The sequence below is a fragment of the Perna viridis genome, chromosome 3 (genome assembly GCF_037379345.1).
Source record: "Perna viridis isolate PV_CMFRI_1.1 ecotype Kerala chromosome 3, ASM3737934v1, whole genome shotgun sequence".
In the NCBI taxonomy this organism is placed as follows: domain Eukaryota; kingdom Metazoa; phylum Mollusca; class Bivalvia; order Mytilida; family Mytilidae; genus Perna; species Perna viridis.
In genome coordinates, this window is record NC_142447.1 from 46,226,695 (window position 1) to 46,515,052 (window position 288,358).

Genomic DNA, 288,358 nt, shown 5'->3' on the forward strand with positions numbered 1-288,358 from the left:
CTGCTATGGCTTTGAAAAATTATACGAATATTAAGATATTCAAAGAAAAAAGCACACAAAAGTCCACTAGTATAACCTGGGGGCTAATGGTAGAGATTAGCAGCTGTGACAAACAATATCCTTATCATATATTTGAAATATTGAAAATATTTACTCTTTCATATTTTTTTATAAAGGTAGGTCTATTGGTATATTACGCCTTTTACACAGTAATTATACAAACATGACAATATTGTTACAACATCTACATAATTACTGGCCTCTGATTGGTTTCATAACATATACCTTATCATTTAACTTCACGGCCTTATCGTATATCACGAAGCCTTACCAGCGGCTCATTCCTACCACATAATATATAGTAGCCCCCACTTCCTTTCCGGAGTATAGCAGTCACATTTATCGCGGCAAAGGACTCGTTTGTTGCATGCTATTGAGGTTTCCTCATTTATGAAAGCTTTTGTACATTCTTATGAAACTTATCTGTAATATCGATACCGGAGGTGTTATATATTTGTGATTAAATTAAAGTTCCCCTTTAGTTAGTTTGTAGGCATTTTCCTGCAAATAACAACCGAGATTTCACACCTGCCTGCGATAAATTTAAGATTGAGAAATCCCACCTGTCCGCAATAAATTAAGATGCTATTTTATCGAACAAGTGAAACATGAACAATCAGACATCGCAGTGAACAATTAACGTCAATCGCGCTGGTAAATAGATAATACGTAAGACAAATTTATGAAATAATCGTGATTTTTTGCATGTTACATTTAACTTACAATACGTGCGGAAGTTATTAGCATTGCCAACATTTTCTAATATGCATGTACCAGAAAACTGAAACGTCTTGGTTGTACTCTCAGGGGCTGATACAGGAATTGAAGAACGGGAGGAAGCGCTGACTGGCCTAAAGCACACCGTCACACTTAACAGTGATTATCACGCATCACCTTCCTGTGACGCTTAGCGCCTCCTTTTCCAAGTCCTTTACCTCCTTTACCACGGCCTGACATGTTGACTTACTCATTTCCTCCGTTTTTTCCTCAAAAAAACAGGAGGGCGCTTCCCGGAGTGCCGAACCTGGATCCGCTTTTGCCTCTACTTCGATACCGCTTATATTTAACCAGGTCTATGATTTAAGGCATTTGAATTTATTTCTTTAGAAATGGAACAAAACACCGAAAGATTATATCTTCACCTCTCTCCATATATATATATATTGTTTTGAAGGATGTGCACTATCTTTTCGCGTGAAACCTTTAACGGGGACAGTACAATGCCAAACAGATATAGACCAATACTAATTTAATTGTTATTAAAAGCTGCAATAAAGATTTTGTTTCTTAAGACATTTTCTCAATTAGATTTAAGTAATATATTTTTGCCAGAAATCCATGTCTTAAAAGTTGTTTGTGTCATCTTAATGCGCTGTATAAAGATAGTTCTTTAAAGAGTTATGTCTACATTAACTCCTGAAAGCTTTATTGGATTCAAGTCTTTTACGCAATGAATTCGAGAGTATCTCGACCTTTCAAGTGAAAAATTCACAAAACCATGAAAATTGCATTGTATGGCATAGGATTCTTTTTTTTTTCACATAATAGTCATCCACTGCCAAGTAGAGAGAACACACACTTTTGCACCAAGCTCTGCTAACCAATTAGTCGACGTGAAACTGCCTGATAAACGGTGCACGTGAGAATCTCTCAATTACATTTTTCTTATATTAATTGACAAAACATCTGCAATGAAGTCGGTGTATGTTTCTTAGGATGGAGATTTTAAGTGTATTGAGTTTAAGATTATAATGAAATAAACAATGCAAACGTGTAGCTATGAAGCTGTTGTTATAAATTAATAAGTACTTTGGATTAGAAAGCTGTTTTACAGAATAATGAACATTAAGATCATGTCTATTCGTGTTCCAACTAAGGAAAACTAAGTAAAATGAGTACGAAAAAATATGGACATCGCGGAGGAGCTACTCCTGATTACAATATTGTATTACTTGGACAAATAGGAGTAGGCAAATCTGGTAGGTTTATAATTGTCTTTTATTTCAAACAAATTGTAAGTAAGACATATTGGATTGCATAATTGAGGTAGACTTTTTGATCAAAATATTCATTGTAAATCGAAATGACAATTACATGTAGTGTCAAGTAAAGTAACATGGAATATTTTTAAAGCTTTATTTATTCGTGTATTGAACAAGGGCTTTTGTAATATTAAGTTAAATATCTTAGAAATGAAGTAAAACAGTTATCAATCTAATTAAAATAAGGCCTATCAATCACTGCCTAACGTGGATTGGATAGTTATTTACCGTGACAAATGCTAAAAATATCGGATTTCGTTTAAGGATACAGAAAATATCGGTTCTGTCATATGGTTCGTGAATACTGATACATAACAAAGATCGAAATTCATCCTATAGACCTACTGAACATTTGGTTAAAACAACTACTTGTATTAAACTATATAATGTTTTGAAATCTACATAGATGATACAATGAAAACTTTCCCGCCAAAATGTAACTTTTCAATTACAAACATGTCGCACTAGCCCCTTTGAATATTAAATTGAAAAAAAAAAACAATCATCTTAATAAAAAAAAACAATTAGGAATTACTCGTAATAACTAAATTTGAGTGATTACGTGTAATTCCTACTTACGCTTATTTACTATAACATATATAACTTACAGATCTTTTTTTATTTAGGCCATGCATTTGACACTTAAAAGTATATTCGCCATGCCTTCCTGTCACACTACATATAGGACTTCATTAACTAGTACTAACGTTAAAATATTGAGCTAGTGTGTAAAGTGGAGGAAAATTGTACAAGCAGGGGGATAGACGTTGCATCGAAGTAGCCCTTTCGCTGGATTACTTCTTTTTTTTTCAATGTGTTTCCTTTCGCTTCATCTTTTGACTGGCTAAACCAACATTATTTGTTCACGCATATTATCTTTTTTCCAACACTCAATTCGTTCTAAACATGGATTCCTTTTTCTTTCTCTTTCACTTACACCAATGGTAAACTATCGCATTTCATGCGTTTCGTTTCATCTATCGCTCATCTATCGTTTGCCTGATTCGGCTATTAGAGAGTTGATAAAATCACAGATTCGATATTTTATTTTTCGATAAAATAGTTTTTCACAATCTGCAACTCATATCTACATTCTGTAAGGCTTTTATAAGTTTTAATGTCAGATTTATAGCTTCCGAATCTGCATGTCTTCAAAGAAGAAACATAGAGTTATTATCTATTGCATAATAAAGATACACCCATTACTAGTTAAGTTAGTGCACTAATATAAAACATTCGTATCGAGATAATCATAATGCATCACTACTTTTGTGTGGTATAAAAGGAAATAATTCGATTGTTTACCGTGGTACAATATGACGAATTACTGATCATATCAGTTCTTACACTGTTACTCCAATACTTGATGTATTATGCAATTTCGTGTTTTGTTTTGGTTAGTTGGTGTTTATGAAAGAACGCTAAATCATTCTAATCATTATGAATGCGAACAGTTGGAGCCATAATGACTAACTGCACCATGAAAACTGATTTATTCAACGAGTCATAGTTTTCCTTTCCTCGTTTGTCTACCCCGGACTTGGCTTTTTACGAGTAACTCGACCGGTGTTTCTAGAAAAACAGAGGACACTTACCCTACCGACGCACCAGGTCCATGCTCCCAGATTTTAGTGGAGTCCGAGTTCCTCATTTACTGTTGTTACTTTGTATGTATGATTTTAGTTACTTTATGTTCTTTGTTGTGTGTGTCTGTTTTCCATGTCTGGTCTTTGTCCCTGGGTACATTCTTTTGATTACCATTAAAACCTTGGTTCCCTTGATTACTCTTTCTAATAACAAATCATTCTGGACCTCCTTTCCTTTTCACTCATATATTTAAGTCACAATCATGTCATGGTGGAAAGCTTTGGTTCATGCATTTTTTTCCTCTTCGGACAAATGAAAAGTAACATATTGTCTATAGAACCAGTGGACGGACCATCAATAAACGCGGTTTCTGGATCGGGCTTTTGCCAAGTAATGTTAGGTATCGGCGATTAATTAAATGTATTGTTCATATACCTTCCATCATTTTCCCCATTTTTCTGTATATGCCGTTCCAATATCTTTGCAAAATGTTTGACCTGGTAATGAGGCCTTACGTATTTATGATTGGTAAGCTGTATATGTTATCTAAATAGCTTCCGCAGATATAAACTTTCTAATATTCAACTTACAGATAAGATGCTATTTGTGATATGGTTGATGGCACCAATTACGTATTTTGTTCTAATATCTATAGATTTGTTATTTTGTCCTAAAATCAGTGCAGTGCAAACAATAAAACAAAAGGCATTCTGTCACATGAATTACCGTGAAAATTACCGTATTGAGTGATAAGTAAAGGATCGTGAACCTCCTCTGTTCACTTCCATACTATCACCCTGTCGTCTGTAGAGTTAATGTTAATTGATCTCGAAGAAATTGTACCAAACGGTACCATGCCGCAAAAGGAAGGCTTTGAATAACTTACAGCGAATGTTCATCTCCCTGAACATGTGCCACAATATGCGACATACTACAAAATAAAACTAGAATTAATTTTGAGGAATATGACTAGAACCGTATAGGAACTAGAGGCCGAATTGATCACTTTTTTTTCGTCCCAAAATCTTATCCTGTACGTGTCAAACATTTGATTGCAATCCAAACTCAGCCCTAGGTTAAGCTTGAAAATTGCGTTTCTATACATGTTCCAATTAGTAGTTCAGTTTAATAAAATACATTTTAAAACATGCCTTATGAGACGAGTATTTCCTTCCATACCACTAATGGCACCTGTAACGGTCTCCGATGGAATCCTTGATTTAGTTTATTCATAGGATAGGGATGAGTTGTCTACCATCGTCTATAATCCGCGAGAAAGTGTAGTTAAGGCTGAAACGAATTTTTAGTTGTGTAGTCATGAATTAATGATTGGCCGAGACTACGACGACATCTAATTGTATAAAAATTCATATTTTTGGTGAATAAAATTTATTTCAGTTACATTAATTAAGTTCCATTGATACAATATAGTCATTGAAAAGTAAAAAAAAAAACATTTTTTTTTTTGTAAAATATCGATAAAACTTCATCATATACATTTGGAGTTTGTTACCATCTTCTGTAGATATATATAAAAACATCCTCCTAAGTCAGGGTTTTTGAGCCCACCTTCACTCCCTCAAAACCCTGACTTAGGAAGATGATATAAAAGTCGTCCGCTAATTTTTTTTTTTGATACTGGGAAAATCTTTTGAAATTAGTTTGCGATAATTTTCACATTAAGAAAGTATAGTCGCACCCTCCTTCACGATTATAATTAAATATATTATAATATTTTAATAATATCTTTTTATTTAGTCTCAAATAGCAGACACGTGTGTTAATGTATATTTAAGTAGCACTCTAGCTAAGAATCATGCAAAATGTGATTTATGGGTGAAAAGCTTACATATTCTTATTTTTGATACTTTGTTTTAATTGTCATAGTAAACTTATATAGAATGCACTGTAGATTTCAACATTAAGGGAGACAAGGCTGTAAATGACACTCAAATACAACAACATCTATTCGATTTTTAATGTTGATTATCTCCAAAAGCATACAGATTGGAATGAATAATTACGCATTTCATGATATAGACTAATAAAGTAACTTAATAACAAAAATAAAAATATGTAGCCTTTTTGGGGTGAATCACATTTTTCAGATTTTTACAAAGACAGCTACTTAATTATGTTAATGTATATTAAAGCTGACCACCAAAACAATACATATTTCACAAACACGTTGGAAATCATGTGATTTGTTTACATCGTTCCTGTCTAACTCTGGAACGAATTTCGCAAGTTTGATATTAGTCCGAATTGTTCTCTTCTTTTTAGTTTGGATTTTGGGCCCCAACCCGACATATCATTAAATAAGGAGGTATGCAGGGTCATATGAAAATCTAGTTGGGTACAGGAAATGTATATTGCATGGACACCATTTTGACTAAGTCTCTCTTTTTGAAAAAAATACCAGTAACCTGAAACTATAGTTATTCAAAATCAGTAATTAATGTCGGATCTGTGTGACCATTCGATAAATAGCATTTTACGAATAATGTTTTGTTCGCATGACAGTGTAACGTGAGTAAAAGACAGCTATAATTTGTTCTATACATAATTAATTTCTCAAAAATTCAACTTTTATCAAGAAAGTAAGACACAAACCGTGTATCTTATGTTCTGAGTTACAAACAGATATTGAAATTAGAGCAGAGTGCTAAAGTAGCTTTCAAAAGACAGAAAAACAGCACCAGAAATCTCATCCCCACGATGGTTTTAATTTGATGGTCAGTGATTGCAAGTGTCTGTGATCACCTTCCAAATTAAACAAAATCTGATCATATATTGTAATCGCCCTCCTGTTTATTTCAGCACTGACAGTAAAATACATAACCAGAAGATTTATCATGGAATATGACCCAGACATCGGTGAGTTTTTAGAAATTTTTTCGAAAAGGCGACGGGTTGAGTTAAGTGGTCATTCGAATCTATAAAACCACAGGGACTTACGGTCATGAGTTCGATCCATTAAAATGGGCAAAAATGCACTAAAATGCTGTTTTAACTAATTTTCACACTTTACTATCCATGGCCATACACTAAAAACTTTTAGTGTAAGGCCATGGATAGTAAATATAGTTAAAACAGCAGTTTAATACAACTGTTGCACGTTTAATGGATCTAACTAATGACCTCAAGTCCCTGTGTATAAAACAACACATCAATTCCACCAACCGTCTTAATGACTACAATGCTTCAGTGAAGAAAAGTAGTGATAATGAAGACGGCCAGGGAGTAAGGGGGTGGAAAGTTGGAACGGAAGGCGAGAATTAAGGGAACGGGAAACAGTCGTGAGGACTAGTGGACGATATTTTAAGGGAGTCCTTATATCGATTAATGAAGGGAAGTTCGAATAAAGGGAGAGAGAACTGGAAGTAAGGGACAAAGGAAATTGGTACTGCTATCACATGTTCACAGGATTTTCTGTATCCCCGACACTATAAAGACAAAAAATGTCAATTTGTCTTCAATAGACTATATGTACCCAGATTGTCAAATGCATGTGTTGATTCATTATTGTTTTCAATATTGCCGGATTCTTACAGAGCACTTAATGTGTGTAGTTAATTGTAAAAAAGTTTATTTCAAGTCACCGATGTTAAAGTTGGGGATAAAAGCACTTCATATGAAGGTACATTATATTATATATTTTTATTGTTTTTGTTTGATCTCTATAGAGGATACCTATACTAAACATGAAGATTTTGATGGCAGTGAGATGTCGGTGCATATAATGGACACTTGTGACAAGGTTTGTATTTTGGTATTTCTAAGAATCAGGCAACATTTCAAACGTAGACATGTGCATAGTGGATTTCAAAGTTGAAACACTACAATGCTACCAAAAAAAATATATAAAAAATGGAATGTTGGGACGATGATTCCAAACTTTTCCTTAACTGCCAATTCTGCAATGCATTGAAAATATTCTGCCCTAGTCAAGAACATACAACGATATAATAAAGATTACAACAGATCGTTCAATTATGTCAAAGCGTTTATTTTATTCCTATCAGACCACGAACGATATCCGCAACCAATCGTGAAATTAGCATGTTCATTCATAAAATTGTGCATATTGCATGGTCATGTAAATCAAACAATCAAGTGTACACGTACATCCTTATCCCCACCGGATAACCTCCTGTCATCTCAACTCCACCACGCGTACATCCTAACCCCCTCTCCGGATAACCTCCTGTCATCTCAACTCCACCACGCATACATCCTAACCCCCCACCGGATAGCTTCCTGTCATCTCACCTCCACCACGCGTACATCATAACCCCCTCTCCGGATAACCTCCTGTAATCTCAACTCCACCAAATGAAGTTACATAAATTGAATATGAATTGAAATCATTAAAATAAATGTAACATAAAAACAAACAAATCAAGTTGACTTCTAAACAGAACAGTTAACCTGTATAAAAACTGGTATATCTTTTGGAATGTTATATTTTGGCAGGAGAATAGCGACCAGAACCGCTATCTGCGATGGGCTGACGCATATATAGTTGTTTATAGTATAACCAATAGACCAAGTTTTGAAAAAGCACGTGCATATTTACAAGTAGTTAAAACGAACACAAAAGATTTGCCAGTTGCTCTTGTAGGAAATAAAATTGACTTGGAGCGATACAGGTACATATAAACAATTTATAAACAATCATTATTGTAGGGCAGGAGTAAGTGTCATAAGAAAGCAAATGGTAAACAACGACTTGGCATGCTTATAATGTAATTGAACTTTAAATTAAAAGCAAATTTCACCTCTGAGAGTTTCTCCTACAATGTAAGCGATTGGCATTCCAATCGTCAATAAGAAAACCAGTATCAATACTAGAATACTCTAGGAGGCGTGTATATCATATCAATCACGAAGAAACAAACAAAAATGAAAGAAAGAAAACAGGAAACACACACAATAACAACGGAGAACATATATATAATATAAATATATTTATTTTGCATATTTAAGGCAAATCAGTAAAGATGAAGGAAGTTCATTGGCAGCAGAATTTGAATGTTTATTTTATGAAACGACTGCAGCTGAAGAGTTTGAATACGTGGAGGACGTTTTCCACGGCATACTCCATGAAATCAGGGAAAGAACAGATAAACAATTGAACTTTCAACCTTTATTTATCTCTGAAGAAAAATTCCACGTCACACCACGAGGTGTTCGACCGAAATCTCCCAAAGTATCCGTGGACAAAAAAGATGACAAAGCATCGGGAAAGAAAAATACGTCCAGTTTTAAGTTGTTTAATAAAAGTTTTAAAATATTCAACTGATGAAATACATGGTGTAAATTTGTGTTCGATTGTTTATGTAAGTTAAACGTTTGTTAAATTTAGAATGTTTTGCATTAAAATTTCATATAAAATACAGCCATTCTATGTCTGTGATTTTCGATCCTCTAAATGCATGGGCACCCCCTCTGTCCTTATTAATAGTATACTTATTGAACTTCTAAACTAGACCAATCAAAATCAACCCCTTTTTATTGGAAAGGTCATTTTCATGTGTAAAGTCGACAAAAAAAAAGCAAATGTCATAGCATCCCTTTTTCTGAGAAACCCCGGCTGACACCCCTCCCTCAAAGTGTCTGGATCCGCCCCGATTCCCGTTTTTACACCAGTGACTTATCTACACAAATAGTAGCTTTGAATGCTTGAATACTTGATTTTTGTTTGCATATCCGCAGACCCCTAGTTAAGCTTGAAACTGGTTAAGTCTTTACTTATAACTAATCAGACAGATTTTTATTATACCATAGACAGCATAACATTATTATGACTACCTCGATAATGATGCTAACTGGATTGATTACTACCGTTTGTTATGCAAGGTATGTTCTAGTTTTTTTTTTAAGCCGGAGTGATTTCAGAAAAAAAAAAACAACCGTATACAGTAATGCTCAAGATTGCACAATAGTTCATTGCTAAATATTCAATTGATATCAGTTAAATCAAAACTTGCTTGAAATAGATGAAAACAGACAGAATAGAATGCTCCACAGGGCATAACTTGATACGACCGCAGAGGTTGAACCCTAAACAGTTGGGGAAAATATGGACACGCCATTCAAGCTTAATACAGCTCTGAATTTTAACGGAATAAATATTTGACACAGGAAAAGAATTTACCAGAATCCAAGTAGCCCTCTCATTCTTTAATTAGACCCCCACCCCTAAAAAAAAAAAAAAAAAACACTCAGCGATCCTTATGCGATATGGAACTTTGTGGTTCAATTTCAAAGATACCAAAGTTATTGTCCAGACATCACGAAAACGCATGTTTCTGGTTCATAATTAACAGTTAAAGTTACAACCCCAATAATAAATCCTGTGATTCCTTTTGTATTAGTTTCATAAAGATCTATACACTTGTCCGGACGTGAAATACGAATGGATGACGCTAAACGTATGATACCACTGTATGACTTAATTTGTTTTGCTGTCCTATAAAAAGTTAATCCAAATTCTGTATTCTAACTGCATAATGACCCGTGAGTAACAGACAGTAGAAGTGGATATCACTGAATTCCCAAAAAGGGATTCCTGTTTTAAGCCACGAATAACATGTAATGTTTTACGATGAAGAAAAAGTGACAATCACAACCTTTTTTATTACCTTCAATTTTCGAAGAGAAAAAAAACAACACGACTACAAGACCAGGAAATCTCAGACACCCTCAGGTTATAAACTAAAAAGAGCCCTGCTCTATTATAGAACTTGAAATCTTACCACTGGCGTCTTGAGATTGTTTTGCAGTCTCAGGAGTGTTAACCACTTCATTGGTTCTGGTAGTGTTTAGTTTAGGAAAGCAATTTGTTTCCTTCTGCAAGCAGCGTGAATGTGCTTTAAAATGAGGCTATCTTATATAGAGTTAGTTAAAAAATAACTACTTGAGAACTAAAAAAAAAGAGGTCACACGTTTCTGCTGCCCAAATAAATGAGATTTTTTAGGGAAAACGGTTCATTTATCGACTCCTTGCAAGAGCAGAATTTATCTTTAATGCTTTCTTTTGCCTGGAATCTAAAGAAGAATGATGTCTTACCACCATTTCTATGTCAACCCCTTGTATTGACTACTCTCGATTTTAGGCCAAATTGAGGCCAAAAATTGGAAAAAATCCTCCATTTTTCACACAAGTGACCCTTCAGGGGACTCCGGACATCGTGAATGTCACAAATCTTATTTGGCTTCGGTGGCCTTCACAGGGTACAAGCTGTGTGATAAATGTGCTTTGGTTCCTGTCTTGGTCCTGTAGAACCCACATGTAGAAAAAATGGCAAGAAATGGACAAAAACGACCATTTTTGAGTGAAAGACCCATTTTACCACATAGGTGTACTCACCCTTCCCAACGTGTGATCACCCATCTATAACTGATATGTAACAATCAGCATCAGTACCATTGTGCAACTTACTTCATATAAATAATTTACAAAAGTTTGCAAAATATCGAAATCTAGACATTTGTTTTAACAGCACAAGGGTAAAGTTTCTTAATATTTTTTTACAGTGTAGTAGGGATAAAGGCAAGAAACAGACTCCAACAAAATCACTTTCCCATTTGTTTATTAACTCAAGGCTAACATAGCCTAGCACATCATCATTACGCATTTCTCATTCATCCTTCGACCCAATCCTTCATTACATGATCTCTGACAAAAATTCTTCCACTATTATCAGACTGTGGTAATATGAAGGTAAAAATGTCTATCCATTTTGTGAACTAACATACCAATCTTAGAAATACAACAACTCATCCTAGGAAGTTTGAGAACATACAAAGGAAACATTACCAATGGATGAAAATTTGTATGAATTTTACTAATACATTCATGATTTAAATGAGAAACAGTAAAGAACCTATATCAAAAGCTACATACAATAAACCATAGAAAATTTACAATCACTGGCACATACAAGTGATAGATTAACAAAAACAGAGAAAAAATGGAATCCAATAGTATTATAAAACAATATGAATGACATAAGCCATTAAAATGATGAAAAATATTATATACATATGCCTTCAATTGAGAAAAAAACACAGATCTAATTACTAAAATGGATTACTGTATAACATGTACTAAGATAACAACTGAACACTGAATTAGGATAGACAGTTGTTAAATGAAATGATCACACTTTGAAGGGTTGGCCAAACTATGTTGTAGGACATTTTAAAGGTTAATCAATAAATAAATAGAACAAAATTATTAGCCTCAATCTTCCCTAAGAGGACATAAAATGAAAGTAAAAACAATACTTATTTATCCATACAGCTAAAAAAACCTATCATTCAGAAAATATAGACAAAAACCAAGACACAGAAGTGTATGGTCCCATTAGTTCAATGTATTTTGATTCATTTCTTGACTTCCTCTGTCACCTCATCTTTCTTATCTTTCTTCTCACCAGCAACTGAAACAAAATGAAATCAACATCATATATAAAATACAATCTTGTAAAATAAGGGGATATAAAAAACCATCACTATTCAAAGAGACCTGATACTAGAAAATATAAAAGCCACTCTTAACTTTAACTTGGCACTCTTTAATCATAACTATTCAATGACCAAACTTTTTTGCAATTTATGTTTGGTATTTTTTACAACACTGTCAGTATAGTTTCCCTTTTTACCCTTTGACCTTAAGACGCTCTTCCATGGAAACACAAGTCACCTGATTGCAATTCCGTCGGCTGATTGGCCAAATACTGATAAATTAGTGGCGTTCGAAAAAAAAAAACTGTATCGAAAATTGAAATGTGTGCAATGAATAATTTCCTGAATAAAATAAAGAAATTATAAGTGAAAAGAACAAATTTTACTGCCTCTTTTTTGTTTGTTTTAAATATTAATCAAAATCAAATGGCAATTGTAATTAAGCTTTTCTTAGAGGTTCATTTCTGAGAATTTCCAATAATTAGTATCTACTATTATTCTTTATGAGTTACATACAAGTTATGTATTAGTAGGTACATGTACCCCTTACTACTGACAAGAGGTGAAAAAGGTCAATACTTGCTGTCTAGATGTAATAGTGAAGTCAGAAACAAAAATCCTGCTCTTTGTATTTAGGGCTATTCCAGAACTAACTGCGAGGTGGGTCGGGAGGCACCTTGTAAAAATCTGATGGGTGGTTTTTATATAAGAAAGTTAGCCTTTACAATGAAAGGAAATAATCAACTGAAATTGTATGCATGGTGGGGTCAAATAAAAAGTGCCGCTCTTAATTCTTCATGAACATTTCCTCTGATACCTACACACCCAGGATTCTTTATTGATGTTGACCTGCAAATTGTTGCTGACATCAGACCCACTCAAGATAACAATCTTTCATTTGTTTGAGGGCCTCCTTTGAATTTGATATTCATTTGATTAAGGGCATTCTCTATTTAAGAATTTTTTCTAGTCTTTGTAACTTTCAATATATATCTATAGATTTAGTATTATCTAATCATGTACATGTACTAGACTCAGGGTTTGACACTAACTTCATTTGTTTGGTGGTCAAAAGGACTACTTCAGGGGTATAACAGCCTTTACAGGTAGTCCGCAGACAGTAATGATGGTTCTGAGATCTTATAAAAAATCAGACAAAATTAGATAGCCCATAGGGCTACTTTGAATATTTTTCATGTATTCAGGGTGGTACTGGACTACTGTTAATGTCGATCTCTGTAGACTACTTTGGTCTTAAAACTCATGTCCCTAAAATGTGTTGGCAATTTTCAGTCAGTAGTTAGGAGCTAACATAGTTGCCAGGAAAAAAAAAACCATAAATCTTATTCTTGTTGACATACCAGTTGTTTGTTTTGTTATTTGTTTTTTTTTCAATTATTATTGTTAAAGCTGCATTAGCTGTCATGTTTGTAAATTGTTGTTTCTTTTAAAATATACCTTAACTTTGAATTATTTCTACTAAATAGTACTTTCCTTGTAAAATTTCATTTGATATCAACAAATAAAATGCATTAAATATATGAAATAGTTGTCTACATATTTATTGTCTTGCAAGACAAAAAATCGACCTAGAAAAGTTTGTATGCATAAGACTTCTGGTGATCTTAATCCGTGCATGTGCTGTAAGGGTCGCTTCTTTAATAACAAATCTGATTGCAAAGCGAAAGTGGTTATTAAATGGCAAGGAAGACCGATGGACTCAACCCGTAAAAGAAAAAAAGTTTGAATATAACACAAGGATCCTTTTGAAATTTACGTATTGTGATATAATGCGGCTCAAATATGGTCATTATTTATTTGAAACTAATGAAGATATAGATGAAATGAAATGAAAACAAGACACGTGCTTATCTGTGTATCCATTATTGTTATTTTTTTGCCAAGGTTAAAGTATTTTCAATCCTGGTGAATGTCCTGTTGGCAATCTTTGGAAATAATGGCGAAAAATAATTAGATCAGACCTATTGATATTCTCTGACTAAAAAAACATTGTTTTCACAATATTCTGTAGGTATTATTGACATTTATTGCTTCAATTGCATTAGTACATACTTATTGCAATGAATCAGCAAAATTCAGTAGAATCAAAACTGAACCAATTTGGCAGCTAATGCAGCTTAAACATAAATTAAGTTTATTCATGACAGAAACCTCATCTTAAATCTTTGAGTCACGACCTAAGTCCATATTCATTCATCACACCACTGGGGACTTGGGGAATTTACTATCTACTTATTGATTTTCCCGCCAAAAAAAAAAAGTGTTTTCTAGAGTTGAAGGACATGGCAATGTAATCAAAAGGCAGCCATTTCCTTTTTCTTTTCAAAGTGTCGACTGTCATATTGATTTTTAATCCACATATTAAACTTTATAGCACAGCGCTGGTAGCAAAATAGCGCAGAGCTTGACCTCAATAGTGCTGTAAAGTGCAGCGCTATAAGGGTCTGGGGAGAACTCTGCTCCAAAGACATTTACTTCTGGAATTGCTCCAACATTATTATTCATTTCTCTGAAGGAAGAGAAAATAACTGATCCTAGAAAGACTATATTTTACAGTTATTACCTTCTGTTTCACCACCAGTATTTTCACTGTCAGTTCTTCTTCTCTTACGTGGTGTCATTCGCATACGCAACTTTGGAGCTGGCAGTGGATCCATTCCAAGCACTTTGTGGATCTGTCTAAAAGCTATCAGTCTCAATGCATGCTGAAATATAACTTAATAATATAAATACATATCCCAAAACACATGGTTATCAAATACGTCAAAACCATCCCTGTACTGTCTTTTTTATATACATGTATTAACATATAGTACCATATGTAAAAAACAAAATTTTCAACTGCTGGGAAGGGGTCTGACTTATAGACAAGATCATGCTTATGCACTAAAATTTTGAACTTAAAAATGTCAAAAGCTTGATAAATGGTGACACCAACATTGAAAAGCCCAATGAATAAATTGTAAAGGTCAGTCGTAGGAAGACTCTTCATCATCTACCTTTTAGAGCTAAAATATGAAGCAGTAAAAGAATATTTACTGTTTAGTCTTTATTTTGCCTCAATACTGGCCTTTTATAATTTTATTCATATTTCCCACTTATCTATCTTGTGTATTGATTTCTATTTGTGTACACTCGCATAGCCAAAAACCAAAAGGTCTAATAAAAACATGACCCAGTAACATACCACAATCCATGACAAAAGTAATAAATATTTTAGTTATTAATGACAATTCTTTTTATGATTTTCTTTTTCCTTAAGATTAAAGCTATTGACTTACAGAAATATCTTGAGTTTATTACTTGTTCCAAATATTTAAGATTCTAATTTGGGTTATCAGTTGTACCAAATTTCGCATGAATGAGAAAATGGCCGTATTAATACAATTCACATGGCTTGTCAATTTAATTAATTACTACCAAGGATCTGGAAACTGTCAAAAATGCCGGTAATTGACAGACAAATTTTACAAATGTCCAGCAACCATTTTCCAAATATTGGACATAAAAAAATTGTCAACCCTTATAAATTACAGTCAGCGTGGTTTTGTTACTTTATAAACATCCTGGCTATCTGTCTCCTAATTGTTTATTGGAAATTATTTGACAGGTGTACATCAATATTAATTAGCCGATGTGCAGCCATCTGTGACAGCGATTTTACCTGTAACTGATTAGTTGATTGCATAATTAAATTGATGCTACATGTGCAGCAACATTGCGTATATGAATTAATTGAAGCGACTCGGTGAATTTTCATACATTTATTACTTGATTTAAATCAGAAAAAGATCCATTTTCCCGCTGATTTTTCAGAGGTAACAAAAGCACATGGTGCTGAAACTACGAATAAGTTGTAGTTTGTTACTATTAATTCATCGATTGAATCTTTTTAAATACATTCAAATCAATATACAATATGTATTTGCGATTTTCATTTTTAAAATTATCAACATTTTTCTTCATCACCCAGAAGTTTTCGGCTGTTTGCCGATGTGATGAAAAAGTCTGAGAGCCATGATGTTTTGTTTACATGTTAGAACATCCACATGTAGTCGAAACCGAACTCGTTCATGCGTTCAGATATTTTGTAAAAGACAGAGTATGTGATGGAATAACACAAATTCCAATATTTATCTTAAAATAACTATGAAAAGGGTTTTTTGGAAGTTTATTCTCGATCTAGGCAGGTAAAAGACTGACAAATGTCTGCTGAAATTTGATAAAATGTCCAACATGGGCTGTCAAAATTTTAAGACCCTTGCTTACTACAGTTAAGAAAATTCTGGCTTGTAATTATTTATTTCAACATTTATTGAGGTTATCAAAACAAACAGGTATGCTCATTGTAACTAAGGAATGTTAATGATGCAGCTGTCAGAAATCAGTCTGACTTACAAGTTGATGTAAGCTAAGATCCAGTAATTTTGGACAGAAAAGGAGAGTCCAACTTATACTGAAGTAAATACGGTAATACATGTAGCATATCATGAGAAAACTTCTTAAAAAAAATGCAGAAGTTTTCATGACTTTGAAGTCAAAATTATTCACTTTCTCCAGGAAAGTTATTTTTATTTAACAGTATAAAATTATTACTTGAGCTGAAGCTGTTATATCTTCTCTTTCCTGATTGGTTAGTGACATAGCAGCATCAATTGGATCTTTCTCACATGGATCGTGCAATCCAGGGCCTCCTAAAATACATGATTATGATAAGCAGATACTGAAAATTTCTATTTCAAAGTTGGTCATTTAACAGTGTGATGAGTAAAGTATTTTTAAGAAACAGTTACAATTTTGCAAGATCAATAGTTTTCTTAAACTTATGACCACCACTGAATTATAATGTTGCTTTGAGTTATTAAAATTCAAAACTTACAAAATGAAAAGTTCACTTATATATGCTGAATTATTATGTAGCTTTGAGTTATTGAACTTGTAAACTTACAAAATGAAAAGTTCACTAATACGTGCCAAACTGTTAATGATATTAATGAACTATGATCACATTAGTTCTTATTACCTGGCAACAATAATCCAGAGGCAATACATTCAAAAACTCTCCTTAGTGCATCACCAGGGCTCATATTAGGTCCTCCACTTGCCACACATTTCTCAACCAACAACTCCATAGCCTGTAATACGAATACAAATAGATGGGTCATCAGGAGTGGGTTGCACAAATTCAACAGTCAAATAAGTAACTTGTAATGTGGTTGATACTAGAGAAATTTAATGGTCAATCATGACAATATTGCACTTTGTCAAATCTTAAATTACAAAAAAAAGGAAAGAAACAAGAGGCTTCCACAAGGTTTGACACTAACTTCATTTGTTTGGTGGTCAATAGGACTACTTTAGAGGTAGAACAAGTAGTCCGTAGCCAGTAATGATGGTTCTGTTCTTTGATCTTATGAAAAAAAAAAAGGACAAAATTTAAATAGCCCATAGGAATACCATGTAAATTTTTCAAGTAGTCCTCTCCAAAATTAGGGTGGAACAGGTCAATTCCTGTCCCAGAAGCCTGAATCCCTCACCTGGTTAAATGTTTGTCTTTCAAAGGCAATAACTCAAACAAGGAGATGTCTGACAATTTTGAATACAAAAAAAAAAACAAGAATGCTACCCCCCATTGTAGAAAGAGTTGAATTACAAATGTTTGACAAATGTATAAATAGCAGATTCAAAACTTATGTGCTTTCACAAGTCCATGTGGCAATTCAAGGTTAATGTATCTTAATGAATCAAATTAAGTTAGGTTAAGAATTCTTCATACAACAAAAAAAAAAAATTCCGCAAAAAAAGAACGTGAAAAATAAACAAAATCCCATAACTCCCATAAAAATTGTCAAATCAAAATAGCAGTTAAGTATGATCAACTATATATGGTGACAAACAAATCCTACAAAATTTGGTCAAATTCTGTTCAGCGGTTTCTGAGGAGTTGCATCCACAAGGTGTTCCTATTGCGAATAATGTGAAAAAATGTACAGTCCCATAACTCCCATAAAAATTGTCGAATCAAAATAGCGGTTAAGTATGGTCAACTACATATGGTGACAAACAATCCTACAAAATTTGGTCAAATTCCATTCAGTGGTTTCTGAGGAGTTGCGTCCAAAAGCTTCGGACGCACAGACACCATTATTTCTATGTCCCTGCTCCGCATTGCGGCGGGGGACAATAAAAACTTTGGTAGGTCTTTTCAAGATATTGGCTTACAACTGCTAAAAATATCATTTTTTTGCCTTTCAAGGGCAATAACTCTAACAACTTGGATCCCTTGCAGACTATTGTAGGCCTTATATTAAGGACCATTTAGGCAATTGAAAGAATTTGGCTAAACCTTGCAGTTTTGGAGAAGTATAACTTCTGACCCCTTTGTTCTATTTTTAGAACCACAGCCATGTTTTTTCTACATATCAAAAATCACCACACAGAACTATACAGAATATCCTAAGCAACATCCATACCAAATTTGGATCAAATTGGTCCAGTAATGACAGAGGAGATTTTTGAAAGATTTAACATAAAAAAGAGCCAAAAATTGTGGAAAAAGGGTAATAATCCCAACATGGCTTAAAAGATTAAAAAAAAAATTTGACCACAGATAGATCTCATCATGCTGAACACCTTTTACCCAATGTCAGAAATTTGCTTAACCTAACGGTTTTGGATGTATATGCGAAAAACTTCTGTCTGAACCCATTTTTTTACAGACAGCTGCCACGTTTTTCAATGTATAAAAAATTCCTACATCAGTTCTATGCAGGATACCTAAGGAACATTCATACAGAGTTTGTTTTTAATGGGTCAAGTAGTGTCAGAGTTAAAAAACAGTTAACAATGACGGACGATAGGTGAAGGCAATAGCACAAATGGCCTTTGGCCAGGTAAGTTAAAAAGAAAATTTGGTAAGCCCTGCTGGAAATTAAATTTTTTTGAAAACTGATAATATCTCTTACTTCATTGGGTAAAACAGTCATTTAATTTGTTTTACTGTAAGTAGCCTCTATATTTTTTTCACAATATATAGGATATTTTCCTAATTTCATTTGAACAGTGCATTCATCATACTGAAACACTAACATGCAAATGTTACAAAATGTTGGGATAGAGCTTTGACTACATTACATTTTCTTTAAAAATCTGTTCTCTAAATAAGAAAATTTACCCATTCATTAAGTGGTGTCCATGTAGGCACTCTCTGACAAAGGTCTCTCAGAATACGGATGACTACCACACAGGATTGTAGACCATTAGCTCTAGCCTACAGAAAAACACAATACAAACTATGTTTTATACATGCTCTTTTTCAGGTCATGATTGAAGAATGTGGATGAACAAATAAAACAAAGATGTATTAATTGATTTTCAATTTTCTCCTCTCAACTATCCAAAATAATAATAGTTGTATTATCAGACAGCTGTTCAGACTTAGCTGTTAAAAATGTATTTAACAACATCCACATTTTCCAGTGTGGAAATTAAATCTCCTACTAAGGCTATTATAGGTTATGTAGGAAACTGAACTTCCGTAACTTTTAAACTTTGGTAGGAAGTTTGTTATTGATAGATAAGACCCTTGACTTTCCAGCCTCATGTTTCATAGAAATGACCAATCTTATATCATACAAGTAAAGTGTATAGATTTGCTAATGCAAGAGTTTAATATTAATCTTCAGACAAACAAATTTGTACATTTATCAATGTAACCTTATTTTGTATATTTAAGGTCCATGTTACAGAGAAAAATTAAATGGTTTAATAAACAAAAAATGCACAAAAACACCCATGTATCAATTTTTTTAAGCAGAGCACATATTTAGCCCAGTTAAACATTTTTTAAAACCACAAAATTTTCCTCAAAAAAAGATTGCTATTAGGAGAAATACTTTTGTGGAACTAAAAAAATGTTCACCCTATAAGTTATTACACTGGTAGAGATAAAGATAATTATATGTTACATTGTGCCACTTCCTCTTAAGATTGATCATTTTATATAGAAGAGATCAATTTACATGAACATTTCTGTATTTAAAGTCTCGTTCAGATTTTTGTGGTGACAAACAATATCTGTTTCCTAATTCAACAAAACCTCTAACCCTGACTTAATTCATAAATTAACATTTAAAATTCATATTGGCTATATATTTGCTTTATTTTCTAACAGTTAAGAGTTCAACCACAAAAAAAAAAAGAAAAAAAAGAAAAATTCATAAGGCTGCAAAGTAGTAAATTAAAGTAGTCCAACCTGAAACCATTTAGCATGGCGTAGAGCTGCTAATGCATCAAGGCATTTCTGCCTGTCCAACACATCTGGTGGGTCTTTGATGGTTACAGTTGTTGCCTCTGTTAACACAATGAACATGTTGTAGGAATGGGTGTTTGACCATCAACAGAATGGCGTTTAAAAACCTTTTTATGTGGACTCCAAAGGATGATCTTACTTAAGTTCAAGGCATAGGCTTAATACTTCTGATAGGAATGCATGCCAATAAATAATAAATTTTTCAATTATTCATTTTTTCTCATATTTACATGTAGGATAAAAGCATCTGAGATTTGAATTAGTGAATCAGTAGCTAAGGCATTTTAAATAATCAAGATAAGAACAAATTTAGGTGTTTATAGAAACTGGTTCATTTAACAAAAAATATTCCATGAAAGGACGTCATTGCTATACACCATTCAAAATAGAATTTTATTAAAAAAAGAAATAGATTTTTTAAGAAATAAAAATAAAAGTCTTTAAATTTCGGAAGTGCACCATGATTTACTATGTGACTATATTTAATCAATGAAATTTAAAACTTTAATTTAAAACCATTATTTAGCATGTAAAAAATTAACCAATCAAAAATACATACATATATTCATGCAAGTATTGAACATTCAGAAAGGATGAACTGTTTTAGTATTGTATTTTTATTACTATACGTAAGTAAAGAAGTAAAAATCTTCCAATGGAATCCACAACTGTGAAAATGGTCAAAAATCCTTCCATTCTGTGAATTCTTGGACCTGTGCAGTAGAATGACTAGAAGGCTTCCCAATGTTAGCATCATAAATAAACAAAATGAAGAGATCATGTTAAACGTCTGATGTAATGTCATCATTGAAAACTTCCATTAGTTTGCAGCAGGAAATATGTTTCTGACCCTGGTAAAGATTTATCCCCCATCATGTAATACGGCACAGAAAACATTTCATGCTCTGGAAGTTTGTACTACAAAGTTTAGTACCTCGCATTATATTCAGTCAGTGTATGAGATATGAACGACACTTCTGGACATATGTAGATGTGTAAAAGTGTGTATATGCAATAAGAAAGAAGTTTTCTCTGAAATTATGACTCACCCATAATCATTTAATGGTCAAAGTGTTAACTGCAAATGTTTAAGCATATTTCACTGATTCTGTATAGCCAGGACTTGGGCTAAGAAATTGACTGAAGATTATAAATTTGGGACAGTCTTCATCTATGAGAAAACACCTTAACTTTGCATATTGCTTTGTTTTGATATCAAGACAAGACAAAACAGATTTAGGAAACATGGAACCTAGGATCTATCTTGGGCTATCATATAGTTTTTGCATCATTTCCAAATATGACCATACCATTGTCCCTAAAGTCGACACTTACACTGAGGATTTTAAGTCCAGAAGTGCCTGACAATAAATTTAACCTCTTTAATCAGGAACAAACCTAGTGGAAGACGACTAGATGCGATGTACTAATTTGTGAGTTTTCAGACTGACAGTACATAGAACCTGCTGGTAAAGCCTTCTATCTTCCTTCAGACATGTCTTAGTGGGAGTTTCAGAATTTCTAAATTCCTTTGTAGAATGATCATGGCTAAGATCTATGAACACCAAAACCTTTCAAAAAATCCAACAGCACCCTACCGACAAAAATTTCTGAAAAACACTCTGCCTTGAGAAACTCAATATCAGATCAAAATACATTCAAGCTCCTAGGCTACGGGTATATTTCTTTGTGAGCTTGACTGTGCTTTGTTCTGAGAGTAACCCATAAGCATGAGGAACTCATGACCACTCTACAATTAAGTACAAGCCAAAGACATGTTATATCATTATATATAACATTAATAAGATAGGTAACTCTGTTTTACCTCCTTCTGCAGCAACACTATCTCTCATAACTGGAGAGGTCAGGGTGATGATGCACGAGGTCTTGATTTCAGCATCATTGGTAACAATAATAGCTGCCTCCTCAACACAGCGTCTCACTTCAAATTTTTCCTCAGACTGAAACAATATGTTGTCTTGAAATCAATTGTAACGAATAATTTCTGGGATGTTAAATTAATGAAATTTCAGGAAAAAATAATTTGTATATAGTCAAAGCTCAGTAGCTCATGGGACCATTGAAATGTGTTCCGAGTTATTGGGAGTTCGAAAAATTGACATTCGTATATTTCCGGATTTTTTAAAATTCTGGTCTGGGTTCAACTTAATCGTTAGGAACTGCTTACTTCCTACTAAGTTTTTCTTAGTTCTTGGATATTTTTCACTTTTGGAAGGTTATGATGATTATTTGTAGACAAATAAGCTGTGTTCTCTTTTAAAAAACTTTCAGAGTTCAAGTTCCTTCGTCAGTATTTGATGCTTTCATTATGTTGACTGTTAACTAAAATCTTACCTAATTAACTAAAATGACAATTTGATAAATTATAGGATTTCAATTTTTCACACATTTTATTACTTGACAAAAAAGCTGACTAATTCCGAGTTTGTAAGGGTTTTTCTCTGAGATTTATTACCAGAAAGACTGACTAGTCAGTTTGAGTGTTTGAGAAATCTAAGGTTATTTCTATTGATTATAATAAGAGAAAAATTTGGTACTTTGAATTGTGTTCGCGAAATCCATAGTGTTTGAGCCATCAAAGTTCAAGAGAGTTAAATTTGACAGTACTATTTTTCACCATAACATTCAAATGACAACCTGTTATAATTATCAATAACTTCACTTTAAATTTGGCATCTAAAGTAGATCAAACTTACATGCAAATTTTTATAAAGAAGAAACAACCCGAAAACACATTACTGTTCCTATATCTAACAGATTAACTAATTGTTTTATGGTAGTAATTTCATATGCTCCTGGAGGTAATCAAACAGATATACATACACATGTAGGTCACAGTATACATGGCAATCATTTCAATACCTTCATTTCAGTCAGACAAGCTGCTATCTGTTTAGGTAAATTATCCGCAACTCTCTCCAGGAGTGTCCTCGTTGGCTTCTCTGAACACAAGACTACCAGATGAACATTAAGGTCACCATGTAACAGGAGTCCCTTAGCCAATACACCTACTCTCATTACACCTTTGAGAACTCTGGGTGGCTGGGGTTCTTCCTTCTTTTCTCTAAAAAAAAAAACAACATATCTTGAGTAATTGTGTATAACATCACATGAACTTCTATGATATGCATGATGGTGTGTATGATCTAGAATACACCAACTAATTTTTAGAACTAGATGCACAAATGCATCATTCAAATGTTTGCCAGATGCAAAATGGATACTACTGATTAAGAGTCAACTGCTAATTTCAAAAGTAAAACTAAACGAAACCCACATTATTTCAAATAAAAAAAATTACATCAGACTTCCTAAAAACTGATGAAGAAAACTACTAAAGGACTGAAACCTTGAATAGGTTAAAATGTTTGCAAAGAGATAAAGGACCGACAGAATTTTTTGGTCTGACAAAACCTTCCAATAGTGTTTTCTTATCATCATTCATTGACTAAAACTCATAAAACTTGAAGTTTGAGATGCAAAAAGGGTACAAGTACCCTCCAACACCTAGCAAGGTGTTAGGTTAATGGAAACCAAAATTTCATTCATATTACATAAGAAAATACCAAATGCACAATGGCATGACCAAATAATCATGTCGTAAAATTTGACAATAATCCATCAAGTGATATTGGGATAGTTGTAGAAACAAAATGTATATTCCCTACCATTTTAGTGGGAAGAACTGATATCCGGACAGAATGATGAAGAACATCCTATCCAAATTATACCACCCTGTTTTAAGATGGAGGTACAGAAATATTAAAAGTTGAAGGACACAAGATGACCAAAGAGAAACTTCAAATCATTTTTTTTGCTTAAAAAAAAAAGAAATAACCACGCTTGACAATATTTTATGAGGTCTTTTTAAAAAGATTTCAATATAATCAATTACATCTGACATGCTAGTGACCACAATGTGCTTGGTGATAATGTACCTTGTTTTACTTACTGTGAAAGTACTATTTTTCGCAGGGTATCAATTTTCAAGGTTTTTGTGGATATAGGCAAAAACGAAATTTGGTTCTTAAAGAAAAGGGAATTGCCAATAAATTTGAAAGATGGAATTAACAATCCACAATTTCAAGAATCTAATCCCTAAACCAAGAAAATTGGTACATAGGATAAGTACTTTCACATCATAAAACCTACAACTTACCCTTCCTTGGTATCCTTGTTAGCCTCTTTAGATTCTACCTCCATCTTCTCCTGCTTTATCTCAATCTTCACCTTTGGCAAGCTGAAAAAGTTATCCAAATGAAGTTTCTTTTCCTGTTGGACATTGTTCAAATCATTTCTCCATTTAAAATAAAAGAATTTGAACTATCAAGAGTGGACAAATAATTTGCATCAAAACTTGGCTGAAGAAAAGTCAGTTTCTTCATTAGTAACTGTAGCATACTTGAAAGAAATTGCATCACCTCCCAATAGTTTCAAGTTGTACAGAATATTTAATCAAATGTGGGAGAAAAGTATTTCCACTTATAAAAGCACCATTCTATTACACAAACATTTCCAGAGAATAAATCTTTTTTCCCCGATTTATTTTTAAATATTCAAATGTTCTTCAATAACATAAATTATCTGAAATTCATAGGGAAGTAAACTTACCTTTCAGCCAGGAAATCTGACACTAGTTTCAGAGATTTTTCACACAGTGAAACAATATTCTGTACTGCTTGTAGCTGAAATCAAACACAAAGTTACTTAGTTGAAATAAAAAATTGTTCAACTGTAACTAAAATTTTATTCAATTACAGAATAAACATCTTCAAAGATCTGAATCATTTAGGGCTGTTCTAGTAAAACATACATGGGAGGGGGGAGGCACTTGAGAATCGGGATAACCTCCCATAGAGGCGATGTTTTTCCATTCCTACCTACCCATAGAGGTAAAAACCCAAGCTTTATAGGCACCAACAGAAGCAAATTAAAATTTACATATTTTTATAAACAGTATTTCCATGGTGATACATTACATTTTTATATAATTCAGCTACAAGTGACATATTTCATACAGATATTAGCAAGACATTGCACGATTTCATGAATGCTTCATTCCATTTATACATATTCTGTGGTTTTGCCTATCAGTTGCATGTTAAACATATTCATGTATAGACTAGTGCTTTTACTATTTGCGTTCATATATCTGTATATTAAAATTCATATATATTCTTTAGCAGTATTCCTATAATGATTCTTTAATTGTTTTTATATATCTCAGCTGCATGTGACATATTTCATACAGACAACAGCAAGACATTACATGATTTCATGAATGCTTCATTCCATTTATACATTATCAGTGTTCTAGCTAGGATCTGAAAATAGTGGGTGTACAGGGAAGAGGGCACTTTAATACACCTAACATGTTTTTTCAACCAAAGAAGGGACATTGGTGTATTTAAAGTTGTATACTAAGTATGATACTTGCCACTCGTCACTGCATTATTATATGCATGACACCCTTATTGTATTGAAAGACCTTTTTCAGTTGACCAAGTGATTTGTGAAAACATTGACATGTTACATACTAAATGGAAGTGATTTAAGCCCAAAAATGAAAAGCTGAACCTGAAAGTCCCCCTCTAAAAGTTGTGTATACAATATCTATAATACAAGAATGATGACATCATGTGTAGACAAAAATTAACATTGCTTTTGAAGAAATTAAAGTAGTATACTATCACACAATACAGGGAGATTAAGGGCCAGTGATTCTTCACATTTATAACATGATGTATGAAATGTAACAAATATTCAATATTGCTCCAATTAAATTTCAAGATCATATTCAGTTAAGCTGAATATTATTTCCTCTAACTAATGTAATTATATCTTTTGAAAAATTTCCTATACTGTTGAAATAAAGAAAATTTTAAATCAAATTGAAAGGGAGGTAACTGACAGAGATAACTGACATTTTGAATAAACAAACATGTGCAACGTGCAATTGTTTACACCCATGGTTCTTCAAAACATAGACCTGTCAACTTGAAAATATTTGTGAAATTAATTGTACAAAAGAAAATAATTATTAACCAATGATTGGCTGTCCATGAAATGGTGATAGATCCAATCGGGATCCAATTTCTACTTGTCAATGCTCATCATCCGATAATCCTGATCACCTGATTTATCACCAATAATAACTTGAGGGTTATTTACGACATGATGTAGTAAATGAAGGTGACACCTCTTAATTGGCTTGGGGTAATTTATTAACAAGAGTGTAATCTTTAAGGGACATTCAGATAATTATAAATGGACACTAAGGATGTACTCAATAAGGGCAGAGGGCCGTGATAGGGGTGGGGTGTGGCGCCCCTCCATTTTGCCCTAGCTAAGAAACTGATTAAAAAACATGTATATTCTGTACTTTTGCCTATTTCTCACATGTTGCACATATTCATATATAGACTAGTGTTTCTGCCACTTGTGCATTCATATATCTGTATATTAAAATTGTTTCATACAATAACATTCATTTTTATGCACTCATATCCTCTTTTCAATGCACAGCTAAATCTTAATTTTTGTCTTTCCCAAGAGCAAAGTTGAAGAAGGCAAGAATATAGAGATTACCTTTCTAGTATTCGCAATTGCAAGAGTATTTGCCCATATCAATTTTCAACAGCCACTTTATATCACAGGTTAATGATGTTTGGTATGTGAAGAGAAATAGAAGATAATGCAGTGTATAACAATGACTGTATATGAAGCTGGTGTATTGCCATAAACTATTTTGTATCTCATCTAACCATGTGGAAATTTCTGTGTGTATCCATATGATTGCCTTTATAGTTGTGTGAAGTTTCCTAAAATTCATTTGTTTTATCGGGGATCAATGACTTCAATGAAACTTCTCTTCTTGTATACCTAGCACTTTCAGCTGGAAATCTGCTCTATTTAAGCATCACTCAAGTTTGCATGCACTCTGTGCAGGTGAGGAACAAGAGAGTATAAAGTAATCTTGATGTTTATCAATATTGAGAATTCTGCTCATTTGCACACTGGGGGCTATCTTGTTAAAGGGTATGGAAATTTTATCCATTGTTGTAGGCTCTCTGACAATTTCCAAGATGAAGAACAGAAGTAAAAGCCCTGTTCCTTGATAATTTGGAGTTTGTTACCTACATATTTACTCCTAGTCCATACCTTTTCATTTTGAAGTTTTGGAATGGGTCATTCTTGATATCAATATGTAAGGACTAAATAGTCATAGTGATTTAACTACTGTTCACGTTCAGTTTCAAAAGAACCCATACAGTTTAAATGTGAACGAGCTGCTTTGATGATAATTCAGAAACACTAAATAGACATGAGAAGATGTAGTATGAGTGCCAATGTGACAACTCTCCATCCAAGTCACAATTTATTAAAGTAAACAATAATAATAGGTCAAACTTCAATCTTCAACAAGGAGCCTTGGATCACACTGAACAGCAAGCTATGAATGGCCTAAAAAAATTACTAGTGTAAAACCATCCAAACGGAAAAACCAACAGTCTAATCTACATAAAAATCGAGTGACGAGAAATACATCAACAGCTCCACAGCTAAAACCCTGAGAATACCAGAAGAAGAATGTCAAAACAAACACGGGGCGATTTCCGAGTGGAACACCTGTAAAAATGGTGTGAACTTCTGGCAACAAAAGCGCGGAACTCAACTATAAGAAGTGTTTATACAATGACTCATATTCATTTCATACCATTTCTAGAGAGAAAAAAAAACCCACTTTCAACAATATGTTCCTTCATTTTTCCAACAATCACCCACAGAAGCGAATTTCCAAGCCCAGTACCAGACCATAGATGCATTTTCCACCAACCCACAACCAAGTATGTATATTTTTTTTAAATGCCGTCCCCGGGTCCCATGTATGTTTTGCTGGAACAGCCCTTAACACGATGCGGTTTAAAATTGACTTTAAAATTGTATTATTTGGCAGATATGAAATTTATCTACTCAAATCTACCAATGTAATACAGTACCAACCTCAGCTTCATTTGGGTATATACTAGAATGTTTAGCCATCACATGTCTATCATCAGATGTGTCAGGACGTCTCATTGGCTGTAAGTACATGTACAAAATATATATTGTAAATTTGAAGATTATTGAAAAATGAACTTACTTTTTACTGCATTCATCATGACTAACAATTCAAACTTTCTTAACAGCAATCATCTAAATCTTTCTGCAACACACTAATTGCAATGACATTTACCTTTCAAACACGAAATCTTTAATGAACAACAGATAATAGCAAAAAATTACATGAGTAAATGTAAAACCAACCACTTATGGTTATGACTGTTGATTCTAACAGATACTGAAGGAACTTTCATAAAAATCTTTATAAAACAGGTTTTCTTTCTTTTCTTGAAGCTGGCTTCTAAGATACTGGCAATTTTTATAAACAAAGTTTAAATAATCTAGTGAAGACCTGAACACCATACTTACTCCCATTGGACCGGCACCAGGCATGAATGGACCTCTAGGCATCATTCCTGGTCTGCCTCGCCAGTCATAATAGTCACGCCCATCCCAGTACATTTCTTCTTCCATCCTATAAAAAGTGAATTCTTAATATGTACAAAGAGTTTCCATTTTTTTTATTTACATGTAGTCAGTTCAACACTACTGCATGTAACTATGCAATGTAGTTTCACTATTAATTTAAATTAACTAATAAACAAGAAATCTTTGAGCCAAATTCCAGTAAAGATACTCCTTTGACCCAATTTTAGTCTGAGTTGTCCCCATACCTGGAAATCCATGAGATGACACTCCTATATAAAGCTTTTGTAAAAATATTTGTGCTGTCACAAGTTCTTGCAGAGAAAACAGTTATGGTAAACTGTGATGGACAAATGGACAAACGTGCATAAACAGGGATAAAGCTTAACGGTCACCCAGTCGCCCATGGTGACCATAATTTCACTTGGGTGACTTTACATCACTTTCCAGATAGCCCAGGTGGCGACTGCAAAATTTTTATTTCATAACTCCATAAGATTTTATCCCTGATAAAGCAGTATACTCCTCCTAATTCAGAAGAGGGGTATATAAAAAATCTCTATATATTTGATTAATTAGGAAAGGTAATTATGACAGTGGTAGCTCACCTCATTTCTTCTCTCCATCTAGCCTCTTGTTCTTTCCTTCTCCAGTATTCTTCTTTCTGTTGCTGCCTTCTCATTTTTTCTTCCTGCATTTTACGAGCTCTGATGCTAGGCTTTACCTCAACTTGAAGATGGGGGTCAACTTTTTTCTACATACACAAACATTTATTACCACAAAATAACAATACTTATCAAATGTATCTTGTCACCTATTAGAAATATATATAAAAACCCCCCCCCCCCCCAAAAAAAAAAAAAAAAAAAAAAAACGAAATAAAAACCAAAAAAAACATAGCCCTCTTGTACACACGTGTCTAAGGTTATACAAAGTATATGTCTTCTCTTTGTTTTTGTCTTAATTTGAGAAAATAAAATTAGAATAAATATATCCACTTCAACATTTATATTATTTCATTCATACATCACATTTAATATAACATATAATAACCAAGAGATCTATACATTGCAATCAGCTCATACCTTATATTGCAGTCTGTGACGTCTTCCCTTCATGTGCATATCCTTAGCATTAGGGTCATTAAATTTACATTCACACAATTTACAGTTGAAGCTAATTGTCTTTCCATGCTCATTCTTTACTTCTTCTATGTATTCATGTCCTACAATCAAAATAGAAAATGGTCATCCTTAGGAATTTGTTTTTTTTCATCTTTCCAATACATTAATACAGCTTTCATTCTTATAGAAATCACCTTAAAGAATCATTTAAATTAATTTCATTTTACATCATCTGTATCAAAATTGTGTTTTTAAGTTATATATGAAATGTTTTAAGTGGAAGCTTTAGTATAAAGAAGGTTTATAAAACTTTTCTCATTATTTACATAGTGACTAAGTCCTACAATATATTTTCAACAGCAACCTTAATTAAAAATACAAAATACAACATACCAACAGGGGCCACATCTTTTTCTCCAAGAATGTTCAATGGACCATCATCATCTTTTCCTTCTGAAAATGTATTTTGATCTTAAATAAAATTGAGACTAAGTCACCTCTTAATCTCTTCAATAATGTATAATAGTTTACTATACCTTTTGATTCTATTTAGGCAAAAAAAAAAAAACAAAAAAAACCCAAAAGAAAACAAGTCTCGTTTCCTACTAGCAACCAGAAAAAAACAGGGTAGGTAGATGGGGAAATAATTAGTTTTTTTTCTTTGACATTTAAAAGTGTGCTCAATGGCAATATGATCATGTCATATGTCAATAAAATCCTTTAACACAATGTCTTTTTATCTTTTATCATACGCCCTAAGATACTTATTTTATTAAAATTCATTTATAAAGCCTTGCTTCAATTTACTAACAACACAATCACAAGTACATTGTTGTCCAACATGGACGCTGCCATGTTAGCATACACATAAATGACAAAAAGCAGATGACGGAAAAGACACTACATATCTGAAAAAATAAATTTTGTAACCCTACTGTCAGAAAAAAAAGGTCGGTCAGGTAGCAGAAAACAAGATAATAACTTTTTTTGGCCATATAAAGCAATCTATAGCAACAGAATAGCAATCAAAACTGAAAGACGTGTGATTTTAAAATATGAAAACAAACCATCCGAAGTAGTAGATGTATTCATTGGCTCTTCAATTTTCACTTCTTCTGTTTTGACACCAAGTATTTTAAGCTGGGTTCCTCCTGTAAAGAACATAATATTCTTTCTATATGATTCCCTAAAAAGCCACAGTTCAGCAGTGCAGACTAAACATATACGTTAGTCCTTCAACTAGACTTCCAATAACATAAGTACAATTCTGAACATATACTAAGTAGGTCATAGATTTGGTAGTACTTCGGTATCACTGCATATGGTCATCTGTTCAAATATACTTGTATAGCTAGTGACAGTTCAAATGAGATAATAGTTCTCCATCTTTATTACATAATGTCAATTGTCATGAAAATATTGTTTTACACACTTAACATTTAGAATTCACAACTACAAATGGATGAAACTTGAGTTATACTGTAATTTTCTTACCAACAAAAGTGATCTTAGGTGTAGCTGCAACCTTCTTAGTAACAGTGGGAACTGTAGCAGCCACGGCCTTGGCTCCTGTCTTGACACCTCCAACAGTGGTAGTGCTAGTAGCAGATACACCTGCCTTGGCAGTAGATGATGTAGAAGTAGACAGAACCACAGGGTTGGTTGATGGAATGGGTTTTCCCAGTCTTGTATGAAGTTTAAGAACCTAAAATATCATATAAAAGGATGTTTAAGATGGTTAACAAGCAAAAGTTAAAGTGCATTAAGTTATAGGATTCTCTCGTTAAATGTGAATTTAATAGAAAATGGGTAAGATAGAAAATCAAGACGTAAGTCCATTTCAACTTTTAAATACATTCTTATTATGCTTAGAAAGACACTGCCTGAATCTGAGAAAACTAAACAATGGCCATTTGATGACAACAACTTAAATTTACTGGTAAGAGTCAATGCAAGCTATGTTAAAAACATATATTTGTTACCTTCTGATGTTTTGCGCCTCTGATATGGGCAGCATAAGCATCTGCTCCAGTACAAGTTACGTCACAGAGTTCACATCTTAGCTGATTTTGTCCCCTAGGAGTAGATGATGAAGAGCTTGATGAACCTGACTGTGATTTCATGGCAGCTTCCTTCTTTTTGTGCTTCTGTCCCTCCAAATGTTCTCTGTATGTCTAGAAAGAGATATTTTACCTCACAATCTTACCCTTTTACTTGTCTCCATAGTATTAACAGTACGTAATATTGCATGGTATGAAAATCTGGTGGTATTCATAAAAAAAAAAAAAATTGTCTTTATTCCATTGCAACAAAACTTTACTATTTTCTTTTAGTATTTTTTAAGCCATGAAATAATGTTTACCTGTGGACCAGCACAGCTTATTTTACACACATCACAATAATGAAGTTGAGGCTGTTTTGGTGGCATCTTGGTCTTTGTTTTGATACCTACTCCTCCCACTTTAACCTTGGCAGCTTGCTGTTGTTGGTAGTATGAGGTAGCAGCTGAGTACAGAGCAGCATCATAACCTGTATACAAATAAAATGATGTGTCTGTCATCACTGCCATGAAAAACATACATGGAATTAAGCAACTACATCTACGTATAAAGCTGTGAAACTACAAAGAAGTTGCCTCATGGACAATATCATGTAATTCACAGTAATCAAGTTTTCAAATACAAGTTGGCTATAGTTAATAAGACAGAAGCATTTCCATCTAATTAAAATCTAGTGGTGGATTGGTATTAACTCTTTTTAGTTGTAATAAAAGAAAGAGCAGTACATAAGACATTTAATTGTTCTAACTAAATACTGTAACAGAAAATAATGAAGTGAAAAGTGAGAGGAAGGCAAAAGAAAACATAATTAAATACTAACAATTCAAGCTTATACATAAAAAAAAGCTTTCTATTTATAGTGCAAATGTCTATGGATTGTGATACTATAATGCCTTGTATACTCGGTGTCACATAAATAACATACTGTTAAAATTTGAATAAAAATATTTTCTACGACTTTATTGACACCTACCGTCGTTTAAATTGTCTTAAATGACTTGCTCATTCGTTTAGCCAAACGGCTTCTCCCTAAACAAGTCGCTTATTAGCTTAAATCATACGTAACAAATCCTTACGGGAAAATCCCATACTAATATCCGCCATGTTGGTTTCTACGGGATGATTTGTTTACAAACGAAGTTCGTAAGTTCCCGTCGAACTCTGGTGACAATCGTCTGCTTGATCAACTTCTCGGTATTGTACACTGTTCGCATAAAAAATAAATTCGAGATATCCGAAACAACGCTGAAATGCATTCTGGGTTCTTTGGTTTTTGGACAAACCATTTAAACGTAAACAACATCTCCTAGCAACCCGATCACTGTAAACATGACTTTTTACAATGTAAATATTGGCACCGAGAATTAAAATCTGACCGGAATTTAACAATTCAATGTGTAGGGAGAAGCCGTTTGGCTAAACGAATGAGCAAGTCATTTAAGACAATTTAAACGATGGTAGGTGTCAATAAAGTCGTAGAAAATATTCTTATTCAAATTTTAACAGTATGTTATTTATGTGACGCCGAGCATAGTTTCTTTTAAGTTGTTGAATAATGTGTGGACACCCATATAAAACAGAATTTATAAGACATGAAAGCTTTCAAGCAAAGCTTAATAAGTATGAGAAGACCTGCTTTATTTACCACTAAGACCCAATATGAATGGCACCAGGTCAATAGGTCCTATTTACCATGCAGACCCTACTTAAAATTTTACCAACTACTTTTCACACATATTTATCTCATGACTTTAACATATTGTTAATTCCAACTAATACAAGTATGATGAATGTACAAAAAATGTAGAAAGGGATTTGCCATCAATTAAATTCAGATTAAATAGCTTCACACAAAATACACACAGAAACAAAGGATGTATGTCTGTAGTGATCAGCACAATCCACTACTAAATACTCCAAAACCAAGACTATAGCCAAAGACAAAGTTCTAAAATCAAATTAAAATATTGTATTAGTACAGCTTAGTAGTCCAGTCAAGATAATTTGACCTAAATTTAACTGAAACAGATGATACTTTAAATCTATATTATTGACGTATATGCTAAAAAATGGGAACTTCAAAATTTCAATTTTTAACTTTCTAGAAATTTTCTATTGAAAGAGGAAAGTAACTCGTGCCAAACCTTTTCTTGTAAATTTCCCCCAATAAGATACTTAGATGGACTAATCTAGCTTTGTTTGATGAAAATATGTTGCTTCCAATTGTAAAAAGCACAGAACAGTCAATTAGAAAATGAAAATGACCTTGAACAAAAAGCTCCCAGGAGACTGCTGAATTTTTTTGTCTTTCAAGGACAAAAACTAACAAGGAGTTGTCCAATGATTTAGACTCAAAGACAACTTTGGTAGGACTTATCATAAGGATCATTTCATCAATGGAAAGTTTCTATTTATTTATTATAGTTTTCAAGATATAGGCTGAAAACTGCTAAAAACATAATTTTCCACCTTTCAAGGTCAATAACTCTAACAAAGATTCGTCCGACAACTCTGATCTCTGCACACTTTGTAGGCCTTATCATAAGGATAATTTCTGCAATAAAAAGATTCTTTCTAACTTTCATAGTTTTCAAGATATTGACTGGAAACTAAAAACAAACACAATTTTTCACCTGTCAAGTGCAATAACTCTAACAAGGCGTCACCTAACAACTTTGACCCAAAACAGACTTTTGTAGGTCTTATAATGAGGATTATTTCAACAATAGACTTTGGCTAAACCTAACAGTTTTTGAGATATATGCGAAAAACTTCTGTCAGACCCCTATGTTCTATTTTTAATAGTGGTGACTATATTTTTCGACATATCAAAAATCCCCGTCAGTTCTATGCAGAACACCTTAAGGAAGTTTGTTTTTAATTTGTCAAGAAGTTTTAGAAGAAAATATTTAGAAGGAAATAACATTAAAAATAAGAGAAAAAACATTGAAAAAGGGCAATAACTCCAACATGGCTTAACATATGAAAACAATACTTTTTACCAGATAGATCTCATCATATTGAACATTTTTACCTTTGTCAGAATGTGGCTAAACCTAATGATTTTGGAGATATATGTGAAAAACTTCTATCTAACCCCTATGTTCTATTTTTAGTAATGGCAGTCATGTTTTTCGATGGATCAAAAATCCCCACATCAGTCCCAAGCAGAACACCATAAGAAACATTCATACCAAGTGTGGTTTTGATGGGTCTAGTAGTTTCAGAGAAGACTTTTGAAAGAAATAACATTAAAAATAGGGAAAAATGAAGAAGTACAGCAACTCCAACATGGCAAAACATATTGAAACAAAAATCTGACCTGAGATAGATCTCATCATGCTGAACACTTTTAACCATGTTAGCATTTGGTTAAACCTAACGGGTTTGGAGATATATATCAGGGGCTGCTCTGGCTTCCAAAATTCTGTCGCCAGAAAAATCGCCAGTTGCAACTTTTTGTCACCAGTTTTCAGAAATTAGAGCCAAAGGGTGCCAAAAAAAAATTATATTAAAAAAAAAAAGAGGACAGTATAAGTCCACTGATGAATTATCTTTGTCAATTCATCAAAATAACCTCTCCATTCATAACATACATGTATCCAAGATCTAATACAATATAATTCATTTTTTTATTTTTTATTTTTAACATACTTGATTCTTTTTCTCAAGTGATGAAATTTCTATCAAAGTACATTTTGTACCATGGATCATTAAATGTGTCCCTGTTTAATTATCTTGATATCTGAATAGCATTTCTTTGACTAGATTTTGGGAATCCCCATTCTGTTTGTTTACCAATTTTTCCGCCAAAAAAGTCACATGGTAAAAGTGTAAACAAATGTCATCCATTTTCTTTTACCAATTCTTTCATTTCGAAATATTTAGACACTTCCTAATGGGAAAATCATTGTTAATTGGATTTAATTTATTCTGTTATTAGGTAAGTCTGTTTCTGAATGTATTACATGGTTAAACAGGGCTATGAAACTTGTGTGTAGCCACATGCACATGGCCTTAATTGTGTTTACCTTTGACCAAATGATGAGAGTTTTGATTGGCTCAATAATATATTTACATTTGATTGACACCTCCCATGAGGATATTGTCAGTCACGGTTGCCTGGTCTCATTACCTTTAATTGCCTTCAGTCGTAAATTGGTCATTGTCAATTAACTCTGACCAGGTGTCAACACAAAATTAGAGAGAATATCCGTTGCTGATAAACTTCCTGTCCATTTTAATATACAAAACCTAGGAGCCAAGAAAATCGCCAACTGGCTATTTCTGTCGCCAGATAAAATAAAAAATCACAAATTGTGACATTGGCGAAGCCCAGCGCAACCCCTGTATATATAAGAAAAACTTCTGTCTGACCTCTATTTTCTATTTTTAGTAACAGCGACCATGTTTTTGGATGGATCAAAAATACCCACATCAGTACCAACTTTGGTTCTGATAGGTGTTGCAGTTGCAGAGGAAAAAAGTAGTAAACAAGAGGCTTCCAGGAGCCTGAATTGCTCATCTGGTTAAAATGTCTTTCAAGGGTAATAAATTTAACAAGATGTCCAACAATTCTGACTCAAGAAGACTTTGGTAGAACTTATCGTATGATCATTTCAGCAAATGACAGTTTCTTTCTATCTATTATAGGTTTTCAAGATATTGGCTGAAAACTAAAAAAAAAAAAAAAGAAAAAAAAAAATATTTCATCTTTCAAGGGCAATAATTCTTACAAGGAGTCGCCTGAAAACTTTGGTCCCTGAAGACTTTTGAAAGCCTTATAATAATGATCATTTCAGCAATTGAAAGAGTTTGGCTAACCCTACCGGTTTTGAGATATTTGCGAAAAACTACTGTCTGACCCCAATGTTCTATTTTTTGTAATGGGGGACATGTTTTTTAATAGATCAAATATCTCCACAACAGTTCTGTGCAGGATATCACAAGGCACATTCATACCAAGTTTGGTTTCAATTGGTCAAGTAGTGTCAGAGGAGAAGATTTTTGAAAGAAATAACATTAAAAACAGAAAGAATCGTTGAAAAATGGCAATAACTCCAACATGGCTTAACGGATTAAAACCAAAATTTGACCCTTTTACCCATGTCAGAATTTAGCTAAACCGTACGGTTTTGGAGATATATGTGAAAAACTACTGTCTGACTGCTATGTTCTATTTTTAGTAATGGCGGCCATGTTTTTCGACCAATCAAAAATCCCCACATCAGTTCTATGCAGGATACCCTAAGGAACATTTACACCAAGTATGGTTCTAATCAGTTAAGTAGTTTCAAAGGAGAAGAGTTTTTTGTACAATTGTTAACGACTACGATGGACGCCAAGTGACGGCAATAGCTCACATGGCCTTTGGCCAGGAGAGCTAAAAATTGTTAACAATGACGACAGACACCCAGTGATGGCAATAGCTAACCTGGCCATAGGTGATAAAAAAAATGATAATGATACAGTTTTACTACCATTTCTCTTTGGTTAAAAAAATTAAGAAACAACACAAAACATGTATATTCTTCTGGAAAAACTATCATTCTGTTGTGATTTTGACCATAATTCTAGCATGTAACCAATAATTACCTCCATTATTCAATACAAAATATTTTTCTGTTGTAACTTTCATTTTATGGTTTTTTTTCCTTCAGTTATTTTTGTATAATTCCTGACAAAACTTTGGAATTCTTCTGTTGGAACTAATTTGAAGTAAGAGACAATTCTTGCTAGATTGATTGGACTTACTGGGGTTGTTGAAGCTTACATTCATAAGCGACACCTTCAGGCTGGATATCAATAAACATAACTAAGGAATCTATTTTTTTTAACTCAGTATTAATACTATGATGCAGAACTTGTTTTTTTATTTAATGCATACACATACTAAGATCCATGCATACTTTATAATGAATTTTGAGATACAAATGAATTCAATTTTTTTTTTATTGAGAGTGAATTAAAACTATATATGCTTACATACAGAAAGTTCTATGTTTTGTGTCTATTACCATCAAATAATTAACACTTATACAGAATAGTTTCCTTATTTCAGTAATGTCAGTATGCATAGTTAAACTGAGAAAGCTTATTTGAATATTTTGGACAAACCAAGACAAAAGCATGAAAACTACACTACCACTGGTCATGACAAAAACTGTATCATTCAATGAGAAATCATACAAAGTTCATGTGGTCATCATAAAAATATTTCATATCTATCATTCTGTTCAGCCTATGCCATTTATGTACAAAGTTTAATACTAGAACAAAACTTGCAACTTTCCATTCATCAGATCTGATTCAGAATCTAAATGTCTCCCATATCTGAATAATAGTTACCAAGATCAAATTCCAATCAGATATTATCATATACAACATGCAGCAAGATCTTAAATCAATGGAAACTTACAAGATATTGACAAGGAAACAGATGTTGGACACAATTGGCATAGGCAGGACCTACCTTTTATGACCACTGGTTGTACTGTTTGTTTTATGGTGGTGTAGTTGCCTTGTGCGGCTGAAATGTGAACGGGTTAGAGAGTTAGCCAAACCAATGTATTTCCTAACCAAGCAGTGTGTGTACACAAATCAATTCTGAACTCTATACCATACTTCATGGAGATATGTGCACAACTGTCTTTTTAAAAGGTTTAATATTCTTCTAGAAAATGTGAAGTTAATGTAAAAAAAATAAAATAAAATAATGGATTCTCCTAGTGAGTGGTATACCTTTTTAGTTGAATGTGTTGACAACTATTTATATTATCTCCATTCATCAAAGAGTTCAAAATCAATCCCATAAAACCAATGATATTTGTAATTCATGAGGTGAACATCTTTGAAAGCATTGAAAAAATGTTAACCCCATGCATAGTAACCATTAAAATACAAATACATTGTCATCAAAATTCAAAGATTAGTGGTTGTTAAAATGTTCTTGACAAATGGAAATTTTTGCCACATTTACTAATTTGTCCACATTAATTGCCAATAACTTTCATAAAAATTTTGATTAAGTCCTTCCAAAAATGGAAAACTTCAAGTAAGCTGAAAGACAATTCTTGATGTAAATTTTGAACTTTCATTTGCATGCAGATAAAAATGCTTCTCAAGAAAAGCAATCAGCATTGGTAATTCATAAAGACGAAAGTATCTTACATGTTTTAACACACTAAATACTTTGAATCAACATGACTTGAACTACACTGATTGATACATTTCGTGATATACTTTAATAAATGCTCAAGTCTGATTCTTCTAAATGGTATATAAATAAGCCTTAATAAAATTGCACTAAGTCATTTAGTTTAAATAATAAAAAAAAACATTTATTTTTATTCTTAAAAAATACATTTTACATTTTTCTTTTGTATTTTTACACAAGGATAGAATGAAAATGTAAGAAATGTATCATTCAAAATAAATCACACAGATGTGTAGTGGGTTGAACTACTGAACAAACCAATACTAAAGTCAAGCTACTGGTATTTGTAAATACCACATCTCTCCTCAACACATTTTGTGAATACAGTTTAAAAGGCATTTATTGTTGTTCCAAACTATTAAATCCGATCTTTATAACAACTGGTAATAGAAATTCTATCATATACAATGGAATGACAAATTTCATATAATCTTTGAGAATCACATTAGTATGAATATTAATAACATGACAATTATAAAAAAAACAAAAAACAAAAAACAAAAACAAAACCTTTTAGGTTAGAATCTGGATAAAGCTTGGAACCACATATCAAAAAAGTAAAAAAAGCCTTCCAGACTTAATCTTCAACATTCAATCAGATATTAACCATGAATCATAATAATAAACACAGCGTCTTAAGTCTGGAAAGCTATCAGAAGCAGCCTACTTAGTTAATAACATGGGAGGACTTCTTAAAATATTTATTTTGAATAGTTTTTACTTGCACTACCTTTAGCCATGCATTGTCAATGAATACTAAGCAAGCCTTAAAAATTCAACAAGAGTTCTGTAAAACCAGGTATTACAGTAATAGTTCATGAAGAATAAAATTATCTACAGAATGGCTGGCAGAAAAAGAAATAGCACTATCACGTATCTGAGCAATTTATGAAACAAATTATAAAAACTAAATCATTCTTTGCTTCAAGAAAGTGATGGTATGGCTTTAATATTGATATACTTCTAATAAGCCCACAGGAACCAGCTTAAATAAAAAGATCCTTCACAATGTATATCTAACATTAACCCCAATAAATTGAATTAATCATTCCTGAAAAAAAAAGTAAAACAAAACTCAGACACATAGAACTTGAATGCATATTTTCAAATACAACTGTTAATTACAATTCACTCCAGAATTCTTACCCTTGCTGGTATAGGATACAGTAGTTGTTGCATTAGAACCACCAGCGTAGGTTGTGGTGTATGATGATGCTGGTTGTTGGGTTGTTACAACAGTTGGATAGACATAGGTGGCAGCACTTGAAGCCTGTACAGGTGCCTGTACTTTCGGCTGAGCTATCACTCTTGGTGTGGCATTATATGTGGTGTTTGTTGAGTATACTGGCTTAGCAGCAACTACAATAGTACAAGTTATGTTGTTAATAGCATGAAAGTAGAAGTCATCTTTCCTTATATGATTAATAGATGTACACACAATAATAGAAGCAACACAACTGTAATTTTGAAGAATTGACAATTTTCATCTTAAATGCCAGCAAATATCTTAGTTGAACATTTCTCACAGAATTTTTGAAATATTTAGAGACTGTAACCTTCCCTTTAAATTAGTGTATTGACACTACAAATCGGTTTAGGTAATACACAAAAATAGGTAAATCTGGGACAACTGTATTGTAACAACTTGACTAATCTAATGTTCATGTAAGTGTATGAAAATACTACCTGGTTGATAGTGAGTTTCAGCACCAGCACTGTAAGACACAGCAGGAGCAGCAGCTGGCTGATAATAGGCTTTCTGGTCATATGTTGCAGCAGGCTATAATGAAATACAACTTGAAACAGATTACAGTAACCAGGGCCAAATCTAGACATTCTGTTTGAAAAATAACACTATTGACATATAAAATACACTTTCATATAAAAAAAAAAAAAAAAAAAAAAACCCACTTTCATAATCCCCTAAAAGCATGAGGTTTAATTAAAAAAAAATAACACCCAACCAAAATACAGCAATATTTAAAGAGCTTACTCATTTCATCTTTTAAGTGACTGTTTGGAATTTTATCAATATTATTGATCTAGCAATAAAATCAATACTTCTGTTTGATTCTACATATAATGTGACTATGTTTAAACTTACTGTGACTGCAACTTGTGTACGAGTTGTATATGCATATTGGGGTGTAGCTGGAGTTGCCTGATAACCTTCATATGCCCCCGCAGCTCTTGGTGCAGCAGCAGCAGCATAAGCAGCCTGAGGGGCTGCTGCTACATAAGCAGTCTGAACTGTAGGGTAAGCTGCAGCCGGCTGTGGATTGGCAGCTGGATAGACGAAATGTGCCATCCTAACCAATTACCTGAGAAAAAATTTGTATAATATCACTTTTGATTCTAACAGAAATCAAGACTTGAATAGTGAATTGTCCACCATGTGTAAGTAGCAAGAATTTAACTTAGAATTCAAATTCACCAACATCCAGATACTTCAAAATCATGAAAGAGAAGACATGCTAGCTTTGCAGTGTACAGAACAAAAATTATAATTATTTCCACATCATCACATTTAGCCCTCTTTTTCTCAGTTTGTACACTAAATCTATTTAGGCCAGATGACCACAACTCAGACATTTTTGGACAGAGGTGAATTCATTTAAGTGTTTTGATTGTTGGATTGCAGTTTTCGTACAAATGAACTAAAGAAACAATCAAAATATAGATGATTTATTTCTTCAGCATAAATTCATGAAGAAATGTTTACACTATAGCTTTAAATAAAATTCACTTTTCAAGTATACAAGATATATCTTGTTTCTTACTTAAATAATCACATTTTATATTTATCCAATTTTTTAAGGAAATTTTGGATCCATGTTTACAAAAAATGCGAAGTTCTCTCTGTGAAACAGTAAAGTAATAATTGCGATATATCAAAACATAATTACTTGGGTTGACTACTACTAAAGTTATCAAATGAAAAAAAAAAAAGTAACATAAAGACAAAGCCATCATAACAAATCTAACTGCAATGTTTTGAAGTAGTATAAAAACTGTGAGCAATGCTTACAAGGTGATGAGTGATATCACAGACCTTTTCCCTACAAAACATATAGGAAATCCCAAAAGTCATTCAGATCAGGTCTTGAATTTTAACACAGCACCTTTTTCCCTCCTTGCAAAAATTGCAAGTTGATTTTTTTTCTACTAGCTGTTTTTATATATATATATATTGATATTATTGTCAGTCAGTAGCATTTTTCTAGCCTGGCTAGTGTAATTGTTGCTATCATTGTTTGACTTAAAAAGAGCAGTTATCAGATGGCTCATGCCAACTCTACTTATGACAGTCAGGTTCACAATTGTGCAGGGTTCTCCCCAGGATTTTCAGATAGTGCTGTATTCAGCACACATGACATGACAATAATATGTCTCCTGTTGAAACGTGCCACTTTGTATTTAATGTATTATATAAAGATTGCTCAGTGTATTAAAAATGTACATTTGTACATTGCTGTTTACGTTTACATGAATTATTTGTTGGTAAATATTTTATCTTTTCTCTTCTTTAGCATTAATTATAACTTAAATACCATTTTTTTATTTGTTCCTTTTTAAATTAACAAAAAAAAAAATTATAATAACTAATTCTTCATAAATATTTCCTCTAATTCATACACACCCAGTGTTCTTCAAATATTTGCCCACAGCAGACCCTTGGAAATTACAATTTTTTATTTGTTTTGGGGCCTCAATGTCTCATTTGAATGTGATATTCATTTGATTAAGAGCAATCTCTATCAATTTTTTTCTAGTCTTAGTAACTTTCAATATATCTATATATTTAGAATATTATCTCATCAGGTACATGTAAAAGACTACTCTGGTCTTAATGTTCATGTTACCAAATATTTCCATGAAGTAGTGTGTGGAGTTGACCTAGTTATACCAGGAAAAACATAAATCTTATTCTAGTTATTTAAAGTTGGCACACTAGTTGTTTTGTTTTTAAATATTATGTTAATATGCAGTTTATTCATGACAAAAAACCCATATCATGATTTACAAAAATCTTTTTTTTCCCCACACCTGTTGTAATATCTTTAGACTTGGGGGATTTTACGATCTATTTCTATAATTCCCACCAAAAAAACGTGCTCTTGATAGACAACAACATGGCAATTTCTTTTCAAAGTGTTTTGGAAGTATCTGATGGAGTAAATAGTTTGGGTATTTAATACTTTCTTTTATAAGGTAAATCAGCTTCTCAATGTTGAAAACATCATGTGATTGTGCAACTTTGCATCTATAAATAGCCACATGCTTATGGCCAGGGTTGAATGAATTTTTACCCTAGTCAGTTTTTATTGGTTCAGTATCAGATATTCATATCTGATTGACACCTTCATTAAAATTAATTTGTGGCCAGGTGGGGTGAAGAATCTTGTCGCCAATGTCATAGGCTTGAGACGCGCGGTGATCAACTGACTTAGCGTGTCTACTGCTAATTACCTTGTAGGATGCCGTAAATGACTTCGGGGCACACACGTTTCCTATCGTAACTGATTTTTAATCCTCAAATTTAAGTTTATAGCACAGCGCTGGTAGCAAGATAGCACTGTAAAGTTTAGAACTCGACAAAAAGTCAAACTATGACTTTTTTCTTTTATCACAAAATTTTGTCAGCATTCTTTTCAACAGCATTTATAGCAAGTATTTCTCCTGAAATGCAATCCCTGCAGATGGGAAAGCAAAATAAGATGTGCACAATGCCATAATGTGACATTTTCACTGAATTTCATTAGGCACTTTTAGGAGGTAATAGATATTAACTAGAAAACCGGGCATCATACACACTGGTTTTTAAATAAGGAGGTATAAAATTCAATGTACTATCTCTGAAACAATTCAAGTTCTGATGCTGACCTTGTGAAATATACATGTACTTGAAAAGTGCCTGCGTAGTTCTGAAATTCAGGAGGCCTTCATGGGATTTCAAGACCAACCAACATGAAATCGTGTGGGTCCTTGCTATCAGGCTGGGGGTCTGGGACCATCAGAGTCAAGACAAAACAAGAGGCTCCCAAGAGCCTGAATCGCTCACCTTGTTGAATTTTGGTTTTCAAAAGCAATAAATTAAAGAAGTCCAACAATTTTGACTCAAGAAGTCTTAGGTAGGATTTATCACAAGGTCTTTTCAACAATTGAAAGTTTCCTTTAATCTACCACAGTTTTCAAGATATTGACTGAAAACTATTACCAAAAAAGTCATTTTTCCCCTTTCAAGGCCAATAACTCTTACAAGGAGTCTGAAGACTTTTGTAGTCCTGATAATATGGATCATTTTAACTACTGAAAGAATTTGGATAAACCTAACTGTTTTGGAGATATATGTGAAAAACTACTGTCTGACCCCTATGTTCTATTTTTAATAACGGTGGCCATGTTTTTCGAATCAAAGATCCCCACCACATTTCAATGCAGTATACCCCAAGAACATTCAAACCAAGTTTGGTTTCCATTGGTCAAGTAGTGTCAGAGGAGATGATTTTTGAAAGAAATAACATTAAAAATAGCAAAAATTGTGGAAAAACGGCAATAACTCAAACATGGCTTAACGGATTAAAACCAAAATTTGACCAGAGATAGATCTCATCATGCTGAAGCCCCTTGCAGGTCCGGGTGTCAATAGAATAGGCCTGCAGCAGCGCTAAGCTTGTCTTAAAAGGCGACTAAATAGTGCTCATGACCCTAGCCGGGGGCTAGGGTGCTCTGCCCACAGAGCAACTGGGATGTGTGCCCAAGATGGTGGAATGGGGTACCCCTGGTGTGTTACATGCTGGGGTTGTCAGACTATAATATGGAAAACCTGACCACAAACCATAGTGGTCCACCGTGTTGGGAAAGATGCCACGTTCCTCGCACGTTAAAAACCCCTACTGTGGTATTCTCCCGGAGTAATAACCATAGGGCTCCGCCACAGGAGGCTAAATTGCCCGACCCTACCCACCTCTCCCTATTTCTAGTGGCAATCAAAATTTGTGGACCCCATTGTCCCATCCCATTTTTCATTTCATTATCATTTCATGTTCATTTTATCATCCACTTCATGTTCATCGTCTGAAAATAGTTGAAATATTGCTGCTCGGACGTTAAACCCCAACAACATCATGCTGAACACTTTAACAAAGGGCAGAATTCAGTTAAACCTAATGGTTTAGGAGATATATGTGAAAAACTACTGTCTGACCCCTATTTTCTTATTTTTAGTAACAGCGGCCATGTTTTTCGAGGAATCAAAAATCCCCACATCAGTTCTATGCAGGGGTACATTCATACCAAGTTTGGTTCTAATTAATCAAGTAGTTTCAGAGGAGAAGAGTTTTGTATAATAGTTAACGACGAATGCCAAGTGATGGCAATAGCTCACATGGCCTTTAGCCAGGTGAGCTAAAAAAGAACAATTAAATGTGCAATTTCATAACAGTAAATGTGGAAGAGTATCACTTTTCAATGTACAGACACAACAAATGTCATAGAGGTGACTGCACTTAAAAAATGTTTGAAACTATACTTGGTGTCACATAAATAAGACACTATTAAAATTTGAATAAAAATATTTTCTACGACTTTATTGACACCTACCGTTGTTTTGCCATAAATGACTTGCTCATTTGTTTAGCCAAACGGCAAAAGTTGCTAGGAGATGTTGTTTACGTTTACATGGTATGTCCAAAAACTGATTAACCCTGAGTGCATGTTGGCGCTAATTCGGATATCGCAGATTTATTCTACGCGAACATCGTACAACACAGAGAAGTTGATCAAGCAGACAATTGTCACCGGAGTTTGGAGAACTTACGAATTTCGTTTGTAAACAAATCGTCCCGTAGAAACCAACATGGCGGATATTAGTATAGGATTTTCCCGTAAGGATTTGTTATGCAAAATTTTAGCCAATAAACGACTCGTTCCAACTATCACGTCATGCATATATGTGAACTATCTTCAGATTAAATAAAAGAGAGACACTCTAGTGGTAAGCCTCGACAGTTTAAAAAATAGAGCTTCAAATCGAAAATGTGCTGTATGTGAGGTCGAGTATACATTACTACATTTCAGAAAATCAAGTGTCCATGACACCAATGGTAACTTTGACAGTGCAGCATAAGGAGAACAAAAATGTTAATTCCATAACTGAACTATCCCTTTGTAACCACTAGTAGTATGACAACCATGTACATGTGTAACGAAGGCAAAGAGTAAGGGAGATAACTCCAGTTGACTTACATAATTTCGTCCCGGAAGTTTTAGGGATTTTCCCATTTCCCAGTTTGAAACCTTGGTCCATACAATGTTTATTTATAAGCAAAATACAAAGTTTTGAGGTTCCGAAAGTTAATGATGACTTGCAGAAAAGATTTCAGCAAGCGTATTTACAACATTGATTTTTTTGCAGACGAATTTTCATCTGAAGCAGCGCTAACAAAGTGTACATCTCAAGATTTTAAAGTGTTTTAAGGTGAATACGCAGTTGAAATGCAGATTTTTGGTTGGTCAAATCATTTGTGTAAACAATTTCAAAATGCATATTCACAGTCAATCGTGTATATTTATGTAAAACATGATTTTACTGAGGGTAAAAAAATGAGCCTCGTTTTCATCAAATATGGCGGCCCCCATAAAAGCTCTTGACAACATGTAAACAATACAGTTGAATGTGCTCAGAACAAGTCAGTTTATGAAATAAACAACCAAAATAAATATTTTTCCAAGAAATACATTATCTATTTCGAATATTAGGGTTATGTGCTTGTTTGAGAATTAAAAAAAAAAGGGAAAAAGGGAAGACGGTAACACTAAAGTAAACAATGCTGATTATATACATGACCCAAAGATAAATTTATATCAAAGACAAACATTATTTTTGAACAAAGTCAGCCTGAAAAGTGGTTGTACCACAAATTCATTTATTGAAAATTAATTTTTAATGGGGGTGGGGTAATCAAAAATGGCATGATAGATCTATCCTCAGTAAATTTCATATAAGTGCTTATAATTTAGCTATAGAACAATGTTGTTATAATAATACCAAAAGCAATACAAAGGTCTTGGTATTGATTTCATGATATAGTGGTAGATTAATACAATTTGTTTTCAATATGTACTCATTATTCACCACAAAGAAAACTTTTCCTTGAAAAATTCAATTGTTGGTTGTTGGTGTTTTATGCCTGAGCAACACTATATAGATTATAGCAAATGTAAAAGGCCCCTAAACACAAAATGGAGAATATTCATGAAATACAACTATCTATGATCTCCATAATTTACCACTTACCAGAAAAGCTTAATTGCCCGTTTAACCAAATTTCATTTCATTTTATTTTTGTTTTCTTTAAAAACTACTAGTATTTGAAAAAAATCCTGCTGTCTGAAACCTCCCATGTCTGAAATATTATTTTTTGAAAAAAGTCAAAATGAAATTTTTTTCGCATCAGTGAACTTGGTTACAGTTTTGGTCCAACCTCATATCTCAGCAACTATAAATGGATCTTGTAACCTTGTATACGGATGCACCTTGAAGTGTAGGCCAGCATCCAGGCAAAATAACGTCACTCTGACCTACATTTTATGCATCACTCAGTGAACTTGGTTCAAGTTGAGGCCCACCCTCATATCTCAGCAGCTATAAGTGGTAGGATCTTGTAACGTTGCATACTGATGCACCAGGCAAAATTATACATTGGAAATTATTTACTTTAATTATTTGTTTATACTGGATTGGGAAACAAGTTACAGTATCAAGTAACTTATATCGATCCTTCTCCAGCTGGCAGTTTGCGAGTTCCGCCCTCGTAGCGGCCCCCAATGAGCCTCCTCTTATCGAACTCTACGAAGGAGTCTTTAACGTGCTTAGGGTATTGCTCTCCCCTCACACGGGCCCTGATTTTTCGTCCCTTCCGAAGGACTAGCATCGTTTCCTGAGACCATCCTCGTCAATGGTGTCGAGAGAGAGTCGGAAAATTGATCCATGAAATTGTCACCTCAGATGAGGATTGAACCACGAATCTCTGGGTTAGTAGTCCAACGCATTAACCACTACACCACCAGCTTTGTAATAATTGATTACCTATGTTTTGAACAATTGCTGTTTTGTTTCAGGGTAAACTTCAACTGTTACAGTAAATACATATATATCTACAATCTCCAGATTATTGATAAGACTGTAAGGTTGGTTGCTTATTTCTAATGTTAAATTTTGAGAAAAAAATTCCTGCTGGCTTCTGTGTATAAAAATCATACATTAAACTTGGAGGAACTACGATAAACTAACAATTCTGGACATTACATGTATATACTTGGTTGAACAAAAATTAAAGAGGCTATGACTTCAAAATCTACCTTAATTTTGACTTTTTTTAGTGATATAGGCTTTAATTGATATGCATAATGATGGACAGAGTCTTTGCTTGCATTTAACATCTATTATTTTTATCTGGAATCTTGTTGTGGATTATTACATGCTTAATGGGGACCAAATATAAATTTTCCGAAAAAACAGTGGAATTTTTTAGTTGTCTTCCCCTTATTTTGCTTCTATCAGACAGCTTATTTTGATTTACTAGTCTTAAAAACTATTTAAAAATGAACACTTATTGTTTCTTAATACTTTGAACTTGTAAAAGTTTTAGGAAATTAATTGTAACATTTTTAAATATTTTTTTCAATATTTTGGGTGTTTGGGACATATTTTAGGGAATTGACGCTGAAGAAAAAGAGACAATGGTCTACAAAACATTCGTAATTGTGTTAATATTTATCATATTGTCTTCAAATAAATTGCATTATGCTTGGAATAGATGTAGCTTGCATTTTAGCTTATTTTTTAAGTTATATCCCCTGTATTTTAAAACCATTTACCATCCCTAACATGTGTATTCCACATATATAACAAAGAAACACATAAAAAAAAGGGGACGAACATACGAGAACAACAATATCACGAGTCAAACTTCAACCAGACCAACAGCAAGTGGTTTAATGCATTTTCAAAATCTAATTAAGACTCAAACTGAAGCACTGAGATTGAGGACATGCACGAGGTTGAAGCATGGTGAACGATGGTACGCCATTTTTTACAGAAATAAGCATCACCTTCGGGAGAAAAATGTTCGAGCAGTGACAGTATAAGCGATAGTTGGTTGATTAAAGTTAATCCACCATATGTTTGGTGCATTTGTACCTATTATAAGCTTACAGTTGTTTGTGTTTTTTGTAGTCTTTCTGTACAGCTCTAATTATCCAAGGTCTCGGTGCCCGAAATTTTCCACCGGTAATGACGTCACAAATTATATGTCATTTATTTTTAAAAAATGATTTATCGATTTGTTCCTTCATTACTCTAGTAAAATACAAATACAAAAATAAGCGCTATAAAAAGTAAATTTTAAGATGTATTACCTTAACTTTAATTTTCACGATTTATATTGACCGGTAGAAAAGTAGAAATCGGTCATGGAACGAACTTTACTAATACTTCTAGAGACGAACTAAGATAATACAACATAATCTTAGTGAAATGAAACAGATATTAAATGTTTCAACTGCAATTATATTCAAGGCAGGCTTTCTGTGAAAAAAATGAGGGCATTTTTAGGAACCGACAATTTTAGGGATAATTAAATTATGGCGTTTTAAAGGGTAATTGTTTCTTTTTCAACATTTTGCTCATAATGCCCCTGCTCTCATCAACAAACAATAGTCAATAACTTTGCATGTTATTGGATGATGAAAATCCAGCAAGGTATTGCCGTCTGAATGTCTGTCGTCATTTTTAATACAATATATTTATTAGCTTTGTTTGCTATGCATTGCTATGTCCTTCTATCATGCATGGTCTCATGTATTTTGTTTTAAATGTTATCACGTCTGTTTTATATTCAAATTCAAATTCCTAAGTAGGGAGCAACCATTTCATTTTTATTGGGCAGGGAGTTTAGGATCAAATTTAGTATCCTGCCTTTTTTTCTTCCGTGCCAAGCACCAACAAATTATTTTTTTTTGAATAAAAACAAAAATATTAGGTCAATGAAAGATGTGCCAATATATTTTTTTCTTATGGCCCGTGTCCTGGCTTTTTATTTCTTGAAATTTTCAATCATGTGGCTTTTTATTTAAATTTGATCCTAGTTCCCATAGCACATAGCACAAACACAACTACAATAATTGTCAATGGCTTGATATCATCCAAAACAATTACAATCATAGACATATGTAAAGATAACGATTTGTATGTGTACAACAATGAATTGGTAAGTCACTAGTCATAAATAAATTAGGGTTCTGTCATCTTAACTGAGAACTTAATAACCTTCAATTTTGTATCGAAAGAATCGAACAAAGACTACATGATCAGTTTTAGCAAAATTTAGTAGCTCAATAGCTATGAGTGAAAAACTCATTTTTCAGTAAAATATTTATTCCATCTAAAAGACCCCCATATAATGATTTATGTAAATCTAAAATAGAAAGATCTATCATCAGTAAATTTCTTTTGAGTGCACATGCACTGGAAATAGAAAGGGGTCGGTACAAAAACAGAGAGAGAAAAAAACGTATTTGTAAATCATGTGATAGTGGGAACATAGAGGATAAATATCATTACTTCTTAGTGTGCACCCACTACACATCGCAAAGAAATCAATACAGAATGAAATTGGACAACCATAATTTAATTTCTTTATCAAAATCTCACCTCACACCAAGAAACATAGCATACACATTAACAGTTGCTCTATAGAAATACTAAAAATAACTATCAAATTCATGAGTGAATGTTGGAATCGAAGATCAATTTAATTTAACAGAAATTATATTAATATACAACGTTAAAACTAAAGATAAATCTGTTTTGATCAGATTTACACCACTGTTGCACCATGGTCATAAATTTAGTTTATATGTAATGTATATTACATTGTTCTGTTTTTGTTCATGCCATAACCATTTACTGTAAATGTGTTTGTGCAAATAAATTTGTCTATTGTCTATATTTGGTTACTGTAAAAGCTCATGAACTTGTGGTTAATGTTACATATGTGCTGAATCTAAATAATTTTCTTAGTCTTATAGTCATTAATTGAAACAAAATCCTCTGTAATCCTATCAAATACGGAGCATTAGATCATCACCATAGATGGTAATCCCACAATCATCAACACAAGCATTCAGCAATCATTCTGTGAAGATGGATTGAGGTCCTGTGCATCAGGTAACTGCTGAATGTATCTATCCGTGACTGGAAACTATAGTAACCAATTACTGGTAAATCTTTGTCAGTAAATACTTAAATACTATATATCTGATATAAAATGTATGCAGCAATTGAACAGAAATATTCCATTTTAGATAAAGAGCTTCATGGAGCATAGCATGATACGACCACAGCATGTCAAACTCTGGGGCTAGTGTGGACACAATACTAGTTTTTGACACACTTAGGCATAAAAACTTACAGTTCATTATGGACCCAAAAACTGGTTTGGATAAAATATAGCACAAAATTTGAAATTAAATTAAATATTTTCCAAACTGAACCAACATATTTTAGGGTGTGGCCCCTAGCACTTTTAATTTGAAAAATGTAAGAGATACCTGAAATCTGATTGAAATTATGAATTTTCATAAAATAAAATTTCAAAATTGGACCAAAAATAAGTCTTTTTTGGGTATGGCCCAATTTTGTATGCCTATAATTTTAAAACTGATTATAAGCCTACCCTGTAAAAAAAAAACACAACAAAATTTCAAAAGCACACATTGACATCTAAATCATAAAAATGGGATCAACAGGTAAGTTTTTCAATCAATTCAAATAATAACATTCATTTTCCCCTTTTTGGCAGTCATATAAAAATTCTGAATTTTAATTAAAAAAAAAAAAAAGGCAATTCAAGGATTTTGACCTAAAAGTTACGGATAAAGGAGGAAAATTAGGCAAATAAGAAAAAAAAGGGCCAGTTAAAAGCCTGGTAATGAAGTGTTCAGACGAATGACTTTAGGTGGAAACAAGTATTATCTTTAAAAAAAGATAGCTGACACAGTAAAATTTTGTTCTTTTTAGTTACAATTTTCTACATTTTATTCAGGAAATAACACATGGCATGCAATATCAATTTTCGATAGTTTTTTTTCAAATGCCACTAAACTATCGGTATTTAGCCAATCAGGAAAAAGAATTGCAATCAGGTGACTTGCGTTTCCATGGAAGAGCGTCTTCAAGGTCAAAGGGTAAAAAGCGAAACTAAACCAACTGCGTTGGAAAAATTAAACGCACTTTACAGTCATAGTTATATCATCAGGAAACATTTCAATAATCACTATGTAATAAAGTGTCGAAGATCTTCAATAACTTTATGTCTACATTGCTTTTTTGCAAAGGTGATCTGAGAATGGTTTTATTTAGAGTTGAACATAGCCCTGCAAGACATATCCATCAATAGAAAAGCATATACATGTATACACGTGACTGATATGGTACCTCTATCTTAATGGTAAAAACAGAATTTTGACCATAATCCTCTCCAGGAAGCAACAATCAACTTAAAGTGGTCAAAGGAGGCAGGTCAGGCGAAGATGAAATAATATTTGTGGATTCTTCTCTATTTGTTGGTCTTAAAAGTATTGTCCATTTTAATCTCAATAATACCAACTATCCATCCTCTCCAGGAAGCAACAATCAACTTAAAGTGGTCAAAGGAGGCAGGTCAGGCGAAGATGAAATAATATTTGTGGATTCTTCTCTATTTGTTGGTCTTAAAAGTATTTTCCATTTTAATCTCAATAATACCAACTATCATGTATTTTGTGTCGGACTAAGTGGCATTTTCCTTTGATGTATTCACCTCTCTGATGTGATTTTGAAACTTTGGAACCCTGTAATCCTGGGGGACAAATTAATTTTAAAATCCCCATTAGGTGCCTTTTTATATCAATTTTAATTTGATAACACGTCAATAATCAAATATTACTTTTACCTTTTCTGTAATCTAAGTGTGAACTCTTTTGGATTTTTGTTTTATTGTCTTTCAAATTTTTATTACTAATATTAAATTTATTTTTTTGTTAAAAAAAATTAGCATATCTTTCATTGGTGTTATACTTGTCTAGGTAAATTTAACTTTTTGATTACATGAATTGGAGTTGTATTTAGCTATAGGAAGGTTACCATTGCTAAAGTGAGGAATTTTTGGCATCTGTATGTATTGTTTTGTTTTCACTTTCAATTTACTTTTATATTGCTGGAGTATTAAGGGGCAACTATTTTGCTGTACCCGTGTATAATGTTGTTGCAGATGGTGCTGTGGTGTGATAGTTTTCTTGTCGTTCATTGAAGATCCACAAGTGGACTTGAGCTGACATTTTTCATCCCACTGGGGATGTTGTCACCATATCCATTCTCATTATATCACCAATATTTTACCACTCTTTTACATCTGAAACTTTCACAAAAAGCTCTGTCTTACAACTATTCTGATCTAAATGAGCTGGAGTTTCCTTTAGAAAAAAGGAAAACCGTAGGTAATACATGAAAATCACTTCATTTGATCACATACATCCAAGTCCTTAATTTCCGAGACTTGTCTGTTTTTTTTTAATATTATTTTGATTTTTCTTGTTATTGTTAATTGACAATTATGTTAACATCAGGTTTATATTTGTTCTTTTTTCCTCCTGTTGAAGGCACTTGAGGTAAAATAAATTTTAAGTGAGGTTTGAATTTAACACTATTGGTGTCATGGTCTCATAGATATTTCCCTAAGTGTCTGTTTTATTTAATCTGCTAAAATATGATTGGACAGAAAAAAACATCATATGTATAGCACTAAAACTTATAGGAAGGATATAAATATATAGTAAATTAATAGTATATATATAAACAAATAACCCTTAAGTGAACCTGGCCCCAGCGCCTCAAAATTTGAAAAATTGCTAAAGTCTGAGAAAGTTTTTAACTGTTTGTGACATCACTGGTTTCAAAGACTTTGATTGGAGTCACCATATAAGTTAAGAATATTCTCAGACTTAAGTATTATTTCAGTTTTTTGGGACCTGATGTACAGAAAAGCCACATAGCCAGAGTTTTTGTTTACTCTGAGAAACACCAGAACATTAGTTTTGTGTAAAATACATTGAACATTTTAGGCATATTGAAACAAACAGTAATCATGGTACAAATCTATGCAATACAAATGTAAATTTAAGGTATGTTTGTCTAGATGGTATAGTTATTTTAAACGTGGAATGACAGAACATTTTACCATTAACTGCATGTTGTTTAGCTCAATTTTCATACAGGAATACATTTTCATTCTATATGAAATATTTCATGGTCTAATATTTTTAAAGTGGAATTATTAACATTTCCACCCATGAACAAGCTAGGTCAATTGATGTCTGGACTTGCCTCACACTGCAGCTGTGATTTTTATAGTTGCTGAGGAGAATTCCAAAAAAGTGTTATGAACAGATATATGGAACATTATATCAGAGAATAAATATTTCCTGATAATATGCACAACAACATATAGTGTTCTTGCTACAAGTTTAATGAAATTCTGTTGGGTAGTTTTAGAGGTGTTACAATGACAAGCTGATACATGATTTTTAGTAAATATTTAAGTTCAAAGGTGCATAACTCTCATAAAAAAAAATTAGACAATCAAAATTTCCTCATAATATGCACAACTACATATGATGTTTTTGCTCCATACCAAGTTTTATGAAATTCAGTTAAATACTTTATAAGAAGTGGCGATGACAATCTGACAAATGAGAATTTTTTGTAATTTTCTAGTTCAAAGGGGTATAACTGCCATAAAAATTTTCTGATAATATGCACAGCTATATATGATGTTTATGCAAAATACCAAGTTTCATGAAATTCGGTTAAATAGTTAACAAGAAGTTGTGATGGCAAGATAATACATAATGATTTTCAGTTAAGTTCAAAGGGGTATTACTCCAAGAAAATAAAAGAATCTGAATTTCCTAATAATATGCATGACTATATATGGTGTTCTTGCCACATAACAAGTTTTATGAAATTCTGTTGGTAGTTTCAGAGGAGTTGTGATAATAAGCTGACGCATGATGAATTATGGTAAATTTCTCATTTCAATGGGCATAACTCCCATATAAGTTAGAGAATGAAAATTTTCTGGTGATATGCACAACTGCATATGAAATGGTCTTCTTGTTACAAACCAAGTTTCAGGAATTTCTGAAGAGTAGTTTCAGATGAGTTGCAATGACAAGTTGAAGTCTTACAGACAAATGGAGTGACTCAACTCCTAGACCTGCTTCCAGATTAAAATCATAACATTATTATTTGTTAAATGGAAATCTTCCAATAAATTGTGTAAAACTTCACTGTCTTTCAACGTATGGTTCATAAAACAAGTTGAACTATCTTCCTTTGACCATCAAACAAAGACTATTTATTATACTACAATTGAAAGCAGAACTTTACAACTATCCTAAGTTCTTAGAATAGGTCAGTGATTTTGGTTCCAAAATTTTAGCCTCATTTCCAAAGAAAAATATACTCCAAATTTCCCAAATTTGTCATCTCATACACTCAAATACAATGGAACTGTAATAGTCCTTAATACATAGATTATTTCCCCAAGTCACAATTTCCAGCCTTTTTCTTCCAATTGAATGAATCCCCAAAACAATAGGAAAACCAGAGTAATCATATACTAGTATTGACAGAAATACATATAGCCTAAATACTGCATCTCATAATTTTAATGAATTACATCAGTATAAATCTGCATAATTATTGCCAAAATAACAACCAGTAGATAATTAACATGATTTACAAAAGCCAAATAGTACTGGTTAAGGAATATGTGTCATCATTCAGGGTGTTAGTGACAAAAATAGGATCACCATCTTTTCGAATGAAGGCCCTGTTTTTATTGCAGATGCCCTAAATCATGATGTAGATTCACTTTTTGATATAACAAAGAAAGACATAAGAGGTGAGTATGTTCAACAGTATCATGCTTTACTCTTTCGAGTACTCCTTTGAGTTGCTTTTTTAGTTTTTGTTGCAGGCTTTCCAGCTTTTTTAGTCACAGATTCATCATTCATATCATTTTCTTTGATAGATTCATCATTTTCTGATACTTCTGCTGTTTTAACTTGTTTTGATGGAGCCTAAAATCAAATAAAAAAAAAGAAGTTATTTTTACAAATAATTTATAACCAAATTACACGACCAGTCTTTTTTTTAAGACTGTATCTTATATAGACCAACTGCCATTTCATAAAAAAACAAACAAACATAAGAAGTTAACTAGACACATTTTTAAAATTCATTAAATGCATTTTTATTGATCTCTCTTTCCTAAATGTTCAACTTAAAACTGACCTGATTTTACAAAGCAAAATAAGAAAAATCTCAAGTAACAAGTATGTGTAGCCATATGTACCCTGCAACTCAGATGTCTCTGAGAACAAGATTGTTATGTATAGCCATATGTACCCTGCAACTCAGCTGTCTCTGAGAACAAGATTGTTATGTGTAGCCATATGTACCCTGCAACTCAGCTGTCTCTGAGAACAAAATTGTTATGTGTAGCCATATGAACCCTGCCACTCAGCTGTTGAGAACAAGATTGCTGTGTAGCCATATGTACCCTGCCACTCAGCTGTCTCTGAGAACAAGATCGTTATGTGTAGCCATATGTACCCTGCCACTTAAAACAACTGTCTCTGAGAACAAGATTGCTATTTGTAGCCATATGTATCCTGCCACTTAAAACAACTGTCCACAATGTGTTCCTATAGTGTAGCATGTACAAATTCATTCAAGTCTCATAACTCCTGTAAAATTTCTCAAATCAAAATGGTGGTGCAATATGATTAACTACATATAATGGCTAACAATCCTCTGAGGAGTTGTGTCCACAAAGTCAAATGTGACAGACAGGCGTAATTTTTTATGCCCTATCTGTGTTGCAGTGGGGGCAAAAACAAATTGTAACAGTAAAACCAGATTCAAAGAAGTATTTTTACAGCATGTAAATATTAGATCTTTATAATTAACTTACCGGTGACTTTACATTCCATTTTCTGGGCTTAGGCAGGCTGAAAGAAAAACCATCAAATAGATGAGAGTAAATGTGAGTTTAATTAAAAATAACAGAACAAGAAATAAAAAAATTGAATGAAAAATGATCAAAGGAAGGATGACAACCACACTTTTTACTCCCGTAGTGGTTTTAATTCAATGTAGAACCTGAAAAATTCGAAAAGATCTTTTGAAGACAATCAGTTCAAGACTATTATCAGAATATAATAGCATTAAAACCTACGATTTTTCGATACTGTATACTTCTGTTCCCCATAATCATTTAAAATCCTGACTTAAAAACATTATACATCATTACTTTTCCAAAAAAGATGGTACACCTAGATACAAATATATAGTTCTTGGTAGAGATTTCTCATACTTTGTAAGAAATAATTCCAAATCATCTTCCAAATATACAGAAGAAGATGTTTACAAAATGCTGGAATTTTTAATCGACAACATATTTGTCCAGTGTGGCGGATGCTGTTTTCAACAAACAGTCAGCATTCCAATGGGAACAAATTGTGCTCCACTACTTGCTGACCTATTCCTTCACTATTATGAGGCTGACTTTATAGCTGATCTGATCCGAAAGAAAGACTATCATTTAGCTAGATCCTTTCATCTCCATTTCCACTATATAGATGACGTATTATCTTTAAACAATCCTAATTTCGGGGATTTGATACATCGCATCTACCCCCAAGAACTTGAGATAAAAAATACTACAGAAAATGTGAAGTCAGCCTCATATCTTGACCTACACTGCGAAATCGATGGTAAAGGAGAACTATTGACCAAACTTTACGACAAACGTGATGACTTTTCATTCAGAATTGACCACTTTCCTTTCATCTGTGGCAACATCCCATCGGCATCTGTGTATGGAGTGTTCATATCACAACTCATATGTTATACCAGAGCTTACCAAAACTACCCAGACTTTTTGTATTGCGCTAGAATTCTAACAAAAAGGCTTCTGGAATAGGGTTATCTTACTACAAGATTGAAGTGATCACTACAGAAGTTTTATGGTGGTCATCATGAACTTGTGGATCGTTACGGTGTATCCATCTGCGCCATGAGAACTGATTTGTTCAACGTGTCATATTTTTCTTTTCCTCTTTCGTCTACCCCGGACTTGACTTTTTATGAGCAACTCTGCGGGTGTTTCTAGAAAAGCAGAGGATGCTTACCCTACCGGTGCACCTGGTCCATGCTCCCAGTTTTTAGTGGAGTCCGAGTTGCTCATTTACTTTTGTTACTTTGTACATACGATTTAGTTACTTTATGTTTTTTGTTGTGTATGTATGTTTTCCCAGGATTACATTCTTTTGATTACTGCTATAACCTTGGTTCCCTTGATTACTCTTTGATCAATTAGTGACAACTTAAAAAGATGTTCTTAAAGAACAAGATTATAAGGTCATAATAATATTTTTTTTTAGATTCTCATCTAATTTTTCTGAAAAATTGAGGGGGGGATGAATTTTAATTTTGAATTTCTCCTTCAATAACTGTCAGTCGAGCCGAAAAACTAGCCTTATTGTTATCGCATCTGTGTGTGCTTTATTTTACCAGCACAAACATAATGAAACAGCTTTATCAAAGTATATGTGTTTCTACTGCTATAAATGTACCACTTCTCATCAATTTGGAACCATTTTTTAAAGAAATACCAATGAAAAACTATGATTTATGAACTGAAAGTTACTAAATAACAATTATTATAAATCAGGTCTGGACAAGACACAGAATATTTCCAAAAACTTGAATCATGATTATTTTTCAAAATGCATCTTTGAAAATAAGAAAAACTGGATTGGGTGAGGGTGAAAATGTAATATTTATTAATTATGACCTAAACCTGTTTCAAATGTATAATTGCAGATGTTTTAGCTTGAAAATATAAAATTTACAAAGCTTACGGTTTATCAGGTGAAAACATGTAGACTGTGTCTTTACTGCTCCCTTGTAAACCTTTCTGTGGTGTTGTTGGGGTGCCTATAAGATAACCATAGTATGATACTGATAACACAGGTTTACAGGAAAGATGCCCACAGTGTTCATTCCAGAAAATTGCAAACAGGGCCACTGACCCCTTGACATCAAAACAGGGGTCATTTTCAGAATAAAGGGGGCAGTATGGTAAGGGATCATTGTTAGATAACAGGAGAGATTCAACTGCCAACAAGTAAGTTAACCTCAGGTTTGTATACTCTTTATAGTTTCATTATAGGTGAGAGGTAACAGAGGTACATACACTCCAAATGGATTAATAGAAAAACTAGTATATGTTTTTTTATCATGGCATCGTGTTGATTCAAATTGTAATTCAAATTGATGTTGCAGCTAAACTTAGAATCTTTCGGTTCTTATTGGGATTGTATCCAACCTGGCCCACACCCATGGACAATGAATAATTTCATCTTCACTCGAAATTCTCTAGGTTTGCCAGCCATGCCTGTCTGTTTTCAGTCAGTTGGCTATCTGAAATTTACTAGGTCCCATCAAAAGGATCAGGGAAATGATTGTGTCCTCTGCACATCGCCTGCAGTTTCACAAAATTGTTTTTGACCTGAGAAAAGTTTTTCGTTTCTTATGTTTATGAAGAAACAGTCAAGGCCATTTAAATGACTGATATGGAACAAAAAAAAAAAAAAAAACACATGTGGCACCTTTTGTGCGTCATGCATAAAATATTTAAAATTTAAAAGGGTGCAGTCTGGAAAGAACAATGGACTACAGCACAAAAATAAGATCCCACATCAAAATAGCTTAGAAAGATATTTGGTAGAAAAAGAGACAAACCCCCCCCCCAAAAAAAAAAAAAAAGAAAAAGAAAAGACAGCAGATGGTGAAGTGTTTATTGGAAAATAATTGACATAAATTGCTTTCAAACCTACCATTTTCATCAGTGGCATCACTGAATACTCTGATAGGCATACAGGTAGGGATTGGTGATGGGGGAATTAATGTAACATTCTGGTCTGCATGAAAAGTGATGTTATTCAATACTCCTGAAATATAGGACACAAATTTTTTTTTTTCATTAGGCTATAATGACAAAAAAAAATCAGGAAAGCAATACACATCATATTCAGAAAGACAAAATTGTGAAATAAAATAGAAGTCAACAATGCATTACCATTTAAAGTTTCCTTTTAAAATAATAACAAATATAATATCACCATTAAATATCTTTTCTCAATCAAAAATAGGGACAGCAATAGTAATTAAAATGTCATAAGAAAACAAAGCACTAATGTTAGTTCTAATACTAATAAATGGTTTATTATAGTCACAAAGATACAGCAAGTAATTTTCAATTAAGTTCAATTTCCATTCTATGCAAGCAAGGTATACTGTAGCTACACTATACAATTAATTAAGGATTTTTCTACAGAAAAAAATCTAATGTACAAAACATTAATAAAGAATGTCATGCTTGGCATCCAGTCTTAGGCTTATAGAATAAATATAGAAGAAATAAAATAATTGATGGACATTAATCATGCACTACGCCTTTTAAATTTGAATAATTGGTAGTTGAAGCACACTGCTGGTTTAATATAAATAAGTTTACCATCATCCACATAAAATGCTGCAAAATAACGTAACAAAGTTTCTTAACTTCTAAAAGGAACATAAAAAAATATTTGTAAAAAAACCAACATAGGATGTGGATAAGTTCTGAATACCAATATTATTTTGTCATGCATACTATATAATTTGTATTTATATTATATGTTACTAGTACTAATGGGAGTGCATCCTTTAAAGATTGAATCAATTAAGTAGCACTCCAGCTAAGAATCATGCAAAATGTGATTCATGGGTAAAAAGCCTACATATTTTTATTTTTGATATTTTGTTTGAATTGCCATAGTAAACAGAAATTAATATTCAGTTTTTCATATAACCCGTGTTCATAAGAGAAAAAAATTATATAAATGCACTGTAAATTTCAAAATAAAGGGAGATAACTCTGTAATTGACACTCAAATACAATAGAATCTATTGGATTTTCAATGTTGATTATCTCTTGAGAGCAGGCAGATTTGAATGAATAATTACATATTTCATGGTATAGACCCATAAAACAACTTAGTTACAAAAATAAAAATATGTAGCCTTTTTTTAGGTGTATCACATTTTTCAGATTTCGGATGATTTTTACAAAGACAGCTACTTAACTTTTACACATGGTTTTGACAGTACCATCAGAACTATCATGCTATCTTAAATAAACATGAAAATCTAATTTTCTCATTCATTCTTGTTCAAATTGGTCTCCTATTTTGAATGCTTTAAATAGTAGAACTTTTGGATCAAATATAAATAAAATATGAGGCTTATAAGCCCTTTACCAAAAAGAGGGTAACAGCATGCTTGTTCGATACTAATTGTTGAATTGTTTAGAAATACCTGATGGAGTACTGATAGCCCTATTTCCCCTCAAAGCTCGTGGTGGTGTCGCCTTGTCTGATACATCCTCAGCAAACTGTAAACAAACACAACATTTATACAAGTTGCAAAACTCAACAAATACTATATCAGATTGTTGTATACCTTTTTTTATGGCTGTAGTTAAATATGTCTAGTGAAGAATTTCAATGAACTGTAATAATGAAAATACTGAATTGATTAATTTTATAGTTGTCTTTGTAAGAGTCATGCAAAATCTGAAAAATGTGCTACACCCCAAAAAAGGCTACATATAGTAGTAGGTTCTATTGTATTTGAGTGCACTCTATATAATTTTTATCTGCTATGAGCACGGGTTATATGAAAAACCAAATGTTAATTTCTGTTTACTAAAGCATTTTAAACAAAATATCAAAAATAAAAATATGTAGGCTTTCCAACCATGTATCACATTTTGCATGATTCTTAGCTGGAGTGCTACTTAAATGGTCACACAACTTGAAAGAACCATATAAATTTTGACTGTTGTGAAGTTCTCGATCCACTTTCTACCTTTTGTATCTTATAATTATTTGGTTGTCAAAAAAATTGGACAGAAAAACTTGATTGGCTGAGACAGGAGTTTACTGTAAAATTATAACTGTGGGGTACCCTTTTGTGTTGTCTTCATTGGGTTGGCTAACCCTGAAATTTAGTTTACAACAAAAACGAAATTCCCTTTGCATTTGTCAAATCCATGAAGTCAAGAATCTATTAGCTGACACTTTCCCCCAACACACAAAGTAATTCAACAGTAATTTACAAGTATGTAAATGAAATAAATAAACATAATTTGTGTTTGAGCTTGTTTCACAACATTAATTCACTATTAAATGATCTGATTATTCCTTTCATTGTGTTTTTTTTAGCTAAAAAGGCTAACAGTAAAAATTTTGAACTGTAAGAAAATTGACCAAGCATTGTGCCTACCCTAACTGCCAGCTGTGGGCTCTCTTCATCTTCTTCACCTTCACCACTGATCTTGTTTTTACCCTTCATGATAGATTTTCTCCTTGAAGCTGCCTTCTGAGAAGATGATTCAAGAGAGTCTTTTGATGGTGAGGACGACTTTGAAGCACTGTTTGGATTCTTTGATAGACTATCGTGCAGTTGCTGGGCCCTTTCAAAAGCTTTCCTAGCAGAGTTTAGGATGGCCTTAGTTGAAAGAGAATTATCTCTGAAATAGTAGTGGTCAGTCAATGAAAACAGAACTGAAGAATGGTGGAGATAGTGGATTTTGGTAGTGGTATAGTGAATTTTAAGTGGTTAGTCAGTTATTACACAAAAACAAGGAGGTTTAATGATGCAATCATGTCAACTTATAAACTTTCAAAATTCTTGTCAAAGTTTTGTATTAAAATATATATTTGATAGATAAATAAACTGTTATAACTGAGACATGTCTTGCCTGTCACACATAGTTGATGTTATTAAATATTTGCAGGAGCATATGCATTTGGAATTTGAATGTTGTGATACACTAAATGCCATTGACCTAGCATGAGAAGTTCATGAAAAACTGGCCTAATCAGAAATCATTTAAATCTTAAAAAGAAATGTCAAAGTCAAAAGACTGAGACTGCACGGCATATGCATGATACAGATCTGGAACTGTGATGTAGTGATGTTAAAGCAACTACAAGCCAAAAATGATTGACCTTGTACAAGTCATTTGGTGAATCATGTTTAACGGACCTAATCAGAAAACTAAACATTAACAAGAAAATTTCAGTCAATAGACCATGATTGCAGTGGCATGGAACTGATGCAAAACTGTGATATAGTGATGCTTATGTAACAGCATAACAAAAATGACTGACCTACCTTAGCTCAAGTGGTTAATATTACTACTACTAGTAATGACCCAGTCAGAAAAAATTAAATCTCAACACAGACCCAGATAGTGATACCTTAGTCTCACCTTTCATTGAAAATGAGACAAAAACTACGAAAAAAAATCCTTGAACTTCACCCAGTTCTTTTGTAGGAACATGTACATGTACATGTAATATATTGGTAATGAAGAAAACATACATGTAACAGTAAAATAAAAAAATGATATTAAAATCAAGATACATGTATTTAAGGTTGGCATTTCGTCATTTTAAATTTATATGATTTACTTTAGAATAATTCATGGGTGTTTAATTTGTAAAAATCAACTTCATGAATCATAAGAGAAGTTATTCTGATAATACCAGCAAGGAAAACAAAAATTGGTGAGTGACAACTCACAAGTGATACCCCTGCTTTCAATCAAGATAAAAGCAAAATAAACAAGTACTCGCTAAACAGGAAGTTACAGCAGCTTTTTTCCAAAAATGGATCCCATCATATGCCATACATAGAATAAGAATGAGTTAAAATTTCATGCTGCCGTGATGAGTAGTTGCTGAGTAAAAATGGATGAAAATTTCAACTTTAAAAAATATAAAGGAAAAAAATAAACAAAGTCTCGGTAAACAGGAAGTTGTCAATTTTTTTTGAAAATATATACCACCATATGGCATACCTACAGTGCGAATATGTTAAAATACTAAGCCACAGTAATGAGTAGTTGCTGAGAAAACTGACAGAAAAAATTGTTACGGATGAAAACAAGGAGGCATGGACAAGGGTTTCACTCCTTTGGAGTGGAGGAATATACTAAATGCATCAAGGAAAAACTTCACAGATTAAAAAAAACAACTACTACATAGATTTTTGCTCAAGTTATTACAATCAAAACACATTCTATACTATCTACTTGAAAGGAAAACTTTGACAGTAGTGGAAAGGAACTTTACCTTGCAGGTGTCCTGACTGGGGTTGGTCCCTGGACCTGGATAGTAGGTGGTCCCAACTGTTCCCCTCCTAGCCTAATTCCCTGTTCAGGACTGCCTACTCCCTTAGCTGGTGTTCTTGTATGTGGTGATTCATTGCCTTGTGCTGATCCCTGAGAATTTGGTGACCTAATTGCAGCATGTAGTGAACTAGGCTTTGAAGTGGCTGGTGTACCAGTTCTTGAAGCAGGAGTGCCAGGCTGAGATGGACCCTGAATTAATAAAATTTTCACTATACTAACTTAGCCCATTACATGTAATTTTGATCATTATTAATTAGCCTTTAATTTAGTAAGCACTTACAATAGCTAAAAAATTTCTCAAATCTTAGGATGCAGATGCAGGTATATCTGATTGGTTAAGGTAAGAGTAGTTTCAAGATGTACAAACAAGTTCCAGCTTGGCATAATTTTGTTTCATAGAACAGCCAAACCTTTCTTCAATATGTTCAAACTACATCTTCTCCTCTGTTAAAATATTAAAACCTCAATGTCACACCTGAACGATTGTAGACACTGTGTTCCTTGGTCTTTCCAACTCTTCTTCCTGCTCTTCAAACTTCCTCAGGTCAAATTCTATCTCATTTGCCAACTGTCTATCTGCTGCTAATATCTCTGTGAAGACAACACACTGAATATAGCAGAAGTTAAACTTGTTCATTATATAGGGATAGTAGTGAATTATCCAATGTTCCCTGGTGAAAAATTTCCATAATCCACACTGTAAACTAAATTCAATAAAAGAATGGTGTTTCAATGTCCCCCGCGAAAAAAACAAAAGTGAGGAAAACCTTAAATTCACTGAAATTTTTTAAGTCCAAGGGCCATAACTTCCATAAAAATTGATCAACCCTAACCAAAGTCGAACTTAATCTGTAACTCTCCATAATAAGGCCACATACCAAAAACAAACTTATTTGGTAAAAGCATAACAATAAAAAAAAGTGCCGAAAACGTGGACGGACAGATGCCCAGCATTCCCATGTCCCCTTGCGGGGGACAATAATTTCACTATCAGACTTTCTCATGCCAAAATGTTACAACAGGAACATCAATCTGCTAATTACAAAATTTAAAATTTATGTTGAAAATAGCAACAAGTTGTGAAGAAAATCAATGTAATAAATAGGACAATCATATTGGTTATCATGAATAACCAAAATATAACTACTTGTGCAAAGAACACTCGGAGATTTAACTTGTGTGTGGAACACTTGTTAAACCTAGGCGTTCTTCGGCACTCATGATCATGTTTTGGACATTCATCCTTTCTAGTTAAGTAACCTATTAATTATGTATGCCAATCAACAATACAAAAAGAAGTAAATCCCTAGCTGCAAGAACCTATTAAAATATAAACACAATTAGAATTCATACAATAAAATCAATATTAAGAGTTAATAGAGATTTAGAGCATTTAAAGACATTTTGCAGAAGAAATATTGGATACTACCTAAAAGAATCTGATGTTTTGAAAGTTGTTAAGCATAATCAGGAAAAAATACCTTGAACTTCGTTTTTATAATCTTTCATCAGTTCTCTTAGATACATCATTAAATCTTTAAGTACTGGGGACCTATGCTGCTCAAGCTGAAATCAGATGCATAAAAAAATGTTAAATGTTACTGAATAAAAACAACCCAACAAGCAATTTTTTTTTTTTTTTTCCCTTGGTTTTTTTTTTTTAAAAAGTTTATGTAGTTGTAACTAATTACATTACTTAACCCCCTCGGAAAAAACAAGAAAATAATCGTATATAGGATGTCCAAACAACATGTGACAGATGTAACCTTAAGAGGGCAAGTTATAAGCCACAGATGCCATATTGTAAGTAGGTGGCGTTCTAGGTCCTAGTAGACTTGTGGTGACCTGTGTGTAGGCCATATTGTCCCATAATTTAAACTTCCCTTTTTGCACCACATAATTTGTACAAAAGATCACTTCCTGTCAGACTGAAATTAGATTCTCAGTGATTCTAGAGTCACTTCCCGTCAGACTGAAATCTGACCCTCAGTGATTGTAAGGTCACTTTCTGTCAGACTGAAATCTGACCCTCAGTGATTCTATGGTTAATTCCTGTCAGACTGAAATCTGACCCTCACTGATTGTAAGATCACTTCCTGTCAGACTGAAATCAGACCCTCAGTGATTGTAAGGTCACTTCCTGTCAGACTGAAATCAGACATTCAGTGATTCTATGGTCACTTCCTGTCAGACTAAAATCAGACCCTCAGTGATTCTATGGTCATAGGTTGTAGATAAACATTATGAGGACTTCATATATAGATTTAAAGAACATTAACAAAGTTAGAACTCACCATATGTTTCAGGGATACAACAATAGGTACAATATTCTCTATAACATTTTTCTTGACAACCTGAAACATGGCAACAATATCAAAATCAAAATAGTTTTTTTTTCTTTTATGTTCTTTTTATTATCATAATGTTGAATTGAAATTCTGGTGGGACTAGTTTTATAAACAAAAATATATTTAGATATGAAGTGTTTACATGTAAATGCAGCGAAACTTTTTCACTGCAAAAATTCTATTTGGATTGATGATGAGAACTTGAAAAAAAATTAGCATTACATTTTAACAAAAGTCTTTTTCTAAAAAAAAATTCTCAGCCTCTAAAACAAAAAAAAAAAAAAACATGTAGAAAAAACAGATTTACAAACCTTTTCAGTAAAATAACACAACTTTTTATACACATAAGAAATGTATCTACCTGTGTGATAAGAGTTTTCTTGGCAGCAGCTATAACCACAGCAGCTCTCTCCTCCTCATCTCCTGCTATCTCTTCCTGAGGTCTGGCTTTCAGTGAGGATAGTTTTATTTCCTAAAATTATAAATTCTCTATGATAAAAAATGATAACAAAATATGTTACATTGTATAATTAAATTATCATTATGTATATGTATTACTCAAATAAACAATACAGTTTTAGCTATTATTAAGTAACAAACATCAAGTAATAGAAACAAGAGGAAAAGATCATCTCTAAAGCCAACATTTTTTTCTTGTATATTCTGTACATCTGTGTAAACTGCAGGTCCCTTCTTGGCAATGAAGATTGGTGAAAAAGTTTAGTATACTAGCCCTTCCCCCATTTATTTTCTGGTTAAGTCAAGCTAATATTTTATTTTCCTGGGATAAATGACTCAATCACAACCTGCATATATGTAAGTGTCCCCTACTGTTTGAAATCTGAAGTCTTGAATACACACCCATACGATATAAGAATAATAATACTGCAAAGGTCAGTATATTTAAAAAAAAAAAAACAAACACATCATCATGTAACACATACACTGCATATAGATCCTGGCAGAACATCTTGACTTGATAATAATAATGCAAGAAATGTTTTAACCTTACCAATTCAAAAAGTAAAGAAGAATGTCAATAAGTAAAAAAAAACCTGTACAAAACTGCTCCAACTGCAACATAATAGTTTCTGAATAGTGTCGATATCAATGATTAATATTTACCTTACTACTAAGAATGGCCAAAGTATCTCTGAGAAGTGCACTGCTGTCTTCATTCAGTGGGATAATGTTATCTACAACTCCTCCAAGTACCTGGTATAATAAAGCAAAAAACTACTTAACTTTGTTCTAATTAATCCAAGGGGTATAATTCTTTATTTCACAACTACTCTCTGAAGATAGATGTACACATTGTAGGTTTTACTTTTGAAGTTAGATTGTAGCTATAAGAAATTTTGATGAGTAAATTTCATACTTACTTTTTATTTTACATACAGGAAGTTTAGGTTTTTTTCGTAATGCATCACACAGCAACTACAATTTACGTTGTTTTATGCACACACATAAATTCAATGTACAGTTTACCATTACACTTACGTTGTTTTATGCACACATATAAATTCAATGTACAGTTTACCATTACACTTGCGTTGTTTTATGCACACATATAAATTCAATGTACAGTTTACCATTACACTTAAAGTTCTAAATAGCATTATTCAGTTTTTGATCATGATCACCTTCATAAATTGACCAAAATGAAATGCACTTCATTATTAAAACTACTGATTTGTTTTCAGAAGCGTACCTCTTGAGCCATTTTTGCAGTCATCTGAAATCTTTGTTCATCTGTCATATATTCCAGCATGAACAGGTACAGCTTCAATCTCTTTCTGTTAACAAGAAAAGGGCACTTAATTCAGACACATCAAGTTGAAGTTTACAATAATATCATTTCAGGCAAAGATTTCTAAAAAAAGACAAAAACAAAAACTGTAATAACTCATGATTCAATGACTTACACCATGTTTCAAGGTAAATCTGACGTAATTCTAAATAGTAAAAACAGGTACGTAACTTAATACTAGGTGAATGGTGAGTGATGTGGAAATAAACAGCATTCTTACCGTAAAAAGGTAAAATGAAAGGTTTAACTAACAAATTTTACCCTGCATTATGGTTTCCTTTCAGACAGAACATCTTCTTTTCCTTCTCATTTTGTGGGAACTTGTTAAATGCTAAAAACAAATATCAATATCAAACAAACTATAATTATAGTTCCTTAGTAATCTCACAAGAGGTTAACAGTATTAAATCTTAAAATCAAAATATAGTTAAAAGTGTACTAACAATACAGCTCAGCAACCATACATGTGCTGTGTTATGTTGCAAAATGTTGAATGCCATTCAAAACTAGAAAAACAACTGTGTGCAAAGCTCATTTGGTGAACAACACACTGCTCCATAGAAGAAACCCCATGAGTAATTTAAGGCATTCAGGTAAAAAAAAAAAAAAAAAAAATGGCATCATGTGATAAAGAATTTGTTAATGTTCCATCAAATTCCATTCATCAGTTTAGGAGGAGTTGTGGATTACCTGGAAACCTCTAAAGTCATTTGATGAAAAAACAGAATAGGAAATGCACAATGAAAGATTTTGTGAAAGTTTTATCAAATTCCAATAAGCGGTTTCAGAGGAGTTGCAGATTAGAAAATAGTCCCCTCCTTTGTTGACCAATGACCAAGTTCATGTTTTGCATCAGGAAACCCCAAAAGTCAATCAAGTGAAAAAAAAAACCAAATAACAGGTGCACAATGGTGTCATGTAACAAAGAATCTGTGACAGTTTCATCAAATCCCATTTAGCAGTTTCAGAGGAGTTGTTGATTAGAACTCTCGACGAATGAATGGACCAACACCATGATCATTATGTACCTCACACTTTGTAAGCTTGAAAAGCAGGGGGTCTAATTAAAATAAAGACTTACCAGATCATGGGTGACATTAAGTTAAAGTGTAATTCTTCTTCTGGATTTCCTGTTGAGTTACTATTTATGCAAACTATACATTTCTGAGTATACATGTACTTACTAGCATGGTCTTCATAAGCATTAAAATGGAAGATACATTCTTGAAAATGTTGGAAGAACATTGTTGGGTGTCTCTGCATTAAAAGGTGTACCAAACAGAACTCAGCTGCAAGAATAAAACTGACATTAGACCATTCAAATTTATTTTTTTTATTTAAAAAAACACTGAGATGATTCTTTCATTATTTAATTGAATCATTACCACTTTGGCACCTGTTAGAAGGAATTGATACCTTGCTTTATTTTGATATTTTTCAAAGTTTTAAATTTGTCAGTGTTTTGTTTTCTGGTGGATTGTGTTAGACTGTTTTAAAAATACGTTTCAAGGCTAAAGTCAAATATTGAACATTTGAAAAAAAAGATTAAAAGAGAGTTTTGAAAAATACAAACCAAAATCAGCTATTTCTTTGTTTGTATCCAACAGTGTCATGATGAAACGAAAAAACAAAACTCCCTTCCACTTCAAGAAGTCTTCCTGTGGTTTGTAAAATGAAAAAAAAATATAAATAAATAAAATAAAATCATTATTAATAACTATTAAAAAAATAATGACATTATAAGGATGGTTTAATTCTTAAATTAACAAATTAAACCTTATTTAACAAGAGTTAATTCCCTTAAAGAAGAGAAATAGTGTATTTTTCATTATTACATGCAACTTGCACTAAACAGCAGCACAAAAATTCATGACATACCTGTCTTTCTTGGTGGTTTAGTCACACTACTTAAAAACTTTAAATCAGAAACTGAAATGAAGGAACTACCAAAATCCGTCCATTTTTTTTTTTTTTGATTTCTTGTAAAACATGTGGAAAGACAATGTTATACTATCTGTCAGGATCAAGCAAATAAAATATAAAAGAAAATACTAGAAATTACTGATAGTAATTGTTTCCTGACCATCTCTCAGACATACCTGAAGTAACCTTTTAATTGATGTCAATTTCTGTTTCCAGACCAGTAGAGACTCATCTTTCAGACATATCTGAAATTACCTTGTAATTGATGTCAATGTCTGTTTCCTGACCAGTGGAGACTCATGTTTCAGACATACCTGAAGTAACCTTGTAATTAATGTCAGTGTCTGTTTCCTGACCAGTGGAGACTCATCTTTCAGGCATACCTGAAGTAACCTTGTAATTAATGTCAGTGTCTGTTTCCTGACCAGTGGAGACTCATGTTTCAGACATACCTGAAGTAATCTTGTAATTAATGTCAGTGTCTGTTTCCTGACCAGTGGAGACTCATCTTTCAGACATGCAGCTATGTTAGAAACATATCTGTCAGCTGTTGTTGTATATCTGTAATTAAGAATGAAGATTCTTTTTGTAATTAATCCATCAAACATATTTATAATACGAATGTATTAAAATCATACTTTGGCCTGCATTCAACAAACAAGCTGGTTATCTCTATCAAGAGCTCTGACAGATCTTATCATTTAATGGAAATGTATGTTTCTGATTTTTCAAGTGTTAGCTTACAGAAGGAACATCCAGCAGGAAGGCATATCATGCTTATCAGTTAAGTCATTCTAATTCATAAATAATCAAGGAAATATCATTCTATATTCTGTATACCAACCTTGTGTGAGAAGCGAGGACTGTCAAAGGACAGCAAAACGAAAGAAAAGTATAGCAACATACACCTTACTTGAATTAACCAATCACTATGAACACCTTGACCTCTGAGAAGGGAACTAACCTAACACACAGATCACACATTATGATGACAACATTATTCCTAATGGTAGGATCTTTACAGGTCTCTAGTTCTCTGGCCAAAGCTGCTACACATTTCTTTGCCAGGTCTGGGTTCTGTAAACAGAGCTTACCTGCAAATCCAGATGATGTTTTAAGTATTTAGTGCAATAGAATACTACATACATTACCCTGGTACTCAAGTTTCAATAATTCTATTTAATCATAAATTGTTTACATGGTTTTAAGCCTGTTCTAGTTTTATGAGACCTATTAATTAATGAAAAAAAAACCCCAAAACAAACAAACACATTTAACACTATTGATACCAACAATGTGTGAATTGTAACAGTGTACCATCATACATATATCTATAACCAAAAACCTGAGTATCAAAAAACATGTATGGCATTATATTTTTTATGATACATGTACCAATAAGTTTTCACATTTTCCTTTTTCCTTTATTTTAGTCTTTCTAGAAATGTTCCATACAGTATACAAATGATTTTATCCTACCTCAAGAAAAAATGTCAATGAAACTTCTTCAAAAGACTGCACTTAGTTACACACATGTATTTAATTTTGATGAAATAAAATCAAGCTAAAAAGAAATTGACAACTCATTTTGATGCTGACCTAATGCAATAAAGGCAAATGCTCTGATCCTATTTGACATCTTTGAACCTTGGAATTGTGAGAAAGCCTGTGTCAGCTGTATCTGTGAGAAGCCTTGGGTCTGCTGTGAGAATCGAGTCTTCTCTGTCTGTTCCTCATTAGAGCCTGTAGACCCTGTAGATGTTCTTGCTGAAGCACGGCTTGAGGCCCGGGTTGTTTTCTCTGTCTGATTAGCACCATCTGTACTATTTACTGAAATAATAGTGTAACATGGCTGAATTCAGTAAATTAACATTTATTAAAGCACCATTATTCAATTCAATACAACATAGGCTTAAAAATACAAATATCAATAGCAAACAAACAGCAAAGCATGAGGGTTAGTAGTATTTCTTTATTTCTTTAACAACCCAAGATAATTACTCTTATTTGAAATAAAATTGGCATTCATATGCATTGTTTTGTGCTCAGCTAAAGATTGGTCATTATACCACATAACCTCATCAGAATCTCGATGGGATCTTCATTTAACTAGTAATAAATGGCTAATAACTGATTGCAAATAAAGATTCTTCATTTCATTATCATTTCTGGGCCAAATCCTTTAATACCTTGTGAATTCAGTGGAGCAGATATACATGGTGCAGCAATCATACTCTGTACAATGAGGAAGATACGTTTTGGCGTCTTAGCAGGGCAAATCTGAGCTATTTCTCCTAGGGTGAACAAATGTCTTACAACCATATCTTCATCAATAGGGCCAGCCCCTGTAAAACAGAGAATAATTGTTATTTACTTACTTAGGGGGAAAAAATCAAGCATTGAAAGCAGCAAAAATAATGTTTCATACAAAGTGGAAACAGTCTCACGTTTTTATTAGATGATCATCTTATTTCAAGTTTCTTAATAATTAAATTATGATAAGCAAGATACATTTATACTAAAATATCATTTTCTACAACATACATTTAGATATGTCAGAAAAAAAAAATCACTTTTAGCCCACTAAAAGATATCCCAGCTTTCTACCGCATTAACCCATTTAGATATGTAAGAAATGTGCTTGCAGAAAAAAATCACTTTTAGCTCACTAAAAGATATCCCAGCTTTCCACCCCATTAACCCTTTGGTCAAAATATCAACAAAGTTGTCAAACAGGAAGTTGATGAAACTTCCATCAAATTCCTCAATACGACATACATATATATAAACCTCCTGTCAAAGTATCAAGTAGCTGTGTTAAGTAATTGCAATTACAAAAAAAAAAATTTCGATAGACATAAATGAACAGATGGACATAATGATCACTATATATCTCCTGCAGAGCAGGGATATAACATAATGTACTGATTCACCAACCATCTTCTAGAATGACATGAGATAAGTAGTCATCACATGCTTTCAGTAGGTCTACACACCAAGCATCCTTCTCTGATTTCTTTTTGGTAGCCTCTGCTTTGGCTTCACAAAGCTGAAATTTTTTTTAAACAAAATGCTTTATCACAAACTATTTTTAATCATTTATTTTAAGTTGAAAATATTGTTTTACTATCTTTAAACTGTTTTTTTTTTTTTTTTATCTTCCATCTTGACTGTCCTTGTCTTTATATTCTTGAATGTGTATTTGTCCACAGATTTACCACCTTTGATATTCCACCATTTTCATCAGCACTTCACTACTTTCAATTTACATTTCTTATATATGCATTGTGCTTATAAGAAATCTGTGAGTGATGTCTCACTATTGATACCCCACTTTCAATCACAATATAAAGAAAATAAACTGTACTTGGTCAACAGGAATTTGCAGTGTTATTTTTCAAAAAATGGATCCCATCAAATGGCATACCTAAAGGAAGAATGTGTTAAAAAAATGTTACGTACATAAACATGGAAAAGGGTAAAACAGTATACCTCCTCTCCTTCGGAGCAAGGGTATAATAAATAATCAACAAAAAATGTAACTGGTTGTTAGGCACCCATTCTTTTATGATGTTTTGAATTCTTCTTAATTACAATGTATATGTACATATAGGGGATCTCTGATCAATGTATAAGAAAGTAACTTTACCTTAGACAATGTATCGATGGTGATAGAAATCAGTTCAGGTGGTGAATTGAATTGAAGCAGTCTGTTTTTCAAGTAATCTGTAATGCATACATGTACATGACACAGCATAAATCTAAGATAAGGTTCAAATGACCATGTCACAATCACAAAAACAGCTAAATACAGTTAAAAAATATTCAACCGCTTAATTATATGGTAGTTTGCAAACCATGCAGTTTAATGGAATGAAATTACAACAACATAAACTCATACAAACCCCTTCTTGTTGTTATTTTATTAAACAGTCTTAAATGTAGCTATTTTTCATCAAATTGTGTTAATTTAACATCTGAAAAATTTACACCACCTGATTTTTTTAAAGGCATGTTTCACACATAGCCCCTGTCAAAAGTGAAGTATTCTAGAAATACTTTTATATTTGTAAGAAATAGATGGACAACTTACTGATCAGTACATCTCTTTTCTCGTCAGGAAAGAACTTGGCCGAACATCCCATAACTGACAGTACTCGCTGCAGAGTCTCGTATTCTGATACTGAAACAGAAAATACCGAGCAGTGGTATAATATGTCCTGAGAGCTAAAACTCTTATGAACTGAATGTTAAAGCATAAGCAAACAAATATTTTGTACATGTAAGATTTCAAGTATTAGAAACATGGATAATTTATAAAAATTGTACTATATCTAAAGGCAGAAATAAAAAAAACTAATAGATCTGCGGCAGATAACATTATGTGCACACTAAATTAACTTCAACTTACACATAAGGCAAAATTATTTATTAATTTTCAAAAAAAATCACATAACAGATGCACTTTAGACTACAGCAGTGGTAAAAAAGTGATAAACATATGACCAACGTCATAGACTGTGCCTATTCAACAATATGAAGACACTAGTAATATTAGAATCGTAAAAAAATCACAGAAACTCCATATTATCATTGTTTTACCACGGGCTGGCCATTGATGTCATAATTTAACCCCTCGCTATTGCTTGGGGTAAAAAAATGCAACATTAATAGTCAGCCTGTGGTAAAACAATGATAAAATGGAGTTTTTGTGATTTATTTCTAAAATATACCTATCCTGCTTTTTTTTTTTTTTTTTAGATGTTTTACTTTAAAATCTTAAACTCGGAAAAGGAAAACAATTTTTCTAACGACAACAATGTGTCAATTTAAAAAAAACCAAAAAAAAACAATAATTTTTTTTTCATTTATTTTAATAGAAGTCAGCTTCATATCTTGACCTACACTTAGAAATCGATAGTAAAGGAAAACTATTGACCAAACTTTACGACAAACGTGATGACTTTTCATTCAAAATTGTCAACTTTCCTTTCATCTGTGGCAACATCCCTTCAGCATCTGCGTATGGAGTATTCATATCACAACTCATACGTTATGCCAGAGCTTGCCAAAACTACGCAAACTTTTTGTATCGCTCTAGAACTCTAACAAATAGGCTTCTGGAACAGGGTTATGTTGCTACAAGATTGAAGTCATACTACAGAAGTTTTATGGTCGTCATCATGAACTCGTGGATCGTTATGGTGTATCCATCTGCACCATGAAAACTGATTTATTCAACGGGTCATAGTTTTCCTTTCCTCGTTTGTCTATCCTGGATTTGACTTTTTATGAGAAACTCGGCGGGTGTTTCTAGAAAAGCAGAGGACGCTTACCCTACCGGTGCACCTGGTCCATGCTCCCAGTTTTTAGTGGAGTCCGAGTTGCTCATTTGCTTTTGTTACTTTGTATGTATGATTTTAGTTACTTTATGTTCTTTGTTGTGTATGTCTGTTTTCCATGTCTGGTCTTTGTCCCTGGATTGCATTCTTTTGATTACCGCTATAACCTTGGTTCCCTTGATTACTCTTTTAGAACATGTTGGGCCGAACATAAAAATATGTTTGATTCATGTCCCCCTACTCATAGCTCAAAACATGGGTAGGTAGGATTAAAAACCATCCATGTGATTGTGTGACATACGGTAGTCAAGAACATTAAATCCCCTCAATCAGAAATAAAACTTTATTTTATAGACAGACATGTAAAGCCTACTATAGTCTCATATAACAATCTATTAATGTCCACAAGTTGAAGAGATTTAAATCAAAGGGAGACAATAAAAGAAATCAAACATTAAGCAGATGTTTTTTTAATTAGGGCCTTTTTTATGAGTAGGTAGAGGAACAGCAAAAAAATTGGCCTGAACAGATGCAAGATAGTGGTATACCAACATATGTATGTCAAAAGATGGACATATAAATACATGTATTTTGTAAAAGGGATCAAATGCAAAACACCATAATATATTTCTGCATATGACATAGACAATATAGAATACATACAACTTCGCAAGCAAAATAAGTTATGACTTACAGAGGAAATGGAAATATGTTCAGTTAATGTAAGCAATAAGCAAATATATACAAGTTTGCAACTGACTTACAACGTATCCGTCCTGAAACAGACCATTTTAGGATTGAAATGAAAAAATAACTTGAAAAATGAAAATAAGTCATGAAATACGTAAAGACAACAATAAAATAAGCGGGGAAAATATAAATACAACACTTTTTCTTAAACAAAATTTCCTGACAAAACATAACAAACAACTTACAGTATAAATACAGTGATTCTGACCTCATGTAAGTAATATAACTTATTTAAGGACATTAATATTCATTCCCATATACAAATAACAAATGGACAAACAATATCTATCACTACCTTTTACAAAAGATTGAAATAAGTCATATTAAAATGCTTCTTACAAAAGATACTGCCACAAAAACACTGAATTTCATAGTGATATACATGTATGAGACAATACCATGGGAAAGTTCAATTTCCACAATTACACAATCAATTGTTAATATCTAGTTGATGTTCAGTTTTTACTTCTTGAGGAATTGCCTTTTTAAGTCATGTATAAATTTTTTAAAGACTACAATATCAAAGAAAGGCATCAAACTAGATATTGATATGTTAAATGTTAAAGAAGTGTGAACCTTAGAAGTACTAAAAACTAGATATTGATATGTTACATGTCAAAGAAGTGTGAGCCTTAGAAGTACTAAAAACTAGATATTGATATGTTACATGTCAAAGAAGTGTGAGCCTTAGAAGTACTAAAAATACCTACCATCTGCTAAATGAGCTTGTTCTTCCCAGTATTCCATTACAAAATTATGACACATCTTAGGTACAGCTGGAGCAAGCTCTGCCAGTAACATCCAAGCCACCTAAAAAGAGGGACATGTCAAGGATATAAGATTTCTGATTTCTGTGTCTATGAGTCTTATTCAATTCAAGAACTATTTCTACAAGCACACTATGACAAACATAAATCCATCTAACATGGTTGGCTATTAACCAGTTTCACCGAAAGTTGTAAGCAGAACTTTAAATTTATTTTACCAAAGTCGTTTTGTAACATCTAAATGATATTGGTCCTTGTACCTATTTATCTAATCCTTTCTTATATGAAGATGACCTAATGGATAATACTATCATCAAATTATATCCAGGACAGAACAAAGACTTCCAGGGGCTTAAAAATGATAAGTGAAATGAAGCTCATATTTTAACAGGGTAAAATTCATTAGAAATAAAGATTTCATGCGAATTTATATACTTTCCCCCTTTTTTTCTGGTAGGGACATACCATCCTTAGATTCTGTGGTATAATAACATTTAAAATTTTAATCAAAGTGTATAGAATGATTCTAACATGTACATTCAACACACAAGTTTACATTACCTCATTATAATCAGTATTGACATATGTCTGAAGGTTGGAAACTAATGCTGATTTAATCTTGCCAAGTCTAGACCAATGTCCACATGCTTTCTCCATATATCTCCTGAAATAATTAAAGAACCTCGGTGAGTGCGCTCACATACCCCACGCGTCCCCATGTTGGATACTCAAGTAACTTTGTTTGTAAGAGAAAAACATGTAGAAGGATCCCGATAAAAAAGGTATGAGTGTTTTTTAGGCTTTAGACCTTTTTCTTCTAACTAAATTCTGTTACTTAGAATGGTAGTTTCAAACTCCAGAGTTCTTTGAGTTTTAGTTAATCCAAAGTAAATATCATCAGAGTGGAACAAAACGTACACTTGACCTGTAACTTATCATAGTGAAGTTATATACCAAAAATCATGTCATAATCTGCAAGCGTTTAGAAAAAAAAAGTTTGAAAAATGGTTATTTCTGTGAATTTAGCTAAGTTCAAGGCCCATAATTTTGGTAAAAAGTAATTGGAGCAGAACCAACTACGAACTTGTCCTGTAACTTATCATGTTGAATTTCTGTACTAAAAATCATGTCCATATCTGCAAGCATTTAGAAAAAAAAGTATGGGAAACTTTTTTTCTGTTCATTTTGCTAAGTTCAAGGCCCGTTATTTCTTTAAAAATCATCAGAGTGGAATGAAATGTTAACTTGACCTGTAACATATCATGGTGAACTTATATACCAAAAAATCATGTCAATATCTGCATGTGTTTAGAAAAAAAGTCCGGAAAACTGTTGATGGACGGACTGATGGAAGGGTAAAATATTTTATACCTTTCGCGACTTTGTTTTTTGTTAAAGTCTGACCATTCTTAGAAGTGATCATAGTGTATGTCAACAACTTTTTTCCGTTACAGTTTTTTCTTCAATAATTTATCACAACCACTTTATATTATGATAGAGCCTTTATATATGTAGGCACAACAATGGGATTCCACATCAGATTGAAACAATATTATTATTATTAGGCCACAGTTTTTCAATTTGTTGGTTTACAGATCTGCCGACCCAATTATTCCAGCAAGGAGAAAAAAAAATAATATAAAATTGGAATTTCAGTTTTCCAATTATTACTTTTACTGCCACAGACTATAAAAATAAAATTGGCAAGTGTAAAACTGTAACATCTACTATGCCTGCTTCTAGTTTTGTTCATTCAACAAGTCAGTGAGAAGATCGAACAAACATAAATTTCACCACTTCAATAGAATCATGTTTAAGGGTTTCAGTTGTTTGGGAAACAAGTTAACACTGGCAAGAGATAATAAAATCAAAATAACTTTAATAGTAAAAAGTTCCTGTAAATGATTTAAGAATTTAAAAACCTTGTGAGTTTGTTTTCATTCTCAACAAGAAATAGATAAATAAAGAAAGATAATTATCTGGAAAATAAAAGCTATGAAGTTTTGTGCAGAAATAAGCAAAAGTGCTTATGAAACAATTGAGAAAATTCAATTAAAACATAATTAGTTGTTGTCTTTTCTTCTGAAGACCATTTCATCCTACTTTATCTGATAAATATTGAACTTTTATAAATCATTTTTAAATTACAGGAAAATTATATTCAAAAGAAAATCCTAGTGAAAAAAGACAAGTTTTATTGTCTTCTAATTATGACAAGTTTTTAATGTATTTTTAAAAACCATTAACCAATTTAATAATTTGAAGTTTTTAAAAATGTAATGCAGTCTCCCAGTGTAGTTGTTATGTGAAAATAAAAGACAAATTTTAACGAAGTTTTTTTTAAATTTTTTATTTAATATGTCTGCATACTAAATTTTCTGGCCCTGAATTTTCCCTCTACTTTATAGTTTTTTTTTCAATATTGACAAAGCCTTTCTGTAACACAACTTGTTTGCACAAAAAATGCTTAATAATAAATTAAACAGTACATGATTTTTATCAATCCTGTTTTAAACTTGAATTTCCACTTTAATTTTTTACTTTTTTTACTTTTTTTTTTTTGACTAAATCATGCTATAAATAAAAAAAGAGAAGAGGAAATTACCATTGTTTAAGTACGGCACATTCAATTTATTGGACACCTAAAAATTTGAAATGAGAAGCCCACCTCTAAATTATGCCAGGTTAGATAATGGAATCTTTCAAAATAAAAATAAAAATATGCTTTTATCTTATTATAAATAGTAGATGTATATTTCTGTTTCCAATTTTAATTTTTATTTTTTTCCAACCGACTGACCTGATTCCATCAAGTCAAAATCCATAAACCAACAAATTAAAATACTAAGGCCTTTGATGCCTTTGTTTATATTTAACTATATAGTTACTAGAGTGTGAAACAGGTTTAAAAAAAAGACCTATAGACCCTAATTAATTTCAGCTGGTAACAGTAAATCACACATATATTTTTGGCCTTATCCTTTAGAGAGCTTTTCTCAGGTTTTTTTTTTTTTTAGTTTAGTGAACTATTCTACTCTCAACATTAAAATAATCTTACATGTTGTATTTAACCCTAATGTTAAAAGAAAGTCTGGACTTAATGCTGCTAAACCAATTTCTTTAAATAATTGAGAACCTGGGAGAATCCAGTAAAATGAAACTCTGTCGAACTGATGGACAAGTCCAATAAAATCATGGCAAGTCTGGTGAAAAAGGCTCGATTTCCTGACCAAAATGTCCAGTGCCGCTCCAGAATCCAATTTTGGTATTTCAACTAATTTTTTTCTGTTTCTGGTTGTTAAAGGTCATGACATAGGCAAAATATGATTGATAATGGATTATTAAAAGCTTCAGCTGCTACAAAACATTCTGAAAATATTCAGTCTGGTGAAAATTGTCCACATGACTGAACGTCCTGTAAAAAAAAATTTGCATTCACTGAAAATTTCATGGTCTTTACATTTTTTACTTCACAATTTCCTCAGTTAGGAGTAGTAGTACATGTGCCATTGTCCTAATGACCATAAATATTGAGCAAAACAAAACAGAGCCCAGAAGGCTTTATATTACCTGAGTTCTACAGATTCAGGTTTTGTCATAATGCTTAAAATTTCCCAAGTAAGCTTGTGGGATTCATCATTCATCCTTTTGAAAGGAACTATATTATGAATAATAATTTCTTCCAACTGGTCCATACATTTATCTTGAAGTGTTGTCTCCCTGTCAATAACAAGGGGCATTACTCCTTCCAACCAAGATCTGAAATAAAGTATTTTATTTAACTGATAAAAATTTGGAGAACTAAAAACATGAGATTTGATTATTTTGAAAAGTCATTAAGAAATTCAACATTTTCAATGGAAAAAAAAATCATTAAACTTTTATAATTTGAAGAAAGCATAGAGTTAACAATTAAGCTATCTTATTAAAAACAAATTAAGGTAAAATGTGAGTTATAAAAAAAATTAAGTGGTAAAGAAAAGGTTAAAGATTAAAAGTGATTACTTCTGAAGAGGTTTCTCTATTGGAAACTCCAGTAACAAATCAGTTAATGACTGCATTGACTGCTTTCTGACTGACAAAGCAGGATCTCGACATCTCTCTACCAGTACATCCAAGTCCTAGACAAATAAATTTCATTGAATGATTCTGTTACTGCTTTAATTTCTGCAGACTTTAAAAAAATTCTTTGAATACAGTAGGTTTGTTCATCACCTAATGACAGAGTTAATATTATATACTTTGACTAAATTCAATACTTGTTAATGGATCAAACTCTCTATCATAATTGTACCGTCATAACACCAATAATGTATATAGCAGGGTTCATACACCTTTCTTGTTCCAATTTTCCAGGACTTTCCAACGATTTTTTTTTAATATTCCAAACCCAAAACCACAAACAATGTGCATCTTTTTATAAGTTTTTCAATTATTGTAAGCATATTTATGTATGCCAAATGTTTTGAACACATTCATAAACCTGGTATGTGTTACCATTACTTCTAACAGGAGCAAAATCTAAGCTTCTTAAGTTCCTGATTTACCTGGATTAGACTGCTTTGACCTATAAAAAACCTTCAATATGTTTTAGCCAACATAGCTGATGAAAATTTTAGGTTCAAAATGTGTGTCCTACGTGACAGAATTTTGTTAACCTTGATATCTTTAATGACAGATTGTGCACCTGGCCTTTCCTGCACCATCTCCCCTTTGAAGCCAACGATTGTATTCTTTTTCAACTCACTTGGGTTGAAAATTACAGTTTCCTGGCATTTTGCTTTATAAGGTCATGATGTTCTGACACCACTTAAATCTGGTTCCCTTTATGACATTCACAAACGGAAACCAGTCCATGAACACTTACAGATTATTTCCCCTTGACTTACCTTCCCGAACGTGAGATAGCTTATTTCAACACTTAATAAAACAATATGTCATTTGAATAAAATTCCATGACTTTTCAAGGCCTTTTGGCAAGAATACAGGATTCAATGACTTTTCAAGGATTCAAGGACCCGTATGAACCCTGATATTGATCTCTTGTACCTATACATTATGTTGATAAAGAAGTTGTTTTATGGGTAAATCATTTCTAAATTTTTCAAGAGAAATGAAAGTACATCAAACAGTACCTGTCGACTGTAATCTGGGGACTGAAATCTAATAATGTTTTCTAGAGCTTGTAAGGCAGCTTTTCTAACATTGACTTTTGGATCTTTGGCTCTACGTCTGAACATTGAAGTTACACCTTCATTGTCCATCATGTCTGAAATATTGTAAATTATACATGTAGAAGTAGTGAGAAAGATCCATAGTTCTGGTTTTGAGTACTTCTTGTACACCAATTATTTTTGGATTTTCATCTTCCTATGTATTTGGTTCTGTTGCTGCTGTACAGCATACCAGAATTTGCAATATTGATATGAATGATATTTTTGCATTTACTTATAATTGTAACTATTTCAATAAAGGTATCATTTTGAAAACTATTGTTTGAGGAACAGTCTAACTTTATACTGTGATGTCATCTATCTTATAGATTATAAATGTAATATCAAACCAATTGGAAATCATATCATTTTGTCGAGTCAGAAATTGTGAAGGTACATGTGTACGTAATTGCATTGAAGTACTGCTTTTGCTAATGAGGCTTAGTAGTACATTGTATATCCCAACAGAGTTAGAAATTTTAGGTTCTTGTGAGATCTAATTATTTTGTTATTTTATGTTTTTTTTTAAATTCTGTTTATTGTATAATTGGCTTTTTACTCCACATTAAAAATACTTCTTGATGTTAACGAGCTTAGAATCCTGACTTACAAGCCCATATAACAAACTTACTTGGATTGAAGGGGGTCAGGTACACTCCATGGAATGGTGTTTTCCCTGGAACTAGAGGACCATTAGCATTGACAGGGGTTTGTTCTGGCACTTCTGGGGCTTGTAGATTCTCTACAGTTTTCTCAGTGACAGCAGTACTCTCTGTTTAGAAACAAGTTTGTTACAGAACAAAAAATTCAGTTGGGAAGTGACAAAAAAAAATTGTTTGTTATCAACTATTTCAGCATGTGCTCAAGACCCCTTTTGCTATTGCAATGTCTTCTGCTTCTGAGATATAAAAAAAAATCCCACTAAAGAGCATTTTCATCAAAATTCCAGTTATGAAGTTTCATTATTTTTGTTAACAAATTAATTATGTTTATATTTACATTCCTCTTGAATGTAAGAATTAACCTTTTCAGGAAGTCATTTATTTTCCTGATTTTAAAGGGAAAAGAACCCTTATTTAAATAAAGTTGGTTATGTATGTCCCCTTTTTTTCCAAAGTTCAAAGGAGTATAACTCCTACAAAAGTCAGTGGATTAAAATACCTGGTAATATGCACAATATCATATCATGTTATAACTACCTAGAAAAGTTTCAAAGTAGTTGTGAGTTGTGCTTACAAAAGTATGATAGCCAGATGTCTCAACAGACAGACGGAAGGGAAAAAACAATACGTCTCCCCACCAAAGTGGGGGAAGACATAATTAGCAAAGACTAATGACACACCATATTTCTTTTTTGAATTTTTCCACAATCATTTTTTTAACATAACAAATTCATAAACTCAGGACATTTGCATTTAAAGGTAAAAGGTCATAGAGATAAACTGTCATTAATAATCTCCAGCAAGTGCAGTATGTGATTTCCACCAAGCCAAAAGTTAACTTAACAACAGGTATGATTTCATTAACTGATTCAATATAAGTGTAACCAGCACACAGTCCACCAAAATCATTTAAATAATTAACATTGATATACAAGATGTTTGTCCAAAACAGACACCACAATTGATCTTTTAAAATTGATCAATACAAGTTAACCTAGAACAAATTGTCTTACTATCTGATTAGTGTTCTTCCTAGGGCCTTTTAGTATCATAGTAATGTGATGCTATTTTGATTTGATGTGATGTTATCTGAACTGATTTTCTTGTAGATAATGTTACAAATGTGATGCTTTAATTTCAAATGAAAAGATGCTATCCAAATTTCAAGTTTATCAGGATGCTATTTGAATTTTCTAAGGAGGACACTTTTGAACCCACATGATTAATCATATATGTATTTACCATTCGCAGCTGATTGAGTGCGTGTATCCATTGCTGGTGTGGGAATCAGAAATGGAGGACGATTTGCTTTTGCTCCAATCTGTGGTGTCACAATATCCTTCAATGTCTCTTTAATTACATTGTCTTGTGATTGGAAACAGGTAGAAAATGATGAAATGGCTCTTGTTCTGACACTAAAAAATATACATGTGTAATTCACAGGCATGAAATTCTTGTACAGTATTATACGGAAAGCAGTGAATAATACAACATTCCCTGCGTTATAAATTTTGATAATTCACATAAATTCTATAATTTCACTTTCAAGACTTTAAATTTCTCTTGTGCCCATAACTTTATTTGATGTCACTGATGATATGGAAAACCAATTTACCAATCACTAAATTAATTTTTTTTTTTGAAAATAAACTAGAAAAACTGCGAGCAATGCACACTATATTGAATCCCCACTCCCCCATTTTGATAACATCAGAGAAGATTTTACAAGGTCTATCGGCAAAATAGGAAGTAAATATACAGTAAAATAAAAATTGTAATGGTAAAATTCTGATTTGAAATAGTGGAATTCCGCTAAAAAGCAGAACAAAATCGTCCCTTTAACATGCATCTTTTGACCTCCAAATTGAATTGTATCAAAATTCACAATGTGAATATGTTATAAAGATTCTACATTCTAATCAGTATGAGGAGTAAAACTGTAAATTCACTGAAATTTTCTTAGTCCAAGGGACGTAACTTCTGTAAAAATTGATCAATGGTAACATAAGTTGAACTTAATCTGTAACCCTTCATAATAAGGCCACATAACAAAAACAAACTTATTTGGTAAAAGTATTACAAAAAAAGGTGTGAAAAACGTGGGCGGATGCCCAGCATTTCCATGACCCCTCATGACGCATCGTGAGGACAATAAATGACAGTCAATGTTTTGCTATGTAAATTTGAATTTAAGTCTGAGTTAGAAAGTGCATGACGGGAATATGTAATAAAGATTCTGTGAAAGTTTCATTAAATTCCATTCAGTGGGATAGGAGGAGTAACAAATAAGAGATGGGTAATCCCATGTTCCCATATTAAAAAATGATAAGGCCCATGTTCGCTATGGGAGAACAAAAACCTGAAGATTTAACTTGCACATAGAACAAGTTTTTCACACTTGTTAAATCTTGATGTTCATCAACACTCTTGATCATACTTTGCCATTCTTTCCAATTATTTATCCTATAAATCCAAGTTGCATGTTCCACATTATCAATTACAGTACATGTAAGTTGGTCAATAAGCAGCTTTTCATGTATATACTCGAGACTTAATATAATGTTCAAGAATACTGAAACCTGCTACAGTACTGCAATTTTTCATCCTGTTCTACCAAAAATAAACTATTGCTGTATTTGACATTGAAGTTAACCAACATGTCACTCATAAGTGTACATTGCATTTCTAGACCAGGAAAGTGTTCATGAAGTTAAACATTAAAAAAACTATACATAAGTTTTCATGTACTTACGTTGGTGCTACATCAGAACATCTGGCTAATAAAATTCCGAGTAGAGATGTATGCTTTATATAGACTACCCGCTCTGGTGACATACTCTCTGTAATATAAGAATCAGGCAATAACATGGTATTATATATGCAGACAAACCTGCCGTAACGGTCACCTTCAATGAATGGCCATTTTCAATCCCGCGTGATTGTCTTTCCTATATACTGTATACTGTAACTCCATTCAGCTGCCACCTACGTTACACAGTCATCCGTCATCCATTTATGTCAAAAAGACATTTTGTTTTTTTTATCAGCCATTTTTTGTGACTACATTCAGAACTTGATTAAATCTACAATTTGTTCACCATAAACACCTGAGAATTGCGGAAAGTATTACAGTTGCCTAAGGGTCAATGAATTATTTAACAGTTGGCCTGATTGATCTTCTAATTAAACAAATACAATTCTAAAGTTAAAGGAATTGTCAAAAGGTGTTGAAATCCACTCAATGATAGGTTACAAGTAATTATACTCGGCGTCACATAAATAACATACTGTTAAAATTTGAATAAAAATATTTTCTACGACTTTATTGACACCTACCGTCGTTTAAATTGTCTTAAATAACTTGCTCATTTGTTTAGCCAAACGGCTTCTCCCTAAATAAGTCGCTCATTAGCTTAAATCATGCGTAACAAATCCTTACGGGAAAATCCCATACCAATATCCGCCATGTTGGTTTCTACAAGACGATTTGTTTACAAACGAAGTTCGTAAGTTCCCGTCGAACTCCGGTGACAATCGTCCGCTTGATCAACTTCTCGGTATTGTACGTTGTTCGCGTAAAATAAATCTGAGATATCCGAAATAACGCCGAAATGCATTCTGGGTTCTTCGGTTTTTGGACAAACCATTTAAACGTAAACAACATCTCCTAGCAACCCGATCACTGTAAACATGGCTGACTTTTTACAATGTAAATATTGGCATCGAGAATTAAAATCTGACCGGAATTTAACGATTCAATGTTTAGGGAGAAGCCGTTTGGCTAAACGAATGAGCAAGTCATTTAAGACAATTTAAACGATGGTAGGTGTCAATAAAGTCATAGAAAATATTTTTATTCAAATTTTAACAGTATGTTATTTATGTGACGCTGAGTATAAATAAAGTTTAAATAAGATTGAAACAAAATGGGTCAGTCAGGTTGGAAATTATTGACTCTTATTGTACAGAACAATGCCATACCAATAACTTCCTTTTTTTTGCTAAACAAATTACATACAAAATAAACATATGCATGCATACCTATTCAACTTTTCACTTTGGACTTTGAAAATTGTAGCATTCGATTAAACCTCCTTTGAAAGGTCATCTCTCATGACAGGTCACTTTCACTATTTCCCAACAGTGACCACATAATAGAGGTAGCACTGTATTACATATTCTTGTTTGAAAAAAAATATTCTTGGTACAATTTCGGACTGTGTATGATGCTGAATTTACATTGTAGATGAAGAAAACTGAATATGATTATAGCACCTAAATAATACATTTTGGACTAAGCTTTTTAAATGTCTTGTTTTTTTTATATACAATGTATATTTCTGTTTTCCCAGAATCTTTAAACTTTGATTAAATCTTCCCTCAGACTTTAATATCATTTTAACCTTAAACTTAAGTCAGACTGTTTTTATTTTATAAGATTTCAGTTTTCAATTTTCAGGACCAGAGAATTATTATTTTTATTAAAATCTCACGATAGAAGTTGATATCAAATCAATACAAACCATCAGGTTCTCTCTCTGGAGTTGATAACAAAGACAGAACTATCTCCATAGCAAATGCTCTGTAGTTTATCTAAAAATACAAAGAGTTACAACCACATGAAACTAATTTGAAGGCTCTACTTTGAACTTTAAAAAAAATGTCTTAACAACGTTATAATGTTTTGATTACATTCATACTGAAGCTATCCAGATTGAATTTAATTTTGTCAGTGATAAAAACCATCTGACAAGAGATTTTAAATGCAAAATTTAAGACTACTGTATAAGTAGTTATCAAGAGTTTTTGGAATAATCGACTTATTTGCAAACATCAATAATATATTCTCATGGTTAAGATGATAAATTTTTGCTTATTTAAAGATTACCTTAGAATGTTTTGACAATTTATAAAACCATTCCACCATATGTCCATAAGCAGTATTCGGTAATTCTTGTAGTATTGTAACAATAGACTGTGCCACTTTCCCTCTATATTCTGATTTGTCAGGCACCTTTGTACACATGTGTTGTAATAATGTCTTCACTGTGTTCACAGATCTCTCTTCTGTCTTTAATAAATAGCTGGGAAGAAAGCAATACACTTTGGAAGACCCACAGGTTTTAACATGTGTAAGCATACTTTTTGAATTCAACAAAATGTTTCATGCTACATGTATGTCATGCTAAGAATACATCACTCAAACATTTACAGTCGACAGGAAGTAGATGAGAAATAGGGACACAGTACAAATCATGGTTCAAATGCAATATACCAAATATCTAAGCAATGCCTCAAGCAGAAGCTGAAAAAAAAAAACTGCCATGAAAATTTCTATTATGCATCACCTGATAAATTAATATTCTGTTGCACAGTAATCAGGAAGTAAATGAGCTCTGTACCTGGAAAGGGGAGACTCTATACACGTCATCATGCAAAAGCAGTACTGTGAAAGTTATTGTTCGTGGGGTAACAATTTTCGTGAACTTCATGAGTAGGTCAAACCACAAAATTTGGTTCCCAATGAAAAGTAGAGTCCAACAGTAGTTTCGAATTTGTTACAAATTGTGCAATGGATAAATGGACAGACAGACAGACATGGCGACTGCAATGGAATTTTTTTCATATTGTTGAAATCCTTGACAAAATATACAAGTAAACTTAATGTCTCTTTGAAAACCAAACATGTAGCCTACAGCAAGAAAATATTTCAATACATCTGACAAAATTTAGCCCAACTGAAAATAATTGCTATGTTCTCAAGCCACCCCTCACTGCTTCAGTGACAACCCATATTTATAGCTACATGTAAATTATAAACACAAGAGGCTCCCAGGAGCCAGAATCGCTCACCTACTAATTTTTCACCATTCAAGGGCAGTAACTCTTACAAGGAGTTGTCTGACAACTTTTATCCCCGAGTTTTTTCAGGTCTTACAATAAGGATCATTTCAGCAATTGAAAGAATTTGGTTAAACCTAACAGTTTAGGAGATATATGTGAAAAACTACTGTCTGACCACCATTTTCTATTTTTAGTGAAGGCAGCCATGTTTTTTAATGAATCAAAAATTCCCACATCAGTTCTAAGCAGGATACCCCAAGAAACATTTATACCAAGTTTGGTTCTAATTTGTCAAGTAGTTTCAGAGGAGAATAGTTTTGTATAATTGTTAACGACGACGGATGCCAAGTGATGGCAATAGCTCAATTGGCCTTTGGCCAGTTGAGCTAAAAATGCAAGTTCTTCATCTTTCTTTCTGGCTATAATTAATGTTAAATGCACCGTTGTCACTGATTTAGGGCCATAACAAGAGGCTCCCAGGAGCCTGAATCGCTCACCTGGTTAAATTTTTGCCTTTTAAGGGCAATAACTCTAACAAGGAGTTGTCAGACAATTTGTAAGCCTTATTATAAGGATTTTTTCAGCAAATGAAAGCTATTGGCTAAACCTAACAGATTTTGAGATGTATGAAAAAAAAAAACCTGCTGTCTGACCCGATTTTTAGAAACGACAGCCATGTTTTTTCAGCGATCAAAAATCTGTCATTTCGTTAAGGATACCCTATAAAACACTTTCATTGAATTCTGTAGAGCAGATTCTGAAGAGATTTTTTACAGCAATAACATCATAAACAGAAAAAAACATCCAAGAAGGGCAGTAACTCCAACATGGGTCAACAAATTTTCACCAAAATTTGACCACAGATAGATCTCTTCATGCTGAATAATTTTACCTCATGTCAGATTTTGGTTAAACCTAACCATTTCGGAGATATATGCAAAAATCTGCTGTCTGACACCAATGTTCAATCTTTAGTAACAGTGGCCATGCTTTATAACAGATCAAAAATTCAAACGCTCATTTTGTTAAGGATGCACTTCAAAACAAAAATACCAACTTTCATTGAATTTTTAAAGTAGTTTCTGAGGAGAAGATTTAAAAAAAAAAAAAACCCATTAAAAACAGCAAAAAATGCCCAAAAAGGGCAATAACTCCAACATGGGTCAACAGATTTTCACCAAATTTTGACCATAGATGTCATCATGAGGAACACTTTTACCTAGTCAGATTTCGGCTAAACCTAACAGTTTTGGAAATAAATGTGAAAAACCACTGTCTGACCCCTATGTTCTATTTTTAGTAATGGTGGCCACGTTTTCAATGGATCAAAAATCCTCACATCAGTTAGAAAGAAACATTCATACCAAGTTTGGTTCCAATTGGTCAAGTGGTGTCAGAGGAGAAGATTTTTGAAAGAAATAACATTCAAAATAGCAAAAAAATGTTGAAAAAGAGCAATAACTCCAACATGGCTTAATAGATTAAAATGATAATTTGACCGCAGATAGAACTCACAATGTTGAACACTTTTACCCCCCATGTCAGAATTTATCTACATTCTATTTTTAGTAACGGTGGCCATGTTTTTCGACGGATTGAAAATTCCCACATCAGTTCTATGCAGGATACCCCAAGGAACATTCATACCAAGTCTGATTCAAATTGGTCAAGTAGTTTTAGAGGAGAAGAGTTTTGAAAAATTGTTAACTACGACGACTGACAATGATGAGTGATGGCAATAGCTCACATGGCCTTTAGCCAGGTGAGCTAAAAAGGGAAAAAGAAGGCAAAAGAAATGCCCTATCCTTCCTCCTTGATTTTAATGTAAGATGATACAAGAACCAAGAAACTGACTTTGAATGGCCTTACTCAGCACTCTCCTGTCATAACAAAATATGCCAGAATCCTTTACTGTCATGATATAAAGGTACTGGTATATAATTTTCATGGTTACCTGTAGTCTTCATAGAAACATCCCATAACATTAATGATGACATGAAGAGCGAGAGGTACATATGTACAAACTACATTTCTACAAGACACAATCTTCAGCCATGATAAAAAAAAAATCTAAATCCCTCCTTTTGTTTCATTTTCAAAATTCTGGATATATTCCTTTTGTTCAGACCAAGTATATAATAATCATTTTTTAGCAACTGGTTTGTAAGATAACATTTAGCAACTATTTCTGAAAAAAAAAAGAAAAAAAAGAAAAGGCTTCCAAATTGTTGAAATCTGGTACGGGTGTAGCAGTAGGGGCACATATACTTTGAAAGAACTGTTTCTATATATTTGTGCTGGTAAAATCAATTGCCAAGCACAAATAGATGATGATAACAACAACCCTAGGTTTCTGGAACGAGTGACAGACACTGTAGCATAAAATAAAATTCATTCCCCTACCCAAAATTTATCAGAAAAGTTGGATGAGAATCAAGGAAATTTTTTTTATTATGTCCTTTGATAGCAAACCTAGAATATTTTACAAACCTAATAAAATACATGGCATGTTCTCTGGTCAGTTGAATGTGTTTAGGTATGGAAGAAGCTGCCACTTTATTATCACCAATCAACATCAGCAAGTTGGGTAACAAATATTTACAAGCCTGAAAAGTATAGGATATTAATAAAAGAGAACAGATTTACGTATAATTGTATTTAACAATTTCATCAAGGTACAAAATGATTTAGAAGCATATTTTTTCATACATTTCAACTCAATGAATTATTCAATAAAGCAGAGTCTTATACTATAAATGTTTAGAGTAATCTTCTATTTTTTGTAGTATTTTCTAACCGTGTTTTTTTTTGTTTTAAATACTTACCCATACCTTTAAAGTAAGCACTATAGTATCAAGTTTATACCTTTTTTTTCTCTAATAAATACAATATTTAAAGTAAATGCCCATTATCTACTACTTACTGCATTGACAAGAGATCCTACATGACCATGTAATGGCTTGCACAGTAAACTTAGTCCCTGCAAAATATAAAAAAAAAACAAGAGACATCAAGAACTTTTATCTATGACAAAAATATTATAAAGGTTAAACAAGGTGATGGAAGCAAAAAATGTTCAAATGGAAGAACTGAAGGCATTAACAAAACAGGAAGTTGTATGCATGCTAGGTAAACCCCACTCACTTACAACATATGCTCAATCTATATAAAGCCACATCCACATGTTAGGTATACCTCACTCACAGCACATTCCCAATCTATATAAAGACACACACGTGTACTAGGTAAACCCCACTTACAACACATGCCCAATCTATATAAAGCCACACACGTGTACTAGGTAAACCCGACTTACAACATATGCTCAATCTGTATAAAGCCACACCTGTGTACTAGGTAAACCCCACTTACAACATATGCTCAATCTGTATAAAGCCACACCTGTGTACTAGGTAAACCCCACTTACAACAAATGCCCAATCTATATAAAGCCACACAACAAGTTTGAAATCAATCCATCCATTAGCAGTCATGATTTTTGTGATGAAATTCAGACTGATGCATAGAATGAGGGATATACAGACAAAGTGATTCCGATATACCACACACTTGTTGCTTGAGGGATAGACAGACAAAGTGATTCCAATATACCACACACTTGTTGAATTAGGGATAGACAGACAAAGTGATTCAAATATACCACACACTTGTTGATTGAAGGATTAAGACAGACAATATTGTATGATTAGCTTTCAGCATGTTTTAAACTTCACCGTTTATTGTAGGAAAGGGGTGGTTAATATTTTACTGAGAATACAAATCATTTATCAGTAAAAACCTTGGTACCTACCCTGTAAGCTAGCCCAGGTAAAGACAGCCTACTAAGTCTTCTGAAAAAGACAATTATTGATGAGTTCTTTGTAATTATTGTATTATTATATCACACATGTTAAGGTTTGTTAATTTTGCTTTAAGGGCTGTTCCAGTAAAACATACATGGGACGGGGGAAGGCACTTGAAAATTGGGGTAACCTCCCTTAGAAGCGATATTTTTCCACTCCTATCCACCCATAGAGGTAAAAAACCCAAGCTTTATAGGCACCAACAGAAGCAAATTAAACTTTATATATATTCTTTAACAGTACTCCCACGGTGATACATTACTTTTTTTATGTAATTCAGCTGCATGTGAGACATTTCATACAGATAATAGCAAGACCTAGCATGATTTCATGAATGCTTCATTTCATTTATTTGTGTAGTTTTGCCTATCACTTGCATGTTGCACATATTCATGTATAGACTAGCGCTTTTACTACTTGTGTTCATTTATTTGTACGTGTATTTCAAAATTCATATATATTCTTTAACAGTATTCCCATGGTGATTCTTTAATTTTTTATATATTTCAGCTGCATGTGACATACATGTGTTTCATACAGATAATAGCAACACATTGCATGATTTCATGAATGCTTCATACCATTTACACCTAATCAGTGTTCTAGCTAGGATTTGAAAATAGAGGGTGCGCAGGGAAGAGGGCACTTTAACATGTATCATGTTTTTTCAACCAAAAAGGAACATTGGTGTATTTGAAGTTTTTTTTAAAGATTTATGTTTCCATTAAGTCAGAAATATCTTTATTCAATTTTTTTTGCTTTACTTGTATGTATGTATTCTTATTGAATAATACAAGAATGATGTGTAGACAAAAATTAACATTACTTTTGTAGAATTTAAAGCAGTATACTATCACACCATAAAGGCGATTAAGGGCAAGTGATTCTTAACATTTATGACATACTATAAGGTAAAATGTTGCATGAAATGTAACAAATATTCAATATTGCTACAATTCAATTTCAAAATCATATTATTTTCTCTAACTGGTGTAATTATAACTTTTGAAAAATTACCTGTACTGTTGATGATACAGAAAATTTTAAAAAGAATTGAACTGACAGAGATAACTGACATATTGAATAAACAAACATATGCAACATGCAATTGTTTACACCCATGGTTCTACATAACAAAGACCTGTCAACTTGAAAATATTTTTAAAATTAATTGTACAAAAGAAAATAATTATTAACAAATGATTGGCCGTCCATGAAATGGTGATAGATCCAATTTCTACTTGTAAATGATCATCATCCAACAACCCTGATCAGCTGAATGATCACAAATAATTAGCCGAGGTATACCTGAGGGTTAATTATGACAGGATGTGGTAAATGAAGGTGACACTTCTTAATTGGCTTGGTGTAATTTATTAACAAAAGTGTAATGTTCAGACAATTATAAATGGGCACTAAGAGGGTATTACGGCAGAGGGGCAGGGTGCTGCGCCCCTCCATTTTGCCTAGCTAAGACACTGATTAAAAAACATATATATTCACTGTTTTGCCTATTTCTTATATGTTGCATATATTCATGTATAGACTAAAAATGCTTTTACCTCTTGTGCATTCATATATCTGTACATTAAAATCATTTCATATATTAACATTCATTTTTATGCACACATATCCTCTTTTCAATGCATAGTTAAATCTTAATTTTTGTCTTGCCTAAGAGCAAATTCAAAGAAGGCCAGAATATAGGGATTACCTTCCTGGTATTCGCAATTGTAAGAGTATTTTTCCATAGAAAATTTTTATCAATTTATATCACTGGTCGATGATATTTGGTATGTGAAGAGAAGATAATGCAGAAGTTGTATTGATCCACACTGTACAACAAAGACTGTATATGAAGCTGGTGTATTACCATGAACTATTTTGTATCTCATCTAACCAGTTGAAATTTCTGTGTGTATCCATATGATTGCCTTGATAGTTGTGTGGAGTTTCCTAAAATCCATTTGTTTTATCGGGGATCAATGATTTCAAGGAAACTTCTCTATTTGTATACCTAGCACTTTCAGCTGGAAATCTGCTGTATTTAAGCATCACTCAAGTTTGCATGCACTCTGTGCAGGTGAGGAACAAGAGAGTATAAAGTAATATTGATGTTTATTAATATCAAAAATTCTGCTCATTTGCACACTGGGGGCTATCTTGTTTAAGGGTATGGAAATTTTGTCCACTGTAGTAGACTCTCTGACAATTTCTAAGATGAAGAACAGAAGTAAAAGCCCTGTTCTTTGATAATTTGGTGTTTTTGTCACCTACACATTCACTCCATAGCCCATACCCTTTCATTTTGAAGTTTTAGAATGGGTTATTCTTGATATCAGTATGCAATGACTACATAGTGATTTAGCAATTCAGTTTCAAAAGAAGTTTAATTGTGGAAGAGTTGCATTGATGATAATTCAGACACACTGAATAGATATAAAAAGATGTGGTATGAGTGCCAATGAAACAAATCTCCATCCAAGTCACAATTTATTTAAAGTATAAACCAAAATAATAAGTCTAAGTACGATCTTCAACACAGAGCCTTGGATCACACCGAAAAGTAAGCTATAAAGGGCCCCAAAAATTACTAGTGTAAAACTATCCAAATGGGGAAACCAACGGTCTAATCTACATAAAAATCGAGAGACGAGGAACACTTATGAACCACATCAACAAACGACGGAAGTTGACATCGTTTCTGATGTTCGGGCGTCTAGGGTTGCACCATTGCTCCACAGCAAAACCCCGAGAATACCGGAAGAATAATGTCAAAACAAACACGGGGTGATTTCCGGGCAGAACACCTGTAAAAATGGCACGAACTTCTGACAACAAAAGAGCGTAAATCAACTCTACTAAAGGTTTATACAATGACAGGGATTCATTTTGGACCATTTCGAGAAAGTGAAAAACAACTTTCAACAGAATGTTCCTTCATTTTCCCAACAACCACTCACAGAAGCGATTTTCCAAGCCCAGTACCGTGCCATAGATGCATTTTCCACCAACCCACAACCAAGTATATATTTTTTTTTAAATGCCGTCCCCAGGTCCCATGTATGTTTTGCTGGAACAGCCCTAAGTAAATGTTTTATAAGAAATTAAGAAATATTTATGTGAGAGTGTCTAATGACTTCACAGCAAATAACCTTAAAGGGAAAGCAATTATTTACCCTTTCAAATTATTAACTTGAGAATTTATGTCATTTCAAACAATATCCACTAAAATTCTTGATAGAACTACAGTCAAACCTCGGTAGCTTGGACTCCAAGGGACCATTGAAATGTATTCGAGTTATCGGGAGTTCGCGAAATTGAAGTGCGTACATTTCTGGATTTCTTTCGTTGCAGGTCCGAGTTTGACTTTATCATTAGAAATTGCTTACTTCCTCCGAAGTTGTGTTAGTTCGTGGATCTTTTTCATTCACTTTCTTAAGATTATGTTGATTTGTGGACATTAAAAATGCTGTGTTTTCTTTTAAAAACGTCCAGAGTGGGGGTTCATTGGTGAATAATTTGTTTTCATCCGATTTTCTTTCATGGTTTCATCATACCGACTTCGGAACATTCTCGAACTTCAATCAGTTTTATGTTCAGATCAAAACTACCTAATTAGTGATGACTTAAATATTACCTGTAATTAACTAAAATGACACTGATTAATGATAGGGTTTCAGTTTTTCACACCTTTTATTACCCAAGCTGACAAAATGGTTGATGAGTTCGAGTTAGTGAGGGTTATTCTCTAAGATTTATTACTGAACGGACCGACTAGTCAGTTCAAGTTTTCAAGAAATCGAAGTTCGAGAAATCCAAGGTTATTTATATTGATTATATTTGAGAAAATTTTGGTACTTTGAATTGTGTTCGAGAAATCCCGGGTGTTCGAGCCATCCGATGTCGAGCGAGTGAAGTTCGACTGTAATTCACAAGTTGACATCATTTACACCTTCCACATTATTATTAAATTTACCCTTTGTCAAAGTGTCCATCATAGGTCTCTGTATCTTTTCTTGTTAAAGCTGATAAGATCTGAACTGTATGGTAGGCAGATGACTCAGACTGTCGCAGTGAAGTTGTTTCTAACAAACTTATCAAATCCTACAAAAAATTGTTGCCATCATTTAAATAGAATTAACTCTGACAAATGGTCATTTGCTTACCGTTGCTGAACCCCCCCCTCCCCACGCCACCTCAAAAAAAAAAAAAAAAAAAATGTAATTTGCATACTTGACATAAATTTGTATTTTGTGAGAATAGTTATTTTGATTGAACCACTTTATCTGGTTTCAAACTGTTATAGTTCAGCAGTACTATAGGGTAAACATTCTGAAATTGTCAAATAACTAAAAATGAAATTCTTTTACAATATTTACAATGAATAAATGACTTTATATACAGAACATTGAACATACTTATTTTTAAACAGAAAATATACCCATTAATTCATCAGGCCTGGTAGCAAGGTTGCAAAAAAAAAAGTAAATAATTAAATGATTAACAATAAAACCTGTATCAATCCCATGAGTAAATTTCTGAAAATGGTGATCTCCTGTGGTGCCATCTCCGCTATACTATCATCATCATCACTACCAAAATCCTGAAAAGCAAGAAATCTGCAAACCAATGCCCACAACTGATTACCCTTAACTCCAGCTTCTGTATATAATCAAAATTTAAAGCAAGGTTGTTGTTGCCCAAGTCCAAAATCAAAGGTTACAATATGGCATACCTATACAAAGCTTCTGTCAAAATATCAGTTGGCTGTGTGACATATAGTTGTACTGCAGAGACAAATGTTACAAACAAAAAAAAAAAAAAAAAAAAACTAATGATGGATGTGGGGAAAATAGTTACACCACCTCTACTGGTAGAAATCAGTCATAATTTTGAAGTAATGACTTTAAAAAATCTAGTGTTTTTATGTAAGAAATTGATCTCCTCAAGCCCAAAATTTAGCAAACATATCTGTAACAAGACAAAACTATCTAATTTTAACTATAAAAGGAAATAAGAAAAAGAATGCTACATTGGTGTGATGTAATTAACTACATACAATGTCTTTATTACTATCCTATAATACTGTGACAGACAGAGACAGACTATAACTAAGTCTAACAAGGAGAAGGGGAAAAAGTGTTCATTTCTATGTCAAAATGTTTTTCTTGTCGCTATTGCAAAACAATCACAAAGGGTAGTGGAAAATTATAAGTTTTCAAATAAGTAATGTCTACATATGTGTAAAGTCTAGTGGGGCTTTTTTAAAAAAGCTTTATCATTATTACAGGTACACATGTCCAATGGTATTATAGGGTCATTGCAAGAGTATTACCCCTTAGCCTATACATATTGCATTCACTAGCTCTGTATTTATTTAATACTAAGCAGCAAAACATTTTCAAGTATAAGTGCAATAATTCTTTTCATGCAAAGTTTAAAATTTAGCTTAAATTTATGTTTTGTTATTGATGATATCATAAGATGCTACATGTATATTTACACATGTGTAAGATGGGAATTTATTGCAAGCTTACTACTGTTTGCTTTCCAAAGTGTGAATATTAAAATGCTTTACAACAAAGTAAATATCTAAACTCTTCTTTTATCTTCAAACTCTTAGGTAGTGATTATAGTGCAGGACTAATTATTATTTCTCTGCTTACCTAAAGGATTAGTGTGTTAAATAAGTTTGTATCAAACCCTGTGCATCACAATTTTCCTTGTTGCAAACCTGTTTCTCTATAAGACTGTTTTATTAATCAACCCAACAGATCTAAACTGTACCTGTAAATTAAGAGTAGGATCCTGACACCTTGTTTTGTTTCCCCTTCCTCTCTTACCAGCCTTCTGACTCTGGACAGGAGACATGCTTCGTTTCCTTTTTCCACCTATTTCATTACAAGCAGAAATCTCAACTCAGTTTCATAAAATTTTTTTTCTTCTCAAAATTGAGAATTTTCTCAACTCAATTTCATGCTACAAATGTATCAGATTATTCAGATATCTCGGAGATTTCTCATGAAACCCAGAATCGTGCTTTTTCATACACATGTACATGTACGTGTATACATCTTCACTATACATGATTAGTTAAAATTTATGAACAGTAGTAAGATAAAACCAGTATTCATCTATTGTTTCATAAAATATCAGGCATTAATGAACATGAATGCTCAAATACCATTAGTACTCATAAATTAAAAAGATGGCGCAATCTAACAAATAACAATCTGGATGAATGTTGTTAAAGGGAAAACTGTCAAACTATTTACAAAAACTAAAGATGATGGATCCAACACTACTAAAAATCCTAAGTCTTTAACTTTGATTGTTACTCTTTCATTCTATAGTAGAGTTTTACTTAAAGACAAAACATCAATCTTCTAAAAATAATTAAATACATGTAATAAAATTATAACTTATATTTTATCATAACATTACTCTCCACTTATTGAGTAGTATTGATTAAGTTTTTTAAATCAGACCAAAAATTTAAAAGTTGATTTTTCTTTGGCATAGCTCAATCTTGTACCAGTTTAACTTCAAAAAGGTTAAATATAAGCCCACCATGTAAAAAAAAATATTAAGCAGAATTTCAAAAGGAACAAATTGACACCTGAATTATTAAGATGATATCAACAATAAGCTTTTCTTATCAAATCTAATGATAATACCCATTTTTCTCCTTTTAGCCCCTTATTTCCAAAGGGTTTGGACCAAAAACCTCTGAAAACTAAATGGCCCTTCATTATGTCCCTAGGAAGAATATGCTAAAATTTCAAAAGACGGGTTAAGTTTTACTCAAGTTGTCATATATATAAACTATAGTTAACAGATGCCAACAACAACAATGGTGATGACAATCATGACACATATAAAGATATTAATTTATTACCTCCTACAGTACTTATCATCTTGATCAAATCTACTGTTTTTTCATACAAAACTGGATGAAACACCTTAAATGCCACACTTCCTGAAAGCAAAGGAAAAATATATAAATCAATGGTTTCTCTGGTGTATGAATGAATTAAGTCATTAATCTATAATATGTGGTAACTATGTACCATACAAAAATTGAACCATTTTTGGTTTTGATATAGAACATAACCCCTTCCCCCAATATGTCACTTATTCTAGTCCATTGCTAAAAAATAACAGAACCTTAGTCCCATATTTTACAGTATTGGAAATGAATTGGACACTGTGTTTGTCTTTCATTCTGTCATCAATACAGGTTTTTTAAGTCCTTGGTCATTTATAAATTTCATGAAATCATTTGAAGACAAATTGTTAAAATTTTGCATCACAGATGACTGATTCATTTAACTGAAAATGTAAATCAATTTTGTGTGGCCTTGTAGAATGTTGTAAAAGCCCAACAATTCTATCTTAAATAAAAATGGTGTAGGTTCTGCATCCTATTAAACACTGCTGCGTTGGAAATTCTTATTCTGCGGGGAAAAACGAAATCCAGATTTTATTTGTGTCCAGGCAGGTATACTCCCATTTTATAATTGGTCATCTGGATGGTTTATGCGCTTTAAGGGGAAGGTTCAAAAGCAGTTTTAACATAAAAATATAGCTCTAGCAAGATTTTGAATGGCCTAAAGCCTTAACTTGGTATATTACCTGGTATGCTTAACATTTTTATGTAGCACGATGCTGATAGAATTCCTGCTTCTTTCTTGATTGATTCTGATGCTTTCTGAAATAGTTATCATCATAAAGTAAATCAGCAAAGGACTTTGCTCAAATTTTTTTTATTGAAGTACATCTGATTTATGTTACTTCAGTTCATGTCCAAAAAAGTACCTAATAGAAGTAGATTTTTACCATTTCCTTTGCAATAATGGTGTTGTAGGTTATTTGAGGTTTAATTAATGGTCTTACATACTCTCTGCAACTGTAGTTATCCATTTTTACCATATGTTTACCAGTAAAAATGTAGTACTGTGAAATTTCAATGTCAACAACTTGTTTAGGCCAAATTCAAGTTCTAACCCTTACCATGCGGGAACCGTAATATTACGGTCATGGGCTATTTTCCGATTTTTGGGTGCTGGCAATTTTATTTCAGGCTTTGGAAACCACAATTAGATTTCATATGCAAGCAGTGTGAATGTGCTTTAAAATGAGGCTATATTATATAGAGTTTTAGCAAAAATAGGGACTTGACAGCTGAACAAGAGGTCATGAGTTAAAAAGGCCACAAAAAATTGTGGGTTTTTGAGGGGTAGACCTCAATTCTCAGCCTCTAACAACAGCAGAATGGATTCATAGTGCTTCATTTCACCTGGTTTCTACAAAACAATGATGTCTCTCACCACTCGCATGATGCTAACCACTTCCGGTTTTAGGTCAATCTGAAGCAAAAAATTCTCATTTTTTCTCATGAGTGACCCCTCTGGGAACCCTTGACTTTCCACTTACGACTGTAATGAACAATTTATGGCTTGAATTACCATCAGAAGGAACAAGCATTGGAAAAATTGAGTTTTGGACGTCTTACCCCTGGTGACCACCACATCTGGTGAAAAATGACAAAAAATTACCAGAAATGACCATTGGGAACAGACCCTTTTTCCCATGCATGCCCAGACCCTCCCTCCCTCCCACCTCCTCCTCATCCCAGCCACCCCACCCCATGATCACCTACCTTTAACTTATATAATACAATCAGCATCAGCACCATGATGCAACTAATTTGAAACTAATTTGCATAAGTTTACAAAATATCGAAATCTAGACATTTTTTTCAAATAATTCAGCATGGTGAGTGTTAAAACAGGGTTAGTCAAAAACATGTACTGTTTAATTTATCATTGAGCATTGTTTTGGTGTAAACAAGTTGTGTAACAGAAGGGCTTAGTGAAATATCAATATAAAAAAAAAACCTAAGTACAGGAGGAATTCAGGGACAGAAAATTTACTATACAGACGGATTTCTTAAAAAAAGAAAAAAAAAAACCATTTTTTTTTACATATGCAATTGCACTATGAGACTACATAACCTTTTTAAAACATTTGAAACAAATTAAATTGACTTACAGCTCTTAAATCTATAAAATACATTAAAAACTGGTAATTTGTCATTAAATGGAAGGCAATGAAATTTTTTTTCTCTATGATTTCCCTTTAAAATTATCCTGAGATTTAAAAATTGTTTAAATTGTTTAAAAAATTTCAATAATAATGGAGGTGAAATGGTCTTAAAAAAAATAAGACAACAAATTATGTTTTAAATGAATTTTCTCAACAGTTTTATAAGCTCTATTGCATATTTCTACATAATACGTAATAGCTTTGATTTTCCTGCCAATTATCTCCCCTTTATTTATCTACGTTTTGTTGTGAATAAAAACAAATCCATGAGATTTTTAAACTCTTAAAACCATTCACAGGAACTTTTTACATATCATCTCTAGCCAGTGTTAACTTGTTCCCCAAACTACCAAAACCTTTGACATGATTTAAATGAAGTGGTGAAATTTATGCTGCCATTTTTGTTTGATCTTCTCACTAATTTTACTTTGTCAAGTTGTTGAATGAACAAAACTAGATGCAGGCATTGTCAATAACTTTATTTTAAAAAGTAGATGTTGTACTTGCCATTTTTTTTGCAGTCGGGGACAGTAAAAAAAATAATTGGAAAACTGAAATTCCAATTTTATTTTTTTTCTCCTAGCTGAAAAAATCAGGTCAGCGGATCTGTAAACCAACATATTAAAAAACTGTGGCCTTAATAGACAATGTCTTAAAAAAGTGTGCTAAAAATACTCAAAGTCACTAAATTAGCAAGTAATATAAACTTTATCATAATGTCTTGTACTCATGAATAATGTATTACGTTGTAGCTTGTACTGATGTCAATTCAGAAATTTTTATGTGCATTTACTTTTCGTGATTCGAGACATTGGGAAAAAAAAAAAAGTTTTTTTCCAGAATTAGCCTTTTAGACGAAAAATTCAAATAAGGAATTTTCCATGTTTGCAGTTGATATGATAAATGGAATTTAATTGAAAATTCATGTCAATTAACCAGTATATGTATGCAGTCTACAATTTGTAATTACTTTCACCTTTGACATTTATCTCACCACAAGTAAAAAAGTTGTTTACTGGTACATAAAGTTAGTGAGGTTAATGGGAATCTTGAAACTAAAGAAAAAAATGGCACATGTTTTGATTGGTACATGTTGTATTAGAATTTAGTGTGTGGGAGGGTCAGCATGGGTAATAAATAGCTAATCCAAAGGATCAATCAAATCTTAATTTTGAAACCACTATGTCTGCATAACCTATAATTGAAACACATGTAAATAGAAGTATGTATATTTAAACAAATTTAATTGGATGACAGTAGTGTTTTACAGACTATAAAATTATTTTATTTATCCAGATCGTAAAATTGTCACATGGCTTCATTAATCACCTCATTATGAGGTCTTACTTGTGGGTCAAAAGCAATTCGTTACAACTGTTGTTGAGGGGAGATACATCAAGTTCTACATGTATCAGGAAGATATTCAAAACGTGAGTTTTTATTAATGTGATCACCGGGACATAGGATTATTCACATTAATAAAAAACATAGTCAAAACCATTGAATTTACAGTATTATTTAATTCTATGAAATCATAATTATCAAACATGAACATGTATTAAAAAAGCAATCAAATGTTTATTGTAAATAAAAAATGAAAAAAAATAAAAAAATAACTGGGTTTTAAAATACATATGTATCATTTCATTCATACCTTGCTTCCTATATCCATTAGATAAGCAAACAGAGCTATCATATTTTTGTGAGAGATTTCATTTTCAACAAGAACACTCCAAAATCCTGTAAACAGAGACAAACACATTTAACTGCAGCTATAATACTAAAAAATATGGAAAAATAATCTTTCAATCTGAGACATTTAAATATTTTCTCTAAAGACATTGTACTATTATGCAGTAATTAATCAGATGAATGCAAAAGCCTGTGTTGTAAAAAAAGTTGAGGATTTTTGTACATAATTTTCTTGTGAGACAGACTGTATATAACTCAAGTTCATGAATATACAATATGTACATGTACCAGTATTAGGAAATTACTCAGTATTTATAATTTCACTTTTGTGGTTTGGAAAAAGTTTGAATAGTTGATGTGATTTTATTTTATGGATTTAATATGAATGACTACGTTGACATCAACTAATGATCCATGTGGAATGAATAATTTATCATAGGATATTTTAATTTTTTTTGGCCAAACTGAGCACTGAACATCATTCATCAGCACCTTCTCCATCTTTCCCTTCCTTTTTTGATTTCCAGTCTTCAAAAACATTCTGTAGCATTCTAAGAACAGCTGTCTGATAACCATTGTCTTCTAGTTCTCCTTCAACAGCTAAGTCTAGTGGATCTATTTCTGTAAAGTCATTGTCCCATAAAGATTTCACCCAGTCTAAAAAAAAAAATACAAATTGTACTAATGAATCACTGAGAGTTTAGATTTACTATGACAGGAAGTAAATAATTAATCTTCTACAGTCTATACTTGCACCTAAGTTTGTCCAAATTTCCTCTGACCCTGCAACCCCCCTCTTTTTTATTTGGATATTGATATGTCAGGTTGGGGTCAGAATGATGTGCCATACAAAAAGTTGGAGATTCAGCAGTACCGTGGAGTACTGCCCTTCAACTGCTTCAAACGACTTTCAAGTTGAAATCATGAAATCAATACAAGAGAAGGCAGAGCTGGTTACTATTTGTTCAGAAGGGAGCAGACACGATTTTGAAAACTGGAATCTAACACAATATTCATAATTCCACTTAAAAGTTACGTGTCTGCAACTGTTCGGTTCCAAAAGTGACAAGCTCCGCCTTCCCTCATCTTGCGCCACTTCAATCATATTATGATTCAAAATGTCAACAAAGCAGGGTCTCTCATGAAATATGATCAAAACTTCAATTAAAAAATGTAATTTTTGTAGCAAATATGGTATCAGCATAAAGGAAAATGATTCAGGATTCGAACTACGTAGGTGTGACATGCACGATTTCAACTTGAAAGTTGTTTCAAGCGGTTGAAAGGCGGTACTCCACGGTACTGCTGAATCTCCAACTTTTTGTATGGCACATCGTCCTGACCCCAACCAAATACATCAATATCCAAATAAAAAAGGAGGGTTGCACGGTCATGGTATGGTTTAAAATGTGTAACCCGTACCATCTTTTCCCCGTACCCAAATAATGTCTTGCTGAAATATTAATTTTTACAGCATGTAAAGAACTGAAAATTGCATGAGATGTGGAAAAGTCTGTTTCAATTCATTTCAAGTAAAAAAAAATGATGCATATTTTTCTAATATTTTTTGTTTAATTGGTTTTCTGAAGTCAAAAGGTCTAAAATGTATAACTGGAAGTACAGAACCCAATTATTTATTGACTATTTCTCATATTGCTCCTGTCTGAATTTTATGTTTTTCTAAAATCATTAATAGGTTAAAACTTTGCCTTAAGACTTTGAATAAAGTTTTGAAAGATTTGATATTGTTTTAAAAAAGAAGTGATTGAGTTTGAATTCCATACCGTACCTAGCGTCAATTCCCGTACTAGCAAAGTATGGATACAATCTTATCCAAAATAAAAAAAACGAAGTGTCATTAACAGAGTCTGATGTGATTTTAATTTATCGTCAATGAAAATTTTGAGAATATTATGATGTTCAAATGTCAAATATGCATTAAATTTGTACAGATAACAAAAATACTGAACTTTAATTTTGGGTATGGGAATTTCGGGTTACACATTTAAGACCTTTTGAAAACAGATAATTGAATAAAATCATTTTTTTGACAATTACTTCATTAATTCTAGCCTAACCATCATGTCAATGTGCAAATGTGTACCAACTTTCAGCTCAGCTGGAAATATCAAGTAATAATGAAGAAATTGGCAAAATAGTACTTGATACAGGTTACACGTTTCAGACCTTACCCGGGCGGCCAGGGTCAGAGGAAATTTGGACTAACACCTAATTTTGAGGACACATGTCCCGGTACACGTGCAGACAAGATCTCATGCATGTCTATAAGCTAGAGTGTTTTTCATTTTTGGTTTGTACCACACTTGTTTGTTACAAATGGCATATAAGATAAACTGCAAGTAGTAATAGTGAAAGAAGGTTGGAAAACCAAAGATTTGATGGGCATAGCGGCCCCAAGATTAATTGGGGGACCAACCATACGTTTCTTTAGAGTTTCATAATTCATCTGTCTCATAGTAATACAAAATCTATACTCATGACTCCAAAAGTTTGGCATAAGGGCCTTATTATATTATAAAATGTCTAAATTAACAAGACATGTCTATGTTGAACTTGGTGCAATGAGAACTATCCGTTTACAAAAATAAACTGATCAAATGGGCTATTTTTATAAATAAGGGTTTCATTTTATTCGAATCTGTGTCGTACCAACAGAAAAATCTTGTAATGACAACTTTGAAAACACCTCCAAAGTCCTTTCCAGGTCAGCCATACTTTCAAAAAATCCGCCAAATTCGATGTTTACTTCCGGCGATGTTATACAAGTTAGAAACTTGTCGGGTATTTTCCGGAAATTAACCTAGCATACTATACAGTTACAAGAAATAGAGTTTTAAAGACCTTGCTTTCTTAGAAACCATCATGGCATGTTATATTTTATTTTCATAATCCATGTACAAAAAATGTATGTTTCAATGTCACGAAAAATAAAATCCCTTCCCCTGAAAGTTGACACGTATATGGCCGTGGCAATGTCAAACCAAAGAGTTATATAAAAATCATTGGGTAAGCCAAAGTGGACCAAAACCCTATATTTTATATATTGAAAAATGATTTTCTAATATTAAAAAATATTTTCTAATATTAAAAAATAGTTTTTAATATTCAAAATAAATTTTCAATATCAAAAATTCATTTTTAATATAAGAAATTATTTTTTTTTAAATATTCAAAATTATTTTTAATATAAAAAAATAAAAGAAAGATTCTTAAATATTAAAAATTGATTTTTTGATGTAAGAAAATGAATTATTAATGTGATATAAAAAAAATTCTAATATCAAAAAATCAATTTCTAATACTAGAAAATGCTTTTTTTTAAATAAAAAAAAATCTACAATATTTTTTAAAATATTAAACTAGCTTTATAATGCACGAAATAAAGGGCGTAACAGATATACTGAAAGTGCTATCTTTATTGTTATAGTGAGTGTTATTTAAAAATCATTTTTTAATATTTGAAAATCATTTTTCAATATTAGAAAATTAATTTTTAATATAAAAAATTAAAATTTCATTATAAGTCTGATGCTTGTAAGCATTTTTGATATTAAATAATCAAATAATTATCAACATTAGAAATTGAATTTCAATATTAAATATTGATTTTTTAATATTAGAAATTAAATTTTCCAATATTAGAAAGAGAATGTTTAATATTAAAAATTAAAATTTTATTATTTGTCTGACACTTGTAAGCATGTCTAAAATTAAAAAAACGAATAATTTTTAATAATATAATAGAAATTAAATTTTTAATATTGAAAAATGATTTTTTTGATTTTAGAAATTGAATTTTCAATATTAGAAAATGAATTTCTTATAATAAGAAATGGATTTTTAATCTCAAAAATTTATCTTATGATATTAAAAGGATTTTTTTATATTAAAAATGATTTCTTAACATAAGAAATTCATTTTTTGATATTAACAATTCAATTTCTAATATTAACAATGCAATTTCTTATCTTTAAAAAATATTTTTTGACATTAAAAAATATGGCTTTTTGACCACTCTGTCTTGCCATAGACACGCAATGTTTTGACATTTATATATTATTTAGCATTCTTATACTTTTTTTGCAAAATAGTTTCAATGTTAAAAAAGCCACTTTTACCTCAAGTTGATTTGCCTGCCTTATCAGCAATCAAACAGAAACAGGGATTTCAATAATGATTTTAAATTGATAATACATTGAACGCACAAATATCAACAGTCTGGAATTAAAATGGTTTAAAATCTTCATCTAATCATACATTTAAAAAATGTACTCTGGTGAATTGCTATTTTACAATTTCGAAGAATTTTTTCAAGACACTCCAAAGTGTATTTATTGTCAAGACCACAAATGTTGGAATGACATGCATTGCATGGAGAAGTGACAGAAGAACTCCATGTGCTTACACGAGTTGGAAAGAACAGCACCTTATCACATTTCCTCTTTTTGATGGCCATTTATTGGGTGATGGAAGAAAATTACACAGGACAAGAAGATTGGCATTCAGTGGACATGTTAGAACAATTAACTTGATGAATAGGGGAATTTGACTTCATTCCCCTGTTCATACACAGGCACTTGGGACCAGGATTTTATTTTAAATTTTCCTCAAAAACATCATTAAATCATTTTGTTTCCATATTTGAGTTATTATGCGTGTTCTCTGACATGTTCGCTTGCTATTTATTACTGTTTATACTATGCCTAGTTTTCATATATATACTAGGGAATATAAAAAAACTATTTTGCACATTTCTTGACTTAAAAAAAGCATTTGACACAGTTTGGGGAAAATATTTTCAGTTATTTTCAATATGCATCAGAATATTAAGTCTTGTATTAGGCATCAAAGTAAACTCTCTGCATTTTTTAACTGTGGAGTTGGTGTAAGACAAGGAGAAAAGTTGTCGCCTTTTTTGTTCTCATTTTTTTTTAATGATCTAGAAATCTTTTTGCAAGACAATGAATTATAATATGTAGATTTGATAGAAAGTTCATGCTCAAAAATGTTTGATGTATATGTCAAAATATTTGTGGTGCTTTATGCAGATGATACAATTAAAATGTCAGAAACAAAGGAAGCTATGCAAAAAGCTTTGGATGTGTTTGCTAATTACTGTGAAGAATGGAAGTTACAAGTTAATACTGAAAAGACAAAAATTGTTGTCTTCAGTAAAAGAAAGTGTAAACAACATTTTCAATTTCAAATATATAACAAAAATATAGAGATAGTAGAGTCGTATACATATTTAGGCACAGTTTTCAATTACGACGGCAGTTTCACTATTGCAAGAAAGCGTCTAATAGATCAAGCCCAAAAAGTTCTTTTTGCCCTCTATAGGAAACTAAGAAACATTCCACTGCCAATAGATTTACAGTTGAAGTTTTTTGATACTTTGATATCACCAATACTGTTATATTCCTCTGAGATCTGGGGTTTTGAAAATAAGCAAAACATTGAAAAGGTGCATCTTAAATTTTGTAAAAAATATTCTTAAGCTGAGAAGCAGCACTCCAAATTTAATGGTTTATGGAGAGTTTGGTAGGATTCCACTTGAAATATTTGTTAAAGTAAGAATGGTTAGCTTTTGGGCAAGAACTATGCAAAGAGAACAAAAGCTGTCAAATCTAATGCTTCGGCTTATGATAAAATTGCATGACAATAATCCAACCAAATCTAGGTGGGTTAACTATATTAAATCTATCTTGGATGATACAGGTCTTAGTTACTTATAGAACGAACACGTTAAAGTAAATATTAACTGGCTTAATGTCCCAGTTAAACAGACATTATGTGATCAAGTCTATCAATCTTGGTTTTCACATATGGACAGCACATCTCGTGGTGAATTCTATTCCACTTTTAAACATGAATTCAGAATTGAACCATATCTTCTCAGATTGTCCCCAGCAGATTGTATCCATTTGACAAAATTAAGATGTTCCAACTTAAAACTACCAATAGAAACTGGGAGGTGGTCAGGAGTCCCACGGAATCAAAGAATATGTAAACTTTGTAAAGAAGAGGTGGGAGATGAATGAGTAATCAAGGGAACCAAGGTTATAGCGGTAATCAAAAGAATTTAATCCAGGGACAAAGACCAGCCATGGAAAACAGACATACACAACAAAGAACATAAAGTAACTAAAATCATACATACAGAGTGACAAAAGTAGATGAGCAACTCGGACTCCACTAAAAACTGGGAGCATGGACCAGGTGCACCGGTAGGGTAAGCGTCCTCTGCTCTTCTAGAAATACCCGCCGAGTTGCTCATAAAAAGTCAAGTCCGGGGTAGACAAACGAGGAAAGGAAAACTATGACCCGTTGAATAAATCAGTTTTCATGGTGCTGATGGATACATCATAACGATCCACGAGCCTATTTGTTAGAGTTCTAGCGCGATACAAAAAGTCTGCGTAGTTTCGGCAAGCTCTGGCATAACGTATGAGTTGTGATATGAACACTCCATACGCAGGAGCCGAAGGGATGTTGCCACACATGAAAGGAAAGTTGACAATTTTGAATGAAAAGTCATCACGTTTGTCGTAAAGTTTGATCAATAGTTTTCCTTTGCCATCGATTTCTAAGTGTAGGTCAAGATATGAGGCTGACTTCACAGTGTCTGTAGTATCCTTTATCTCAAGTTCTTTTGGGTAGATGCGATGTATCAAATCCCCGAAATTAGGATTGTTTAAAGATAATACGTCATCTACATAGTGGAAACTGAGATTGAAGGATCTAGCCAAACGATATTCTTTCTTTCTGATCAGATCAGCTATAAAGTCAGCCTCATAAGAGTGAAGGGATAGGTCAGCAAGTAAAGGAGCACAATTTGTTCCCATTGGAATGCCGACCGTTTGTTGAAAAACACGTCCACCACACAGGACAAATATGTTGTCGATTAAAAATTCCAGCATTTTGTAAACATCTTCCTCTGTGTATTTGGAAGATGATTTGGAATTATTTCTTACAAAGTATGAGGAATCTCTACCAAGAATTATATATTTGTATCTAGGTGTACCATCTTTTTTTGGAAAAACAACGATGTATAATGTTTTTAAGTCGGGATTTTAACTGAATATGGGGAATAGAAGTATACAGTGTTGAAATATCATAGGTTTTAATGCTATTATATTCAAATAATAGTCTTGAACTGATTGTCTCCAAAAGATCTTTCGAATTTTTCAGGATCCACATTGAATTAATACCACTACGGGAGTAACAAGTGTTGTGGTAAGACTGCAGACCCTCTTTGACAGTTGTGAGTATAGAAGTTAGAAGTTTTGAAAGAGGTTTGGTGGTACATTTGCAGATCCAGCTATGAAACGTTGTTTGTATGGATTCTTGTGAAGTTTAGGAATCCAGTACATAGACGGTAAATCACAATCATCATCCTTGGTAGAGAGACCAATAGAGGATAGCACAGATTTATGGTTTTCCACAATCTCTTCTTTGGAGAGAGTGGTAGCAGTGTAGGTCTTATCACTGCTATTACTTTCTACGTCTACCTCTGTTTATAAACATTGGACATAAAACGTTTTGCAGACAAAAACAATGTTGTTTGGGGCTTTGTCTGCTGGTACGACAAATAGTTGTCATGTATAGTAGACAATGTTTTTGCTACATCGTGGTCTTTGAAAAGTGATGTAGCCTTGGCACTCATTAACCTACTTAAAAGTTTCATTCGTTTCAAAATTAAAGACCTTACGGCCTTTAACCACTCTGACAGAGATCAATGTCTTCTTCTTGTCGTTTTATCCATTTTCTTGCGTAGTCCTCGACAGCATCCATAAAACTTTAAAGTTATAATTCCAATTTATGGAGCGTGGTTCACGGTACTTGGGACCTTTAGAAAGGATATTACGCAGATATTCGTTTTCGATGGTGGTTAAATCTCCCGTAACGACGTGACCAGAAGGACTATATTTGAATGGAGAGATTTTGCAAGAATAGTCAGGTAGTTTAGCCTTGAAGTCTTCAATCTCGAGGTTCTGCAATAGCCTTTTATAATTAAAAACATTGGATGCAATGGGTGAAGTATAGGAATATGAAATAATATTATGGATTTGTATTTGAAATATGGGGGGATTTTGTTGGTAACGTTTTTGTGATGGAGGATGTTAGCCAAATTAATTACATATATACCTTTGTTGACAAACGGTTGTGGAAGAAATGATCGTTTTTCTTCATCTTGACTTTTCACACTAACTGGTTTAAAGAGTTTGTGGAAACCAATATTCAAAATGATGGAAACAAGTCTGTATAATGATGAGGTGGGGTCAGTAACAGGAGTGTCAAGACTTGTTTTGTAACGGGAATGTAGTAGAGTGAAAGGTATAGAATAAAGTTTGGTTCTAATGTGATGAAGTCCAAGAGGTTTTTGTATGAAAGGAAGGAGACCATCTATGGAGACATCATGTAACTTAGGTGACGTATAGTGGCGATGGCCATGACTCCTTTCCCGTCTTGGATTTCTGTGAAATAAATTCATCACATTTATGCTATTGTTATATTGGCTTGAAAGATTTCCTATGCTTTTGATGTTGTCATTGCATCCGTAAGGTATTGCAGTACCTAGTCTGCGTATCCAGTACTCCTCTCTTTCTCACATATTCTTCCAGGGTAATAATCCAACGGGAAAGTATTTAAAATCTCGTTACATCCCATATTACTACTCAAAGCAACCGAATATGAGTAAATGTGGTGGGTTTTTGTCTACCTGTAATGTTCAACTATACAAAAGTGTGTGCTTTTTTACGAAAAATTGCTAATATCATATGAAAGTGAATGTGTTACAATATAAATGTGAATCTATATGTATTCACATAGTTTATGATATTGATTGTTCAGTGTATTTGTCTTATTTACATGTATGTACATGTTTGTATTTGTGTTTTGTTGTCCGCTTGTACACCTACTGTGTATGAGGCTATCAAAAAAATCTTGTCTAGGCATGTGGTGATGCATTAATTGGGTGACGTCAAACATTTAACAGTGTTAATTACCGCCATAAAAAGTAGATTGGCTGCACATCTGTACGGACCTTCCCATATAACCCAATACACCCCACTTTAATCCCATGCAACTTGGTACCACAAACAAACATTTTGCATCGCAAAATATCATATTATTTCTTAACAATCAAAATATCCTTAATTAATACCATTCTCATTTTTCACGACACCCACGATATACACATGTATTATCCATTTAAAAAGAAAATAGACATCAGAAAGATAATTTTAAGCTTTAAATTGTTTGTTCAATTTCCCAGCGTAATCAACAGTTCGAAAAATGCTAAAGCAATTAATGGAACTGAAAAAAAAAATTCCACTGAACAAATGATGCTTTTGGGATACAAAGTATTCGGTCACTTGTAAATTTTCTCTTTGTTTCTATGCATAATCACATTTTTTTCAAGAATTATTTGAAAGTTGTTTCTAGATTAATTTTCATGAATTTACACAAATAATAACAGAAATATCTAAAATTTTACAATTTATTTTGAAAACTGACTGAAAATGAAGTAATATATGTACTGGCATTTTAATTACCATGCAAAAATAATTGATGACGTAACAACTTTACACTATTTTCAACTGAATTTGTGACACTATTTTTTTCTGACCGAAACTCCCTGACACTGCTGAAAATAATACTGTAGAACCTTATTAAACTACAAAAGTTTAATTTTGACATTTTTCTCTTAAATGATTTCAAAATCAGTTGAGAGGTATTTCATTGACATTTTTACAAATATTACATAGAATGTAATGGGAAATTTAGGAGTGACCGAATACTTTTGGCACGTCTCTATACATTATTTTTTCACGTGGCTGCAGTAATAATTTCTTGTACTATTTACTTATATTTTATGCCAAAAGTGGAACGGCGGGATGACAAACGGAGACTGGTTATGTGCTCTGTAACTGTTCCTGAATAAGAGTCAGTTTGTTTTGATATATGACATGCATGAGGCACATCATGTCTCGTTTTTATAAAGACTGATACTTAAACAAGATGTCCCAGAAGCCTAAATCGCTCACCTGTTAATTTTTTGCTTTTCAAGGGCAATAACTCTAACGGAGTTGTCCGACAATTTTGACTCAAAGAAAACATTGGTATGACCTATCATAATGATCATTTCATTGATGAAAGATTCTGTCCATTATCGTTTTCAAGATATTGAAACATCTGAATACTGAAACAGCTAAATAAATCATTTTCAGCATTTCAAGGACAATAACTCTTACAGTGAATTATAGGACAACTTTGATCCCCGCAGACTTTTCAGGCCTTATCATAAGTTTCATTTTAGCATCTGAATGTTTCGTTCTATCTATCATATTTTTCATTATATTGGCTGAAAACTAAAAAAAAACCGTCATTTTTCACCTTTTAAGGGCAATAACTCTAAGATATATGAGAAAAACTTCAGACTGAACCTTTTTTTCTATTTTTAGTAATAGCGGCCATGTTTCTCTACGGATAAAAAATCCTCATATCAGATATATATATGCAAAAAACTCAAAGAAACATTCATACCAAGTTTGGTTCTAATTGGTCTAGTAGTTTCAGAGGAGATTTTGAAAGAAATAACTTTTAAAATAGGGGAAAATGTCGAAAAAAAGCAATAACTCCAACTTGTATACAGATTAGAACGAAACTTTGATCAGAGATAGAACATACCATGTTGAACACCTTTACCTTGTCAGAATTTGGCTAAACTACTAATGGTTTCAGAAAAAAAATGTGCGGCAAACTTCTGTCTGAAACCCTATGTTCTATTTTTAGTAACAGTGGCCATGTTTTTCGACCGATCAAAAATCCCCACATCAATTCTACTGACTTAATTGAACTGACCGAAATATTATGCTTCAAGAATTAGTATGTAGCACATTTACAAATGACTTCAAAGGCTTTATTGACACAATTACAATTGGAAACATCTTATGGTATACTGTAAAATCACAATGATACGAAGTTGTCATCTCATCTGTACGACGTTGCAGTAAAATTGCATGCAACATAAACGCAATTGCTGCTTTTATATCAAAACATTTTCGAATGAATTGCTACATTAAAGAAAAATGGCAAAAATGAGAAAGTTTCATTACATATTATTAAAGGATGCTTTTTAATTTCATCTTTTCATAAAATTTTGAACAGCGAAGCATGAAAAGGATATATAACAACATTCACATTTTCTTTCGTTATGAGTGTAATATCGACTAATGTTAACCCGAGATGAAACCTTGTTTATACTATTACAAATAACTATAGGCTAGTTAGATATGAATCGATGATCTCTTCTAACCATATTCGTTCAGTCAACCCCATCCAAGTATGCATATCTACAAGTGGTTAAAGGTTCAGAGATGTGGGGTATAAGGTGTTGGATTTTCCTATTAAACACAATAAATTCAAGTATATGGAAAATTCACAGGAAAATCAAGTTGCACAATATGTTGACTTTGCATTTCGGTCGTTTTAACATAAAAAGCTGCAGTTGAGTTTCATAGAACGTGATTGTTGGTCGTATGTAAGGGTCACATTTATACCAATTATACCTAAGAAAGTATTCGTTTTCATGCATTTGGTAAATAGAGGTAGTCATAACTTTGTGTACCTTATCTATAAAAAAACGATTACACTGTTGTTTTGCATTCCACTTCATGTCCACTATTAAATTCAATGATATTCTTCGGATTTATCTGCCCGTTGTAGTTGTTTTCTTCTTGTTAACACGAAGGGCATGGAGACTCTTAACAAATGATGAAAAACAAATTGTGATAGGACTTTTGAAAAATAATGCTTTTTAGCAATATCACATAAAGTGTAAATATTTAATTGTGTAAAATCAGATAAAACGTACACAAATAGAAAGACAATATGGCAACATTGAAGTAAATTCAGTTATCATCAAATTTCAAGAAAGATTTGAGTTCACTTGGTACTTCAAGAACATCAATACTCTTTTCTAAATTAATTCCTTTAAACAATTTCCGTATTTCCACCCTGCATAAATAAGACAGAGGTTTAATTTGTTTCTGGTGAACTATCAGTTCTTCGGTTGATCTATGACAACAGTCTAAGTTGCCTTTGTTCTGGAGGAACCATGCATCATTCTTGAGACTATAACCAGCATCCAGTAGCAGACGACATAGATTCATGTCCATATGAAGCCAAATATTCGAGAAGGGTGTTCCTTTGATAAAAGACGAGTAAGTATTAAGGATGCATCCGCTCTTTATTATTTTTTCTACCAAATATGGATTTCTATATTTGCACGCGTAATGTAATGGAGAACACTGAAGGCGATCGACTAAATTAGTATTAGCACCATGGCGAATAAGAAGTGTCACAAGTTCTATATTCTGACACAAAGTGGCTTGCACTAAAGGCGTAACACGGTCTTTGTCAACATGATTGACACAAGCACCACTTTCAATGAGGTATTTAGCAATACTCATCTGGTTCCCAATGCATGCCCAATGGAGGGAATTTCTTCCCATGCATGGGTCAGAAAAGTTGACTGAAGTTCCAGATTCGACCAGATATTTAACAATGTCCATATGTCCTTCGTGTGAGGCTATTCCTAGGACAGTAGCACCTTCCCATTTCGCTGGACTATGGATAACAAGATTTTTGTCAATTTTACTGGATGCGATTTGTTTGACTTTTAACACATTTCCTCCAAATACTGCATTGAATAATGAAGTCTTTGGGTCTTGATACTGTAGCCAGAGACTATCACTGCAACCATCTGAAAATAAGTACAGAACCTAAATTTCAGTAAATAATTACTTATTTGTCAGTCTTATGGAAAGAGGTGATTATTGAAGAGGAATTATACATATAGTAAAAAAACTCTGTTATAGTCTTTATCAATAAGACTAAAACTTAACTGTGACTGACAAAGCTGTACGTAGTTAACGGTTATACTATAGATATTAAAGAGAAAGAGAAAAAGAAAGCACTTTATAAATACCTGTCCGAATAATGAGGTAATGAGGGAGACAAATTTAAAATGGGTATTAATGCTATAATGAGTAGTCCACATTTTTTTATTGCACGATCCATACTCATAGTTCTTTACTGTAGAAAAAAATAAGAATTTCGCCTACCATATCTCCTTGTCCAGTTGTGTTTTGAAATAAATCCTTGATTTAATGTTACCCAAAACATTTCATATCAACTTAAGGAACCGCAGAAGAGAATTCTCTGATAACTTGTATGAATATTTCTGTAACCACGTGTATATGAATTTAAATAGCCATTGTGATCTACTTCTTGAATGTACAGTGTATATGTATCCATGCATAACAAGTTGTAAACAAAATATGGAACGCCTTATTCGTGACTGGTAGAATAAAAAGTTGTATTTTAGGAGTGGAACCACGAACAAAAAAGTTTTTGTTGTTCCCATTGTAACAGGTCGAATTTCAATCGGCCAATTGACGAAAATTAGTACATATATTTACTTCAGACTGCTCCCTAGATTGAGAGTGATGAAGATATTTTTATAGAATAGATGTGAATACAAATACCTCTCAAAAGTATTACGTTAGGGGAATTATAATATTCCAGCAATCGTTCTCTCAAGTCAAGGATGTCAGTTCACCTTCACTTTCAAGGCATTGTCTTTGAGCGAGCGAAGGTAGACTCAAATCCCTCGTCTAAACTTTAAAGTCAATATCCTAGAATATTTGAAAAGAAATCTGCATTATTGTTGACCGAGGAAATCGTTTAAATATGTTTGTAGCGTTACAATTTAATTGAAGTACTAGTATGTACTGATGGAACTTGTATTGGAATTGTATAATTATGAGTATGTTCTATGGAAATAAAGTTACTACGGGTTGTCCGATCGGTATGAAATTTGATACCTCTTTATCTCAAGACACGCTGTTACATAAGACTTCTATAGTATATCACAATTTTACAGTCGTTATTCATTTTTATATTTAACAGATGGGCTCTTTGAAAAATAAATAGTTTCAATTAACACAAATCTTAGAACGTTAAACAGATTATCATAAACATTATGTCTACACATTTTGATTGATAAATCTAGTTACTACTCCACGTCCTGTTATGTCTCTTTCTGTTTAGCATGAGTGGTCATGATTTGTTAAGATACAACTTTTAAACATATGTATTAAATTTCGTAAAATTCATCGTTTGTGATAAGTAAAAAATAGCCTTTCTGGTGGCAGTGGAGAAACCCCATGATGTCTGTAAGAAACAATGCAGGGCTTCGAATAACGAATGATTCCTCAGTTTTTGGAGAATGGATCAAATCTGAATATCAGCCACAAGGGTTTTCCAGCAATCACATAGGACTGCATATCTAATAGTGGGAGCAAGTCTCAATTGCCTGTTCATCAAATATATCCTTTTACTGTAAAGCAAGGGCTTCGTGAACCATTGTACATCAATACACAAATATATTGTTAAGTTGGTCTTTAGCTCGTAAAATACAAAAAAGATAGAAATAATCGATAGCACGAGGAAGGAAATTTCACGGTAAAAACTAAGTCTACATGATATTTACAGAAATTGACCTAAGTACTTCACCTAGCAAATAAATGATTAAAAAATAAAGAGTTAACATCCTCAAAAACGAACTCGTTAATTATCGACTCATCGTTAATCGCTGGGCTTTAAATATACTTGTGTAAACTAAGTTCATTGCCTTTATACTGTTGTAAGTTTGACCGTATAGTGTAGTGACCCCATTGCAAGGTCAACCAGCTGATCTATAGTTTCACGATCGATCAATTACACTCCAAGATGAAAGGGAAAAAAATGCCAAAAGTCAAAATATAACTTGAAAAAAACCGTTACATTATAAGAAACGGTTATATGCGCATTCACAATGATAGCCGAAGTAAACAGTAAGAAAACAGCTTACCCATTCCTGTACAGTACAACCAATATAATAACTATACTGTGTTATTAACCTAGTTTTACATGATAAACCAATGATGCTAAGTTTGTCACGAGGAAATGAAATGTACAAACAGAATAATATCTGGATATGATAACGAGCTACGAATAAGACCGAAGTTTGAGAAAGATTTAGTAATTTCAGTTAATTAAGATATAGAGCTCACGGCTGCGTCCATTTTGATTAACTAGGGGTCTCTCGCGCTATCAAATATGCAGCCTGACAAGTATTAGTGTTTATTTACTAAATCGGGCTGCATATTTGACAGAGGGAGCAAACTCCTGTGCTCAAACTAAATATTCAAACCATCACTGGTAACAAACGGGGTGTGGTAACTACTTTCTTAGTATTGGACATCTTTTTCGAATACATATTTCACAGACTCATTGTAAATAAAAAAAAAATTATAACCAAATAACGTTACTTCAGTCACATATTACAGAAACCGTGCGCGATAAACATTTTTTTTTCGGGAGAGCTCAATAATAAAACAAGAACAGCATTAGGAGAGGCACTGCGAGCAAAGAACATATGAATTGCAATTTAATTTAATGCCAATATCTGATAAAAATATTGACTCGGGTACTGAGTTTACAATGGTATATAGGCTAAAAACCACTAATTCCACTTCCCATAGGCTTCTATGCTAATTTCACAATATTCAATGGCTTCTCTGGACTTTACCTTAACTTTAACCTGCAGATGACTATATATCAGCATAATTCTACATATGTCAGCTCACAATCCTCAGAATGGCATGTGGGGTTAGCAGACTTGCAGTGCAGTACTGGTCACCGGAAGTGAAGTGTCTATAAATAGCATGGGAAATCCCAGTGTTTTCACAAGATAGGGGTATATTTAGAAATCATTATGAAGATTAGGCTTCACATCACAAGAAGCAAAATGCACCTATAAAATGTACAGAAATGTTTTTCCTTTCAGAAACTGTTTAAATTTTTTAAATGAGATGAGAACTTTTTTCACAGCACTATGAGGAACAGGGGTAATTTCTGCGTAGGACTATTTTTGCGTACGTTCCAAATGCTCATTGGTTGAATTGGTGGTCTGTAACCTATAGCAATAAGGGTACTTAGAAAAGCAGAGGACGCTTACCCTTCCGGTGCACCTGGTCCATGCTCCCAGTTTTTAGTGGAGTCCGAGTTGCTCATTTACTTTTGTTACTTTGTATGTATGATTTTAGTTACTTTATGTTCTTTGTTGTGTATGTCTGTTTTCCATGTCTAGTCTTTGTCCCTGGATTACATTCTTTTGATTACCGCTATAACCTTGGTTCCCTTGATTACTCTTTCAATGGGTTAAAAACTGAAAAAAAAATACGATTTTTAATATGATAAACGAATCAGATCGAAATATAATTCATGTCGCGGAAAAAAGGAGGAGTCATGCAGGTATTTTACGCTACATGGTATACATTTTTTATGGTTCAATTATTTCCTTTACTCATTGTGTGGTGAATCTATGAGGAATTTGAGAGTATCGACTACAGAAATCAGTGGCGGGTGACGGAGCCGAGGATTTTAGGTTTGGGTGGAATAAATAGAATGAAAGGCCGAGTGAAGCACAAAAGACATTTTTGGGGTAGAAATAGGTGGAAATTCAAGATTTCATGCAAAAAAGGTGATTTCCCATTTTAAGAGGACATATGAAGCCTGATACGCGCATTCCTTGGATCCGCGCCTGGAAATGTATTTTAGTAGTAAAAGCTTTTTGAAAGGTTGGATATTACATACCATCAACTGACATTATTTCGTTACAGTTAAGTACTTTCTTTATTCCTAAATTGTTACATTCTTTCCACATACTAAACAGTTTTAGTCTAGTTTCCCTGAAAGAATTTTACTCCAGTTCTTAAAACGCCACCCTCTAACGGTAAATTATCCCGCTTTTCCTCGTGATCCTCATCTATGATTTGCGGAAAACTGTTTATGGGAGATAACTCAAATGTTATGACTGAAAGATACTTTCTTGGACTTGATAAGTAAAACGTAGTAGGTATGCACATTTACATGTCGTTCAAAAATACATAGAGCCATTAATACACAGACTTATCACTTGACAACAATTGACAGTGTTTGACAATGTTACTCCTGAACAAAGCTAACAGCTGCTCATGGTAAAATGTGCTTCATAATACTGAAACCTGAAACATTTTAACTGTTCTAAAAAGTTGAGAAACTTGCATTTCATTGTAGTACCACATACAGGCTTGCTTGGAAGATCAAACACCTTGCTGAAACTGAGCAGGTGACAAGAGATGTATTTTATAACAATGGACATTATAAAAATAATTGATGATAAAACAAGTACTTGAACTAATATTGTCAAACAAGTAAAGTATTACATGTAATAAGTTATGGGTGTTCTTTTGTGTGCAAAATTTAAAACCATAAAAGCAATTGCCTATGTTCCACCCGTAATCAGGTTAAACAAAGTAAACAATAATCCTGAGTATCTATTGATGGTCACGTAGTTTTTTTACAACACAATCTCCAGTGGCAGATCCAGAGTTTTAGGGAAGGGGGGGGGGGGGCAAAAGAAAAAAACAAAAAAAAACAGTCATGTGAAGATCACAGTGATCCAAATTCGCTAGGGGGGGGGTAGGGGGCATGCCTCCAACAAAATTTTGAAATATTAAAATATTAAACCTCAAATCCTGCATTTTGAGGGTATCTGAGGGGAACAATTTTTCAGCCTCATATCTTGACCTACACTTTTAAATTAATGGTAAAGGAAAACTATTGACCAAACTTTACTACAAATGTGATGACTTTTTATTCAGAATTGTCAACTTTCTTTTCTTCTGTGGCAACATCCCCTCAGCACCTGCGTATGGAGTGTTCATAACATACATTATGCCAGAGCTTGCCGAAACTACACAGACTTTTTGTATTGCACTAGAACTCTAAGAAATAGGCTTCTGGACAGGGTTACGTTGCTACAAGATTGAAGTAATCACTACAGAAGTTGTATGGTCATCATGAACTCGTAGATCGTTATGGTGTATCCATCTGCACCATGACAACTGATTTATTCAACAGGTCATGGTTTTCCTTTCCTCGAGTGTCTACCCCGGACTTGACTTTCTATGAGCAACTCGGTGGGTGTTCCTAGAAAAGCAGAGGACGCTTATCCTACCGGTGCACCTGGTCCACTCTCCCAGTTTTTAGTGGAGTCCGAGTTGCTCATTTGCTTTTGTTGCTTTGTATGTATGATTTTAATTACTTTATGTTCTTTGTTGTGCATGTCTGTTTTCCATGTCTGGTCTTTGTCCCTGGACTACATTCTTTTGATTACTGCTATAACCTTTGTTCCCTTGACTACTCTTTCAACAATTTTTAAAAACTGCAATTTTCTAAGTGGGGGCCTGAATGTTTTAATTTTTTTAGCCTTTTTCTCATAATATTTGGTATAAGATGGTTTGATCTCTTCTTGTAATTCTAATAGATTGAGATTAACTTAATGTTTTCTTTTTAAGAATTAGGTTGTCAATTTGAATAAGAATATATATCAATTTTAGGGGGACTTGGTTAGAAATTATTTCTAGGATTTTACAGGATACTTTTAAAAGTGAATTTTTATATTGTCAGAACTGATGTTATATGTTATTTAGTTGAATACCGTATACTATGTAACCACATATATATATATTATTTAGTTTATAATAGAAAAATAGAACTCTATCTTGTGTATGAACAACATGTACAACTAATTATTTGGATTTCGATATGTACAGTTCAAATCTGAAGCCTCTCACTTTACTTGATTTGTAGCATTTTGTGACTTCTTTAACTGTTCTTTTTGGAAGAAATATTAAGTCCAATACTGTGAGCAATACTGCTTATACATTCCATTACATGTCAGATTTCGCTGTGTTTGTCTACCTCTCTCTAACAACCGTATATCTGACATGGATATATAACATTTTCTGGCAAAATTAAGTACTATTTGTTCATTCTTCCTTCAGCCCTGTGTGGGTTCAGCTGTATGAAAAAATAACCTACCAGCAGTGCTAATCTTGTTGTAAAAGGTAAATAAATAGCCCGACCCTACCCACCTCTCCCTATTTCAAGTGGCAATCGAAATTTGTCCACCCAATTATCCTTGTCGTTCTTCTTGTCATTCGCCATTACACTTGAATGCCAGTCTCCACAACAAATCTGGCCGTCTTCTGTAGGTCTTCCACAGGTCCATACAGTTTCTCTGTAATGGGGGTTGGTTTATCCCATATCTTCTCTCTCTGTGCCTGGTGTAACTTGCTTGTCTGCAGAAAGTGTTCTGTATTCTGCACTGCTTCTCCACAGGGACACATAGGTGATGGTATGACCTTCAAAACTCTGTACAGATGTTGGTTGAGTCTGTTGTGTCCTGTCCTGAGCCTGGAGATTGTAGTTTGCTCAAATCTTTTTAGTTGATGGCAGCTATCTTGCTTCTGAGGGGTATTATGCAGAGACTTGATGATGGTCTTCATCTCTGTGTAGCAGACAGGATTTTCATCTTGCTGTTGTTGAGCGCCTTCCTTTGCTAGCTTATCTTCTGCTTTTTCATTTCCATTGATTCCACAATGTGAAGGTATCCATTGTATGGCGGTTTTAAGGCTCTTGATGGAATAAATAGCTCTTTCAAGTTGTGGTAGATTGTTGTTGGTCAGTGCTTGTATTACGGAGAGGGCATCTGTTAGGAATACTACTTGCATATTTTCTGCGGTTTCCTTAATGTAATTTGCCGCATGTATGAGTGCTTCTTCTTCAGCCTTGTAGTTGGAGCAGTGTAATCCTGTTGGTATTGCCATTGACTGTTGTACTCCGTTTGGGTATTCTATGTAGATCCCGGCTCCTCCTTTTGTTGTCGCATTTGTGGCTGAACCATCTGTGTAAACTCTTGCCCACAATTCTGATGGATACTCTTCTTCCAGCATGCTCATTGTTATGGTTTTTCTGATGATGTTTGATTGTTCATCTGAACACTGAGTAACGGAACTGTTGTCTGAATGGTTTCATTGTCCTCCTTCTCTGCACATAGATTGTCATTCATTTTAAAATCTATAGGTTTGACATGCTTAGGAAGATGTTCTTGGTGTTTACTTTGCAATGCTCTTGTTTCTAGAGTGAAGTTGGATCTTTTGAGTCTGCCTGAGGAAAGTTGTTTCAGTCTCTCATTCATTGGGTGGTTTTGTAAGCATTGATATTTGGTGGCCTGTATCATAGCTTTACATTCTCTTCTCTTACTTAATGGTTTCATGTTTGTAATTTCTTCCATACTAGCAATAGGTGTTGATTTCATGGCTCCTGTGATGATGTTGAGTGTCTGATTCTGGACTTTATCTAGAGTCTGATGGTGAGACTTAGCTGCTGTCATCTAAGCACTAGAGCCATATTCTAGATGTGTTCCATCCAATTTATATTTCATCATCATCTCATGTTCATTTTATCATCCATTTCATCATCATCAACCGGCATATACGCGAAATAGTGCTGCTTGGGCATTAAACACCAATCAATAAATCAGTCAATTTTCCTCCTTCACAACATTCTTCTTTCTATGGAGCTATGTGTTATCTTGTCTTCATTTTATTATTTTTCTCTTCACCTGCTGTCCATTGTTTGTCTGTAACCACAACCTTGTATTTTGTGTCCTTACATTGGTCTCCCGCATTTTAAAAACATTTTAGCTTCCAGTACATTGACAACTACATGTACTGTATAACACAACAAAACTCCATTTTAGAGTGACCAGTATCTTTTTGTGTAGGTTTCAAGATTTTCCAACTTAATTTTTTATCTACCCAAAATAAAGGAATTGGAGAGTACACATTGATTGGTAACTTTGGTAAATATGTAAATACTTCCATGAAAAAAATCCCCCTTTATACAAATATAGACAAAAAGGTAATGAAAATTGGAATAATTATTTTTCTTTAATTTGCAGACTGGATTCCCATAAACAGAATGAGTCTTCCGTCAATAATAAATGTGACAGAATTCTACAAGTTTCTCATAAAAGTTCACTATTGGAAATGTACTGATAAGATTGAAGAAACTTTGAACAGTAATGTTAAAAACTTTACTACTGATGTACCTTTGAACAATTCTACACACCTCTATGACAATACGAGAATTGATGACATATCCAACAAGACATCCTGGTCAGAATCAGCAAGTTTGTTTATCTCGGCAATTAAAGAAACAATTAGATCTTCCTTATTTGCTCCTCCTGTGGCAACTCCCGTGGCCGTTGAACCATTCCATCATGTGGTTATTGATCCTTGCGGACACCCAGTTGAATATGAGTACGAAGGTAGGGTCTACCCTACGTATTTATTTGTTCATGTTTTCTTATTGGTATTTACCATGTTGATTTGTTTGGTGCTTACCCGATTTATCAGGCGATGTATTAAACGTGGAAAAAAACAAAAGAAATCTCAAATTTCCGAATGTTCTGGACTCGTTGATGACGGAGAAGATGATGATGATTTTTCGGCTTTTAAGCCAAAGCATTGTTCAAATCGAAGCGACTCAGAAAATCCATCCAAGTCGCACATTGAAGATTTACGTGGCGGGGTTAAAAACCCCATGGCAATGAAAAATAGTAGAATTTTGTTAAGCTATCAGAACTATACAACATTACCTAGTCTTATAAATCCGAAGCCAAGACAAGTACCCGTGCAATCGTTTCTGAAACACACTACCGACTATTTATTTTCAATGATGGATAAACTGTTATTGGAAAATAGAAGGAGTCCTAGTCGAAACTCACCAACGCGCTCCGTCTCAGATTTAGGTGTAAGTCCGACCTACAGTTCGTTGACACCCTCTCCAAGAAGATCACTACGCAGACCTGCTCACAGATCACGTGGTAGTTCCCCTGGATTTTCAGAAGCAGACGACCAGTCGTCCGATCCTTTGGAGAGGAGAGCCTGGGAAGAATATATTCAGAACATTGCTATGAACAGTCATGTTTATTTTGATTTTGATGTTGACTTAAACATGTCGATTTCTGGGGGTGATTCAGCCAGGAAATTGTTACAATTCTACCTGAATCAAGGCTCTATAAGAATTGAACAAATGCAAGTAGCAAATCTTATAGTGAATTATGGATTGTATTTAGTATCAAAGGAAATGGATTCCTTTGATGCAGAAGCTGGCCTTTTATTCAAAGGATTTAAGTTGATTGGTAGCACGAAAAAAGGACTGAAAGTATCTAATGCTGGACAGTTCGATTTTCTGATGGAATTCAATGCTACCGATTTTCATGTACTTGAATTATTTGACCAAAATAAGTCGGATGAGATACCGCCTGGGAAAATCATCTTGCGTGCAAAGCCTAATGTAATAGGAAGTGAACCAAAGTGTTTAAAGACTTTACAAATTAAGCAGAAGAATTGTATTTGTGTATGCGCAAAATCTGTCTCATACATCGCAGAGGAATTAATAGACCGAGCTTTGCAAAATTTATACACTGGGATGCGATCATTGATTGATAGGTTACCCTTCAGAATCCAGAGATCTCCGACAGCAAATATAGTCCTTTCATTTGATACTCGTAGTGTAATTGGACTTGGTCTACAGGAGATTAAAGTTCAGTTGATCCCAGCTATGTTCTTGCCAATTAATGGATGGTTTCAAGCAGTCCCATTATACGCAACCGCCTACATGTCTATTCAACAAGACTATAAAATAAAAGGTCAGAGGGGCGGTGAACCCATCCCCACCCCTCTTGGCCGATCTGGCGTTATATGGAATTTAGATCTGAATTATCTCGAGGAACTGTTTCTCAATGAAATGGAACGCAAAATGGCTTCATCCGGAGTTCATAGCTGTCACAAAACCTGCATTAAAGTTCTGAAAGTTTTGTTTACAGCATTGTCTCGTAAATCTCTGCTTGATCGAGGCGAGTTGAGCGCCTCAATGATAGAGACAGTTGTATACTACTTGCTCATGGAATCATCGCCAGACCAGTGGACTTTCTCACAAATTTCGGATCGAATCTCAGATGCTTGTTTGTATCTGAAGGCTGCATTAGAATCAGGCAGACTGCCGAACTTCTTCATCAACAATCCTCATTTAGTCAAACAAATGCCATTTTTGCAATCTTTACCGCTTTTGTTGAGAGGGAAACAATGTAATCTCTTGGCTGATGCTAGATTGGAAACTGTTGATAAGAAATTGAACTACATGCAAGACAGGATCCGGGACACAGGACTCGAAGACTGCTTCAAAGATACATATTCAGCAGATACGTGGGAATGGGAGTTCTTTGTCTATAGTTGATCGCATACTGCTTCCAAAAACTATGTAATGACGGTTGTGGTGATAGGTTCCTGTAGGTAAAACTCGTTTCGCATGTTTCTAAAGGCCCTGGTCATGTTCCAATTATTTTGATATTATGACTTGTTTTTGCCATGCTTGCCCGTAACCGCCTCGACAATACATGTATATAGTCATTACTTTACTTATATTTGATTTTTCCCATTAGTTTGTGAATTTAAATTTGTTTTCACTTTTGTATTTTTTTTTCACTTCAATGTTGGTTGGTCCAGCTAGTAAAAAGTAGACGTTGAGTAGAAATTATTTTATTAGTTACTGAAACAGACATGAAAAACATTTTAGAATTATTAATTGAAATACAAACCACCATCTTAATATTCTACTGTTCCATTCACGCTTTAATTTTCGGGATGTCTCTAAAATTCTCTTGAAATATAAAAAAAAATCTGTCGAAATAAAAGATTTAGAATTGCTGCCAGCGCAGCTTATTGGTAGATTCACTGATTCAAAAGTTTTAGTTTCGGAGCTTATGGATTTTGTTTGTACTTTTGTATTAACATCGCTGCTTACTGTAGCACTATCACGCGAGAGATATGAACGTGAACAGATCGACAATATAAGTTAAGTACCACAGCTTGATCGCGAATGGAGGACGTTAATGAACCACTAATTAAAAACGTTTATTATATTTTTGTTACTTTTTTCACAAATACAGCAAGCCTACAACTTTTAGAAATGAAGCGATGGTGTCTGTCGAAATGATCACCATTTACAAAGGATATGAAGTAATGTTTCATTGATTTTGATAAATAGTCAGAAAATGCAAAAGGCAACACTTAGCCTATGCATCCTATAATGGAAATGAATACGTTTTATTAAGATTTTACAATTTTCCTCAAATTTGGAGCTATTCGAAATGAACAATCTGTTTCTTGGGGAACAATTTTTAATATGTTGTATCTAGTATCATTTTTGTTATTATTTCTATAAACTAAATAAAAATGATCGAATTATAACTACAATAATCGTGAAAGAGGCGGTTACGATTTTTTTAAATCGTGAAAAATGTACCTGATTTAGTGTGCAACAACAAAAGATACATTGGCATCTGTGCAATTTAATTTAATCATATTTTATTGTCAACACAACAGGGGCTACTAGATCAAGAACTAGTAATAAGACTTCAAACTCCTTATTGACCACATTACTTTGAAACATATTATTATACTTTCGTACACTTACCATTTCACGTGGTTATCTTCCTTAAAAAAGTGCTTTTTTCGGTTTCTAGTTCTTATTACTATTATGATTATCATTTCCTTCTCCGCGAAGGATCTCAGAAACGGCTGAGTAGTGTTGCACAAAAAAATCGGGCACTATTTGCCATTGTGCCATGTCATATTAAAAAATCCAACATGGCGGGCGTTTAGCGACAAAAAAAATGATAAGAAAGGGAAAAATCGTAGAAACTTAATATTTGGGTTAAAAAAAGTCACCGTAAGGACCTTTGGTCGGAAATGGTGTCCATGCCAAGATGGCAATCGGTCGAAAATTTAGAAAAAATCAACAACAAATCAATTCACGGAGCCATACTGATTTTCGGAGCTCCCATGGCAATGGGAACGTTTGGGGGAAGAGCTGTGTTGGTGTCCAACACAATTAAGTACTAGTTGGATGTAAACACATAGTGATGAAAATAGGAAAATAGAAAGAATTAAAAATTAAAAATTAATAATTCAAAAACTTTCGTAAAAATAAATCGGGATGACACTTATAGCAACAAAACTTTGTCCGAATTCTATAGTAATTTTTAAATTCATTTACAAATTGTAACCAGTTATGATAAGTCAAATGAGATAAGTTTTGTAATTTGTTCACGGTCATATTCACGATCTACAATTTTCTTCGCCTCCTACACTATCATAAAAGTGTTATTTAGTCTAATTAATGAAAATTCTCAATAAATGGTCATTTATAACGATGGAATCAAGAATGAATATCTAATGTGCTGAAAACCAAAATAATACTTATTTCGTTTGAATTTAAGACGTGATTTGTTTACATTGTTTTGATGTTTGATTACACAAGGGTCCCACGTGCCTTTGGCGAATTTGTGAAAACTCTGGTGTTTCGGACTTTTCTGTTGTTGAAAATATATAATATCATGACAGACACTCATGTTTTTATCGATAACATGATATAACTATAATATTAGTAAGATACGACAGACCTTCCGTGTGTGACATCATTGATTAGCTGTTATTCACGATCCTTAACATTTTCCATTCACGATCAAGCAGTAATACTCAACTTATATTATTGACCTGATCAAAATCATTTCTCTCGCTTGACAGTGTGAAGTGGATGAACTTAGATAGCCGATCACGCTGTAGGATTCCCTTCTATATAAATAACATAAGCCTATTCCTATTTTAAGATAAATTTGGTGAGTTGTTAAGGGTTGAGATTGTGGAATTAAGCTTTAATTATAAAACACAATAATTGTTGTCAGGTGAACATTTCCGTCTCATCTTAATTCAGTGTGGAATACACTAGTTTTCGCTCGTTTCGTACTAGTTTTTCCTGTTAATAGACTGCACGTTTGAAAGAACTGAGCCTTGGTTCATTAATCATGTAAAATAAATACTTTCCTCATTTAAGCGTAATTCATAGTTTGCCTTTCCTCGTTTGTCTACTACGGACTTGACTTTTTATGAGCAACTCGGCGGGTGTTTCTAGAAAAGCAGAGGACGCTTATCCTACCGGTTCACCTGGTCCATGCTCCCAGTTTTTAGTGGAGTCCGAGTTGCTCATTTACTTTTGTTACTTTGTATGTATGATTTTAGTTACTTTATGTTCTTTGTTGTGTGTGTTTGTTTTCTATGTCTGGTCTTTGTCCCTGGATTACATTCTTTTGATTACTGCTGTAATCTTGGTTCCCTTGATTACTTTTTTCACATATTTAGAATGTTCTTTTACTTATGTTTGGTATATAGACACCTTAAAGTAATTTGATCTGTTTGATAGAGATGTTAAGTATTATAGGTCAAGACAAACCTTAGTTGATCCAGGTTTGTCGGTCTTTTCTTTTACTAGACCGATACCCTGATGTAAAGAATACTTCACAATAACTTTGACTAGTCTGCTGTATGCTTTTATTTACTAACTGTTGGCAAGTTTTTGTGTAGCTTTCAATATTAATTCTTTCTCGTTCATTTTCAATTGATGCATTCGTTTTTTTTAAAATTAATTTCCATTTGAGTACTACATGTATCATTGCTAGTCAGTATTATATATTGTATATAAGAAGAGGTTTAAGGTAGGACAATAGTCCGTGATTTTTTTTTACTCCAATCATTCAGGTTTTATTATTTGTATCTTATCAACTACACATACATCGGAGTATAACCTTGTTCATCGATAAATTCCAAATACACTTGAACTTGAATCGGATAAAGATGAACACGGTTCTGTATTCCCGGTTTTCATAAAATATTAACCGGGTAAACCGAACAAACAAGGCCTTTTGGAGTTATTAGTTAAAATGTACTATAGAAAATCAGTACTGAAGTATGATACATAATTTTAATCTTACGAAGCTACGAAGCTGGCAAAGTTCTAAGAAAAAAATCACTACAATACTGTTATGTTATCTTAAGGTTCTGCTAAAGTCGAAATCTAGGACATAAATTGACAAGATAATTTTAGTCAAGATGTTAAGAATGCAATTATTATGTTCCTGAAAACTTTACTTAATGCTTCTTTATACAGTATTCTACATATATGCATGTTTCCTTCCTTTGCAAAATTTGTTAACAACAGAAGTGTAAACATCAAATTTTAAAATAGACGTGCAGATTTACCGGAACAGATTTTTGTTCGGAAATGCATATATGCCGTAGCCTAAATATCTAGTGCAGTGTAAGCTAGCAAAAATCTGTGACAAATTGCCAGATTTGAATGAAAATTTTATGTTTATTGGTGTTGGTATTTAGCTGGATCATCGCATAAACTATTCGATTTATCTAAATTTTAAGAAATGGCATTTTTTTCAAGAACCTTGCACTGAATAATACATTTAGGAACAGGACCATTTGACTTTCAGACTTTAAATATTGTATTTTTTTGACAACTGTAGATTTATTCTTAAATATGTTGTGTACACTTTGTCTTTAATGTTATATAGAATTTATAAAACATTTTTTCGTAAGTTTGACTTGTGGACGTGTGTTGAATACATATAAAGTTGCATTTAGCAATGTTTCAACGCTAAATTTAATGCATTATCAACGCTATGAATGAAAACATTACATTAAGGAATGTCCTAGATATTGACTTGAGCTGAACCGTAATCTGTTTAATGTCTGCCTATTGTATTTATGCTTTTTTTCGTGGTATTTGATTGTAGTTCGTGGGTTGCTTTGTTTTTTTTCTATTTTTGTGTTAGTATTCATATACGTATGTTGAAAATTTGAAAATAAATGCAGAATTAAGGTTTTTTTTTTTCAAAAGAGTTGCGTCCTTATTTAATACCGATTAAGGATTAACTCTCTATGACACAAAGTCTTATATTTGGTATGGGGTTTTCGTCATCGTCGTCGTCGTCCGTAGATACTTGGTTTTCGTGGGATAACTTGAGAATTAGTTAGTTGATCTTTCTAAAATCCAAAGCACAAATGTGTGGTCAGAAACATGCATTTTCCTGATGTCTAGACATTAACATGACTTTTAGTGATTGTATATTTTTGAACTTGTATTACAAGGTGCCATACCACAAAAAGGAGAAAGAAAACTTGCAATATTTATGTTGTTGTGACTTGAACCAAGTAGGAATAAGAGGCCAGAAACAAACATTTTTTTTCTAATTTCTTGAAGATAGCGTGTTTATTTCTTGTACGATTTTAATTTTATTTTTAAATAGATTCCTCATGAAAATTCTTCCCTGCGTTTTTCAGCCATATTTCAGATGCACCGTGAAGCAGACCTTTATACTTAAATTGAATTTCAAAATATTGTGCAATATTGTGTCCAATTGAGTTGTTCTGTCCATAATGAACTGTAAAGTCTCTGTTAAGTGTCAAATACTAATATTGTGTCCCAACTTGCCTCAAGTGAACAGTCCAATTGGCCGCGGTTGTTTCATGCTGCGCTCGGCGAAGCTTTTTGTGTAGAATTTGTTGGAAGCTTCTGGAAAACTGGAATGGAAGTTTTAGTTTTGTGTTATGATTTTTTTTAAAGAATGGTCCCTTTTTTCCAGAGAGCATTTCCCGAAAGATTTATTGGAATTGAGAACTTATTATTGCCAATTTTCTAAGAAAATCCATCTTCGTTTACATCTTAAGTTCTTTTCTTTCTAAAAAAATAGGGAAAATATTTATAGGGTGTGGAACATGAAAAAAAAAGGGATTTTATTTCATTATCCAATATAACGAGAATAAAGATCTTGAATATGTCAAAGAGACAAAAACCCTACCGTGATGAAAAATATCAGCTCAAGGCCACCATCGGTTTTCAATGAATGAGTAAGAAACGCGCTCATACGACATGACAGGCTGCAACTGGCTTACACAGGTACAGCGAAATAGTGCCTCTATATATTCTAGCATAAAAGTAAATTGAAAGTGATTGAAACTGTTTAAATTATACGCACAGAGGCCAGCAATTCATGACTTGGGACTGGCACAAAAATGCAACGGGGTTTAAGTACTTCAGCGTGATCACACCGTGACCACTGTGGAAAATTTTACACAATCAAATACATCTAAAAATGAGTTGAAAAAGATCTGAGTTCCTTGTCAAAACAGAAATGAAAAGCTGATTATACGTTACACAAATGCACCAACAAATGGCCACTAGCAGTTAATTGACTTAACAGCTCCACACCAGTTTAAACCTACAAGAAGTCATGCCCTTACAATATGTTGTATCAATCCCAGTTCTTCCCATGCAGGGTTGAGAACCACGGTACAACATAATTCAAGCAGTAAGGACACAATCCGTGTCATGCCGAAAAGTGTTTTTAAATATAGTGCGTTAGTTTTACCATAAAATATTTAGAGTGGGAGATACACAAGATCCGATAATCAAAAGAAAGAGTAATCAAGGGAAATCAAAAGAATGTAATCCAAGGACAAAGACCAGACATGGAAAACTGACAAACACAACTAAGAACATAAAATAAAATACAAAAAAATATATACGAAGTAACAAAAGTAAATGAGCAACTCGGACTCCACTAAAAACTGGGAGCATGGACCAGGTGCACCGGTAGGGTAAGCGTCTTCTGCTTTTCTAGAAAAATCCACCGAGTTGCTCATAAAAAGTCCACTCCGGGGTAGACGAAAGAAGAAAGGAAAACTATGACATGTTGAACAAATCAGTTTGATGGTGCAGATGGATACACCGTAACCATCCACGAGTTCATGACGACGACCATAAAACTTCTGTAGTGATGACTTCAATCTTGTAGGAACATAACCCTGTTCCAGAAGCCTAATTGTAAAAAGTCTACCGCGATACAAAAAGTATGCGTATTTAAGGTAAGCTCTTGTCATAACATATGAATTGTGATACGAAAACTTCATATGCAAGTGCTGAAGGGATGTTGCTACAGATGAAAGGAAAGTTGACAATTCTGAATGAAAAGTCATCACGTTTGTCGTAAAGTTTGGTCAATAGTTTTCCTTTACCATTGATCTCTAAGTTTAAGTCAAGATACGAGGCGGACTTCACAGTGTCTGTAGTGTATCTAAAGTTTTTTGGAGTAGATGTCATGTATCAAATCCCCGAAACTATGATTGTTTAACGTCATCTATATAGCGGAAACTGAGATTAAAGGATCTAGTCGAACGATGTTATCAGCTATAAAGTCAGCTTCATAAAAGTGAGGGAATAGGTAAGCAAGTAGAGAAGCACGCTTTGTTCCAATAGGAATGCCGACCGTTTGACCACACTGGACAAATATGTTTCGATAAAAAATTCCAGCATTTTGAAAACTTTTTCTTCTGTATATTTGCAAGATGATTTGGAATTATTTTCTACAAATTATGAGGGATCTCTACCAAGATCTACATATTTGTATCTAGGTGTACCGTCTTTTTTGTAGAAACAACGATGTATAATTAAGTCTAGATTTTCTCTGAGGATGTATATTCCAAGAATATAGACAGGGAAAATAAACACGCATAACAAAGAAACATGAAACAATCAAAATAACATGTAAAGACACAAAAGTAAATGAACATCCGGACGCCACTAAAAACTGAGAGTTTGAGCCAGGTGCACCGGTAGAGTAAGCTTTCTCTCCTTTCGAGAAAACTCGCCGAGTTGCTAATAAAATGTTACATCTGAGGCAGACGAAAGAGGGAAGGAAAACTATGACAATGTCAGCAAATCGGTTTTCATGGCGTAGATGGATATATCAAAATGACCCATGAGTTTATGATGACGATATTAATACTTTTGGTATGATGACTTTAAAACCCGGTTCCAAAAGTGTAATTGTAAATAGTTTAGTACGAAACAAAGCATCTGCGTTGTTTCGACAATCCCTGGGATAACGTACGAGTTGTTATATTGGAACTCAATACGCATGCGCAGAAGGGATGTAGTCACAGATGAAAGGAAAGTCGACAATACGGATTTACAAGTCATTGTAAAATTGTAAAAGATTGTTGAAAGACAATATGTCATCTGCATAACGAAAACTAAGAAAAAAGGATCTGGCTAAACGAAGTTCCCTCTTTTGGATTAGATCAGGTATACAATCAGCCTCGTAAGAATTAATAAAAAAAATCATTCTAGAGCACAATTTGAATGCCGACCGTCTCTTGAAAAAACACGCCCAACGCACTGGCTAAATATGTTGTCGATAAAAAAGTTCCAGTTCTGGCATATTTAGAACATGATTGGCATCGAATTTTGACACAGTATTTAGAACCACTACCTGGTACTAAGTATTTGTACTAAGGTGTTCCATTTGCTTAAAGTAACAACGATGTATAATGCTTTTGACTGAGTATGGGGAATGATAGTAAAGTTCAGAAGTGTTAAGGATTGAAAAATCATAGGTCTTTATGCTATCACATTCCGATGATAATCTAGCACATAGAGTTTCCAGAAGACCTTCAAAATTTTCCTGATCCACATTGAATTGATACCACTAAGGGACTATCAATTGTCGTGGTAGGGTTGAATAATATCTGTACAGCTGTAAATGTAGAGTTAATAGTTTCGACAGAGGCTTGATGGTATATTTTCAGACCCAGTTATGAAGCGTTGTTTGTATAGATTCATTTGATGTTTTGGAATTTAATACATGGATGGAAGATCACAATCAAAGACGTTAGTAGAGAGATCTATAGAGGATAGAACGGATTCATGATTTTCAACTAATTCTTTAGAGAGGGTTGAAGCAGTAAAGGTCGTATTACTGCTTTCATTTTATACTTCCGATAATAACCATTGGGTTTCACGCGTCTTGCATACAGACACAATGTTGTTTGTGGTTTTGCTGGTACAAATACATACTTGTGATGTAATATAGACAATGTTTTTGCTTCATCGGGATCTTTAAATAAACTGATGTATCATTGACACTCATTGAACAACTTTCGGAATTTTCATATGTAATAAGGTTGAAGACCACACAACTCACTCTGTCAGCAAATAAGGTCTTGTTCTGGCAGAGTCCTCCACAGCATCCATAAGATTTTTTAAGTTATAATTCCAAGTTATGGAGCGTGGTTAACCACGGTATTTGGGACCTTTAACAAGGACTTCATGGAGACTTTCGTCTTCTGCGATGATTAAATCTTCCGTAATGCGACTGGAAGCATTTGAATGGAGAGTTTTGGAAAGAACAGCCAGGAATAACATATGATATTTTGTCTACAATTTATTTTTTTTCTGCTTAATCTTCAGAATTAAAACATTGTCCAAATTCAAAATATTTTTGATTTATTATACTTTCGTCAGACTATGTACTATGTAGAAACTGTAAAATGGTGATCAAAGCTCGCTAAATGATACCCATCGCAAAAACCACATGGTAAAAAAATAAACAAAGTTGTCAAACAAGAAACGATGTCTGAGTCTTACAACAAATCCCTCATTATGACTTACTTATATATAATACTTCCGTCAAAATAATGGTCGGCTGTAATTCGTAATTGCAAAGAAAACTGCTAAGAAAGTTTTATATTTAAACCACATGACCAAAATAAAAAAAAAATGTTTTAAATAGAAAGTTAATGTTAATCGAGCCTGAAATCCACGATATTGCATACCAATATTTTCTGTGTAAATGTCATGTGGCCTTAATAAGAAGTTGCATAATAAAGCCGAGAAAATTTTGTATGAACCATACGCTCAAAATAAATCCAAAGTGTATACATAGAAGTTGATATTTATTGAGTCTGAAATTGAATCAAACGATATGGCATACCAATATAAAGTTTCTGTCAAAATATCAAATAGCTGTGATAAGTATTTGCAGAGAAATACAAATGAAAAACTGAGAGCATGGACCAGGTGCACATGTAGCATTAGTTTCTCTGCTTTTCTAGAAACACCCACGGATTTGTTCATAAAATGTCACGTCCGAAGCAAACGATGAATGATACGGTCAACAAAGCGGTGCTTCATTTTGTGATGAAGATGAAGACCATAAAACTTCTGTATTGATATCCTCAATCTTGAAGCAACACAACCCTGTTCAAGAAGCCTTATTATAAGAAGTCTAGCACGGTACAAAAATGTCCATGTAGTTACGACAAACTCTGGCATAACGTATGAGTTGTGATAAGAAAACTCCACACGTAGGTGCTGAAGGGATATAGTCACAGATTAAATATAATCCAAGATTCCGCTTACGAAAATATTAGCTTAGTAATGTAATGGATACGCATTGTTTTGATCTTATAGAAAACACTTTTCCGGAATGAGAAGTCATCGTGTTTGTCGTATAGTATAGTCATGGGTTTTCCTTTTCCATCGATCTGTAAGTGTATGGTCAAGATATGAGGCTGACTTCTTCATATTGTCTATTGTGTCCTTTATTCCTAGTTCTTTTTTTGTAAATGTACAAAATGCCAGAAACTAGGATTGTTACTGACTATTATTGAATACGTCATCTATATAGCGGAAACTGAACTCGAAGGATCTTGCTGAACGATGTTCCTCCTTTTAAATTTGATCAGCTATCGAGTCATAGCTACGAAGATCTCCTTACTCATACATGCTTTAAAAAGAAAACTAAAAACCTTTCAAATGACTTTCATCAAATAAACCAGACCTGAAACATAGTAAGGAAACTTTTTAAAAATAATAAACATTAGAACTTATATATGAATAATTGCGATTATTATTCAATTTTTAAGATCTCAAAGTAATTCTTTTAAGCTAAAATGTTGTTTTTATGCACAGACAGAGATCGGTAAAAATGTAAAATAAATAACAATTAGGGACTATTTATGTAAATTTGGGTGCGTTTTATATGGATCTCGTAAAGTACTATCGTAATTGAACTTCGTATTTGTTTAAGAGGACACTACAGGAAACAAAAGTATCTTTGTCACGTAAAATTATGCAAATCTTTATATCTATTCTGTCTTTTGTTTCTAGATGTTGTTGCAGAAGTTTCATTTGACACTAAAGAGAATGTCACTGTCAAGGCCGGGGAAACAGCAATATTACCATGTGCCATCAGTCAACTAGGTAGACACAAGGTAAAATTACACTTGAAATTAAACAACTAATCATAATTTGAATATTTTGACCCATGCATACGTGTTGCTATCCTATTTAAAATCCATTGGTACTTTCGTGGTAAAATATAAGCTGGCTCCAAAGTTGGGGGTATAATTATTTGCCGTTTTCAATCCGTCTGGTAGCTACATTTTTAGGAACAGATTTTTACGACTACTTGTCGAGGACACCTAATGTTCCGAACCAATGAAGCTTTATATAGATGTGCCATTTGACTTCAAGTGAGGGGTATATAACATGATTTTAGTCTTTGCCTATTAGGCACGCAGCTATTTGTACTAAATACAAATGATTGATAATGCACGGATATGCTGCTAAATTGCTTATGTCTTGACCGACGGGAATATGCGAGACTTTGAACAAAACACGCTGTGAGTCTACGTTAAAAGTTTAATTAGTCAGTTCCTACTGCATATGCCATTTCCGAATTACATAAATTCTGACGAAACAATTTCATGCCATACATGTCTCAGAGAATAACGTTCCATCCCTAACCAGAGGCATTACTTATTGACATTAATTCACATATTTGTTGTGTATTCGCTCATTCAAAACATTATTTATGCCACTACATTGACAGTTAAACAAATAAGCATTTTTTTTTCACTAAGTGGTACATTTATACCTTTACAATGTCTTAGATATTAAAACCTCACAAAACCTCAAACAACAACGCTTCATAGCTGGATCTGCGATATCTACTACCAAGCCTCTTCCGAAACTATTAACTTACACACACATACGGCTGTTCAAAAGAGTGTTCAGTCTGAGCGTGACGCCTGTTATTCCCTTAGTAATGTTAATTCAATATAGATCATGAAAAATCCGAAAGATCTTTTGGAAACCCTAAATGCTAGATTACCAAGACCTATTATGTTTTAAACCTGTATACTATTATTCCTGAAAAAAAGATTCCAAATCATCTTCTAAATATATACCGAAGATGTTGTCAACAAGCTGGATGTTTTGTACGATGTGGTGGAAATGTTTTTCAACAGACGGTCGGCATTCCGATGGAAATAAATTAAAATTGTGCTCCGCTCTTCGCTCACCTATTCCTTCACTCTTATGAGGCTGATTAGCCAGAACATTTGATCTCAGTTTCCGCTATATGGATGACATATTGCCTTTCGGAAATTTTGTACAACTCATCTACCCCAAAGGACTTGGGATAAAAGTCACTACAATCACTATGAAGTCTGCCTCATATCTTGACATATACCTATACAAATGCGATAACGTCTCGTCCCGTATTGTCAACTTTCCTTTCATCTGTGGCAACATCCCTTCTGCACCAGCGTATGGACTTTTCATATAACAACTCATACATTATGCCAGAGCTTGTGTAGACTTATTGTACCGTGCGAGACTTCTAAAAATTAAGAATTTGTAGCAGGATTATGCAGCTACAAGTTTAGTCATCAATACTTTTATTGTCTTCATCATGAAATCGTGGATCCTTATGGTATATTCATCAGCGCCATGGGAAAATATTTGTTGACAGTGTCATAGTTTTCCTTTCTTCTTTCGTCGACCCCGGACATGACATTTAATGACCAACTCTGCGATGTTGTAGATAAGTAGAGGACGCTAACCCCGCCGGTTCAATTGAATAATGTCCCAGCTTTTAATAGAGTCCGGGTTGCTCATTGCTTTCATTGATTTGTACGTGTTAATTTGGTTATTTTATGTTCGTTATTGTGCGTGTTTATTTTCTCTGTCTAGTCATTACCATTGGAATATTTTATTTTGAATCCCGATTGAATCTGAAGTAGTGAAACGTTCCTACATAATTCATAAAAAATATGTAAAAAATGCATACATTAAGCTCCATTACATGGAAATCCAGTTCGGTGACCTTTGTATGTCACCATCACTGGTAACTCTTCAACTTCACCCAATATGTTATTTAAAATTATATTTGGTAAGTACTTCAGTCACTTTTGTCTGAATATAGCTGAAATATTGCTGCTCGGACGTTAAACCCCAAACATACAAAAACTTCAGTCACTTAGTTGTGTTTCCTGTAAAGAAATAATAGTTAATTAAGTGAATAGTTTTTTTTTCACTTGGCATAGATCGTTGACATATGTCAGGTGTTCAAATGCCGTCAATAACTAACACAGACTGACTGATTGAAGTTTACTTCTTTTACATTTAGACATAAAAAAGTACTGATCTGATTTATATATACATGTTGCCGATTTTGTTATGCAGCAAAAGTGTTTCAATGAATAACCTCTTTTTAGAAGCATAAACAAATTATGCTCATCAGCATCTTCAGCATGCGCCATTTTGTAAACAACGAGGAATTATTAACTCATACATTAGATTAACTTTTATGGTTTCATTTCTCTTTTAAATTACTATGAGAATTGATATACAGAAACAAATTTCACATTTTGTTTTATCCCGTGATACTTATTAATGGAAAGTCATTATTTTAACTACTACATAATGCTACCATTTTTTAAAATATATTGTTCACCTTAACAAATCTATATAAAAGCTATAGAACAATTATAACTAATTATACATAAAATGTGGCATTGCAGGAGATCTGGACTTTTGATAAAAACAACGCTTTCTTCTGTCTGACACACCATCATAATTTGAATTAACTAAACGACCACAAAACTATAATTCTTTACAGCACAATCCAATTTGACAGAGGGTCAGTAGCATTTCAATACGTGTGAGTCAACAGGTAGTTAGGTCCTACAATTCAACATTAACATGGACAAAAGTTACTCATCTGTTTATATACACCAGTTTGACGTCAAAAGCGGTTTATTTCTGTTTGTATTAAACTGAAGAAAAAAAGATTGATAAACATTACATTTCAGATTTTCCTTCTCAATCGAATGAACAAAATGCTTTTTTACAATATAGGTTGTATGGACTGACAAGTTCTCTACTCTCCTAACCTATGACATTAGTATACTTAGTGACGACGATAGAATAGGCATACAGCCTTCCCAGAACGAGCGGAACCTAATTATTTTTGATGTAACGTATACTGACTCTGGCAACTATGAATGTCAGGTAAATACCAGACCTGTCATAAGAAAAACAGTCACGCTGCATGTTTTAGGTATGTTTCATGATGCATTTAAGGGAACGTTAAGTAACTATTTATTTTCACTATTAAACGAAAAATTAAACTGTCGTTAATAGTTTCTAATATTTTTCTTCGAAAAATTTTATAATACGATAGCAATTTTAAAGCTGCACGCGTATGCAGATTAATTTCGGAAACCGCGAAATTTCCACGGGAATATCCATGGATGAATTTAGTATACATTAGATCAAAATTCATAAACGAATGAACACTTGTCTATTATAATACCCATATAAATTTATTTATATACTTTATAGTTCCACCAATAGTTATTTTTCCGTTTGTTGAGGTCAAATTGAAATCGACAGGAATGTAAATACAACAATGTAATTAACTTATTCGTTAAGTCTTATTTCTGATACTGATTCACTTAAAAAAAACATTCAAAACAAAGTTGTCTTCTGGGAAGTTTATACCGGATATATTATTAGAACAGTTCTGTCTAAAAATCGTGCAGTGGCCCATTCATGAAATATTGATATTAAATATTAAGTACTACATTTATATTTGATAGACCCTTTAATAAATCTCATATTATTTGTTTCACTGGAATGCGGTATCTTGTTATACAAAATTTGTTTGGTAGTCACATGATATATGGATATTGGTGGCAACTTTCTTGTTTTTTTTTTTCAAGATTGAACTATACTGAGTTGTTATAATATACTAAGCCAACTTTCTCTGATAGTTTCATTGCTATAAAATAACTAATAGTTTAAATGTTCGTCAAAATTTGTTCCACAATTCTAGTTTAAAGATATTCCAACCCAAATAAGATAGTATCTAACGCTAAAAATGACATTATGTTAAAATTCGTACAGACTATTGAAGTAAAAAATACAGTCAAGAATATAGACTTCCCGAGCAATTCTGACAAACTGCATACTGATACATCTGTCCTTTGCTTAAAATGGTCGCGGATACCAAATAAACATTTAATTTTCTCATTTTGTCATGTCACCCTTTATTTTGTTTCATATAAGTTATTAATAAGTGGTTTCCCTAGATTCTACAATAACCCCAGAAATTTGAGATCTCGTGACATAATATGAACTGTGTATATGTGAACGTTTATCTATGGGTCATTATCACCATGTATAAAAAGTCACGATAATTCGGTACCGCTACCTTTGAAGGCCAAAAGTTACATTCTAAATGGTTTCGAAATTTTTTGACAAATGTGATAATTGTAAACTAAATTCCCATTTCTAAATGGCAATATAACAACCGGATTGACAACCTACTGAACTTGACAGTTACTAGCTGCAGTCGTGCAACTTTTTTTTATATAAGTGTATCGGATCAATTGAAATGAGCTAGGTCATATGATTTAATATGGTTTCATGTAGTAATCACACTTCCATCATATGTTGAATTGAAAATTTTAGATGCAATGGATGAAATATAGGAATATGAAATAATTGGTATGGATTTGTGTTTGAAATATGGGGTAATTTTGTTGGTAACATTTTTGTGATGGATGATGTAAGCCAAATAAATTGCATCTATACTTTGTTGACAAACGGTAGTGGAAGAAATGATCGTTTTCCTTCATCTTGACTTTTCACACAAACTGGTTTAAAGAGTCTGTGGAAACCAATATCCAAAATGATGGCAACAAGTCTGTAAACAGAAACAGGAGTGTCAAGACTTGTTTTGTAAAGGGAGTGTAGTAGAGTGAGAGGTATGGAGTAGAGTTTGGTTCTAATGCGATGAAATCCAAGAGGTTTTTGTATGAAAGGAAGGAGACCATCTATGGAGACATCATGTAACTTAGGTGACATATAGTGGCGATGGCCATGACCCCTTTCCCATCTTTGATTTTTGTCAAATAAATTCATCACATTTATGCTATTGTTATATTGGCTTGAAAGGTTTCCTATACTTTTGATGTTGTCATTGCATCCGTAAGGTATTGCAGTACCTAGTCTCCATATCCAGAAGCCCTCTCTTTCCCTACGATAGTTTTTACTCAGAACAGGACTGTTCGAAGGCTGGTAATTTTTTATTTCTAAAATACGAACTTCTACAGAGAGGATCTGAAAAACTTACTCGATATGTTGTTAGATGCCATGGCAACGAAAAAACTGAAATTTTCATGATACCGAAATCCACTATTTTCTCACGCCTACACTTTTTTGTTCAGTTGGCAATTTGATTGAAATTTTGTTGTATACTGCGGCTTATTAAAATTTCAGTAATGATAAAATAAATAAAATGTATTTTTATCAATATGCCGCCATTTTCAAAATGGGAGCTAATCATTAAGGATATTGCAATATTTCGGAAACCTAGGTGGCTAGAATCTTGAAATTTGGAAGGAGATGGAACTTAGTTAGTCTTATAATATTAGGTAAAAAAAGTGAATCGATATGTTGTCAGTTGCTGTAGGAACGGAAAAAATAAATTGTTGGGGCATGGAACCCTTTGGCCCCTTATAACTCGAAAAGTGTAAGAAATATCAGAAATCTGATGGAAAAACTCGATCAATGACTTTCACGCGACATTTAATAATTTCTATATCAGAACAGAAATAAATATGCTATGGGTATGACAAAATACTTCTTTCTGGCCTCTTTTTGGCCACTTACTAAGTAGCAAGTTACAAGTTACAAGGCCAAAAAATTCAATCTCAGTCTTCCTTTCGTCGTATGGCACCATGTAATACAACTTCAAAAATATTCATTACAAAATAATCAAGTTGTTGTCTGATAAATGCATGTTTCTGGCCCCCTTTTTGGCTCCTAATTGCTGAAAAATTTTTTTTTTACCTCAACAATCAATCCGAGTCTTAACATTGTGATAAAGAATATTGTGGAACATTATAATAGACATTCCTTTGCTTTATTGGCGTTATATAGTTAGATTCATGAAACACTTGTTTTATGCCCTTTTTTTGGCCCCTTATTCTAAAACAAATGTAACCATAACCCCGAAAATCAATTTCAACCTTTAATTTGCGGTTTGGTACCTTGTTATAAAATTTTATAAAGATCAACCAACTAATACTCAAGTTATCGCACGACAACCAAGTGTATACGGACGACGACGACGACGACGACAGTGCCATACCAATATACGACTGCAATTCGTTCATATAAAAAAATAAACTGAAATGTTTGTTTTATGCATTGAGGATGAAACATAGAAATACCAACCGTCAAGAGAATAATGAAATGAACGGTATAACATTTTGGTGAGAGAGTAATCAAAGGAACCAAGGTTATAGCGGTAATCAAAAGAATGCAATCCAGGGACAAAGACCAGACATGGAAAACAGACATACACAACAAAGAACATAAAGTAACTAAAATCATACATACAAAGTAAAAAAAGCAAATGAGGAAATCGGACTCCACTAAAACTGGGAGCATGGACCAGATGCACCGGTAGGGTTAGAGTCCTCTGCTTTTCTAGACGGCGAACAATGACAAATGTCACAATTATTGGAATAACCTGATTGAAGTAAGAACTTGATGTCTAATATAGATAAGAAGATGTTAGAATAGAAGATTGTACAAGAATATTCTTTTTTGTTACTTATTTTTCCTCAAGCATTAGTTAAAAACAACATGCATTCTTTTACTATTTTTTTTAATTCATGAAACCGCCAAAATATCCAGCTTTTAAACCATTCAAACATGCCATTTAAAAAAAAGCATGCGGGGACATTTTTGTTCTCTGTAATAGACGTACAAACGACTATATAATTTTCGGTGCAAACAATCCCACCATTTTGTTTGGGTTCTGTTTGAGAAGTATTACCATCATTTGTTTGACTATAGTCATTACCAGTCAGCCATATTGTCCTTGGAACAGTCGATCTCATAAGTGGTGGGAGGAACGTCGTTGTAGTCGTTGTTACAAGCTTCGAATGGATTCTGTGGTCTGGGAAGGCAAGTATACTGTTAGTCATTATGTGAAAATAAAATAAAATATGTTAAGAATAGGAAATAAAACCTTATCTATAACGTGTCTTCAAGTTTGGAAATGTGAACAAAAAGTACATTATCAAGATTATTCATATGCAAGTAACTTACATAGTACAATCTTCAGTACAACTGAAATTTTTCAATTCAGTTTTCATAAAACTTTTGATTATATTCTTACCATAAAGCAGCATAACATCCTGATCAGTGCCAAGTTTGTTCTGAGCAAAACAGGTGCAATTCCCGTAATCAGCATACGTGATATCCATAACACAGAGACTCAACGTAACTCTATGGTTACCATCATCGTATATTTCAACACGATGTTTCTTAGAAGCCAAAATATCTTGGTTGTTAAACCTCCATACCAGAAGACTCATGAGGAAAGCTGTGATCCGACATTCCAGTATTGTTTCTCTTCCAGGTGATTGTCCAATTCTTCTTGTATGAAGTTCGACCTCAGGAGGAACTACAATGCCAAAAAAAAAATCATATCCCACATGCCATGTCTCTTAAACGTTCCTTTTCAGACTACCTTGGCTTTAAGTGATGTTTTTCAAACTGATATAATATGACTGTCGAGACATATATTCATTTAAATTATTCTAACACTTAACAGCTTCTGAAAAGTCGAAGTTTTGATACAAATTGATTTTTGTCGCCATTCCTTCATATGCACATTTTGAATACATGCTATATTTCATACTTTTGTCTATTGACAAACAGAGGATAAAGTACTCAACCATAAAAGCAAATGAATATATTTTTTATCCAAAAAATATGATATAGGAAATTAAAATTGTTAATTACCTACCAATAACGTTTCAAAAATTCAAATGTAAAATTGAGTCGACATTAACTGTTGGTTCAGAACGACTATATGATGGTAAAAAAAGTATTTTTAACAAATATCAAACATTTTGTCGAAGTAAAAACGGATCACAAAGAATGTCAAAAGTTGCGATGGTATATTTTAAAAAGTTGAAATTGATGAAGCTGATGAACATTTGAATTACACCAAAATATCCACATTTTTATTTGGTATTTCATTACCTCCATTGAACAAGGAGACACAGAATCGTTATTTTAGCTTACAGTTACGACTCATAGAAGATGTGATCGAACGCTTTTTACCTAATAAGATTACTTTTCTCAAGTATATTGGAAGAAAATATCTTTTCCGTCTAAAGTGATGGAAATTTTATTCTTCGGGAAATTAATCATGGGTGTGATGTCTCATTTGGCCAAATATCTATCTTAAGCCTAGAATGATAAAACTCCAAAAGTGTTATTCAGATCCGACACTGAGCTCATTTGAGTGTTCAGATGTGTCCTGTTTGATTATCTCTAGTGTGAATTATCATATCAGGATAGAGAAAATCCAATATTGCTTATGCTTTTCGAATCCGCCAGAATAGTCCTAAATTTAATTATAAATAGATTAAAAAGAGAAATAAGAAGCAACCTTATGTCTTGTAAATTATTTCATTATATGGGGAGAAAGAGATTTATGTTCTGTTTAACTAAACGAAGGATCGTTGATCCACAGACGACTTAGACCATATAAAATGAACAAAAACGTAGGAGAAGCCTGACTTAGCTTCTAAAGATGAAACTGTAAAGTTTAAAATATGTTTTATATTCATAATGTAAAGTTTGAAATTTGTTTTATATTCATATTGTCAATTAACCAGTAAGTTTGTGATAAATATCCTTTTCCACTTACATTCAACTTCGACTTTTATTTCTTTATTCACAGCCGGGGGAACGTCATTGAATGCAACACATTCGTAAACACCGTCACAATACCTGGATATGTTGTGAATGATAAGAAACTCACCATTCATACCAATTCCTGCGAATAAAATAAAGAGTTAAAAAGGTTATTTCAGTTCCATTTCTATGACTAGTTTAAGCATATTAAACTTTATCATTGCAGTATAGCTGCGGCTGAAATTGGCTCTAAAAATAATATTTTTAATGTAGCACATAAACACTTTGAAATATGTTAAATGTTTAGTATATCATTTTCGCTTTAGCGCAAGAATAGCACTCTGTTGTGACTCTTGTGAGTAGTATTGGACTTTGAAAAGCGTGTTGTGATTCTTCATGTCGTTGTGATTCTCTTACACTCGATATTCAAAAACGATTGAAAGTGAGTTAAAACATTTCCTAAACTGTAAGATTAAAAAAAACATAATGAAAAGTTTTGAAATTCACCTTAATATGATAGGCATATGCAAGTTTGACTTAAATAAAACCAAAAAACAGACTCCAAAGTATTAATAATACTGTTTGCTTTTGACGTTTATAGTGTTAAAGGAATAATGATATCATGAAGTACTTCATTTTTTCATATGAATGAGTATATATATTCACATCCATACTTGTGACGAAAAAACAAAGAAAGATTTCAAAGTGAAAATATACATTGTAGATAATAGGTATTTGACAACAAAAGCATGGAAATCATACGATTTGATAATAGAAAATAATGAGAAAGAAAACAAATGATGAAAGGTTTATAACTTAAAGACAATATTTTAGCATTAAATTATGGCGAGACGGATTAACAGTGTGGATATGAAGGCTTATACAATATTCTTTCTTTAGACTGTAGTGTGTGTAAGCTAATGTGAAGAACTTAATCGGATGCACACAAAGGTGAAAAGGGAGGACACACCAGACTCAACTTTCTTTGTAGCAAACAATTCCGAACACCTTAATTTAAATGATAGATTTTACAGTATAATCGAACATAGGTTTGTACCTTGTGCAATTTAAAAAAAGATACAGAATTTACCTGATTACAGAAAGTGTTATATATTGTTTTTCTATGCAAAATTATAAGCCTTATCGTCTTAACACATCTACACGTGTGTCAGATATTAATATGGGATAATTTTGGAAAATCTAATCAGCTCTGTCTGCAAGCCATTGAATAGCTCGTTTGGATGGCAATAAAACCAACTTATTTATTTTTTGCATTACAGAAACTTTGAATTCAATGAAATACAAACAGATTTGCAAAGGGTATCAATGTAATTTTTTTTGATTGCATAAGCTAGGCGGATGTAATGAATACATGAAATATGAGAGAATACCGATAAAACAGAAAATAAAACAAAATAAATGAAAAAAAAATAAAAAGAGACGAAGATTGTGAATTATCTACCAAAATATCTAGGGAGGGTAAACTCTTGATTAACGTTGTGTCTATGTGCGGTGTTATATATATATATATATATATATATATATATATATATATATATATATATATATATATATATATATATATGGGAAATAGGTAACTGTGCAGTTGACTATAGGAATGATTTTGTACGTGTGGTTGTTGATTAACTGCACACAAAGCAAGATGGGTAATGAATAAGTCACACTCTTGTACCCTGCTCTAAAAGTGCTCGATAACCACCAACAATCGGAGAGGTTGGTACCTCTATAACTGCAACTGAAAACAAATGCATATTACGTCATTATTTTATGTACTCAAATATATTTTTATAATTCATGTGTTTTCAATAAACAAAATATGATTCAAGGACGTCAATAAATATTCAAAACAACATATGACTTTTACAACACCTTAGTACTGGATAACTTCAGTCTTCAACAAAATAAAAGGTTAATGAAATAAACATTGTGACCAACAAACGTTTATTGTTTTCGTGTACGGGTGCAACATAAAAATTTGACTACAACAGTACAAAACAACACTTTATCTCAACTATTGCATTTTGTTTAAACACACAAATTATTGGTCTACATCTTCAATTGATGTTCGAAAATTGTTTTTAAACATTGTTTTTTTTTTAATAATTTAATATAATACTCTGCATAGAATGAAAATATACGCTTTTCTATATAAAAGTATCGAAAAAAGACGATTTAAAATGATGAATAATCAGAACAATTAAACATATTATATTGTCTGTATTCCTGGAATGGTGAGCTGTTCAGCCTTAGTCATTTCTAGAAACCTAATTCAAAATATTAGATTATTGCATTGTAATGCAGTCATATCAAAAACCTATAATTTTACGATTTAATTCATTCGTAAATATTATATCATGAAAATCGCATGAGTTAGGTTTGATGTTTTATTAATGTTTGGTTGTGTTATATACAATTTGTTGCTTATCATACCTAAACACTAATAATACTAAAAAATGGGCTAGGAATTGAAAGAATATTTCTTCTTTTTTTAAGCAAATAACTATTCGTTTGTTGACCCGACTTATCTAGATATGTTTGCTTAAGAATGTTGATTGGTAGCACGAAAAAAGGACTGAAAGTATCTAATGCTGGACAGTTCGATTTTCTGATGGAATTCAATGTTACCGATTTTCATGTACTTGAATTATTTGACCAAAATAAGTCGGATGAGATACCGCCTGGGAAAATCATCTTGCGTGCAAAGCCTAATGTAATAGGAAGTGAACCAAAGTGTTTAAAGACTTTACAAATTAAGCAGAAGAATTGTATTTGTGTATGCGCAAAATCTGTCTCATACATCGCAGAGGAATTAATAGACCGAGCTTTGCAAAATTTATACACTGGGATGCGATCATTGATTGATAGGTTACCCTTCAGAATCCAGAGGTTTCCGACAGCAAATATAGTCCTTTCATTTGATACTCGTAGTGTAATTGGACTTGGTCTACAGGAGATTAAAGTTCAGTTGATCCCAGCTATATTCTTGCCAATTAATGGATGGTTTCAAGCAGTCCCATTATACGCAACCGCCTACATGTCTATTCAACAAGACTATAAAATAAAAGGTCAGAGGGGCGGTGAACCCATCCCCACCCCTCTTGGCCGATCTGGCGTTATATGGAATTTAGATCTGAACTGTTTCTCAATGAAATGGAACGCAAAATGGCTTCATCCGGAGTTCATAGCTGTCACAAAACCTGCATTAAAGTTCTGAAAGTTTTGTTTACAGCATTGTCTCGTAAATCTCTGCTTGATCGAGGCGAGTTGTTGAGCGCCTCAATGATAGAGACAGTTGTGTTCTACTTGCCCATGGAATCATCACCAGACCAGTGGACTTTCTCACAAATTTCGGATCGAATCTCAGATGCTTGTTTGTATCTGAAGGCTGTATTAGAATCAGACAGACTGCCGAACTTCTTCATCAACAATCCTCATTTAGTCAAACAATTGCCATTTTTGCAATCTTTACCGCTTTTGTTGAGAGGGAAACAATGTAATCTCTTGGCTGATGCTAGATTGGAAACTGTTGATAAGAAATTGAACTACATGCAAGACAGGATCCGGGACACAGGACTCGAAGACTGCTTCAAAGATACATATTCAGCAGATACGTGGGAATGGGAGTTCTTTGTCTATAGTTGATCGCATACTGCTTCCAAAAACTATGTAATGACGGTTGTGGTGATAGGTTCCTGTAGGTAAACTCGTTTCGCATGTTTCTAAAGGCCCTGGTCATGTTCCAATTATTTTGATATTATGACTTGTTTTTGCCATGCTTGCCCGTAGCCGTCTCGACAATACATGTATATAGTCATTACTTTACTTATATTTGATTTTTCCCATTAGTTTGTGAATTTAAATTTGTTTTCACTTTTGTATTTTTTTCACTTCAATGTTGGTTGGTCCAGCTAGTAAAAAGTAGACGTTGAGTAGAAATTATTTTATTAGTTACTGAAACAGACATGAAAAACATTCTAGAATTATAAATTGAAATACAAACCACCATCTTAATATTCTACTGTTCCATTCACGCTTTAATTTTCGGGATGTCTCTAAAATTCTCTTGAAATATAAAAAAAAATCTGTCGAAATAAAAGATTTAGAATTGCTGCCAGTGCAGCTTATTGGTAGATTCACTGATCTGTAACCGTTATTTAATTTATTTTTTATTTAATTTTTTATTTAACAGTACTATTGTGTTAACTGGAATGGGTGTCTTCTAAAATAATTTCAAGTTTTTGTATTGAAATATTTTCCACTGCTGGCAGTAACTGAGAAATTAGCTACTAGCATAGGATATAGATCGCAAAACGATAAAAAGGATATTATAATTTTGTCTTGAAGCAGCGTCATTTCATTTCGTTTTTATTGATTCAAAAGTTTTAGTTTCGGAGCTTATGGATTTTGTTTATACTTTTGTATTAACATAGCTGCTTACTGTAGCACTATCAGGCGAGAGATATGAACGTGAACAGATCGATAATATAAGTTAAGTACTACAGCTTGATCGCGAATGGAGGACGTTAATGAACCACTAATTAAAAAAACGTTTATTATATTTTTGTTACTTTTTTCACAAATACAGCAAGCCTACAACTTTTAGAAATGAAGCAATGATGTCTGTCAAAATGATCACCATTTACAAAGGATATGAAGTAATGTTTCATTGATTTTGATAAATAGTCAGAAAATGCAAAAGGCAACACTTAGCCGTATGCATCCTGTAATGGAAATGAATACGTTTTATTAAGATTTTACAATTTTCCTCAAATTTGGAGCTATTCGAAATGAACAATCTGTTTCTTGGGGAACAATTTTTAAGATGTTGTATCTAATATCATTTTTGTTATTATTTCTATAAACTAAATAAAAATGATCGAATTATAACTACAATAATCGTGAAAGAGGCGGTTACGTTTTTTTTTAAATCGTTAAAAATGTACTTGATTTAGTGTGCAACAACAAAAGATACATCTTAATTCAGTGTGGAATACACTAGTTTTCGCTCGTTTCGTACTAGTTATTCCTGTTGTTAGAGTGCACGTTTGAAAGAACTGAGCTTTGGTTCATTAATCATGTAAAATAAATACTTTTCTCATTTAAGCGTAATTTTTCACATATTTAGAATGTTCTTTTACTTATGTTTGGTATATAGACACCTTAAAGTAATTGATCTGTTTGACAGAGATGTTAAGTATTATAGGTCAAGACAAACCTTAGTTAATCCAGGTTTGTCGGTCTTTTCTTTTACTAGACCGATACCCTGATGTAAAGAATACTTTACAATAACCTTGACTAGTCTGCTGTATGCTTTTATTTACTAACTGTTTGCAAGTTTTTGTGTAGCTTTCAATATTAATTCTTTCTCGTTCATTTTCAATTGATGCATTCGTTTTTTTTTAATTCAAAATTAATTTCCATTTGAGTATTATATGTATCATTGCTAGTCAGTAATATATTGTACATAAGAAGAGGTTTAAGGTAGGACAATAGTCCGTGATGTTTTTTTTACTCCAATCGTTCAGCTTTTACTATTTATATCTTATCAACTACACATACATCGGAGTATAACCTTGTTCATTGATAAATTCCAAATACACTTGAACTTTAATCGGATAAAGATAAACACGTTTCTGTACTCCCGGTCTTCATAAAATATTAATCCGGTAAACCGAACAAACAAGGCCTTTTGGAGTTATTAGTTCAAATGTACTATAGAAAATCAGTACTGAAGTATGATAAATAATTTTAATTATTTTGATGATAAATGAATCAACAACACTATGTTAAAGCACATCTATAGCTGTTTTGTGGAGAAGTGAAAAATAAAACCAGCTGTACGCTGTACGCAATATCAAAAGTAGTACATTTAGGTGAAAGCCAAATTATTTGTGTTTAATTCACCTAATACCTAAACAAGCTACGAAGCTGGCAAAGTTCTAAGAAAAAGATCACTACAATACTGTTATGTTACCTTAAGGTTCTGCTAAATCTAGGACATTAATTGACAAGGTAATTTTAGTCACGATGTTAAGAATGCAATTATTATGTTCCTGAAAACTTTGCTTAATGCTTCTTTATACAGTATTCTACATATATGCATGTTTCCTTCCTTTGCAAAATATGTTACTATGACCATATTTTTCTAACAACAGAAGTGTAAACATCATATTTTGAAATAGACGTTCAGATTTACCGGAACAGATTTTTGTTCGGAAATGCATATTTGCCGTAGCCCAAATATCTAGTGCAGTGTAAGCTTGCAAAAATCTGTGACAAATTGCCAGATTTGAATGAACATTTTATGTTTATTGGTGTTGGTATTTAGCTGGATTATTCGATTCATCTAAATTTTAAGAAATGGCATTTTTTCCAAGAAACTTGCACTGAATAATACATGTAGAAACAGGATCATTTGACTTTCAGACTTTAAATATTGTATTTTTTTGATAACTGTAGATTTATTCTTAATTATGTTATGTACACTTAGTCTTTAATGTTATATAGAATTTCTAAAACATTTTTTCGTAAGTTTGACTTGTGGACGTGTGTTGAATACATATAAAGTTTCATTTAGCAATGTTTCAGCGCTAGATTTAATGCATTATCAACGCTATGAATGAAAATATTACATTAAGGAATGTCCTAGATATTGACTTGAGCTGAAATGTAACCTGTTTAATGTCTGCCTGTTGTATTTATGCTTTTTTTTCATGGTATTTGATTGTAGTTCGTGGTTTGCTTTTGTTTTTTTTTCTATTTTTTTGTTAGTATTCATATACGTATGTTGAAAATTTGAAAATAAATGCAGAATTAAGGTTTCTTTTTTTAAAGGAGTTCCGTCCTTACTTAATACCGATTAAGGATTAACTCTCTATGACACAAACTCTTATATTTGGTATGGGGTTGTCGTCATCGTCGTCGTCGTCCGTAGATACTTGGTTTTCGTGGGATAACCTGAGAATTAGTTAGTTGATCTTTCTAAAATCCAAAGCACAAAAGGAAGGTTGGTATGAATTTTGGGGGTTATGGCCCCTACCAATTTAAAATTGGGGGCTAAAAAGGAATATAAAACAAGCATTTCATGGAATTTGACTAAACAATTCCAATTAAAGCATGGGAATTTTTATGGTATAGTTCCACAATATTCTATACCACAATAGTCAGACTTGAATTGATTTTTGGGATAAATACTTGAACTTTTCAAAAATGGGGCCAGAAACATGCATTTCCTGATGTTCAGACATTAACTTGACTTTTAGTGCTTGTATATTTTTGAACTTGTATTACAAGGTGCCATACCACGAAAAAAGAAAACTTGGATTGATTTATGTTGTTGTGACTTGAGCCAAGTAGGAATAAGGGGCCAGAAACAAACATTTTATTTCTAATTTCTTGAAGACAGCGTGTTTATTTCTTGTACGATTTGAATTTTATTTTTTAAATAGATTTCTCATGAAAATTCTCCCTTGAGTTTTTCAGCCATATTTCAGATACACCCTGAAGCAGACCTTTATATTTAACTTGAATTTCAAAATATTGTGCAATATTGTGTCCAATTGAGTTGTTCTGTCCATAATGAACTGTTAAGTCTCTATGTTAAGTGTGTCAAATACTAATATTGTGTCCCAACTTGCCTCAAGTGAACAGTCCAATTTCGTTTCATGCTGCGCTCGGCGAAGCTTTTTGTGTAGAATTTGTTGGAAGCTTCTGGAAAACTGGAATGGGAGTTTTAGTTTTGTGTTATGATTTTGTTTAAAGAATGGTCCCTGTTTTCCAGAGAGCATTTCCCGAAAGATTTATTGCAATTGAGAACTTATTATTTCCAATTTTCTAAGAAATTCCATCTTCGTTTACATCTTAAGTTCTTTTCTTTCTAAAAAAAAAATAAGGACAATATTTATAAGGTGTGGAACATGAAAAAAAAAAGGATTTTATTTCATTATCCAATATAACGGGAATAAAGATGGTGAATATGTCAAAGAACAATAACCCTACCGTGATGAAAAAATATCAGCTCAAGGCCACCATCGGTTTTCAATGAATGAGTAAGAAACGCGCTCACATGACATACCAGGCTGCAACTGGCTTACACAGGTACAGAGAAATAGTGCCTCCATATATTCCAGCATAAAAGTGAATTGAAAGTGGTTGAAACTGTTTAAATTATACGCACAGAGGCCAGCACTTCCTGACTTGGGACTGGCACAAAAATGCAACGGGGTTTAAGTACTTCAGGGTGATCACACCGTGGCCACTGTGGAAAATTTGACACAATCAAATACATCTAAAAAATCAGTTAAAAAGATCTGAGTTCCTTGTCAAAACAGAAATGAAGAAGCTGATTATACGTTACACAAATGCACAAACAAATGGCCACTAGCAGTTAATTGACTTAACAGCTCCACACCAGTTTAAACCTACAAGAAGTCAATATGTTGTATCAATCCCAGTTCTTCCCATGCAGGGTTGAGAACCACGGTACAACATAATTCACGCAGTAAGGACACAATCCGCGTCGTGCCGAAAAGTGTTTTTTTAAATATAGTGTGTTAGTTTTACCATACAATATTTAGGATGGGAGATACACAAGATTCGATAATCAAAGGAAAGAGGAATCAAGGGAACAAAAATTCTAGCGGAAATTAAAAGTCATCACGTTTGTCGTAAAGTTTGGTCAATAATTTTCCTTTACCATCGATCTCTAAGTGTAGGTCAAGATATGAGGCTGACTACACAGTGTCTGTAGTATCCATTATCTAAAGTTCTTTGGAGTAGATGTCATGTATCAAATCCCCGAAACTAGGATTGTTTAACGTCATCTATATAGCGGAAAGTGAGATTAAAGGATCTAGTCGAACGATGTTATCAGCTATTAAGTCAGCTCCATAAAAGTGAAGGAATAGGTCAGCAAGTAGAGAAGCACACTTTGTTCCAATAGGAATGCCGACCGTTTGACCACACAGGACAAATATGTTGTCGATAAAAAGTTCCAGTTCTGGCATATTTAGAAGATGATTGGCATCGAATTTTTACACAGTATTTAGAACCACTACCTGGTACAATGTATTTGTACTAAGATGTTCCATTTGTTTAAAGTAACAACGATGTATAATGCTTTTGACTGAGTATGGGGAATGATAGTAAAGTATAGAAGTGTTAAGGATTGAAAAATCGTAACTCTTTATGCTATCACATTCCGACAATAATCTAGCACATAGAGTTTCCAGAGGACCTTCAAAATTTTCATGATCCACATTGAATTGATACCACTAAGGGACTATCAATTGTCGTGGTAGGGTTGAATAATATCTTTGACAGCTGTAAGAGTTAATAGTTTCGACAGAGTCTTGATGGTACATTTTCAGACCCAGTTATGAAGCGTTGTTTGTATAGATTCATTTGAAGTTTTGGAATTTAATACATGGATGGAAGATCACAATCAAAGACGTTAGTAGAGAGATCTATAGAGGATAGAACGGATTCATGATTTTCAACTAATTCTTTAGAGATGGTTGAAGCAGTAAAGGTCGTATTACTGCTTTCATTTTCTACTTCCGATAATAACCATTGGGTTTCACGCGTCTTGCATACAGACACAATGTTGTTTTTGGTTTTGCTGGTAAAAATACATACTTGTAATGTAATGTAGACAATGTTTTTGCTACATCGGGATTTTTTAAAAAAACTGATGTATCATTGACGCTCATTGAACAACTTTCGGAATTTTCATATGTTATAAGGTTGAAGACCCAACAGCAAATAAAGTCTTGTTGAAAAAATTTTCTGGCAGAGTCCTCCACAACATCCATAAGAATGTTTAAGTTATAATTCCAAGTTATGGAGCTTGGTTAACCACGGTATTTGGAACCTTTAACAAGGACTTCATGGAGACTTTCATCTTCTACGATGATTAAATCTTCCGTAATGCGACTGGAAGGATTTGAATGGAGAGTTTTGGAGAGAACAGCCAGGAATAACATGATATTTTGTCTACAATTTATTTTTTTCTGCTTAATTTTCAGAATTAAAACAATGTCCAAATTCGAAATATTTTTGATTGATTATACTTTCGTCAGACTATTTACTAAGTATAAACTGTAAAATTGTGATCAAAGCTCGCTAAATGATACCCATCGCAAAAACCACATGGTAATAAAATAAACAAAGTTGTCAAACAAGAAAGAACCACATGACCAAAATAAAAAAAAAAAAATGTTTTAAATAGAAAACGATATCGCATACGAATATTTTCTGTTTAAATGTCATGTGGCCTTAAGAAGAAGTTGCAGAATAAAGCCGAGAAAATTTTATATGAACCATACGCTCAAAATAAATCCAAAGTGTATAAACTTGAAGTTGATATTTATTGGGTCTGAAATTGAATCAAACGATATGACATACCTATATAAAGTTTCTGTCAAAATATCAAATATCTGTGATAAGTATTTGCAGAGAAATACAAATGAAAAATATGTATTATTGTATACAATGTAGGAATAAATCAAAACTCGAATAATTTGGACAACACTTAAAAACCAATAACATTTCTGATGGTAAAAAGTGTCAAATTAGGGAAAATCCTCGAACAATTCGGAAACTGAAAATACTAAACAGACAACAGACGATAAACGAACGACAGAATTCAAAGTTATTGAATCCTTTCAAAAATTGACAAAAAATGATCAGCACCAGCACCATATAACCAAGAGGTGATGGCAGGTGATCCATGCGAGTCATTTTAAGTGGAAGAGAAAGAATATTTTACAGCTGTGTCATATTGGAAGCTGACACATTTATTTGTACAAAGTATGCGTGTTCATAATACAAAATAATCATGTATGTTCTTTTATTTGGAGTTGTTAGTTGATTAGAACTACGAATAACCACAAAATGTAATCTTTAATTGCAATACCTTAAGGGGGCAATGACAACATCAAAAGTATAAGAAACCTTATAAGCCAATATAATAATGGTAGATAAATTTAAAATTTAAATAAAAAATCCAACACGGACAAGGAGTCATGGCCATCGCCACTATACATCACCTAAAGATGCATAGATGGTCTACTTCCTTTCATACAAAAACCTCTTAGACTTCATCACATTCGAACTAAACTTTATTCGGTACATCTCACCCCACTGCACACCCTTTAACAAGTCTTGACACACCTGTTTCTGAACATACCTCATCATTATACCGACTTGTGGCCATCATTTTGGTTATTGGTTTCCACAGTTCCACAGACTCTTTACACCACGTCACGAACAAAATTCTCCCGTATTTCAAAGAAAAATTAATACCGATTATTTCATATCCCTATACTTCACCTATTGAAGCCAAAATTTTTAATTATATTAGACTATTGCAGGACCTCGAGATTGAAGCTAAAAACCTGATTGTTCTTTTGCAAAAACTCTCCATTCAAATATGGTTATTCTGGTCACATTATTAAGGGAGATTTAAACATCATCGAAAACGAATCTCTCTGTAAGATTCTTTCTAAAGGTCCTAAATACGTGAACCACGCTCCATAAATTGAAATTATAACTTAAAAGGACTACATAAGAAAATGAATAAAACGACAACAAGAAGACATTGATACACTGTCAGAGTGGGTAAAAGCTGTGAGATCTTTAATTTTGAAACGTATTAAAGTTTTAAGCAGGTCAATTAGTGTCAGTTTTAAAGGACCCCGATGTAATAAAAACATTGTCTACTATATATGACAAATAATGTCATCGTACCAGCTGACAAAGCCCAAAGCAACATGTTTTTTTCCTGCAAAACGTATTACGTCCAATATTTATCATGAGAGAGAGGGAAACATAGAAAATAATGACAGTAATGACCTATAATACTACCACGCTCTCAAAAGAAAAGATAGTGGAAAACAAAAAAAAAATTATGTTATCCTCTTTTGGTCTCTCTACCAAGACGATGATTGTGATCTACCGTCTATGCACTGGATTTCTATACTCCACAAGAATCCATACAAACAACATTTCATAGCTGGACCTGCAAAATGTACCACCAAACATCTTTCAAGGCTTTCACCTGCTATACTCACAGCTATCAAAGAGAGTCTCCAGTCCGACCACACTTGTTATTCCCGCAGTGGTATTAATTCAATGTGGATCCTGAAAAATTCGAAAGATCTTTTAGAGACAATCAGTTCAAGACTAAAGTTCAAGTTCAAAAATCTCAACTTAAAAACATTGTACATCGTTGTTACTCAAAAAAAAAGACGGTACATATATATAAAAATATGTTGTTTTTTGGTAGAGATTCCTCGTGATTTGTAAAAAATAATTCTTAATCATCTTCCAAATATACCGAAGAAGATGTTTCCAAAATGCTGGAATTTTTTTTATCAACAATATAACTGTCCTGTGTGGTGGACGCGTTTTTCAACTATAAAGGTCGGCATTCCAATGGGAACGAATTGTGCTCCTCTACTTGCTGACCTATTCCTTCACTCTTATGAGGCTGACCTTATAGCTGACCAGATAAAAAACACGGAACATCTTTTATATAGATCTTTTAACATCAGTTTCCGCCATTTAGACGTATTATTGACTTCACTTAAAGATCGATTGAAAACTATTGACCAAACTCTACGGCAATCGCGATGATTTGCCATTCCGTATTTTCAACTTTCCTTTCATCTGTGGGAATATCCCTTCAGCATCTGCGTATGGAATTTTCATATCATACGTTAAGCCAGAGGTTGCCATAACTACGCTTTTTTGTATCGCGCTAAAAAAAGTAAATGAAAGAGGATTTAATTTGCGTAATTATGTTGTGAACAAAAAGAGGTATGGAAGTTTCCACCAGTAATATGAAATAATTGAACACACTTCACAAATCAACAGTACTTAATGAAGAGTAATAACAAATCTAACCGAGCTGATGAAATCTAGGCATTAGTGATTTTGTTTATTCAGCCTTATAAGTATGATACTGTGCTTTCCTCTGTATTGATTAAGAGGAATACATGTTTTATGTATATAAAAAAAACCAAAAAACCAAAAAAACAAAACAAAAAACAAAAAAACAAAAAAAGCAAAACAATAAAACAAACAAACAAACAAACAAACAAACAAAACAAAAAAAAAAAACAAAACAAAAAAAAAGCAAAAAATCTGATTATGCCTTATATCTAAATACCATTCCAAGTCTATTTTTGATAATGACCATATCTAATGCAACTTTGATAGTGGCCATATCTATACAACAATAAGTTTTATAACATATATCTAAAATGAAAAACATTAAGAATAATATGAATAAAAAAACCTTATTTTTTTCTCGTCTATTTCTGGATAATGAACGGAATACTTTATCTCAAGGGAGTAGTTTTATGGTAGCAGACCAATCGGCATGAATACTGAACACTTAAATATTCAAAACGAATTGTTGTTATCAATATTTGGGGAAATATGAAGCATTTGAATGAAATCAGGAGCCCAATTAATATTATCTTGAGTTGTTGGGAATTAGAGGGTTTCTTGTCATACAAACTCGACAAAGAGAGAATTGTTTTTATGGATACGAAAAAAAAGGAGAAATGGAATTTTAATCATACTTTGATAGTTTTGAGAAAGATCACTACTTGACGCCAATTAATCTTGTTATTTTATCATTTGTAAGTGTAATGACATGTTTTGGGCAATTATATAACGGATATAGTAGATAAGTAGACCAGATGGCAGGACGTGTATGTTGACGTGATATTTATAAAGGGAGTTGAAATTTCTATTTGTTAATGTTAAATAGTTAGTTTACCAAAATGATGAAAATCATGTTAAAAAGTTTACTGCTGTTGGCAGTTGTGATGACTCAAAATGTCGAAGGTAAGAATTTTTAATGTTCTTCAATAGGAAAAAGAGTCAAAAAGCCAATTTCAAAGAGTAATCAAGGGAACCAAGATTCGAGCGATAACCAAAAGAATTAATTCAAAGGATGGATTAGACAGGGAAAATAAACACACACACCAAAGAAAATGAAATAACAAAAAATTACACACGTACAAAGAACCCAAGTAAATGAATAACCTAGACTCCTCTTAAGACTGAGAGCATGGACCAGGTGCACCGGCAGCGTAAGTTTCTCTTCTATTCTAGAAACACCCACCGAGTTGTTAATAAAATGTCACGTCCGAGGCAGACGATCAATGATACGGTCAACAAAGCGGTATTGCATTTTGTGATGACGACCATAAAATTTCTGTATTGATATCCTCTATCTTGAAGCAACATAACCCTGTTCAAGGAGCCTTATTATGAGAAGTCTAGCACGGTACAAAAATGTCCGTGTAGTTACGACAAACTCTGGCATAACGTATGAGTTGTGATAAGAAAACTCCACACGTAGGTGCTGAAGGGATATAGTCACAGATTAAATATAATTCAAGATTTCGCTTAAGAAAATATTAGCTAAGTAATGTAATGGAAACGCATTATTTCGATCTTATAGAAAACACACTTTTCCGGAATGCGAAGTCATCGCGTTTGTCGTATAGTATAATCATGGGTTTTCCTTTTCCATCGATCTGTAAGTGTATGGTCAAGATATGAGGCTGACTACTTCATATTGTCTATTCCTATTTCCTTTGTGTAAATGTATAAAATGCCAAAAACTAGGATTGTTACTGACTATTATTGAATACGTCATCTATATAGCGGAAACTGAACTCGAAGGAACTCCTTAGTCATACATGCTTTAAAAAAGAAAACTAAAAACTTTTCAAATAAACAAGACCTGAAACATAGTAAGGTAAAAATAATAAACCTTAGAACTTATGTATGAATAATTGCGATTATTATTCAATTTTTAAGATCTCAAATTAATTCTTTTATGCTAAAAAGGTTGTTTTTATGCACAGACAGAGATCGGTAAAAATGTAAAATAAATAACAATTAGGGACTATTTATGTAAATTTGAGTGCGTTTTATATGGATCTCGTAAAGTACTATCGTAATTGTTTAAGAGGACACTATAGGAAACAAAAGTATCTTTGTCACGTAAAAGTATGTAAATTTTTATATCTATTCTGTCTTTTATTTCTAGATGTTGTTGCAGAAGTTTCAATTGACACTAAATTTGAGAATGTCACTGTCAAGGCCGGGGAAAAAGCAATATTAACATGTGTTATCAGTCAACTTGGCGGACACAAGGTAAAATTACACATGAAATTGAATAATTAATCACAATTTGAATATTTTGACCCATGCATACGTGTTGCTATCCTTTTTAAAATCCATTGGTACTTTCGTGGTAAGTTACTAATTACAAGCTGGCTCCAAAGTTGGGGGTATAATAATTTGCCCTTGTCAATCCGTCTGGTAGCTACATTTTTATGAACAGATTTTTACGACTACTTGTCGAGGACACCTACAAGTAAGGGGTATATAATATGAATTTAGTCTTTGCCTATTAGAAACGCAGCTATTTGTACTCAATACAAATGTTTGATAATGCACGGCTATGCTGCTATATTGCTAATGTCTTGACCGACGGGAATATGCGAGACTGAACAAATCACGCTGTGAGTCTACGTTAAAAGTTTAATTAGTCAGTTCCTACTGCATATGCCATTTCCGAATTACATAAATTCTGACAAAACAATTTCGAGCCGTACATGTCTCAGAGGATAACGCTCCGTCCCTAACCAGAGGCATTATTTATTGACATTAATTCACATATTTGTTGTGTATTCGCTCATTCAAAACATTATTTATGCCATTACATTGACAGTTAAACAAATGAGCATTTTTGTCTAATCTACCAAGCCTCTTTCGAGGTATTATTAACTCATACATTAAATTAACTTTTATGGTTTCATTTCTCTTTTAAATTACTATGAGAATTGATACACAGAAACAAATTTCACGTTTGTTTTTATCCCGTGATGCTTATTAATGGAAAGTCATTATTTTAACTACTACATAATGCTACCATTTTTTAAAATATATTGTTCACCTTAACAAATCTATATCAAAGCTATAGAACAATTATAACTAATTATACATAAAATGTGGCATTGCAGGAGATCTGGACTTTTGATACGGATAAAAACAACGCTTTCTTCTGTCTGACACACCATCATAATTTGAATTAACTAAACGACCACAAAACTATAATTCTTTACAGCACAATCCAATTTGACAGAGGGTCAGTAGCATTTCAATACGTGTGAGTCAACAGGTAGTTAGGTCCTACAATTCAACATTAACATGGACAAAAGTTACTCATCTGTTTATATACACCAGTTTGACGTCAAAAGCGGTTTATTTCTGTTTGTATTAAACTGAAGAAAAAAAGATTGATAAACATTACATTTCAGATTTTCCTTCTCAATCGAATGAACAAAATGCTTTTTTACAATATAGGTTGTATGGACTGACAAGTTCTCTACTCTCCTAACCTATGACGTTAGCAGAATTATTGACGACGATAGAATAAGCGTAGAAATGCCTTTCCAGAACGAGCGGAACCTAGTTATTTATGATGTAACGTATACTGACTCTGGCAACTATGAATGTCAGGTCAATACCAAACCTGTCCTAAGAAAAACAGTCACGCTGCATGTTTTAGGTATGTTTCATGATGCATTTAAGGGAACGTTAAGTAACTTTATTTTTTTTTCACTATTAAACGCAAAAATTAAACTGTCGTTAATAGTTTCTAATATTTTTCTTCGAAAAATTTTATAATACGATGGCAAATTTAAAACTGCGCGCGTATGCAGATTAATCTCGGAAACCGCGAAATTTCCATGGAAATATCCATGGATGAATTTAGTATACATTAGATCAAAATTCACAAACGAAAATGCTCACTTGTCTATTATAATACCTATATAAATTAATTCATATACTTTGTAGTTCCACCAATAGTTATTTTTCCGTTTGTTGAGGTCAAATTGAAATCAACATGAATATAAATACAACAATGTAATTAACAAATATGAATAACTTATTCGTTAAGTCTTATTTCTGATACTGATTCACTTAAAAAAAACAACCATTTAAAACCAAGTTGTCTTCTGTGATATACAATGTTCATACCGGATATATTAAAGGAACAGTCCTGTCTAAAAATCGTGCAGTGGCCGATTCATGAAATATTGATATTAAATGTTAAGTAATACATTTATATTGGATAGACCCTTTAATAAATCCTCGAATTATTTGTTTCACTTGTATCTTGTGATACAGAATTTGCCTGGTAGTCGTATGATATATGGATATTGGTGAAAATTTTCTTGTTTTTTTTTCAAGATTGAACTATACTGAGTTGTTATAATATACTAATCCAACTTTCACTGATAGTTTCATTACTATAGAATAACTAATAGTTTAAAGGTTCGTCAAAATTTGTTCCACAGATTTAGTTTAAAGATATTCCAACTCAAATAAGATAGTATCTAATGCTAAAAATGACATTGTGTACCATGTTAAAATTCGTACAGACTATTGAAGCAAAGTTTACAAGTCAAAAATACAGTCAAGAACATAGACTTCCCGAGAAATTCTAACAAACTGCATACTGATACATCTGTCCTGAGATTAAAATGGTCGTGGATACCAAATAAGATTTTAATTTTCTTATTTTTGTGATGTCACCCTTTATTTTGCTTCATCTAAGTTGTTAATGAGTGGTTTCTTTGGATTCTATAATGATCCCAGAAATTTGAGATCTCGTGACATGATATGAACTGTGTATATGTGAACGTTTATCTGTGGATCATTATCACCATGTATAAAAAGTCATGATAATTCGGTACCGCCACCTTTGGTAGTCCAAAATTTACAATCTAAATGGTTTCAAAATTTTTTGACAAATGTGATAATTGTAAACTAAATTCCCATTTCTAAGTGGCAATATAACAACCGGATTGACAACCTACTGAACTTGACACTTACTGGCTGCAGTGGTGCAACTTTTTTATATAAGTGTATCGGATCAATTGAAATGAGCTAGGTCATATGATTTAATATGGTTTCATGTAGTAATCATACTTCCATCATACGTTGAAATTGTAAATAAATCCTTTCGATGGCCGTAAGACCGAACATTTGGACCTATATTCTCTATATTTTTGTCCATTTTATTAGGTTTTTTGTATGTAGCTTCTTTGTACCTTTTAAACGTGGCTATTATCTACTTATTCATTATTCATTATTACTGGATTTCACTCACTTGCATTATGACGGGTGTCGCTTTTGGAGCAGGAAATACTAACCCTCCCAGAGCACCTGATGTCACTCCTAGATTTTTGTGGGCCTTCATATTACTAGTGCTTTATTTTTTGTGTTATGCTTTGTTTTGATTATATTCCTTTTTATATGTAATCCGTTTTCGGTTCGTTACTTAGTGTAAGTATAACGTCTTTGTCTCCTGTTCTTGACGTATTTGAACTGTCACATTTTTCACGCTTCGGTATTTTTTGCCAATATATCTCATCATTATCAATCTTCTCTTATCTTATCTAATATCTAATATCATTTTATTTCTTTACAGAGGACTAAAATGACGAAGATAGATACTTGATGCTGTATACACACGTTTGCTTTGTTCTTTATAAAGTTTGCAGATGAAAATATTATAACGATTGATTCGTGTTAACAAACATGTGACAAAATTTTTTTGTGTAAATAGACCTCCACCATTATTAAATCTGCCTACACAGTCTTGTATATGAGTGTAGTCAAATGGGAAAAGAATATTTCACAAAAAAAAAAAAAAAAAAAAAAAGAAAAGAAAAGAAAAAACAACTACCTAACAAAAACATTAAAAAAATTCTTCCTACTTAAAATTAATGACGTTTGATAACAATGGTAATTTTGACTAAAGATATGCTTTCTTCTGGAGAAAAATAAAGACCTAGAAAGCTGGAAAGGGGGCGACGCAATGTGAATCAATGTCAGTTGCATCTATGCCTGGGTGATTTGTGGTAAGAAGAGTTGCATATTTTATCCTCAAGTAATGGAATACTAGGTATAAATGTAAAATAAAATAGTACCATAGTTCCAGGTTATAGGAACACCAAAATCAAGAATTACTCTGTAAACTATAAATTAAAGTTTACAGAAAGGTTATTTATCATAAGAAATAATTTGTAATTTTATATTAGTTAATGTTCTATGACTAATAGGCCAGGCACATATCCAAGTAAAGGCATTCTAGGCGTATGCCCCATACAAATGGGAAAAATATTTATTTTTGCAAGGTCTGAATACTACAGACACTGTGAAGTTTGCATCATATTTTGACCTACACTTTGGGGTCAATGGAAAAGGAAAACTATTGACCAAACTATACGACACACGCGATGACTTTTTATTCTTATCGTCAATTTTCCTTTCATTTGTGGTAACATCCCTTCAGCACCTGCGTTTTTTATATAACCACTCATACATTATGCCAGAAATGGCCATAACTACGTATACCTTTTGTACCACGCTAAATTGTCCGATGGTCAGAAAATGTTCTTTTCTGCAATTTAACAGCACTTTTATATTGATTTGAAAGGATGTCAGATTATCAGGACTTTTAAGGACTTCTTTTGCAATTAAAGTACTTCCAAGTCCTTATTTTTCGACTTTTCGTTTTCCAGTACTTTCAAGGATTTTGAGCACCTGTGCGAACCCTGCAAGACCAAAACAAATTCAAGAGTGTTCACAACAAAGTTTTAATTGATGATGGGACAGAAAGAAGATGTCATTAATTCATTGGTTAGGGAATCAATACATTTAATGATCTAAAAAGAAAAAATATCCATACTTTATAATTTTTTTAATCATAAAAAATGTTTTCAAAGGAATATGGTGCTCCTCTTGTACTCCAAATCTGATAGTGACAGTGGCATATGATTTAATATGAAATGAAGGGATAGCAATGCAACCATTGAACTAGCACAAGATCATGTAAGATAATATTTAAAAAGAAATTTCAATGTCCTTAGACTGTGACGGCAGGGGCATATGCATGAAACTGATGTGTAACGTAGTGATACTAATGCAACAGCATACCAAATATGATTGACATATTGCTTCATATTAAACTAGTGTAATCTGAAAACTTAACATTAGAATCTTAACATAGAGGCTGACACCTGTGAATCATTGTCACAGACAAGGCAAAAAGTACTTAGTGTCCTTGTCTACCTTTTTGAAAAAATAAAATGTATTAAAATTAAAATTTTGTGCATAAAACTAATCTCAAAATATTCAAAATGATGTTTATCCTAAATATCGATTCTTAACTTAAAGATACAAGTTTATAACACAAAATCATTCAAATAAAAGTAAGACTAGCATTTTAATCTACATTGAATATATTGCATTATTCATCTGGTACAATGTAATAATATGTATTGCATGTAAATAGAGCTACAAGAGAGAGATATATATATAATGTGAAAGAAAATAAAAATGGCAGCTGTTCTGTAATATGTGATTCACCCCCAACAAAGAGACTACACATTTTAATTTTTGTTATTAAGTTGCTTTATAGGTCTATAAAATGAAATGTTTAATTATTCATTCCAATCTGTCTGCACTTAGAGGATTAAAATTTCAAGTCCAGTAGTTTCTGTTGTGTTTTGCTGTCATATACAGATTAATTTCCCTTAGTTTTGAATTCAACAGTACATTCTAAATAATTTTTATCTCCCAAAAACAAGAGCTATATGAAAAGTCACATATTACTTTCTGTTTACTTTAACATTTAAAACAAAATATCAAAAATAACAATATGTAGGCTTTCCAATCATGAATCACATTTTGCATGATTCTTATCGGAGTTTTACTTAATAATTTATGAACAGTCCTAAACAATTAAATATGAGGTCATGTTATTCATGTTATGTACACAGTGTTAATCACAGACATGATTTTACGAGATCTACAAACAAAGCGGAAATAGGCAAAATTGAAAGTAAATATACAATTAAAAAGAGAATTGTAACGGTAAAATCCTGATTTGAAATAGCTGAATTCCGCTAAACAACTGAAAAAAATCATGTCTGTAATCCAAACTTGTAAAATATAAAACTTCAATACCAAATGAAACATCAGAAATTAAACAAGCATTCTGAGGAGCATGTCACAAAAAATCCAGTACCAAGAGAAAAATCTGTTGATATGAGAATAAAATGCAAACTTGTAAACAAAAACGTTCAGTAACTCAGTTTTTGCCTTTATTTTCTTAGGGCTGTAACTCAGCAAAAAAAATAATGAAGCAGAGGAAAATTTTGAGCAAAAAACCAATTTGCCAGACTTCCAGTAGTCTCTGAGGAGAAAACTTTGAAAGTTATAACATTAAAGCAAAAGAAAATTTTGAAAGTTATAACATTAAAGCAAAACAATTGTCAAAAAGGGGAACAACTCCAACAAGGCATCACAGATTTGCATGAAAATTTAACCAAACATAGATCTTAACATGCTGAACATGTTTTTGCTAAACCTAATAATTTTGGAGATATATGCAAAAAACCTATCTGACCCCTATGTTCTGTTTTTAGTAACAACGGCTATGTTTTTTGTACAGATAAAAAAGTTTGATTATAATTGGTCAAAATAGTGTCAGAGGAGAAGAATTTTGACAACAACAACAGATGGCAAGTGATGTCAATATCTAAAATGGCTCTTTGGTGCAGGCTAGGTAACAAGAATATACAAAGATAAAATAATGTACAGATGAGCATTTAACATAACATTAGGAAGAGGAGGCTTCTGTGTGTCCATTTGTTGCTTGCAGTGTTGATTTGCCTTTTAAAAAGTCACCTGTAAAAATGTATTCCTTATTCAATATTTAAGGCATAGTATTTAACAGACAATACAGTTATAAATTCATATAAAATATAAATATAAAATTGGAAAAGACTTCATTCAAAGGATAACCCAGGTCAATTTCAATCTTTAGTCAGGCAGTTTTAGAAGTGAAAAAGGTAAAGAATGGAAAATTTGTCTCAAATAAATCTATGCAGAAGTATGTTATTGTTTGCTTCTTTCAACTCTTGGCTTCATCGGTGTGCTATTTGCATTTTGGTTCTGTTTTTCATCACAAAGAAGTAGGATTTTCATTGCTATTTATAAATATCTGTAATACTAGGGAAATGAAAAAAAAAGAATGTATCTCACATTTACTTGCATTCACTTTTGAAGCCTAAATCATTGTTGTATCAAAATAACGTCTAATAATTTTGTATCATGTTCATAAGAACAGAACTTTAACCCTTTTCTGTGCTCATCTTGGGTAAATAGTTTAGAATTCAGTTTTAAGAACAACAAAAGTAATACCTATATCAGATATGTATAAATCATTACAGAATGTCTAACACTGCATGATCTCAGCACTAAAATATCTTGTTCCTCCAAACAGGATCAATTTATTGTCTACTACAGCTACAGAATGTTGTTCCCGTTCACTTGGTAAATCCCCATTCACTTTTGGCTGTAACCATTCATGTGTTTCTTTTTTATAAAATTATTTTTAGTAAAGTAATACCAGATGTTGTTCCTACATCAGAAAAATACACAAGCTAAAAGGCTTATAACATTGGGAGGCAAACCATTCGTAGCCATCATCCCTAGTTTGATTAAAAATATATCAAGTATAGTCGGCGTCACATAAATAACATACTGTTAAAATTTGAATAAAAATATTTTCTACGACTTTTTTGACACCTACCGTCGTTTAAATTGTCTTAAATGACTTGCTCATTCGTTTAGCCAAACGGCTTCTCCCTAAACATTGAATCGTTAAATTCCGGTCAGATTTTAATTCTAGGTGCCAATATTTACATTGTAAAAAGTCGGCAGGTTTACAGTGATCGGGTTGCTAGGAGATGTTGTTTATGTTTAAATGGTTTGTCCAAAAACCGAAGAACCCAGAATGCACTTCGGCGTTATTTCGGATATCTCGGATTTATTTTACGCGAACAACGTACAATACCGAGAAGTTGATTAAGCAGACGATTGTCACCGGAGTTCGACGGGAACTTACGAACTTCGTTTGTAAACAAATCGTCCCGTAAAAACCAACATGGCGGATATTGGTATGGGATTTTCCCGTAAGGATTTGTTACGCATGATTTAAGCTTATAAGCGACTTGTTTTTGAGAAGCTGTGTGGCTAAACGAATGAGCAAGTCATTTAAGACAATTTAAACGACGGTAGGTGTCAATAAAGTCGTAGAAAATATTTTTATTCAAATTTTAACAGTATGTTATTTATGTGACGCCGAGTATAGTTTTTGAGTAGTTTATCCATAATGAAACTGTTGAATAAGTATAATAAGACCACAATTCATTGTCCCAGATTTTCATGTACACTTTTTCTGATTGAACTTTTAAAGATATCTGTACTATGTTCTAAGTCTTTAGCATCAGGATCCCAATCTGCTACAACTTAAACATAAGGTAAGCTATAACCCTTAGAAATAATCTTGCTTTGTCACTTTAAGATTCATTATTGACTAACGTTCTAATATTAGCCTAAATATGACAAAACTGCCAGTACAATACAAAATACGAAAGTGCGCCAGTACGGGATTTAGCCGTCTAATACGTCATATTGGCCTTGCTTATTGGCTGAGTTATTGGTCCTGGGCTAGTCATATTGGACATCAACTACACCTTAGTCTAATATGGCTAGCCTCGGACCAATAACTAAGCCAATATGAACCTTAGGCAATAATACTATAATATTTACAACTAGCAGTCAGTCATAATAAGACACAAAATTATTATTTAAATGATGCCTGGAAATGGAAAGATTGTAAATTGAAGGGAGACAACCAGAGCCTCGTTCCTTTCATTCTTCTACAGCTGTTGAGAAAAGAGTAGTCATAATGGGAGGCAGCTGGGAACAAAACCAACATTTTGCTGATTTACATTTATTTGATACAGGTAAAATTGAACAGCATTATGACTGACTGCTAGTTGTAACAATGTTTACACCAAATAATATTATAGTATTATTGCCTAAGGTTTTCCATATTGGCTTAGTTATTGGTCCGATGCTAACCATATTGGACGTAGTTGAAGTCCAATATGGCTAGCCCTTGACCAATAACTCAACCAATATGGAAAACCTTTTGCTATTATACCATTATTGACCACCAATTTGAACACCAAATTCGCCATGTTCCGATTTGAAGACAAATGAGTTTTTATGGTGAAAACAACATGCCAATTTCAAATATTGAGGTTTAAAGACGATTTAATATTGTCATGGAAACGATTTTTTCGCCAAAATTTCAAATGGAAAAAAGATATACACAACAAAGAACATAAAGTAATAAAAATAATACATACAAAGTAGCAAAAGCAAATGAGTAACTCGAACTCCACTGAAAAAAAAAAATGGAGCATGGACCAGGTGCACTGGTAGGGCAAGCGTGCTCTGCTATTGTAGAAACATCCGGCGAGTGTCACATAAAAAGTCAAGTCCAGGGTAGACGACAGAGGAAAGGAAAACTATGACACGTTGAACAAACCCGTTTTCATGGTGCAGATGGATACGCCGTAACGATCCACGTGTTCATGACGACGACCATAACCTTGTATGATTTCAAACTTGTAGCAACATAAATGTTTCATAAGCATATTTGTTAGAATTCTTGCGCGATACAAAATGTCTGCGTAGTTCCGGCAAGCTCTGGCATAACTTATGAGTTGTGATATGAATACTCCATACGCATGTTCTGAAGGCATGTTGCCACTGATGACAATTCTGAATAAAAAGTCATCACGTTTGGTCAATAGTTTTCCTTTACCATCGATTTCTAAGTGTAGGTCAAGATTAGGCTGACTTCACACTGTCTGTAGTATCCTTTATCTCAAGTTCTTTGGGGGCAGATGCGAGGTATTAAATCCCCGAAATTATTATTGTTTAAAGATAATACGTCATTTATATAGCGGAAACTGAGATTAAAGGATCTAGCTAAACGATATTTTTTCTTTCGGATCAGATCAGCTAGAAAGTCAGCCTCATAAGAGTGAAGGAGTAGGTCAGCAAGTAGAGGAGCACAATTTGTTCCCATTGGAATGACGACCGTTGGTTGAAATACGCATCCACCACACATGACAAATATGTTGTCGAATAAAAATCCAGCATTTTTGTAAACAGCTTCCTCTGTATATTAGGAAGATGATTTTGAATTATTTCTTACAAAGTATGAGGAATCTCTACCAAGAACTATATATTTGTATCTAGGTGAACCATCTTTTTTTGGAATGATAACCATATATAATGTTTTTTAGTCGGGATTTTAACTGAGTATGGGGAATAGAAGTATACAGTGCTAAAAAATCATAGTTTTTAATGCTAATATATTCTGATAATAGTCTTGAATTATTTATCTCCAAAATATTCGAATTTTTCAGGATCCACATTGAATTAATACCGCTACGGGAGTAACAAGTGTTGTGGTAGGACTGCAGACACTCTTTGACAGTTGTGAGTATAGAAGTTAAAAATTTTGAAAGAGGTTTTGGTGGTACATTTTACAGATCCAGCTATGTAACATTGTTTGTATGGATTCTTGTAGAATTTAGGAATCCAGTACATGAACAGTAAATCACAATCATCATCCTTGGTAGCGAGATCATTTTTTTTGGGGGGTTTTCCACAATCTCTTCATTTGAGAGTGTGGTAGCAGTATAGGTCTTATCACTGCTATTGATTTCTGCGCCAACCTCTGATAATAAACAGTGGATGTAAAACGTTTTGCAGACAAAAATAATGTTGTTTTGGGCTTTGTCTGCTGGTACGACAACATTTTTGTCATGTATAGTAGACCATGTTTTTGCTACATCGTGGTCTTTGAAAACTGATGTAGCCTTGGCACTCATTAACCTACTTAGAAGTTTCATTCGTTTCAAAATTAATGGCCTCACGGCCTTTAATCACTCTGATAGAGAATCAATGTCTTCTTGTTCTCGTTTTATCCATTTTCTTGCGTAGTCATCCACGGCATCCATAAGAAATTTCAAGTTATAATTCCAATTTATAGAGCGTGTTTCACGGTTCTTGGGACTTTTAGAAAGGATATTACGCAGAGATTCGTTTTCGATGATGGTTAAATCTCCCGTAACGACGTGATCGGAAGGACCATATTTGAATGGAGAGGTTTTGCAAGAATAGTCAGGTAGTTTAGCCTTGAAGTCTTCAATCTCGAGGTTCTGCAATAGCCTTTTATAATTAAAAACATTGGATGCAATGGGTGAAGTATAGGAATATGAAATAATTGGTATGGATTTGTATTTGAAATATGGGGGAATTTTGTTGGTAACGTTTTTGTGATGGAGGATGTTAGCCAAATTAATTGCATCTATACCTCTGTTGACAAACGGTAGTGGAAGATTGTTTTTCTTCATCTTGATTTTTCACACAAACTGGTTTAATGAGTCTGTAGAAACCAATATCCAAAATGATGGCAACAAGTCTGTAAACAGAAACAGGAGTGTCAAGACTTGTTTTGTATAGGGAGTGTAGTAGAGTGAGAGGTATGGAGTAGAGTATGGTTCTAATGTGATGAAGTCCAACAAGTTTTTGTATGAAAGGAAGGAGACCATCTATGGGAACATCATGTAATTTAAGTGACGTATACTGGCGATGGCTATGACTCCTTTCCCGTCTTTGATTTTTGTCAAATAAACTCATCACATTTATGCTATTGTTATATTGGCTTGAAAGGTTTCCTATACTATTGTTCTTGTCATTGCATCCGTAAGGTATTGCAGTACCTAATCTGCGAATCCAGTAACCCTCTCTTTCCCTACGATAGTTTTTACTTAGAACAGGAATGTTCGTAGGATGGTAATTTTTTTTTCTAAAATATGAACTTTCATAGAGAGGATCTGAAAAACTGACTCGATATGTTGTTAGATGCCATGGCGACGAAAAAATGGAAATTTTCATGATACCGGAATCCACTTTTTTCTCACGCCTACACTTTTTGTTCAGTTGGCAATTTGAATGAAATTTTGTTGTATTCTGTGACTTATTAAAATCTCGGGATTCATAAAATGTATTTTTATCAATATGCCGCCATTTTCAAAATGGAAGCTTAAGGTAATCATTTAGGATATTGCAACATTTCGGAAGCCTAGGTGGCTAGAATCTTGAAATTTGGAAGAAGATGGAACTTAGTGAGCCTTATGATATTAAGTAAAAAAGTGAATCGATATGTTGTCAGTTGTCATAGCAACGCAAAAACTAAAAGTTTCACAGATAACAAAATTCATTCAAACCATGGCCATAAGTTTTTTTTAATTGAACAATTTTAATGTAACTTGGTAATATAATTGATCTTGGTCAGATCTTCGAATCCAAGTAAATGTTTGGCAAAATATCGCCATTTTAAAAATGGATGCCTCAGGTCACAGTCTAGGACATCGCATTATCTCAGCAACCAAAGTGTCTACAATTTGAAAACTGGTCTATTGACAAAGTTGATTAGGCATTATAACATTTTTTTTTAAAATTTGAAACTTAAACTATTGTCAGGGGCGACATTCGCTATTGCTTGCCAGAACAATTGTAGCTATCATTATCATTATTCCACTTTCCGCTCCGAAATTTTGTTCGACTGCGAACTCAAAAACCGTACAGCGGAGTCTCATGAAAATTGAAACACATATGCGGTACCACCTGGAATGATTAATAAGCGTTTAAAAATTTTGAAAAAGTCAGCCATTTTGAAAAAAAAACGCTAAAAAGGAGAAAAAAATGTTAAAATATAATACATTGCAATATCTCTGAAACTTGGGTAGTCAGGAACTTGAAATTTGGAACATTGATAGAGTTAGCCTACAAAAATACTCCGATTTTAATGAAATTTGGTTTGTAGGGTAAAAATGATATGCTGATATGCAAGATGATTCAATAGTCGCCGTTGACATGGTTACCCATTTTCCTCTCCAAAATTGGAAAAACTCCGATTATGATGAAACTTTGTTTTTAGGGTTGAAATTACATTCTGAATTTAAGTTCACAAGATGATTTGTAAGTTGTCGTTGCCATGGTAACATATTTTCTCCCCCAAATTCTATGATTTTGAGGAAACTCTTGTTTAAGGGTACAAATGTCTTACTGAATCCAAATTTTAAGGTGAAATAGTATGCAGAATCCAAATTTAGAGTTTTTGAGACTGTTTGGAGTCTCAGGTGAGGCCGGTATTGGGAGCCCTTCATGATCCTTCAGATCTAATCATCTCTTGTTCTAGTTATCATTATTTTTCCACTTTCGCTGTTATATTGTCTGACCGTAATCAAAGAAACCATAAAGCGGGACAGACAAAGGTGAATTTTGTTCAACAAAAATGAATTCTGATTAACAAAATTTATAACATACTACAAATTTTCAATTTTGTGTCACAAAAATCAATTCTGTATCACAAAAATCAATTCTGTATCACAGTCTATTTTGTGTCACAAACGTCAATTTTGTGTGACAAAACTGAATTTATCACAAAAGACAATATTGTGAGACAAAATTGAATTTTGTATGCAAATTAGTTTACAGAATCATTTGGATATGCAAATGAATTCTCTCATCACGATTTTGTAAGAAGGTTTCTTTCTCATTGGATATAGTAACCGCGGGTCTCGCAGACGCAGGTTGCCGATTATTTTGAGCAACGCAGGACGGATAAGGCCGTTTTAAGTTAAATTAAAAAGAATCTTTTCAGTTGTATTCTACAGCAAACAGTTTTGTAATTAATAAGATTGCTATAATACGTTTTCATTGAACTTTGTTTGATAGACAGGTTTTAAAATACGCGATTTTTCTACTTTCGATTTATTGGGATTTTCCCTGGTGAATCACGTGATCAACTATAAAATGCTTTTGCCCGACCTGTTAATCGCAACCAAATTTGTAAAAATTTGACAAGATAATTTCTGTTAATGTATTTGTCCCAAAATTTGCTAGAAAAATAAATGAATCGTCAGATTAGCCAAGAAAATCATATTAAAAATATGTTGTGCGGTGAAATTTGTTAATCTGTCAAAGTCGGCGAAAAATTATTTTGTTCCACTATCTCTCACGATTTTTTGCCAGATACAGGTAGATTCCTTATTTCATTCCAATTCTATTGATGTATGACACAAAAAATTCGGTTGAGTTGGAACAGGTCGGGCGAGATGAAAAACCGACATAGTACGTGTCTAACTTTCGTTTCCTCGTCGTTTACAAATGCTCAAATGATCTATCTTTACTATCTTTAAATTCAAGATTAAGTGACATGGGTTATACGATTACGATATCCGATATTTCTTTCACTTATTTTCTTTAATATAACCGTGCAATTCGTACCTTATCCACTGTATTGCAGTGAATGCTTTAAGTTTGTGATACACGTGTACATGATGCTGCACAATTTGAATTCATTTGCATATAAAGGATTATGTAAACTAATTTGCATACGAAATTGACTTCTGTAACACAAAATTGAATTTTGTGTTACAGAATTGAATTTTGTGACACAGAATTTTTTTTTCAATTTTTTTTTATTTTGAAAGGGGAAACATGTAAGACAAACACAATGCACAAACATGTACAACAAGAAAGAAGTTCAGTTCATGAAATAAAAATCATCATAATTATGAATTATATACTACAGAATTTAAAGTTCATGTATTAAAAGCTATATCGATTTAGTCTATTACCGCATCCAAAGGCATCCATTTTGTAATAATTTTCTCTTTTTGTGTAGGGGATAGGTAACAAGTAGAATATTTATCTTAATACAATGTTTAAAGTATTCTATTCCACCATTAACACACGGATTAACATTTTTACATCTGCACTTAAATATATAATACTTCAAAAACAGTTGCACTTGGTTAATCATTTTTAAAAGGATGTTCCTCATCTACCCCAAAAATAATTTCTTTTGCATTGAAAGGTATTTAAATACCTAGCTCATGAAACCATTTTTTAAAAAAGGAAGCCAAATCATTAATCTTCAATGTTTGGCGATTTATTACAATTGATGCTTTCCATCTGCCTGGTATGGCACTAATAATTCCATAATATTCTAAAAAGTTAACATTTACATTGTATTTCCCTTTAAATTCATCATAAGAATAAAAACTATTCTGATTAGATATCAGATCATTTATGAAAAATATACCATTCTCTGAGAACTTAGGTTTAATGCACAGTTTTTTCCCTATTTTCAAAAATGGGTTAAGCCATAAGGACCGTTTTAGAAGGGAATCAACATCCATATCATTTGGATCTTTTGTGTCGTTCAAAATAGAAAAATGGATAAATACATCTCTCCAAAAAGAATTTAGTTTTTGTGCCACAAGACAAAGACCCTCAGAGGAGGCATACAATATCTCATCACCACCCCATCTCTGTATATAATCTATCAAGAGAATGTTCCAAGGGGAGTAATTTTGAGGATCTTATAAAGCCAACTAAACTTTAGGCTGTATCAGAATGATACAATATCTGGAATTTTAAGACCTCCTTCCTCAAAATCATTAATAATGACAGATCTCTTTATCTTGTCTGGTTTTCCATTCCCCCCCCCCAAAAAAAAGAAAATATTTTGAGTCTCCCTTAGGATGGTATCAGGGGGATTTGGAGGCACTGTTAACACCTGTACTAAAATAGGAAGAGCTAAGGCCTTGATAACAGTTATCCTTCTAATATGTCAGTTCTCTATAAGTCCATGTGTTAATTAGAGACTTGATGCTCTGAATTTTATCATAAAAATTGCAAATGGTTTTGTCAACCTTTGTTAATTCAAACCATATGCCCAGTAATTTAAACCTTCCCGCGTGATTCCATTTTAAAATTTTTGTGAGGAAGAATTTCCTCCTCACATCCCTTTCTTGAACCAATCCATATTGCTTCTGTCTTGTCAATATTTACTCTCAAACCAGCACACTCCGAGAATTTGTCAAAGAGTTATAAGGAATTTTCTGATGAAATTTCACTGTCATCCAGGACCAAAGAAGAGTCGTCCGCTTATTGACTTAGTAATAACTCAGAGTCCCCTACCACGACACCGGTCACATTTGGGTCATTTTTAATTGCTGCACTCAGAAACTCTAAAACCATAATAAATAGATAAGGTAACAGCGGGTCACCTTGGGGCACTCCCCTTTCTAAAGTAAACAATTCTGATATGTGTCCGTTATTCAGAACTGTACTAGAAGTGTCTGAATAACATCCACTTAATGAAGGTCGGACCAAAACCATAGAATTTCAAAGTCTCTTCAATAAATGACCATACAACAGTATCAAGCCTTCTCAAAATCCACCAGCAGTAATAACCCAGGAATATCATCCTCAGTTTTTCAATCAGGTCAAAAAGTAATAACCCCCTGTCTCTGACTAATCGAAAAATTGCCTTTGTCTAAGGCTTTATTTAAGCATTTCCACAAAAATATCTTAATATCATTCCAGAAAAACCTCTACTGTAAACCCATCTATGCCCGGCGACTTCGAATTTTTCATGTTTTTAGAGAGGACAGACATTCCTGAAGTGTCAGACGAAACTCACAGAGACCAACCTCTTCCTCAGTAGGTTTAGTAATATATTGGTTATCATATTGAAGAAATTTCTCTCTGTGGTAATCGCCTAACACTGGGTCAGAGCGCTGGTATATAATTTGTTGTAAAAAAAAATTCTGCTCCCTGCGAATATGCTCAGGTTCAACTATCACAGTATTACCGTCTAAAAATATCTTTGGTATGACCCTTTCTAAATAATGCTTCTTCTCTAAATTACAGAAATAATTTGCTTCCCTTTCTTCCTCTACCCGCCATCTTGCTTTTGCCCTTGTTGTAATAACCTGCGCCTTTTCTCTCAAAGTTTTTATCTGAGACCCAACATTATCCATTTCCTCACGTGGGATTTTGTATAAAATTTTCATTTAGACTAATTAATCCAATCTGTAACTCATTTTCTCTTTAGTCTCTTTCACTTTTTAAAAAAGGTGAGAATGATATAGCAGATCCACGTATTCTAAATTTAATCATTTCCCATAATAATTGGGAATCAATGGTGTATTCCTTATCTTCATCATCGAAACTAACGAGTGGATCACATTCATATTCTGCTAATACATTTTTATATCATCTTTTGCCTTGGTGACAAAGTCAACTTCATGCAAAAGACTGTTATTAAATTTCCATACTCCCTTCCCTCTACTTTGGTTAATAAATTTTAAGACAATGGACACTCGTGAATGGTTTGATCTATAACTAACCCCAATGTGAGATGACACAGGAAACGACTCTGTAATGAGAAAATAATCTAAACGACTATTGTCTGGACCGCCCCATGAAAATCTACTGTCTATGGGATGATGTATCCTCCATAACGCAGAATTGACTTTTGTGACACAAAATTGAATTTTGTCTCACAAAATTGATTTTGATTACAAAAAAATCAAGTCCCATTCGGCGCCCCGTAGGTACTATCTGATGTTTATAAAATTGCAAAAAGTCGGTCATTTTCGTGGTATCGGTCCATCTTTTGGCATGAGTTTAAATACTTGGGAAGTTTGAATTCTTTAACATGTATATCGACGGAGTTATAATCTTGCGAAGCTAAATGAGGCGATAAAATGGATTATTACTTGAATATTGACTCTTTAAAGTAGTTTGTGTGAAAAGTCAAGGTGAAGAAAAACGATCATTTCTTCCACTACCGTTTGTCAACAAATGTATAGATGAAATTAATTTGGCTAACATCCTCCATCACTAAAACGTTACCAACAAAATTCCCCCATATTTCAAATACAAATCCATACCAATTATTTCATATTCCTATACTTCACCCATTGCATTAAACAATTTTAATTATAAAAGGCTATTGTAGAACCTCGAGATTGAGGACTTCAAGGCTAAACCAACTGACTGTTCTTGCAAAACCTCTCCATTCAAATACGGTCTTTCTGATCACGTCGTTACGGGAGATTTAACCATCATCGAAAACGAATCTCTGCGTAATATCCTTTCTAAAGGTCCCAAGTACCGTGAACCACGCTCCATAAATTGGAATTATAACTTTAAAGATTTATGGATGTTGTCGAGGACTACGCAAGAAAATGGATAAAACGAGAACAAGAAGACATTGATTCTCTTTCAGAGTGGTTAAAGACCGTGAATGAAACTTTTAAGTAGGTTAATGAGTGCCAAGGCTACATCAGTTTTCAAAGACCACGATGTAGCAAAAACATTGTCTACTATACATGACAAATATGTTGTCGTACCAGCAGACAAAGCCCAAAACAACATTGTTTTTGTCTGCAAAACGTTTTACATCCAATGTTTATTATCAGAGGTAGCCGTAGAAAATAATAGCAGTGATAAGACCTATACTGCTACCACACATCAAAGAAGAGATTGTGGAAAACCATAAATCTGTGCTATCCTCTTTTGGTCTCTCTACCAAAGACGATGATTGTAATTTACCGTCTATGTACTGGATTCCTAAACTCCACAAGAATCCATGCAAACAACGTTTCATAGCTGGATCTGCAAAATGTACCACCAAACCTCTTTCAAAACTTTTAACTTCTATACTCACAACTGTCAAAGAGGGTCTGCAGTCCTACTTCAACACTTGTTACTCCCGTAGTGGCATTAATTAAATGTGGATCCAGACAAATTCGGAAGATCTCTTGGAGACAATTAGTTCAAGACTATTATCAGAATATATTAGCATTAAAACCTATGATATTTCAACACTGTATACTTCTATTCCCCATACTCAGTTAAAATCCCGACCTAAAAACATTATACATCGTTGTTTTTTCAAACAAGATGGTACACCTAGATACAAGTATATAGTTCTAGGTAGAGATTCCTCATACTTTGTAAGAAATAATTCCAATCATCTTCCAAATATACAGAAGATGTTTACAAAATGTTGGAATTTTTAATCGACAACATATTTATCCAGTGTGGTGGACGTCTTTTTTCAACAAGCGGTCTGCATTCCAATGGGAACAAATTGTGCTCCTTTACTTGCTGACCTAATCCTTCACTCTTATAAGGCTGACTTTATAGCTGATCTGATCAGAAAGAAAGAATTACGTTTGGCTAGATCCTTCAATCTCAGTTTCCGCCATATAGATGACGTATTATCTTTAAACAATCCTAATTTCGGGGATTTGATACATCGCATCTACCCAAAAGAACTTGAGATAAAGCATACTACAGACAGTGTGAAGTCAGTCTCATATCTTGAACTACACATAGAAATCGATGGTAAAGGAAAACTCTGGACCAAACTTTACGACAAACGTGATGACTTTTCATTCAGAATTGTCAACTTTCCTTTCATCTGTGGCAACATCCCTTCAGCACCTGCGTATGGAGTGTTCATATCACAACTCATACGTTATGCCAGAGCTTGCCGAAACTACGTAGACTTTTTGTATCGCAATTAAACTCTAACAAATAGGCTTCTGGAACAGGGTTATGTTACAAGATTGAAGTCATCACTACTGAAGTTTTATGGTCGTCATCATGAACTCATGGATCGTTATGGTGTATCCATCAACACCATGAAAACTGATTTATTCAACGGGTCATAGTTGTCCTTTCCTCGTTTGTCTACCCCGGACTTGACTTTTTATGAGCAACTCGACAGGTGTTCCTAGAAAAGCAGAGGACACTTACCCTACCGGTGCACCTGGTCCATGCTCCCAGTTTTTTGGTGGAGTCCGAGTTGCTCATTTGCTTTTGTTACTTTGTATGTATGTTTTTAGTTACTTTATGTTCTTTGTTGTGTATGTCTGTTTTCCATGTCTGGTCTTTGTCCCTGGATTACATTCTTCTAATTACCACTATAATCTTGGTTCCCTTGATTACTCTTTGAATAAAATGAATTTGTTAGACAGGAAAAGAAGCATTTTAAAGGTATTTCACAAGTTTTCGAATAAAGATAACACATTGATAGACAACTGTGTCAGATTTACCATGATTGTATATTTAATCAAAAACTCCACACATGAACCAGGAAGACCAAAACTATGCAGTTGATTATTAACTTGTCCGCAGCTTAATATGTACATCATAAATACAATTGTGAATGTAACATTATATTTCACCTTCTTGACGTGAATAACTATATAAACTAATATAAATAAAAAACTTACTATATATTGTGGATGTAATGGTCACAGTTCATATTTTTAATGCAGGCAGGATGGGGTAAGGTGACGGTAACGGACCGCCGTGCATACATTGACTTATCCGTGTTTTAATGGGCGTCAGTAAAAACCACAATCCTCTACGTAAAGCACAAAATAGAGAGACGCAGTAGACCATCGACCCAAATACGTTTCAAATATTCCCCCAAGAACTCTTTGGTATGATATACACTTATTAAAAAAGAAGAACGCCTGAGCTCCGAACTGGGAACAATTCAGGAACCAGGTCCACGTAGTACATTCAGATGAGATCACAATACTCTGTGGTAAAACACAGAAGTACCCTATCTTAATTTATATTTGCTAACGTACGATATAGGGACATGATCCACCCCTTCATCTTGTCTCATCCCGCCTTTACTGTGACACCTGTTTAATATAAAATATTTTTGAACATTAACAATATCAGAACAAAATGAATGAATGAATAACAATTAACTGGATATCAGCGTCTTCAATACAGCTATATCTATATGAACGAAAAAGTTCTCTGAGTGATTAACTAGAAAAGTCACTTATAGCTTGAAAGATGTAGAGTCCATTTATCTTATTTGCATATTAATATACATGTTCTATTTGAAAATGAAAGAGTTGCACAAACCAATGATCGCTCTATATATTACAAAGGAGAATTAGACTGTTTTATGTATGTTCAGTAAAACTGAGGTCCTTTTTTGTATTCTTTCTCCTTCATGAGCTGTCCCGATCTCATTGAGTCAATGCAAGTCTCAGGCTCGTACATGGACCGGTGTGTATCCAATAAATGATTCCAGTCGTTAAGATTATCACCTTGCGTTTCTGAAATACATAATTAAGAACAACAACAGCAAATGTTCTAACAAAGAAAACCCCACAAAAGTAGGTAAGAGGAGATAAAAAAAGAAAGAGGGTGGGTCGAACAAGTTACACGTGTGCACACTGATCAAAGTTGAGCGCTCACTTGAAAAAAAAAAAAAACGCTTAAATTGTAACTGAATACACGGATGAAAAACTAATTTAGACGGGAACAATAACGGAATCATTTTCCGTATAATGAAAACTTAACACACATTATTGTCACTTCGATTAAATCGGTTTTTCTACTAGCTGATAAACCTTATTAAAGTAGGAAATCAAGGATATTTTAGACTGATTCTTCCTTCAGTTGTTTATACTTTTTCATATTTTAGCGGTTTCTTTTAACGATTATTATGTCATATATTTTCCGTCCGCGGTTTTTACTTGTTCATCTGTCATAGGAAGTGTAAAGGTAAACAAATAATATTTATATACACTTTTATTTTTAATGAATTAGGGTATTTTGAGAACAAACCTTTGGTTTAATTTGAAAAAAAAGTTGATTGTGAAACGGTTTTTGAAAATAAGAAAAGAACACAAGCTTTCCAGAGCCTGGTGATAAGTGTTTGATATTTAATAGACACACGAAGCCATTTGCCAATTCCATTTGTCTCTTGTTTAAACGACAGAAAAATCGACTTCGCAGTAATTGAACGTTAGGCACTACTTACAAAAGAGTTCAAATACAAAACTGTCTTTTAATTGATAAGATAAGTCGAACTGGTGAAATGGATCCCTAGTTCAGGACGAACACATTTTCTACACATATATTATCACCAACAACGAAAACCGCTTGAATATAAGAAGTAAACTAACTCTTGGTGGGAACAAATGAATAGCCTAAAATGTGTTGAAATGTTGTGTTCTTAAGTGTAACAAGTTTCATTTGTGTATTCAAGGAGAAATATCTCTTCACCATATCTACCAAAATGAATTTACTCAATGTTGTAATATGCTACGGACAATGTAGGTCTGAAGACAACATTCTTCCGGACATATTAATTTTAGTTAAAAATCGTTCTATCATTTTCTGATGTGTATTTCAATTCTGGTAGAACATTTATATGCTCAGAAATTCCTTCCTGTATAGATATGAAAGGAAGATACTATTTAAAACATCTTTTTACCCCTCAGTTCCTCCTCGATTAGATGTTAATTTGTCGTCTGGTGATATTATAACTAGAGAAGGACAGACTGTTACTTTGCCCTGTACTGCTTTTGGATTACCAGCACCCGTTATTCACTGGTATAGATCAGATCAGTCTGCAACAAAACCAAAGAAAGTAAGTAACCAAGTATTATTTTGAATTTCTACTACTATTGCATTACTCTCCTTCATTTTCTTAATTCTGGTTAGTTGCTGAGCATACATGACATGTTGTTTTATTATTTTAATGATAACATTTACAGTAAAACATATGAAAATACGTTTTTAACTCTTCATATCAATTTTGAGAGATAAATAAAGAATGTACATTATCAAATTAATGTTATGTATAAGATTATTTAAAAAAATATGTACTATAATAATTTGTGTGTTTAAAATATTTTAGATTTGGAACCCTTCCAATGGTCATTATGCACTTATGCTTTTCATATAACAGATATATTTACTACTATCTCAAATTCTAATATTGAATTTACACAAAGAGTAATCAAGGGAACCAAGATTCAAGCGGAAATCAAAAGAATGTAATCCAAGCAAAATACCAGACAGGAAGAACAGATAAACACAACATAGAATATAAAACAACCAAAATAAAATGTACAAAGTAACAAGAATAAATGAGAAACTCAGACTCCATTAAAAACTGGGCGCATGGACCAGGTGCACCGGTAAAATAAACGGCTTCTGCTTTTCTAGAAACACCGGTCGAACAGTCATTGCTATTAAGAATAGCTTGATAGTGTAGTTCAGGAAAGTCTGAAATAAATAGATTTGATTACATGTATTTTGGATATCTCACTTGATAGAAATAAGAATCAGTTGTTTGATGACGTCTTTCCTACATATAACATCCCAACAATATTTTAGGGCTATACTTGATTACAATGAAGTTTTCTTGCTTAAAAATTTAGAGTATTTGTCACGCAACAGTAGCTATTTATCACTTTTCTCCAGGTGTTGGTAAAGGTCAATTTCTTATCATTCACAACATATCCAGGTATTGTGACGGTATTTACGAATGTGTTGCATTCATTGACGTTCCTCCGGCTGTAAGTAAAGAAATGGTTGTTGAAGTTGAATGTAAGTTGACAAGGATATGTATAACAAACATATTAGGTATTAGACAATATAAATAAAAATATGTTTTTTCTTCAACTCAACAATCTAAGTCAGACTGCATTTCTGTAGATTAAAGACGAAATTGAATGTTAGTGGGAAAAGACATTTATCGTAAAAATACTGGTAAACCTACGCGATGAATATGACATAGCACATACATTTTGTTCAACTTTACATAATCAACTCTAGAACCTACGTCAGTCTTTTTTTTTGTGTATATTTAATGATCATAGTCGTATATGGATCATCGACCACCTGTTTAGCTTACCAGAATATAATATTCTTGCTTCCGCTTCCATGTAATATATCAATTTACCACACACAAGGTTGTTTTTTTTCTTTGAATTCTATTATAAGTAAATCAGGGACTTTTTTTGGCATTGAAGTTCCTCCTGAGGTAGAAATTCATATGAGAAGAATCGGACAATTACCTGGAAGAGAAACATTACTGGAATGCTAGATCACAGGTTTCCCTATGAGTCTTTTGGTATGGAGGTTTAACAACCAAGATCTTTCGGCTTCTAAGAAACATCGTGTTGAAATTTACGATGAAGGTAACCATAGAGTTACGTGAGCCTCCATGTTATGGATATCACGTATGCTGATTAAGGGAATTACACGTGTTATGCTCAGAACAGATCAGAATGTTATGCTGCTTTATGGTAAGAATATAATGAAAAGTTTAATGAAAACTTTACAATTCAATTGTACCGAAGTTTGTACTTTGTAAGTTAAAAGCAAACGAAAAAGATTAACAATGTACTTTGTGTTCACGTCCCGTGCAGGTCCGGGTGTTAAAAGAATAGGCCTGCAGCAGCGCTAAGCTTGTCGTATAAGGCGACTAAATAGTGCCCAGAAACCTAGCCGGGGGCTAGGCGCTCTGCCCACAGAGCAACTGGGATGTGTGCCCCAGGTGGTGGAATGGGGTACCCCTGGCATGTTACATGCTGGGGTTGTCAGGCTATAATACGGAAAACCTGACCGCAAACCATAGTGGTGCTCTGTGTTGGGAAAGATGCCACGTTCCTCGCACGTTACAGAACCCTCCTGTGGTAGTAGAGTAGGAACCTTTGCGCTCCGCCACAGGAGGCTAAATTGCCCGACCTTACCCATCCCCCCTTTTTCCAGTGGCAATCGAAGTTTGTCGACCCTATTGTCCTTGTGACCCATCCTTTTTTTTTCATTTCATGTTCATTTTATCATCAACTTCATGTTCATCGTCTGAATATAGTTGAAATATTGCTGCTCGGACGTTAAACCCCAACAAACAAACTTTGTGTTCACATTTTCAAACGTGTAGACGCCTTATAGATACAGCTGCGATCACTTCTAACCTCTCTTCAATTCTGTCAGGATTAGATGTCAGAAACTGTTCTGACCCGCGACACACCTTGTCAGGGTATGTCAGGGCTTTGGACAAGCCCTGTCATAATCTGTCATGGGTCCTGACACTCTTCTATCAGAAACTGTTATAGGTAGAGCTAAGACGTGGATTAGAAGACTTCCTGACATATTTTGACAGACATTAACTAGAGAATACTTCTCTGACTGAATTATATACAGTGTATGTACGTGATTCCAAAAAAGGCGTAGCACACGAATCCCGATTCGTACGTGAGAAAACGAAGACTTGCTATGTTAGAACCTGTTTTTTATCCAATCTTTGACAAGATTTTTATGTATGGCATGCAGTGCCAACAAAAATTAGTGCATGCCGCACCACATGCTACCCCTGACTGAAGTATTTGGACTGATTTGTTTTGTTTTGTCGCAGTCACCAGTATGATACAGAACATTTCATACAGAAATTTAATACCTTTATCAAACTTAAAAGTGTCCTACTCATACATTTGAAAGAATATGAAATTTTTGAAGAAATTTGGCTGAAATATGTGTCGCAGTCACCCACATGATAGTTACATTACAAAAAAATCAGCATTTTAGACCCTCATGGAAATTTAAAGTACTCGCATTCATATATTTTGCAAGAATATAACATTTTAAAAGAATTTTGACTCAAATAAATGTGTTGCAGTCACTCACATGATAGTTATATGGAAAAAAATAGCATTTTAGTCAATAATTTTAGTACCTTTTGGAAATTAAAAGTGTGCGAACTCATACATTTTGAAAGAATATGACATTTTTAAAGAATTTTAACTCAAATTAATGTGTCACAGCCACCATATGATAGTTATATTGCAAAATGTATCATTTTAATCATTAATTTTAGACTCTCACAGAAATTAAAAGCTTGGGCACTCATACATTTTGCAGGAATATGACATTTTTAAAGAACTTCGACTGAAATTAATGTGTCTCAGCCACCTAAATGATAGTTACTGTATATTGAAAAAAATATAGCATTTTAGTCAATAGTTTTGTTGCACTCATACATTTGCCAGAACTTTTAAAAATTTATAGGTATCACAGTTACTTATATGTAACCAATATTTATAATTTCCACATTTTCTACATGTTAGACCATATAGGTAAATTGGAAGTGTTCACACTCATATTCATTGCTAAAAATAGCATTTTGAAGAATTTTGACCGAAATGTTTAGGTATCAGTTACCCATTCAATGCTAAAATTGTCAATTTTAACATTCTATAGAATGATTTGTAACCCTTATATACGTTTTTCAAAAGTAGGTTTCACCTAAAAACTACTTTGTCAATCTTGAACTTAGTGAGATTTACCAAATATCTGAAAGTTATCGGTTACCGTTTTTACGCTTAGAACAGAAACATAGACATTTAATTTTGTAATTAAATAATTTAATTTAATTACCGGTCTATGACAGAATGTAAAAAATTATACATGTAAACAATGATAATTTTTGAACGATGAGAGACTGGGCCGTGATCGACGAAAATTGAGAAATGAACAACAATGGAGTGATTGTGGGATAATGATGATGATGATGTGCTCTACACAATTGGAAATTCAATGTAAATTTTGAATTCAAGATTTACTTCCTAATCGGATTTGCTAATTTACATTAGTTACACAGTTTCCATTATTAATCGCCGACTTCCTGTTCTAAATTATGTCACGCAGAATATATAGATTTAGAGTCAGAACTGTCCAGGGGTATGACAGTTTAGAACAGATTTTCGAATTTCTTTGTCGCGACCCAAGACAGTTTCTGTCAGGATCTGCCAGGGAATAGGGCTAAATGTATCCTGACCCAGGACAGCCTTTGTCAGACCCTTGCATGATTTGTAAGGATTTCTGTTCTATCTGCTGTCGTAGAACAGTTTTCCTGACAGATTCTTACATAATTTAAGAGAGGTTAGAAGTGATCGCAACTGTAAGGTTTTATTTCCTATTCTTAACATATTTTATTTAATTTTCACGTAATGACTAACAGTATGCTTGCCTTTCCAGATCACAGAATCCACCCGAGGCTTGTAAGAACGGCTACAACGACGTTCATCCCACCACTGGTAATATCGACTGTTCCAAAGACAATATGGATGATTGAGAATGACTATAGCAAAACAATTGATGGTAATACTTTTCAAACCAGAACCTAAACAGATTGTTTGCACCGGAAATTATATAGTCGTTTGCACGTCAAGTAGAAATAACAAGAAAATGCCCCCCGCATGCTTTTAAGGCATGTTTGAATGGTTTGTAAGCCTGATATTTTGGCGGTATCTTAAATTAAACAAAATGGGTTAAAAATGCATGTTGTTTTTCAAATAATGCTTGAGGAGATATTAGCAACCAAAAGACGAATATTCTTGTATAATCTTCTATTTAAACATCTTCTTATCTAGTTTAGATATCATATTCTTACTTCAATCAGGTTATTCCATTGTGACATTTGTCATTGGTCGTTGTCACTGTCACTAAAATGTTATACCGTTCATTTCATTATTCTCTTGACGATTGATATTTGTATGTTTTATCTTCCATGCATAACACAAATATTTAAATTTAATTTTTTATACCACCACAAAAAAAAAAAAAAAAAAAATAATAAAAAAAAATTGCGGTCGTTTATTTGTATGGCACCGTCGTCGTCGTCATCGACCGTAGTCGATTGGTTTTCGTGTGTTAACTTGAGTTAAGAACTATGCATGTCCAGACAATAATATTACTATTATACTCGGCGTCACATAAATAACATACTGTTAAAAATTGAATAAAAATATTTTCTACGACTTTATTGACACCTACTGTCGTTTAAATTGTCTTAAATGACTTGCTCATTCGTTTAGCCAAACGGCTTCTCCCTAAACAAGTCGCTTATTAGCTTAAATCATGCGTAACAAATCCTTACGGGAAAATACCATACTAATATCCGCCATGTTGGTTTCTACGGGACGATTTGTTTACAAACGAAGTTCGTAAGTTCCCGTCGAACTCCGGTGACGATCGTCTGCTTGATCAACTTCTCGGTATTGTACGTTGTTCGCGTAAAATAAATCCGAGATATCCGAAATAACGCCGAAGTGCATTCTGGGTTCTTCGGTTTTTGGACAAACCATTTAAACGTAAACATCATCTCCTAGCAACCCGATCACTGTAAACATGGCCGACTTTTTACAATGTAAATATTGGCACCTAGAATTAAAATCTGACCGGAATTTAACGATTCATTGTTTAGGGAGAAGCCGTTTGGCTAAACGAATGAGCAAGTCATTTAAGACAATTTAAACGACGGTAGGTGTCAATAAAGTCGTAGAAAATATTTTTATTCAAATTTTAACAGTATGTTATTTATGTGACGCCGAGTATAGTGATTAAATCTTCTTTACAAGGTGCAATACCACAAAAGGAAGACTGGTGTTGATTTTTGGGGTGTGATTTGAGCCCAATAAGAATAAAGGCTCTCTAAAAGGCCACGAACAAGTATTTTTTTCTTGATCATAGCTTGTTTATTTCTGCTCTGATTTTGAATTTTTAAGATTAAATTTCTCATGACTGTCCTTCCCTGCGTTTTTCAATACCATTTTAGATATTTCTTAGTGCCAAAGGGTAGCAAGCCCAAGAAATTGGACTTTTTTATTTTTAGGTGCGATTTAGATTTTTTTTTAATTTCCCATGAAAATCCCTTCTTCGATACAATGTATGCTTACCTAATTAACCCTATCATTTACTATTTTTGAGATAGTGAGACACAAAGTGATCAATGAATGCGCCTGAACCAGACCTTTACCTGTCTGCAAACTTATCATCTTGCGCTCTGGGAACTAAGCAGCTTGGAATATTGTTATGAAACTTTTTGGGTTGTAATATAACATGGATACCTGCATATTGCATGCCAGGAATTTATATTTGAACACAAATGTATGGCCTTTGAGGTGTTTTTCAGTAAACTTGGTCTCATGCGGTGTCCGCAACGTCTCCTCAACGACTTGCAGGATTGTTATGAAACTTGATGGGGTGTTAGAATACCATATGGAAATGTGCATTTCGTCAGGATTAAGTCATTATTTGTTATTATATTGTCACCAAAAAATAGAATTGATTGCTGTTTAGAGTTGGATGATTTAGAAATGACAGCAAATTGTGTCAAAAGTGCTTAGTCTATTCACCTTAACAATCATTTTCTAATGTGAATCGTATAACCACATAGGTCCCAAAATATACAGGGTATAACATGCTGAGGGGGAAATGTCTAATTTTAGATTATTTAATTAGGATAATTTGTTTTATCAAAATATTTATTACTTGACAGAAAACAGGCATTGTTTAGGTCATAATGGGATTTTCCCCCAAATATCGCAAATGCTTCGAACGTGATAGATGTACAAGATGTCATTCTTATAACTTGAGAAAATTCAACGTTTGCATTGAAATGAATAATTTGCCAATGGTGAGATAAGAATAAAACACGAACAGTAGAAATGGCATTGTTGACTTTATTGTTTTACATTGTAAGTGCATACTGATTAATATTAAAAAACAGCTTAACGAAATGACAAGGTCTGAAAATGAAGGGTTTACATTTTTGGCATGTTTACCAATTACGTTCGGGTCCAAATTAGAGTCGTGAAAGAAAATATGACATATGCTATATTTAGTATGATTTCATTAGAGTATTTAAAATTACTAACAACTTTTTACCGTATTTCTTCTAGTAGTAGGTTATACGATGAATTATCGCTATTTTGTTTAAAATCTCTTTGATCTTACTATACGATAATTTTCAATCTCATGCCAATCGAGTGAGAATGAAAATTATCCTAGTTTCTATATCCCAGCGTGGAAAATGATTAAATACAGTAACTTACCCGATTAGAATGAATAAATCCCAAAATTATCCACAAATTTTAAACGTGACTGGCATAGTTAACCGATTAAAAAAATCACAGCTACACATTATACGTGACGTCACGAAGCACGTCGCTGAAAAATAGTCCCGAAAGGAAATTTTGCAGCGCTTGTAAATCTTACATAATTAGGTCAAGAAAACTGAAAATAAAAGAAAACTAATACCTTACAATTCAGCAAAACAGCGATAAACAGATTATTAAATATTTTATCATTGAGAGGGAGTTTCTCATGCGCATCTTGTCTAGCGGCACAGCGATTTCATGGTTTTCACTAGTAATTTAGTTTCAGATGATCAAGTTTTGTTATGTGACAAAATTTTTTGATGATTTACTCGCTAAACTTTGATACTAAAACTTAATTCTAAGAAATGACTGTTATATATTTTCGGTCTGAAAGAAACTCAATGCCCGTGGTGCACACTCAAAAATAACTTTCTACGCAGGTTATTTAATGTGCACCACGTGATTTAGGTTATTTCTTCATAGACCAAGAAATATAACGTCATTCCTAAAAAGTCTAATTGAATATAATGCATGGTTAAACATCATCTGTAAGTAAGTTGATACTTGATGTAAGGGTGTTTTTTCTTGATGTGTCTATTGTGCAAAATGTTTCAGATTTTCTTTGTACAAGGACTTATTCCTGATCGTTTAATATGTACGGATCCGTTAAATCATCTTGCTTTCATTCTCTGTAGTAGAAATAATCTCATCACAACGAAAGAAACAGGTCAAAAACAGACAGTAAATGAGCAGCGTAAAATGATATTTTATAAAAACAAAAATCAAAACAAAACCTCTACTACTGACCTTTTCCTTCATTCTTATGATGCTGACTTTATAGCTGATCTGATCAGAAAGAAAGAATATCGTTTAGCTAGATCCTTTAATCTCAGTTTCCGCTATATAGATGACGTATTATCTTTGACCAGTCCTAATTTTGGGGATTTGACACATCGCATCTACCCAAAGAAAGGATACTACAGACACTGTGAAATCAGCCTCATATCTTGACCTACACTTAGAAATCGATGGTAAAGGAAAACTATCCACCATACTTTACGACAAACGTGATGACTTTTCATTCAGAACTGTCAACTTTCCTTTCATCTATGGCAACATCCTTTCAGCACCTGTGTATGGAGTGTTCATATCACAACTCATACGTTATGCCAGAGGTCGCAGACTTTTGTATCGCGCTAGAATTCTATCAAATAGGCTTCATGAACAGGGTTGTGTTGCTACAAGATTGAAGTCATCATTAGAAAAGTTTTATGGTCGTCATAATGAACTCGAGGATCGTTACGGTGTATCCATCTGCGCCATAAAAACTGATTTGTTCAACGTGTCATAGTTTTCCTTTCCTCTTTCGACTAAGCCGGACTTGACTTTTTATGAACAACTCGGTGGGTGTTTCTAGAAAAGCAGAGGACACTTACCCTACCGGTGCACCTGGTCCATGCTCCCAGTTTTTAGTGGAGTCCGAGTTGCTCATTTGCTTTTGTTACTTTGTATGTATGATTTCAGTTACTTTATGTTCTTTGTTGTGTATGTCTGTTTTCCATGTCTGGTCGTTGTCCCTGGATTACACTCTTTTAATGATTGCCATAACCTTGGTTCCCTTGATTACTCTTTCAAAGAAAGTTTGACAAGTTTTAGATAAAAAATTTATAAATAAAGTGGACATAAATTTATTTCATAATCACCGACCTAAAAAATGAATTCTCCCACGTTTACCAGTTGTTTCCATACTCACACCATTGTATCGTTGATATCTGATTGTGTTCTTTTACTTTTGAGTTTTGAACATATGTAAATCTGATCTCTTCGCAGGCAATGACAGAGAAGCTTCAGACTCTAGATATCGAAAAATGGTAACATACTATACTCGTCAGTGTATCACACGACATTGATGATTATTCTTTCAGATAAAAAATTATAAATAAAGTGTACAGAGATTAAGTTCATAAACACCGACATAAACATTTTAATTCAGCCACGTTTATCATTTGTCTCCATTCTCACACCATTGTATCGTTAATATCAGATTTTTTTTAACGTTCAAGTTTTAACGTACGTAAATCTTTTATCTTTACAGGCAATGGCAGGGAAGCTGTAAGCTCAAGAGACCAAAATAATGGTAACATACTGTACTCTTCAGTGTATCACATGACATTGATGATTATTCTTGACTTTTTCAAATGACCAGAATATCCTTTCTACATTAAAAGTTGTTACTTTGTGTATAATGCTGGCAGGTTGACAATACTTGGTAATACTCATTTGAAAAGCTTCCAACAAAGACGTTATTCATGACGCCGATCTATTCATGAAAGAAACATGGTCAATATAAAGACTGTGAATTAGATGCTGAACTTATTAAAGGAATTTTAATAAAAAATACCATTGCCATGTAAAAACTCATTTATGAATGTCTTTTTTTTCACTCGCTTTATATTTTCATTTGTTTTAATTTTATTTTTAATTTTCTTTCTTTATTATCTTATTTAGAGTATGTAATATCTCTTTTATCCTAGGTACATTTATAATATTTCAATTTCTTTCGTTTGTTTATGTATCATTAAAAAGATTTTGCTGACGATAATAATAGTATCAATGATATTAATTATAATTACAAATACATGGTTTCCTAAGAAACACTTGGCTCAAATATGTGAAGTTTCTAACAATTTTTCGTTGAGTCTCCGCATTTTCGTGGAAATTAAAACATTGGCTAAACGAATGAGCAAGTCATTTAAGACAATTTAAACGACGGTAGGTGTCAATAAAGTCGTAGAAAATATTTTTATTCAAATTTTAACAGTATGTTATTTATGTGACGCCGAGTATAGTGATTAAATCTTCTTTACAAGGTGCAATACCACAAAAGGAAGACTGGTGTTGATTTTTGGGGTGTGATTTGAGCCCAATAAGAATAAAGGCTCTCTAAAAGGCCACGAACAAGTATTTTTTTCTTGATCATAGCTTGTTTATTTCTGCTCTGATTTTGAATTTTTAAGATTAAATTTCTCATGACTGTCCTTCCCTGCGTTTTTCAATACCATTTTAGATATTTCTTAGTGCCAAAGGGTAGCAAGCCCAAGAAATTGGACTTTTTTATTTTTAGGTGCGATTTAGATTTTTTTTTAATTTCCCATGAAAATCCCTTCTTCGATACAATGTATGCTTACCTAATTAACCCTATCATTTACTATTTTTGAGATAGTGAGACACAAAGTGATCAATGAATGCGCCTGAACCAGACCTTTACCTGTCTGCAAACTTATCATCTTGCGCTCTGGGAACTAAGCAGCTTGGAATATTGTTATGAAACTTTTTGGGTTGTAATATAACATGGATACCTGCATATTGCATGCCAGGAATTTATATTTGAACACAAATGTATTGCCTTTGAGGTGTTTTTCAGTAAAACTTGGTCTCATGTGGTGTCCGCAACGTCTCCTCAACGACTTGCAAGATTGTTATGAAACTTGATGTGGGTGTTAGAATACCATATGGAAATGTGCATTTCGTCAGGATTAAGTCATTATTTGTTATTATGTTGTCACCAAAAAATAGAATTGATTGCTGTTTAGAGTTGGATGATTTAGAAATGACAGCAAATTGTGTCAAAAGTGCTTAGTCTATTCACCTTAACAATCATTTTCTAATGTGAATCGTATAATCACATAGGTCCCAAAATATACAGGGTATAACATGCTGAGGGGGAAATGTCTAATTTTAGATTATTTAATTAGGATAATTTGTTTTATCAAAATATTTATTACTTGACAGAAAACAGGCATTGTTTAGGTCATAATGGGATTTTCCCCCAAATATCGCAAATGCTTCGAACGTGATAGATGTACAAGATGTCATTCTTATAACTTGAGAAAATTCAACGTTTGCATTGAAATGAATAATTTGCCAATGGTGAGATAAGAATAAAACACGAACAGTAGAAATGGCATTGTTGACTTTATTGTTTTACATTGTAAGTGCATACTGATTAATATTAAAAAACAGCTTAACGAAATGACAATGTCTGAAAATGAAGGGTTTACATTTTTGGCATGTTTACCAATTACGTTCGGGTCCAAATTAGAGTCGTGAAAGAAAATATGACATATGCTATATTTAGTATGATTTCATTAGAGTATTTAAAATTACTAACAACTTTTTACCGTATTTCTTCTAGTAGTAGGTTATACGATGAATTATCGCTATTTTGTTTAAAATCTCTTTGATCTTACTATACGATAATTTTCAATCTCATGCCAATCGAGTGAGAATGAAAATTATCCTAGTTTCTATATCCCAGCGTGGAAAATGATTAAATACAGTAACTTACCCGATTAGAATGAATAAATCCCAAAATTATCCACAAATTTTAAACGTGACTGGCATAGTTAACCGATTAAAAAAATCACAGCTACACATTATACGTGACGTCACGAAGCACGTCGCTGAAAAATAGTCCCGAAAGGAAATTTTGCAGCGCTTGTAAATCTTACATAATTAGGTCAAGAAAACTGAAAATAAAAGAAAACTAATACCTTACAATTCAGCAAAACAGCGATAAACAGATTATTAAATATTTTATCATTGAGAGGGAGTTTCTCATGCGCATCTTGTCTAGCGGCACAGCGATTTCATGGTTTTCACTAGTAATTTAGTTTCAGATGATCAAGTTTTGTTATGTGACAAAATTTTTTGATGATTTACTCGCTAAACTTTGATACTAAAACTTAATTCTAAGAAATGACTGTTATATATTTTCGGTCTGAAAGAAACTCAATGCCCGTGGTGCACACTCAAAAATAACTTTCTACGCAGGTTATTTAATGTGCACCACGTGATTTAGGTTATTTCTCATAGACCAAGAAATATAACGTCATTCCTAAAACGTCTAATTGAATATAATGCATGGTTAAACATCATCTGTAAGTAAGTTGATACTTGATGTAAGGGTGTTTTTTTCTTAATGTGTCTATTGTGCAAAATGTTTCAGATTTTCTTTGTACAAGGACTTATTCCTGATCGTTTAATATGTACGGATCCGTTAAATCATCTTGCTTTCATTCTCTGTAGTAGAAATAATCTCATCACAACGAAAGAAACAGGTCAAAAACAGACAGTAAATGAGCAGCGTAAAATGATATTTTATAAAAACAAAAATCAAAACAAAACCTCTACTACTGACCTTTTCCTTCATTCTTATGATGCTGACTTTATAGCTGATCTGATCAGAAAGAAAGAATATCGTTTAGCTAGATCCTTTAATCTCAGTTTCCGCTATATAGATGACGTATTATCTTTGACCAGTCCTAATTTTGGGGATTTGACACATCGCATCTACCCAAAGAAAGGATACTACAGACACTGTGAAATCAGCCTCATATCTTGACCTACACTTAGAAATCGATGGTAAAGGAAAACTATCCACCATACTTTACGACAAACGTGATGACTTTTCATTCAGAACTGTCAACTTTCCTTTCATCTATGGCAACATCCTTTCAGCACCTGTGTATGGAGTGTTCATATCACAACTCATACGTTATGCCAGAGGTCGCAGACTTTTGTATCGCGCTAGAATTCTATCAAATAGGCTTCATGAACAGGGTTGTGTTGCTACAAGATTGAAGTCATCATTAGAAAAGTTTTATGGTCGTCATAATGAACTCGAGGATCGTTACGGTGTATCCATCTGCGCCATAAAAACTGATTTGTTCAACGTGTCATAGTTTTCCTTTCCTCTTTCGACTAAGCCGGACTTGACTTTTTATGAACAACTCGGTGGGTGTTTCTAGAAAAGCAGAGGACACTTACCCTACCGGTGCACCTGGTCCATGCTCCCAGTTTTTAGTGGAGTCCGAGTTGCTCATTTGCTTTTGTTACTTTGTATGTATGATTTCAGTTACTTTATGTTCTTTGTTGTGTATGTCTGTTTTCCATGTCTGGTCGTTGTCCCTGGATTACACTCTTTTAATGATTGCCATAACCTTGGTTCCCTTGATTACTCTTTCAAAGAAAGTTTGACAAGTTTTAGATAAAAAATTTATAAATAAAGTGGACATAAATTTATTTCATAATCACCGACCTAAAAAATGAATTCTCCCACGTTTACCAGTTGTTTCCATACTCACACCATTGTATCGTTGATATCTGATTGTGTTCTTTTACTTTTGAGTTTTGAACATATGTAAATCTGATCTCTTCGCAGGCAATGACAGAGAAGCTTCAGACTCTAGATATCGAAAAATGGTAACATACTATACTCGTCAGTGTATCACACGACATTGATGATTATTCTTTCAGATAAAAAATTATAAATAAAGTGTACAGAGATTAAGTTCATAAACACCGACATAAACATTTTAATTCAGCCACGTTTATCATTTGTCTCCATTCTCACACCATTGTATCGTTAATATCAGATTTTTTTTAACGTTCAAGTTTTAACGTACGTAAATCTTTTATCTTTACAGGCAATGGCAGGGAAGCTGTAAGCTCAAGAGACCAAAATAATGGTAACATACTGTACTCTTCAGTGTATCACATGACATTGATGATTATTCTTGACTTTTTCAAATGACCAGAATATCCTTTCTACATTAAAAGTTGTTACTTTGTGTATAATGCTGGCAGGTTGACAATACTTGGTAATACTCATTTGAAAAGCTTCCAACAAAGACGTTATTCATGACGCCGATCTATTCATGAAAGAAACATGGTCAATATAAAGACTGTGAATTAGATGCTGAACTTATTAAAGGAATTTTAATAAAAAATACCATTGCCATGTAAAAACTCATTTATGAATGTCTTTTTTTTCACTCGCTTTATATTTTCATTTGTTTTAATTTTATTTTTAATTTTCTTTCTTTATTATCTTATTTAGAGTATGTAATATCTCTTTTATCCTAGGTACATTTATAATATTTCAATTTCTTTCGTTTGTTTATGTATCATTAAAAAGATTTTGCTGACGATAATAATAGTATCAATGATATTAATTATAATTACAAATACATGGTTTCCTAAGAAACACTTGGCTCAAATATGTGAAGTTTCTAACAATTTTTCGTTGAGTCTCCGCATTTTCGTGGAAATTAAAACTGGATAACTGACATTAATATATATCTTACTAAAAAGGACCATTTGTTCATACACGTGAATAAAAAATAGAATAGAGTTTAGCTCCTTAACTGTTAACAATATAATCTAAAGAAAACAAGAATTTTGATTGAAGCACGCTCGTCCCGGTTGATGAACGCGTTGACCAAAAGTCCGTGTTGTGAAAACATTAACTTATAGTCATTGAATAGCGACAATATGTATAGCATACACTTGTTAATGTGAAACCTTTTAAGTTTTGAGAAAATGTATTAAGTTTATTATATTACAAATAAATCATAACACCCCATAAGTGCCATTTATTCGTTTTTTTTTTCAGTTTAAGAACTCAAAAAAACTTTTGTTATATTGTACTTATACATATGCTACGCCAGATTTTAAATAAAAAATTCTTAAACATGATGATAATTATGCCTTATCTATATTGGTAGATACGCCATGAAACCCTTAAGTCTACATCTTCTCCAATTGTTAATTTAAAGCAAGAGGCTCGTCTGATTAACCACATAAGAAAACAAAAACAAAAAGACAAGACTTCTGATTATACATTGTATATATTTTCCCTATTGTCACAAAAATATTGAAAAAGTGATGGATATATAAGATGACAATTATGATAGTTTTATATACATTCTTACTATAACTTCCATACAATAGGAAAGTTCGGAGCCATAAAAATTAAAACAAAAAAATATCAGGTTTTGTATTCGTTCCTTTCCGTATCCATATCTGCATTTTTCTCCATACAAGAACAAATGACGGCATATCCACGACAGAAAAATCCATGTTTTCCCAGGAAATCATAAAGCGTTCGGAGAGTTTAATAATTAAATCTAGATACGATGAAGCATTCTATTGAAATTGCAAAGTTCTGCTGCAGAAAAAAAGATTAACCTTTCAACAATTGGAAGTGAGAAAAACAAAATTGTTTATAACGGTAGCAAAATTTCTCATCTTACGAGAATATATCCTAGATATGTTCCTCATTTCACAACACCTGACTTATGTATATAAGAATATGTAAAATTTATTGGCCTTAAAGATATCAAATAACGATCTGTACCTGTGAAGTCAGCCTCATATCTTGATCTACACTTAGAAATCGACGGTAAAGGAAAACTATTGACCAACCTTTACGACAAACGTGATGACTTTTCATTCAGAATTGTCAACTTTCCTTTCATCTGTGGCAACATGCCTTCGGCTCCTGCGTATGGAGTGTTCATATCACAACTCATACGTTATGCCAGAGCTTGCCGAAACTATACAGACATTTTGTATCGCGCTAGAACTCTTAACAAATAGGCTTCTGGAACAGGGTTATGTTGCTACAAGATTGGATCGTTATGATGTATCCATCAGCATCATAAAAACTGATTTATTCAACGGGTCACAGTTTACCTTTCCTCGTTTGTCTACCCCGGACTAGACTTTTTATGAGCAACTCTGCGGGTGTTTATAGAAAAGCAGAAGACGCTTACCCTACCGGTCCACTTGGTCCAGTTTTTAGTGGAATCCGAGTTGCTCATTTACTTTTGATGCTTTGTATGTATGATTTTAGTTACTTTATGTTCTTTGTTGTGTATGTCTGTTTTCCATGTCTGGTCTTTTTCCCTGGATTACATTCTTTTGATTACCGCTATAACCTTGGTTCCCTTGATTACTCTTTCCTTAAGACCCTGCAGTGCTGCATGGAGATAGAGATAAAAAGAAGGAGATGGCGTTTAATTGGGCATGTTTTGCGGAAAGGTGGAGAAAATATCACCAAGATGGCACTCAGATGGACACCTGACGGGAAGGAGAAGAGAGGACGCCCAAAAGAGACATGGCGAAGAATGGTTGATAAGGATAAGGAAAAAAATAATTTCAGACTTCTGTCCATCTACCTTTGATCTCCCCTGAATCTTAACCAAATCCGACAGTAACACAAGACAAAATTCAGCTGGAAAGGGCAAAATAAGATATGTTAGCGGTTATATTATAGCTAAGTTCCAGTACAGTTTGTCTAAAATAAATCAGGATCTTGTCATTTGCCAAAGGTAAAACAAATGAACTTCAAGTTTTGCAAAATCAAATAAACATCATATAATGAACTGCTTGGTCAATCTACTAATATTAAAACGTTAGATGAAATAAAACTAAAAAATAACACGAGGGACTGGCAAATATTCAGACAGTGCGTTTGATTTTAAAAAAAAAAAACTTGAAGTGAAGCGTCGTAAAACACAAACGCATGAAAACTTAGTTATTACTGGAAAAGCATTTGTACGACGAGCCTTAAAAGGTACTGTTCGGTAACTGTGAACTCTATCAGGCATGACTAGTGTGTGCAACCCCAACCATGACTACCTATGAAAATGAAATTAAAGACCTGCTTGATTCAGTGGAAAGGACAGTTGACAATTTTCTTGTATTTTTCAAGTCTGCTGTAACATTTTTTCTCAAAGTCAACCTGAGCCAATTAAGAAGAACTATCTAGGATTCTTACAGAGGGAAACGGGAAAGGCATTTAGAAAATAATTTAGCGAAAAAGCCAAAAAAGGCCGTTTAAAAATTTGACATGAATTTTCATAATAAAGACAAATCTGTGAATAATAAAATCACCATTTCTTCGTTCAAAGTCAGAACTTTTGCTTAATCCTATTCTTTTACATGACCGCACTTTCCCGAAAAAGGACTTGTTAACTATTTGTATAGACATTAAGATTAAAATGTAATTTCAATAAAAGAAAGATAAAATTGCAATTATACTAGGAAAGGCAATTGCTGAAATTGATATCGAATCTTTACATGTAAATGTATCTGATGAAGAACCTAGGCCAAGTGGTATTGCTCCTCGAGTATCGTCCTTGTCTGAACTATCGATAAGGGAACATGACGAAACAATCAGTGCCTCTCCTGAAGCCGATATTGCCCATGCCCACTCTTTCATACCGCCTACAAAAAACGAAGTTACGGGGAAAAAAGAAAGTCAAAAGTAAAAGGCACGGAATAAATAAGCAAGAAAGTTATGGAGACCATGGAGGAGGATCATTGTGCTATATGTTATAAAACTGGGCTGGATGGGGATGATTGGATAAGTTATGATGATTGCGTGCTGTGGTTTCATCGTGATTGTGTTAATTTGAAGGACCCATAAGAATGGGCACGTTTGACTGATGGTCAGTCATTCACTTGTCCCATGTGCTTGAATGAGGTAACGTCAATCAATTTATTTAACACTACAACATGTATGTGCGTATCTATTCCAAATACAAAAAATATGTGCACGGAATGTATGAAGAGAGATAACTCAAACTGCAAATGAAAAAAATGACCATATATCTAATATTGACATTAACATATACATGTATTTGATTTCATAAGTAAGACTTAGGCGTCTACTTGATATTAGCTGTCAACAAAAATAGGTTGTTGTTACTAAAAATAGAACATATACGTAAAATAGAATTTTTTTTGTATTAACTCAAAAACGGTTTGCTTTGACAAATATCTGGTAGGAGATAAAATTGCTCAGAGTATGGAGATCTACCTATGTGCAAATTTTAATGATGATGGTCAACGAATAGCGTATGCATTTGTTGTATTTCATCAGATCCATTCTTTTCAATAGTTGTAGGTTGAAGTTGGGTCCTTTAAATTTATTTTTCAAGTTCGCTTTTTTTCAATTTTAGAAGTATACCTGTACTCCCGGAGTGCGCAGTGCTAGAGATTGTCTGGCAAGCTATTTCTGACTTGGTGCCATCCTAACCTCTAGCATCTGAGATGTTGAAAGCCACCGCAAATGTGAACAAGCTTAACATGTGATTTAAACAATTTTTTGTCTTTTATTTATATAAAAGAAGCTAAACCACTGGAAATCAATCGATAAAAATCTTAAATTATTGTTGAATCACTATAAAACATTTATAACGAAGACAGTAATCAAAGTGACCAGCCATTTTGAATTAGGTCACTTATTTTTTTCAGAATACGATATAATTTGACAAAACAGTGGTCATTTATTTTTCTTCAGTTTAGTCACTTTTTTGCGTGTTAGGGTAAAGAAACTGTATAAAATGTTTTCAATCGTAACTATTTTACAATTATTCTGCCGATCTAAAGAACGTCGGAACTAGCGGTATGCAATATGGCGCTCGGAATTAAGAGGTTGGGTATGGAGGAACGGAATTCCATCCTCATACGTAGAAAGAATAGTATACTGGTACCTGTTGTAATTAGTGTTAACAATTCATACCTTTAGTCCTGGATAATGGACTGAGGATTCTTCTGTCTCCCCACCAGTGTCTGATTTTCTGGATACCGTTATTTGACCAAAAATGACCGAGTATGTAGGATTGGTGATTGCACCACTACGTGAAGTTCGATAGAGTAATCAAGGGAACCAAGATTCTAGGAGAAATCAAAAGAATGGTATCCAGGGAAAAAGATAAGACATGGGAACAGACACACACAACAAAGAACATAAAATGACCAAAATAATACATACAATATAACAAAAGTAAATGAGCAAGTCGGATTCCACTAAAACTGGGAGCATGGATCTGGTGTTTTGGTAGGGTAAGCGTCTCCTGCTTTTTTAGAAACACCCACCGAGTTGCTAATAAAAAGTCAATTACGAGATAGATAAAAGAGGAAAGAAAAACAAATCATTTTCATGGTGCAGATGGATACACGGTAACGATCCACTAATTCATGATGACGATCGACCATATAACTGCTGTAGTGATGACTTCAACCTTGTAGCAACATGACTCTGTTTCAGAGGCCTAATTGTAAGAAGTCTAGCGAGAAACAAAAAGTCTGCGTAGAGACTGCAAGCTCTGGCATAAGATATAAGTTGTGATATGAAAACTCCATTCGCATGTGCTGAAGGGATGTTGGCACAAGTGAAAGGAAAGTTGACAATACGGAATGACAAGTTGTTGCGTTTGTTGCATGATTTTGTCAATAATTTCCCATCGATCTGTAAGTGTAGGTCAAGATATTAGGCTGACTTAACCTTGTCTGTGGTATCCTTTATCTCAATTTCTTTGGGAGTAGATGCGATGTATCAAATTCTCAAAACAAGGATTATTTAACGTCAATACGTCATTTATATAGCGGAAACTTGCATAAAAAAATTTAGCTAAACGATGTTCTTTATTTCTGATCAGATCAGCTATAATGTCAGCCACATAAGAGTGAATGAATAGGTCAGCAAGTAGAAAAAAATATATATATAAGTCTGAATAATTGCACAACGATACTGATAAAGATGTTAATACACTATAATGAAATATATAATTAGCAAAAGTTTCGGTCAACTAATGACCTTCTTCAGTGCATTAAAAAAGCTGAGTATGTAGGAAAGTAAATGGTCTATAAACACAATTGACTACCTAATCAGGTGAATAACTGTGACGTATTAACCTTGTGTTATAGAGACACACGTTTTGTGCTGATTTTGAACATTGTGTAAAAATATTTACAAACACTGTGATAATAGGAAACTATACAAAACAGGCGGAATTTAATGTTTTGTTCACGATCTGGAGCGATCTACAGAGAGTGAAGGGGGAGGGATTTTGGATAAAATAACATCAACACGGAATTCATGGAAAAAAACTTTAATGCGCTCCTGCAGATGAATGAACACATTCGTGGTAAGAGTGAATCCCCTACCCAAGGACTCATATATAATTCGTCTAAATAGAAATCACAATCACTCTTACTTGGTGATGGACCGTAAAAAGCGATGCCAAAACAACAAATAAAAAAACGTCTCAAGATGCTCAACATTACCAAATGATGGTAAAATTTACATTGAATATTTCGGATAACCGATAACCTTCTTCAGCACAATTTTCAAGATCAAAATATAGATTCAGAAGCTGAATAACGCAATAAATGATGGTACCTTTATCAAAGGCACATATAATCAAATGATCATGAGTCAGAAAGTGAATGAGGGTGTTTTTTTTTTTAAATTTTTTATAAATAACTGGAAATGAAAATGGAAAACAATTAAGAAACATCTAACTAAAATTACAGTGGTACAGAGTATAAGTGTGTTACTTAGTGCTATACCAGATTTAGACCGGGACCTAACAATGAATTATTCTTTTCGTCAATTTCACCTATAGAAATTGTTTGCAATTAATTATTGCTCTGACGTCCAGCGAGTAATTTGACAGACAGTATGATGCCATCGTGCGTTAACGCTAGTCCCATATCAAAAACACGGGATTTTGCTAGGATGTCAAAATTCTGTAAATTCAAGAAAAGGCGCAGGTATAATTGTTGCATGTTAATAAACAGTAAACATGTCAATTCATCCTTTACACCGTCATTAAATTTCTCAGTCGTCTACTATTATTTCGCAGCTATCTTGTATCGTAAATTGCAACCATACTTTGTCACCATCAGCCAAACTGGTCATTTGTCACCGTCATCAAATACGTCACCCGAACTCAGTATTATATTCAATACGAACTTCAGTCACCACATTGTGTTTCTGTCACATGAATGTTAATTTATAAAACGAATACAGTGTTATATATTAACTTATGCCATTTGGCTTTGGATGTCTCATATATCTCGTGTATTTTACTACCTATCATGATTAACACAGATTAACATCATGACCTGTTTCCATTATTATACATACAGAACAGTTAGTATGAACATACAATTTAACGAAAATTTTGACAGTAGTCAGCATGTAAATATATACAACATTTTGAGATTAAAAGCTTTTTATTTCTGTTGGTATTAAACTAGAAAAAAAGATAAGTCGCATTTCAGATTTCATACAGAGAAGAATGAATTTAAAAAAAAGTTATATGGACCGATAGGTTCTCCAGCCTCCTCACCTTCTCTCCTCCAAAGCTAGAGATATTATTAAGTCAGCTTTAGCTTTCATTAAAGTTTTGTTATCAGCGTATCCTGATGTCAAGTATACTGACGCTGGAGAATATACAGTGTTTTCCACAAACCCTGCGCATCCGCGAAGTCTGCGTTGATCCGTAAATATAAAATTGACAATCACCTGTAAAGACAGTTATTAATCAAGAATTATAAACACATTTGGTAAGTTTCGTTCTGTAAATACCAATTTAAAGTAAAATCTCTAAAATCATATAGAATTAGACAAATAACTTGTTTCGAGGGATTCCCTAATGTGTAATGACCCAGGAAATAATGACATAGTAAACAACGCAGTACATATATTCAATTAAAAAAAATGTGGAATTTTTAGGCATCATAACTATACCTTTTTGAAAATCATAAAAGAAAAAGCTTTCCATAGCCAAGTTATAAGTAATTTACATTAGAAAGACATAATATGGCATTGTTTTGTTTCAGTCAGTGTTGTACTATAACACTAATTAAAGAATAATAGGATATTTAAATGGAAATAGTAAATAGCCTAAATACTATCACGAGTGCCGAAGAACGCCTAAATTCAACGAGTGTGCGCAACGTAAATCTTAATGTGTTAATAATAATATTTTGGTTATTCACGATAACCAATTGCTTATCATATTTATCTTATAATGCAATACTTCGATTTCTTCTTCATGATTTTTAATTTGATATTTTTTTGGTGAGAATAACAACATCAAAACTGAAGACTCGTCTGACGCAAACTGGGTTATGAAACAATGGCTCTAATGCCGTAAGACGTCATAACGTCACGACCGGTTGATATTGGTTTTACGAATGCGCAACCGCATATTATAAGTGAAAACAAAATGACCCGATGAATTTCTGATTGTCATGACAACAGAATTTCTGGTCAGCTTCATGTTGCAATAATCTCGCTACTGAAACTACGGATATTAATTTTGACTTGCCTGTATTTTGTCCAGAAACTGTCTGACACTTATTTTTTTATACTGTATCACGTAGAACGCAAAAAGAATATTTGTTTTACCATTTGAATTGGTTTTTACAAGGCGGAAAAATATTGTTTGTGGAAAAAAAAAAGATTTATCGTTTCGTTTGTTGACTTCATACCACAACTCATACATTATGCAAGAGCTTGCCGTAACTACGCAGATTTTTTGTATCGCGCTTGGCTACTTACAGTTAGGCTTCTGGTTATTTTGCTGCAAGATTGAAATCATCACTACAGAAGTTTTATGGTCGTCATACTCGTGGATCGTCGGTGTATATATCTGCACCATGAAAACTTATTTGTTCAATATGTCATAGTTTTCCTTTCCTCTTTCCTCTATCTTGGACTTGACATACTCATTTGTCATAATTAAATGTAGACTCTGCTTAGTAAGAGGCTTTGGTTTCTATTAATGTGATTCTTTATTTCGAATGTAAAAATAAATTTTTAAAATCAGTTTTGCCAGATAAGAAAAAAGAAAGAAAGAAGTAAAAACATGTTTTTGGTCGCTCTAATAACTCAAAATTAAGAGGATGTTTCTGTCAAGGTCTAAAAGTGGCATTTTCTTTTTACATTGACATTGCAGTCAGTCATCATTACATTACTTTAGAAAAAGGAGGCCAAAATGTTTAAGTCAAATCTATGGATAATTACTTCTCAAATTGTTTTGAATATAGTTTTGGTAAGAATTAAATGTATCACGTAAGCAGATGGACTGTGTATTTTCCATATCATAACTAATACCTTACGTCAGAGCTTGAAGAAACTAAATGTACCGTGACAGACGTCTTTCAACCTACAATATATAGGTCATCAATACTTATGGTCACCTTAATGAACTTGCCTGGGTTATCTAGATATTTAATTGAGTTAAGTATCATAAAATTTCTTCTTCTATTTCCTTATTGTTACATCATTTTAAAGTGTAAATGACTATTATCTGCTCATTATTTCAAGATATGTATAAAAATGCTACTTAAAGTTTCATACTTTGGTCTGAAAATAGGTCAAGAACATTTTGCCTTCAAATTATAACGTTGTGAAATAAGGCAAGTTCTATACGAGACAAATGTTTTTCTTTCAGCTTCCTTTTGTCTAGGAAAAAACTTAGTTGTCACTTTAAAACAATCTTTTCATATTATTTAAATTCTTCAATAATTTAAACTTACCCACTTAATCGCATTCTGTCTTTACTATTAAAAGAATAATCAACGGAATCTATATTCTAGCCGAAATCAAACGAATGTAATCCAGGGACAAAGATCTGGAAAACAGACAGACACAACAATATACTGTAGAAGCCTGTTATACTAGAGAATATTGTATTATGCTGTGTCAATTAAATCTACAAATCTTTGTTTTCGTAAGTCCTAATCAACATAATTTGCTGTTTTCATTTAATTATGAAATAATTCACAAGAACATAATAGGACACAAAAATGTTCTGTTTGAAGTAGAGAAGATATATCTATTATATACATAGAGAAAGCATGAAATGTTTAATGCACCAAGTATTCTTTTCCTCAATTATTTCATATTCCTATACTTCACCCATTGCATCTAAAATTTTCAATCATAAAAGGCTACTGCAGAACCTCCAGATTGAGGACTTCAAGGCTAAACCACCTGACTGTTCTTGCAAAAACTCTCCATTCAAATATGGTCCTTCCGGTCAAGTCGTTACGGAAGGTTTGTCCATCATCGAAAACGAATCTCTGCGTAATATCCCTTCTAAAGGTTCTATAAATTGGAATGATCACTTTAAGGTTCTTATGGATGCCGTGGAGGACTACGCAAGAAAATGGATATAACGAGAACAAGAAGACATTGATTCTCTGTCAGAGTGGTTAAAGGCCGTGAGGTCTTTAATTTTGAAACGAATGAAAGTTTTAAGTAGATCAATGAGTACGAATGCTACATCAGTTTTCAAAGACCCCGATGTAGCAAAAACATTATCTACTATACATGACAAATATGTTGTAGCACCAGCAGACAAAGCCCATTTGAATTGGTTTTTACAAGGCAGCAAAATATTGCTTGTGAAAAAAAGTTTTATCGTTTAGTTTGTTGACTTCATATCACAACTCATACAATATGTCAGTGCTTGCCGTAACTACGCAGATGTTTTGTATCGCGCTTGACTACTTACAATTAGGCATCTGGGACAGGGTTATGTTGCTACAAGATTGAAGTCATCACTACAAAAGTTTTATGGTCGTCATAATGAACTCGAGGATCGTTACGGTGTATCCATCTGCGCCACGAAAACTGATTTGTTCAACGTGTCATAGTTTTCCTTTCCTCGTTCTTACCCCGGACTTCACTTTTCATGAGCAACTCTGTGGGTGTTTCTAGAAAAGTAGAGGACGCTTACCCTACCGGTGCACCTGGTCCATGCTCCCAGTTTTTAGTGGAGTTCGAGTTGCTCATTTGCTCTTGTTACTTTATACGTATGATTTTAGTTACTTTATGTTCTTTGTTGTGTATGTCTGTTTTCCATGTCCGTTCTTTGTCCCTGGATTACAGTCTTTGATTTCCGCTATAACCTTGGTTCCTTTGATTACTCTCTCCTTAAGTTGCCCTTTTCAGACTAAATGGTCATTTTGTCGTAAATGAATGATTTTTACAATATGTGTATGACGTTTCATTATTCAAGCGACTTTATTTTTGTGTAGTATTGAAGTAGGTTACCGGAAACATTTTCATTTTTTTGTAAAAGGAAACAGACTGTATTTAAATTAAATCCAAAGACAAGAAAAGATAACTTATTCGTTTTAATTTGATTTTCAGCAAATAAATTTTCCTCTCGCAGTTGTCGGTCTTACCACTACAGTGAATATTGCTGGCACCATATAGTTTTGTTTTACCACTCTTTCTTTTCTTGTCATTTATGTGTTTAATGCTAATATTCATAAATAAAATTAATTTTCGGTTGAGGATCATCCATCAATGTAACGAGTTTTTAAATGACTACATACACACTTTTCGTTAATATAGGAATATTATGGTAGATAAGACGTTCTAAATAAGATGAATCACTTAAAGCAGTAATCCGTACACTTTATGATTTTTCTACATATTGATTTGTGTACTTACGACATATTTAAGATTTGGACCTGAACTGCATTTTGTTCTTGCACAAAGAAAAGCTTTTGTCTCTCGATATTGTCTTACAGGCATTCTCATCATTTATTGATGAATATGTAAATTCATTGTGATACATGTTCGCATTCGGATAAAAATTTGTCCACGTGAATGCATTTTCTTAACTTTTATTAATTCACATTTGAATGCGTGCTATTGTTTCCTAAAATGTTCACATGTGAATGGATAACAATTTGTCTTTACGTTTTAGCGATATTTTTGGATTTTGACGTATATGATTCATCTCACAGTTGACGCTTTTTTTAATGGTATATATAAACATTCCCCCACAGCTTTAGAAATAATTTCATTCTGATCAATTTTAAACATTACATGTAAAAGGATCGTCTTTCATTTTTTTTGGTTGCCAAATTCCTATGATGTTAACTCTCTCATTTTAGACTGTAGAAATTCTCTCTTGTACCATTTTTGATAATGTAGTTTTGTATCTTTTCTTGCAGATATTTTTCTGAAGCAAGTTTTCTCAACAGAATATACGTTTTGTATTCTGTTCGTTTTTTCTGACAACTCATGTAGGCATTAGAATGACAGTATGTATACTTGCAAAACCTAGGTTCAGTTAAAAGTGTAAACCAAATGATTTACCCTTTTTTCAGGAAAATATCACGAGTCAAAACGGCAATGTTTCTTTGGGACTAGTTTAACAATTACTATTCATGTCCGGGTTACAATTCATGATTTGATTATTGCATTTAGGCACACTGTTTCGTACATCAAAATTAACCGCATTAATTAAAAAAAAAAAACAAACTTGAAATTAAAAGTTGAAATCTGTTGGATATATTGATTAAATGTCGTTATGCATTTATACATAAAATGTCACAAATGTTATATACTTGTTTACCCATATTGGGGTCTCTCATCAGCATTAGCTGACTAATTGTCACAATATTCAAGAGTTAAAACTGAGAAAATTAATCGGAAAGGATAGACAATTTCTTTTAATTATCTACCTTTTTTCTACCTCCTACCAGCATATTTTTCTCCTGTGATACCTTTTAGGTGCCTGGTATTTGGCTGTTATTGTTGGAAAATTCCCCTTATTTGCGCTGAAAATGTGTTCAGTATGTTACTATGGCTAGAGGGTTTATGACAATATGCATTATACACCTATGAATTACTTGAACCTCCACACATCAAATATATAAACAGAACAGCCTTATTTAAAACAATGAGACCTTTCCAAATTTTACCTAACTGTTTAGTACTACATATATATAAAACAGAATACGGATAGTTTAACCCATTACGAATAATCTAAATAATACGGGATTATTATTAAAGAATCTTAATCCGATTTAATATTGACAAAACTCCAATAAATTCATGTTTGCATCGTTTTGACAAGGTAGTTTAAAGAAATCAATTGGTATAGCCAATTTACTCATGCAAATCTAAACAAATTAACAGTCACGTTTGTAATTTTTTCTCAAAATATTGGACTTTAGTGTGCATTAAAAGAAAGAAGACCTTGTGATGCTTCCGTACGTTTTTTTTTAATTTTTAATTTTTTTTTCAAATACTTCATTTAAGCGCTTGAAAATATCAAACTGAATTAGAAAAGTTGTTGTTTACTGATAAACAACATTATTTTTAAGAAAAGTCAAAACATATGTCGAAACATTCTGGCATCTGTTGCGGTAAAGCTTTTACTGTTAAACATACCAAAGTTTTCCTTGTTTTCTTTTAATTTTGCAATTGATATTGAACTTAAGTACCAAATCTTTCTTGTTCTATATAAGGAGATTATTTATAAAAAAAAAAAATAAACGTCCATACTATAAAATATTTAATTTGCAAACAAGAAATCCATACAGCCTGACTGCTGAAATAGGAATGTACATCACATATCAGAAAAAAAAACCCAAATCACTAACATTATTAAATGGCAAGCTAAATTTAACCCAATACACGTTTATTCAACAAATAACACAACGTTAAACGTATATCAATATTTCTATTTTGTTACATACCCGACAATAAAAAGCAGTTATCTGCAACAACTTGATTAAAACCTATTACACAGTTCTTATAACAGATCACATACACATAGTCCAATCAAACAATGACGGTAGACACATTGTGTCAACAACTATACTATACTTATATATTATGAACATGATTTAATTTCTCCATTGAAAACTCAGGAATATACCGCATTAGTCTAAGCAACATTGCGGATATATATTTCGATCTTGGTTTTAGAACATATTTCATCGTTTTTCCACGTAGGCATCCAGAAAGCGATTCGCCTACGACTTGTTCTGTATTTATTATAAGGGTCTCTGAAATGTAACAGCGATTTGTTTGCCTGCCAACTAAGACAAGGTTAGAACCGCAGTAATAGGACAGAGATTCGTTACCAAATTTGTGTGTTTTTACTTTTTATTATTAGAAGCATCTGAATGCATATAATTAGCATTCATTTTAACTAAAGAATATCTAGTGTACAGAATATTTCAATATATAATAAGATATTTCATGTAACCAATTTGTGATTTACCAAAAACGAAGTAGGTCATTTCCGTAGAAGTCTGTGTTTAGGGAAAAAACATATATAACAATAAAGACGTGATATTAGAAGAATCTACATATTGATTACATATCTGATTAAAATACACATGGATTGCTTTCTACAGAGTTTGGTAAAACGAAATATCAAATTGTCATCAAATAAACGTAAAAGCTATCGTAACATTTACATCTTGTATACATTTATATATTTTATAAATATCAACAAAATACTGATCAATTCATTTATTTACAGGATTTGGCAATCTACGGGCAAATGTTTTACTACAGTGAACCTATTTTGTATTCGATAAATGTGCCAAAACATTTTGTAGATAAAAGCTTTAAATACAATACAGTTCCACTCGTGTGCACTCAGATTCTAACCTTACTCTCTGTGATTTGTTATATAACATATTAAGAGCAAACCAAACGTCTTAATGATTGGGAAACGAGGAATTCAAGGGTCAAAATTAAAATACACATGTTTTGCTTCCTACATATTATAGTTTAACAAAAAATTATCTCAAAGAGAATAAATGGTTACTCTTCTATGAAGATTAATGTATAAGAAAATGATATGTCCCCTAGCGCTGAAGTGGAGACATAATTTGCATATCAAGTTTCAAAAGCATTACAAAAGGACAAAGAAACCCAAGGGTTTAAACAAACTTACCACATTAGCTGATAAAAAGTAAAAAAATGTATGATCATATGTTAAAATTTGTTAATCTGCTACCTTAAGGCTTACCAAGAACGGTCATTTAGTAGTTAGTCGGTTTTTTTTAGCATTTATTGTTCGTCTTAACCAAATCATTTAAGAACAGCCGTGTTAATTTGTAGTTAAGGATAAACTTGCTATTTTTGAAGTCACTTTTGAACGATAAAGATTGCGTAAATCCCTCTGTCTACTAGGCTGACACATTTAGCGCCGAGATTAACACGCCAATTCAAAGATAAAATAGATGCGCAATTTTAAGCATAATTAAGACACAAAACTTAAAATGTATGCTATACATATGGCGGATAAGCAATGACTATATATTAATGTTTTTATAACATGGCCTTTTAGTCAATGCGTTCATAAAACGCCATGAGCGTACTTCAATCGAAAGGAAAATTATTGAGAGTTATTATCAACTGTTAAGGAATTAAAATTTATTCAATATTTTATTACATTTACGTGTATAGACAAATGTTTGCTAAGAGATGCAGTTAATGTCAGTTATTCATTACTTTAATTTCCAAAAAAAAAGCAGAGACTCAACAACAGATTGTTAGCAGCTTCATATATTTTAGCCAGGTTCATAGGAAAAAACGTATTTGTAATTATAATTAATATCATTCATATAATGAATATCGTCAGCAAAACCTTTTTCATGATGCTTAAACCATCAAAAGAGATTGAAATAAAATACATGTACCTAGAATAAAAGAGATATTACATACTTTGAATGAGATAATAAAAAAAAAAATAAAAATAAACTAAAATAGATGAAATTATTAAGCGAGTGAAAATGACTTCATAAATGAAGTTATTAAATGGCAATGGTATTTTTACTAATATTCCATTAAGAAGTTCAGCATCTTATTCACATTCTTTATATTGACCATGTTTGTTGCATGATCAGGTAGGCGTCATGAATAACGTCTTTGGTCAAAGCTTGTCAGATGAGTATTACCAAGTATTTTCAACCCGCCAGCATCGTGTACAAAGTAACAACTTTTAACGTAGAAAGGATGCTCTTGTCACGTGACAAAGTAAAGAATAATCATCAATGTCACGTGAAACACTGACGAGTATAGTATATTACCATTATTTCGGCCTCTAGAACTTAAAGCTCCATTGTCATTGCCTGTGAAGAGATAAGATTTACATATGTTAAAACTCAAAAGTAAAAGAAAAAATTCTGATACAATGGTGTGAGTAGGGAGACGGCTAATAAAAGTGGGTAAAATCGTATTTTTATGTCGGTGTGTATGAAATAAATTTATGTGCACGCTTACGAATTTTTATCTGAAACTTGTCGATTTTCTTTAAAATTTTGTTTTGATTTTTGTTTTGGTAAAAAAAATAATTTTAAGCTGCTCATTTACTGTCTGCTGTTCACTTCTTTCTGTCGTTGTCTAAATATATTACGACTACAGGTATTCAAGGCAAGATTGCATCTTTACAATATTAAACAATCAGGAATAACCCCGTGTACAAAAAAGCTGAAACATTTTGCATAATAGACACATTAAGAAAAAAAAAACAACACCCTTACCCCAAGCATCAACTTACATACAGATGTTGTTTTAACTAATAATGATATTAAATTTCAATAAAACATAATTGGATACCATGATACCATTATAGATGTAGTATAAGAGCATGCCTTGCCTCAAAAGTTACAGTTTGGTAAAAAATAGTTTCAGCAGATACTCGACTTAGGGTCAAACAAAATAAGAATTAAGTTTTTCATTCGAAAAAAAGTATTTAATTATAATTTCGATTTTGATATAAACTAGTATCATTATTTAATCTATGAAATGGACAGTGATTTTTCTAGTGAATATATTTGGGGTGAAAGTTATAGTAAACGTTGTTGGAAAAATCAAGATTGTCTTCCTTTAATATAAAAAGACAGTATAGGATTGCATTTTCCCACCACTAAAAGAAATATGATAAGCTGTTAGTAATTTTCAATAATCTTATGAAAACATTCTAAATTAAGAATATTTCATCTTTCGATCCATCTGCTGCACGACTCTTAGATGGACACGAACTTAATTGGTAAACATGCCCAAAACCCTTACTTTTAAGACATATTTCATTTCGTTAAGCCTGTATTAAATATGAATCAGTATGTAAAGAAAACAATAGTTGCCAATTTCTACTGTCCGTGTTTTATTCTAATCTCCCCAAATTATCCATATTTGGGGAAGACTCATTTCAATGAATTTGTTTTATTTTCTCGTTATAATCTACGACACATATTACGTTGGATACATTTTCGATATTTAGGAAAAAAATCCTATCATGAACTTACCAATGACTTTTTTGTCAACTATGAAATATTCATACTAGACACAATTTTAATCGTGGATACACAATACACTTTTGACACAAAATCTGCTGCCATTTTACAAACACCTAACTCTAAACAGCAATCAGTACTATTTTTTGCTGACAACAAAATAACAGAATATGACTAATTTCTGGCAATATGTAACATCCTGTGAGTCCTGAAGGAGGAGTTGTGGACAAGGCATCAGACTAAGTTTTGCTGAAAATCGCTTAAGTCCAACACCTGTCATTTTTACCATTTTTGTTCAAGCATAAATTTCTGACAATGTGCACATCTCCATATAGTAATCTTACACCCCATCATGTTTCATAACAATCCAACAAGTCGTTGGGGAGGAGTTGCGGACAACGCATCAGACCAAGTTTTTGCTGAAAAATGCATAAGTTCAAATAGCAGTCATATTCTACATTTTTCATTCGAAACGGAATCCCTGACGATATGCATATTTCATTTGCTTTTGTTACTTTGTATGTATGATTTTGGTTATTTTATGTTCTTTGTTGTGTATGTCTGTTTTCCATGTCTGGTCTTTGTCCCTGGTTCTTTTAGATTACCGCTATAACCTTGGTTCCCTTGATTACTCTTTCTCCTCCATATGGTAATCAAACAACCTAAAGTATCAGAACAAAACTGCAAATCGTTAAGGATGAGTTGCAGACAATGCATGATACATAGTTTTGTCGAAATACGCCTAAGTTCAACATTCATCATTTCTACAATTTTGTCCAAACATAAATTCCTGACAGTATGCACATATCCATGTGGCTTTATTACAACCCATAAAGTTTCATAAAATTTTTTCAAGCTGCTTAGAAAATAGTTTGGAATGACGGACAGATGGGCGGACGGATGGACAGACAAGGTGAAACCTATATACCCCAAAACTTCGTTTACAGGGGGTTTAAATAAATAGCTTCACCGAGTGCAGCATGATAAGACCGCAGTCAGTTAAACTGTGTTCACTTGAAGCAAGTGTGGACACATTTTTAGTTTTTGATATACTAAACATAGGTCATTATGGACACGACAACTAATTTGGACACAATATTGCACAATATTTCGAAATTCAAAGTATAAAGGTCTGCTTCATTGTGCATTCATGGATCAGTTTGTATTTCATTATCTCAAAAATAGTAAATGATAGGTAAATGAGGTAAACGTACCTCTTAAAGCTCCTGGAATGAGGCTGGAATCCAATAAAAACTATTTTCAAAATCGGTAAAAAAATTTGGGGCATGGAACCCTTTGGCCCCTTATAACTCGAAAAGTGTAAGAAATATCAGAAATCTGATGGAAAAACTCGATCAAAGACTTTCAAGCGACATTTAATAATTTCTATATCAGACCAGAAATAAACATGCTATGGGTAAGACAAAATACTTCTTTCTGGCCTCTTTTTGGCCACTTATTAAGTGGCTTAAGTTACAAAGCCAAAAAATTCAATCTCAGTCTTCCTTTCGTCGTACGGCACCATGCAATACAACTTCATTCAAAAATAATCAAGTTATTGTCTGATAAATGCATGTTTCTGGCCCCGTTTTTGGCTCCTAATTGCTGAAAATTTTTTTTTACCTCAACAATCAATCCGAGTCTTAACACTGTGATAAAGAATATTGTGGAACATTATACTAGAAATTCCTTTGCTTTTATTGGCGTTATGTAGTTAGATTCATGAAACACTTGTTTTATGCCCTTTTTTTGGCCCCTTATTCTAAAACGAATGTAACCATAACCCCGAAAATCAATTTCAACCTTTAATTTGCGGTTTGGTACCTTGTTATAAAATTTTATAAAGATCAACCAACTAATACTCAAGTTATCGCACGACAACCAAGTGTCTACGGACGACGACGACGACAGTGCCATACCAATATACGACTGCAATTCGTTCATATAAAAAAATAAACTGAAATGTTTGTTTTATGCATTGAGGATGAAACAGAAATGCCAACCGTCAAGAGAATAATGAAATGAACGGTATAACATTTTGGTGAGAGAGTAATCAAAGGAAACAAGGTTATAGCGGTAATCAAAAGAATGCAATCCAGGGACAAAGACCAGACATGGAAAACAGACATACACAACAAAGAACATAAAGTAACTAAAATCATACATACAAAGTAAAAAAAGCAAATGAGGAAATCGGACTCCACTAAAACTGGGAGCATGGACCAGATGCACCGGTAGGGTTAGAGTCCTCTGCTTTTCTAGACGGCGAACAATGACAAATGTCACAATTATTGGAATAACCTGATTGAAGTAAGAACTTGATGTCTAATATAGATAAGAAGATGTTAGAATAGAAGATTATACAAGAATATTCTTTTTTGTTACTTATTTTTCCTCAAGCATTAGTTAAAAACAACATGCATTCTTTTACTATTTTTTTTAATTCATGAAACCGCCAAAACATCCAGCTTTTAAACCATTCAAACATGCCATTTAAAAAAAGCATGCGGGGACATTTTTGTTCTCTCTAATAGACGTACAAACGACTATATAATTTCCGGTGCAAACAATCCCACCATTTTGTTTGGGTTCTGTTTGAGAAGTATTACCATCATTTGTTTGACTATAGTCATTACCAGGCAGCCATATTGTCTTTGGAACAGTCGATCTCATAAGTGGTGGGAGGAACGTCGTTGTAGTCGTTGTTACAAGCTTCGAATGGATTCTGTGGTCTGGGAAGGCAAGTATACTGTTAGTCATTACGTGAAAATTAAGTAAAATATGTTAAGAATAGGAAATAAAACCTTATCTATAACGTGTCTTCAAGTTTGGAAATGTGAACAAAAAGTACATTATCAAGATTATTCATGTGCAAGTAACTTACATAGTACAATCTTCAGTACAATTGAAATTTTTCAATTCAGTTTTCATAAAACTTTCGATTATATTCTTACCATAAAGCAGCATAACATCCTGATCAGTGCCAAGTTTGTTCTGAGCCAAACAGGTGTAATTCCCGTAATCAGTATACGTGATATCCATAACACGGAGACTCAACGTAACTCTATGGTTACCATCATCGTATATTTCAACACGATGTTTCTTAGAAGCCAAAAGATCTTGATTGTTAAACCTCCATACCAGAAGACTCATGGGGAAAGCTGTGATCCGACATTCCAGTATTGTTTCTCTTCCAGGTGATTGTCCAATTCTTCTTGTATGAAGTTCGACCTCAGGAGGAACTACAATGCCCAAAAAAATCATATCCCTCATACTATGTCTCTTAAACGTTCCTTTTCAGACTACCTTGGCTTTAAGTGATGTTTTTCAAACTGATACAATATGACTGTCGAGACATATATTCATTTAAATTATTCTAACACTTAACAGCTTCTGAAAAAGTCGAAGTTATATTGTAGTCCGTTTTAATACAAATTGATTTTTGTCGCCATTCCTTCATATGCACATTTTGAATACATGCTATATTTCATACTTTTGTCTATCGACAAACAGAGTATAAAGTACTCAACCATAAAAGCAAATGAATATTTTTTTCATCCAAAAAATATGATATAGGAAATTAAAATTGTTAATTACCTACCAATAACGTTTCAAAAATTCAAATGTAAAATTGAGTCGACATTAACTGTTGGTTCAGAACGACTATATGATGGTAAGAAAAGTATTTTTTAACAAATATCAAAAATTTTGTCGAAGTAAAAACAGATCACAAAGAATGTCAAAAGTTGCGATGGTATATTTTAAAAAGTTGAAATTGATGAAGCTGATAAACATTTGAATTACACCAAAATATCCACATCTTTATTTGGTATTTCATTGCCTCCATTGAACAAGGAGACACAGAATCGTTATTTTAGCTTACAGTTACGACTCATAGAAGATGTGATCGAACGCTTTTTACCTAATAAGATTACTTTTCTCAAGTATATTGGAAGAAAATATCTTTTCCGTCTTAAGTGATGTAAATTTTATTCTTCGGGAAATTAATCATGGGTGTGATGTCTCATTTGGCAAAATATCTATCTAAAGCCTAGAATGATAAAACTCCAAAAGTGTTATTCAGATCTGACACTGAGCTCATTTGGGTGTTCAGATGTGTCCTGTTTGATTATCTCTAGTGTGAATTATCATATCAGGATAGAGAAAATCCAATATTGCTTATGCTGTTCGAATCCGCCAGAATAGTCCTAAATTTAATTATAAATAGATTAAAAAGAGAAATAACAAGCAACCTTATGTCTGGTAAATTGTTTCATTACAGGGGGAGAAAGAGAATTATGTTCTGTTTAGCTAAACGAAGGATCGTTGATCCACAGACGACTTAGACCATATAAAATGAACAAAAACGTAGGAGAAGCCTGACATAGCTTCTAAAGATGAAACTGTAAAGTTTAAAATATGTTTTATATTCATAATGTGAAGTTTGAAATATGCTTTATATTCATATTGTCAATTAACCAGTAAGTTTGTAATAAATAGCCTTTTCCACTTACATTCAACTTCGACTTTTATTTCTTTATTCACAGCCGGGGGAACGTCATTGAAAGCAACACATTCGTAAACACCGTCACAATACCTGGATATGTTGTGAATGATAAGAAACTCACCATTCATACCAACTCCTGCGGATAAAATAAAGAGTTAAAAAGGTTATTTCAGTTCCATTTCTATGACTAGTTTAAGCATATTAAACTTTATCATTGCAGTATAGCTGCGGCTGAAATTGGCTCTAAAAATAATATTTTTAATGTAGCACATAAACACTTTGAAATATGTTAAATGTTTAGTATATCATGTTCGCTTTAGCGCAAGAATAGCACTCTGTTGTGACTCTTGTGAGAAGTATTGGACTTTGAAAAGCGTGTTGTGATTCTTCATGTCGTTGTGATTCTTACGTTCGATATTCAAAAACGATTGAAAGTGAATTAAAACATTTCCCAAACTTTAAGATTAAAAAAAAAACATAATGAAAAGTTTTGAAATTCACCTTAATATGAAAGGCATATGCAAGTTTGACTTAAATAAAACCAAAAAATAGACTCCACAGTATTAATAATACTGTTTGCTTTTGACGTTTATAGTGTTAAAGGAATAATGATATCATGAAGTACTTCATTCTTTCATATGAATGAGTATATATATTCACATCCATACTTGTGACGAAAAAACAAACAAAGATTTCAAAGCGAAAATATACATTGTAGATAATAGGTATTTGACAACAAAAGCATGGAAATCATACGATTTGATAATAGAAAATAATGAAAAGAAAACAAATGATGAAAGGTTTATAACTTAAAGACAATATTTTAGCATTAAATTATGGCGAGACGGATTAACAGTGTGGATATGAAGGCTTATACAATGTTCTTTCGTTAGACTGTAGTGTGTGTAAGCTAATGTGAAGAACTTAATCGGATGCACACAAAGGTGAAAAGGGAGGACACACCAGACTCAACTTTCTTTGTAGCAAACAATTCCGAACACCTTCATTTAAATGATAGATTTTACAGTATAATCGAACATAGGTTTGTACCATGTACAATTTAAAAAAAGATACAGAATTTATCTGATTACAGAAAGTGTTATATATTGTTTTTCTATGCACAATTTTAAGCCTTATCATCTTAAAACATCTACACGTGTGTCATATATTAATATGGAATAATTTTGGAAAATCTAATCAGCTCTGTCTGCAAGCCATTGAATTGCTCGTTTGGATGGCAATAAAACCAACTTATTTATTTTTTGCATTACAGAAACTTGGAATTCAATGAAATACAAACAGATTTGCAAAGGGTATCAATGTAATTTTTTTTGATTGCATAAGCTAGGCGGATGTAATGAATACATGAAATATGAGAGAATACCGATAAAACAGAAAATAAAACAAAATAAATGAAAAAAGATAATAAAAACATGAAAAGAGACGAAGATTGTGAATTATCTACCAAAGTATCTAGGGAGGGTAAACTCTTGATCAACGTTGTGCCTATGTGCGGTGTTTTATATATATATATGGGAAATAGGTAACTGCGCAGTTGACTATAGGAAAGATTTTGTACGTGTGGTTGTTGATTAACTGCACACAAAGCAAGATGGGTAATGAATAAGTCACACTCTTGTACCCTGCTCTAAAAGTGCTCGATAACCACCAACAATCGGAGAGGTTGGTACCTCAATAACTGCAACTGAAAACAAATGCATATTACGTCATTATTTTATGTACTCAAATATATTTTTATAATTCATGTGTTTTCAATAAACAAAATATGATTCAAGGACGTCAATAAATATTCAAAACAACATATGACTTTTACAACACCTTAGTACTGGATAACTTCAGTCTTCAACAAAATAAAAGGTTAATGAAATAAACATTGTGACCAACAAACGTTTATTGTTTTCGTGTACGGGTGCAACATAAAAATTTGACTACAACAGTACAAAACAACACTTTATCTCAACTATTGCATTTTGTTTAAAAGTCCTTTTAGAAGATGATTATGAGTATAGGATATAAAATTTACATGGGATCTGTTAAGTATTCAATGAATTGTGATATTGTAGGATATGTTATATAATACTGACATTGGTAGTTTTAGTATTATTGTTAATTGGGTACATGCACGTACACGATTCAGCGTAAGGAGGCATAACACAAAAAATAAATACTGCAATGCAAACATAAAAAGCAGAAAGACAAAGTTAGTGTGACAAATATTGTGAGTGTGAATAGTTATTTACTTAATTAACAAATTAATTAATGTAAAATGTGAGTTCGACATTTAATACAGGGTCTTCAAACATTAATAGCTATCCGTAATAATCACACACAAAAATTTGAAGAAAGGTTTCAAGGTTCTTTTTTAAAAATAACGACCGTCAAATAAAGGTTTCTTATTTCTCTCAAATTAGTGTAAAACTCTTAGCAATTTAAAAACTAAATACAGATTCTTTAAGACTTTGCCGAACTACGCTATGAAGCCATTCTTGCTAGCAATAACTGTGACTAAGCATAAACTAAATATAAGATAGTGGTGTAGAATACCTGTTTTATGAAAAGTGTAAGTGCATGATGGCCTATGGTAATATGTACGCTTCGTAGGTTCCAACTCTAAAATATTTTAAACACACAAATTATTGGTCTACATCTTCAATTGATGTTCGAAAATTGTTTTTAAACATTGTTTTTGTTTTAATAATTTAATATAATACTCTGCATAGAATGGAAATATACGCTTATCTATATAAAAGTATCGAAAACAGACGGTTTAAAATGATGATATGGTCAATGAACTCCTTCCCTTCGTTATTTATCACATTACTTCGTAATGATGTGTGACTTAACTTTTGAAATAGTGTAAAGTTTCCTTAAAACGTTTACAAAAGTATGTGTGCTCAGCTGCAAAACATTTATCGCAGAGAATGCAAGAGTTGAGAAATCGAAGGGAAGTAATGCAACAGTAGTAAAAATTTGAAACCAAACTGGTTTCTTACTTTCTTTCTGCTTTTCTATAGGCTGATCGAGAGGTCGGCGGTACCAGTGAACAACAGGTGGCGGTATTCCAGAAACGTTACACGTCAAAGTCACTGTTTGCCCTTCTCTAGTTATTATATCACCAGACGACAAGTCAACATCTATTCGTGGAGGAACTGAAATGTATAATGAATTTTTTTTATTGCCATAAATGATATCCACTGTTAAAACAAATCGTACGTAACACTAAGTCGCTCTTAAGGTAAATGCATTTGTCGTTTGATATCGAAAAGAATCAAATGATTTTCAAACTTTAACTTATGACGATTTTGTCTTAATGAAAATATAATTCAATACCAAATTAAACAACGTCACCGAAACCAATAATGCCTACTAATATAGATTTACATAAAACACAAATACATATTAATAATATGTTTGAAAATTGCAAATAAAAAACTCTGATTGTAGAAAACTTCATAAAAAAAACTTTATAAAGAATTTCAAACAAATTGAAGATAGCAGAATTGTTACAAAACCAAGAAAACAATATTTAATTGCTATTTTAGTTGTCTTTGTAATGTATCAAATATTCAACAAAAATATTTTTTTTCTAAAAAACTTCACTTATAATTTAACACTTCGCTCAACTTTTAAGCTTCACTATCAGAAATTATGACAAATAGTCGAGAGAAAAGTATTAAGTAAGTGATCATGAGCAAAATGGTATAACGCGAAACAAATTTGTGTTAATGTCGCCATTATTCCCAGTAAAAAGTAAGGGGCCCACAAAAGGTCAATTCTAGGTCGTGACAAAAACTTGATTCTTTGCATTACTTTCAAATAAGAAACTTGCATCTAATGACATCTCATCAATAATCGCTTTAGGAAGAGAAAAAAAGATATACACTTAAGAGAATAAATACAATGGAGTGAAATTTGCCATTTACACCTTGTGAGAAGTTGAAGGTGTAAATGTATTCAATAATTTGGAATGATTTATCGCCTATCCAGAAACAGGATAATAATTACGTCTCCAGTATAATGGATTTAACCTATGGACGATTTGTCAAACTACCATTATCTAATGTATGCACTTTACGATGTTCTCTCTTAAATTTAAAACATTTGATGACCAAATTTGATTTCCGACATCTCTAGATGTCATTTAAATTGTTTTTTTTTTCATCTTCATTATATATAACCAGCATACATTGCCTGTACTACGAGAATCCTATCTTTAATTAAAGTGTAAGAAATTAAATAGCATTTGAACCTATTATTCAGTTTTAGAGTGAGCACAATAAAAGAAAATGTTAAATTATACCTGTAGATATTATCCCCTTTTATACTATAGAAGTCTTTATTTATATAAATGTTTTCGCAAGAATTACATTGCACGTCATGACAAGGTATAATGATATATTGTCAGTAGCAATTCACAAGACCTTTTGAAATCATTTACGTTACATTCTGCCTCAATATACAATGAAGACCCTTTAATATTATCAAAAACATATATTTTCGGCTATTTTCCGAACGATGAATTTGCATGTTTCTTTCAATCAAACCTGCAGTAATTGTCGCTAGACATACGGAAATTTATATTTAATATACCTCAAACAACCCTTTACCTAAACAACTACTTGACACATACCTAATACATGAAGCATGACCATTTTTGTTTTTACTGGTTTTGTATTGATCTGGCAGACATATTTGCCAGCGTCACTATACTTGACATCATGAATGAGTAGGTTCCAGTCGTTCGTGAATGGCCTTTCCACACCAATTCGGTCGTCGTCGATAATTCTACGAATGTCATAGGTGAGGAGAGTGGAGAACCTGTCGGTCCATACAACCTGTTATTTAAAATCACATAATCAAAAATTTATTCTTGTGAATATGTGCATTGAACATTTCTTATACATTACGTATGTTGTCGCGCTTTTTCCACTATTAAAACCCTAAGTGCGATTCAGAAAAAAAGTTTCCACCGAAAACAGTACCAAATAGTACAAATGCACCTTAAACGTAATAAGAAATAAGAAAACAATAGGGAAGATGATAATGACAATTAAGATAGCATCGTTGAATCAGTGGCCAAAAATATGTAACGTTATATCTATGAAATGTATTTTTTTAAGACTAGCTTTGTAAAAGACACCTTAATAATCGGCGAACAATTCGAAAGCGTTATTTAATTGCACATACATTTTATCAAAATTTAACCATGAGGTAATTTGGAAAAAAAGAACTGTATTTTACCATCACGCCCGTGGCAAATTTTAATAAATAAGTACTGTATACATATTTGAGTGTTATACCTTGTGAGCACCAAGATTTTCTACTGAACAAGGTAATATGGCAGTTTTTCCTGCTATAACCGTAACGTTAAATACTGGTACATCAAAACTGGGATCGACAGCAAAAATATCTGAAAACAGTGGAACATTTAGATATCTATGAAATTGATTTTAATATAAAGAAATAAATCTGCAGTATGAAAGTATATTCATACATAAAAGTCGAATAGTTATTCATTTGATTTATAATACCTTTATCTATTGTTACTTTTGTAAATATTGATAATAACTTTAAATAAAATTTGTGAAAAAGATTTCCTGTAAAACACAGTGTCAAAAAATTAATGTTAAAGTAAGATTGAATACAACCTGAAAACATTTCTCGTGCTATATACATGATTAATGGTAAAGTGTTCATGTCAGGCAGTGATGCAAAGAATTTTCCAACCATCTAGTGCAATTCATTCCGTGACACTAATACAGCGAATTACGAGTGGAACAAAAATACTGCTTCCTTTTTTTATTGCTGTCGCCTTTATCAGTGAAGAAAATGTGTTCATAAAGAAGGTTCTTTAATTTAGGATCCATTACACCAATTAGGCTTGTCTTTTCAATTAATAGACAGTTTTCTAATTGAGCGCTTTTCTGAATAGTGCCTTTCAAATCGACTCAAACATTCAATTACTGCTAAGGCGATTCTTTAATTTGTTTTATGGTACATCTCCGACGATGAAACAAGAGGCAAATGCCATCGTATGTCTCTTGCATATCAAACATATTATTACTAGGCTCTGGATGGCTGGTCTAAATTTGTGATTTTCAAGTAAGTATATTTTCATAAAATGGCCATGAAAATCTTTTCATTACACAACTCTGGCTTTGTTTTACAATATCAATGCATTTATACATAATTTGACGAAAACAAAGGCATACCATATGTCGAACTTTAGAGTCATTCAAAGCAAGCCCACGAAAACGCATACAGAAAAATCATTTTGAAACGTGTAAAAAACTGCTCACAAAAAGGGTAGTATAGAAATTTTAAATAACAATTGGTCCTTTAAATGATCCTCAATTTTGTAAATAAAAGAGTAATCAAGGGAACCAAGGTTATAAACATGCATCATTATCAACCTGATGCTGTTGTCCATCAGAGTGGAATGAGGTCCATAATTTTTTTCATTTAAAAAAAAATAGCAGAATGCCTTTTGAGAATTGTTTAATCGCATGCTTCTTTTACTGACAGGCAAATTCATTTGGGTGTAATAATCCATTTGAGCATCTCATTCAGCTTCTCAAAAATTAAACTCCAGGGAAATGATAGTGAAAAATTACATATTTAAATGGTATCTCTATTAGGGCAATATTTTTAATATGAGAAGAATTTCTTGTTTGTCCTTTTCTGTTGGAATTTTATCTCAGAGATGTATTCCTTTTTGTAATAAAACGACATTTGTGCACGCAATGTTTCTTTCCAATGTTATCGAATTGAACACTGTTGTAAATAAATATGGGAATTCAAAGTCCTCGGCAGAATATTTTCACTAAATTTAATGTGACAAACTTACTGCCTGACAGTATTAACAAATATATGCTTTTACAAAACACATCCATCAAAAAATATTTGTCATAAAAGTAAAGAAAATGAGCATTTAGAAAAAATGCTAAGACAGAAAACGGCACCGATACAACATTACACCTTTTAGTATTTAAGTAATCGAAAAAAAAAACATGTCTTTGAACAATGAAAATTAATTACTCAAGAAAAAGTAAAAACGTGTAGGTTAAGCAAAGAAGTGAATTCAGTTAAAGCGTACAGTAATCACATGAAAGCATTATAAAAGTCTTACAAAAAACAAAATTGATATACACATTAAAATAAATTGGCGATGATCCAAAAGACTAAAACTTGTATTTATTGTACATTATAAAAAGAACAACATCGCCAAAGGACCAGAAATTCAATACAAATTCGTTAGTATAGTTATAATATTTCCTAAACAAGGAAAAAATGAAAATCGATGTGACAGAAGAAGGATGGGTTACAATAATGTTAGTTATTATGAAAATTCATTTCTTATTTTATTCTTTGTTACTGACGAGACAACTGGGATTTTGTAATATTGAAATAAAGATAAAATGTAAATACTCGACAAAGTAAAGATATTTATTTATATAAAAATATGCGTATTATGTCGTAAAAAGGCCTTTTGTAACGTTAACACTTTTATCTGTTGCTCATACCAAAACCCCGGAGAGAAATTTTATAATTTGTGGTGTACATTTTTCTACTGAAACATGTCTTTAAACAAGCAGAAATTGTCAGGCTGTAAAGAATTCAGCGCCGATATTCATCTTACTGAACTTGCATTACAATTTATGGTCTTTATTGACAATTGTGAAGCCAAACCAACGCTAAAACCCAATTTCTGAATAAAATATTCATTCTGAATGCTTTTTAAGCGTTGTTTATATGCCCTGAACCATGATAGATATCCGTTGAATAATCAGAACGATTAAACATATTATATTGTCTGTATTCCTGGAATGGTGAGCTGTTCAGCCTTAGTCATTTTCAGAAATCTAATTCAAAATATTAGATTATTGCATTGTAATGCATTCATATCAAAAACCTATAATTTTACGATTTAATTCATTCGTAAATATTATATCATGAAAATCGTATGAGTTAGGTTTGATGTTTTATTAATGTTTGGTTGTGTTATATACAATTTGTTGCTTATCATACCTAAACACTAATAATACTAAAAAATGGGCTAGGAATTGAAAGAATATTCCTTCTTCTTTTTTTTTAAAGCAAATAACTATTCGTTTGTTGACCCGACTTATCTAGATATGTTTGCTTAAGAATGTTCAAAAGATTCACAAAATCATATCATTTTTTGCTTTTTTCAGCCTTGATATGATAGAATATTGGTCATTTCCATGCAGCACTAAAAAATAGTTTTTGGTTTGCCTCATCATAGCAAAAATATCATATAAAACTTTCAACTACTATCACTAACACAGCTAGTACATCAATACTTACTTACTACGACAATTAGGTTAGAATTCTTATATAGAGGTAAAAAAGTGAACTACACATATCAAGGGTGTAGAATTAAAACATGCAAAATTTAGGCGCTATATGTTTGATAAGTGACAAAACAATGAAGATGATTGCGCATGAAAGTGCTTACAAATTTTCATTCACGAAAGTGGTTTCGCAGATCTTGGTACTTGCAGTGCGCAGTCAGGAGTGCTAGGGAGCTGCGTGCTGTTTAGGCGTGAATGAAAATTTGTATTTTCCGCTTTACATCAACAGTTGTATGTCAATCATTGCTTTCCATAACTAATTTCCCACCTCAAATCTAAACGCTTTTATCCGTAATGCACTAAATTTGGAACTTATATACTCACAATAACTAATTTTGAAAAAAAAACTCTTTTGGGTTTATGTCAACATTAAAACCAAATGTCAACCCTTGTTTACATTTTTGCTTCTTCAATTGTACGTTAACGTAAAAAGTGACCAATCGCTCCATAAATTGTAATTTCACCCGAAGTATCATGCATTGTACTTTCCAATCCAGTAAACCCTGGAGGATTCATGTAAAGGAACAATCTAAATCACTTTTTCATTACGTCATGTTCAAAGTTTGATATCAAGGCGGTCCCTATAACATTATAGGGACCAAACGATATATCTAGGAACATAAACAAATCAAATTCTTAAAGATTTTATATATTGAACACATGATAGATAAATTAGAAAATGGTATAATGCGCGAGTTTCGCAACTAAAAATATGTTCCGTATTTTGAAAAGCTACATAGGGCTGAACTGTCGATGTAAAACATAGTGCGCTGAGTGAACTGCATAACAAAAATACCTTTAGGTTTGGGTATATCAAGGGAAGAACCACTGTCTGCAAGCAAGTACTTGTTATATTAGTTATATAGATACACACGTAAGTTACATTGATACAAAGATATATATTCAAATAATGAAATTAATATGCACAATTGAAAGAGGTTACACTAACCATGGAAAAACGTAAATTTTAACTGAATGAAATAAATCAAAATAGGATAATTTTATGTGTGAACATTTTATTTATAAACGCAATTTATGTAAATTATTCACAAGCTAAGTCACTGCACTTGAAATCTAAAAAATAATACGGTTAATATTATAGAAAATATCTTAGTAACGATTTGAAGAATGAAAAAAAAAAAAATACTGCTAGGCATGCACGAGAATTATTATAGTGAAAAGAACAATGGTTTTCTTTTAATTATTTTGTTTTTAGAAAATTATTGTAAAATCAGAAAATTGTCAAATCCATAGTATCTGAAATACGAGATGATGTTTACTGAAATATAATACAAGAAACGAATCATGGCCTGGTTTGATTAAAATTAAGAATTTGACCTCTACTGTGGTTGACTCAAAATTGGATTTGTTGATGTTGTTTTACAACTTTCTAACAAAATGACCCAGTAACTCAATTACAACATAATATGAATATCAAAGAGTAGGTTTTAATCCTCACTGATCACCTAATAAAAGTTAAATCCGGTTTGTATAGAGAAGGCAGTATACATGCTAGTACAATATACAACATAATAAGTGTGCTGTGAATAATTTAATGCAATTACTTTTACATTTATTGCAATTAGTTTTATATTTGTTAATCGTAATGTGAACATGCTATCATGTACAAATTAATTATGAAAAAGCGAAACAGAATGAAGGAATACCAAAATACCAAAATAAGTTTTCACACAGTTCAAAGGTATGATCAGTTGGAGATTAAGGATAGTGAGAACAATATTCATTTGGACGTTTCGACTGCATACAGTGAGGCGGATTCGGATGCATATATAATTTTGATTAGGTAGAAAAAGTAAAAAAAAATACATATCCAACTAAATTATTGTGCTAGGCACGCATCCCATTCATTATCAATTTTAGGCAGTGTCATTTGGTCTAAATTGTATCCTTCCAAAAATACTGTCATGTTCATACTCTCAAATTCATTTGAATATATTAAAAAAAGAAAAGTTTGAATGAAACATTTTCGTTATATAACGATTTTGTGTAACGGCAGTACTTTAACTAGATATATGCTTACTTTATTTTAATATTGATTATCTCCTCTTACAGATTCAATAATTATTGTCATTCCATTGAAAGGCGTTGGACCTGTTATTCTTTCCGGCAAAGCATGTAAAACCTAAAAATTGGGTTATCTTCCCTTTTTGGTGATCTTTTAGTAAAATATTCTTTATTTATATACAACTACTGCATATATAAAGGCTAACGTTCGTAAATAATTTCACCCCGAAATCTAATGTGAGGTATAGATTGGCTTTCGAGAAAACCAGTAAGAACCTTAAGTTCAATATTATGAATGCACATCTACATATGATACCTAACTTTCTAACAAAGTAAACCAAAATCCATTTCAGTTTAAGAATTGGGCTTTTGAGACATAAACATGAAAACCCTCAATTTGGAATTTTTCCTTAAGGCATTCAGTATTTTCCCAATCACATCTTCATAAAATGTCTTCATTGCCTATAGTATATACGTGTATAACATCACAATCAGTCGGTTCAGGAGTTGCTGTTCCTATGAAATGTCATAATGTAAAACTTTAAGCCCGGCTGTCTGTCTTTATAAGAATACAACAAAAAGTAAATTCCTTCGTGTATTTATTATGTCTAATCTTCTTATAAACTTTCATAGAAGTCCTGGTATTGGTTAGAAACCTTACAAGCTATGTAAACAGACGGACGGACGAATAGACAGGGACTCTTATCTAACTTTGTTTAGGGGATTATAATATGGGATGGGTATATAAACTTCGTACAAGTGAATTATTTGTCTTTTATTTTTCTTTCATAGAAAAATGGTACCCATGCATAGACATACCTCGCGTCAAAATGACCAGAGCTGTCGAGCGTGAAACAGATATTTGATGTATTTTATAAATTACCATTAACGACCATTACATCTTTATACTTTAAAGCTGTAAGAACTATTTTTTTGGGTATTAATTTTCCTGATAATCACATTCTTTGAAAAACTTAACCCAAAAGAACATTACTTTAATTTATTTCTTTGTTTTTGTTAGTTTGTTTGCATTTTCAAACTTGAGCCATCATGATAATCGAAAACTGATACCCAAATAATACAATACTTTTAGTGAAATATAGTAGATAGAAATGTGCAATAAAACGTGCTGTCGACGCCTAAAGTGTAAAAGATGCAGAGTTTTGTGCGCAAAGTCGAAATTCGCATTGCGTCTGTGTTGCATGAAATGGCTTTCCCATGTTTTCTTTCTAGGATAGAGGATATAAATGCAACTGTTAAAAATTAGCCTCATTTCTTGAATTTTGAAGAAAAAGTTGATTGATTATTCATGCAAGGCAGATTATGCTGCGTATGCGAACATTGGATACCTTGCGGGTTAGGATATTCTGTTTCCTGCGCGCTATTGACTGAAAACATAAAGCATAGTACAGACAATAAAGAGAATCTTCTTAAAATAGAACTAGCACAGGATACACTTAGCATTTTTGTTATTAATTATCATGAATGCTATAAAAAGACAGCAGTAAGATTTAACAAAATGCATGTTATCTGCTAAAATGCGTGCATTATTATGCACTGATGTATCAAAACCCCTAAACAACAATTAAAGACAGACATAGAAGAGTATTTTCTATTCATGAAAATCATTAAAAGTCAATTAAAAAATAAAATAGATTTGTCTTAAGTTGTCCAGCCTTCCCCATTGTTACTAAAGTAAAACATAAACTGTTATTTCAGCTTTAACTACTGTAAATAAAGAGCTTCGTGGACCGCATCATGATACAACCTCTTCGGTTGAACCCTAAATAGTTTGGGCAAGTATGGACTCAATATTAGTTTTTGAAACACTTAAGAATAGAGACTTACAGTTCATTATGGACAAAACTGGTTTGGACAAAATAAAGCAGAAAATTTGAAATTGTAATAAAAAATTTTCAAATCGCACCAAAACTTCGGATCAACAATAATCCTTTCCCCCTTTCAGCCCCTTTATATCCAAAAGGGTGGGTCAAGAACCTAAAAAAAAACTATAGGGTCCTTCACCATATCCCTGGAAACAATATGGTAAAATTTCAAAAAACGACGACGACAGGGTGATACCATTATAGACTGAAAAGAAAAATTGCGGTCGAATAAAAAGTTAAAGTGAAAGTTTACAGTATCATCAAGGCCTTAAGGCCATGAACCCCATGAACTTTTGTTGATATAGAAACTAACATATAAAACGTGTACAATTATTTTTATAATATACCATAAAAATACAAGTTATATGCCATAAAAAGTAATATCTACTTGCTGAGTGAAAATAACATATTAAGATATACATGTGCATTATATAAGCCTACGACTGTAAATAAGATAAATATGCTATGAAAATTCGGCAACAACAACTAGATACATTTCTGTGGAACTGGTTTGCTTTGTTACCTGCAGTTTTTACTTCAATAACTACAATATCATAATTGTAAAATTAATCTCGATAAAAAATGATCAACTAAATTAATCGCATAAAAATGATATATCTAAAGATCAAATGAACAATTAAAAAGTAGTGGGGGTATGACTATTTTTCATTCAATCTAACTGTCACTCTTAATCTCACCAATATTGGAAATATCCAATATCCTATTAATTCCATTGATTTTGTCCCCTTTTGAGAACTTTCGAGTAGATTTAGGAACCCGATGCAGATATATCCGTAGTGAGAACTTCACAGGTGGAAGCAACATGAATTTCCTAATCACTTGTCTTTTTGTCGTTTTTTGAAACATTTGATAGTTTTCACCAGAACATTATAAAATGTCAACAACTCTTAAACGTGTTTGTTTAATATTAGCTAAATTCAGAATCTCTGAGCCGTCTATTTAATTAGATGAATTCTTCCTAAAAGAATAAGAAATAAGACTTTGGTTGAAAGGATACAAACTTTTTTTTTCAAAATATATTTTACAATAATCCAATTATTCGTTTTGTTTACTATTTTTTCATAAATTCGCTCATTGCATGCATGTTCATTTCATATTGTTTGTAATAGAATTTCGTTTCAATGGTACCTATTCCAGTTCATACGAAAGGTAGAAGTTTTAAATACAGCCATAGTAAATGTTTTAATTGTTGATATTGAAATATTCATGACCCTTCAGAAAATATAAAAAAAATGATACTAAACATCTTTTTATGTGAAAGCATATCTATATTCAATTGAAAAGTCCGTACAAGAAACATAGATAATTACTGACCTCTTTACTTTGAAGGAAAATAGTGTTTTACTTAGAGCTTTCTTGTCTCTTTTAACTCTTTTTTAACTTTTAAACAAAAGTTTATAACACTTCGCTTCCGATAAAAATACTGTTCATAAAGTTTTGATTGACAAATGATAACAACTATGCAAAAAATTAAAGCCCCTTTAAAAGTACAATACAACTGCACCAAACGTACCGCTAATCAATGTCCGCTGTCGGTATTTAGCTTTACATATTTGCAGGCACCGAGTATGTATTGAATTTTCCAGCAGTGTACAAAAGACCATAACAAATAGTCAGAATTACGTGCAAGACTGATTGATTTTGTCACTGAATGGAACTAATTATTTTTGATTACTATTGGCTTCATCAATGTTTCTTTAATCCTTGTATTGAATATTAGAATTGAATGAAAAAAGAACCAGGTACTTAAAACATAGAATACTAAAGGTTTGTGATATTTTCACGATTTTATAAAATTGATATCTTTAGAAGTAAGTTTATTGGATTTCAATACAACTATATAAGAAAAATATTTTTGTAAGAATTCAACATCTTTCTTTAAAATTATTTATTAAAGAAAAACCCTTCGTTTTTTTTTCTTCTTCTAGATTCCGAAGCTATATTAACTAGACGCGAACGGAACTAAACCCCGCAGCCCGTTGAATCCTGTTCATTTGGGACCAATGTGGACATATGATTTGTATTGGGTACAATTATTGTGGGAGATAGACGAAGCACTTTTGACCTACAATTTTGCTTCCGAACTCCAAAAAGAAATCAGTACTATTATTTTGTTAAAAAAAACAATAACAGATTTACTTCAAACACAAATTGCTGACAATATCCACACATCTCTATGGTAATCTATCTATCGCTGAGATTCATTACAATCCTGCAAGTCGTTAAGGAGGAGTAGTGGACAACGCATCAGACCCAAGATTTGCTGAAAACGCCTAAGTCTAACAGCAGTCATCTCTACAATTTTTGCCCAAAAATAAATTCCTAACAATCTTCACATCCCAATATGGTGATCTTACATGCCATCAGGTTTCATAATAAACCTTCAATTCGTTGAGGAAGAGTTTCGAACAACGCCTCAGACCCAATGTTGCAGAAAAACGCTCAAGTCCATCAACCATCATCTCTACAATATTTGCCCAAACTTAAATTCCTGCCAGTATGCACATCTCCATATGGTTATATTACATGCAAAAAAAAATTCATAACTGCTGAAAACTGCTAAGAAAATAGTTGCGAACAGACGGTCAGACCAACGGACTGACAATCGGCAGGACAGACAGACAGGGTAAACCTTTATACCCCCAAACTTCGTTTGCGGGGGTATACAAATGCGTAAGGCTTGATTTTTTAAAGTACCTCTTGAGATCGTATTATTTGTCGATTCGATCCTACAAACATTTTTGTTTTCAACTTGACCTCTGTCAACAAGAATATAACCAATTCTATAACCCTGAACAAACCACAGTCCCTTTCAAAAAAGCCTCAAACCACATAAAAACTGTAAAAATATATTTTTGTCGGAAATAGATAAATCATGATTATTAGAATAAATCTAAATACATTGTATGATTTCGTTATATCTTTTTCTTAATTTTGAAAGGGCTTACAAGGAAATGTAAAATTGGATTAATATAGGGATACTTAAGGATTTGAAACATTAAAGAAAAAAACTACGCATTTTTTATAAGTTTGCAATCTGTTTTACGATAATCAGTCTATTTTTGCATTGATAAAGCAATGTTAATGAGTAATTTAGACGATCATCAAAATTCCGACAGCAGAAGTCGTAACTCATATCAGAATATCAAAATTCCATCCGTTCAAATGCTGATTTAGGAGCAGTTATTGAGTGACAGGGTTTAATTGGAAGCTTGACATTCTTCGTTGATTTCATGCAAATGTTACGGCTGTATTGTGTTGATTAAGCATCCGTAAGACCATGATATAACTGAAGAAACCCAGATGGCGCTGACCTTAATGTCAATAATATTATTACTACCATATTGAAACAAATATTGGAAATGTCCTCTGCAGTCAATCATTTTTATATTTTCTGCATGAATGATTACTGTGAAGGCAGGAAAATTATACTGCCTTAATCAAGAACACCACGGCAGACTGCACATTATAATACATCGGAGTTAGGAAGCGAAGTGTCATTTCCAATTTCAATTGAATGATTGTTTCAGTAATAAATCCTAGATATCTAAACTAAACATTGTTCATTTCACAAACGATAATATGTTTTTTTACTTGCTAAATCTATATGGATAACGTGGAAAAGATCAAAATACACGTATGATAAATGAAATGTCCCCGAAGTGGGAAAGTCTTTGAAGTATAGCTATTTTTAAGAACACATATTTTGTAACAGTTTTGAAATGAGATAAACACAATAATAATAATAATCTTGATGCAGTTCTTGATTCAGTATATCCTCTTTAGAATGCCAGCATCTTGCTTCAGAATGTATATGCTGTTGATGTCAAACATGACATAAAAATAGAAGTCCGATAGTTTAAAAAGATGTATATGCATTCCCTTTCACTAAATCAATTCTTCAAGTCATTAGAGATGTTCTGTTCTATAAATATCTTGCTTACCAAATTTATTTAAGACCATTAGAGAAATAAATATGTAACATAAAAAGTCTAGGACATTTTTCGCATTTAATCACTACTGTTAAAGACCCGCCTGGCTTTGAGAAAAAGCTGTTCTTCAGCACTTGCGTATGAAGTTTTCATATCACAACTCGTACGTTATGCCAGCGCTTGTCGTAACTACGCAGACTTTTTGTATCGCGCTAGACTTCTTATTACAATTACAGTTCTGGAACAGGGTTATGTTGCTACATGATTGAAGTCATCACTACAAAAATTTTATGGTCGTCATCATGAACTCGTGTATCGTTACGGTGTATCCATCTGCACCATGAAAACAGATCTGTTCAACGTGTCATAGTTTTTCTTCCCTCTTTCCTCTACCCCGGACTTGACTTTTTATGAGCAACTCGGCGGATGTTTCTATAAAAGCAGAGGACGCTTATCCTAGCGGTGCACTTGATCCATGCTCCCAGTTTTAGTGGTATCCGTGTTGCTCATTTACTTTTGTTATTTTGCATGTATTATTTTAGTTTTAATGTTCTTTGTCGCGTTTATCTGTTTTCCATGTCTGGTATTTATCCATGGATTACATTCTTTTGATTTCCGCTAGAATCTTGGTTCCCTTGATTACTCTTTAATCAAGACCGAAGAAAGTGGACAAATCAATTAGTTAATTTTTGAAACTGTGCAAAGCATCAAAGAACAGTTTGAATTCCAAACCGATGACCGACAAAAGGATGGTAAAGGAGGAGAAAAGAGAGTATTAGCAATGCATGGGACACTAGATTACTTCATATTGTTAACGAAGTTTCTGTTTAACTTATTTCCTGTCCTATAACAAAACAACAGCTACTGAAAAACTGCAATATGTACTAAATGTACCAATTACTGTAATTTTGTGTTGTTATATGAAATTATTTTCAAATACCACTGACCTCTTTCCATGAGAACATTGAGTTTGGCTAAAATTAGTCACTTAATAACCTATTTATCGACGTAAACCAAAATTAAAAACTCGAAAGAAAAAGTCTTACAATGTATATACCACTGTATTAATGCACTTATATTATTACATTTTATAGCTCTTTTAATAAAAAATGCACTGCTCTTGGACTTCTCTGATATGATCATCACAGACTTTCCAACTTGACATTTTTTTTTCAAAGGCTCCGAATAGACAACGTATACCTAAATCGAACGCACCGCGATGATTTTGATTATCAAAATGACAATTTTATCACGTTAGATACCGCATCTGCTATCCTATTTTCAACCTGACTTAAGTGGTCGACGTTTGATATTTCCCAGTAGAGACATACAAAGCAAAAAGATAGTAAATTTTATTAAGTATAATTTTGTAGTAGAAGAAGGCAGACTCTTTTTCAGTAATGAAGCTCGAAAAATGTTCCCCTTTTTATAGATGAAAAAAAGCAAACAAAAACAGAAATAAACAAAGTTTTAAACTTATCAGTGTTATCCTTTTTTCATACCAAGTTACATTGTATTGACAATTAGAATCAATTATACAATGCATTTAAATGCATCTTTTTAATACTTAAAACATTTGTCATTTTTTTCAAAAGCCGATAAAAAATATATGAAGAACACTTTTTTTTTAATTAAGAAAACTCAACGAAAACGATTGAAACAAAAATAACAAAAACAAAACAAAACAAATGTAAGCAAATGAGTCATGGACAATTTTCAAACTAATGTATCATTTGTACATTGAACAAAAGAATGTTATCTCTACTTTATATATTTTAATCAACCTGTAATAGAAAATTATACCAATGAAACTTTTCCAGACCCTCAAGTGGAGCAATACATAATAAGCTAAAACTCCAAAGAATAACATCGTGTATTGAATAATAAACACCGACGGTGCAGACTTCAACCGTATCTTAAATCGTGTCTATGACTTTAGGCCAACAAATTTTCGTATGTCGTACTTTGTACGAGTTTTTCTCAGAATTATACCTGTCTAAATTATCTTTAATGTTCAGTACTAATACTTGGTGTAATGCATTATGCAACAGCGACTGTTACATCTAAAATTTGACAAAATTGTAACAGCTATGGTATAGAATCTATACGGAAAAATGTGATAAATATAAACCCTCGATAAGAAAGCATTGTAACTAACAAGATAAAACCTATGCCACAGGGACATTTGTAAGATAACAGAAGATGTTTATTAACAAAGAGACATTGCAGTTCTGGATTTTTGGTATTAATCTATTTAAAGTAAGACCACTAATTGTCCGATTAAGTCACTTCATGTATGATGTACAATTCTCCGTTCCACTTTCTGTTTAACGCCCTTAGTTTGGTAAACCTGATTGACTGATAAAAAAGGTCATCTAAACAGAATTTGCCATATCTAATATGCAGCAACTGAAAAAAGCAAATGGTAGGTCTAATTTTCGATGTTGGGGTAAATGTTACATAAAATCGGAAATTTTGACCTAAAAATATCAGGTTTAGTTAGGAAGGTTGAACAACCAATCAAAATAACAAAAAATAACAAAACAAGATTTTGAAAACAAAAAAACAGAAAACAAAAAAAACAAACAAACAAAAATACAAAAATACAAAAAGACCCCTAAACAGTAAACACAAATAACAAAACAAAACAAAACAAATACTCAAAATAGAATGAATCAACAACAACAAAAATTGGAAAACCAAACTTCTTCAAAACAACACAATTTGTTTAAAAACCAAAACCTTTTAAGTTTGGCACATTCGATCCACATCTTTTAGCTAGAAAAGATTACTCTTTTGTCATCATATATATCTTACTTAAACGGTTAATTTGACATTAAACTTGAAATATATATTAAAATATACCATAACCAACCAATAGGATTAGACAGGTATATAACAAATAGAAATTTGTGTGGATTGCAAGCAATAACAGTGTGTTCGCTGAAAATTACTACAAAATATTTATTAAACTTATCATGTATTAAAAAAACAAACCAAAACATAGCAAACGCCCCCAAAAGCCTCGTATTCAGTTTACATGATAATACTTATAGTTTTTATCTGTCATTCCCTGTTACTTTAATAGTATGAATAGTAGTATACTGTAAATGGGAACTATCATTCTATTTCATTAGTTTGACAAAATAGATTTTTGGAAATAGTTTTACCCGTGAAATACATGTATTATTTTGCTGGTGCCTTGAACCCGCATTTTATTTGGTTTCTTTTGAATATTTATAAAAAAAAATGAATTACTTTCAGTTTTGAACTATTTTTATAATGCGAAAGTTTTGGAGTTCTTGTTACTTCTTGATTTCAAGACAACGACTTGAGAAGTTATTTCTTTTCCCTTTAGAATATTTCTATTTTTTTTTTCTTGAAAACATTTCGTGACCAATAACTACTAACAAAATGGTTATTATTCTTTTCCATTTGCAGTCTGTGACATTAACTAAATAGGCAAATTAGGGAAGAAACAAATTAAGTATGGCGGATGACTGACAGGTATCAATTATCCGGAAGTCAGCAGTATTAAGTACTAAATAAATGACGGAATGACTAATCCGGATGCAGAATCATGCAAGAGTGATTTCTTCAGGAAGAATATGATTTGTGTTGTCGGTTTGATATCAGTTATTGGAGACGACTGATACGTTTAGTATAGAATCGTGACAGCCTTAACGAGAAAGGAATAAATAACGGGTTTGTGTACATTACCATAAATGGCAATAAATTGAGCTCGAATAATGTTGTACTCATATTGTTTTATCCAATAATTAAAATAAAAAACCGAACTTGAAGTAATTCAAAACGAGTTGTGCCTTATTCAGTTTTTTTCTTCTAAAATATCGATTTATGAGCTACGCAGAGCGTAGCATGAACAACAGCAGCATGTTGAACTCTTTTGACCTGAGGCAACTTTGGACACAGTCAATAACAAATTTTGTTACACTTAAGCATCATGGACTTACAGTTTACTATGGACACAACAACTGGTTTGGACACAATATAGCACACGATATTAAATTTAATTAAAGGTGAAAGAAGTTCTGCTTAAAACGTTTAAGATATAAATCTGATAGAAGAACACAGGCAGTGATTTTCAGAAGAAATTCAATAAAAAAAAAAATCAAAATCGGACCAAAAATTCGAAAAAATTGATTTGGGGGTCGCCCCATTTTTATCCTTTATAACGCAAAAACCGTAACAGAAATTTTAAATCTGATTGACAACTCAAAGTGAATCCAATAAAAATATATTTCAAAATGATACCAAAATTAAAAAAGGTAATTTTTGTGTCCCTGATAACCATCAGAGATATCTGGGATCTGGTATAAAAACGCAGGCAGGAACTTTCGTAAGGTATCCAATAAAGCAAGCACGTTCAAAATCGGACAAAAATATAAAAAAATAATTTTGTTTTAACTCCTGAAATAGCATCATACAATAAATAACGACATTCATATCTTAAAAGGTGCGAAAAAAGTTATAAAGCCCTTCAAAAAAGAAACAATTTCAGATTTATATATCGTAACACGTTTTCTTTCTGATTTGATATAAACTCGTCTAAGAGTAATCAAGGGAACCAAGGTTATAGCGGTAATCAAAAGAATGTAATCCTGGGACAAAGACCAGACAATGAAAACAGACATGTACAACAAAGAACATAAAGTAACTAAAATCATACATACAAAGTAACAAAAGTAAATGAGCAACTCGGACTCCACTAAAAACTGGGAGCATGGACCAGGTGCACAGGTAGGGTAAGGGTCCTCTGCTTTTCTAGAAACACCCGCCGATATGCTCATAAAAAGTCAAGTCCGGGGTAGACATACGAGGAAAGGAAAATTATGACCCGTTGAATAAATCAGTTTTCATGGTGCTGATGGATACACCATAACGATCCACGAGTTCATGGTGACGAGCATAAAACTTCTGTAGTGATGACATCAATCTTGTAGCAACATAACCCTGTTCCAGAAGCCTATTTGTTAGAGTTCTAGCGCGATACAAAAAGTCTGCGTAGTTTCGTCAAGCTCTGACATAACGTATCAGTTGTGATATAACACTCCATACGCAGGAGCCGATGGGATGTTGCCACAGATGAAAGGAAAGTTGACAATTCTGAATGAAAAGTCATCACGTTTGTCGTGAAGTTTGGTCAATCGATTTCTAGGGGTAGGTCAAGATATGAGGCTGACTTCACAGTGTCTGTAGTATCCTTTATCTCAAGTTCTTTTGGGTAGATGCGATGTATCAAATCCCCGAAATTAGGATTGTTTAAAGATAATATGTCATCTATATAGCGGAAACTGAGATTGAAGGATCTAGCTAAACGATATTCTTTCTTTCTGATCAGATCAGCTATAAAGTCAGCCTCATAAGAGTGAAGGAATAGGTCAGCAAGTAAAGGAGCACAATTTGTTCCCATTGGAATGCCGACTGTTTGTTGAAAAACACGTCCACCACACTGGACAAATATGTTGTCGATTAAAAATTCCAGCATTTTGTAAACATCTTCCTCTGTATATTTGGATGATGATTTGGAATTATTTCTTACAAAGTATGAGGAATCTCTACCAAGAACTATATATTTGTATCTAGGTGTACCATCTTTTTTTGAAAAACAACGATGTATAATGTTTTTAAGTCGGGATTTTAACTGAGTATGGGGAATAGAAGTATACAGTGTTGAAAAATCATAGGTTTTAATGCTATTATATTCAGATAATAGTCTTGAACTGATTGTCTCCAAAAGATCTCTCAAATTTTTCAGGATCCACATTGAGTTAATACCACTACGGGAGTAACAAGTGTTGTCGTAGGACTGCAGACCCTCTTTGACAGTTGTGAGTATAGAAGTTAAAAGTTTTGAAAGGGGTTTGGTGGTACATTTTGCAGATCCAGCTATGAAACGTTGTTTGTATGGATTCTTGTGAAGTTGAGGAATCCAGTACATAGACGGTAAACCAAAGTATCAACTCATCTCAAAGACAAAAGTGGTTCATTAATTTTTGATGATTTATTAGTTATATTTTGATATTATAACTATATTATAAAAAATGAATGTACTCTTTTGTCTGTCTATTTGAAATATTATTAATGCTAATGGTGCACGCTTCGCATGTCATTTAGATAGACTTAGTGCAGGCGATATTACAGAAAATTCACTGGGGTACGAGTTACAGCACCGCAGAGGGAACGAACGAACATTTGACAGCTTTTTTTCTTTAGGGAAATTTTCATACTCTTATCCTCAACTATGCTGGTTCCTTACACTGATAATTAAACTTTCATGGTTAAAAATACTCTAAGTTTCAAACAATATGACTTAAAATTCTGTATCAAAAAGGAAAAAAAAGTTGAGCGGAAATAGATTTTAGGCTTTAAACATCTGCAACATCAATATCGACACGGTTGTCTAACCTTGAAAAGTTAAGGTACATGAAACAAGAAAGGTTTCTTCCTTTCGTCAGGTGGTCTAGTCAATTTGACCCGTCAGTCTGTAGAAAAAAACCTGTAAAACTGTTAAAGTTATGTAATATTCACTTGAAACCCCATCACCTTGAGTTTGAAAAGATATCCATCTGATATGTAACCATGTGTTAATTAACAGTTGCTGGTGTCGCGCCGATTTCTTTCTTCAGTTCATATATCAGTAACTTTAATCTGTTGCCTCTGACATACTTAATTTCAGCCATTTTACACATTTGATACATAAACAAGACACTTGGCATTTAATCAAATGTTTTTTGCAAACATTTACGTGGGGAAGAAAATTTAATGTTTAAACAATGGGTATATAAGATAGATAAAATAATCCCAACTGACTAGGGACATGTAAAGTATGATCAAAATTAGTTTCAACACATCTATCATTTATAATTTGAGTTAAAAAACACCTCAACGACAACAAATCATGATCAAATCTTCCAACATTTGATTTGAGGTCTCACGATAAAATCTGAAGAAAATATATGCTTTAAAATTGTTTCTAATCAATACCCTTGACAACATATGGTGTAAATTTTTCATTTGTTTGAGTGGTATCACGTCTACGTCTGTATTTACAATTATAAATGATTCCATATTTTATAATACCAACTAATATCACCCAACCAAACGCACCTTAAAAAACGAAAGGATGTCGCAACAGACACCGATGGCCTCCATTATCATTATACAGAATTTGTGGACGGTGTCCTCTAACTGGATCCCCGTGCAGGTCCGGGTGTCAAAAGAATAGGCCTGCAGCAGCGCTAAGCTTGTTGTAAAAGGTGACTAAATAGTGCCCAGGAACCAAGCCGGGGGGCTAGGCGCTCTGCCCACAGAGCAACTGGGATGTTTGCCCCAGGTGGTGGAATGGGGTACCCCTGGCGTGTTACGTGCTACAATACGGAAAACCTGGCCGCAAACCATAGCGGTGCACCGTGTTGGGAAAGATATCACGTTCCTCGCACGTTAAAGAACCCTACTGTGGTATTCGATAGGAGTAGGAACCTTTGCGCTCCGCCACTGGAGGCTAAATTGCCCGACCTTACCCATCCCTCCCTTTTTCTAGTGGCAATCAAAATTTTACGACTTTATTATCCTTGTTTCCCATCCCATTTTTCCTTTCATCATCATTTCATGTTCATTTTATCATCTACTTCATGTTCATCGCCTGAATATAGCTGAAATATTGCTGCTCGGGCGTTAAACCCCAACAACCAATCAATCAACCTCTAACTGGCATACAGTAACTAGCTTAAGTACAATGCCATATATATCGTTCATTGCATGGCCAGGGTTTGTTAGTTTCGTTTTAGTTTTACTTTCCTTACCGAAACTTCCGATGTAGATCGTATTGAAATCCAAAGATCGATCTGCTTTTGTCCACTCCTGGGACTTCCTTGATCTGGAAACGCTGCATAAAAATGCAAAATCTATTGCTTTTCTTCAAAGTTTTATCATGTAGAAATATTTTTCTGCCATTTCGTTTCAGTACTTTTAAACAGATTTTTTTGTTATACTAAACCAGCGCTTGGAAAACGATAAATTTCCATTCATTTAAATGATTGACTTGCACATAATGATGATGATAAAAAATGGTGAAGCCTGATTAGTATCGTTTACGTTTTTATGACTTTGTAATTAAACAGCTTTTGTTACATGTCTCTGTTTCATGAGATTTGCGCACTATTTTCTTAATTCACTTGACCGATTTGGCTTAACATTAGTTTTCTAAACAACAAACAAACTAAAAAAAACAAAAACAACAAAAAAAAACAACAAAAAAACAAACAAACAAAAAAAAAAAAAACAAAAAAAACAAAACAAAACAAAACAAAAAAAAAACAAAACAAAACAAAAACAAAACAAAACAAAATGCCATATGAAAAAAGTGGTGGTTCAAATCTTCTGAATCTCAAACAACAGCCCCAATTCATGTCAATGAAACGGATCACGTATAAAAAGTTATAAAAGCATTTAATTTTCATCGAAAACACAAGTTTTTGTTAATATTGCTGGGTTTAAGAAACTTATATATTTTTTTGTTTCATTGAATTTATTTACCATTTATTTGCGTTTGATCCCCACACTTCAGCTAATGAAACCTGTCACTACGTGGCTTTCTTATTAATTTTGGGGCAAATCATTAGTATACACAAAATCTCACTTCATGGAAAATGGAACTTTATGCAGACTAATAATACAACATTAAAAATTAAAAATTAGATGTTTAGAATGAAATTGACTGAAATATTTCCCGATCGATCATACTCAAATCCGGCGGAACAAATACATATTCTATAAGTAATACTTTAGTTTTCTATGTAAGTTTACATGGCATCAGTTTAACAAACAATTATAATATTGTGTTCCTTAAATACTCATACTTAAAATCAAAGGCTGTAATTTTATGTCAAAGAATTCACATCATAATTCTAGTTGTAGCTTTGTCGTGGTTAACTATATCCGGTATTGATTATAATCTCAAAGAATAATTATAAAATTGCTCACTCGGAATTGCAAGTCTTGTATTATCCTCTACATAGTAATTTAGTTCTACATCAGTTTCGTATTATTTGAATAGGAAAATTGAAATAGATTAATGTCGTTGTACTGTTCAGTAGGTTCTATAGAAGTGTATACCGCCGAGTATTGTTGTGTTGTTTTTGTAAAACATTTTTTTTGCTTTAGATATAGTGAGAGTCAAAGAAACCGCGTAATTCTGAACAAAATACCAAAGAACAGTATTGAAAAAAAAATCGAGTAAGAACTCTGGAGTCAATTGAATACATTTTCCATGATATCAGAATAGCATGAACAACCGTACTATTAAAGTAATATTCATTTGTATGTGTGAAGTTTGAATTACAAAATGAGAAATGTGCAGTTAGGTTTTATACTGTCCCTTATTAAATAAAGTTTATTTCGCCTGAAATACATGTATGTATTATACAAATTGCAAGTCAACTTTAAGAAAACATATACCAAGATATTAACGTTTTTGCTTTACTAAAATTATTCAGTTCATTCTTGTATGGTAGTGATCATGATTTTTCATCATAATTAATGTAAGTTAATTAGAATAGTTTTCTTCGAAAATATTCAAATGGTATAATGATATTACCAAACGCTTGTTACCATTATTTGTTACATAGTTCAAAGAAGCAAAATCAAGCGAAAAAAAAATAATAAAATAAAAGACTGATAATACGACGAAACTGATAGATCCACAAACGAGAGGGTTCAGAGGAAGCGAAGGTGGATACCAGATCCTGACTACGGAGGATGAATTTATAACAGATGCAAGGTTTTTTTCAAGATTATATTTACTCTCAGATAGCTTACGCAGTAACACAAGGCAATCAACAGTATTATTATAATATAATGACGAACTAGAGAAAGTAGAATTTATACACAAGTTAACAATATAAAAAGCGAATATTAAAGCCACAATAAAGATATAACATACACAGGTAAGGATGACCTATAGGAAGTTTAAGAGTAATCATGGGAACCACAGTAATAGCGGTAATCAAAGAGTAATCAAGGGAACCAAGGTTATAGCGGTAATCAAAGAGTAATCAAGGGAACCAAGGTTATAGGAATGTAATCCAGGATATGGATAACAGACATACACAACAAATAACATAAACAAACTAAAATCATACATACAAAGAAACAAAAATAAATGAGTAACTCGGACTTCACTAAACACTGGGAACATGGATCAGGTGCACCGATAGGGTAAGCGTCCCCTGCTTTTCTAAAAACACCCACCGAGTTGCTCATAAAAAGTCAAGTCCGGTTAGAGGAAAGAGGAAAGGAAAACTATGACACGTCTAACAAATACGTTTTCATGGTGCAGATGGATACACTGTAACGATCCACGACTTCATGATGACGACCATAAAACTTCTGTAGTGATGACATCAATCTTGTGGCAACATAACCCTGTTCCAGAAGCCTAATTGTAAGAAGTCTAGCGCGATACAAAAAGTCTGCGTATAACGCATGAGTTGTGATATGAAAACTCCATACGCGGGTGTTGAAGGGATGTTGCCACAGATGAAAGGAGAGTTGACAATTCTGCTAATAATCTTGAATTGAGGCTCTCCAAAAGATCTTTCGAATTTTTCCGGATTCACATTGAATCAATACCACTGCGGGAGTAACAAGTGTTGTGGTAAAATTGGAGACCCTCTTTGACAGCTGTGAGTATAGAAGTCAAAAGTTTGAAAAGGTTTGGTGGTACATTTTGCAGATCCAGCTATGTAACGTTGTTTGTATGGATTCTTGTGGAGTTTAGGAGATAATGTTTGCCAATTTTCTAACTTGATGATCTCTCTTTTAACGAAATGAAATAAAAATTCCTGATATAATTAGTTTTATCCGATACTACAGCTCAATTAACAACTTCACGAGAACGAAATAGCAAATGGGGTAACAGAACTGTATGTCTTGATGTTGAATTACCAATATATTCAAGTCAATATGTTGATAAATATGGAAACGATTTTAAGCGAAGACGTCCTAAAGCATATAATATAACTTTAACTTTTCCACAGGGAACATTCAATGAAACATACATTCAGGATCGATATGAAAATATATGTTTTATAAAAAATACATGTATTCATAAAAAAGCTTCGTAAGGCGCAGATTGATACGACCAGAAAAGTCGAACAAACAGGATAAGAATTTGACCAGAATCATAGTGGCTACTTCTTGGTCTTTAAATGGATTATTTACAGCTCCAAAAGCCAATGTTAATCCTTCTGCTTGAGGTATGGCACAAAGTGGGCCATTTTTTAAAGATCCATTTCCCATTAATCGAGTAATCAACCAGAAATCAGGAATTCTAAATAGGTCTAAGTGACAACCCTGAATGTCAATCCAAATTTTCCTTATTATAGAATGGCACCTTGTAGTACAATATAAAAAAAGATCTATTCATTTTTACAAAAGCTCATTTCCGAACATCAGGAAAATATTTGTTTCTGGTCTCATTTGGCCCAACTGGTTCAAGTAATAACATTTAATTCCTTCCTAAGTATGAATTCTTTGGTCAATACCAAAGATACCCATTTACTAATAGTCAAGTTATGTCTGGTCGTCAGAAAATTGCTTGCGTTTAGCCCCTTTTTGAATCGTTTCAACTCACAACCCTAAGTATCAATCCGAGTCTTCCTTTTTGTGGTATGGCACCTTGTATTACAATAACAAAGAGATCCATTCCTTTTTACTAGTTAATTTCTGGACATCAGGAAAGGAATATTTCTGGCCACTAATTCCTTAGTGGTTCATAGCCCCAAAAATTAATTCCAGCGTTCCTTCGATGGTATGACACATTGTGGTACAATTTTAACTTGATTCGTTAACTAATAACCAAGTTATTGTTTGTATATAATTATGATGAAGCATAGAATATATTTTCGCTCAACTCTTTCTTCAACTTGCTTTCTTTAATTTGATAATGAAGTTGGAAACTAAGTGTCACTTTTAAAATCGTTGGTATGTCCAATGACTATTTCAGAAAAAAAATATTACTTCCACCACACTATACAGTCAAATCATATCTTAAATGTTTTAAAACATTCACTTAATGAAATTAATTGTGTATCATCGTGAACAAAGAAAACTTGCTATTGCTATGGGCACCATATATCTTTGCTTTCATTTATTTGTTTATATTTTGTTGAAAAATAATAACAAAACTGTAACTAAAATTTATTAACTAAAGACATTTTGAAAATTTCTTGAATCTGGACATTTTAAAGAGTATTTAAAATGTCCAGAAAAAAATTTCAAAAATACGTAGACATTTAATAGAAGTTGTTACCTCATTGTCTGAGGATGAATCATGTTAAGTAATCCCTGGATATATTGAGTTCGTGTTCTAACTCTTTTAGCGGCTTACTAGAAAATGTCATCTCCCTTAATGACACTAAGTAACATGCAAATACAATAATAATAGAAAAAAGGCGGAAACAAATAGACTGTATATTTCTGTTATATAATATAGTGCCGAGCCTCATGTATGGATATCATGAGTTAAAGAATAATAAAAGTAACCTTGTTACTCACTTCGTTAAAGTAAATGTTACTTGATGATCAGATATATAAAAAGTGATCTGATGCAACTGTCATATCCATAAAAATACTTTCGAAAGATACATCAAATACGTTCACATTGAGGGACACCAGTGATCAGCATATAAATAGAAATGTCGAAACAATAATAGCAAAGCTACTTATGCGAAAACTGTCAAAAATAAATAAACAGACGACTCCAAATGCACCAGTACTGAAAGATATCTCGTCCAATCTCGAACAATTCATCCAAGTTATTTAAGTTACCTCAAGAAGTCAACAGGTAACCATAAAAATAACACAAAATAACTTTAAAACACACCTTTAAAAATCAGTACACGCAGCACGAACCCCACTAAAACCGAGGATAAACTCAGGTGCTGAGGTCAAAGGGTAAAAATAAACTTAGGTGCTGAAGGCAAACGGTGAAAATGTATCTTTAACAGCACAACTGCTTAATATATTGAAAACAGAAAAAAAGATGAGTAGTTCAACAAGCTTGGTCTCATCAGACAGTAAAATGCGATGTTCACCTGTCTTAATGACTTCATAAAAATGTAAATAAGGGCATCCGAAGATGAAAAAAAAATAAACAAGAGAAGTAATATTCTGACAACTTAAAATCTACCATTCAATAAATAGTGTCAATCGACTTTACTCTTTTAATCCCCCGACATTCTACGATCGTGACAAGTTTCAGTTAATGAAAACTTAGTTTCTTTACTTTTAACACTATTTGGTAATATGGCGCCTTCTTTAATGGTTTTCAGAACAAAAATAATAATAAAACCTTAAGAGACATAAGGAAAAGTAACACCATGTAGCATTCTTTTCACGAAGTACTTCATTTTAAGGAAAGCTTTTACTTTAGAAATGTATTGCCCATTGATAGCTTCAAGTATATTGATGTCATTGACCTTAGTTCAGGTAAATTTTCGATCCTCGCGATATAGCAGCAAATAAAAAACAATTACGTGTAAGTTTAACGAAATAAAAATCTATTAAAGCTATAATAATCATATAAATGACAAAAGTCTCAGAGGGTTTTCGAGAAATTTATAACAAATATTTATCATACTGATGCACGCGTACCAAATTTCCCTATTTTGGGTCGCAGTTTCTCATTTGATGAATTTGATGTATCTCCAGTGGCATTCTATTTTGTTTTCACCGTTCTTTACCTTGATTTCACTTCTCTTCTTAAAATAAATATATAAAATTTAAAATCATAAGAATTACTAATAGTATGACGAATTCTAATGGTCTTGTCCAAGGATTTCGCCTTGTTTGTACCTTCGATGTTCCCGGTATTGTCTTGACCATGGATTTCCCCTTTTTTGTACGAAGGATGTTATCTACATGATTGTGTTGTTCAATGATTTCCCTTCGTTTGTCCTTTCGAAGTTACCGGCATTGTCTTGACAATGGATTTCCCCCCTTTTTCATACAAAGGATGTTACCGGCATGATTGCCTTGTTCAAATATATCCCCTTATTTGTATTTTCGATGTTACAGACATTGTCTTATTCAAGGATGTCCCCTTGTTTATACTTTCACAGTTACCGGCATTGTCTTGACCAAAGATTTCCCCTCTTTTTGTACAAAGGATGTTACCGGCATGATTGTCTTGTTCAAGAATTTCCCCTTGTTTGTATTTTCGATGTTACCGGCATTGTCTAGTTCAAGGATGCCCCCTTGTTTATGCTTTCGATGTTCCGGTCATTTTCTTGTCAAAGGATTTCCCCTTGTTTGTACCTTCAATGTTGCCGGCATTGTCTTGTTCAAGGATGTCCCTTTGTTTGTACTTTCGAAGTAACCGGCATTATCTTGTTAAAGGATGTCCCCTTGTTTGTACCTAAGATGTTACCGGCATGATTGTCTTGTTCAAGGATGTCCCCTTGTTTATACTTTCGATGTTCCAGTCATTGTCTTTTCAAAGGAATTTCCCATGTTTGTACATTCCTCGTACTTGGCATTGTCTTGACCATGGATTCCCCCTTGCTTATACCTTGGATGTTCATGGCATTGTCTTGTCAAAGGTCTTTTTTCCCTTGTTTGTAGAATCGTTGTTTCCAGCATTATTTTGACCATAGATTCCCCGTGTTTGTATCTTGGATGTTTCTGGCATTGTCTTAACAATGGTTTTCCCTTTCTTTCTTGAACAAGACAATGCCAGGAACATCAAGGGTACAGAAAGGAGTTCCCTTTTTTTGAACCCTTAATGTTCCTGGCATTGTCTTGTTCAAGGATTTCTCCTTGTACGCACGTTGGATGTTCATGGCATTGTCTTGACAATGATTTTTCCTTTGTTTGTACCTTAGATGTTTTCGGCATTGTTTTGACCATAGATTTCCCCTTGTTTGTACCTCCGATGTTCCCGGAATTGTCTTGACCAAGGATTTCCCTTTTTTTGTACACAGGATGTTACCGGCATGATTGTCTGGTTCATGGATTTTCCCTTGTTTGTACTTTCAATATTCCGGACATTGTATTGTCCATGGATTTCCCCTTGTTTGTACCTCCGATGTTCCCGGAATTGTCTTGTCAAAGGATTTTACCCTGTTTGATTGTTGAGGGACTCATTCACAATATCAATAATACATATGTCTCATCAACATATGATATTTTGTTTTTTCTACAATAGTCTTATATCCATCAATCTGATTCTCATCCTCATCCTCTAATATTTGAATTGAGTTTTCGAGTGGTAATTGATAGCTTATTTTATGGATACAGTTACATTTGCACACATGTAATCTCATGTTAACTAGCAAATATTTTGAATGAAATCGCGCATTTTGTAACCCAGTCATTTTTCAATTTTTTTAAGGAAAAGTAAATTTTCAAATAAAAGAGCATGCGACCTTCATCAAATGAAAACTTTTGCTGGTGGTATTGCAATCAATAGTGGATCTTTGATAACCGGAGCCAGACACTTTGATAAGGTAGTCATTCACCCACACCGTTGATAATTAGAACACATCATAACTAGTGAAAGTAAAACAATGATAAAACTAAACATTGATTTGTGAATATGTTGTACCTAGAAAATCATATTGCATTTTAGACTTAAATGGCTACTACGGCTAGAAGCCAATCGAGAGAATAGTTCCAAGATAATAATGATCAGAATTTTTATTATCTTGAAATGTCATAAATTAATCATTATCATCAATACTAAATGCACAGAACGTGTCGGAGGTGTGCAAATATTGATTTGGACCTGTTTTTGCTAATCAGCGAAAGAATAGATAAGTTAAATTCGACATCTTTTGCTTGTTATAGCACTAGGTTTCTGTTGCCGTGATTGGACAATACTGTACTGATTGATGATTAGTTGTACCAAGGGAACCATTTCCGATGACTTTGTTTGACACCCCGTGTAAAGCAGAATTTTTCCGATACATTATTTACATGGCCATTATCTATTATTGTTCTAGAATTTCCAGACATTGAGTGATATCCCACAATGCATAGCGTGTTTTGTTCGAATGTCCGAAAGTATTCCCCCGGGTTGTAAAACGCGACAACTTGGTCAATGATTTCTACAAATATGAGGAAATAATCATTAATTTAACCTATACACGGTAATGAATCTTATTTATTTACGTTATATATTGTAATATAGAACATGGATTAATGTGATCAATATCGATAGAAGACTAATCTTGCTAAGTTTCTTGGATGTCTTGGAAGTAAAGTATTACACAGCCATTTATGTTAAACAATTCAACTGGCATTTAGCTTCAGCACTAAATTTACAATTTACACAGTTTTAATCTTAAGCTATTATAAAATATATTCAAATTGGAAAAAAAACTTGTATAATCTACACTGCTTTATAACGTCTGAAGTTGAATAAATCGAAAAACAACTTGTTCTGTTTATAGTCAGTTGGCACCATAGTTCATAACGTAATACTAGTATCAGAAAAAGTTAGGATCTGCAAACAATAAATAATGTGCCATTCTTACATTAAGAACTTCCGTTGATATTACTGTTAGCTCACATCACGTGAAAGACCTTTGGGACCCATTTCGGTTACTTTTTATTGGGGGGAGGGGGTGGGGGGGGGTGGGGGGTGGTGGTGGTGGTTAAAGTTCATAGGTTACAATAGTGTACTTTAGTTTCGAAAATTCCGTCCAGTGAATCAGTATCATGGGATAGCACTATGAGTGATTAAACATATGACTTTGATACTGACAATCCATCTCAACTTAATTAGCTCTATCGGTGACAATACGAGGATGAATATTGGGGTGAAACTGCTATTTGAAACTTCCATGCGGTTTGACGTGCACCCTATTGTCTTATCATTTGTCGCTATCGAAAACTAACCACATTCTAGTCTAAAAACAATTTACAAGATGAATTAACATTTAGTTTTCAAATATCACATTAGGCTCCATATGAAAAAGGACGGGAAATATACGTCAACTTCAATTATAGACAGTTTAATGCAAATAGGATTTAATGAAATCTAAGTTTAAATTCCAAATGATTGTACATGTAATTTAGTACATGTATCTTGTGGTTCACATCCCCAAAAGCTGGACTGAATTTATATGTAACACCTGTTTAACTTCTATTTCCGGACTGAACAATGTGACAATATGAAACAAATTTAAAAAAATATATATTGTTTTATCCAAGAGCTTGCATTTTACTCTCATTTTGCGACACATTTTACGTTAAGAATAGTAAAATGTGAGTAAAGCTCACCAGATTATACACTTTTGCCTCTCTTAATAACAGTATTGGAAACCCCAGAATTTATTCCATTAGAGGTGCACAATATTATCATGTGATGAAGAACATGTGCATATTTCATCGAATTTAATTCAGCGGTTTCATAGAAGTTGCGGATTAGGAGAGGTCTCGCTCTTGGTCGATGAATGACAATGTCCACGTTTTGCATATGAAACCCAAAAAGTCAGAAGAACATGTGCACGATTATACCATCTGATGAAGAATGTATATAGGTTTAACTTAGTGGTTGGGAGAAGTGGACAGAAACTGGAAACGGAAGACAAATGGACGGACAACATGATCCTATATACCTCACACTTTAAGCAGGGAATGAAAACATATGTTATATATGCATCAGTGAATAGGACAATGTTTTGCTATAGAAATATACATGCAAATAATTCTTCGAAAAGTGCTACGAGGTAATACATGTACCTCGGAAAGTAGGTATATATCGATTTTAAACAAATAAAAAAAAACACCTTTTAGCTGGAACTCCCCTTTCCAAAATCTTTGGATCCGCGCCTTGATAAAGTGAGAATGATTTTTTTATAAACTGGATCACACTTTTGAAAAGTCAAAGAAGAATATAAATACTTACATCTATATCAAGAAATGAAATTGAAAATGGACACATGTGTAAAGCAGCAACATTACATATATACATAAAATAGACATGTGCACTGTATAGAATGTGACATAAAATTTCGACACGATACCTACATAATTATGTATAGTACTCAAGGGTATGATCCACTTTATGTATATATATGTGCAGGTCCAGTACTACAGCAAGACATCAAATATAATTTTCTAGGAATTATGCTTTCAAGATGGCGTTAGGGAATTTGAGATGTTATCGATAAACCACTATATTTGACATAATCCTTACAGAAGAGGCCCATCATATCATCTTCAAGATGCTGAATATAATGCCCTAACCGATCATTAAATGATCAAAACTCGACATCAGCCTAGCTGTATGTCACCCTTGATCAGCGTTCACATACCGTACCTAGACTTAATACGATTGTCTACGTTGGTACGAGAAGATACAACACATTTCGATCTGTGTTGATGCAGTAAATTTATAAGAATTGGTGTGTAAATTCGTTCTGACGTTTCCTGAACGATTTTTACATTTTCTGAAAAAAAAACGGCTAGCATTCTGTTTTTGAACGAAAGGCTTCGAATAAACATGAATCGTCTACTATATAACGGTCTGAAAAACTTTAACTACGGTAACTTATTTAAAAATACATGACAAAATATAGGAATATGAACTTTCCTTTATTGGAGAGTATTTAAAGTGGTGTTTTTGTACAATTTTGTTGCCCTTTTGGCAAATAGATTGCCATTTCACCTGCGAGTTCTACTGTACAAATTTTGTATGTGTAGAATGTTATCTTTATAGATAGTGTCCACTTGTTATATTTCTAAGTATTTCCTCTTGTAGGGGTTCGTCTCAAGGGATTTCTTCCATATATCTTTTGGGGTTCGTCTCAAGGAGTATTTTCCCTATATTACTATTTTGTTTTAGTAGTTATAAGTTATATGAAGTCAGAAATGGAAATTTTACAAAACATCATTGTTAAATTCACAAGCTTTATGATTAAAACCACTAAACTCTCGATAGCCTTGGCATATTACCTCATTAATTATTAATTTGAAATTTAATAAACGCAACAAATATTGGGGAATATGTTTGTGCTGAATTATCTTAATATCACATGACATTTTATACCAGCGTTTCGTTTCAAAATTTTCTCCCGAGCGACGCACGTGGAACAAATATGAAATCTATGTTTTGCCATTTGTTGCTTCGCATCATGGGAGTTATGAACAAGCGGAAGTGTTGTTTCATTAAATGCGTGTGTCCATCACGAAACATTGAATCATATCTGCCATCTGTTTAGATGAATTCAATATCCCAGGGAACCAACAGTTTCATTCAAGAACATTCCATTTGATAGTCTTGTAGACATTTGTGCACATTTGTAACTACTTTCATGCGAACCTTTTTCAACAACATAATAAATAGAAAAGGTTTAACAAACCCGTATATTTCATTTGGGGTTTACGCTACCCATAATGTATGTTTGAAGTATACGAACATTTCGGTAACTTGTACGTTCGTTCACATACTAAGCACGAAGTTCATACAACAGGTGAGACTATAGTGCTGTTGACAGGTGAATTTCAAGTAAATTCTGAATACTCTATCTAAGATTTAAAATATTAACGTGTGTGGTACTAAATATCGAAAGCACGGTTTCTTTTTCAATGTATGAAACTTTTTAAAAAATCCTGATGGCCAACAGTATTTAGAAAAATAAAAGACGACTCAAACAGGAGAGATGACTTTTTGAGCTTTCGTCAATCATTCATAAGACTTAATTGAATTTTAATGGATATCAATATATTCAGCATGTGAAATCCACCCTAGATCCTAGAAAACCAGGCATTCAATATAGCACATGCAGACGACACGTCGCGTGACTTGTAAAATTCATGCGGGTTTCTGATATATTGTGAATGTCTAAGGTCGGAAAGGTTATTTATCTGACACCGACATACCATAAGATCAAATGTTCCCCTAATTTAACTATACTTTTAAAAAAATTATGCAATATCTTCGTTCGAAAATTTCATGACTTCTTTTATCTCTTTTTAAATCCTGAGGAATTATGCGTATTTTAAAGAATATTATTTTTAGAACTGCCTTTTTCTAGACCTCATTAAATATGCAAGTCTTAGACATTTCTATTATTCATGTCTATAATGATATCTATTCTATTTTGCAGAAAATGTATATTTTTTTAAGTGCATTTGATAGTACGTTGTAATAGGACATTGTGATAAAATGCTTCATCTTTATTTTCCCACAAATTTAGTATGAGAAAGCTGTCGTGTATGTATCGTAATTAAATGGGTGTCACTGGCTTTTTTCAACACCCCAATCATTATGTTAACACCAACAAAACCTTCATTTTCAGAGGGTAATATGTCAAAACCTACAACCCAAGGTTACATAATTCATCAAAGTGCAGTTTAAATGTGATAATAATCAAACTTTTTACCCTAAATTTCAACATGTTTAATTGACTGAATGAAAGTTAATACAGAAATGCATTTAAAACGTAAACAAAATAAAACGTTCATTCGACTGAAAAGAAAGTATTAGAGATACGGGTGGTCATATCATTCTGAAGTGATGCTGTTATTTTTCAATTAAACAAGAATAAACACATATGAAATCTGACCTGGCTGATATGTTTATTGTGTTCTTTTATCTGTTTTCAAGGTACAATAAAATGATAAGACGAAACAGTAGAGAACGGAAACTGATTGCAGTCTACTGGAGGCTTAATTAAAAGATAACAAGCATAGCTTCCTTCGTAACGTCAACCTAACAACTACTGCAAACTAATTGAATTTATTAAACATTTCCTATGAATTAAACTACGTTTAAAATAAAACCAATATTTGCTCATTGAATGTATAAGATTCCTCAACACTGAAATGTAGACAAGGAAACAAGAGTTGCTATTTCAGTTCATGATTGACGCTATACATTTTTTAAAATGAAATATCTCTACTCATCTGGAGAATATGTTTAATCAAGACTAGGATCGAGAACTTTTGATAAAAGAGTGATGTAAATACACGTCATACTTGTAGTAAATTGAATATAATTTTTTTCTCGGGAATTTGAGTTCTGCATTTATTTTTTTGCAATTGAGAAATAGATTGTGGTATTAAAGATTTATTACGATACTTGTCATAAATATAAGAGTTACCGTCAGATTTTATATTAGGAGCGACTTTTACCATTATGCATGATTGAAAAGTTGATTTACATCTTGAATTTACAGCACGAATCCAGTTTTCAAACGACTTACCTTCAAGAAGGCAAATAAAAACGTAGATAAAACTGGAAAATAAAACAGTTGGCTTCCCGAATTCCATATTTCTCTCAGCAGTATATCCTTTGTATATCTAAATCCTAAATACAAATCAATTACAGAAATGGAAAAAAATGTGCATCTCGAAATGTTGAAATCTGATATGGTTTATCCTATATTTGACACTTTAAGTTCCAAAGTTAAGAAGTTTGAATAGTATGTTCATCACGTAGTCCGTCTACAATAAGTTGCCATTACTTCTATATCAACCTCACTGTCGACTTCCCCGACATCATTGTCATATCCAAAATTATTTCACAAAGGTCAAAGTAAATTACGCTATGATAACTTCTGCAATTTACTAGAGGTAGTTGATTCTCGGATATCTTCGGTGATTTACGTTAAAGACACTTTGCATACACTTGATATCGAAGTTCCCGCCCTCATCCTGATGTCTTCTGCTATTACGTTTCCCATCCGGAAATGATAAACCAATCAGAAGCCTGTATTTATTGACTGTTTCGTGTAAAGAAAACTCATCAGTAACTACAGTTGATGAATTTGTAATTGAAATTTTTGTCTTTGTATAAACCATAATACATTATGACAGATACTCTTAATGTTATTTTAATCCTATTGTAGCATTGCTCTCACTTTATTAGCGGCCATTGATTTTTAGTTTTGTTTTATTTCAATTGAAGTGAAAGCGGAGGCGTGCTAGATAAGTACAACAATTGAATTCTTTGTTTCTTTCTTTTTAAATTAGTTTCTATGTTGTTTTATAGTTAAAAATGAAATTGAATAGAAAGATTTTTTTATGTGTGCATGCTAGTGGGAAAACTTGTCTGACAGAATATTACGTTAGTATGGTGCAATTTTGTGTAAGAAATATCTTTCTAATTTCCTTTTTTTGGAACAACAAATATGAAGACAATTTGTGGGACAATTTTGAACATCACAATGGTTTGTTTACATGTCACTTTCTAATACATCAAAGGAAATGGAACAATTATGAAAATGATCGGCAATATCTACGGAATTTTCCAATACTTCTGCCAATAATTAATACAGTTCAACGGAAAACCATTACATGATTGGGATTTAATTAGATGATTGGTTCGACAATATTTAGAAGAATTACATGTATAACGAGAGAGAAAGAGAGAGAGAGAGAGAGAGAGAGAGAGAGAGAGAGAGAGAGAGATTACTAATAAGCTAAAATCACCGTAATCGAACTTCGAATTTCTTTGAGTAAGTATAATCTTAGTATATTACTTATTTTGTGAGTTCATATTTTGTAGGAATGTGGCAAAATGATAAAAATTGAACGAAAATAGTTTTTTCGATAGTTTTTAACTACGCAATATAAGACCGCCAAATTAGACAGCCAAAACAAGTCCACAGTTCGAAACGCCGTGGCATATTTAGTCGGCTCAACAACAGCGTCAATTAAGTGGTGATTTCTAGTACTTGTTCAAAAATCTTTTATACCTTAAGTCATTAATAGTCTGTTTTTTAAAAAGTTTAAAAAGTGAATTGATACAAATATGGGCTTTTGTAACATTTGAATTACCAAAAGCCAACATTGCTAGATTAGAGCGTCTCCAGCCCCGTAAAGTATGACTTTAAAGTGTTGAAGTAGTCGCCATTTTATCAGCAATACGAAAATAGAATAAATGTAATCTAAGTCTCGAGGAAACGGGACGGGCTGTCAGACTGGCCATACTTACTTCGTAAATCTACTCCGTTAAGAGTAATTAAATTTTAATCCGAAATTTAAAAAAATGCTTGTCTTAGTCAAGTAACACCGAAGCTAACGTTCATCTGACGGTAAATTTGACATTTTTATTTTTGTTCTAGTTGCCTGGTTTTGGCATCATTCGGGTGCCCATCTTCAGTTACTGAGACGTCTAGTTGCCTGGTTTTGGCATCATTCGGGTGCCCATCTTCAGTTACTGCGACGTTACACCAAAGTGACTTAATAGATGCCGTCATCAACATGAAAAAGTTTAGTTTTGAAGAACTTTGCAGAAAGTGCCATCAGAACATGTACATATATGGTATTCCCCTTACAAACTAACTGCCATGGTAGTTATTCTTTTATCTTTTTAAATTATCTTTATTTACAGAATGTAGCACATTTTATGCCTAAAATATTGTATTCCAAACCTGTCTGAATAATGTGCGTCATCAGGTATCATTAATACATATGCAGTTTCTCGGGTAAAATACATATTATGGCCTCTTCTTTGTTGGTAAGAGGTTATTAATGAAGTAATTTGCTAAAAATGGGCGTTTAAATTAGGGTGATTAACTTCGAGACGAAATTTATGGGGTGGTGAAAATGTGGAATTCTTTTAAAGTCATTATTCTGATATACGTCTAAATGTTAGACAAAAACTGTATACAATGTGATCAAAGAAGACACTAACATATCTTGATGAGAAGAGAGAAATTGATACTTGTGACGAGTGCAACGGTTTTCTTTCCAACAAAGAAAACAAATTGAGTGTATTGTTATATTTCATAAAGAACTGATAAAAAGACGTTTAACAGTAAAATTAGCGATAAAGGGTAAACTTGAATTATTATGGAAACGCGCAAATAGTGACTTGCATACCTTATATAAAATATAAAAGTAGAGTGCTAATATGTCCCTTAAAATCATGAGACCTAATATGCTTGACGAAAACACACGTATGTTAAACGGAGCTATGAATTGTCATGAGTAAGATGGTATCATTTTTTTGGGGTTAGAAGATAGAGGGCCTATTAATTGTTACCCTTGACTAAAACTAGGAACCTTATTTATTTTAGCATTAATTTAACTTGGGATATTTGTTTCTGTTGTGTTGTATATAAACAATAAAAAAACAACTTTCTTTTTTTTTAGCCGAGTAAAAGATCACCATAGTTATAATATTGTTATCTGTTAGATTCACCTTGTACACAAAATATTAAATTTATATATGGATTCAAAGAAGGACACACCAAATTATTGTAAGTATAACCTCAAATGATCAGGCTGTTCAGAGAAAACACCTGTCAAAGATAAAAAGGATATAACCAAGACTTTAAACTTCTTCAATCACACGGATAAAGAAGATATTGAATTTCAGCGGACCCTCCTAAATTACGGAGTAGCTTTCCGTCTAATGATGGCGTTTTGTCTTTCCGTATGGTTAAAGAAAATGTAATTAGTTATTTACTGATGACATTGATGTCCGTTTTACACGCAAGCTTGTGTTTGTTAAGTTAGATTTAAAGTTCTGGAATGGCTAAATAAATATCAAATGGCGTAAAATAGATTTAACAAATTATAAAGAGTATGGAATATTTGAAAGTTTTCTTGTATTCTCCAGCTTCAAAAATGTATCATTTAACTTTTGTAGAAGCTTAAAATGCAAAAACCCGTTCTTAGGTTGCTAGATAAATATCTAGTGTAGTTATAGAGATTATAGCGTAATTTATAGGTAGGATATTTGAAGAGTAAGACTACTTCATGTATTTATTTAGTTATGTAGTTTAGAATGAAAAATAAAAATATTTTGATTCCCTAAGAAATTCCCTAAAATTAATAAGGTATAGGAGTACGACTTCGAGATAACCTTTTATTTCATGATCAGTACACGAAACAAAAAAGCCTTGGTTTAGGTTTTGTTCTTCGTAAAAGGGTAAACTATCACAGAATATGGATGGAATTTTAATTAACATAAATAAAAAAAATGAAATTACGCATATAATACCATGCTGAGAATTGTTGCTTCCATAAAGTAGATGCTGAGAAATAACTACATGTATTATTTACTATGCTGTTCATTGATGAGAAACGTCCGAGTTGTTTTTGGTTTCGGATATATCTCTACAACATTAATAATCAGGACAAAACACTGTTCATTTTGATATGAATCACGGAATAATAACTCATCTTTAACTGATAGGGTTTCCTGCTGATATCAATCGAATATCGCTGTTACCCACTGAAGCCGGTATTTAAAACTACTTCTGTTGTTGCATTTGTATTTACTTAAATGGACACTTTACTGTGCTATAGTCGATATGTCGCCTACATAGCACAGTACAATGTTGATTTTAAGACGACCAGGTGTAAAGCTTCACATGCAATTTTCTAATGTTGGGATGCTACTTATTTGAATAAGGAAATTAATTATAACATATATCGATTGTCAATCAATGTAATTCGTTATTTATTGGTTTGATGTAAACAAATGAACATTGAAATTAATTCCACATAATAGGATTACTCGAGTTTTGTGACAACTTGATAACACTCGGAAGGATCATTTACTGGTGACATGCACATTTTGTTACAAAAAACAATATGAAAACTTTCAAAAGTTTTTTACTGCTCAGATTGAACATTAAGTTTTAACATAACAACTTTTTATTAGTAAAGTAGACAACTAAATATTATACAAAAATGATTATTAAAAAATATAGCCATTTTACCGTTTTACTTCAAATTTTTATGGTTTGACAATTTGAAAAATCATTGTATATCTGCAGTTTGATACATACCACCCCGTCTTGTCTAAATCCGCGCTGTTTTGGGCACAATCTGATTGGTTGAAATATGAGTTAACGGAAGCAAGAAGAAAATGTATGAATCTTGGCCGGTGAATGATTTCCTGTCACAATAGATCTATATGGAACAATTTTACATTTTAATGTATGGTAAAAGGTTTAGGCGGACCTGGTTCATACCTACAGCTTGCGCAGTTATAATGCGAAACGAAAAACTTCAAACCTACCTTTAAGATACGACGATAGTTATTGTTATAGAATTCTGACTTATTTATTTCACTTTATTTTTTTTTTGATGATGTTACAATGAAAGGGAAAGTTTATTGATTTGTCAAACATTTGAATAGTTACAAAATTTAGCCCCGTGTTAATGAACCTATTATTCTATACTCAAGGGAAAATGTTATAAAACGATAGTTTATTTCAACCATGTAACAGTAAATTTTGGCTAATGACATTAGTATAATTATATTAGTGTTGTTTTGTTAGGATCAATACGCCTATAATCTATTGGATTCGTTGTCACTTCATGAAAAGAGATAAACTGAACACTTTTTGAAAACTATCATGGAGTAAAATGGCACCAAAGTAATCAAATTTATTTGAAAATTTTAAATTAAGTTCTATTTTTCATCCATTATTAAGAACGTATTCATTTCCATCATGTGAAGATCATTGAAGTGAATTGCACACAAGAATGGTTTGTTGTATGTTATTCAGTTTGCGCTCCAATTTAAAAAAAATAACCGCTAACTACAACTTAATTGAACCCTTCTTGAATAAAAAAAATGTGTTTTTTTTCGAATGCATTTGATTTCAGAATACAATACTATAAAAAAGACGAGAAATAAACGATCTAGAGTAGTAACAACGAGCAGCCCTTACATACTTAAGTCCCAGTTTTGTTTTTTTTTGCTATTTATATTTCTGTTTGACACTTTTCAGTTCCTTTGCGCTGTGTCATAGTATTCATTTGTTTTGTATTTTCCCTCGTTCGTACTTTCGGGATTTCTACTTTTTAGATAAAGTAAGATAGAAAACAAATAACACACAACTTGCAAGACCCCTTTATTCCATATGATATGTCTTCCATTAAATAGCCATCACTTCCATGCTTATAGAACTTTTTTTCTAAAATAAATGGTAAAATGATAGAATTACTATATTCTGTACTAAAAAGCCAAGGGATGTTATAGGGATATTAACGAAGTATGTATTATAATCTATGACTAATATCGGTATGAACAATAAAACAATCGAAGGCATTATCACTTGAAAGATAAAAGAGGTTATTCAGAATGTGTACTTATTCATTGTTTTGTTTCAATGAATATGACATGTATATATGAAGAGGCGTTTAGTACAAAGAGTAATCAAATGAACCAAGATTCGAGCGGAGATGCAAAGAGTGCAACTAACGGACAAAGACTAGACAAGGAAAATAGATAAACACAACAAAGAACATGAAATAACCAAAATAATATGTACAAAAAACGAAAGCAAACGAGAAACTGAGACTTTTCTGAAAACTGGGAGCATGGAGCAGGTGCGCTGATATGGTAAGCGTCCTCTGCTTTTCTAGAAACACCCGCGGATTTGCTCATAAAATGTCAAGCAGGGGTTGACGAAAAAGGAATGGAAAACTATGACACGTTGAACAAATCGGTTTTCATAGTGCAGATGGATACACCGTAACGATCCACGAGTTCATGACGACGATCATAAAACTTCTGTAGTGATGACTCCAATCTTGTAGCAACATAACCCCAGAAGCCTAATTGGTAAGAAGTGTGGCGCGGTACAAAAAGTCTGCGTCGTTTCGGCAAGCTCTGGCAAAGTACACAGATGCTGAAGGGATGTTGCAATAGATGAAAAGAAAGTTCACAATACGGAATGAAAAATCATCGAGTTTGTCGTAAAGTTTGGTCAATAGTTTTCCTTTTTCATCGATCTCTAAGTGTGGGTCAAGACATGAGGCTGACTTCGCAGTGTCTGTAGTACCCTTTATATCAAGTTCTTTGGGGTAGATGCGATGTATAAAATCCCCGAAACTAGGATTGTTTAACGATGGTACGCATATATAGCGGAAACTGAGATCAAAGGATCTGGCTAAACGATGATAATGTAAATGTTTTTTTTGGCGCAAATAAGATAATTATTGAATAGCTGCACCATAAATTACAAATTCGTTTCAACTACGACATTCTAGTATTACACAAGGTAAAAACAAGTAGAATATGATGGGAACGGGATATTCATACCCTGGGCACAAGTCTAGATCAATGAGAACTTATGAAATACCATAATCAACACAACTTCACTACAAAATACATACAGTAACTAAAGAAGTTAACGAAACCGCTAAAACACGAGAGTATTGTCACCAGGTATATCGATCGCTCCCTGCTAGAATGAAAAATGATATTTTGTTTTTAGAAATCTGAATCATCTGGCCAAACTGAACCTGGTATTTTAGGGTCGTTTTTACAAAACATTTCAACAAACAACTGAATATGAATTGAAAAATACTTACTTTTCATTTTTAAAATAATGCTTCATGCAATTGTTCATTGTTGTGTATGTCTGTTTTCCATGCCTGATCTTTGTCCCTGGATTACATTCTTTTGACTACCGCTATAACCTTGGTTCCCTTAATTATTCTTTCAATACCTAACAGTACAAAAAATGCACCCATAGATATGTGTATACTTTCAAAAGTAAATCGAACTGTCTTTGCACAAAAAATATAGACAATTAGGGGTGAGTTATTTTTTTTCTTTGATTTTGAGAAATTTGAAGAGGAAAATGGTAACCACGGCAATTTTCTAGAAAATGCATTTTTTGTTGATTTTTCAAGAGGGCATTTCATCAACACTCTAATTCATTTTAAGTAAGCAGGTTAAAAAATACTGGAAATGATAAAAAAGAAAGCTTCATTTTTAATTTCATCATTTCAATGTCACTCAATTCCGACATATTATTTTTTTGTTTTCATAAAAATGCATTTTTCTCTCGACCTTGACCTTTATTTTCACTAGGAAATATATATGTTTTGTTTTTAAAGGTTTATCCTGTCTATATGTTAACATTTTTACCACTTGATGGAAATGAAAAATTATGTAAAGGTCAAAGGTTTGGTCTATAGAAAACATAAACAATATCATATTTTCGCTTTTTTCCATGGCAACCACATTCACGGTTATATTTCTTAAAACAGAAAAATAACACTTGTCAATTATTTTCTTATATATTATAGAGTTAAGTTTAATATGTGAGATTTCAGAGATTATCACTTATCTATTGGTGCAATTGTTTTCCACATTGACATGCATGGATGACTTCATACAGTAAAAATAAAAAAAAACAAAAAACAAAAAACAAAAAAACAAAAACAAAAACAAAAATTAAAAAAAAAAAACAAAAAGCAAAATAAAACAATATATTTGTTCCACAATGAAAATTTGCAAGTAATCCTCGAAAGAGAATAATGAAAACTCCTTCAAATTATATATACTACGGTTCACGCAAATAAATTTGGAATTCTAGCAATACAATTACAAAGACTATTAATTCGCTTTGAAATGCCATCTAGTTTAATTTTGACATAAGGTCTGTTTTCAGGGTTATGCAATAGATTTGTAACTTTAGTACCATTACAATCACATATTTTAGAGTTAATCCTAAAGTTGAATTTAACATGTAGCTTGCTGTAAAAAGCATGCTACATAGGCAAAATCACATAATAAATTATATTCACGATACCAAGGTAAAATTTGTTTCATTTCGCGTTATATTTCGTGTAATTTTTCTCTAAAATACAAATGTACATACTTTAGTACGGTTTCCCTATGAGCATACGGAAAAAGATTCTAGAAGTCAACAGACTTCTTTTGTAAAGTGTTCATGTACTTCTAGTGTTAGAACTTTTGGGAATAGATTGAATTAGTATATGAAAAAGCCGTTTTGCTCATAATCATAGAATTTAGAATCGTATTACTGGTAAAGTCTTCATTCTTTTTTTCTTTTGCAGATCAGAGTAGCTTCATCATTCAAATTCCAGCTACCATGTACGAAACAAATTATTTTCAATTAGTTTTTGTCAAAAGTCAGTTATTCAGAATCGAGTCGACCTTTTCAAAAGGCACTTGTTAGATCAGACATAAACATTTAGAATGATGCTCAATACTGTCAAAAAGACCATAAACTAATCAGGCGATATGAGCTCTTACAACATAAAACATTTCGTTTATATTGCTTCCATTACAAAAGAAGCAATCTTTGCAGAAATGTAGCTCAATTCAATATCTGTGAAAAGAGCGTTCAGTCGGCCATTCATCAGTTTCATTGTCCACGGACGTTTGTGTCAAGCTTATTGATTGGCTATGAGTAACGGCCATGTCTTATCTGATTCATGATGTAAATTTGGATGCATTTTATTGTGTGATTATTTGCCGGTCAAGAAATGCATGTGAACCAAAACAAATGAAAGATAGAACATGTTACACACGTCTTTTTTGTGAAGTGCTTATAATAAAACAGTTTTTGATTCTGGATTCCGAATTGCATTAATACGTTGTTTAACTTAATAGACAAGTTTTTTTTTTCTAGAATGCAACTACTTACATTATATATCGTTTATATTCACTTATTAAGAAAGGAGAACGCAAAGGAAATAAAATAGAAAATCATTCCTCGTGATTTAACAATTTCTCCTGAAGATAGGATGCATAATTTATTTTTTCCTTATCATAGTGAACAAATTTAGAATCCTCCAGTCGTTGCGTTAAGCAAACGTAATAATACCATACATAGTTCTGACAGTGACATCTTCAAAGTTACCAAATAGCCTTCCTACATGGTAAACATAAACAGACAATGTCCTTCTGCATCGTGACTAAGTAAACTTAAATGTAAATATGTTTGGTCAACCCTTGTCCCTTTAGAATTCTAAGAAGTGTAAACGTGTGCCCTTAGTAGATTGATAATAACGACTAGAAATGCATTTGAATATCTTGGAATGGAATGAAAGTAATGCCTTGGAAACATTACCTTCACGTCAACGAGGACGACATAGCCAACCAAATTATCAAGGGAATTGTAGACCAATGGAGCACCTACAATAATGCAAGTTTATACAGTCTGTAGCTTATTCGCTATATATAATTTATGAAAAAGTATTTCCTATACTTAATTGTAAATTTAAAGATTTGATATAACTGAAAGGAAAAGAACAAACATCACAATAAAAGTCTACAAAAGTACTCAGGAAGCATAAGCGATGCATCAGCCATAAAACCCAAAAGCTAAGTGATATTTTCTCCAATTCGACTGGGACTCTGGATCGAAGGAATTATGTATAAGTGGAGCCGAACGACTACTGAATGTGCTTGAACATGCAAGCTTCCCTGCCAACTAAAGAAGCATCGACTTATTTAGTATGTAAATATTTCCCCCATTTAATGGATTTATTTAGTGAATTTTGCCGCTTGTTTATGACAAACTGATATCACAAAACTGGCTTTCATTGTACTAGTCACGCTATCGTGTCAGAAGAAGGCATATTTAACTTGCTTGGAAATCTCAGATTTATAGTTTCTGAAATTAAACCATTCGCTTTTTTGAATTGATCGAAGAATAAACTCATAAATTCGCATTACGGGAATAACTTTGCAATAAATTAAACATAATTAGAAATTTCCTTATTTTGTTGTGAAATTTGTTCAGATTTCTGCACAATTATTGTCTGTAAGTTGTGTCCTTTAAACCCCTTCAATAGATAAGGAGACATAATATTCATTATTTCCAAATAAAACGGACTTGGGTTAATTAGACGGACCTTTCACAGACCTGATTTCTCTATACAAGACGTACAGAGAAAGTTGTTGTATGTCCGCCATATCCATTTGCCTAATTTTGTTATAAAATTGGATTTTTCAAAAGAGGTATGACTAAGCCAAAGAATGGTTTTCTAACAACAAAGAATCAATCCATTTTTGCTTATAATTAATCATCATAGCTCACTTTATACATATTCCAAAGAATTGTTATAGTTTCTATAACTCATTGTTTGGTTTTAAGCTCTTGTAGATTTGGGTTTTTGGACAGGTCGAAATTGGTTCTTCATGACTATACGTATCATTTCAAGAATTATATGCACAATATCACGAATTGGTTGACCGATAAGAAGTGTCCATCATAATCGATTTTCATTTATATATATATAGTTTAGACTTGATTATATATATGTATGCATCCTTGTATTAACATATTATGTTGATCCTCGCCGTGCATGCTATGTATCTACATAGTAATGTACTAGCAAGTAAAATGATAGAGTTGCCTCACCCCATTAGACTTCTTATATGTATTATATACTTGGTGTGGCTGTATTTGTATACTGTTACAGATCCTCTATTGTCTTACTCGATACCATCAGAGGTTGTCCTATTCAGTTACATCATGTGCTAATGTTCGCGCTCTAGATTTACTTACGAGGAAGTATCACTCGGTTAATGAAAGCTATATTTTTATATAGCCTAGTTGGCCGAGTGGTCTAGAGCGTTGGACTTAGTGCAGGCGGTGTTGCCATAGATGTCACAGCGGTACGAGTTCGAGTCCCGCGGAGGGAACGACCAAAAATTTGCATCGTTGGGAATTTTTCAGACCCTTCTATAAGTTTACGTTATCTTCCCTGTATCAATTTGATCCGATGGAGCAGTGTAGCGAATAGAGTCGTCACATTCTGAGACGTTGTATATATATATATATATAAGGAGTATTCCTTTTATTTTGATACAGTAGAAAATAATTAATGTTTTTAATCATATAATTCTTGATCATAAACTTTATTGACTTATCATGTAACTATGTTTGTTTTCGCACCTAATTACGTATTTTATATAATTTTCAAGTTGGAAAATGGTACCTATTTCAGCGGCACTATATCACCATATATATAGGAAGTGGACCTCCTCCCCCATCCCTCCCCCTCGGAGCAAAATGTACCCCTCAAATTGCTTAAATCCAGAATAATCAGTTATGTTTTCGATGAATTTCACTTCATTAACTCTGTATTGAGTTAACTATGTTATTGAAATTTGGTTTGGTACGAATTAAGGTATTAATTAAGAACTAGATTTATCTTTGTTTAAAGGGGCAGAAATGCACGATAAGGGAGAAATTAACAGTCAAATGACTTCAAAGTATTCCTATAAATGTCTATTTTACTGATTAAAAGCTTTTGTAATTATATGCTGTCAGTCTTTCTACATTTTAGATAACAGTTAAATTTTACCCTTTCCTTTGCGATATTAAACACAGAGACCCATTTACATGAAATCGATTTCAAACGCATCAAAGACTACAAACTTCCCTGTCTTATCTATGTTTCAATAAAACGGGTATCACAAGAGCGCTTTAATGTCCATTCTGGTCATTTTGACTGTCTTTCTGTCCAAATTAATGATAATCTGTCGTCTTTGTTGATACTCCAGAACATTGAAATAAACGACTGGAGAATTGCAGAAGATCATATCAACCAACGTTAGGGAAAACACTGATCCCTATCTTCACAGTTAATTATTCCAAACCTATGCCGCCAATAAAAAGTGAGAAAATATTGATCTCGACCTCCAAATCGTTTTCTTAGCACTTCTGAAATAGCAGAACACGAAATTGCTTTAAACCATTATAGTAATGGTGTTTTTTTTTTGTTTTTGTTTTTTTTTTCCATTTCAGTACAGCAACGGTTACTGTGTTTCTCTGAAACAAAAAGTATGCCATTAATAAATATATCGTTCTTAGTTTTTGATGAAATATTCATTTCAAGTGTAATACCTTTCTACTGGTATTTGTTTGTGAATCTTCCTTAATATTATTCATACCAAGTTTATATTTTATGCGTTCCATGTGGGTCTAATTAATGAATACAAATTTTTCCTGTTTTGAATCATCGTAGTACGGTTTCCTCTGATTTTCTCTTTTTTTATGTAAAGCTCTAGTTGCTTATTGAACGTATAACCGTTTTTATCCATTTGGTATCTGTTTGTGTTTCGTTGTTCCTGGTATCGTTTTTTTTTGCTGCGTCAGTGACCTTATGTTGTTTTGGGACCGGCTGCAGACTGTTCTGTGGATTGAGGTTCTCGTCCTTCACTGAAGACCCATGGGTGGCTGCAAAATTTGAAATGGAATGCGTTTTTTGGACCGAACGCGCAGCTTGCGCAAAAAAGATCACACATTGACACTGAAAAAAAATGTTTTTTGATTTTGAGAGTTTTATATAAAACTCATGATATTTACTTATAAACATACTTTGAAAAAATATATGGTTCGTTGGCATTAAGGCATTTATCAACCAGCCTTTTTACAACTTCTAAAGTAAATCATTTGACTAGTGCTTTGTTGTAAAAGTGTTCATGAAAAGTTTAGCAAATGAAGAAAAAGACCTAATTACGACTTTCTGGCATCATTATGATATACTTTATAAGTATATGTCAACAATATACACAACTTAATAATATCATAGGTTAAGTATTTAAAACAAATGTCTTCAGATATCACTTCTTAATATGAACATACCAATTATAATGACCAACTACATAAATGGTGTTTTAATTAACTTACGTATTAAAATGCGAAACTATAGAAGCATATAAGATTGTTGTCAAAAACTATTTTATATAAATGAACAAATCTCTAGCAAAGGATAATAAAACTACATAATGGAAAAAATTCCCACTTACAGTCATGTACTCAACGAAAAACATTCGAAATTCTTATGAAACAAAAATACCAGTATATGAAGGACATTAAGGCTAACTCCAACGGCACTGACTTAATCTGATTTTGACTAACACTTCAAAATCAATATTTCAAATAAATCTTGTATCAAACAATTTTATCTAATTCTGAATAGTCACATACATTTGTATGTAGCCTGAAAAATGTTTCATTGAACATAAATTGTATACTTGTTTTGCAGTTGTATAAAACATATCAAGAGGCACTACCAGTATCATTTGGTTTAAGGACCAACATAACGTGTATGTACATTCAGCACTTCACAACACTGTCGTTAACTTTGCTTTGAATCTTTATTTGTATAATCTCTAGCACTACTGGAGTAATAAATACTAAATAGACCACCCGTTTTTATTTGAAATCTTGAAGAAAAAAAATAAAAAAAACAAAAAACAACCGTAAAAATTTTGCCGACTGTCTTTCAGAAAAAAAAAGATCATTGAAAACACACATGCCATGAGTTAGCTCTTGGTCATGGATAATCCTTTTTGGAATTCGGCACTAGAGATACTTTTTTGTTTTTACCGCCTCTGTCAAAGCGAAAAATTACTCATGCGCCGAATCCCAAAAGGGATTAGGATGTGGACTAAGTCTATGACATGTTTAGTCTTTGCATATTTTGTTTTCAATGTATCTTTATGACTTATTTCATTTCAAAAATATCTAATGAAAATAAAAATCCCTACCTACAGACCCTACAAAATTTTAGAATAGTGCTCGGAAACATAATATTATTTTTATCGGCCTTGGACATTTCTCATCAATTGACTGACATGCACCAATATCTGTCTTACATGCACTGGAAAGTATTGATTCTATCCCAAAAGTATTTTGCTTAGTCAAAGATTCAGCAAATGCTGCTGTAGGATATACAACGCTGTATATAGCGTGCTTCTTACAAATTGAATCACTAGGTCACCGATCGACATTAAATCACGTGATAATGCATTTGAATGAATTTAACGAATGGAACGTGGTCACATGACTACTAATTTCAGCGACTACTCAATGACCAACATTCATATGTATGTAGATTGTCAGCGTCACTCATATCGTGCAAATGATTGGCTAACACTGTGTTACGAAAGATTTTGGGGGATTTTAGTGGTTTATATCCACAAAGACAGTAGAATTATCTCGAGAAGCATCGATGTTTTAGCTTTATAATGCACGAAACGAAGGATGTTACGGATATACGGAAAGTGCTATCATTTTCAACTTTATTGTTATAGTGTTATTTAGCAATAGCCATGAAGAAAATATATCGCGTCAATTCATTTTTTTATTGTCCCATTTAAAAGAGTAATCAAGGGAACCCAGGTTAAAGTTACGCGATTCACTTGCGTTCCTGAGATTAATTTTTCTCCGTTACTGGATGTTGTGTTTTTTTTCCCTGGATGAATACTTTAACTGTTCGTACATGTAGCCGTATTCAATTCGAAACAAAATACCCGCATGATCTAGAACACACAATCATTGAAAAGGGAAGAAGTGAAAGGTTTTTTGCAAATTCTGTTGAAACTTTGTAACAGTTCGATGACCTAAATTATTATTATATGTGCATTTTTACGTTTCTAAAATGAAAGCAGTGGATGAAGACAGCAAAATAATCGAACATTTGACTTGTGTCACGAATTTTCTTAAATGAGCATGTTCAAAATGAGTATCGATCAGTTTCTTTCTGTTATTTTATCAATCTTAGTAGAAACAACTATTTCAATCAACGAGAGTGGCCCAAATGAAAAACAAGATAGGGAGATCACACATTTGGTTACACTTAATTAAGAGAATGGATGAAAAACCAAACTTTTACAAAATTTACTTATTGGTACTAGGTCGAACGAAAAATCCTAATCCTTAAGGCGCTTTGCATTTGTCTCCACTGCGTATTATTTCCGGTGCATATATCATCCAATACGCACTGTTTCCTGACATAAATATCCAATTAATTTTCTGTATGTTTGTCGGAGTTGGAGGAATGATTTTGGCATGGTCCGATTGTTCAAAATTAAATGACGTGTAATCGCTAGTTAATGTCGCATCCACCGGGCATTCTTTTCTTTAAAAGCCAATTTTGTGAAGCAATGAAGTGTGAAAATCTAGCTTTTTACCAGTGACAAATGGAAACAAAAGGAGAATCAATATGGCTGCCGTCAAAAATTTAAATGAAATATCTGTATTCAAAAAGACAAAATCATTAAATCCCAATGATATTGTCATCTTCATTGATTTTTCAGTAACTACTGGTCGTCTTTACTTGCGATATGAATATGATTTTCTAATAATATTCGGATTTTACGATCAAACGGAACGACAGGTGGTATAATTAGACAACTGGTGTAATTTTCGTTATTTATTTGACTGTTAAATTCCTGTTATACTTTAATATTTCATACAATGACAAACAGTCTAAATTCAATTAATCTCCCACTTCAATAATGATATTTCCAACGTATCACAGAAGCAAACAGGAGAGCGCCTTTATTATTTAACAACCTATGCAGCTATTATATATAACACTCCATTTAGATACATTAGTTTTGCTGAGAATCAAACTCTATGCAAAAACAAAAAGGTTGTATAACAAGAAAACAATAATAATAATTTCCTATAGATAAAGTCATCCTGATTTTGTAAAAATGGTTAACGCAAAGACTTACATGTTACTTTTCATGTAGTCCAATGATTATACGACATTCCTTGCATAAAACTAAACAGAAAAAACTGAGAGCAAACTGTTTGTTTGTTTGTTTGTTTGTTGGGGTTTAACGTCCGAGCAGCAATATTTCAGCTATATTCAGACGATGAACATGAAATGGATGATAAAATGAACATAAAATGAAAAAAAAAGGATGGGACACAAGGGTAATAAGGTCGACAAATTTTGATTGCCACTAGAAAAAGGGAGGGATGGGTAAGGTCGGGCAATTTAGCCTCCTGTGGCGGAGCGCAAAGGTTCCTACTCCTGTCGAATACCACAGCAGGGTTCTTTAACGTGTTAGGAACGTGACATCTTTCCCAACACGGTGCACCACTACGGCTTGCGGTCAGGTTTTCCGTATTATAGCCTGACAACTCCAGCATGTAACACGCCAGGGGTACCCCATTCTACTACCGGGGCACACATCCCAGTTGCTCTGTGGGCAGAGCGCCAAGCCCCCGGCTAGGTTTCTGAGCACTGTTTAGTCGCTTTTTACGACAAGCTTAGCGCTGCTGCAGGTCTATTCTTTTAACACCCGGACCTGCACGGGGCGAGAGCAAACTGTACTTCTAAAAAGCCCTTAAAAACGTAATAATTAACAAACAGCACGAACCCCGTATGAAGAGAGGGTAAAATAAGGTACTCGATTATCGAGCAATTCCTGCCTCTTGTTTTGCCCGTTGAAAGAGTAATCAAGGGAACCAAGGTTCTAGCGTAAATCAAAATAATGTAATCCAGGGACAAAGACCAGAAAACAGACATACACAACAAAGAACATTAAGTAACTAAAATAATACATACAAATGAGCAACTCGGACTCAACTAAAAACTGAGACGGTAAGGTACGGTACGAGGAAAGAAGGACATCTATGGAAGTTGGAGGGCGTGGATAATGTTGAAAAGAACACTCAATCAGGTCACGTTGACGATAGCAGAACTCTTTTGAGATAACAGTTTTAATCTATTAATTACAGAAACGTGTTAGGACCATTTAAATTTCAACTTTATTGTTAGGATTTTCAACTTTATTGTTGGAATCATCGAATTAAGTGTTTGAATTATCTATTTTAAAGTTAAAATTATCGACTTTTATGTCGGAATTATTTACATTAAAGTTGGAAGTATCGACTATATCATCGGCATTGTCGATAATTCAAACATTAAGGTCGATACTTTCCACATTGAAGTCGAAATTTCAAATATTAAAAAAAAACAAAAAAACGATAACTCCAACATTTAAGTAGACAATTGAAAAAAAATAAATAAAATATTAACAGTGGTCTTAATACGCTCCCCTAATTGATACGTTATCAATGTTCCAGGAGTTTTTAGCGTAAGTTGCTGAGCTATTTCTAGGAAATTGATGTACATTTAGATGTATTGACATTGCATTGAAACACTACAAAACAAAGCCTGACAAAATGTTCACTACAGTGTAAAGCAGGACTGACTATTACTGACAGTGAATGACACAGTTTAAAAGTAAATAATATGTTGAACAAAACCAAGACAAATTGATCAGTCCTATTTAACCACCCTGTAGGTTACATCGACGGAAATGGAAAAGGGATGGGACACAAGGATAATAGGGTCGACAAATTTAGATTGCCACTAAATTTGTCGACCCTATTATCCTTGTGTCCCATCCTTTTTTCATTTTATCATCATCATTTCATGTTCATTCTATCATCCATTTCATGTTTATCGCCTGAATATAGCTGATATATTGCTGCTCGGGCGTTAAACCCCAATAATCAATCAATCAAGCAATCAATCAATCAAAACAATTGGTCAATTACAACTAACATAATCCTGGACAATATAATGCTAACCACTAACGGAAGGTTGGTGTATTAATTCGGGGTTTGTGGCTTCTACTGTTAAAAAATGGACCAAAGGATGCTTAGACAATCCACCACTCTCTTCATGTGTCCAAGGCAATTAAATATCCATATTGTTTCCCATTGTGTTGCGGTCACATTATGCTGCACTCTGACACCGTCCCTATTTTGTCCATTTGGAAGTGTGAACGTGCCACCTACATTTATACATTGTATGTTTGAAACTTAGAACCAAGATGGCGTTCAAAATATGATAAATTGGGGAAAGATTTCTGAAATGCCTTATCATTGTACAATATGAAAACCTATACCTTTATTTTATCATGTTTAATTTTATTTGTTTATCTTTATTATTTTTTTTTCAGAGTTATGATTGACACTCCTTTCTTTTTTCTATTAATCTTATATATTAATTATTTCTCTGTTGACATCGTGACTTCTTTTCCTTTGGTTTTCTTCTGTCTTTATGTTTCTCATTTAATTATTGTAGTGAGAAAAGTTCTATCATAGGTTGCTATTGCATTCGACTGATAACCACGACGTCCAAATCAGAAATGAAGAAACGAAGTAACTATTTAAAATTAAGTCGAGCACTCGACATAATAAGTCGAGCGCACGACATAATAAGCCGAGCGCACGACATAATAAGTTGAGCGCTAGAGAGAATAACTCGAGTGATCGAGATAATTAGTCAAGCGCTCGAAATAATTAGTCGAGCGGACGACATAATAACTCGAGTAATCGACATAATAAGTGGAAATTTTAAAATATTATATGTCCTAAATGTACCACCGTAAATTACCTTTACACTTCATTGCATTTTGCATTTTCATAACCCTATCTCAAGATCTATTCATTCATTACTTTTGGTTTAATTATACTTGGGAATTGTCGTCCTATATTTTACTCTTGTGAGTAGTATTTTCAAGTGGTATAAATATTCTGGGTTAAGCATAGTAGTTCAATATGGAACCAAGAAGCAAGTTTGAGTTTCTAGGAAATAAGGTTTTTATGCTCGTAATAGATATTTTTGTAACTTATTAAAAATTGCTGATTTACCGACGCTGTTCATTCATATTTATGATTTTTCCTTAATATGCAAAATGTTTGAATTACACCACGAATTTGACAACAGTGGTCATCTCAGCACTAAGATTTATGATTAAAAGAGACGACATTTGTTTTAAAGTTTTAATATTATAAATTTTCATTACCTTTGCAGCAATAAACATCCATCTCCTACATATGGTGTTAATGTTTAATTGATTCGCTACGCTAGAGCAAGACCTTCCAACTACTTTGACGTCATAAATATCTGAGTAACAGACACCTGCGTCGAGGGAAAGAGGGGTGAGGAAATGCGTCTCAAATTGTCTCGTACCATATCCTTTTTTTTAGACATCAGTCCTTGGTTGAAAAATACTCAGCTTCTTCTGAAATAACGAGTAACGGTTTTTTTAAAATTGTTCTTTGTGCTGACGTGACCGCTGATTTACCGATTATGAAGCAATAGAAGGCAACTACTATTTAATCACCACTGGTATATTCAATCACCACTGGTATATTTAATCACCACTGGTATATTCACGCTGCAATGGAAGAGGGAGGTTAAGCGCGCTGTAAAATCTAAAGTTAACACACCATTTCGTTTGAATTGCCTGTACTGAAGTCAGAACCATTACGGTACCAGCTGTTCCGGTGGTGTAATGTCTATTTTCCCAGATTTGTTTTGGACTTGACTTGATTATGGACGATCAGATCAGTGTTAGATAATTTTGTTGTTAGCTTTAATTTATTCAGATGTTTCATTAACATAATTTATACTTATTGACTGGGTATGAAGGGACTAGTAAGTTTATTTTTACCGAGTTACAGCTATTGCCCGAGGAGTAGCCGAAGGCAATAGTTGTGACAGAGTAAGGTATCAAAATACACCGTAATTACTACCACATCTAAACGTACACTGTGATGTTGAAAACTGTTGTTAAAGCAAACCCCTTTTATTTTCCATCACATTAAATTTCATTTTTAAACCACGCAGCTAAGTTGCTGGGGGTTATATGCTTTTGACTTATTAACTATAGAAGCTAAGGAGGACATAAGTAACCTATACACTTTTGGGAGATGCTTTTAAATTAGTTTATTATTTTCAGGTTTGCTGCTTTTTTTTAAATTTTGCTTTGATTTAGGTTTTGGCAACACTTTGTTTAATTATTTCATAATTATGTCTTGCTATAAGTATGGTTTTGTTATTTTCTTTGATAATCTTCTTGTTTGCTTGCATGACTGACGAAATTAGATTTTGTTTTAGTTAATTAGTTCAATAAATATCTAGTTCTTTGATTTGATATGTTGACGTAGTTTTTTTCTGGAGGAAGACATAGGTAAAAAACATTTATGCTTCTTGTCATTTTTTATAGAAATTCCTCAAAACTTTGATGCGTTGTTAGCAACAATGAAAACTTACAATAGAACAATGTCCCCCAAAATAACTTTACTTTAAATCAATTTTTCGGAACGTTAATATGTGAGTATCTTCACTAAGATTTTCTTGCATTTTTCTTTAACCACCCTTCCTAATGATTGATTTTGCAAAAAAAAAACTATTCAAACCAATGAAAATTAATATTGTATTTTTGCCAATCGTGATTTACGTACATCATCTGACGATGAAGGTGGACAAAACCAATAGCGAAAGATGATTAGTCGTCCCTTTTATGTATGACACAGGTAGAAAGCGGGATAACTCAACTTGTATTTATGACCTTTAAAGGTCTCAGTATCGTATTAATTTTCCCATAGACTTCTATAGTGAAGTGCATATTTTTAGGATTTTTTAAAAAATATGTAAATTGATTCAATAAAACTTTCACTTATGTAGCATTTCTAAGGACATGTGAAAAAATAATTTCCCGCAAAGAAAATACGGTGAGTCCACGAAGATTGGACAGAAAAGTAGTCTTGAACTATAAATAGCCATTTTCCCTACTTTCAGTTTCGTTTTGCACTCACCAAACCAACCTTTTCAGTGGAACATTTTTATCATATTATGTTAGATTTTCTTTTAAAAAAGTTCTTCATCTTACAGTGTGATGTTTGCTCTATTTTTTAAGTCATTGTTCATGTCTTTTGACAAAACATTAGTTTGTAGAGAGGCAAAAAGAAAATGCACTATATTTTTATGGCATCCATGTTTTGACGTACACCCGCTCAGGGATATGCAATACGATACTGGTACCTAAATAGGTGATTGAACACGGGATAGAAGAGAGCTAATCCAACTATTTCTAAAGCATTCAATAATATGATATATTATAAAAATGAATTTATAAACCTTTATTCTATTGATAAGATAGTGTAAATAGTACTTGACGTCTTCCAGTACGATCATATGTTGACTTTTTTGGAAAAGTTAGTGGTTAAGATGGCTGATTTCTCATACAATATAGAGAACGAAGTTAAAAAGTGTCTTCACTTTTAGTATTGCCTTTTATGTAGCTCATCCACTTACTTTATATGCTAGTCTTTTTGATTGCTGGAACTCGGCATTCAGCAAATAAATAATGAGATATAAACTGTCGATGGTCCTGCCTTCTTTTTTTTCTGTTTTCCCCATATATAATTGTATAATTCCTTGAGCCAGATAATGAACCCCCTCTTGCGGGATTTTTGTTGATGTAAGTAGGTAAATTTGTGTTTATACATATATTAGAATCACACATCTGCTTGCCCCTCCAAATAGGTGCAGTGTGTCCATGGAATTTAGGGTGAAAATGTAGGTCACGAAGCTTTTTACGTAATTATTTTAAGGATTGCACGATTTCTTCATTCACTGCTTGTGTACATATTCGTAAACAGTTATATCTCGGAATTACAATGTAAACGAAGTTGTTTAGCAAACACTTATTATTGAAAAAAATGTTGAAGACCATAGTACAAATATTTCTCTATCAACATTGGATGAAATGCTAAAAAGACCATCAAAGCTGCAGTAATATATTTATTTCAGTACTGCTCAAACGGAACATCAAAATTTTCAGAAATTAATTAATAGTCTTTTAAAGAACATTGAACCACCTTAGAGCGTATACCACCTGAATTATCGAAGGGTCTATGACAACTGGAGAGGATTACTTTTCTGTCTACCATAACAAAGTAACTGTCACAACTAGCGAGATTTACTTAACTGTCTGCCTCACGCAAAATAACTGTGAAAACTGGAGATAGTTTCCTTACTGTCTGAGTAGAATAACTATGACAACTCAAGAGGAGTGACGATACAATCTGCCCTAAACTCAAGAGGAGTGACGAAACAATCTGCCCTAAACTAAGTAACTGTTGCAAGTGAGAAAGGGTTAATTCACTGTTAGTCAGAATCATAGTAAATCAGGAAACTGGAGAGGGATAATTTACTGTCTGCCTAAAACACAGTTACTGAGAATTCGAGAGGAGAAACAACTTTACGTAACTATGCCATTTCACAGTGTTTGCCTCAGTGAAAGTAACTGTGACGGCTAAATAGGCTTACTTTACTGTCTGTCTCAAGCAAAGTAACTGTGACAACAAGAGAGGCTTACCTTACTGTTGGTCCCAATCAGAGTAACTGTGACAACAGCAGAGGTTTACCTTATTGTCGGTCTCAAGCAAAGAAACTGTGACAACTAGAGAGGGGATATGTTACTGTCTGCTCCAAGCAAAGTAACTGTGACAACTAGAGTGGAGATACGTTACTGTCTGCCCCAAGCAAAGCAACCGTGATAACTAACCTAACAACTAAAGAGGAGATACGTTACAATCTGCCCCAAGTAAAGCAACCTGACAATTAAAAAGGGCATATCATTTTCTAATATCATAAAATACAGATTTTTTTTTTACTTTTATACCAGAAATTCCATTTATTGATATATTAAACATGGGAACTATCTTCAGGTATCAGAAAAAATACATTACTGTTTGACCAAGGCAAAGTAAATGTGATAACTAGAGAGGCTTACCTTACTGTCGGTCACAAGCGAAGTAACTGGTATAACAAGAGAGAAGATATATATGTTACTGTTGCACCTAGCAAAGTAAAATGAACATGAAATGATGGAATGAACATTGAGATAGGACACAAGGATATAGGGAAATAGGAAGAGGTTGTGTGTCGGGCAATTAAATCTCCTGTGACGGAGTGTAAATATTCCTACTCCTATTGAATACTACAACAGGGTTCTTTAACGTGCTAGGAACGTAGCACCTTTCCCAATACGTTGCACCACTATGGCTTGCAGTTAGGTCTTAATTCCGTTTTATGGTCTGACGACATCAGCATATATAATGTTAGGGTAACCCAATTCCTCCACCTGCGGCACACAAATTGGTTACTCTATGGGCTGAGCGCCCTGGCCCCCGGTCAGTTTTCAGAGCACTATTTAGTTGCCTTTAACGACAAGCTTAGCGCTGCTGCGGGCCTATTCTTGTGCCAAATGTACCCGCACAGGGCGCACCCGCAAAGAAACTGTAAAGAGGTTTGTTCTACACTTGTCCCAATCAAATTTAAAGTAACTGTGACAACTAGAACAGATAAACTGTGACACTGGAGTGGACACACGTTCATATCTGCCCCAAGCAAAGAAACTGTGACAACTAAAGAAGGCATACGTTACAGTTTGACCAAATCAAAGTAATTGTGACAACTAGAGAGGCTTATTTTACTGTTGGTCTCAATCAAAGAAACTGTGACAACTAGAGAGGGGATACGTTATTGTTTGCCCCAAGCAAAGCAACAGAGCATAGTAACAGAGACCCTTGAAAAAGGTGTACTTTACTGTGTTCCCCAAGCAATTTAAATTAGACCACTACAGATTACCTTACTGTCTTGTTCCAAGCAAAGTAAGTTTGACAAATGGAGAGGAGATACGTTAATGTCGGCCCATGCAAAGTGACTGAGACACTTGAAAAGGGTTACTTTACTGTCTACCCCATGCAAGAGAAACTGTGACAAATGGAGAATGTTATAATCACATAACCGTCTGCCCCGAGCAAAGTAACTGTGGCAAATGGAGAGGGGTTACGTTACTGTCTGTTCAAAGCAAAGTTGCTATGAAAATTGGAGAGTACTTACGGTAATTTATCCCAAGCAAAGCTTATCCTAATACAATTCATTATTATCCTCTTTTAAAGTTAGTTATTTGTTTAATGTGACCTTGAAATGATTTTACATTCTTTTGGTGATACATGTACAAATCTCCATTTATTGGATACTCTTAGATTCTTAATTCATTCAGTCTCACAAAAAAATTCAGCCTTACAGTTATTTATTTTGGCAAACAAGGAAAAGTATGCTTCATTTAAATCAGACTAAAACTATGAAGGTATTCAGAAAATCTTCTGAAAAATGGGGTTGGTGCTGTATTGTTATCTTGAAATTCAAGTTGTTGGCGGATATAAAGGGAAGGAGGTATGTTTATAACAATATCAGTAATGAATACTTTTTAGGTTAACGAACTCGAAACTCCCACAAATGGGGAAATGGGGGTATGCCCATGATCTGTAAAAGAGATTACTCTTTCAAGTATTTGTTTGTAAATCTATATGTACATTGTTTAAACACATTGTAAACCCAATACTACTGAAGATTACCGGTTTTTAAAAGTACATTTGTATTTAAAAGTATAAAAAGAAACAAACTGGATGATATGAATGGTGTAGACTAATAGTCTTGATAGAAATATTTTAAAGGATAGACATATAATCACAAGCTATTTTTTATCAATGAATATTACCTAGAGTATGACATTTTAAAACATAATTCTATATTCAATCAGCATTCGTACCAGTTTATATGGATTGAAATTAACTCAAAATATCACGTACATTAGGTATCGTTTCATTACAACCAGTTTTAAAAAGCTATAACTTCCTTATTATACTCTACTTCAACATGCATCAAAGGGAAAAACCCGTTTATTGATTATATATACCCGAAATTACATCTCAGTAAAAACCCGTGTATTTACAAGGAAGAAGTACTAGTAGGTTCTTTATTTGATCCCTTGGAGTATTTTGTATTATAACGCTTTTTATTAATAAAACATTAGAATGTTTCACAATGGAAAAATACATTGTCTGTTTTTAAGGTCACAAAGCAATCGTTTGTATAAAATCATTTCTGCAATTTCGACAATCATCTTTATCTATTGAGTTGAACGAGGGTGTGGTTATACATGTAAGTACCGTGTTCATTACTTTTCACTAAGTATTACTGAACGACGTAACGTTACGAAGAATTACTCCAGATGACGTGAAAAAGGGTAAATTTTCCGGAAGTATTGTTTAACGTCGTAAAATACTGGGTTCACTTTCATGAAGTATTGCTCCACACGACGTAAAATACGGTAAAATTTAAAGTAATATTGCTCCAGGCGACGTAAAATTACGAAATAATTCGTGGAGGGCTAGATTTAACATGGGTACGGCATAAATATTCGATTACTTAACACCGAGCGACAACGAGGTGTTAAATGGGAATATAAATGCCAATGTAGGGTTGTACCGACATATACTTTTAGACAATATGAAGACGTCATATTAGAATACTGGGTTAAATTAAACGAAATATTACTGAACGACATTAAATACATGATTTGCTTTCACGATCTATATTTGCTGAACATAAAATACAGCATCCAAGGAAAGGTTTTCATTTAGTTAATAAACAAATTTAGACCTTGTTGATAAAAACAAACGAAAGAATATATGTTACCATTTCAAAAATTTAAAGAAAAGTTATATTTTGCGGTTTTTTTTTCTCCATATATGTAGCTTCGATTGATCTTATTTCTACTTTCTTTAAACATGACTGTAGGGAGTAGTGTTCCACCAATGCACGTTCAGTATATTGTTATCTCGAATGAGGAAGTAAACATTGTTTAATCAATAGTACAAATATTTGTCACTTGATATCAAGTTTGTAAACATTTCTAAAATTATTCAAGTACAGTTTATTAAAGTATCAATAGATTTCGGTTTATTAACCCAAAACTTCTGTTTGTAAAAATTACTTGATGAATGAACAGAATTTTCAGAAAATGGGTTATTATCAGTTCGGGAAAGCGGTAGGTTCTAGTGGTCGGACAACCCATTTTTTCGTGATTTTTTCAGCACCAATACTTTATTAACTTATGGTAGACCAACTCTGTAAAAATTAAGTGAATTATTTTGTCTGGATGGGCGATAGTGTATGCGTAACTTCAAAATACACATTAGGTGAAAACTTTTGTTAACGTTAGAGACTAACTTATAAACCATGTTACTTTATTCCATATACTACAGGTCACATTTGTTCCCCTATTAACATTTCCTGTTGGTCTCTTTTTCTATAAAGACTCATCTCATGTGTGTGTTTAAATTGATTTAAACTGCATCGTTGTAGTTACGCTAGCTTTTGGCGACCTTTTGACGCTTACCCTACCGGTGCACCTGGTCCATGCTCACAGTTTTTAGTGGAGTCCGAGTTGCTCATTTGCTTTTGTTACTTTGTATGTATGATTTTATTTACTTTATGTTCTTTGTTGTGTATGTCTGTTTTCCATGTCTGGTCTTTGTCCCTGGATTACATTCTTTTGATTACCGCTATAACCTTGGTTCCCTTGATCATTCTTTCGATAAGCCAAACGCATGTTTACTGAATAAGACTTAGTATTGAATAACTTTAAATTGCCAACACTTAGAGAAGATGTTATCTTCAGTCTGACCCCGTGCGTGCCTCGCCAACACTTCCTTGCAGTTTATGCTAGCGTTAGCCATGCTTTGTATCCGGGAATGCACAATACTCAACAAACCTATGTAATCCGGATTTAGTTCCCCTTGATTTCGCTTCAGCCCAACGGTTTACAATAATGTTTGTTGGCGACGTCAGAGTCGATTCGACGTAAAATTGTCATTTGAAATTGCAGCTTTTTATTTAGTTTCACGGTCGTAGCACGAGATAGAATCAAAGACTGAAGTGTTCAAAGTCGCTAATCGTCAAATATTCTATGCCACTGATTGTAGATTGCTTTCAACATCCAGGCGAGTTCAATGCTCCACTAAACTTAAATCCAAAAAATCAGTGATTTTCTCAATGTATGGACTTCAAAATTCAAAAATCACAAATTTTAGTGAGCTGAAACTTGACGATTTTAGGTCGATTGATAATATACATTCATGTTCTTTCCCACATCTTTTCACATATGGTACTTTTGTACATTACTAGCAAAAAAAGTGTATTTCTTTTCCGGAAATAATTTATACTCGACATTTTGGAACGTTTCAAAGCTTTTGACGCTTATGACTATTTTTGGCCTGGAAAATTTAGACCGGTTGAAAGTAGACTGTCTACTTTTCTTTTAAAGGTTTTTAAACAAAATATCGGATTAATTTGACTATTTTTTCATGCAAGAAATTACAGACTCCCCATCGAATCTGAAAATGATTTAGGTATGAATTAGGTACAAGAACATTTGATCAGTCAGAGTTTATTTATGCGTCACAATCATATGTCAACCAATCACAACAGCGAATTTTTCATATCGCTTCTAATCAGTTAATATCGCATCGCTCCATGATATCTAACCGTCCAAGTAGTAGGTAAAAACAACCAAATCATTGAGAAATAATTTCATATACTGACAATTCTGCAACATACAATGTAGAAATACTTTCTATTCTTATATTATTATCATCTCCATACAAGACATTGGCTACAAGATGTTGTTATATCGTTGATGTCTCGACCAACGAATATGTGCATAACTTCTACAACACATGTGGGTCTCTGTGAAAAAGGTTAAGCAATTACTTCCTATTAGTAACTGCATACGTCATTTTCAAAATACGTTGTACTTCCGACAGAATTAATTTGAGGCATTCTTGTTTCAAACACCTACATAATATAAATTCAATATGAATTCCTATAAGGGACGGACCTTTTTCATCGTTATCCCGAACCATTATATTGTTATATCGCTGATGTCTCGACCAATGACATCAATGTGCGAGACCTCCTTAACACATGATATTGTGTCTGCGTTAAAAGTTCAACAATCATACCCCAAATGCACACGTCACTTCCGATAGAAAAGTTTGAGTGATTCATGTTTTGACAGAGGATACACATATGTAGCACATCGCTATCATACGCATACTACCTGCAGTTGAGGGTGGTATACTAAATTTCCACACGAAGAAAGGAGAGCCTGAGAACGAAGACGAGGCTGTTATTATTTTCTGAGTGTGGTGATCTAGTATACAACGATCAACAGCTGGCGGTATATGTGTAGTATTATATTGAATATCATTAAATTCGTGTTAGATAAATTCTAAACAATCTGATGCACCGATCTTTAATAGAAACTGGCAGGACAATCTCACTCTTCTTTTCACATATGTTATATCTTTTTTGCGCCCGTTTTTGTGAAAATTACTGATAATTTTTTTTATCAACATTTAGCTTTCCATTTATATCAAACATCATCTGGTGTTTTGTTTGTAGTATGTAAAAATGGACAAAAAATTATTAGTAATATCAGAAAAATTTTCGATCTGAGCGGGTAGTATTTTTAACGGAAATGTTGCATTCACGTTTAAGTTGGTATATACTCAAGTATACCATCCTCCTGAACTTGCTGAGGAAGGATGGTAAACCAGAATAATTCATCTTTGTAAACCAATGGAAAGCTTTGAATTTTATATAAAGCATGGTATATTTTTTTAAACTGGATGAATAAGAATAAATTAACTATGAACTTGAAGAAAACTCATTGTATGAATATAGGAATAAGCCAAAAATTGGCAACCGTTGATATATTAGAATTAAAAATGTTGTATTAAGAAATGTTACCTCAGCTAAATTATTGGGTGTTACCATAGATGAACGTTTAATTGGAAGACACATTTTAATTTTCAAGAAAATATCTTAGAAAATTGATGTACTTAGAAGACCATTTATGTCGAAGGAAGTTTTACTTTAAGTTGATAAGTATCATACTGTCACTACTGTTGTGCTGTATGGTTTAGTCCAAAAAAGTAAATGTAATATTGATGTAATTTTTAAGTTATGGAAGGCGGCAGGTCGCATTATTCCTCTTGTCAGATATATAGTGACTCCATGCACCACAAAACTTATTTTCTGTACTTAGAAGGATGTCGATACCTGACTATTTTGTATTCAGAAATGTCATTTTAGTTTTTAAATTACTTCACAATTTAACACAATTTCACACTTATTGCAATTATGTACCTGATATATCAATAATGGTAGTGTAATTAATGTAGCACCAATGTTGATGTGTACCAGATGTATCATTTCTGTAGTAAAATTTTTAACCATAAAAAGATATTGCAGAATATAAACATTGAGGAGTACTTGAAATCCCCTCTGACATGTGACCGTACTTCTTCTCTCTTTAATTACAGTCCTTCTGGTCATATCCTCACTGGAGATTTGAATACCATTGAGAATGAACTCCTAGGTAAGGCAGTTTCTCATGGTCCAAAATTCAGAGAACCACAGCGCCTCAACTGGAAACTTAATTTTAAAACCATAATGGATGCTATTGAAGACTATGCCAGATCATGGATAAAGAAAGAAAAGAACCAAAAACCAGAAATCGAATTCTTGTCAGATTGGATACATGCCATCCGATCGTTGGTACAGAATCGCATTGACAATCTCCAGAAATGTGTCAATAAAATACTCTAGTCTGTATTCAATGATCATGAGGAACTTGAATGCCTTTCCTAACTCTATGAAAAATATGTTATCGTCCCTGCGGACAAAGCTTCAAGCAACATTGTATTTGTTTGTAAAGCGCATTACCTCAGTTGCCTTATTAAGGAATTGGGCATTGATAGTAACATCCCAAATGCCAGATTCAAGCGTACTACTTTTGATAAAGATGAACAAAACAACCCAAATCCTTCATGTCTTCTCTCAACATCGGAATAAAATGTGAGGACTTACTTTACTTGTATTGGATTCCCAAACTTTATAAGAATTCATACAAAGAAAGGTATATTGCTGGATCTCCAGCTTGCTCCACGAAGGCGGTGTCAATTTGTCTTACAAAGATATTAATTGTCCGCAGTGAAGGATGGACAGCAAGCTTATAGCAATACCACCTACTCTCGTAGTGGTATTAATCATATGTGGATTCTTAAAAATTCTAAGGATTTACTTCCGAACCTAAAATCCTGCATTTTTTCGGAAATTAGTTCTCCCTAAACATTTGACTTTTTAACTCTTGACCCTACGTTGTCACATGATACATCGAAATCTCGTTTGAAAGGACTTATTGGTAAATCTTTTGCTATTTAAAAAAAATTATGTTGTTTTGGTTACAAATCCACATATTTTCTAAAACATCACAGAAGGGCAAAGTGTGCTACACAGAAAAGCAGGTTTGCGATATGCTTGATTTCCTCATTAATAACATATTTGTCACATTTGGAGGAGCTATTTTTCAACATCAAGTTTGCATTCCAATGGACACTAATTGTGCTCCTCTTCTAGCCGATTTGTTTTTATATTCATACGAGACTAAATTTCTTCAGAATCTCGTAAATAATAAAAAAAATAAAGGATGCTAAATCCTTTAACTTTACATACAGATATATTGATGATGTATTGTCCATCAACAACCATTCTTTTGGTAAATGGTTACCGTGAAATGTCCACCAAAGCTCGAGATACAGGAGACTACAGAAACTGCCTGTTCTGCAACTTTGTTTGGACCTACATCTCGAATTTGACAACAGTGGTCATCTCAGTACTAAGATTTATGATAGAAGAGACGGTTTCAATTTTAATATCATAAATTGTCCTTACCTCAATATGTTGTTTATATTCCACCATTGATTCGCTACGCTGGAGCAAGTACCAATTGACTTGATTATGAATCGGATTAGTGTTCGGTAATTTTGTTGTTACTCTTATTTTTTGGTGATGTGCACTTCATGTGTCACTAATGATTATGTGAACCTGTATAACTAATGATCTTGGGTATCTGTATGTATCTCAAATGTTGAAGTGTACATCACACAAGTCATACCGTTAATTGTGGTGTGCATCTGATGTATCAATAAATCTGAAGTGTATCTGAT

General features: G+C 33.0%; 8 protein-coding genes, 1 long non-coding RNA gene and 1 pseudogene across 32 annotated transcripts; 4 read left to right on the forward strand and 6 right to left on the reverse strand.

Annotated features, from left to right (window-relative positions):
- Positions 1-1,631: 1,631 nt before the first annotated feature.
- On the forward strand, positions 1,632-9,090 carry LOC148622503 (ras-like protein family member 12). The gene is made up of 5 exons (XM_088572510.1): positions 1,632-2,039; positions 6,510-6,566; positions 7,376-7,449; positions 8,166-8,341; positions 8,679-9,090. The coding sequence occupies exons 1-5, from the start codon at positions 1,952-1,954 to the stop codon at positions 8,992-8,994; spliced, it is 711 nt and encodes a 236-aa protein (XP_088428636.1). The 5' UTR covers positions 1,632-1,951; the 3' UTR covers positions 8,995-9,090.
- Positions 9,091-11,270: 2,180 nt separating this feature from the next.
- Positions 11,271-49,886, reverse strand: LOC148622504 (zinc finger RNA-binding protein-like). 4 transcript variants are annotated; one of them, XM_088572508.1, is made up of 24 exons: positions 49,869-49,886; positions 41,551-41,767; positions 41,133-41,226; positions 40,593-40,805; positions 38,703-38,759; positions 32,533-32,699; positions 32,153-32,344; positions 31,665-31,875; positions 31,238-31,321; positions 30,564-30,623; positions 30,132-30,271; positions 29,655-29,800; positions 28,990-29,095; positions 28,522-28,599; positions 25,129-25,202; positions 24,677-24,757; positions 23,380-23,581; positions 22,322-22,457; positions 20,440-20,537; positions 19,360-19,455; positions 17,209-17,320; positions 16,782-16,879; positions 14,749-14,890; positions 11,271-12,139 (listed from the first exon to the last, which is right to left on the reverse strand). In XM_088572508.1, exons 2-24 carry the CDS (start codon positions 41,752-41,754, stop codon positions 12,084-12,086), a joined length of 2,847 nt encoding a protein of 948 aa, XP_088428634.1. In that variant the 5' UTR covers positions 41,755-41,767; positions 49,869-49,886; the 3' UTR covers positions 11,271-12,083. The 4 variants fall into 4 exon arrangements, with proteins under 4 accessions (XP_088428634.1, XP_088428632.1, XP_088428633.1 ...); XM_088572506.1 differs by lacking the exon at positions 49,869-49,886 and adding an exon at positions 49,666-49,795; XM_088572507.1 differs by lacking the exon at positions 49,869-49,886 and adding an exon at positions 49,651-49,781.
- Positions 49,887-56,201: 6,315 nt separating this feature from the next.
- On the reverse strand, positions 56,202-106,952 carry LOC148622505 (condensin-2 complex subunit D3-L-like). 5 transcript variants are annotated; one of them, XM_088572512.1, is made up of 46 exons: positions 106,860-106,952; positions 104,682-104,846; positions 104,152-104,237; positions 101,025-101,100; positions 100,288-100,368; positions 99,177-99,280; positions 97,903-97,992; positions 97,366-97,493; positions 93,335-93,374; positions 92,447-92,503; positions 92,014-92,129; positions 88,568-88,763; positions 88,203-88,272; positions 86,432-86,519; positions 84,922-85,094; positions 83,649-83,789; positions 82,940-83,073; positions 81,810-81,925; positions 81,375-81,563; positions 78,366-78,468; positions 77,748-77,847; positions 77,052-77,063; positions 75,039-75,128; positions 74,595-74,671; positions 73,883-73,994; positions 73,135-73,290; positions 72,545-72,775; positions 71,910-72,039; positions 71,398-71,506; positions 70,596-70,680; positions 70,207-70,311; positions 69,284-69,353; positions 68,924-69,008; positions 68,338-68,427; positions 67,574-67,684; positions 67,159-67,218; positions 66,346-66,430; positions 65,340-65,455; positions 64,806-65,053; positions 62,950-63,196; positions 61,981-62,056; positions 61,139-61,156; positions 60,459-60,572; positions 59,481-59,556; positions 57,530-57,566; positions 56,202-56,633 (listed from the first exon to the last, which is right to left on the reverse strand). In XM_088572512.1, the coding sequence occupies exons 1-46, from the start codon at positions 106,921-106,923 to the stop codon at positions 56,475-56,477; spliced, it is 5,016 nt and encodes a 1,671-aa protein (XP_088428638.1). In that variant the 5' UTR covers positions 106,924-106,952; the 3' UTR covers positions 56,202-56,474. The 5 variants fall into 5 exon arrangements, with proteins under 5 accessions (XP_088428638.1, XP_088428637.1, XP_088428640.1 ...); XM_088572511.1 differs by lacking the exon at positions 77,052-77,063 and adding an exon at positions 77,223-77,240; XM_088572514.1 differs by lacking the exon at positions 77,052-77,063.
- A 9,093-nt stretch (positions 106,953-116,045) lies between these two features.
- LOC148622506 (uncharacterized) lies at positions 116,046-119,226 on the reverse strand. 2 transcript variants are annotated; one of them, XM_088572523.1, is made up of 2 exons: positions 119,131-119,226; positions 116,046-116,979 (listed from the first exon to the last, which is right to left on the reverse strand). In XM_088572523.1, exons 1-2 carry the CDS (start codon positions 119,132-119,134, stop codon positions 116,126-116,128), a joined length of 858 nt encoding a protein of 285 aa, XP_088428649.1. In that variant the 5' UTR covers positions 119,135-119,226; the 3' UTR covers positions 116,046-116,125. The 2 variants fall into 2 exon arrangements, with proteins under 2 accessions (XP_088428649.1, XP_088428648.1); XM_088572522.1 differs by lacking the exon at positions 119,131-119,226 and adding an exon at positions 117,341-117,703.
- Positions 119,227-120,661: 1,435 nt separating this feature from the next.
- LOC148622507 (uncharacterized) lies at positions 120,662-131,945 on the forward strand. Of its 5 annotated transcripts, none has more exons than XM_088572517.1 (2): positions 120,662-120,804; positions 125,113-131,945. In XM_088572517.1, the coding sequence occupies exons 1-2, from the start codon at positions 120,729-120,731 to the stop codon at positions 127,452-127,454; spliced, it is 2,418 nt and encodes an 805-aa protein (XP_088428643.1). In that variant the 5' UTR covers positions 120,662-120,728; the 3' UTR covers positions 127,455-131,945. The 5 variants fall into 5 exon arrangements, with proteins under 5 accessions (XP_088428643.1, XP_088428646.1, XP_088428644.1 ...); XM_088572520.1 differs by lacking the exon at positions 120,662-120,804 and adding an exon at positions 120,854-120,942; XM_088572518.1 differs by lacking the exon at positions 120,662-120,804 and adding an exon at positions 121,109-121,179.
- Positions 131,946-144,889: 12,944 nt separating this feature from the next.
- LOC148622508 (protein CEPU-1-like) lies at positions 144,890-148,753 on the reverse strand. The gene is made up of 4 exons (XM_088574131.1): positions 148,675-148,753; positions 146,995-147,123; positions 145,450-145,737; positions 144,890-145,227 (listed from the first exon to the last, which is right to left on the reverse strand). The coding sequence occupies exons 1-4, from the start codon at positions 148,751-148,753 to the stop codon at positions 144,890-144,892; spliced, it is 834 nt and encodes a 277-aa protein (XP_088430257.1).
- Positions 148,754-160,692: 11,939 nt separating this feature from the next.
- LOC148622509 (cell adhesion molecule 2-like) lies at positions 160,693-165,707 on the forward strand. The gene is made up of 4 exons (XM_088572524.1): positions 160,693-160,859; positions 162,076-162,182; positions 163,398-163,602; positions 165,532-165,707. The coding sequence occupies exons 1-4, from the start codon at positions 160,796-160,798 to the stop codon at positions 165,537-165,539; spliced, it is 384 nt and encodes a 127-aa protein (XP_088428650.1). The 5' UTR covers positions 160,693-160,795; the 3' UTR covers positions 165,540-165,707.
- Positions 165,708-167,393: 1,686 nt separating this feature from the next.
- LOC148622510 (uncharacterized) lies at positions 167,394-179,192 on the reverse strand. Its single transcript, XR_015920668.1, has 3 exons — positions 178,714-179,192; positions 169,314-169,533; positions 167,394-168,797 (listed from the first exon to the last, which is right to left on the reverse strand). It is a non-coding gene; the product is annotated as an uncharacterized LOC148622510 (long non-coding RNA).
- Positions 179,193-181,877: 2,685 nt separating this feature from the next.
- LOC148622511 (protein amalgam-like) lies at positions 181,878-195,011 on the forward strand (annotated as a pseudogene). Its single transcript, XR_015920890.1, has 6 exons — positions 181,878-181,913; positions 184,296-184,326; positions 185,166-185,291; positions 185,717-185,992; positions 188,724-188,846; positions 193,722-195,011. The product of XR_015920890.1 is annotated as a protein amalgam-like (transcript).
- Positions 195,012-211,586: 16,575 nt separating this feature from the next.
- Positions 211,587-257,827, reverse strand: LOC148622512 (opioid-binding protein/cell adhesion molecule homolog). Of its 11 annotated transcripts, none has more exons than XM_088572535.1 (12): positions 257,345-257,825; positions 232,679-232,699; positions 231,619-231,657; positions 229,041-229,076; positions 225,170-225,279; positions 224,500-224,704; positions 222,863-223,018; positions 222,414-222,479; positions 219,856-219,984; positions 218,296-218,583; positions 217,978-218,073; positions 211,587-214,177 (listed from the first exon to the last, which is right to left on the reverse strand). In XM_088572535.1, exons 1-12 carry the CDS (start codon positions 257,409-257,411, stop codon positions 214,071-214,073), a joined length of 1,320 nt encoding a protein of 439 aa, XP_088428661.1. In that variant the 5' UTR covers positions 257,412-257,825; the 3' UTR covers positions 211,587-214,070. The 11 variants fall into 11 exon arrangements, with proteins under 11 accessions (XP_088428661.1, XP_088428658.1, XP_088428652.1 ...); XM_088572532.1 differs by having other exon boundaries at positions 217,951-218,073; XM_088572526.1 differs by having other exon boundaries at positions 217,882-218,073.
- Between the last annotated feature and the right edge of the window lie 30,531 nt (positions 257,828-288,358).

What these genes read in the sequence shown, in the direction of transcription:
- LOC148622503 (XM_088572510.1), top strand. Translation starts at nt 1,952, where the DNA reads ATGAGTACGAAAAAATATGGACATCGCGGAGGAGCTACTCCTGATTAC. An exon ending in TAATGGACACTTGTGACAAG is followed by an intron (nt 7,450 to 8,165) that starts GTTTGTATTTTG and finishes ATATTTTGGCAG; the next exon opens with GAGAATAGCGACCAGAACCG. An exon ending in ATTGACTTGGAGCGATACAG is followed by an intron (nt 8,342 to 8,678) that starts GTACATATAAAC and finishes TGCATATTTAAG; the next exon opens with GCAAATCAGTAAAGATGAAG.
- LOC148622504 (XM_088572508.1), bottom strand. Translation starts at nt 41,754, where the DNA reads ATGGCACATTTCGTCTATCCAGCTGCCAATCCACAGCCGGCTGCAGCT. An exon ending in TAAGCTGTGCTGGTCCACAG is followed by an intron (nt 32,345 to 32,532) that starts GTAAACATTATT and finishes ATCTCTTTCTAG; the next exon opens with ACATACAGAGAACATTTGGA. An exon ending in GTCACAGACTGCAATATAAG is followed by an intron (nt 29,801 to 30,131) that starts GTATGAGCTGAT and finishes TTGTGTATGTAG; the next exon opens with AAAAAAGTTGACCCCCATCT.
- LOC148622505 (XM_088572511.1), bottom strand. Translation starts at nt 106,923, where the DNA reads ATGGCTGACCTGGAAAGGACTTTGGAGGTGTTTTCAAAGTTGTCATTA. An exon ending in AATTGTCAAAACATTCTAAG is followed by an intron (nt 88,273 to 88,567) that starts GTAATCTTTAAA and finishes TTGTATTTTTAG; the next exon opens with ATAAACTACAGAGCATTTGC. An exon ending in TGCTTATGAAGACCATGCTA is followed by an intron (nt 69,354 to 70,206) that starts GTAAGTACATGT and finishes ATTTGTTTTTAG; the next exon opens with CATTTAACAAGTTCCCACAA.
- LOC148622506 (XM_088572522.1), bottom strand. Translation starts at nt 117,401, where the DNA reads ATGTTTTGGGTAACATTAAATCAAGGATTTATTTCAAAACACAACTGG. An exon ending in CAACTGGACAAGGAGATATG is followed by an intron (nt 116,980 to 117,340) that starts GTAGGCGAAATT and finishes ACTTATTTTCAG; the next exon opens with ATGGTTGCAGTGATAGTCTC.
- LOC148622507 (XM_088572517.1), top strand. Translation starts at nt 120,729, where the DNA reads ATGAAAGGCCGAGTGAAGCACAAAAGACATTTTTGGGGTAGAAATAGG. An exon ending in CAAGATTTCATGCAAAAAAG is followed by an intron (nt 120,805 to 125,112) that starts GTGATTTCCCAT and finishes TTTAATTTGCAG; the next exon opens with ACTGGATTCCCATAAACAGA.
- LOC148622508 (XM_088574131.1), bottom strand. Translation starts at nt 148,753, where the DNA reads ATGCATTTGTTTTCAGTTGCAGTTATAGAGGTACCAACCTCTCCGATT. An exon ending in TCGAGCACTTTTAGAGCAGG is followed by an intron (nt 147,124 to 148,674) that starts GTACAAGAGTGT and finishes TTTTATTCGCAG; the next exon opens with GAATTGGTATGAATGGTGAG. An exon ending in GGATGTTATGCTGCTTTATG is followed by an intron (nt 145,228 to 145,449) that starts GTAAGAATATAA and finishes TTGCCTTCCCAG; the next exon opens with ACCACAGAATCCATTCGAAG.
- LOC148622509 (XM_088572524.1), top strand. Translation starts at nt 160,796, where the DNA reads ATGATGAAAATCATGTTAAAAAGTTTACTGCTGTTGGCAGTTGTGATG. An exon ending in GATGACTCAAAATGTCGAAG is followed by an intron (nt 160,860 to 162,075) that starts GTAAGAATTTTT and finishes TTTTATTTCTAG; the next exon opens with ATGTTGTTGCAGAAGTTTCA. An exon ending in GTCAACTTGGCGGACACAAG is followed by an intron (nt 162,183 to 163,397) that starts GTAAAATTACAC and finishes TTTACAATATAG; the next exon opens with GTTGTATGGACTGACAAGTT.
- LOC148622512 (XM_088572526.1), bottom strand. Translation starts at nt 257,411, where the DNA reads ATGGAATTCGGGAAGCCAACTGTTTTATTTTCCAGTTTTATCTACGTT. An exon ending in TGATATACCCAAACCTAAAG is followed by an intron (nt 225,280 to 229,040) that starts GTATTTTTGTTA and finishes CACTGTTTTCAG; the next exon opens with ATATTTTTGCTGTCGATCCC. An exon ending in CGGAAATTATATAGTCGTTT is followed by an intron (nt 214,178 to 217,881) that starts GTACGTCTATTA and finishes ATCTCTTCACAG; the next exon opens with GCAATGACAATGGAGCTTTA.